This window comes from Phacochoerus africanus, chromosome 10, assembly GCF_016906955.1.
Source record: "Phacochoerus africanus isolate WHEZ1 chromosome 10, ROS_Pafr_v1, whole genome shotgun sequence".
Lineage (NCBI taxonomy): Eukaryota > Metazoa > Chordata > Mammalia > Artiodactyla > Suidae > Phacochoerus > Phacochoerus africanus.
This window is the reverse complement of record NC_062553.1, coordinates 86339127-86585096: the sequence shown is the minus strand read 5'-3', so window position 1 is coordinate 86585096 and position 245970 is coordinate 86339127. Positions and strand designations below refer to the sequence as shown.

At 41.6% G+C, this 245970-nt stretch overlaps 4 protein-coding genes across 4 annotated transcripts; 1 reads left to right on the top strand and 3 right to left on the bottom strand.

Annotated features, from left to right (window-relative positions):
- Positions 1 to 9289: 9289 nt before the first annotated feature.
- Positions 9290 to 56739, bottom strand: MGAT4D (MGAT4 family member D). The gene is made up of 12 exons (XM_047798136.1): positions 56395 to 56739; positions 46233 to 46391; positions 42555 to 42692; positions 37888 to 38021; positions 34740 to 34786; positions 27641 to 27754; positions 26304 to 26379; positions 24420 to 24534; positions 22255 to 22385; positions 17606 to 17713; positions 11910 to 11978; positions 9290 to 9409 (listed from the first exon to the last, which is right to left on the bottom strand). Exons 1-12 carry the CDS (start codon positions 56486 to 56488, stop codon positions 9290 to 9292), a joined length of 1305 nt encoding a protein of 434 aa, XP_047654092.1. The 5' UTR covers positions 56489 to 56739.
- Positions 56740 to 79518: 22779 nt separating this feature from the next.
- Positions 79519 to 101558, top strand: ELMOD2 (ELMO domain containing 2). The gene is made up of 9 exons (XM_047799143.1): positions 79519 to 79659; positions 80778 to 80933; positions 83054 to 83082; positions 83523 to 83620; positions 84914 to 85043; positions 87493 to 87626; positions 90357 to 90425; positions 91734 to 91867; positions 98107 to 101558. Exons 2-9 carry the CDS (start codon positions 80792 to 80794, stop codon positions 98250 to 98252), a joined length of 882 nt encoding a protein of 293 aa, XP_047655099.1. The 5' UTR covers positions 79519 to 79659; positions 80778 to 80791; the 3' UTR covers positions 98253 to 101558.
- Positions 101559 to 103362: 1804 nt separating this feature from the next.
- On the bottom strand, positions 103363 to 107668 carry UCP1 (uncoupling protein 1). Its single transcript, XM_053743532.1, is given in 5 exon segments — positions 103363 to 103521; positions 103740 to 103828; positions 106579 to 106761; positions 107417 to 107446; positions 107449 to 107668. Coding segments are annotated over 5 exon segments (504 nt in total). The 5' UTR covers positions 107536 to 107668; the 3' UTR covers positions 103363 to 103406.
- A 3700-nt stretch (positions 107669 to 111368) lies between these two features.
- Positions 111369 to 227434, bottom strand: TBC1D9 (TBC1 domain family member 9). The gene is given in 22 exon segments (XM_047799681.1): positions 111369 to 113511; positions 115010 to 115113; positions 115208 to 115282; positions 118135 to 118221; positions 119082 to 119147; positions 124770 to 125010; positions 128998 to 129066; positions 129241 to 129339; positions 135141 to 135270; positions 135990 to 136071; positions 136074 to 136274; positions 137858 to 137975; positions 140163 to 140377; positions 144966 to 145116; positions 145734 to 145904; positions 147360 to 147566; positions 152597 to 152804; positions 154483 to 154744; positions 155429 to 155657; positions 166213 to 166331; positions 179882 to 179992; positions 227290 to 227434. Coding segments are annotated over 22 exon segments (3801 nt in total). The 5' UTR covers positions 227420 to 227434; the 3' UTR covers positions 111369 to 112785.
- Between the last annotated feature and the right edge of the window lie 18536 nt (positions 227435 to 245970).

Sequence of the window (245970 nt, the reverse complement as noted above, 5' to 3'; positions counted from 1 at the left end):
CTCCCAAGGAGCGCCTGCCACCTGCAATGAGGCTCTGCATCCTGTTGCACATAATTGGGCCCTGAATTTTATGTAAATCACGTGTGAACGGCATTGGGTTAGTATGCCAGGCCTTTCCTAGCGTTCTAGATGCTCTGAGAAGTTATTGTGGTAAACAGGGAGGCTTAACTATTTCGTGACTGTATGTATATGATATACCTATATTAAATATTAACGTAATGAATGCATTGTTTTTTTCTCGAAATAAGAATTGTTTAACTAATAAGAACAGCTACTATTAAGAACTGCTCCTGGAGTTCCCTGAATGGCTTAGAGAGTTAAGGATACAGCATTGTCACTGCTGTTATGGGGTTAGATCCCGGCCCCCGGAACTTACTACGTGTCCTAGATTTGGCAGAACAAAACAACAAAGAACTGATGCTGTTTTATTGTGCTCGCTGTGCTCTAAGGGTTTACATTCATCTCATTTAACCGTCCCAACAACTCAGGAAGAAACTGAAGATGATTACTTGCCTTTAACGAGTAAATGGTGGAAATAGAGTTCAGATTCAGGTCTGTCTCTCTTAGAGCCTATGATTTTTAACCAACACACTAAAAATAAAAATACAGGATAAACATAGTACTGAATCACAAGCTTCTTTGCCCCACAGATGTTGGATCATGTAGCTCTTGCTACTTATGTTTTGGTTTTTGTTTTTGTCTTTTTGCCATTTCTTGGGCTGCTCCCGCGCATATGGAGGTTCCCAGGCTAGGGGTCTAATCGGAGCTGTAGCTGCCGGGCCTACGCCAGAGCCACAGCAACTCGGGATCTGAGCCGCGTCTGCGACCTACACCACAGCTCACGGCAACGCCAGATCCTTAACCCACTGAACAAGGCCAGGGATCAAACCTGCAACCTCATGGTTCCTAGTCGGATTAGTTAACCACTGTGCCAGGAGGGGAACTCCGCTACTTATGTTTGATAGTAAATTTTGACTTTGATTTTGGCATTATCACGATTTCAGTTTTATTGGAAGAATAAAATATTTCACTTGTGATACCTCTGTTAAAGAGTCTCAGTTAAAGGAATTGATGGTGTGCCAAGCACAGGATGTGATTATTGGCTAGATATCAAGATCATTGAGTTCCCATTGTAGCTAAGCAGGTTCCTAGGTTGTCTGTCTGAAGATGTGGCTTCTATCACTGGCCTCAAGGAGTGGATTAAGGATCCTGCAGTAGCCGGTAGCTTGGGGGTAGGTGGCAGAAGCAGCTGGGATCCAGTGTTGCCATGGCTCTGGCCTACCTCCCAGATGCAACTCTGATTAGACCCCTTTCCTGAGAATTTCCATGTGTAGATGCAGCCGTATTTCTAGACTTTTGATGCTATCATCGTCTGGAATGTATTTGTGTTTAATTTATGGGTTTTAAAAAGACAAATTTATTTGAGGTCCTTTGTAACAATTTTGTTTTCTTAATTTCTTTCTTTAGGCTTTCCAACTTCTGTTACACAACATGGAGTTCTTGTTTGGTGGAGCAGAAGCAAATCCGACTAGGAACCATGAGGTTGCGGGTTTGATACCTGGCCTTGCTCAATGGGTTAAGGATCCGGCATGGCTGTGGTGTAGGCCGGCAGCTCTAGCTCCGATTAGACCCCTAGCCTGGGAACCTCCATATGCTAGGGGTGTGGCCCTAAAAAGCAAAAATAAAAATTCTGTGGCCCGTAACAGATAACATTTGACTTTTTAGAAAATAATTTCTGAAAGATCCATTCAAAGTTTACAGTGAAGAAGCCAAAAGCTAAAAATTTAAGGAACAACAAATCTGAGCTAAATAGGCCATTAACCTGCCATTTATGTGAAGATTTATTGAAACTCTGAGATGCTGATATATACTTAGCTTAGTCATTCTTAGAATGTTGAGGGAATACCTATTTATCTATTTTAATAATTTAATAGAAATTCAGAATAGAAAGCTCAAGTGTTTTCGTGGATTTCTTACTGAGAATCTTGTAAACATTTATGGAGCATTTATCTTCTGTATGCTAAGCTGTGTGTGAAAATATTGGGGATGCAATCCTGCTTTCAAATAGATAATATAGTTAGAAAAATAGACATACAATCTGTTATCCAACATTTTAGAAACAGAGAATTGATTGAAATTAAAAGGTGTATATTTGGGATTTGTTAGGACTCCAGCCTGGAGACTCAGATTTGAAGAAGCACTTGAATTTTGTTCTGATGATTACAAAATGAGAGAGGCTTATAAAACCGAAAGAAGTTGCATCAAGTTGATATCAAGAATTGCTGGGAGCCACAAAGTGGCTAAGAAGAATAATCCTGCGTGAGGCCTAACTGTAAGCAAAGCTACAGCAGAGGCTGAAGAAACTGAAGCTGCAAAGCAGTTTCAAAGAATCCCCCAGCTGATCCTGTTTAGTAAAAATTCCTGAAATATGATTTCTTCTTCTATTCTTGCGCTTCTTTCCTGTCTGACGCTTATGTGTGTTGTGAGTCATTCTTGGCTCATAATATGGGAACCTTCTCAAATTCCTGAGCTTCACCCAAGCATGGGCCATTACCTACTTAAAAACCTAAGCCCTTGTCAAATAGGTTGAAAACAATTGAACTACGCATAAAGAACTTTCCTAAGAATGGGAAGTTTCCTTTCAGAGGAGTAATAGTAAATATTACGCAGAACTGCCATGTAAGCCTGGGGATTTTGTTGGACTTTGGTCCGTCCCCATGGAGACAGATTAGGGGGTGGTTTCGGTGTTGCCCATGGCCCAACAATTGTGGATACTATAAGGCAAGATATTTTTTTCTACAATAAACGCTACCTGTTGGGACCCAGCAGGTGGAAATTATTATTATAATTGGCAAGATTCTTTTGATATATAGATTTTATAATAAAGATTTCTATAATAGGTAAGGTTTATTTAAAAGACAGTTTATGTTCCCACAACCTGCTAATGGTCTGAGGTCAGCCTGACCTCGAAAGCAAGCCATGTGTGAATACCCCACTCCCCATTAATGGCTGTTCATGCCTGCTAGAGGAGCACAATAGGTAGTTTGAGGTAAGAATATCACCTTATGCCAAATCATTGTTAAAGCAAAAATTAGATACCTATTATTCTGCTTGCTATTAACTTATTTTCTAAGAATAAAGTACAGTTTGTACGTATTTTTATGTAATCTTTAAAATTTAAAAGAATAGTTTGGAATAATAAATTAGCATATATTGTTGTTTTGTATAATCATGCACAAGAGTAAAATGTATAAAAGCTGATGCTCTCCTTTCAATAAATGGGTCATCTCCAGCACTTGCTGAGGGAGTTGGCTCCAATTCTTTCCGCGCCTGTTTGTAGCCCCTCCTCCTGTTCGTTGTCTCCTGGCTGCTGGGGCTGGACCCCGGCAAAGAATGATAATTAGAGCTGGCAAGCAATAAGGATGCTTGTTAAGTAAGGATTGGTTGGGGGTCCAAATGGTTGCAAATTACAAGGGGAGAACTTGAGACCATAAGTTGCAGCTGGCAGGTGTTCTGAATATAGCTGGTGGTGCCCTTGGGTCAGGTAAAATTCAAAGAAAGTTCAAGTTCTCAGTGGTGCAGAGATATGTCTGAGACCAGGTCCTCAATGGCTGCCCAACTCCATTTTTGTATGCCTGAACGGTGATTACTCCATTATAATTTTACCATCAAATCAAATATCCAATAGTATATGATAATTTACATAATAGCAACATGGACAAAACATTGTGGGAGCATAACAGAGTATGCTGCCATTCATTCTTTCTAAATGAAAATTTCATCAAGGAAGCGCCTAGGAAGGTGCTTTCATCTGCTAGGAAGGCCAAGGAAACAGGCATTTTTTAGCATTGTGGAGAGAACATGAGGTATCCTGAGACTGGAAAGTAGTTTTAGATAAAAGCAGAGTGTATGGCAGGGAGTGATTCTGGAACAGTACATTGGGGACAGTTTATCAAAGAGTCTAGATGCCAAGGAACAGAATTAAACTTTATTTTTCAGATAGGGCCATCAAATTATTTTAAGCAGAAAAATGGCAGAATAAACTGCAATTTAAAAAAAAAAAGCAGCCACAGATAACATTTCTAAGTGCAATGTGAGTGTCAGGACATGAATCCCTCCTGAAGTCACAAGATGGAGCAGCTTGACTGATCTGTGTGTAGCCATAGGTACCTGGCTGTGATTCCAAATTATCAATCTCCAGGAAAAATAATAAACATTGTTGGGATGTCTGAGCAGGATGAAGGAAACCAGAAGGCAAATGCATCAAGTTTATTGACAGGAGAGAAATACAGCTAATGGTGGTGATGGCAAAGGAGGCAGTAGTCTGGGTCCCAGCAATGGATAGTGCTTTCTTTCACCCTCTTTCCTGCCAACTTCTCTTCTTTTCACTTTTCACTTTTGAGTCTATAAAGGCAATGCAAATAGTCAAAAATCATTTCAAGTATATTGGAGCCCTTTTGTGGTAGTGATTTTCTGGGTACCTGGCAGGATTGTACTTCCGGTTATTAGAATTTAGGGATGGCTATGACCTACTTTAGCCAATGAAATGTGAACAAATGTGATGTGTATCAGTTCCAGGTGGAAGCATCTCACCATACTTTCTCCAGCCACAGTGATTCTTGAAGCACATGTTAAGGTACAGCCTCTGTCAACCTGGGTCCTTGTGTGACCTGAGTAGAGCTTGCTTGCTACCCTGGTATTGTGGATCAGAAATAGATGTTTGTAATTGTAAGCCACTAAAATATTGAGGCTATAAATTACTGCAGCATAAACCAAATCATCCTGCCAGAATCATTCATTTTTTCTGGAGAATTTCTTTCCCTGTTTCCATGTTTGATAACATGAGATGTAAATTTGAGGGGAAAGGAACTCAGACTGAGACCCTGGTCAAAATTGAAAGATCAAGGAGGAAAGGATTCTTCAACTGTATCCCCAAGGTTTTTTGTTGTTGCTTTTACTTCTACTTTGTACATACTTTCAAACATACAAAAAACTTGGAAAGAGAGTACATGGATCTATTTATTCTTTACCCAAAGTACTTGCCATATTTACTTTATCTCTTTTTTCTTATCTTCTATCTACTCATCTACTTTCCTCTGGACCAACTGAGAGTAAGTTTCATACATCATACCCTCTTACTACGTAATAATTAAGTAAATTTCCTAAGAACAAGGACAGTCTCTCATGTAACCACAGTTTAGTGACCTAATTCAGGGAATTTAACATCATTATAATACTTTAACCTATAGACAATATTTTAATTTCTTCTATTGTCCCAATAATGTTCTTTATAGCATGTTTCCAGGACTAGATATAATCTAGTATGAAATGTTGCATGTAATTGTTATATGTCTGCAGTCTCCTTTAACCTGAAGTGATATCTACACATTTCCTTGCTTTCCATGCATTAGCATTATTCTATAGAATGTCTCTCAACATGGATTTGTCTGATATTTATTCATGATTAGATGCAAGCTATGAATTTTTGGCTGGAATATTGTATTAGGCAAGATTTTCCAGAGAAAGGGAATTTAGGCGAGAGAGAGAGAGTGAGAGAGAAAATACAGACAAGAAGAGATTTCTTATAGTAATTGGCTCACTGATTATGAATGCAAAAAAGACCCACAATCTGTTGTTGCAAACTCCAGGAAAGCTGGTATATAGTTCAGCACAATCCTGAAAGTGTGAGAACCAGGGAGGCCCATGGCATAAGTCCTGGAGTTCAAAAGTCCAAGAACCAGGGATAAGGATGCCTGAGGGCCAGGTAAGAGGGATGGCCCAGCTCAAGAAGAGAGAGTGAGAATTTGCCTTTCCTTCATCTTTTGTTCTATTTGGTCCCTCAACAGCTTAGATGATGCCCACCAACGCTGGTGAGGGCAGATCTTTTCTCAGTCTATTGAATCAAATGCCAGTCTCTTCTAGAAGCATCCTCATAGAAACACTCCAAAATATGTTTTATCAGCAATCTGGGCATTATTCCTTAGTCCAGTCAAGGTGACATAAAATTATCCATCACAACTATCTTATAAGTGAATTGTGATCTTTTCAGAATAATATATCTGAGACACACTGCCTGCTTTCTCTGCTGTAGGATAACTGTTCTTCCATTTGTAATTAGTAATATGTGTGAATAAATTGATAATGATGCTCCATCATCATCAGGATTAGGGATTCGTATTATACTCATATCATTAAAAGATTCTGTAAATTTCCCATTACTTTCTGTATTCTGGAACAATTTTAAAACATTGAGACTATGTGGTTTCTAAAAGTTTTGTTGTGTTCCCCTATGCAGTCATCTGAGCCTGGCGCCTCTTTGTGCGTTTTTTGTTATTTCTCTATAACTTTTGGTCTCCTCTATGAAAATCAGCTGATTTAAGGTTTCTGTCTTTATTTGCAGCAATTTGGTAAACTGCACTTTCCTAAGAAAAACTCATTTTGTCTAGGCTTTGAAAAAGAAAACCATATCAGTAAAACAAAAATCTTTCAGCTCATGATTCATTGCCTGTGAGTGGCTATTAATATCAACACAGCATCAAAAATATACACCACGTGAAGTAAGGGGAAAAAACCCATAAGATGATGGTTTCCCTGTGAAAATGCCTGCCCAGATTTAGCTCCCGTTATTTGTTCATAATTGTTGAAATTCTGCCACAGGGTGGAAGGTCCATATAGGGGTACACACAACAAATCCTGAGATACTTTCAGCTTCTTTCTCTAAAAGGAGAAAATGAAATGGACACGTGACCAGTTCATCCTTCATATTCTCTTTCTACTTTGGTATCTTGAGGTAAATGTATGACGCTTTGGCACTCAAAGATAATACAGTAGTATAAATTAAGATTTTCATATTTTATGATGAACAAGAATGAAAGAATATCTCTTATTTCTCAAAATCATAAAGTAAAACTCAATAGAATAACAAGAGGAAGAACAGTACAATTTAATAGACTCCTGTAATAAACTGGTGAATTAGTAAGATTTAAAAGACTTGAACAAATAAATTTAAAAGTCTGATATAAGAAAACTAGGCATCCAATGAATAGGAATTTTTAAAGAAGATATATTTAAAGTACAAAATTAACATTTATAAAAACAAAAAAAAGTAAATCAATTATGCTTCAATAAAAAGCAAGCAAGTTAAGCATATTTTAAAGGAAGCATACAATACAGAGACAATACATTCTTCTAAAATTCATATGAAATGCAAGAATTCATAACAGTTCTCAAGTTTTATCACACAAAGCTAAGAACAATGTAATTAAATGATAAATCAACAACAAAAAAATGGCAAAACCAATATATCAAAGAATACATACTCCCAAATAACCCATGAGTTAAAAAGGCAATAATAAGAGAAAATATGAAATATTTAGAACTGAATGAGTATCAGGACACATTCACATCAAGATGTTTGTTAATCAGCTCAAATGGCACTTAGGGGTAAGTTTAGAGTTTTAAATGCGTATATTAAAAAGACAAGATATTGGGGCACTACCAGACCCAAAGTTGCTTAAACATGTGCTTTCTATTTTAGATAGCTTAACAAAATGGATAAGAACATATACCAGTTCACACAGAACCAGTTCTTGTCCGTGACAACAGCAAGTTTCTGAACTTTCAGCTATTTATTGAGAGTATATAGTAACATCACTATCTAAGTCAACAAAATATATTTCTTAATTTTTAAAACTTCCCCATCTTTACTATTTTTACAATAAATTGTAATAGAGTACAAGCATCATAAACAAATGCTCTAACTTTTCTTGACATAAGAGGCAATTTAATACTTTCAAGTCTACTAGCTGGTTCACTGTTTCCTCCTATATAATTATCTGTCTTTATTATTATAGTTTCTGAAAGATGCCATTAGAAATCATGGTGTTCTGAGGTTCCAAGATATTACAGACCTTCTTATTAAGATTAATTTCTTCATATTCCTATAATAAAAGTAAGAAACCTATAACATCTAGAAATAACATATTACTGATTCATAAGATTGTCATAATTTTCACAATTTCTTGATAATACTCTTTCCTTATTCTGTCCTTTATACCACCTCCCTCTTTACATAAAAGATACAACATAAAAGTTTAAACAACAATTTTGAAGAAAATACAAACATGCTGTGTCTCATTCTTTAATAAAGTACTTAAGTTAGTCAATGCATCTTGATGGGAAGTATCCTTCTACTTCCTCGCCTTCTGTCACCTCCAACCAGGCTTACCAGACTTAGCAAAACAGCAAAGCAAAGTCATTGTTCAATTGAAACTCCAAACTAACTGGGTGTCCTGTATTTTATCTGGCAAGCTACCTGCACATATTGAAACACTCTGCCTTATCCCCAGTGTTCTGTGGAAAAAGGAAGGTGGCTTCATGTAGAATGAAGCACTGGAAAATTATAAAACATACTATTCTCTGGCTTATCAACTAACAGAAAATCTTTATTTTATTTGAGTTTTCAGAAGTTATTAATACTAAGATATTTTAGTTGAAATCTTTATTCTAGCTGTAGAACATAATATGATAAAGAACAGTGATACTAAAGAGAGACGAAATCTCAAAATTTGTAAAACTAAGCAAATTCTTCACTAAGATGAATTTTTATATTATTAAATTATTATTTTTGAACTGTAAGCTACAGATAAGCTAAATTATTTTCTGTTTAACAAACTATAGGTAATTTTAAAAATAAATTTTGCGAGAAGTGTAACACATAATTTAGCTGGTTAAGGAATAAATTTTACTTTTTTTCAAACACTGTTTTAAAGGTCTAAAAGAAAGAACATTACAGAAAACAGAGCAATGAAAGTGTTGCTATGTTCATCCTGGTTAAAGAAAAGAGGGTATGGGAGTTCCCTGGTGGTCTGGTGGTTAGGATTCAGCACTTTCACAGCTGCTGCTCAGGTTAAGTCCCTAGTCTGGGAACTAAGATCCCACTTCAAGCTGCTACATGCTGCAGCCAAGAAAAGGAGGGTGACATTGATCTCTCTGGAGCCATGTACATAAATCTTATTTTACACAATAACATTAAAAGTTGAAAAAAAACTGAACTATCCAACATCTCGGTTCAAGGTGGTGGACGGCAAGACACCACTGAAATGATAGCATATGAACAGAAAAGGCAGTAAGTCCAAACACCGAAAGAATGGAGGCAATCCTCAGCCTCGGTGACTAACACTACTTATGAGACATCTACATCTGATGGAGGAAGGGGCACTGATAGAGCAGAGGTGAGGAATCTGTAACCCAGACACAGAGGACCGGGGGTGCCATGGAGATGGACAATTCAATGGAAGATGGGAGCCGAACAGGGGCAAAACCTGAAGTCTGAAATGAGTCTGTGTGGGGAGCGCTCACAGCCCACACCTGAGCCGCCAGGACTTCCATCCCAGAAGGCGCACACAATCTTTTTAATAAAAGCTTAATGAGCCATCTGGATGTAACTAGCACAGGCAGTGTGTGTACCAGTGCCCAAGAACAGATTCCCTCAAACCACTATGGAAAAAACCTACACAACCAAACCTCCAACACAAAACAATCACAATCTAGCCATTCATATCATCTAAAACACTGTTTGCCAACCAACAAGTTCTATCCAGGTACCAAAACCTCCCAGGAAGCCTCATCCCTGCCAATTTTACAAATAAATACAAAGATAGATGCAGGGCAGGGGTGGGGGCTGAGGGAGAGGAAATAACATTTACCCAGAGCACCACCAGACAACCAAGAATCACTAAATATTTGAAAAAGCGTGCAGTATAACTGAAAAAGATCAAAATAAACAGACTGATCTGACTACAGAAAAACAGCTCATTCAAAATGCAGAAGAGAATTTTTAAAATGTTTATCAGAAAGATCTAACTAATGCTCAGAGATCTGAGAAAAATATCCTCAAAACAAATAAACGCTGGGTAAAAAGGAACAAAATTTTTTAAAGACTCAAAATTCAATAAACATGTTAGTCAAAGAACCTACCTGGTCCATAGGAAAACAAAGGACAGAAAATAATACATAAAAGCTATGACATATAGAGGACTGGTTCAGTAAGTTTAATGTCTGATTATTAAGTTCAATTTCAGAAAAGAAAACTTAGAAAAAAGAGAGCAAAATAATCAAAGTAATAACATACCATGAACCAAACATTTGTGTCACCTTTCCTCAAATTCATATGTTGAAGTTTAAATCCCCAGTGTATCTGGAAGTAAGGCCTTTGTGAGATGATTAGGTCGTGAGGGTAGAAAGCTCGTGAGTGGGATTAGTGCCTTTGTAAGGGGATAAGGAGATCTGGGCCTTCTTTGCTCTTGGCGGTGTAATGATATAACCAGACAAGAGCTGTCTGCAAACCAGCAAGAGGGCCCTCACCATAATGTTCCATGCTGGCATCCTCAGCCTGGACCACCCAGCCCCTAGAACTGTGGGAAATATATTTCTGTTGTTTAAGCCACTCAGTCTGTGGAATTTTCTTATGGCAGCCCAAATTGACTAAGATTTAATAAAAATGAGTAAGAATCTGAGCTAATATTCATCTATCCTGCAAGTAGTATAGTAATGTGGAGAAATAAAAATTAGCAGCCTGAGCATATTATTTAGCAATATAAAAATGACTACTAGAGAAGTTTAAACCAGAAATGATTAAATGTTATTGCCTCTGGTGAATCAGGGCTGGAGGAGTGTGGGGGATTGATGCCTTTTATTATGAGTTCTTTTTTTTTTTTTTTTTTTTTTTTTTGCTTTTTATGGCCGAACCCTCGGCAAATGGAAGTTCCCAAGCCAGGGGTTGAATTAAAGCTTTGTCTGCAATCCACACCATAGCTCACGGCGCCAGGTCCTTAACCCACAGAGTAAGGCCGGAGATCGAACCTGTGTCCTCATGGATCCTAGTAGGGTTTTTTACCACTGAGCCATGACAGGAACTCCCAGGAATTCTTTTTTATTACCTTTTAATCATCCGTGTGTATATTACTTGATAAATATCAACAAAGCTAAGAATCTTATATAATTGAATTTTATTCTATTTTTAAATGTTCTGTTTGGGAAATGGAAGGGATAATCCATTTTTGCAACCCTCTCATCAGTTTGGAAATATCTAATTTTGAATATCTAAAAGTCTTAGCAAATGGACAGTTCATTATTTCCCTGAAGTTGCTTTTGACAGGAAAATGTGGTTTCAGTGAGGGATGCTGAAAGCACTTCAAATTCCTAGGTTTGGAGGGAAAGAGGGGTGGTGGTGTTCTGCTTTTTGTTCTTGCAGGAGAGAAGGGAAACATTCAGAAAGGAGCTATGAAAAGAGAAAGACCCTTGACCCATAGGAGAGCAGATGAAGGGGCCTGGGAAATTTGACACCTGAGCTACTTTATCTCCACAGAGCACCCGGGACCAATCATATTTTGAGCTACAATATGTTTTGGGTCTCTTTGGACATGTGCTTTGCCATATCTCATCCTGGCTTCAAACTTTTGCTGATCTCAGTGAACTAAAAGATGAAAAACAAAACAAAACAAAAAAAAACCTTCATCATGATGCAAGTCTAACTGAACATCAGAGGGCAGGGTTATCTTCATGGGATATGCACCTACGTTTCCATGGTGAAGTGGTGTGAGTAAAATTAAGGCATCCTTTTGATTGTATGTCATGTGCCTCTTTTACTGTTGGAATGTGAAATGGTAATTTTGTGTGAACACACTTCCATCCACATAAATCATACACAGAATGAGGGAGAAGACAAAGGTAACAAAACGAAGGATGTGTGAGAAAGCTGTATCTCCAACTGCCAGAGGAAAATGGAGAAGCCATCTGCAGGGTCAAGCCCAGCAATGCTAGAAATGGAGGTGAAGAGGGGGCCAAACTAGAGAATGGCTTGCAAGTCTGTGTGAGAGGCGGATAAAGCCCTAGACACCCACTCTCACCCCATGGGTCCAGCTGACTATCTTTTCTCCACTCGCGAAGGGTAATTCTCCAAAAGAAAAACAGGGTTTCTAGATTCAAACCAGGGTAGGGATAGTAACGAAAAACAGGACAAATAAGCAAATACTGACAAAGTAAATACTGAAACCTCCAACTACCTCTGCCCACTTGGCTCCCAGTTTCTCTAGCAATTTAAGCAAGACTTGAAGATGCTAACATAGGGAAAGAGCCCAGCCGCTCCTCCCCAAACGGTGAAAAGCACAGATCCAGCCAAGTGCCAGAGCTGCCTATCAGCTTTCTCTCCATTTGAACGGACAACCTACTTAGGTACATGAGGATACATGAGGAAACCTGTTAACATGAGAAACGGGCAAATAAAACAACTTTGAAAAAAGAAAATATGCAGGAAGAAGAAATCTTTTTAAAAAATGATTAAAATCTTCAGAGGGTTAAGTGGAACTATTTCAATCATAAAATAAGAACCAAATGTTATAAAAAGAGGCAGTGAGGAGTTCCTGTCGTGGCGCACTGGAAATGAATCCGACTAGGAACCACGAGGTTGCAGGTTCGATCCTTGGCCTCACTCAGTGGGGTAAGGATCCGGCGTTGCCTTGAGCTGTGGTGTAGGTTGCAGACGTGGCTCAGATCTGGTATTGCTGTGGCTGTGGCTTAGGCCAGCAGCTACAGCTCCGATTAGACCCCTAGCTTGGGAACCTCCATATGTTGAAGATGCGGCCCTCAAAAAAAGACAAAATAAATAAATAAATAATAAATAATAAAAAGAGGCAGTGACATTAGGAGAATAAAAAGGGTTGTTAGAAATTAAAGCCGTATTAACAAAACAAAAACCAAGGAAACCACGTCATTGAAAACTGTCCTCCCTTGCAAAAAACAAAAGAAGCACTAATAAAAGAACAGAAGGGGAGTTCCTATTGGTGCTCAGTGGGTTAAAGACCCGATATAGTCTCGAGGATGCAGGTTCCATCCCTGGCCCCCCTCAGTGGGTTGTGGACCTGACGATGCAGTGAGCTGTGGTGTAGATTGCAGAAGTGACTCGGATCTGGCATTGCTGTGGCTGTGGGAGTAGGCAGCAGCTGCAGCTCAAATTCAGCCCGTAGCCTGGGAACTTCCAGGTGTCTCAGGTGTGGCTGTGAAAAGAAAAAAAAAAAAAAGGATGAAACACAAAATTAGAAAAATTCCCAGAAAGTAAAGCAAATAGAAAATAGAGAAGGAGAGAGTAGAAGAGGGAGAATACTGGGCCAAGAAATCTAACATTTGAAAAGGGGTTTTCTAAAAAGAGCATAGAAAATAGAGGGCAAAATTTATCAACCAAAAAAATTAAGGATATTTTCCAGAGTCAAAGCAGGAGTTCCCAGATTAAAAAGTCCCACCATATATCAAGCACCATAGATAAAGACAGACCCATAGCATCGTCACGAAATTGTAGAACCCAAATACAAGAACATTTTTAAAGGTTTAGAGATGGGAAAATTGGTCTTACACAAAGACACAGGAATTAGAATAGCTTTAACTATTTTTCAAGAGCTACATTATTGAATGCCTTCAAAAATCTAGGTGGGGAGGTCCCATCGTGGCCCAGTGGTAACAAACCCAACTAGTATTCATGAGGATGTGGGTTTGATCCCTGGCCTCGCTCAGTGGGTTAAGGCTCCAGTGTTGATGTGAGCTGTGGCACAGGTCACAGATGTCGGTCAGATACAGCAGTGTTGCTGTGGCTGTGGCATAGGCCAGTGGCTACAGCTCCAACTGATCCCTAGCCTGGGAACTTCGATATGCCACAGGTACAGCCCTAAACAAACAAACAAACAAACAAACAAAAAAATCGGGGTGGGGAGGGAGAATCATCTCCAATTCAGAATTGTCTGCCCAGCCAATTTAACAAGTTTAACAGAATGCTGTCATTTTAAGATGTTTTATTTCCCCAAGACTTAACACCTCAGTCTTTCTCAAGAAATGACTGGTGGATGCAGTAAACCAAGAATGATACAGATTAGGATCCAGAAAACAGGGGAATCAACTCAAGAGACAAAGGGAGCCCCAGGAGGTTCCTAAGCTATCTGTCAGAGCTGGTCAGAAGGCTCTGCAGAGAGATTTGTCAAGATTAGAAAGTGACAGAAATGCAGAAAAGCATTTGATAATATTCAACATTCATTCATGATTTTTTTTTTTTTCCTTTTAGGGCTGCATCTGCAGCATATGGAAGTTCCCAGCCTAGGGGTTGAATTGGAGCTGCAGCTGCCGGCCTCCGCCACAGCCACAGCCACAGCAACACCAGGTCCGAGCTACGCCCCGTGACCTACACCATATCTCACAGCAACACCATATCCTTAACCTACTGAGAGAGGCCAGGGATCGAACCTGTGTCCTCATGGAGACTATGAGGTTCTTAACCTCGGGTTCTTAGCCCACTGAGCCACACTGGGAACTGCTCATTCATGATGTTTTAAAATATTTGAATACAATGAGAAAAGATTTAGATAATTTACAGAGAATTTGAGGTTGAACTGGTGATAAGCACACTGAAATAAAGCAAACAAAACTCCAAAGGAAAAAAAGTTTGTAATAAAGAGTGGAAAGATTATACTATGTAGTTTTAGTACAAATAGCATTCATAATTATAAAATTATTGAATACTGAGCTAACCAATGATATTATACTGATAGAGTGGAGGTTTAGGTAGAATGAACTCTATCAAAATTAAAATTGTTTGAAATTGTGCTTATTGAAAGACACTGTTAAAAAATGAAAGGGCAAGGCATAGTCGAGACTTGCAGTCAGACTACACACAGTTATAACAATTCAAAAATAAAAAGGTAAACAGCCCAATTTTTTATGTGGAAAAATATTTGATAAGATATTTCATAAAACATATCAAAATGTATGTCATTACATATATTTATATGTATACTAATGTATAAAATATATGAAGCACATGAAAAGATGCTCAGCATCACTGGTCACTAAAGAAGTGAAAATTAAAATCATAATAAGATATCAGGATCTGCCTATTTTAGAATTTTATACAAATAGAGTCATACAGTATGTAGTCTTTTGCACCTGGCTTTTTTCATTTAATTATTTACCTGTCTATTGATAAGAATGAGGCTTCGAACTCAGATCTATTGTCTCCAAATTCATTGTATATCCACAGTACATGATAAAAAGAGAAAAGGCAATTGGTTTTTCTTTTTTTTTCTTTTTTGTTTGTTTTTTGGTTTTTGTTTGTTTGTTTGTTTGTTTGTTTTGTCTTTTGCCATTTCTTGGGCCGCTCCCGAGGCGTATGGAGGCTCCCAGGCTAGGGGTCGAATCGGAGCTGTAGCTGCCAGCCTATGCCAGAGCCACAGCAACGTGGGATCCAAGCCGCATCTGCGACCTACACCACAGCTCACGGCAACGCGGGGTCGTCAACCCACTGAGCAAGGGCAGGGATCGAACCTGCAACCTCATGGTTCCTAGTCGGATTCGTTAACTACTGCGCCACGACGGGAACTCCTGGTTTTTCTAAAACATGGTATTAGTGAATATATCAGAAAATCACATGAATAAACTTTAAAAATACACACAATGTAGGGATATAAAATAACATAAAACAGCATAATATAACAAACATCTATATATACATTTATATCAATTTGAAACTTACCACTTAATTATCGAAGGTTTAACTTTTTAAAAAAATATGATATAATCTCTTGTCCACTATGAAGAAAGTTGAGAAATATTTATCCTTGTTACACCATTTTTTCCCAAACAATGATTCTGATCATTTTTAAAGACGGTGTTGGAATTATGAAATTCCTAATAATAGATATCCTGTTAGAAATTTAAAAAATAACTTAAATATAATCACATTTGACATCACTAGATTGTTATTTCTGTTTCATGTGGTATGAAGAAAAAAAGAAAAAAACTCAGATTATAACATCGAATTATGAGTGATTAGAAGTACATTTTATCATGAATTTACAAAGATAAGGTTAAAATATCTTATCTGGCAAAAGAAAATATATAGTGGAAAAAAGAATCCCTATAATAGCATCAACAAACAGAATGGTAGAGCTCAATTTCTTTCTGCAACATCTGTGACTATTTTTTATGTATTTTAATGGTATTTCCTTTTGCATAAAGATTCATAAGTGTTAAATTTTGATTATTCCAGACACTTTTAATCTTGAATGCCACCTTGCCAGATAGCTAACAGCTGATGTTTGCCAAGTTCACACTATGAGGTACTGTTTCAAAGAGTACAGTACAATAAATACAGAGTAGAAAAGGTAGGAAGAGGGCAGGTCACAAACAATGGATGAAGTGATAGGAGGATGCATATGTACATCTGTCTCATTTCAATTTACAGAGGATTAAAGCAATCATTTGATTTGTTGTGCAAAGAAATGAAGAGGATAGAGATGTCAATAGCATTTCAAAAGTGAAAGAAATCTTAAGGATTGTTTAATTTGAGCTCCTCAGTTTATAGATTTTCAGAGGAGTGGTAGGGCTTGCCCTGTATCATGTACACAGGCCACAAAACTAATAAATAGCTCTTTTGACTCTGAAATCTTTGCTTTTTCTACCCCACCAAGATGCTGAATCAAGTACAAATAACATGGTTGTCAAAAATGATGAAAAACTGGAGTTCTGCTTGTGGTTCAGCAGGTTACGAACCTGACTAGTCTCCATGAGGATGCAGGTTCCATCCCTGGCCTCACTCAGTGGGTTTAGGATCGGGTGTTGCAGTGAGGTGTGGGGTAGGTCACAGACATGGCTCAGCTCTGGCATTGCTGTGGCTGTAATATAGGCTGGCAGCTGCAGTCTGATTTGACCCCTTGCGTGTGAACTTCCCTATGCCAAGGCTGCAGCCTTAAAAAGGAAAAGAAAAGACAAACAAACAAACAAACAAACAAAAGGCGTTCCCATCGTGGCGCAGTGTTTAACGAATACGACTAGGAACCATGAGGTTGCGGGTTCCATCTCTAGCCTTGCTCAGTGGGTTAAGGATCCGGCGTTGCCGTGAGCTGTGGTGTAGGTTGCAGATGCGGCTCGGATCCCGCGTTGCTGTGGCTCTGGCATAGGCCGGTGGCTACAGCTCCGATTCGACCCCTACCCTGGGAACCTCCATATGCCGCAGGAGCGGCCCAAGAAATAGCTAAAAAGACAAAAAAAAAAGAAAGAAAAAAAAAACTTAGGAATGATTAAAAACCAAATAATGCTGAGTTTTTGTTCATGTGGTTAAACAGTGGTCTGAAATAAGAATGTTGATACATTTAAAATCAACAATTACAGATGTTAGTTTTGAAATATTCTTTTATAATTTTGAATGTCAGACTAAATTTATGAGTTTTATAATAATTTCAAAACACTTTTTTTTAAGTCTCATAATTTGAATTGCACAGCCAGGAGCAGTAAGGCATTAACGTTTACGAAAGCTGGATTTTTCCCAACCATGATAGATAACTTGGGTCTTGTAAAGAAAGCTGGTCTTCATAACAAGTAGTTCTGTCATAAGATGAACTGTATTGTATTTTATTTTAAAATGATTTTTATTTTTTCTATCATAGCTGGTTATGAACTGCACTTAAACAATTTTATAGTCTCTTAGGTTCTCATCACTCCTTTGCTAAATAATTTATAAGTTCATGAAACACTGTATATTACTCGAGTTACACTTCAAATTACTTACTTTGAAATATTGTTCTCGTCCAGGGAATGATGACTGTATCCCCACATGTTGGAAAAGAGAAGGTTTATATCGAATACGAATATGCTTATTTCGTTCTATACATTTTTCCTGGGGGAAAAGTAAGAGAAACGACAATCTTATGCATAAACCCAAATACTCCTTTTTATTGCGCTTACTGATGGCAGAACTTTAAAATTTAACACAACATTTAATTCTCAGCTTTTTCTTCATAAGAATAATGGAACAAAGAAGTTAAGATACAAAAACAGGTATTTTCATGAACTCTGCTAATTTCATTATAAAATCAGGCTACTGTTTTACCAACTGTAACTTTCCTCTCCTTTCTCTTTATCCCAATAACATGAAATTTTTAATATCTCCTAGCTATCAATTTCTTTCAGACTATGCTATTTTCTCCCCACTCATAGATTTAGTTCCTATACCGAATTACACCCTTCTCACCTTCTTCTTAAAAAGTATGTGATTAACAAATACCTCGGAATACACCTGACCAAGGAGGTAAAGGACCTATATGCCGAGAACTATAAAACTTTAATCAAAGAAATCAAAGAAGATGTACAGAAATGGAAAGATATTCCATGTTCATGGATTGGAAAAATCAATATTGTAAAAATGGCCATACTACCCAAAGAAATCTACAGATTCAATGCAATCCCTATCCAATTACCCACGACATTTTTCACAGAACTAGAACAAACAATCCAAACATTTATATGGAACCACAAAAGACCCAGAATCGCCAAAGCAATCCTGAGAAACAAAAACCAAGCAGGAGGCATAACTCTCCCAGACTTCAAGAAATACTACAAAGCCACAGTCATCAAAACAGTGTGGTACTGGTATCAAAACAGACAGACCGACCAATGGAACAGAATAGAGAACCCGGAAATAAACCCTGACACCTATGGTCAATTCATCTTTGACAAGGGAGGCAAGAACATCAAATGGGAAAAAGAAAGTCTATTCAGCAAGCATTGCTGGGAAACCTGGACAGCTGCATGCAAAGCAATGAAACTAGAACACACCCTCACACCATGCACAAAAATACACTCCAAATGGCTGAAAGACTTAAATATACGACAGGACACCATCAAACTCCTAGAAGAAAACATAGGCAAAACTCTCGGACATCAACATCATGAATATTTTCTCAGGTCAGTCTCCCAAAGCAATCGAAATTAGAGCAAAAATAAACCCATGGGACCTCATCAAACTGAAAAGCTTTTGCACAGCAAAGGAAACCCAAAAGAAAACAAAAAGACAACTTACAGAATGGGAGAAAATAGTTTCAAATGATGCAACTGACAAGGGCTTAATCTCTAGAATATATAAACAACTTATACAACCCAACAGCAAAAAAGCCAATCACCCAATGGAAAAATGGGCAAAAGACCTGAATAGACATTTCTCCAAAGAAGATATACAGATGGCCAACAAACACATGAAAAAATGCTCAACATCGCTGATTATAAGAGAAATGCAAATCAAAACTACCATGAGATATCACCTCACACCAGTCAGAATGGCCATCATTCATAAATCCACAAATAACAAGTGCTGGAGGGGCTGTGGAGAAAAGGGAACCCTCCCGCACTGTTGGTGGGAATGTCAACTGGTACAGCCACTATGGAGAACAGTTTGGAGATACCTTAGAAATCTATCCATAGAACTTCCATATGACCCCGCAATCCCACTCTTGGGCATCTATCCGGACAAAACTCTACTTAAAAGAGACACGTGCACCCGCATGTTCATTGCAGCACTATTCACAATAGCCAGGACATGGAAACAACCCAAATGTCCATCGACAGATGATTGGATTCGGAAGAGGTGGTATATATACACAATGGAGTACTACTCAGCCATAAAAAAGAGTGACATAATGCCATTTGCAGCAACATGGATGGACCTAGAGAATCTCATACTGAGTGAAATGAGCCAGAAAGACAAAGACAAATACCCTATGATATCACTTATAACTGGAATCTAATATCCAGCACAAATGAACATCTCCTCAGAAAAGAAAATCATGGACTTGGAGAAGAGACTTGTGGCTGCCTGATGGGAGGGGGAGGGAGAGGGAGTGGGAGGGATCGGGAGCTTGGGCTTATCAGACACAACTTAGAATAGATTTACAAGGAGATCCTGCTGAGTAGCATTGAGAACTTTGTCTAGATACTCATGTTGCAACAGAAGAAAGGGTGGGGGGAAAAATGTAATTGTAATGTATACATGTAAGGATAACCTGACCCCCTTGCTGTACAGAGGGAAAATAAAAAAAAATTATAAGAAAAGAAAAAGTATGTGATTAAGACAAAAAGCCAATATTATACTTAATGGGAAAAGACTTGTATAACTTTTTAAAAATAAAATGACCTCTCTTCTATTAAAAACAAACATTTTAAATTATTATGATTGTTACATGAGAATTATTTTATGTGACATATACATAGAAAATTCATAAAATACATCTCAAGTTTATGTACACAATAATTTTAAATAGGCATTTCTACCAAAGTTAACTAACATGTATGAAATATATTAAATAATTATTTTATAACCATAGAGTAATTAAATAATCTAGACTTATTTTAACATGAAACTAAATTAAGATGAGATAAAATCAGTTGAGGAGTTAGAATTTAGCAAATATGGTAATACCATCTAATCTATTAATAAAAGTTCCAGTGGGACAGTATTATCAAATACTGGCTCCCCCAAAATACTCACCAAATAACCTGCTGATAAAGCAAAGGTGAGTTCATTGCTTATTGCAGTTAAGAGAGAAACTACCTTGAGAGATGTGTGTTCAAGTCTTGTGTCTATTTTTCAACTGGGTTCTTTTCCTGTTGTCGAGTGTTGAAAGTATTTTATATATTCTGAATACAAGTCCCTGTTGCATATGGAATTTACAAATCTTTTCCTAGTCTATGGCATCTTATCCTCTTAATAGTAAATTTTGCAACACAAAAGGTTTTAATTTTGATGAAGTCTCATTTATCAACTTTTCAAAAATGGATCTAGTATTTAGTGACATGTCTAAGAATTCTTTACCTAGTCCTGGGTCCTGAAGATGTTTCTTATATATTCTTCTAAATGTTTTATAGTTTTATGTTTTATATTTAGATAAATGATTGAGCTATGCTTGCATAAGATGTGATGTTTAGGTTGAGACCCTTTTTAAAAAAATACAACTGATCCAATACACATTTGTTGAAAGACTATTCCTTCTCCATTGAATTAAGTATGTCCCTTTGTCAAATATTAGTTGGCCATATTTTTTGTGGACCTATTTTTGGGCTGTTCCATTCCATGGGTCTATATGTTTACCCCTTTGCCTCTAAAGACTTGTTCTGATTACCATAACTTCATAGTAAGATTTAAGATCAAGTTATCTGATGATGGGTCCAATTTCATTCTTTTTCCAAATCATTTAGCTAATTTAGTTACCTTGCCTTTTCTCAAAATGTTAAAACAAGGTTTATACCCACCAAAGAAAACCTTACTGGGATTTTGATTAGAATTATGCTGAATTCAAATATCAGTTGGGAGAGCAGTTGCATAGTTACTATGTTGAGTCTCCCAATCCATGGTTGTGGTATGTCTATTTCATCTTTTGAAGTTTTTAGCATATAGGTAATGTACATATTTTATTAGTATTATATACATACATATATAAATGGAATTTGCAAATTTTTTCCTAGTTTGTGACATCTTATCCTAAAAGTAAATTTTGCAGCACCGAAGTTTTAATTTTGATAAAGTCTAATTTGTCAATACATTATATATATACACATATATATCTGTATCATATTCTTTCATTCTAATATTGGTAATTTATATCTTCAGGTTTTCTTTATTGGTATTGTCAGAGATTTGTCAGTTTTATTGCTCTTTTGAAAAAAACCAGCTTTTGGTTTCAATTTCTCCACAGCTTTTATGTTTTCAATTGGTTGCTTTCTGCTCTTAGTTATTATTGTCTTCCTTCTGCTTGATTTTGGTTTATTTTGCCCTTTTTTAGTTTCTTAAAGTGGAGGCCAAGTTATTAATGGGAGATCTTTCTTCTCTTCTAAGATAAAGATGTCATGCTACAAATTTCTCCTTAAGCAGTGCTTTAGCTGCATCACACAAATTTTTATACCCTGTATTTCTGTTTTCATTCAGTTCAAAATATTTTCTAATTTTCTTTAAGACTTCCTCTTTCACTCATAGTTTATTTTAAAACGTGTTGTTTAACTTCCAGGTATTTTTAGATGTTTCAGTTATCTTTCCGTTACTAATTTCTATTTTGAGTCCATTGTTGTCAGAGAATATATGTTTTACGATTTCAATTTAAATTTGTTAAGATTTGTTTGATGATACAAGACATGTCTATTTTGGTGATAGGTCTAAGTTTATTTTAAAAGAATGTGCTTCCTAATGTTGTTGGAGGTAGTGTTTTTTTAAATATCATTTAAATCCAGATGGTTGATGGTGTAGTTCAGTTCTTTTATCTCTTTGCTGTTTTCTGTGTACTAGCTCTGTTATTACTGAGATGCACTAACCAGATTTGGTTGTGTAAACAAAATTTAGGTAATTACATTAGAAAGATTGTATTTTTCTAAAATATGAAGCAAAGAAATACTCACAAGGGCTTCTCCTGGGTTACACATCTTTACTTGAAAAATGTCCCCCAAGAGCAAGTCTATGGGTTTATCTTTGTAGAACATTAAAAAAAATCGTACAAAGTCAATTAAATCCTCAGATTTAAACAGCTTTCCTACGGAGAAAAAGTGAACAAAAAACCTCTTTAGTGCCTACACGATAGATCATAACATAACCTTTAAATATAATTGTTCATTCTGTTAACATGGGAAAAGAGTAAATAAACAACTATTAAAAATTAAATATATATTATTCCTTAGAAATAAAGTGTAAAGCATTAATGAGGTTGGGGAATAATGAAACAAAGTAACATATATGCTTCAGTATTAAGAATTACCACTTCTGGGGAGAAAAGTAAGCCCAGAAGCAAGCTTAGAAGAGTGAGTACTCTCAGGAAATCAACTTTGACAACTAATGAGAATCAAGTGTAAGATATATAAATAGGAGTATAGGAGCTGCAGTCTTACTGATTTCTTCAGGAACTGTGATTTGTAAACTGTCTTTTGTAGAACTTTATCCATCTACAAATGGTAGATCGATAAAGTAATACAGATTACTTCAATATTTGAGCATTATTTCATAAAACCACTATTTTTCTCTTATATTTATGATTCTTAAAGAATTTAAGAATCTTAAAGATTTACTATATTTTAAAGTAAGATTTAAATACATGCAAGCATTTATTCTAATACATTGCATCTGTAATTTTAAAATAAAGTTGAGGGTGTAAGATTCAGGTAAATATTCACATTTTTTTTTTCTTTTTAGGGCTGAACCTGTGGCATATGGAAATTCCTGGGCTAGGGGTTGAACTGGGGCTGCAGCTGGCAGCCTATGCCACAGCCACAGCAACGCAGGATCTGAGCTGTGTTGAAAAAAACTTTTGGGGCCTTAAAATTGGATTCCACGCCACTTTCCAAAATTTTGGGGGAATAAGTGGTCAAAAAGCAATATATTAACAGTTACAAAATCTAGTTTTGAGGACAAAAATGTAAGGAATAGAAACAGGCTTATCACATTCCCATTTATGTGAATTTTCAATGATAAACACCAAATATTTTACATGGCATATGTATATTTACACGCATGTTCTGAAGGAAATATATTGAGTGAGGGGAATTCCTGTCTTGGCTCAGTGGAAATGTATCTGACTAGCATCCATGAAGACAAAGGTTCAATCCCTGGCCTCACTCAGCGGGTTAAGGATCCAGTGTTGTCATAAGCTGTGGTGTAGGTCGCAGACACGGCTCGGATCCCATGTTGCTGTGGCTGTGGTATAGCTCCAATTCACCCCCTAGCCTGGGAACCTCCATATGCCATGGGTGGGACCCTAAAAGGACTATATATATATATACACACACATATATATAGATATACACACATACATACATACATACATACATATATGGAGAGAGAGAGTGAAAACCTAATACAGGAGTGGGAGGAAGAGGAGGTAGGGGTTGGGCTTAAAGCAAAAGAATAAAACTGGAGAGAGCTCCTGCTTGAAACAACAATGCAGCATAGAATGAGTTTGGCACCTCAGCTTGCTGCTGTGAGAGTCAAATATAAGAAAAATGGATAGAAGGAAAGGAGGAATGAATGGAGGGAAAGAAAAGGAAAATCTATAGAAGAATCATTAAAAAAAATCACATCATGGGCACCATTTTAGGAACTTTACTGTGGTGGGTATAACTCCTGTTTTTATGTTTTTTTCAGCATACTAGAAATTACAGGGACTTCAAAGTACAACAGTCCTGTTAAAATTCCTTCCTCTACAACTTCAATTATTTGGCTTTGAGTATTTTTCCATGTAAAACAGGGAAAAGTACATCTTAGTCATTGTGCTAACAAGCGCCCCTGACTCAGACAGCATTTAGCAAGCGGTAGCTAGCTGCCTTGTGTTTTTATAATATGTGAATATATGTCAATCTGCTTATTTATACTGTCCATCTAGAAAAAAATTGTTTAAAAATACATTTTCTGACATTCGGATTCTTGAATCTGATTTTAATATTAAACTCATAGCACCTTTATAGAAATCCTGCCATTCCTCTCCAATTAGTAACAAATTATTTAATACGTTCTTAAAAACTTTTAGCATTACTGTGTACTAAAAATCTTGACCCCACAAAATTGATCCGCTGCTTACCTATAAATCCTAGAATTGAAAACTCAATATAAAACCAATTATTCGAAGTTATGTTATGTACAAAATCTGCGATTTTTGTGAAATACATCTTGTTAGCTATGATGTCATCTTCTAGCTGGAAAAAAACCCAAAAGGCATTAGCACTTGGATGCTTCCATAGAAAAAATTATATTAGCTTGAAAACTGAAAATACTTTCAATAGGATACACTGAAAACATGCTTTTATGAGGTAACAGGTTGATTTTTGTGTGATTCATTGAGGGCATCTCCTGTTAATCAATTTTTATTTTCTGATTTTGAGACCAGAGATGATCTGTTTCTTTCCTAGGTACCAATAAATAACATGCAATCTAAATCCTCCCTGGAAAATTCCATTTATCTGAATCCACTTTCACCTTCGCAAATACTCCAGTCTCTAGGTAAAGACTAACTGGCTCTATGCTTAGATGACAGGTGCCTTGTTCTAGCACCAGATGTTGTGTTTGGCAAAGTGATGACAAAAGGGAGCTGACACTCTCACCCCAACCAACTGGTTACAAGGATTGTACCAATCAGCCTAAATAATCCTCCATAAAGTGTGTGTCTGCTGCAGGGAGGAGAGGGGGGAGATATAATGCATGTTATGTGGAGTCTGGAGAAAAAGAAGGCCTCCTAAAAGATTCGGGAAGATGTGCAAGGCCTTGGGTACAAGTGAGAGGATAAAACAGAATCTGTTGTTTGAAAATGGGATGGGTACATTGGCTTGATCTCATGTTTCTATTATGTCGCCACTAACTAGGAATCATAAGGGATTTTTTTTTTTTTCTTTTTAGGGCCGAGGCATATGGAAGCTCCCAGGCTAGGTGTCGAATAGGAGCCGTAGCTGCTGGCCTACACCACAGCCACAGCAACACTGGATCCGACCTGCGTCTGCATCCTACACCGTTTTCGGCAATGACAGATCCTTTAATCCAGAGTGAGTTCAGAGACTGAACCCGCATTCTCATGGATACTAGTCAGTTCTCAACCTGCTGAGCCAAAACAGGAACTCCTAAAGGGATTTTTTTTTTTTCTTCCAATAAAAAAGAAACCTGGCTTCAGGCCTTTTTCTAATTCCCTCTCTCGATTCTCTGATAACAGACACTGTGCCAACTCCTCTCACAAGTGCACATTGTCTTTCATGTGATGAGGCATATACTAACTGTTTGGAAATGTAGTATTGCAGCAATTTAACAGTATGCAGAAATGTGGGGGGGTACAACCTATATACAACTGATTTATTGCACAAATAAGTCATTGTAGTGTCAAATGTGGTAAGGTAAGGTAACAATCATAAGCATATATACTGTCTGACACAAGCACTCAAAATATGTTTGTTTAATACTTGTGGGCAGAGAAATGTAAGCAGTACAATTTCTACTTTTTTCTAACTTGAGAATTTCAGTTTGCTTCAGCGACTATAATAGTGACCCAGCAAGACGACAAATATAGAATCAATTTAAAGCTTCCTTTTGGCATTTTAATATAGTGGATATTTTCTATTCTATAAATATAAAGTGGAGGAATAAAATCAAAGAGGAAAGAATCAAAGGAGAGAGAGAAAATATAATATTTCCACTTTAAATTAAAAATTTAAGAAGGTTTTAGGAGTTCCTCTTGTGGCTCAGCAGGTTAAAAACCTGACTAGTATCCATGAGGATATGGGTTTGATCCCTGGCCTTTCTCAGTAGCTTAAGGATATTGAGTTGACACAAGTTTTGGTGTAGGTCAAGGATGTGGCTTGGATGTGATATTTCCACGGCTGTGACATAGATAGGCAACTGAAGCTCCAATTAAAACCCTAGCCCAGGAACTTCCAGATGCCACGGGTGCAACCCTAAAAAAAAGCAAAAAAAAAGGTTTTACCTGTAAGTAATACCTGGCTTTGGGTTGGGCATACAGCATCAAAAAACAAAAATCCAAGACTTGTTTGATTCTCCACCTAGAGATAAAAAGATCAGTTAATGTTTTTCAATTGTTATTTAGTTTTTATTTATGCGCTCACTTTGGTAATTAAAAACAAACTTTTTTTACACTTTATTAATAGAGAGTACTATCTACATTCAGTGAAATTGAAAATGTTATACTAAATAGATATACTAAAAGGCTTCCCATCTTTCCATGATGGAAAAGGATATTAAAAAGAATGTATGTAAATGTATAATTGAGAAATTGGCACAACAATGTAAATCATCTACACTTTAATAAAAGATTTTTTAAAAGTTTCCCATCTTAATTCAGTGAACAGTGTCTGCCATTGCTAACCTAGGATAAGCATAATCTATTTATTTCACATTTTGGTGGTTAAATTATAATCTGCATAATAAAGTTAATATTCTTCCTGATCATAGGTCTTGTTCAAATGAAAGTATAAAGAAACATCATTCTAGTTTAATACTAAGAGGGATACTAGGCTGAGTCCTGAAGATCCAGAGAGTAATACACAGTGCAGTTCTTGCCCTTCTGGGTCTCAAAATCTAGCATGAAAGACAGAACTATGATAAAATTACAGCAATTAGACAAGTGCTGTCTGAAGATCTTGGCAGTGATGACACCCTCATGGACACTAATTGGGCTCCTTTCACTGAGCCACAATGGTAACTCCCCCTTTTTCTGAATGGTGACATATTTTGCTTTACTAAGTTTTGAGGAATCGAATTATTACCCTTCTTATAATACACACCACATTTATAACCAAACAATAGCAATCCTTTCTACAGAGAGAGCTTATAATTTTTCATAATTCTTTCACAAATACTACCATATTATTTTCACAATGACTTTTCCATGTATGTAATGCTACGGAGTTGAAGCTAAGAGAAAAAAAAAGGCTAGCCTAGGATGATGGGCAAACAGAAAAGCTGGGACTAGAATACAGGGGCAAGCCAACAGGAGCTGGCTATAGCACACCACTGTACCTGAAATACTATCTACTAGATGCTGATTCTAACATTGCATTCGATGAAGCTAATTTTTTTTAAATTAATTAATTTTTTAAAATTGTTATTTCCCCAATACAATTTTTTTTCCTATTGTATAGCATGGTGACCCAGTTATATGTACATGCATACATTCTTTTTTCTCACATTACCATGCTCCATCATAAGAGACCAGACATAGATCCCAGTGCTACATAGCAGGATCTCATTGCTAATCCATTCCGAAGTTAGTTATTTAAGGACACTATTTCTAACAGGTCATACCTCTCTAATTTTTGTGAGGCCTCAGTTGATTGCCTGGCATGTAACATGTGCGGATAAAAATAAGCAGGTATCGAAATGACTTCTAAGGATCCAGACATCAGTTGCCTTTTGAATCTATAAACAGAAGTAGTGGAAGCTTATAATTGAACATTGAATTTACCAAAATAACATAAAACTGAAAAAGAATTTCCTTCTGTATATATTTTTATTTGAATTACTTCATGATATACCTGATATCAACATCATAAAACTAATACTTTTTAGCCAAAGTATTTCTTTCAAAAATTAGTGACAGACACTTCAAAAAACTGAAAATGTGCAGAACAAAATTAACTTCCTCTTATAAAAGTTATAGCTACTTTGAATTTTTCAAGCTTTCAATCAGATATGTGCTCAGACAGATTCAAGATAACAGAACTAGTTAGCATAATAAGTAACTGCAGAGAAGCAAGAACATTAGTTTTTTGAAGTCTATAATTTTGAGTTTAGTACAAGTCCTACCAAATAGCAATGTGGCTCCTTAAACCAGGCTGCCACAGAAAGGATTAAATGTGATTCTTGTCCACAACTCTTTGGAGGAGTATGTAAATTTTTTAGACTATTTTAAAAAGTTAATATTTATAGACTAACAAGGACATCATTAAAATGAATAAAACATTGCTTACAAAAAGCTGTAATACAAATCTCGTACCATCACGGAAAAGAAGGTAAGAGCATTTTGAATGGTTTTCTTTCAGAGATAGATAATCTGGCTTTAAACAAGATCTAAGTTTAGGCATCACATTATTCATTAAAATGGAAGCAAGACAGTTTATACACATGATCTTGATTATGTGCAAAATAGGCAATTCTCGCTTCATACAATTCCCATATGCATGAATTTCAGTTAACATATTTTAATTAAGTAACACCAGTCTTCTCCAACAACACTGTTCAAATTTGAACATCCTGGTGTACTAACTGTGAATAAATGTATTAAGTACAGACTTCCTTCCTGATCCCTAGCCCAGAATTCCATGTGCCACAGGGGGGCCAAAAAGAAAATAAATTAATAAAAATAAAATAACAAATTAAAAAACAATCAAACAAATCTAATTGTAATGTTTTCCTTAGGGTAGAGAAAATGCTGTTATGGAAGAACCGAACACGGAGTCCTGTTTGTTTGCTTTTGGGGTAAAAATTAGTAACATAACATCTACATTTTCAAAAGTGCAACTGCATAACTTTAAGCCTTAAGACTTTGTACAGCAATTTAGAATATCAGAGGCAAGTGTAAATAACATCAAGTTGGAGTATATACAATCATTAAAAAGCCTGGACCACAGACATTAGTAAGTAAAATTTTGTTCTCTGGATAATTTCATCCAAAGCTCAAAAGCAACAAAAGTCAAGTTATAAGTAAATTCTACCTTGATGGTATAATTTCCCATTACTGATGGAGAAAAAGATCCCAGACTCAGTTTTTATGCACTCTATCTTAAGCAAGAGCCGTTTAATCCTGTGTGCCAACACATTTCTAAGACTCTTCAAACTTTTCTAGGCTGTCAGGCTATAGATAGCATCAAAAGTCTGTGAGATAATGATGCCAGAATTGCTAGTTGCCAATGACTTCAGAATAACTATGCTTTGTTGCTATTGTAAATGAGTGATTTTACCTTATAGTCATGTAAGAGTGGAAAATTTACAGCTCTACAGTTTTAATATAAAGTACACAGTTATACACAGTTTCATATAAGGTTTTATATAATCTTAAGTAGCTTAAAAATTACTATATAGTGTCAAATTTAGGGCCAGAAAAACATACAGCAACCTCCATTACCTCCAATGAGAAGATATAGGAAAAAAGCTAAATTAAATATATAAAAAGGGTATGTAAATGAAGTTAGGTGTCGACATTAACTTAGATACAGTCACATATTTAGAATAGCATATTTTGGAGTTCCTGTAGTGGCTCAGTGGAAACAGATCCGACTAGGAACTATGAGGTTGTGGGTTCAATCCCGCCTCGCTCAGTGGGTTAAGGATCTGGTGTTGCTGTGAGCTGTGGTGTAGGTCGCAGACACAGCTTGGATCTGATGTTGCTGTGGTTGTGGCATTGGCCGGCAGCTGTAGCTCCAATTGGACCCCTAGCCTGGGAACCTCCATGTGCCACAAGTATGGCCCTAAAAAGAAAAAAAAAAAGCATATTTCATAATGTCCTATTTTTAAATTAGTTTTATTCTACTCTCACAAGATAGAAAACGATTTTAGCCCAACCTTTTACCCTGTATTGTTAACATCACTAGGATCACTTTCTGGATCATCCAGCATAGTTCTCTGGTACACTTGATCTTCAAGCTTAACTAAAATACAGCAATTTCTGAAACTAGTGACCTTTGTCTCTGAACATTTTAGAGAGTAAAACATAAGTATTCTTACCCATTAGGTAATATTTCCATTTATGGTCTCCACTAGTAACCACACACTATCATTCTTTTTAAAGTCATTTTCTTTTCCTTTTTTATTTTTTTCTTTTTTTTTTTTTTTCTTTTCAGGGCCGCACATATGGCATATGGAGTTTCCCAGGCTAGGGGTCGAATCAGAGCTACAGCTGCCGACCTACACCACAGCCACAGCAATGCAGGATCCTTAGCCCACTGAGCGAGGCCAGGGATCGAACCTTCGTCCTCATGGATCCTAGTTGGGTTCATTAACCACTGAGCAATGACAGGAATTCCTTAAAGTCATTCTCAGAAACATTGCAATTATGAGCCACGGGAACTCTTTGTAAATCTTTGCCTTCTTTTTTTTTTATTTTTATTTTTTATTTTCCCACTGTACAGCAAGGGGGTCAGGTTATCCTTACATGTATACTTTGCAATTACATTTTTTCCCCCACCCTTTCTTCTGTTGCAACATGAGTATCTAGACAAAGTTCTCAATGCTACTCAGCAGGATCTCCTTGTAAATCTATTCTAAGTTGTGTCTGATAAGCCCAAGCTCCCGATCCCTCCCACTCCCTCTCCCTCCCCCTCCCATCAGGCAGCCACAAGTCTCTTCTCCAAGTCCATGATTTTCTTTTCTGAGGAGATGTTCATTTGTGCTGGATATTAGATTCCAGTTATAAGTGATATCATAGGGTATTTGTCTTTGTCTTTCTGGCTCATTTCACTCAGTATGAGATTCTCTAGGTCCATCCATGTTGCTGCAAATGGCATTATGTCACTCTTTTTTATGGCTGAGTAGTACTCCATTGTGTATATATACCACCTCTTCCGAATCCAATCATCTGTCGATGGACATTTGGGTTGTTTCCATGTCCTGGCTATTGTGAATAGTGCTGCAATGAACATGCGGGTGCACGTGTCTCTTTTAAGTAGAGTTTTGTCCGGATAGATGCCCAAGAGTGGGATTGCGGGGTCATATGGAAGTTCTATGGATAGATTTCTAAGGTATCTCCAAACTGTTCTCCATAGTGGCTGTACCAGTTGACATTCCCACCAACAGTGCGGGAGGGTTCCCTTTTCTCCACAGCCCCTCCAGCACTTGTTATTTGTGGATTTATGAATGATGGCCATTCTGACTGGTGTGAGGTGATATCTCATGGTAGTTTTGATTTGCATTTCTCTTATAATCAGCGATGTTGAGCATTTTTTCATGTGTTTGTTGGCCATCTGTATATCTTCTTTGGAGAAATGTCTATTCAGGTCTTTTGCCCATTTTTCCATTGGGTGATTGGCTTTTTTGCTGTTGGGTTGTATAAGTTGTTTATATATTCTAGAGATTAAGCCCTTGTCAGTTGCATCATTTGAAACTATTTTCTCCCATTCTGTAAGTTGTCTTTTTGTTTTCTTTTGGGTTTCCTTTGCTGTGCAAAAGCTTTTCAGTTTGATGAGGTCCCATGGGTTTATTTTTGCTCTAATTTCGATTGCTTTGGGAGACTGACCTGAGAAAATATTCATGATGTTGATGTCCGAGAGTTTTGCCTATGTTTTCTTCTAGGAGTTTGATGGTGTCCTGTCGTATATTTAAGTCTTTCAGCCATTTGGAGTGTATTTTTGTGCATGGTGTGAGGGTGTGTTCTAGTTTCATTGCTTTGCATGCAGCTGTCCAGGTTTCCCAGCAATGCTTGCTGAATAGACTTTCTTTTTCCCATTTGATGTTCTTGCCTCCCTTGTCAAAGATGAATTGACCATAGGTGTCAGGGTTTATTTCCGGGTTCTCTATTCTGTTCCATTGGTCTGTCTGTCTGTTTTGATACCAGTACCACACTGTTTTGATGACTGTGGCTTTGTAGTATTTCTTGAAGTCTGGGAGAGTTATGCCTCCTGCTTGGTTTTTGTTTCTCAGGATTGCTTTGGCGATTCTGGGTCTTTTGTGGTTCCATATAAATGTTTGGATTGTTTGTTCTAGTTCTGTGAAAAATGTCGTGGGTAATTGGATAGGGATTGCATTGAATCTGTAGATTTCTTTGGGTAGTATGGCCATTTTTACAATATTGATTTTTCCAATCCATGAACATGGAATATCTTTCCATTTCTGTACATCTTCTTTGATTTCTTTGATTAAAGTTTTATAGTTCTCGGCATATAGGTCCTTTACCTCCTTGGTCAGGTGTATTCCGAGGTATTTGATTTTGTGAGGTAATCTTTGCCTTCTTTTTAACTGAGTCTGTCAAGAATCTCTTACAAGGACACCACGCGAGCATAGATTGAAGTCATTTCAGGTTAATGTGTCTTCTCTAAGCAGCAGGTTATTATTCAAAATAAAACAACTGAGAGGAGAGTATGGAATATGACAACATTTTAAGAATTTAAGGGGAAAAAAAAGAATTTAAGTATACAGCAACTTTTTTCTTGAAGAAAACTAGACACACGTGGCGTACGGGCCTCCCTGGACTATCTTCAGTGAACTTTATGTTGAACATCGGTATGTCACTTTGATGTGTGATCATTTTATCTCTAAAAGGCCTATGACGGTGCCTTTGACTTCTAGTAGAACAGTTCTCAGAGCTTCTGAGAGTCTGTCTCCAGGGTTATAATCCTCAGTTTGGCTCAAATAAAACTCTTTTTTTGTCTTGATTGTTCAGTGAATTTTTGTCGACAGATTCAAGGTTGTTTTTTTGTTTGTTTGTTTGTTTGTTTTTTTGAGGGTGGTGGGTAGTAACTCCCTACAGTTACTTGCCTGACTCTACCTTGCAGCGGTAATGAGATAGACAGGGGTTTAGGTGGGGACCTCAATCCCTTGCTGCTGTCCATCTGCTCTGGTGTGTACTGTGGGGCGGAGGTCTGCACGCCACCATCTCAGGCCCCTGCTAGCTCCTTCCAGTGAGTCCCAAGTGATTGGCAGGCACTCTTCCTACACAGCGATGACGTTGGTACTGGCAGGAGGGACAGAGTGGGTGGGGGTGTTAGCTCTGATGGAGGCAGCACAGCAGGAACCTGCTGTCAGGCACTGACCACGGTGCAGCCATCTGTGCTCCCAGCCTCAGACCTCTGGGTGTAACCCTGTCTCCCTTGATGTTTCTTCTATTTCCTTTCTTCTTCCTTTTTTCCTCTTAGCACTTGTAAATGTTTTTTGGCCACTTTTTAAAGTTAAACTTTCTCTATTCCCTCTTTTTGAACTACCAAGAGTTCTCTGGACACTGACAGGTACACCTTCCTGGAAAAGCTCCCCAGCCACCAGTCACTTCCTGATATGCCCGAGTCAGTTATGTTTCCAAAAGGTGATCGTCTAATTCTATTCATTCTACAGTTACTGGCCAGAAATCTTTTGACTAGAATAACTGCTTCATTAGCTAGAGCTATTTGGTGAAGAAAAAACCCAAACAAAGCAAAACAGAGGTGGCTAGAGCAAACATGTCAGTTAGCCAGATTCAGCTTGAAGGCCATGTTTGCAACCCTAGCTTGTAACAAAAAGAGTACATATTCTTAGCGTCATACATAAGGCCTTTCATGATCTCATCATGGCCTGCCTTATCTCCCACCAATCTTTCCTCCTTAATCCCAAACATCTACGTACCAGGGTACACTTACATTCCCCAAAATGTGGTCCTCTGAATTCTCCAGCAATTTTATTTGCCAGGCATTCCCGTCTCCTCCTGTCTGTCCAAAGCATGTCTACTTACACTTGGACTCAGTTCAATTATCACCTTCTCAAGAAAGTCCTTCTTGATGACTGAAAGTTCTCGCACATTGATAACACTAACTTCATTATACTGTGATAACGTTAGCTTCTTTATGGTGATTTGCTTTTGCTTTTTACCAGTTTTTGTATGGGAGGCTGGGTCCATTCCACAGCATCTTGCTTGATAAATAGCTTGATACTGGTTCATTGACACGTGCTTTCATCTCTCAGGCTGCATGCAGCAGGATATTGCAAGTAAAAGCAGTAAAAGTAACCTCATCACACGGTAAGGAACACAAGAATTTTTTTTTTCTTTTTCTTTTTAGAGCAGCACTTCCAGCATATGGAGCTTCCCAGGCTAAGGCAAATAGGAGCTGCAGCTGCCAGCCTACACCGCAGCCACAGCAACGCCAGATCAGAGCTGCATTTGTGACCTGTACCACAGCTCACAGCAATGCCAGATCCTTAACTCTCTGAGCAAGGCCAGGGATTGAACCCGAGTCCTCATGGATATTAGTAGGGTTTGTTACCACTGAGCCACAACAGGAATTCTAAGAACATATTAAAAATAAACTGGTAGGTATCTCTCAGAGGCAACGGATTTCATGGGAAATAGGTATTGTAACAATAATAACATGACAAATATGGATTTTAATAGGTAAATAATGTACAAAATTTGGGGAAATTATAACCTATGCTTCACCACAGCATAGATAAAACTACAGATTTTTTTTTTCCTACAGTTACACTCATTAAAAAGAACATAACCAGGGATTCCAGCTGTGGTGTAGTGGGTTAAGGATCTGATGCTGCCGCAGCTGCAGCCCAGGTTCGATGCCTGGCCCGAGAACATCCATATCCCAAAGGTGCAGCCAAAAAAAAAAAAAGAGAGAGAGAGAGAACGTGACCACTGATAAAATGATGTAATTGGACAGGAAAATAAATAAGATAGAAAAATTAAAGGCTATTTTAAAATTCATCAGTCAGTACTTACTTTTTTGTAATCATGCCAACCACAGATTTTAAATAATCTTCATTACTCTAAAAGTGAGAAAAATATTTTACTGAAACTAAGTATAGCTCATAGTTCTACTAATACATGTAAATCTATTTTAATGTGTGGAATGTCATTATATCTTCATAATTTCCAGCATTTTCACTTTCTATGAATGGATTTAAAATATCCTTGCATCTAAAAGGTCTGACTGGAACACTGAATATACTCATTCTCCTTTTGTCACAATATGAAGTATCACTACACATTATTTACATTGAAACATTAGTGTAAAAAACTATGTGTATAAAACATTTTTGTTCTGAAGTTCCTGCTGTGGCTCAGCGGGTTAAGAATCCCTCTGGTATTCATGAGGATGTAGATTTGACCCAGGCCTCATTTTGTGGGTTAAGGATCTGGCACCTCTGCAGCCTAGGTTTCAGATAGGGCTCAGATCAGCGTTGCCTGGCTATGGCATAGGCCAGCAGCTGCAGCTCCCATTCAACCCCTGGCCCAGGAACTTCCATATGCCACAGGTGTAGCACTAAAAACAAACAAACAAAAACACACTTTTGTCCTAAAAATGGGCTGGCTTATTTCAAAGAACTGCTTTTTTTTTTTAAAGTGTCTTCATTTTATGAGTACTATATGACAGTAAGCTTATTTCAAAATTACACCACCTTTTTCCAGACAGTATTGTTCAGCTTAATTCCCAAATTTTCTTCCATCAACAAACTCTGCGTATCTACTCTGCTAGATTAGATGACAGACTCATTTGTAAGCAGTTTCTGATGGCTTATTCTCTCAGGCTTATAATGTTCTCTTATATATAACCTATGGCATTTATAGGATGGAGCTTTAGGGCCCACAAGCATTCCCAACATAAAGTTATGAAACTATTTTGAAGAATACTAGTTATACTGTCAAATCCAAGTACTCTGAAAGACAACTTTGAATGTATATTAGATAGCTTGTTTTAAAATATTAGCCATGACACAGACAACTCTATTACAGTACCTAAAGTTCTGAAGACAGACAAAACTGAATCACCAGCTATTTCTTACACACTGAAACGTTATATTTTAAACACAATTCTAAAGTTATACTTAAGTGTTTTATTTTTAAAAATTTGCCCCCCAGTATTGTATTGTTGGTCTAAACATTTTAGGCAGATGTGCATTCTGTCGGCAGAAAAGAAATAAAGATTGTAATATGTAACATATGGACTTGTGATAAAACATTTTGGAGATTAGGTATATGCTTCCAATATTAAGAAATTGAAGTTGGAGAGAATGACTGTTTAATCTTTTAATTATATCCTATTAATTCTTATGTTGCTTGTTTTGTTTCAAGTTTTTCTGCATTCAAAGACATGTTTATTATAGAAAATTTAAACAACCAAGAAAAAATTTTTTTTTTGTCTTTTTGTCTTTTTGCCTTTTCTAGGGCCACTCTCCGTGGCATATGGAGGTTCCCAGGCTAGGGGTCCAATCGGAGCTGTAGCCACTGGCCTACGCCAGAGCCACAGCAACGCAGGATGCGAGTGGCGTCTGCAATCTACAACCACAGCTCACGGCAACGCCGGATCCTTAACCCACTGAGCAAGGCTAGAGATGGAACCCGCAACCTCATGTTTTCTAGTTGGATTCGTTAACCACTGCACCACCATGGGAACTCCAAGAAAAAAATTTTTTTAAAGGACAACCAAGATCCCTTTAACTTCTAATATCTGGAGATAATCACTATTTATATTTTGGAGACTATTACTCCACAGTTTTCTCATTCTTTTTTCATTTATATATTTTATGTCTGTATATTTTCCTCTTTTCTTCCTTTTTTCTATCGCATTTTACATAGATAGTATCTTAAACATGCTTTCCAACTTTTTTCAGTCAACAATATGATGAACATCATTTTATGTCAATGAATATAGCTATTCATTCTCCCTTCAATGGTTACAGGTTATTACATTGTAGACATAAGTATTTAGCCTCTTGACAGATATTTTGGTTGTTTCTGATATTACACTTTTATAAACAAGAGTGCACTGAAAATATTTGAACTTATTACTTACTGAACACTTCCTATGTGTCACGTATCACTGTAAATACTTTAAATATATTAACTAATTAGCTAGCCGTTTGAACCTTGGCAATCTAGATCCAGAGTCTGTGTTTTCACTACCGTACTATACCAACATATTTTTATTATTTTGAAATTCTTGCCTAATTATCTACTCAGGATAATTCCCAAGAATTGAGATTTCTGATTTGAAGGATATACACATTTCAAATCTGATACATTTTGCCAAATTTCCCTCTCTGAAAGGTCTCCTGAAAGGTCTTATGGTGTTAATATTTATACAGTACTTTATAACTTTATGTGGCTTTAGAGGCAAGACAGAACCCTTAGGGGCCGTTGAAGAGATGCAGATTTGAATCTACTTTATTAATTATTGGGGAAACTATTTACGTTCTTTAAGCTCCAGTTTCTTCATCTAGATGCCTACTTTACAGGGATGTAATGCAAGTTATAAAAAATGTATATAAAAGTTATCCACAATCCTCCAGAGAGGAGTCCCTCAATTAAAGATAGTTACTGTGACTTAATGTAAATTATCTCTCATTCATACACTAACCTTTTATTGGACTGGGCAAGTTTTCTTAGTATAGCATCAAAATTTTTTTTTTTTTTCTTTTTTGGCCCTGGAGTGCAGGGGCTTGATGCGAGTTCTCAGTTCCCAGACCTTGGACTGAACCTGGGCCACAGTGGTAAAGGCACCGGGTCCTAACTGCTAGACCACCCCCCCCCCGGAACTCCCTAGTATAGCATCAATTTTAATGCCCAGTTTGTAAATATAACTTCTGTACCATATAGTTTGGAGGGCTCCTAATAACATATCTAGCAATACAATCTTGTTTCTCCACGTGGAACTATTTTCTTTTCTTTTCAGATTGACATATTTAATTCCTTCTCAGTAGTAGCAAACAGGTATTAAATATATTGTCTGCTATTCAAAAAAGGCATCTATGAATTGCTCTTTTACATTTAAGAAAGAATTCAAAAGGATACAGCGATTCACAGGGAGAAAGGGTGTTTGGAGACTATAGGCTGGGAGTGAGGGCAGCCATCTGTTTCCCATACGTACATCTGCGATACAGACAATCACCACAGAGTCCTTCTCTTCTGAAGGAGTCATCCTGGAGATAAGAGAGGTCAGCGTTTGCTTCAGGTAACTATGATTTCCTCTGCTGACAGTGGAAATACCCAGCACAAATGACACTGCAGACACAGGAGTATGGGATCATCATTTCAAACCACAGAGAAAAACGTGATTTAGCATTCATATCTATACTTCCTTCTCTGTTTGGATTAGCTGCATGGTCATCAAAAACAAAAGGGAAACACTGTTGCAAAAAAAAAAACCCACACTACTATGATTTTTTATCACATATTTTACTTTCTGTTTGAGAAAATTCCAACTTGAAGTGGATTGTTAGTAAATGCATTAAATAGACCCCAGATGTGCTCATGTTGGAGAATTTCAATATAGTGAAAAATAAAACTAGCCACTTTCCATTTGTTATAGCTTTCATCTAACTGGGTACAAAACACCACATATGGGCTGATTCTCTACTTCTTCCTAAGGAGACTTTGGAACCCCAAATAGGAAAAATACTATGAAGCATTTTCATCTGTGAAAAAATTGTACAAAGTCATTTCCAAATGATTTAATGGAATGAATCCTTGCCCCAAGTGACTTTTATTGGGTATTAATAACTGAAGCAGTGGGAGAACAGACTCTATGTTATTCCATAGACATTAAGACTCAGAGTTCCCATTGTGGCCCTGTGGTAATGAACCCAACTAGCATCCTGAGGATGTGGGTTCGATCCCTGGCCTCACTCAGTGGGCTAAGGATCCGGAGTTGCCATGAGCTGTGATGTAGGTCGCAGATATGGCTTGGATCTAGCATTGCTGTGGCTGTGGCGTAGGCTGGCGGCTACAGTTCCGATTCGACCCCTAGCCTGGGAACCTTTGTATGCTCCTGGTGTGGCCCTTAAAAAAAAAGATTCTACCCATGAAGTCTGCCCAAACTCAATCTTGGCCACACCAGTGCCTGGCTGTTTGAATCTGGGCAAGATATAAACCTCTCCAACCTCAACTTCCCCACCTTTAAAATAGGGATGAAAACTTCAGGAATGGCTAAGTGAGGAACTCAGAAAATCCTCTCCTAAAAGGCAGTAATACAATTGGAAACAAAATTGTCAAAACAGAGACCTGGCATACCATAAACCGAGAAGCATTTAAGAAAAACCATTGAACTTCAGTGACAACAGTTAAAAATCAGTATTTCCCTGATTACTCTGAGTTTAAACATGCTTTCATATGTTTATTGGCCCTTGAATAGTCATAAAATCCCTCCTTAAGATTTTGTACATTTTTCTATTGAGTTATCTGTATTTTTCTTACTGATTTTTTTGGTGCTTTTTATAGATTGTGAATATTTGCCAGCCATGTGTATCACAAATATCTCCCATCACAGGTTCCCTTGTTATTTTACCTCTTAAAATTAAGAACAGACATTCTTAATTTTAATATTGTACAATTTATCAATATTTTCCTTTATAATTAGTGCTTTTTGATTGCTATTGAGACATCTTTGCTTATCTTCAAGTCAAAAAGATGTTCTCCAGAGTATCCTCTAGATGATTTATCATTTGCCTTTTATATTTTGGTCTACGATCCACCTAGAAGTGCTCTTTACAGAGTTGAGCATGATGAATTATGCATTTGTGTATGTACCTATGAGGAAGGTATGAAGAATGAATCGACTGTAACAATACTAAAGCCATGAGAAAACCCTAACCCTAACAGATGGTGTGAGTCAGGGGTTAAGTTTCAAGCTTTGAGAGCCACTCTCAAATACAATTTCTAGAACAGCTTCCACCTTAGAATAAGGAATATTTTACAAAAGTTTACAAGGCCCTTCCTGACCTGGTCCCAAACACCTCTTCTGTCTCAACTACTCTCTCTCCAAACTAGTCTTCCTTGGTGTTTTTCGGCTTCTCAAACTGACCAAACAGCACTCTCTCCTCCCCAGGCACCTGCACATGTCATTCCTTGCTACCTAGAACACTCTTCTACTGGTTTCTTCTACTGGTTCTACTCACTCTTCCTAAATTAGACTGGGCATACCAGCCATGTATTCTTACTTCATCTTTTGTAGGATTTATTGCCCTTTTTGTTATTCCTCATTTGTCTGCCTAGCTGGAATGTAAGTTTGGTGAGGGCTGAAACTGCTTCTCTTGCTCACCATTATGAATCCAGCACTAATGTAATGACCAGCACATAAGAATGCCAATCAATTTGGGGTCAATAAATGAATGGCCAAGCCCCTTTGGTCTTCCCCCAACTATGCACAAAAGCCACCTCTTTTTTCCAGGCCCTCTTGCTATTAGACCTTTCACATTTCCTTCCTCTATTTTTCCACTATCCATCATCTGCCTTTTCCCTGCTTCTCCTGTTCCAATTCTTTTTACCCTTCATATCTCAGTTTAGATGTCACTACCTCCAGAAAGCCTTCCCTAATTCCCCGAGCACAGATTACTTCTCTATCCTTGTATTGCTCTTATCAGAGCACTAATTACTTCCTATTGCAATTGTTTTCCCATTTGTCTCTATGACGATGAGGTCCATGTCTGTTCACCACTGTCTCCCCAGAGCCTGGCAAGTGTTTGGCACAGGGTAGAAGCTTGTTCAATGAGGGAATATGGAAGACTTCACAAAGAAGTTGTTAGTTAAGCTGAAAAGTCATACTGGATAATAGACTTATATGACAAGTTAGCTGTGGATAGCCAGGAGGTGATGTGTTCCTTATGGGCAGTGATCACTGTAAGTGGTTTGGGGTTGCTGGAAAAAAGGGAAGTGGCAGAAATTGAGATCTGAAAGATATAGCCTCTTGGGCGTGTACCACATCAAGAAGCTAACTTCACCCTATATGCACTAAAGGAGAGTCTACTAAAGGATTTTAAGGAAGAGTTGAGCATGATGAATTATGCATTTGTGTATGTACCTATGAGGAAGGTAAGAAGAATGAATCGACTTTAACGATACTAAAGCCATGAGAAAAATCACAAGTCAGTTTCAGTAGACCAGGCAAGAAATGAGGGTCAATAAAAAACAGTTACTGAAGGGCTATGGAGAGTAGAAATTATCTGAGATATATCCAAATACAGAATATACCAGATTGTTGACAGGTTCCTCAGCAGGCCATGCTACAGGCTTCAGTACTGCTGCAAATGTTTTACGTGTTAGGATCTTTTAGTTACCTTCAGAGCAACTAAAGTCCCTTTAAATTACCTCTGGTGAGAAAGGTTTATATGCAAGCCTGAGCTCCCAAGAACCTAGGAAAACACACCAAAGGAACCTCAAAAGAAGGACTGAACACACAGCAAGGGTTAGAAATGAGGAAATAGTTGAAGGATTAGAATATTATCCAGGATATAACCATAGCTCTGACAACTGGGTTATTTCAACACCCCCATGCTCCCCCATAAGGAATTCCAGTGCCCTTCCCCATTACCAATATGCCCTCTCTCCTCCATTTCACTCTATATCATGGGCTTCTGCTTATCTCTGCTGGTACTCATCTGAGGCCATGCTTCTCCTCAGTATCTAAAGTCTCAGAATATGCAAGTCCCCAGCCTAGGGGCCAAATCGGAGCCACAGCTGCCAGCCTACGCCACAGCCACAGCAACACCAGATCTGAGACGCATCTGTAAGCTACACCAAAGCTTGCAGTAATGCCAGATCCTTAACCCGCTGAGGGAGGCCAGGGATCGAACCTACATCCTCATGGATACTACATGGGTTCTTCAGCTTCTCAGCCACATCGTGAACTCCTGGGTTGTGAGATTTAAATGAGATAATGAAAGAAAACAACTAACTTGGTATAGCGGACAAGGTAAGAATTCAGTAGGTGTTAAACAATGACATCTGTCACCCCCCATCACAACACAACCAGCTTGTCAGAGCCACGTGACATGGAACAAGGCTACTTATTCCCAAGGAACTGTCTAGAGCAGAGGTCAGCACACTTTTTCTGTGAAGGGCCAGAGGGTAAACATTTTCAGCTCTTGGGCCATTTTCTCTCTGTTATAACTACTCATCTCTGCTGATATAGCACAGAAGCAACCACAGACAAGAAAATGATGAATATGGCTACGGTCAAATAAAACTACTTAAAAACAGGCAGATTTGGCCTGCGGGCTCTGGTTTGCTGACTCTGGCCTAGAGTGTTTCACTCATTGGACTGAACAAGGGTTGTGGGAATGGCAGTTGTTTGGTGACTTGGCCTAATAGTCCTATATCTAATGCAAATGCTTCTTCTCTCCTTCTATACCTAATGAACTCATTCTTCAAGGCTTAGCTCAAACATCTCTTCTGTAAAGCTTTTGCTGCTTTTGGTCCCCAGAAAGATGGGTAAATAGGAAAATAATCAGATAAGAAATAAATTTATCCAAACCAAAGGGGAAAAGAGTTGCCAAGCACTTGGCAGATGCTTAATGATATTTGGCTTATACTGACTTATTGTCAAAGCATCTGTATTAAAATTGAATTTGAATTCAAGTCTCCAAATATTTATTGAACAATTTTTTCTGCCAGATTAATACCTTGATTTGCAGTAAACCAAATTAATGCAGTTAGGCTGGTCATTTATGAATATATTAATGGATCACATTTCAAAACATTACAGGATGATCCGAAAGATCAAAATATCTGTATTGATTTCCCAGTTATAAGTTTTCTTACCGCCTGTTTTCTCTTTGCCAATGATAACATCAGGATAAATTCTGTCTACTTTCCTAAGATGAGGGAAAAAGAACTTTAAGACTTCAAATGCATTGGGAACTATTTCATTCTTACCCAATGCATTTACATTCTTCTTAACTGAAAGAGAAAAAACAGGGTTTCTGAGTCCACAACTATAGGGGTTTTTCTCCTCCTGGTACAATTTTTTTCAAATGAGGGTTAACAAATTAATTCATAGATTCATTTAGTATTCAGTGTATAAGATAAATACTATTGCGTGTGAATTATCCAAATCATAAGGCTACAAAATATAGCTCAAAGGTTACTACTTCATATTTATTTTAAAAGTGGTATTTAAGTCTAACACTGTAAGTGACACAACCAGAGGCTAACAGAACTGACAGTTCCAAATGAAGGAAGCAGAACCGTGACACGCTTTAACTGGCCTGCTCTAGTACTTTGATTAATATCATATCATTCAAGCTTGTATCTTTCTGTGTTTTGTAGTCTCTCAATGTTTAACGGCTCTATCTGTACCATTCATTTGAATTTGATCCCATAATCTGAAGAAAGATCAAAGCTGGAGGACCCACATTATTCTATTTAATTCACAATGCAAAATATTGTAATCAAGACAGTGGCATATTACAGAACAAACAGATACACAGACCAGTGGAAAAGAACAGAGATCCAGACATAGATCCATACAAAGAAGGTCAACTGATTTTTGAAAAGGGTGCAATGGTAATTCAATGCAGAAAGGACAACCTTTTTGAGAAATGGTGCTAAAACATTGGCACATCCACATGAAAAAGACTGAGGAGTTCCCGTCGTGGCACAGCAGAAACAATCTGACTAGGAACCATGAAGTTTCAGGTTCACTACCTGGCCTTGCTCAGTGGGTTAAGGATCCAGCATTCCCGTGGCTGTGGCATAGGCTGGCAGCTACAGCTCCGATTAGACCCCTAGGCTGGGAACCTCCATGTGCCGTGGGTGCAGCCCTAAAAAGACAAAAAGAGACAAAAAAAAAAGATTGAACCTCAACCCATACTTTACACCACTTATAAAAAAAAAACTCAAAAGTTTCAGAGACATAAATGTAAAACCCAAAACTATAAAATGTTTTAAAAACATAAAAGAAAACCTATGACACTGAGCTAGGCAGAGTTCCTAGATATAACATCGAAAGCATGATACACAAAAAGGAAAAAGAATAAATTGGACATCATCAAAATTAAAATGGTTTGCTTTTTTTTTTCCACTTTTTTTTTTGTCTTTTTGCTATTTCTTTGGGCCACTCCCGTGGCATATGGAGGTTCCCAGGCTAGGGGTCCAATCGGAGCTGTAGTCTCCGGCCTACGCCCGAACCACAGCAAGGCGAGATCCGGCTCAGGGCAACGCCGGATCGTTAACCCACTGAGCAAGGGCAGGGACCGAACCCGCAACCTCATGGTTCCTAGTCGGATTCGTTAACCACTGTGCCACGACGGGAACTCCCTGGTTTGCTTTTTGAAGGACACCATAAGGAGAATGAGAAGACAAGCCACACACTGGGAGAGCATATTTCCAAATCACATATCTGTCTGATGTGTATCCAGGATATATACAGAACTCTCAAAACTCAACAGGAAAAAAACCTGATTAAAAAAAAAGTGTCAAATTGGAGTTACTGTTGTGGTGCAGTGGAAACAAATCCAACTAGGAACCATGAGGTTGCGGGTTTGATCCCTGACCTCGCTCAGTGGGTTAAGGATTCGGCATTGCCATGAGCTGTGATGTAGGTTACAGACACAGCCCAGATCCCGTGTTGCTGTGGCTGTGGCACAGACAAGCAGCTGTAGCTCCGAGTGGACCCCTAGCCTGGGAATCTCCATATGCTTTGGGTGCGGCACCCCCCGCCCACCAAAAAAAAAAAAAAAGAAAAACATAAAAAAAATGTGTCAAATATTTGAACAGGCATCGCACCCAAGAAGATATATGAAGGGCAAACAAGCACATAAAAGATGTTTAACATCATTAGTCACCAGAGAAATACAATTTAAAACCATGGGAGTCCATGGCACTAGGATGACTGTCACTGGAGTGACTGCAACTCATTTAGGTTGTGGAAGAGAATGCAAAATGGTTCAGCCACTCTGGAAAACAGCATGGCTTTTTTTTTTGTTTTTTTGTTTTTTTTGTCTCTGTAGGGCTGCACCCATGACATACGGAGGTTCCCAAGCTAGGGGTCGAATTGGAGCTGTAGCTGCCAGCCTACACCACAGCCACAGCAACGTTGGATCCTTAACCCACTGAGCGAGGCCAGGGATCGAACCTGCATCCTCCTGGATGCTAGTCACATGCGTTTCCGCTGAGCCAAGACAGGAACTCCAGCATCGCTATTTCTTATGATCTATACCTTCTAGATGCCAATAAATCCTAGATATTTATCCTAAGGAAAATTCCCTTCCTATACACAAAAAAATCTGTACACAAATGCTTACATGACAGGTATTGATAATCACTGAAAACAATCCAAAAGTCCCTCCACTGGTGAAATAAACTATTCATTGCACATCCATGCTTGTCAGGAACAAAAAGGCAAAACACAACTGGTCACATAACAACTTGGATGAATAATCTGTGCTAAGTCAAAGAAGCCAGCCTCAAAGAGTTATGTATACACTGTGTAGTTCCATTTGTATAGCATTCTAGAAATGGAAAACTATAAAATCAGAGAATTGATCAGTGGTTGCCAGGGGTGAAGAGTGAGGGGAGGTATTTGATTACAGAGGGGAGAGCAGAAGACCAGACTTTTTATCCTAAAGAAATGAGGAGCCGGGAGTTTGAGTTGTGGTATAGTGGAAACCAATCCAACTAGTATCTATGAGGATTTGGGTTCAATCTCTGGCCTTACTCAGTGGGTCAGGGATCCAGTGTTGCCGTGAGCTGTAGTGTAGGTCATCGATGTGGCTTGGACCCCACGTTGCTGTGGCTGTTGTATAGGCTGGCAGCTGTAGCTCTGATGTGACCACTAGCCTGGGAACTTCCATATGCCACAGGTGAGGCCCTGAAAAGCAAAAACCAAAAAAAAAAAAAAAAAGAAAGAAAGAAAGAAAAAAGAAAGAAAAAAAAGAAATGCGGAGCCACTGAAGGTTGATGTACAGGACAGTGTAGTCTTCACCTAGGCTAAAGTGAGAATAAGTGGGGACAAACAAGACTGGAGAGAGAGGAAAAAAATAGAAATATAAGAGCAGTCATTCAGATAAAGCATGAAGGTGGCCTGACCAGAATAGTAGAGATGGTGACAGAAAAGCGCAGACAGATTTGTGTGAAATACACAGGGCTATGAATCACCAGGACTCTGGACTACTTATTGACCACCGTGGAAGGATGCCAGAGGAAGACGATGGAGGCAGAGAAGATACTCAGGTTTCTGGCTGCCTCCACTAGATGGGCCACAGAAGGTGGTGCAACTCAAAGAGATGGAAAAAAAAGGAAGACCATTTTCGAGATAGAGCTGAGAGGAAGTTTATCAGTGATGCCTCTTACCTGGTTTTTGCATGTCTCACAATAAAAGAATGAGTAATGATTTAGTTACGTTTATTCTAAGAAATGACTTAAAATAAGAAATCATAAAATGTGAATTTCCAAACACAAGACATCAAAGAAACCATCATACACAAAAACAACACAAACCTGAGTTTACTGATACATTTTCTCTGTCTGCAACTTCAAACTTCATTTTATTCAAGGCTTTGATCAGCTCTTGATGATTTCTTTCTGTTTTGTTTTTCAGACGTAGAATATTTTCCTTGAACTCCAAAATATGATTTCTACAATTAATTAATTGATTACCTATGAAGAAAATATAAAGTTATACATGTAGCAGTGGTATAATACAATTTTCTATAATACAGAATGAAATATAAGGTACATGCTTCAATATAGCTATACACAGCATTACATTTATATACATATAATATATATACTGTTATACACATATAACATATGTTATATATGTACATAAAAGACTGGGAAAAAAATAAAATGCTAAAAATAGTAACATCTAGAAGGAGAGATTATCAATGGTTGTTACTTCATTACTTGGTGCTTTTCTATGTTTTCCAAATTTTCCATTTTGTGCATGCACTAGATTTGTAATTAGAGGGGAAAACCAGTTGAGCCAAAAATTTCACTTCTAAGAACTTTTCTGAAGAAAATGACCATAAATACGCACACATATTTGGCTCTAAGGATGTTCAACATAGGCAGCATTATTTATCCTGTAAGAAAAATGAAAACAACCACAATGCCCAACGATGGAACTAGGCTAAATAAATTACAGAATATCCTTTTAAGGGTTCTGGTGTGGAGTTCCCGTCATGGCTCAGTGGTTAATGAATCTGACTAAGAACCATGAGGTTGTGGTTTCGATCCCTGGCCTTGCTCAGTGGGTTAAGGATCCGGTGTTGCCGTGAGCTGTGGTGTAGGTTCCAGATACGGCTCGGATCCCACGTTGCTGTGGCTCTGGCGTAGGCTCGGCAGCTACAGCTCTGATTAGACCCCTAGCCTGCGAATCTCCATATGCTGCAGGAGCAGCCCTAAAAAAGGCAAAAAGACAAAAAAAAAGGAGTTCTGGTGGCTCTCAAGTTAAATGACAGTTAAATGACATATAACTGACTCCCAGTTTTGCCACTTAATATCTTTGTGACCTTGGGCAAGCTACTTAATTTCTATCTGCCTCTGCTCCTTTAGGTGTGAAATAACCCATAAAAATCCCTGCTGCAGAGTTGTTGTGAAGTTGTAATGCTATTATGCACAAAAACCATATAGCAAAGCACGTGAAAAAAAGATGCTTGGACAAATGTCTAATAAATATTGTTTATCAATGGACTACTCTTTATTCATTTATCAATTAAATACTATGTAGCTTGGAAAACCTTGCAGAAGACCATTTAATACTACAAAAACAATTTTTTTTAAACAAAACCTTATAATTTCCTTTTTGCAAAAACAGTACACTAACACAGTAAAAAAGAGTAAGTGTACAAGTTTATATTTTGCTAATATATAATCTGTGGTTTGTTGAATCACTTTTTTTGGCTGTCCCCGAGGCATGTAGATATTCCCAGGATTGAACCCACACCATAGCAGCGACCTGAGCCACAACAGTGACAACGCCAGATCCTTAACCCACCAAGCCACCAGGGAATTCCTGCTGAATCACTTTTTCCTATTTTCACAAAATTATTCTGCTTCTAAAATCATGTTGCATTGCTTCTGTAATCAGAAAAAAATAAATATAAAATTAAACACCTTTTCTTTGCCAATTACTCTGAATCAATGGAAACACAAAAATAAAAAAGATAGGTCAGTTCCTGCCTTCAGGAAGTTTATAAGCTAATCAGTAGAACTAAACTGATGACTGAAATCAATGCAATATTTCTGATATTATAAATTGCCTTCTCCTTGGATTTTAACTAATTAAGTACACCCATTGATGACACCAGTCCCCAGTACAGACTATCAGCTTTACTTGGGGCTCTCTGACAGCATGCACTGGGATGTTGACATTCCACCTAAGTGAACTGACCCCTACTCCTACCCCATTATTGAAAGAGGAGCTGGACAGAAGTGGGCCACACCCACAAAAGGGGTGACTTGCATGTGTGTTACTACTTAGGAGGAAAAAATAAAAAGGGAGCCTGGTCCTTCTTCAGATATTACAAGAGGAAGAGCCAGAGATGGTCTAGGCTGCCTTTATAAGGAAGTGATTCTGCCTCCTAGTGAACTTGGCCCATAAAAATCAGATCTATCAACTTACCACTGAATCTGATCATTCAGGAGAATCTCTCAGTCTTCTGAGACTGGCAATGAGCTACTGGGCGAAATTCCAAGTGTTCACTTTAAAATGCCCTCTTTAGGAGGGTGAAATGAGAGCTATAACCCTTGCAGGAAGTGTGGGCAGAGGAGGACAAGATTTCACCCCGGCATGCAGTGATAATAGTACACACAAGGGACAGAATTTAGACGGTCTGGGAGGGGAAGGGAGAGAAAGGCTGGAGAAGGATCTGAAGGATGTGATGTCCTCAGGGACTCTTAAAGGAACGTGAGCTACTGGACAATTGAGAGAAGCGAGGAAAGGCATTCTGGTTGGAATGCAGTGTGGAAAGGCAGAGAAGCATTCGAAAACATGGTCTCTATGGACCCAGAAACTGGTCACTATTTCAGGGCAACATAAGGAAAATTCACAGTGAGGTTAAAAGAGGGATCTGGTTATGCTGATCTTTTTGATAAGCTACAAGGAGTTTGAACTTTTCTGTATAAACCAGAGTTTCTCGAACCTTTCTTGTAACAAACCTCAAATGACACTGAATATCAATATAAGGGATGCCGGTGGAGGCAGAACTTGAAACAGCCCAGCATATTCATGGAATTTCTGTGAAGTTTCTTAAAAATGTGTACAAATTTTGTAGACCATCCCACAGTACATTTTTTCACTCATCTGCCTTTTATAAACCAAAACACACATATGTGTGGCCTGTGGCAAAGATCCAGATGATGCCTTTTCTCTGCTCAAAACCTTCCAGAGATTTCTCATCCCACTTAGAAAAACAGCCAAAGCCCTCACCACAGTGGAGCCCAAAAGGACTCAACAGGACTCACCCATCACTCCTTCTACCTTACTCCTGGGAGCAGCTCCAGACACAATGGCCTCTATACTGTTCCCCGGGCCACCCACTTTCCCACCTTAGTCCTCTGGCTCTTGGAATTTTCTCAATTTGTCCTCCAGATACTGCCTGGCCAGAGTTTCCTAATTTCATTCAGGTTTCTGCTACAATGTTACCTTCTCAGAGAAGCCTGCTCTGCCATCCTATGTTAAATAGCACAGCTTCTCTCTCCCTGTACCTTTTTATTCTTTCCCAAATCACTTATCACTGACTTCCTAGTATGTATTTACTACTTTTATATTTCTCCCCAGAGTTCTCCAGAATGTAAGCTTGAGAACAGCAAGAAGTTTTGTTCTGTTTTTTAACTAAATTCCCGATGCCTGAAACAGTGACTGCCATATAGCTCCTACACAAATATACGCTGAATGAATGAATAAATCAGTGTATAAATGGACTTACCAGCATAGGAACTGATTCGAATGATTCTAAATGTGAATCATGCTTTAATCAAAAGAACTGCAACTATAACAGACAAATCTTGAATATTCATACAGTCAATACTATTTGAGGATGCTTAGGAATTTTACATTGGATGTGGTTTAACCAGTATAACCCTGTTATTGGGGCTTCCAGGGTAATATTCTCTTTGCAAAATGGATCATATGATTGGAGTTGACACATCATGGGTGATGCAACATTTCTGGACTTCCACAATGTCGGGCAGTCCTTGAGGGATCAATTTGGCAAACATGCAAAGAGTTTTCTCTAGAGGAAGTAGTGTTTTCAGAAACAACCATACAGGGAGTTCCCATTGTGGCTCAGCGGTTAACAACCCTGACTAGTATCTAGGAGGTTGCGGGTTTGATCCTTGGTTCTCCTAACTGGGTTAAGGATCCAGCGCTGCCATGAGCTGTAGTGTAGGATACAGACAGCTCAGATCCTGTGGGTGCCATGGCTGTGGTGTAGACTGGCAGCTACAGCTCCGATTCGACCCCTAGCCTAGGAATCTCCATATGCCTTGGGCGCAGCTCTAAAAAGACAAAAAAAAAAAAAAAAAAGAAAGAAAGAAAGAAAGAAAGAAAGAAAAGAAAAAAGAAACAACCATACAGATATATTAAAGGACATAATCTCTATTTTGGATCTGCTTCTTGTATATTCTTACCTGATAATTCAATTCATCAATGTTCTATTTAAAACATTTATATTATTTGCGGAATTCCCATCATGACACAGTGGAAACAAATCCGACTTGGAACCATGACGTTGTGGGTTCAATCCCTGGCCTCACTCAGTGGGTTAAGGATCTGGGGTTGCCGTGAGCTGTGGTGTAGGTCGCAGACATGGCTTGGATCTGGTGTTGCTGTGACTCTGGCGTAGGCTGGCGGCTGCAGCTCCAATTCAACCCCTAGCCTAGGAACCTCTGTATGCCTTGGGTGCGGCCCTAAAAAGACAAAAATAAATAAATAAATAAATACATACATAAATAAATAAAACATTTATATTATCTGTTATTCACTCAGGTATTCTGGAGGATGAAAAGCTGCAAAATAATTTTGCAGAAGTTTGAATAATTTGATGCTTTGAGTCAACTGAGGTGAAACTGAAAACACAAACCAGTCTGTGTACAATGAGCCAGTGTGACTTCTACCATATAAATGAGTCCAGGTGAGAGCCTATGCACCACTGACTTTGCTCTTCAGAGCAGAGGTCCAAGGCACTACTCCCCGTACAAGGAAAATGTAAGCCGCATTTTTCTAGTAGCTACATGTTTTAAAAAAAATAAAAACAAACAAGTAAAGGTAGTTGTAAACAGTATAGATAATGTAACCCTATATATATATAATATTTTTGAACATGTAATCCACATAAAATACTTAATGTAATAGTCTACATTCTTTTTTGGTGCTAAATTGTTGTTGTTGCTGTTGTCTTTTTTTTTTTTTTTGCCATTTCTTGGGCTGCTCCCAAGGCACATAGAGGTTCCCAGGCTAGGGGTTGAATCGGAACTGTAGCCCCTGGCCTACGTCACAGCCACAGCCACAGCCACAGCCACTCGGGATCCGAGCCTCATCTGCAACCTACACCACAGCTCATGGCAACGCCAGATCCTTAACCCACTGAGCAAGGCCAGGGATCGAACCTGCAACCTCATGGTTCTTAGTCGGATTCATTAATCACTGAGCCATGATGGGAACTCCAGGTGCTAAATATTTTAAATCCAGTATGTATTTTATACTTCTACGGTACATCTTAACTCAGATACTAAATTTTGATAGTTACAGTAAAATGCAGTCTTACCAAAACAAAAAAATTTTGCCTGAATGGAGAAATATTTTGCACTACTTCAGTTTTTAAATTTAAATTACTAAAATAAAATAACTCAGCTCCTTAGTTTCACTAACTACACTTCAAGTGCCTGAGAGCCACTGGCTAGGGGCTATGGTATTGGACGGCATGGGTCTGTGGTACCAGCTGTGAGCTTATTAGAAACACAGGCTTTCAGGCCTCATCCCAGACTTCCTGAGTCAGAATCTAGTTTAATAAGATTCACAGGTGATTGGTACGCATGCTAAAATCTGAGAGGCACTATCACAGACCCTTTTAATTGTTTTATCTTTCTCCTCATTGACTTCACCATAGTTCCAGGCTTTACCGCCTCTACATGTACTGCTATAATTGCCTCTTAGTCTCTCGCCTCCAACGCACGGTTAATCTTCTGGAAACACTGCTCAAAGACTTGAAATGATTCCCTGGACGCTTACTGAATAAAGTTACACTTGCCTGAATATAGAAGGTCCTATACGATATGGCCAGAATCTGACTTTTCCACCTTACTTCACTCACTAAACACCTCCAGTAAAGAGAAGCAAGCTGAAGAAAGTCCTACTTCTATTTAATACTTACCATGGGCCACTCACTGTGCTGTGTGATAAGACAGCAAACACAGATAAAGTCAGGCTCCTGTTCTAACTGACAATCAGGCTGCAAGGGTTGAGGGAAAGGGGCACATTTTTAAACAACTAATTATAAAGTAATGGGTAAAATGGAATTATTCTTAAGTGCCACAGGCAAAGGGAGCCAGGAAGTGGTGTTGTTTTGATGTTGTGATCAGGGTACAGTTTCACTGATGGTCTGGAGACATGGGTGGGGCACTGCCATCAGGGACACAGGACCAGATGTGATGAAGGAGAGAGCTATGAAGGAGAGGTGGAATTGGAGTCACACCATCTTCGGAATGCCTTGGAGAGGCCGGGATACAAGGAATTGGAGCCACAAGAGGGGGATAGGAGGACTCACAGGAGGAAAAGGAGAATAATAGGAACTTAACACAGGCTTTCAGCCATAGAGATTCTCACGGTTCCAAAGACCTCGGGGGTCCTTGAGATTTGAGACTGGACGGCTGGCCTAAGTAACTAGCTAGAAGATTTCGAGGAGAAGGTCGGACAGGTCAGTAGGTTTTAACCAGGACAGAAGAATCCAAGAGGGATGTTCTGAGAATTTGGCTGCTGTCAGAGTTAAGTAGTGCCTGAGATGGACCCTTTCAAGGAGCCTGGAGAGGTTTGGTATGTCCAGCAAAGTCTTTTAATAGGACCTAGTCTCCAGATTGTAGGACTATAGATGGAGGCAGGTTCTGAGGTCGGGGTAAGTATTTACTAGTCCGTAAAAGGTTGCAAGTTAGTTCTAGGGCTGAGAGGTAAGAGCCAAGAAGGACGCTTTGTGGCAGAAAAGGGAGTAAGAAGAGCTAGGTGTCCGTATACATGTTTGAAGGGACCGAGGAGCAATCCAGAGTCATAAAAGGGCACAGGGAAGGAGTTCTAGCCAGCTCTGCTTGAATTCCAAGGTGAGCTTGGTGAGGTGTCTTGTGAGGGAGGAATAAGCCTTTTCAGTTATTCCTGAAGATTGGGTATGCCAAGCTCTAAGTAATTTGTATTTAATGTCTAAAGTGTGAGACACCTGTTGAGAAGTGAAAACTGGGCCACTGTCACTCTGGAGAGCTGTGCAGAAACAGAACCTAAGGATGATCTCTTGAAGAAATATCCAAGTTACTTCAGAGACCCCTGCGGATATAATGGGGAAGGTTCAATCTACCTGGAAAGTGCCTCTGGGTGTTAGCAAATATTTGCATTTTTTGTGGGAGGGCATATGGGTAAAGTCTAAATGCCAGTCCTATCTGGTAGGTGACCCCTTCGGTGGTTTTTGGAAGCAAAGGCAGAGGCTTTAAATGACCCTGGGGGTTTACCTGCCTGCAAATTGCGCAGTGAGTGTACTGTAACATTCTCCAGAGTTAGAGGGGTGGATAAAGTGAGCTTGGAGAAACTTCAAGGACCTCCTGCCAATGTAGGGAGAATTACATAGGTCTTTTAGAACACAGAACATAAGTCCTTTAAACTTCCTATGAGTGGTTCCTCTATGCATTAGTTTTATGGTGAAATATTTCAACACTACAAAGAGTATTGCTGACCTAAAACAAATAGACTGCCAATTATTTCTCCAGCAAAAAAAAAAAAAAAAAAAGCCAGGGGTGGGGGGTGGTATTCGATATCAATAGAGAATTGCAATTCAGGGTCTGCAAACATGAGGAGCCTTGTGCAAGTCCCTCCATAGCAAAAGAAAGGAAGTTGGGAAGTCCTATGACGTGAATAGGTACTTATTAAATTTATTTATTCACTCAACCATTCATTCATTCAACAAATATTTACCATGGCAGATAGTTTTCAAGATTCTGGAGACACAGCAATGAACCAAACAGGAAAAAATGGAGGGGGGGGGGAAACTCCTCTCTTCAAGGAGCTTTACATATTTGTTGAACAAACTGATGAATTATTAAATACTATGAGGTTACAAAAAAATTAAAGGTTGGAGTTCCCGTCGTGGCTCAGTAGTTAACAAACCCAACTAGCATCCATGATGATGCGGGTTCCATCCCTGGCCTTGCTCAGTGGGTTAAGGATCTGGCGTTGCCATGAGCTGTAGTGTAGGTCACAGACATGGCTCAGATCCTGAGTTGCTGTGGCTGTGGGTGTGGGCTGGCAGCTACAGCTCCTATTCAGTTCCTAGCCTGGGAACTTCCGTGTGTCATGGGTGTGGTCCTTAAAAAAAAAAAAAAAAAAAAAAAAAGCAAAAAATGAAAAACGAAAACAAAAAAATTAAAGGTTATGTACACAGAAAAATTAATTTTACAAGGGAAAGAGTAAAGCACAAACTGGTGGTTATCTTTCTAATAAATATTCCCAGTTTTTCATTGATAAGAATTATAACTACAGATCAAATTTTTAAAACATTTGGATTATTTTTGTTTTATAAAAATCAATACCTCAGAAACTAAACAAAGTCTGTGGGTTATCGGTTGATGTGAGAACATCTCATTATAGTACTAGAATTAATTTCCTAATTGTTTTAGAGCTAAGTTCCACATAGAAAATGAAAACCTGCTTTAATCTGCTCTATTAAGAGTAGTGCCTTCTCAGAACAATATCTCATTTTCTGAACTTAGAACATATAAATGATGGGAATTATAATGCTTTGGGGAACCAAACTTCTTTTTCCTGGTCGTAACTGGAAAACACATCAAAATGATTGTGTCTTAAAGTCTAACATTTCATTATAAGAATACAAACTGTACTAAAATGCCCTCTGAGGTTACCAAGCTAAATGCCTTCCAAAATTACTATAAAAAGTTTACATTTTGCTTTCCAATTATCAGTAATGGTGTACTTTTTGTTGTAAAAGTGCTCATTGTTATCCGTTCTAAAATAATGAAAACGTGTTTGGGTAACGTTCTTTATAAGAAATGAAGAAGAATAAAAGAGTACAAAATTAAGATTAGCATAAATCCAATAATTAATGTACATTTCTGATCATTCAAACCAATGGGGTAAATGTTCGTATTGTGTGTACATGATAAAATTTAGTATCAGGGGATTAAATGTAATTTTCAACATTAATTACAGCAGTAAAGCTGCCTCCAAATTGATCTTCCACACTACTACCAAGATTACTTTATGTTACTTTGTGTCCTAAATGTCTTTAAAAAGCATGAAAAGGAACAGAAAACAACCTAAGGACAATCCGGAAGTCTGGGGTTGATATCTTTACAAGATTCCAAGTCTTAAATTCAAAATTCAACTAAATCAATACTAAAATACTCTCTATGGACTAGTGTGGAAAGAGAAAATACAGGAAGCCTAATTAACTTTAAATTTCAGATAAATAATGTTTTTAGTATAAATATATCCCATGAAATTATTATACTTAAAATAAAACTTCTCCAATGTTGGAGTTTCCTGTCCTGGCTCAGCAGAAACGAATCTGACTAGGATTCTGAGGATCACTGGTTTCATTCGCTCACCTCGCTCAGTGGTTAAGGGTCCAGCGTTGCTGTGGCTGTGGTACAGGTTGGCAGCTGCAACTCCAATTCGAGAGCCCTAGCCTGGGAATTTCCATATGCCGCCGGTGCGGCCCTAAAAAGACAAAAAAAAAAAAAAAAAGCAAACAAACAAAAAACCACTTATGCACTGTTCATCTGAAATTCAAATTTACCTGGGCAACCTCTATTTTTATTTGCTAAATTAGCAGCCCTAAAGACACCAATAAACTAAAACCTCGGTGCGTTTCAAAGTGGTAACGCAGCCTATGGCCCGCCTGAGAAAGCTTAGGTGCTAAACCAGTGCTCTATAAACCGTTGATAACGTCTGTCTCCGTCACCTCATTTCTCTTTAGCTTCGCAAACAATACTTTAGGGAGACGAAGTGTGGCTCGAAAACAAAACATAGAATTGGAAAGAGGAAAGAGGCTGACTGTAAGAGTTCCTGACGTCAGACATTTACAGGTTTCTGGAGAAGACGACGACGTGCGGGTTAGAAGCGCAGCCTTTTAACCTTTGAGGGTAAAGGAACCTGCAGAGGCCAGAGGGGGCCCCGCAAACTCCCAGGCCAACCGGTTAGTGCGCGCGCGCCTGGAGAGGTCACGGCCGCCCGGTAGACCAGCGGCGCCCGTTACCGCTTAACGGCCGGCGGGACAAGGGAGTGGGTGCCACCTCTGACAGTCTCTAATAAGACAGTATGCGACAGCCAGCACTTTCCCACGTCCTCCACCCCCTTCTCTCCGACCCCGGCCGCACTGGCAATTCGGGAACACCGAAGTCCCGGAGGCAAGAAAGAGGCCGGGAGAAGCTACCCGCCGCTTACTGCTTTGAGTCATCCTGGAGATGCAGAAGCAGGAGAAACTGAAGAGCACGAAGGCTACGAGCGCGATCAGCAAGTTCACGTGCCTGGTCCTCATGGAGCTGGCCCGACTGGCTGCGACCAGCGGCGCGGCGGTAGAAAGAGAGCAGCGGGCAGACGCCGCGGAGGGTGGGCGCACGCCGCGGAGGGTGGGCGCGCACAGCGCCTGCGCCCCCAGGACGCGCGCCTCTGCGACCCCTCCCCGCTGGCAGGGAACCCCAACCCTCAGTGAGCTCCCCTCACGGAACCTCTGCCCCCTTGGCCTCCTATCCTGTGGCTCGGCGCTCAGACTCCTGAACCGCTTGCCAGGGCTGCTGGTTACTAAATGAGACAAAATGTGGGAAAGCTCCCCGCTGCCCTGGCTTCCAGGTAAGTGCTTAATAACTTTATTGTACTCGTACCTGTCTAGGAAGTGACCCTGAGCTAACAGTTTGCATATATTATTCTCGTTAAGCCCAAACGACAGTCCAACGACCGAATTTTTAAAGTAATAAATGAAGATACAGTAGCATCTACCTAATATGCTCTTAGTTATCTTCATTTTATACTTTAAGAAAATGGAGCCATAGTAAAATTGAGCAACTTGCTGTAAGCGGTTCTTCTACAAACCTTGTACATAGAGGTTTTTCTAAAGAAAATATGTCGCTTGGAAGTATCACACAACACCCAAATGATCTAGGAGGCTTAGATATTTGTGTGAGGAGTGACCGGGCCCAGAACCTTCAGCTTAAACTCTACATTTATTTTTTTAATTTTTTGGTATCCCCTCCACTAAGAAAGGAGCAAGGTCAACTTTTGTGAAAGAAAAAAGTTGTAAATATGATGAATGACAGCCCAAGGGAAATTTGCCCAGCCTTTGCCAAGTTCAAGGCATTAGTGGGAAACACTAGGGGAGTATCAGTGAGGTGATAGTTTCCTGGGGCAACTTGAACACGATTTGTTATTCGGGTCCTCTGCTCTGATCATTTTTTCTTGTTTGGGATTCCCCAGCAGTGTCTGGTAACAAGCATTCGGTTTCAAACCAGCACCACTGGGCTAGTTTCTGGTCCCAAGAGAGGAGAAAGATTTGAACACAGCCAGTCTGAGGATGCCGTTATAGGCTGTATTTTCTCATGAGTGAATGACTAAGAATTGTAGTCTTCAGTTAGGCAGTGATCCAGCCAGAGCCCCAACAAGGAAGCCAGTAGGAATAAATATCTCCATTTTATTCTCCTTCAGTCTCTTGCCAGTGCTTCGTTTGGTTAAGCTCTACTGGAAGCCAGAAGGAAAGGAATTCAGCTTGATGTACCAGATCACAAGAGCCTTCCTCCTGGCCTATGAGGCAGGGTAAAAAAAAGATGTAGAGTAGATTGAGGTGGGGGAAGGAAACACAAAGATATCTCCAGGATCAATATTTTGTTGCTCTCTTAACTTGAACTCCAGGTTCACATTTTCAGTTGCCTTCTCAGCACTTTCTGGATGTCCCACATCAAACTCAAGATGGCCAAACTTCCTCACTAAGCTAGCTGTCTTCCCAGAGTCCTTTAACTTTATCAGTGGTGCCTTAGTTCTGATTAGTTTACTCTTTTCATTATATTCCATCATTTATAAATCTTTATGACCCTCCTTTGAAATGTCTCATTTTCCATATTTGCATTTTCGTTGCCACCCACTACCCCAATACCCATATTCTTGCAACAGTAGTCAGACTGTCCATCTACCCTTGCAGTCCACTCTTCACTCCAGAAGATTACCAGGTAATCTTCCCAGTTCACTAGTGTCAGCTGTTACTCTTGTTCAGTAGCTCCACTCTTCCTGGAGGCTGCACTCTGCTTTCTCTAGATTACTTTCCCAATACGCCCTTAGGTGCCTCAAGGACCTGCCAGATTCTCTTCTTTATCCGCTCTGGCAACATTCACTGTTTCTCTTCTGTTTTCTATTCCTTTTTCTCTTGATGTTTATCCTCCACCCAGGATTCCCCACCTCCTCCCTGACTATTCAACTCTTTTCCACCTCTCAAGGTCTCACTCAAGTTTATCTGTTTCATGAATCAAAACCTGGACGACAGGAGTTCCCGTCGTGACTCAGTGGTTAACGAATCCGACTAAGAACCATGAGGTTGCGGGTTCAGTCCCTGCCCTTGCTCAGTGGGTTAAGGATACAGCATTGCCATGAGCTGTGGTGTAGACTGCAGACGTGGCTCGGATCCCCAGTTGCTGTGGCTTTGGCATAGGCCAGTGGCTACAGCTCCGATTCGACCCCTAGCCCTGGGAAACCTCCATATACCGCAGGAGTGGCCGAAGAAACGGCAAAAAGACAAGGAAAAAAGAAAAAAAAAAAAAAAAACCTGACTACAGCAGATCACGGTGATCTCCCCTTCTCTGAATTCCTTTAGTATGGTGGGTGTCTACCTTTCTTTTTGCTACATATCCCTACATATTTGGGGATAGAGTTCCCCCAAATTAGCATAAGTTACACCTATGTTCAAAGCAGACTGAATTACTGGTACATTAAGAAATGTACTTACACACATTAGTGTCAATGGTTAAGAAAATTAATAGTCTAGAGAAGGATATTTGTGCATAGATGCCTGGGAAAAGAGGGCTCCCTATTTCTTTGCCATGCTGGGTAGACGAGCTCTGGGGAAAAAAGAGCTCGCTGTGGGTTAAATGCCTTTTTCCACAGGGACCATGAGAAAGAGAGAAGGAAAAGCTGCTTAAGATCCTAATCCCCCAAGTAAACAATAAATTTATTGAAACAAGCCTGCACACATAAACCTTCTGGGTAAGGTCAGTGCATTGAGAGCCAAACAAAATTGGGTAGGCTTAATTATCTTGCTCATTTACAGGCCACTGCTGTAGAGATAAAGAAAAACCTCAGTGCAGACAGGTCTAATTGAACAAGTACCTTTTCACAGAAAAAAAAAAAAAATCCTGGGATTATTGTCCATATTGCTAAACTAAAGGGAAGTAATTTAATAGGCAAGAGTTTCTAACTGTTAAATCTTTCTAAATTTTTGGATCTAACTGCTTCTAAGTATCACTAGATTTCACTGATATCAGAGGGAAAAAAACAGGAGATCTAATGGAAAAACAGCTAGTGCTTTAATTTTTTCACATAGTCTATCTTTGTTGGAAAACCCAAGGAGACCATCATGCTAAGCACAGAAGAATGATTAATTTATTTAAAATACTCAGGCTTTTTCTCACTCAAATCTGGAACAAGACAGGGATGCCCACTCTCACCACTGCTATTCAACATAGTTTTGGAAGTCCTAACCACAGCAATTAGACAAACAAAGAAATAAAAGGCATCCATATAGGAAGAGAAGAGATAAAACTGTCACTGTATGTAGACGACATGATACTATACATAGGAAATCCTAAGGACTCAACCCCAAAACTACTTGAACTGATTAATAAATTCAGCAAAGTAGCAGGATATAAGATTAACATTCAGAAGTCAGGTGCATTTCTGTATACCAGCAATGAAATATTAGAAAAGGAATACAAAAATACAATACCTTTTAAAATTGCACCTCACAAATCAAATACCTTGGAATACACCTGACCAAGGAAGTAAAGGACTTATATGCCGAGAACTATAAAACTTTAATCAAAGAAATTAAAGAAGATGTAAAGAAATGGAAAGATATTCCATGTTCATGGATTGGAAAAATCAATATTGTAAAATGGCCATACTACCCAAAGCAATCTACAGATTCAATGCAATCCCTATCCAATTACCCATGACATTTTTCACAGAACTAGAACAAACAATCCAAACATTTATATGGAACCACAAAGACCCAGAATTGCCAAAGCAATCCTGGAAACAAAAACCAAGCAGGAGGCATAACTCTCCCAGACTTCAAGAAATACTACAAAGCCACAGTCATCAAAACAGTGTGGTACTGGTATCAAAACAGACAGACCGACCAATGGAACAGAATAGAGAACCCGGAAATAAACCCTGACACCTATGGTCAATTAATCTTTGACAAGGGAGGCAAGAACATCAAATGGGAAAAAGAAAGTCTATTCAGCAAGCATTGCTGGGAAACCTGGACAGCTGCATGCAAAGCAATGAAACTAGAACACACCCTCACACATGCACAAAAATACACTCCAAATGGCTGAAAGACTTAAATATACGACAGGACACCATCAAACTCCTAGAAGAAAACATAGGCAAAACACTCTCTGACATCAATATCATGAATATTTTCTCAGGTCAGTCTCCCAAAGCAATCGAAATTAGAGCAAAAATAAACCCATGGGACCTCATCAAACTGAAAAGCTTTTGCACAGCAAAGGAAACCCAAAAGAAAACAAAAAGACAACTTACAGAATGGGAGAAAATAGTTTCAAATGATGCAACAGACAAGGGCTTAATCTCTAAAATGTATAAGCAACTTATACAACTCAACAACAAAAAAGCCAATCACCCAATGGAAAAATGGGCAAAAGACCTGAATAGACTGTTCTTCAAGGAAGTATACAGATGGCCAACAAACACATGAAAAAATGCTCAACATCGCTGATTATAAGAGAAATGCAAATCAAAACTACCATGAGATACCACCTCACACCAGTCAGAATGGCCATCATTAATAAGTCCACAAATAACAAGTGCTGGAGGGGCTGTGGAGAAAAGGGAACCCTCCCGCACTGTTGGTGGGAATGTCAACTGGTACAGCCACTATGGAGAACAGTTTGGAGATACCTTAGAAATCTATACATAGAACTTCCATATGACCCCGCAATCCCACTCTTGGGCATCTATCCGGACAAAACTCTACTTAAAAGAGACACATGCACCCGCATGTTCATTGCAGCACTATTCACAATAGCCAAGACATGGAAACAACCCAAATGTCCATGAACAGATGATTGGATTCAGAAGAGGTGGTATATATACACAATGGAGTACTACTCAGCCATAAAAAAGAATGACATAATGCCATTTGCAGCAACATGGATGGACCTAGAGAATCTCATACTGAGTGAAATGAGCCAGAAAGACAAAGACAAATACCATATGATATCACTTATAACTGGAATCTAATATCCAGCACAAATGAACATCTCCACAGAAAAGAATAGACTTGTGGCTGCCCAACAGGAGAGGGAGGGAGTGGGAGGATCGGGAGCTTGGGCTTATCAGACACAACTTGGAATAGATTTACAAGGAGATCCTGCTGAGTAGCATTGAGAACTTTGTCTAGATACTCATGTTGCAACAGAAGAAAGGGTGGGGGAAAAAATGTAATTGTAATGTATACATGTAAGGATAACCTGACCCCCTTGCTGTACAGTGGGAAAATAAAAAAATTATTAAAAAAAAAGAATAAATGCTATTCTATTGGACTCAGCAAACTTGTCATCCCATCTTGCTATTAAGAAAACTCAGGGGCTTGAGGAGGATGAAAAACCTTTCCTAACACTGTACTGCTGGTGGATGGACATTGTTTGCTTTCCCACACTGTAAACAAGTTCCATGTTGGAGTTCCTGTTGTGGCGCAGCAGAAACGAATCCGACTAGTATCCATGAGGATGCAGGTTCAATCCCTGGCCTCGATCAGTGAGTCAGGGATCTGGCATTGCTGTGAGCTGTGGTATGGGTCACAGATGTGGCTCAGATCTGGCATTGCAGTGGCTGTGGTATAGGTCGGCAGCTGTAGCTCTGATTCAACCCTTAGCCTGGGAACTTCCTTAGGCCAAGGGTGCAGCCCTAAAAATGAAATTTTAAAAAAGTTCCATATTTAACATGGATAGTCTCTTTTCCTTTCTAATAATACTATACTTCTTCTTAGTTATACTGATTTCTTGAACCGCGAAACTAGTCATTGACTGACTGGGGTGTTCAGTGTTTTGAGAAAATTTCTAGTTTGATTTGGGGGAAGCTGATGTGGCAGAGATGGGTAACAGACCACTGAAGATTAGTAACATCACTCTAGGCAAAAGTGTTGGTGGGAAGCAGCGGCCCAGCCGGGGACTACCTTACCTCTAGTTCTTTTGCCTCTAGTTCTCACCAATAAAATTTGAGCAGAATAAAAAATACAACAAACTAGTGACAATAACAAAAACGATGCAAACTCACAGAGATAGAGAACAAATGAGTGGTGACCAGTGGGGAAGAGGGATGGGGGGAGAGACTAAGAGGTAGAAACTATTCAATATAAAATAAGCTATAAGGATATACTGTACAACATGGGGAATATAGTCCAAATTTTATAACTACAAATGGAGTTTTAAATTTAAAGTATAACCTTTAAAAATTGTGACTCGCTAGACTGTCCATATCTATAAGTTATATAATATTGTGCAGCAACTCTATGTCAATGAAAAAAAAAAGTGTGTTAATTCTGGTCTGAGTTTCTTCTCCACACACTTTCCCTCAATCCCACAGTAGAATAAAAAGGATTCTGAAACCTGAGAGGAGCGGGGAGCTCCACAATGACAGGGCCTAGGACTCTGAGCGATCACTTTGAAAGCTACTAGCCAGTGAGACCTTACTTGAGCAAGAACAGAACTTTCAGGAGTGGTGGCACAGAGGGTTAAGGATCTGGCACTGTCACTGCAGCAGCTTGGGTTGCTGCTCTGGCAAGGGTTGGATCCCTGGTCTGGGAACTAGAATTTCCACATGCCCTTGGTGCAGCCAAAAAGGGGAATGCAACTTTTATTGTATTAAGCCCATGGAGATTTAGGGGTCCAAATGTTCCTGAAGCTGGTCATAATTTAATTCATCAGTTGTTATACATTTAAGTCATCATTATGAAGTAAGGAAATAGTGACTATGGATAAAATGTGTTTCTTTGGATTTGTAACTTGGATTGTATAAAGATTTGACTTATAATGGCATACAGTTTGTAGTAAAATGCCAAAATGTTCAGAATAAGAAAAGCAGTAAGCTTGCCTTTCACCATTTGGATCTAAGAGTCTGGGTACAGTTGCAAAATATTTCTACAACTAAGGAGTCTGTCACACAAAGCCTGAGTATTTTATTTTATTTTTTTTCTTTATGTAATCCTTTCTTCTTCTTTCTCTCCATACATTTCTCCCCCCCCCCCCCCCCCCGCTGCACAGCATGGGGATCACGTTACTCTTACATGTATACATTTTTTTTCCCACCCTTTCTTCTGTTGCAACATGAGTATCTAGACATAGTTCTCAATGCTACTCAGCAGGATCTCCTTGTAAATCTATTCCAAGTTGTGTCTGATAAGCCCAAGCTCCCGATCCCTCCCACTCCATCCTCTCCTGTTGGGCAGCCACAAGTCTATTCTTTTCTGTGGAGATGTTCATTTGTGCTGGATATTAGATTCCAGTTATAAGTGATATCATATGGTATTTGTCTTTGTCTTTCTGGCTCATTTCACTCAGTATGAGATTCTCTAGGTCCATCCATGTTGCTGCAAATGGCATTATGTCATTCTTTTTTATGGCTGAGTAGTACTCCATTGTGTATATATACCACCTCTTCTGAATCCAATCATCTGTTCATGGACATTTGGGTTGTTTCCATGTCTTGGCTATTGTGAATAGTGCTGCAATGAACATGCGGGTGCATGTGTCTCTTTTAAGTAGAGTTTTGTCCGGATAGATGCCCAAGAGTGGGATTGCGGGGTCATATGGAAGTTCTATGTATAGATTTCTAAGGTATCTCCAAACTGTTCTCCATAGTGGCTGTACCAGTTGACATTCCCACCAACAGTGCGGGAGGGTTCCCTTTTCTCCACAGCCCCTCCAGCACTTGTTATTTGTGGACTTATTAATGATGGCCATTCTGACTGGTGTGAGGTGGTATCTCATGGTAGTTTTGATTTGCATTTCTCTTATAATCAGCGATGTTGAGCATTTTTTCATGTGTTTGTTGGCCATCTGTATACTTCCTTGAAGAACAGTCTATTCAGGTCTTTTGCCCATTTTTCCATTGGGTGATTGGCTTTTTTGTTGTTGAGTTGTATAAGTTGCTTATACATTTTAGAGATTAAGCCCTTGTCTGTTGCATCATTTGAAACTATTTTCTCCCATTCTGTAAGTTGTCTTTTTGTTTTCTTTTGGGTTTTCCTTTGCTGTGCAAAAGCTTTTCAGTTTGATGAGGTCCCATGGGTTTATTTTTGCTCTAATTTCGATTGCTTTGGGAGACTGACCTGAGAAAATATTCATGATATTGATGTCAGAGAGTGTTTTGCCTATGTTTTCTTCTAGGAGTTTGATGGTGTCCTGTCGTATATTTAAGTCTTTCAGCCATTTTGAGTTTATTTTTGAGAATAGCATTTATTCTATTCCCCATCATTATGTAAGTGCTCAGTGCATTTTGGTTCTCGATTGGTGTTCACCAAAGGCAGGGCTCACTTTCTCATTGATGCCACTTATTACTTTTCCCACAACAGACTATGCTCAAAAATCCTTCAGCAATGCCCTGTTACAAATCAAGAGTGTTGGCCTGGAATCCAGGGCCTCACACCATCTGGTTCCACCTCCCTTTCCAGCTCTGGATATGCCTCTGACGTAGCACTCAAAAGCTCATGCCACTCACATTCACCAAGTACCATGTTTCAAGATTCCAAAAAGCACTTTGCTCTCCCATCTTAAAGTTTTTGAAAGCAGCATGTATCTTCCAATCGATTTTTATACTTTATGTAGTTATTTCTTCTCTTGTCTTTTCTCCAAAGAAAAGAAAAACAGACGAGTCAGCGGTTAGTCAGTGGGTCAGAACATGGCATACTCACTGAGCACCTGCTTGGTGCCAGTCCCTGATCCAGTTGCTGGGGATACAAGCATCACTGGAAGGTTCTTGACTCCACTTTCTCCTTCATTCACAAACATGGGCTACACCCCCCTACACACACATATAAACATATTCCTACCCAAGTATCCAAGACTCAGCTGAAATGCCACTTCCTCCATGAAGCCTTCATTGATCACCCATATAAAAGAATCTCTATCCTCTTTGAATTCTTGCAACACTTGGGTCCTCTCTCAGGACCCAGTCTGCATACTCTTTAATTGTTATTCACTTACCCTTGACCCTTGAACAACGAAAGGGCTAGGGGCATCGACCCTCTGGGCAGTGGAAGAGAACCTCACAGTTGGTCCCGTGCAGCCTTGGTTCCTCTGTACCCTCAGTCCCCTCACCAGTCTTGGATGGTGTAATACTGTAGTACATACTCATTGAAAAAAATCCATATATAAGTGGAGTTCAAACCCATGTTGTCCAGGGGTCAACTGGAAGACCCTAGAAGAGAAAGGCCATGTCTTAGACGTTTTCATATGATGTTCCCCCCTGCATTTCAGGGTGGTTTACAGATCATAGGTATTGATTGAAACACAAACCTATGGTACAATTGAGCTATAATCACAACTAACCACCTGTAGTCACTACCTGCTACCATTGAAGCCAGCAGTACATAGCACTCCAGGAAGTCCAGTACGTAAAGAATGAAGGTGCATTCTCCAATAGTGTCACACTCAGGCCATGAGAAGTAGAGAATCACCAGGCTAAGAGAAATATTTGCTACAATAATAGGAATGGGGACAGTGTCCTCTGGTGGTATTACCAGCCTTATAGCCATCAAGACCTTGTTATTAACCTCAGTCTAAAGGGTGACAATACTCTGAGGGACTTTGATGGATCATCTATGACAGCCATTCTTCTCAAAGTGTAGTCTACACAAGAATCACCTAGAAACTGTGGTAAACACGGATTTCTGGGCCCACTCTCAGAGTTTCTGATTCTGTAGGTTAAGGCTGGGACCGCAAATTTACATTTCTAACAAGTCTCAGATGACACTGATGTGGCTGGTCCAAGGAACTACACTCTTTTTTTCTTTTCTTCGTTTGTTTTTTTGTTTTTTTGTTTTTTTTTTTTTTTTTTTGGCTTTTTAGGGCCACACTTGCAGCATAAGGAAGTTCCCAGGCTAGGGGTGGAATAGGAGCTACAGCTGCTGGCCTACACCACAGCCACAGAAACTCAGGATCTGAGCTGCATCTGTGACCTACACCACAGCTCACAACAACAGCGGATCCCTAACCCACTGAGCGAGGCCAGGGATTGAACCCAAATCCTCATGGATACTAGTTGGGTTCATTACCTCTGCGCCACAACGGGAACTCCCCAAGGAACTACACTTTGAGCATCAGTGTATGGTAGCATTCCACAGAATCATAGGTTAGGCTTAGAAAAATATATAGATTACCTAGTTGTCCTCTTGCCTAAGTCATCTCGAGATACTTAATGAAGACAGCACATCCTTTGCCACCAGTGAGGGGGATTCCATTATGTCCCTTGGCCATTATATTCTACAAATTAACAGGATTTATAAAAATTTGTCTCATATGCCTGAATGTACCTAAACTGGCCTGGTTATCAGAAAAGGAGCTATCAAGTTTCCAGGATTGTTCCCTAAACTAAGAGGCCTAGCTGCAGGCAAATGGAGGATGTCCCTTCCAGCGAACAAAGTTTGTGATCCAACAACTCAATGAACACAAACAGGAATGTGGTACAGAGAAGGAATAAGCATCAGATGCTTCAGTATGGGCCAGTGAGGAGTGAAGTGGGCTTTGGGTTTGTTTGTTTGTTTTCAGTTGCCTTCCTGTGATGACAACGCTTCAGTTTTCCGTAGGGGAGCTTCCATCTATGCTTATAGCTCCTTCCAGGCAGAGTGGAGCTTCTGAGCCCACCTAATAACTCATTCTCATTCATGGAAATTAGCACAGTGGATGTTCTAGGAGCTCATTAGCCAGGCTCTAAGAGGAGTGGCAACTTTTTTTTTTCCCCACCTTTTCAGGGCCACAGGTGTGGCATATGGAAATTCCCAGGCTAGGGGTTGAATCACAGCTGCAGATGCCAGCCTACACCACAGCCACAGCAACGCAGAATCTGAGCTGCGTCTGTGACCTACACCACAGGTCATGGCAGTGCCGGATCCATAACCCCACTGAGTGAGGCCAGGGATCGAACCTGCATCCTCATGGATACTAGTAGGGTTCGTAAGTTGCTGAGCCACAGTGGGAACTCCAGAGAGGACTGGCAGCTTTTGTCTTCTCTCTTTGGAGCCCAACTGTCATGCCATAAGGAAGTCCAAGCCAGATTATGGAATGCTTAGCGGTTCCATGGAGAGGAGCACAAAGATGAGAGGTCATATTGGATGTTGCAGTACTAGCCACTCTCCAACAGGATGCATCTGTGTGGGGGACCCCACAGGACACCAGCAGAACTGCCCACATGAAGCCAGCCAACCCCAGGAATCATAAGATATAACAGATTCTTATCTCAAGACACAAAATCAGGAATTGCTTGTGTTCCCACAATAGATAACTGATAGAGGAAGCGATCTCCTCTACTCTCAGTTTTTGTGGTAAGGGTTTTACATGTGGCACGATCATCATATTCTGTGACCCTGCACGTAGAGGTTAGTTCAACTTAACCACTTAACACAAGCTGGTCAGTGAAACTCAATTACAAGACTTTCTAAACTAGGCTTAGAGTTTCTAGGGCCATCTTTCCAGTAGGAAGGGAGAGTATGCCTGAGAATAAAGCCAATGCAAATGAAAGCAGAGCCAAGAGGATTCCATGCGATTTTCTGTCTAATCCAGTATGCCTTGATCCATGTTTATCTTTGGTCATTTTAGTTTTGAGAGCCAATTCATTTCTTTCATTAATTTAGTTTCATCTGGGATTCCTGTCATTTGGAACTGAAAGCATTTTGATTGATGCAAGGATGTTAGCAGTAAGCAGAGGACAGTAATAGAGGATCTAGAAGCCAGAGACAACTTGGAGGTTCAGGTAGATGTAATCCCTGTTGGAAAATAACTACCAGCAAGGTTGGTATCCTGAAAAAGATTCCAGTCCCCAAGATATCTGAATATGAGTATGCTGGCTGTGTCCTATAGGAAGAGCCCTGCCTAGGTGAGAGCTGAAATTAGCACCTGGTCTAGGACTCTGGTGCAGGACTGTGTCAGTTCAGAACAAGGAGGACATCTTATATGATTCACACAAAAGCATCATGTAGGCTGCTGAGCCCCACTGGCCCGCTTCCTAATGAAAACCAGGTGACCACATAGGAGACCTAGAAAAGAAGCAGAAAAACTAACCTAGCTGTCTGGAGATGGAATCGAATCCTTTTTTGCACCCTCTAATCTGGCACAGCTGCCTCCCACTGGCAAAATGTAATGAGAACACAGCTGGCCAGGGCATCTGGGACAAGTAGCAGACGTCTGGCTTTTATCACAACAAAGAGAATTTAGAAGGGCACATAAAGCCTGAGTGTCAGCAGATAGTTTTGGAAAGTCCAAGAACAAGCCAAACTTAACAGTGTATTATAAGGGACATAGGTAAATTGATTTAAAAAAAATTCTAAAAAGCAAAGAACAAAAACTTTTTAGTTTAAACAATGAAAATCAAAAAAAAAGGAAAATAAAAAAATAATTCACGAGAGTAATACTTAACCTCAGTAAGTCGGGATAGGAAAGGAATCCACCAATTGAAGCAATGGTGTCCGGTAATGTTCCAATTATTGGCAGGTTGCCAGAGGAACCAACTACGTGATTAGAGGCTTGAACTTTTAGTCACACCCTCAACCTCCAGGGATGGGAAAGGGGCTGGAGATTGAGTTTAGTCATCAAGGACCAATTATTTAATCAGTTGTGCCTATGCAATGAGGTCTTCGTAAAACCTAAAAAGGACAAGGAATGAAGAGGTTCCAGGCTGGAGAACAAGTTGGGATTCCAGGAGAGAGAGGGCACCTGGCGAGGGCATGGAAGTCCCGCCCCCTTTCCTCACACCTTGTCCTAGGCATCTCTTCCACCTGGCTCTTCCTGAGTTATATCCCTTTATCATAACCAGTAATCTAGTAAGTCAAATATTTGAGTTCTGTGAGCTGCTCTAGCAAATCAAACCCAAGGAGGGGACCATTACAACCTCTAATCTATGCTAGTGGGTAAGAAGCACAGGTGACAACCTGGACTTGTGATGGGTGTTGGAAGTGAGTGGGTGGGGGGGTCAGTCTTGTAGGATCTGACACTACCTCCAGGTGGATAGTGTCAGAATTGAGCTGAATTAGAGGTCACCCAGCTGGTGTCTGAGAACTGCTTGGTAGAATTGATGTCCAGAACTGTACACATCAACAGCACCCAAAACTCTTTTAAAAATTGTTTCCCCTTTTACTGCTCCTCATATTTGGACAAAGCACATATTTACCTAACTGATCCAGCCAGCCCTCCATATCTTTACACTATACTTCCAGTAATGTTTGAACTACCGGTTCTAGTATCAATTTAACAACTGCTTTAGAGATGATGAGGAATGTGATATGTCCATGTTATGTTGGGATGTGGTAGGCCTGTTTTTGTATGCTGTAGTGTAGAATGCATTCTTTGGTCCAGAGAGATGTATGATAAGGGGCCAAATAGCCTTTGACAGTGTTTGGGCTTTAGCCCCAAGATAAAATAAATGTCAAAGTCATTTTGATCCTCTAGAGGCTATGAGTAGTAATCCTGTATATTGTTCACTGGCTTTTATGCTTAGATAATTGTACCCAGGAGATTTTCCAAATGCTGTCTTTATTTTTTAATTTTTTTATTGAAGTATAGCTATTTACAATGCTATGTTAGTTTCAGGTGTACAGCGAAGCAATTGTTTTATATATACGTATATAAAGAATATATTGGAGTTCCCGTCATGGCTCAGTGGTTAACCTGACTAACCCATGAGGATGCAGGTTCAACCCCTGGCCTCATTCAGTGGGTTAAAGATCTGGTGTTGCCATGAGCTGTGGTGTAGGTTGCAGACGTGGCTCGGATCCTGTGTTGCTGTGGTTGTGGCGTAGGCCTTCGGCTACAGCTCTGATTCGACCCCTAGCCTGGGAACCTCCATATGCCACAGGTGTGGCCCTAAAAAGACAAAAAGACAAAAAAAAAAAGAATATCTTATATATAATAGGCACATATATATTCTTTTTCAGATTCTTTTCCACTGTAGGTTATTATAAGATATTGAATATAGTTCCCTGTGCTATACTGTAGGTCCTTGTTTATCTATTGTTTATATAGTGGCATGTATATGTTAATCCCAAACTCCTTATTGTGCCTCCTTCCCCTCCTTTCCCCTTTGGTAACTGTAAGATTTTTTACTGTGTCTGTGAGTCTGTTTCTGTCTTGTAAATAAGTTAATTTTATCATACTTTAGATTCCACATATAAGTGATATCATATAGTTGTCTTTGTCTGATTTACTTCACTTAGTATGATAATCTCTAGGTCCATCCATGTTACTGCAAGTGGCATTAATTCATTTTTATATGGTGCAGTAATATTCCATTGTATATCAAATACCATCTTTAAATGGTACTTCGATATTTTTATTATCATTCAGCGCTCTCTTACCACATCCGTAAGATAAGAGACAAGTGGATTATGTGATTATTTCACCCATACAACATGGCTTTGGCAGTATTGTACCCACTTAAATCACCCAGGTGGCTACTTCCAGGAACGGTAAGGCATCAGCTTGGAACTCCATCTTCCTTCTTGAACTAACACAACTCTTAGTGTAGGCGCCTCTGTGATTCTACAACTGTACCCCCTAGGCTGGCCCTATTGCTAATGCCCACAGACCTATTCCCCTATTGGTTACTGCCTGTGACTCTTTAAATGTCCAGACTTTGCCCTGTAGCAAAGATCTAAGTTCTCCCTCCACTGCCTTGTACACTGCTCTCAACCCAGCCCACTGCTTGACCTTACCTTCACATTGTGTGACTAGTTTTTTACTGTCCATACAGCAAATAGTAGCTGACTTTTTTTTTAATTACCCAAATGAATTTATCACATCTGTAGTTGTATAATGATCATAACAATCTGATTTCACGGATTTCCATCCCACAGCCCAAGCACATCCCCCCAACCCCCCAAACTGTCTCCTCCGGAGACTGTAAGTTTTTCGATGTCTGTGAGTCAGCATCTGTTCTGCAAAGAAGTTCGGTCTGTCCTTTTTTCAGATTCCACATGTCAGTGAAAGCATTTGATGTTGGTGTCTCATTGTATGGCTGACTTCACTTAGCATGATAATTTCTAGGTCCATTCATGTTGCTAAAAATGCCGGTATTTCGTTCTTTTTAATGGCTGAGTGATATTCCATTGTGTGTATGTACCACATCTTCCTAATCCACTCCTCTGTCGATGGACATTTAGGTTGTTTCCATGTCTTGGCTATTGTAAATAGTGCTGCAATGAACATTGGAGTACATGTGTCTTTGTGAATCATGGTTTTCTCTGGATAGATGCCCAGGAGTGGGATTGCTGGATCAAATGGTAGTTCTATGTTTAGTTTTCTGAGGAATCTCCATGCTGCTTTCCACAGTGGTTGCACCAATTTACAATCCCACCAACAGTGTACTAGAGTTCCTTTTCTCCACACCCTCTCCAGCACTTCTTGTTTGTAGACTTTTTGATGATGGCCATTCTGGCTAGTGTAAGGTGGTACCTCACAGTGGTTTTGATTTGCATTTCTCTAATAATGAGTGATGTTGAACATCTTTTCATGTGTTTTTTGGCCATCTGTATGTCTTCTTTGAAGAACTGTCTGTTTAGATATGCCCATTTTTTGAATGGTTTTTTTTTTTTTTTTTTTGGTATGGAGCTGCAGAAGTTGTTTGTAAATTTTGGAGATGAATCCCTTGTCAGTTGACTCACTTGCAGAGATTTACTCCCACTCTGTGGGTTGTCTTTTCATTTTGTTTAGGATTTCCTTTGCTGTGCACAAACTTTTAAGTTTGATTAGGTCCCATTTGTTTATTTTTGTTTTTATTGTCAGTACTCTAAGAGGTGGATCTGAGAAGATGTTGCTGTCATTTATGTCAGAGAGTGTTTGGCCTATGTTTTCCTCTAAGAGTTTTATAGTGTCTGGTCTTATATCTAGGTTTTCAATCCATTTGTAGTTTATTTTTGTGTATGGTGTTAGGGAGTGTTCCAATTTCATTCTTTTCCATGTGGCTGTCCCGTTTTCCCAGCACCACTTACTGAACAAGCTGTCCCTTCTCCATCATATATTCTTGCCTCCTTTGTCATAGATTAGTTGGCTGTAGGTGCGTGGGTTTAATTTTGGGCTTTCTATCCTGTTCCACTGATCTATATTTCTGTCTTTGTGCCAGCACCTTATGGTTTTGGTGATTGTTGCTTTGTAGTATAGTCTGAAGTCTGAGAGCCTGATTCCTCCAGCTCCATTTTTCTTTTTCAGGATGTCTTTGGCTATTCTGGGTCTTTTGTGCTTCCAAACAAACTTTAAAATATTTTGTTTGAGTTCTGTGAAAAATGTCCTTGGTAATTTGATAGGGATTGCATTGAATCTGTATGTCGCCTTATGTAGTATAGTCATTTTGATAATATTGACTGTTCCAATCCACGAGCATGGTATATTTCCATCTGTTTGTGTCATCTTTGATTTCTTTCATCAGGGTCTTATAGTTTTCAGAATACAGGTCTTTTGTCTCTTTAGGTAGGTTTACTCCTAGGTATTTTATTCTTTTGGATGCGATGGTAAACAGGATTGCTTCCCTAATTTCTTTTTCTGCTCTTTCATTGTTAGTGTATAGAAATGCCATCGATTTCTGTGTATTCATTTTGTATTCTGCGACTTTGCCAAATTCGTGGATGAGCTCTAACAGTTTTCTGGTAGAGTCTTAGGATTCTCTAGGTATAGTATCATGTCATCTGCAAATAGTGATGGTTTTACTTCTTGCTTTCCAATTTGGATTCCTTTAATTTCTTTTATTTCTCTGATTGCTGCGGCTAAGATTTCCAAAACTATGTTGAAGAGTAGTGGTGAGAGCAGACATCCTTGTCTTGTTCCTGATCTCAGTGGGAATTCTTTCAGCTTTTCACCGTTGAAAATGATGTTTGCTGTGGGTTTGTCATATATGGCCTTTATCATGTTGAGGTAGGTTCCCGTTATGCCCATGTTCTGAAGGGTTTTTATCAGAAATGGGTGTTGGATTTTGTCAAAGGCTTTTCCCGCATCTATTGAGAGGATCACATGGTTTTTATTCTTCAGTGTGTTAATGTGGTGTATCACACTGATGGATTTGTGGATATCGAAGAACCCTTTCATCCCTGGGATAAATCCCACTTGATCATGATGTATAATCCTTTTAATGTATTGTTGGATGTGGTTTGCTAGTATTTTGTTGAGGATTTTTGCATCGATGTTCATCAGTGAAATTGGCCTGTAGTTTTCTTTTTTTGTGGTATTTTTGTCTGGTTTTGGTATCAGGGTGATGGTGGCCTCATAGAATGAGTTTGGGAGTAGCTGACTTTTATGCAGGACCTCTCACAGATAGACCAAGAAGGTTGTTTCATTTCAGTAATGAGTCATGAGGTTTAGACAGTTCAACGACAGAAGTGAACTGCGAATTAGTTTGAAAGCAGAATTACTACCTGCTGTGTACTATATATAACTTGTGTCTCACGACACAAATTCCATTTGAGAATTTTCTTGTGTAGCTTCCTCTTTATCATGGCCTCTTTCTGATAGCACTCATATCATATCATAGGTAGTTCAGATCTTCATATAATTTACTGCTCTTAAGTTATGGAGACTGTTTTTATTAGAGCCTAACAGCATGTGCTGGCAAACCTCCTCTCCAGTGCCATAATCAGTGTTTTTGAGTCCAAAAATTCTAGTGGGCGACACTAGGTGGCAGTGTTATATTTCATCCAAAGCCTCCAATTTGCATGCATTGTGGTGTCAGAAACTTCTAAAATTATGTATGAATGTGTTAGAAGAATAGGGTCTCAGCGGCATCCTGGAACCACTACCCATGATATATTTTTTTATACTTGCCAAATATTCCTTCAAGGTGTTGTACCTCCTTTTTATTTGCAGGGTCCCAGAGGGAGATTAATTTATTGTTCACCATTCAGAGGATTCCTCTGGTGGCCTCAAGTTATTTGTAGGAATTTCACTGATTTCACTAAGCTCTGAATCTTAACTGGATTGATTAACCTTTTGGCTAGTCCATGTGCCTTGACAGATCTCAAGTCTCCTGAGTTTCTCCTTCTAAGTTGGGTAAAGATCATAATGTGATCAAAATAATAAATTAATTTTGATGGTGATCATATTTAAATCCAGTCCCATCAAATTGTAGCAATAAGGTGGAGAAGTCAGATGTCTTTGGGGAAGGCATCCTTTCTCATGTACGAGCAAACTGTGGTTGACCTCTTCTAGAGTAAGAGCAAGAAGATAGTGTGGCTGAAAAGGGAACCCTTCTACACTGTTGGTGGGAATGTAAGTGGGTACAACCACTATGGGGAACAGTCCAGAGGTTCTTTTAAAAACTAAAAATACATACCATTTCATCCAGCAACTCAGCTCCTTGGCATATATCTGGAAAAGATAAAAACTCTAATTCAAAAAGTTATATGCAGCCCAGTGTTCATAGCAGCACTATTCACAATAGCCAAGATGTGGAAGCAACCTAAGTGTCCATAGATAGATGAAGGGATAAAGAAGGTGTGTCATGTTATATACACAATGGAGGACCACCAGCCATAAAAAAGAATGAAATCATGCCATTTGCAGCAACATGGATAGACCTAGAGATTATCACACTATTGAAGGAAGTCAGACAAAGACAAATATGGCATGACATCACTTATATGTGCAATCTAAAAAATAATACAAATCAACTTATTTACAAAACATTCATAGTCATAGAAAATAAATCTATGATTACCAAAGGGGAAAGGGAGGGGGAATAAATTAGGAGTATGGGATTAATAGATATATCTTTATATATAAAATAGGTAAACAACAAAGACCTACTGTATAGCACAAGGAACCATATTCAATTCTGATATTAACTTATAGTGGAAAGTAATTTGAAGCTGTACACCTGACACTAACACAGTGTTGCAAATCAACTAAATTTTTTTTTTTTTTTTTTTTTTTTTTGCTATTTCTTGGGCCGCTCCTGAGGCATGTGGAGGTTCCCAGGCTAGGGGTCTAATTGGAGCTGTAGCCACCGGCCTACGCCAGAGCCACAGCAATGCAGGATCCGAGCTGCGTCTGCAACCTACACCACAGCTCACAGCAACGCCGGATCATTAACCCACTGAGCAAGGGCAGGGACCGAACCCGCAACCTCATGGTTCCTAGTCGGATTCGTTAACCACTGCACCACGACGGGAACTCCTAGAGTTAAATTTTTTTAAAAAAAACAAGATAGATAGCTGAACCTATCATCCAAAAAAATCCCAGTCACAGTCAGCTTGTTGAACCTCATACAGTTTTTACAATGCTTGGCACAACAGATGCTAATTTAAATAATGGTAACTACTTGTTTAACTCATGATAGTTAGCAGTTATTTCCAAGGGTTTTTTCCCTTGGACCATAGAGGATTCACAAAAAGCACTAGTAGAGACTAGCACTCCTGCTCTCATTGTTTCCTAATGACGGGACACTTCGGTGTCCTTCCAGGATCTGACACTGCCTGATGTATCCTACAAAGGGGCAATCCTCAGGGCTCCTGTTTTGTGTGTCCAATTAAAAGTACAGTCGGGGGGGAGGGGGGGTTCCCATCGTGGCCCAGCGGAAACAAATCCGACTAGGAACCATGAAGTTGTGGGTTCAGTCCCTGGCCTCGCTCAGTGGGTTAAGGATGTGGCATTGTCATAAGCCGTGGTGTGGGTTGTAGATGCTCATGATCCTGTGTTGCTGTGGCTGTGCTGTAGTGTAGGCCAGCGGCTACAGCTCCGATTCGACCCTTAGCCTGGGAATCTCCATATGCTGCAGGTGTGGCCCTAAAAAGCAAAAAAAAAAAAAAAAAAAAAAGAAAGAAAGGTATATGAAGGGCAGACTTCTCTCTTAAAGCTTTTGGCTTTAGGCTGGTAGTGACAAGGTTCTTCATCACATTCACTCTAATTACATATTCAGGTAAAGGCAAGCACTGGTAATTTATTCTTGTTTCTCCATCTTCAGCTTCATAGTGATTCTGGCACTGTCTACCATAATTTTCATTCGCCCCAAACTTCAATTTTCATACCTTAATATTGCCTTCCATTCCTCTGATGAAACTATATATAGTACCTTTTGCATCCTCATCTCCCCGAGGTTTTACTCCACCACTTAACTTTATCATACAATCTTGGACCTCCCACGAGGGGTCATTTGAAGATTTCTTGACTCTCAAGTTAATTGTCTCACCTTAATAGTCCCATTAAAGTTTTCTCCCACAACTTTAGTAGATGAATTAAAATCACTGTCTTGTGATTAAACACACCTGGTTTTCCTATTTCTCTTCAGCATCTTTAGCTCTAAACTCATACAGGCATACTGAAACAGATCTGATAGATAGGTTAACTTCAGTGAGGTGGATGCAGGAGGCAGAATAGGTTTCCCTGCTCCCAACTATTGTTCATATGCCACCAAACCCTCTGAGGGATCCTGTCAAATTTCCTACTTCTTCATTCCCCCTCACCCTGGGTGTTTGTTTTTTTTTAAATCACATAAATAGTTCTATCTGATTCAATGTTTATTTCCTTTATCTGGGTTACTGTCTTCATCCCAGCCCACTGGCTTAATTCTTTGTAGCTTAAACTTTCTTTCATTGGTAAAGTCCATTACTAGTAGCTGTGAGAACAAACTACTTGACATTCTATTTCCCTGTTCTTCCATTAAAAGAATTACACAGGGGAATCCATGCCCAAGTGGTTCTTCCTAGTCAAAGAGTCTAACGTAGTTTCAGGGAAGTGTAACACAAATCCTCATAAACCAAGCAGGGTTGCCACTGTCCTTAACATTCTTCATGCTTCCACAGAGGTAATCCATTTCACCGTTAGCAAAAGGAATATACAGTTTTCCTTCTCATTATAAATTCACTGCATTCCAGACTTCATGCACTCCAAAGAGGGCGCTGATATGTTACTTGAATTCTCTATGGATCAAATCCTGAACCTTGTAATAAATGGTTAATTAACAGTCCTACCAACCAACTCCTTCCATTAAGTAGTTTCTAAAATCAGCAGAGCCTTGGTTGTTTAGTCTGAAAATCCAAGAAAGCAGAGATTCCTGAATACTACTCAAAAATATAACCGAACTCCATTACACCATAGCCTTTGTTTTCCATGTAGGTATATCTGATAAGGCCTGGTAGAAGCACACAAGTTAGTCCAGGAACCTAAGTAGGTCCCTCCTCCTCCTTGAAGCCAGAACTCTAATCTTAGGATTTGGCCAGCCACATGGAAGAAGGAAGCCATAGAGAACAGGAGAGAAAGAGAGAAAGTCAATCTTCCCCAGGGCACAGGACTGGTTTAATGTATCTGCTACTTACATGCAAATGAATTCATGGAAGAGAGAAGAGAAAATCATATGCACATGGTAATTTAATGTATAGTGATCCTGCTTCCAATAAATGCTGTTCAGTCAGCCTCTCACATTCTTACCAAACAGGTTAGCATTCTCCTCTCTTGGAGAGAAACATGAATAGAAGTGGGCCATCAGGCAGCATGGAGACAAGGAAATATGTTCCTTTCTGCTCACTCTATCCTCAGTGTAGCACACTGAAAAGGTAAAAGGATTATATAACTGTACTACAGAATTATCTGACTTTCTATTATATGAAGGTCTTGTGTAATAACCGAGAGACCTCTGAAAAAAGGTTTGTTTCTACTTCTTGCCTTGCTTTGCCTTTCTGAATCTTTTTATGTACAATGAAAAATATCCATTGAGTTGATCTTTAAGTTTCTTTCAAGATCTGAGTCTGTGTTTTATTATTATAGTATATATCCAGATTTCATTACCAAGTTGATTGTTGGTTGCTTCTATGGGGCAGGGATGGTGGCTTATACACCCTTTACATGTCTAGTGTTTACAACTAGCACCTTTTAAAAAATGTTGGTTGAGGTGTGGAAAAGTGTGCACTGCTATTTTGTTAAAATTTATGTTAAATAGGAGATGGAGGTAATGTAATAGGGGATGTAATATATATTTATAATTTTACTTGCCAGAATGTCCCTGGAGGTATAAAGAAACTAATACTGGTTCCTTTTGAGCATGGGGGCTGAAGGACCAGGAGTTGTGCATGACCGTGAAAGTTGTTTTTCAAAATGTTTGTCTTTTTACTTATGTTTTAATTCTCCCTTTGGTCTTCCTCCTCCAGCCACCCTACCCTTCTTGCTATTCCTCCAACTTATGAAGTATGCTCCTGATTCAAGGCCTTAGCACTTGCCATTCTAGTGTCTGAAATACTCTCTAGCGTCTGGAATATTCTCCCTTCAGACACTCCTTTACTTCATTCCAAACACTGCTCAAATATCCCCTTAACACCGATACCCCTCTGACTCCCCTGTATGTAAAACTCTCCCTCTCTTCCCTAATATACACCTTACTATAGTGCCATTTAACATACTAAATATTTGCATTTATTTACTGTATGACTCCCTTTTGGAACACTGCCTGGTGCATAACAATCAACACACACTTGTTGAATTAATGAATGTACTGTTTGAGGTTCGATTTTTCTAAAAAAAAAATCATGTACATAAATTACCGTGAATTATTTTTTCCAGAAAAAAACAACCAGTTAAGGAATAAATGTTCGCTGAATTAGCTATTAGATTTTTATTATTGTAGGACAAAGTCCAAACTTTTTTCTCAACGTACAGGGCTTTCTATCTGCCACGGGCAAGTCATTCAACGTAAATTCCGTTTTCTCATTCTTAAAGTGGGACTGTTACTAATTAAACCACAGAATTAAGATTAAATATAGGTGAAAGCGCTTCGTACCCTTGGCGCTATTAAAACTACACAAAGCACATCGCTTCTCCGGTGCCTGGAATCTAGGAGGAGTACACGGTTTCAACTTACGCAAAAGACCTTAAGTTCAAAGCGAGAAAAGTCTACGAAGCCGCTGCACCAAAGACCAATCTTCGGCGTGGGGTGTGCCTCGAGGTAGCGGTTGCCAGGGCAACCGTCGGGCGTTCCTGGAATCCGTATACGCGCGACGCGGCAGCTCCCAGCGACGTCCTTTCGGAGGTAGCGATTGGTGGACCTCGAGCCTATCGGCGAGCAGGTGGGGCGGGACGGGGGCGAGCAGCGTCCCAGGGAAGGCGTTCCCGCTGCCTGGCTCCCGACTTCCGGGTCGCGGTGCTTGCAGGGAGCGGACCGCGGGTAGCGTCGTTTCCGTTGCCGGCAGTTTGCAGTTGGGGAAACCGAGGCAGCTCCAGCTCCCCCTAGTTCTTCCGCTCTCGTGAGGTGGCTGCTGTTTCTTTTCCTCTTGCCCGGCGCCGTTTGGGTGCTGCTGAGCTGAGGGCGCGCGAACCCCACGGTGTCCTACAGAAAGTCCGCGCAGGGCGCCGGGGCCGGCGGGGCTTTGTGCTAGCGGTTCCCTCCCACCCTTGGGCTGGGCGCGAGCTGGGCTCCGCCAGGCTCCAGAAGGGGGGCTCGGCGCAAGCGGCTCCCCGAGGGCTGGCGAGCTGGCGTTTCCTCCGCTTGGCATTTCGGCTTCTTTTGTCCTGATGAGCGAGGAGCAGATGGATTCGTTTTTAAAGTCACAGTTCAGCCCATTTTTGATTGCACTGATTTTGCCCTGATCTGCGGGAATCTCGAATTTGACACTCCCTCGGGAGATGGAGTGATATATTTGTGAGTTTAAGGCAGGAAGGAGATGAGCATTTTTGAGTAATTACTCCTGACTTGCATTTCCCCGACCCCCGCTTCATTTAGGAATTGAAGATTTTTCTTATGGGATAAAGATTCTGTCTTATCGAGGGTGTCGTTTGTTACTCTTCTTAGTATTTCTGCCCTTCACTTGTTGAATGGAATATCGACCATTAGCCAGGGTGTGATTCTTACTCCGAGTTCAACTTGTGTACTTCAGTTTGTAAGCCATATATGTAGTGTTCTTATTTGCTGGGATCACCTGCCTGTGCGACAGATGTTACTGGAATTATTCACAGGGTTTAAGAAGACTTATTCCTTATACGAACAATTCTGATATATGGTATATTTGATTTCATTGTTGCTTAGCTGGGGTCGTTTTGTTCTTGAACTGTTGAGCCCTATTCTCAAAAAATAAGAAACTAAAATAGAGAACTGAGAGCGTGAATCTAATTAAGTAATTTGACTTTCACAATTGTTTAAAAGTGGTAAGTTGGCCATTTGACCAGCCATCATTTAATTAATCTAGATGTTATGTCCTACACCTGTCATTGTTTTCTTAGATGCTTAAACACTACTACTAAAATAGACATAATGAAATAACTATATTAGTGTAATTTGGAATTGATGAGTTGGATAAACTGTGATTTTTTTCCCCCTTTTAAAAAATCCAATTTAAAGCTATTAAACCTGTCCTGTATTTCCTTCTCCAGGAAAAAAAAAAAAAATGTTTATTTCTTTGTGGGAGTTCTTCTATGGGCACTTTTTCCGATTTTGGATGAAATGGCTCTTAAGACAGATGACTGGAAAATGTGAATTGCAGCGAATTTTTGATACCTATGCAGGTGCACAGAGGACACACAGAATAGGTAATGTTCAAAAAAGAATAATTGAAAACAAATAAAATTTTAACTTAATGTTCTCAGTGCTTACAGTGACAGATGTACTCATGTATCATGGTCAAGTCACTTAATCTCAGTTTCATAATCTTTGAAATCTAACTTTGAAGTCTTCCAGCTCTAAAACTGATTTTCTAGAAAAAAGAAACTTATTATTACTTAATTCTGCATCTGTGCAAAGAGTAATCTCTAGCTCCTGAAATTCATCAATTGTATATTAGATTATACTACTACTTTCTAGAGGAAACTCACTACTTCTGTAAGCCCTTTGAAATTTTCACTCAAGGGAAAGGAGTCCATTTTTCATATTCAGCATCCTTCATCAATCTTTTGATCTCATGTAATTCATGAAAACAGTACTACTAAAAATTTGCACTGTCCTGTACAGTAGCCACTAGCCACATGTGGCTATTTATAATACTTCAAATGTGATGAGTCTAAATTGAGATGTGCAGAAGTATAAAATATACACTGGATTTCAAAGACTATATGAAAAAAATAAAAGGGATCTTATTGTTTATATTTATTGTATGTTGAAGTGATAATGTTTGGCTCTTGGATTAAAATATATTAACAATTTTATCTGTTTCTTTTAGTCTAATGCGGCTACTAGAAAATGTTATAGTACATATGTGGCTCACATTATATTTCTTTTGAGCAGTGCTGCTCTAGTATGTGCTAAAATTGATGAGCTTTCCATACTTAATTGAAAATATTTTTTAAAATTAGAACACAGAAGAATGGAGTTCCCATTGTGGCTCCAGTGGTTAATGAATCTGACTAGGAACTATGAGGTTGCGGGTTTGATCCCTGGCCTTACTCAGTGGGTTGAGGATCTGGCGTTGCCATGAGCTGTGGTGTAGGTCACAGACAAGGCTTGGATCCTACGTGGCTGTGGCTCTGGCATAGGCCAGCTACTATAGCTCCAATTAGACCCCTAGCCTGGGAACCTTCATATGCTGTGAGTAGGGTCCTGGAAAAAAAGACAAAAAATTAAAAAAAAAAAGTTTAAAGATTTGCATAGAAGCTAAAAAAAAAAATAGAAGAATGAGAAACATAATCAAAGTCATTTCTCTTTAACCATAGTAAGGAAAGGAAGACCAGGGATTGGCTGCAGTTCATGTTCACTATGTTAAATGGAAAAATCATGACTTAACAGAAACTCTTTTGTGTTGAACAAGTGTCCTTGAAGTAAGAAATCCACTCCTGTAAGATGTGAGGAGCGGGTGTTGGTATCCATGACAGCAGGGGAAGAACGACAGACACAAGGAGAGAGTAAACCTCAGGGCAACTCGTACTTCCCTAGCTTTTTCACAGTTTGTGGCTGACTTACATTATTGCCTGCTCTTTTGATTTGCTCTGTTGACTGCTCTGAGTAACGAAGTACCTCTTGATAAGAACTGTTAGCAGTATCTGTTGGTGTTGTAGTATGGGGAAAAACCTGTTAAGGCTTTATTTTGTGGCAAGAGCATTATTTCTTTAATTTTTCAACTTGCTAAGAAAAGGAGACCATTTATAGCTTGCCAGACAAATTTATAAATCAACCAGTAAAAAAATGTTCTTGTCATTCTTGAAGCAGAAAATGAGAACAGAAAAGCTGTTTTTCTCTTTTTCTGGCTAGAGAGTGGTTATCCAGATAATCTAGTCTTCCTTTTTGCTTCTTTGTTGTTTTAGGCGTCATTTGCTAGCTCAAGTACAAACTTTGTAAGGCTAACACATGAAGAAAAGTAAGTATAGTGCACTCTCACTATATTCTTAAGATGAGTTTCTGGAACCAGCTTATTCTGAGGCAGCCATAGATGAATTTGCAGTGGTTAGTAGACACTTGGGGGTCTTCCCAGGAACAGATGATTATGGAGAAATTAGGTTGGTCTCACCAATTTAGCTCTGGTATATTGTGTTGGGTTGAGGACTTTGGAATCACACTGTAAGGGACAGTTTTTAAATTTTTGCTATGTCATTCATGTAGAAATTATATCTTCTAGAACTATGAAAGTAACTTATTACTTGCCTGATGTTTAAACTATTTGTTTATGGAGTAATTCATAAAAAGCATTTAAGTAATATTCTTTTTTTTTTTTCCATTTCAGAAAATTCCTTGACATACTCCAAGAATAAGGTAGGACCATATCAAGATGATATTTCTAGAAAATTTAGGGATTGACAGGATTATTTGACTTTTTGCTCTTCTGCATTTACACACATTTTTTACTTCTACATTAATTTTTTTGCACATTTTTATTATGTAATTTTTTAATTTTATAAAAGTATCTGCTTCATAAGCAATGCTCTAGTGGGAACTTATTTACTAAGGACTCATTGATTGAGAACCTATTGATTCTCAGTGAAGGAAGCCTTCATCTGATATAGCAGACCGTTTCTCCTCTGTTTTATGTATTGTGTGATTTTAGCCCTATTGAAATTCTGAAACATATTTGGTTTCATTTGGCTTTGCAATTTAATGCATGCATTATAAAGTTGACTGAATACCCCAAAATCTTCCTGTTCTTTTTTGACCATGAGGGATTTTTCTCATTCAGCTTTCTTTCACACAAATAGGTTTTACAGAAAGCAACACTTGTCGTTGAGAGTGACGTGGACAGGTGTGTAGAAGATATAATGAAGGAAAAGAATATTAACCCCGAGAGGGATGCCAGGTGTGTGTTGTTACAGTATTCTTCTTTATCCTGCACTTACACCCTGAGAGGCTGGTGGTCACACACAGTCATGAATATTAGAGCGGAAGGGTTTGTGGAGCTCATCTAGTTCAACCCCTTCACTTGGCTCCAGGAGGAAGTGAGGTCCAGAGTGGTGACTGTTAGAAGCAACACTAAAACCTGTATCTCTCGGTTCCCAATCCAGTACCATTATTACCATTTTATCATCTGTCTTATCTAAGGTAACTTACCATTACTTTCCCAAAGCTAATTAACTGCAGCTCCTGTGTCCTTCTGTCCTTCAGAATTCAGTTCCACTGTCATCCTCCTGGAAGGCCCCTCTGTCTTGGCGTTTAACCCATTGTACCATAGTCATTGATTTGTTCTTGTTCCTCCTCAAATAAATTCTAAGTTCCGTAAGAGAAGGACTTGACTTAATCCATTTTTGTGTTCCCAGCCCAAGTATATTGAAAGAATAAGTAGTTAGCAGTTTTTTCTCCATTTGGTGTTTTCTCTGTAAATATTGAGAAAGGAGTAATTTATTTGGACTAAAACAGGAAAGGGTGTAGGAGAGAGCTGTGACAATAATTCCAGAGAGGAGGAGACATTTGAGCTGGACCTCGTTAAATGGGTAGGGGAGGGCATTCCTGTACCAGAGGAACGGTGCCAACACAGCACAGATCCTGGAGTATCTGGGACTGACAGGGAGTCCTTTGTAGCCAGAGCGCTGAGTAGGCGCAGAGCAGAGGAGGGAGAAGTGAGTGGAGCTCGGGACTGGAGGAGAGTCAGTGCGAGGAGTCTCGCGTGCCACACCGAGAGATGTAGATGTTGTCCTCTGATTTTTTATTATTTTAAGCAAACAAGTTACAATTCCAGATACGTATTTTAGGAAGATGAAGGATAAATTTGAGAATGTGGGAAGCTGGTAAAAGGAATAAAGACAGAACAGTTAGGAAACTGAGTCATTTGGACAAGAGACCATGAAGCCATAAATGCACCTGGGGTCTGTGATGAGGGCTTTGAGGGACATTTCAGAGATAGAAAGGATAAGGGCTTTTGATGTATTGTTGTTGGAGAGGAATGTCAGAACCCAAAGCGCTCTAGCTTGAGGAACTAATGCTGTAGCTCTGATTAGACCCCTAGCCTGGACCTCCACATGCCACGAGTGCGGCTCTAAAAAGCAAATAAATAAGTAAAAATAAATAGACATATGAACCACAAGCTATGGGAGGCATTACTTTATTGTGATAAGAAGGTATGATTTTTTAAAAATAATACTTTTATCATTTTCAGTTTTAAAATCTGCATGAAGGCATGCTTACTGCAGATATCTGGTTATAAGCAGCTCTATTTGGATGTAGAAAGTGTGAGGAAAAGGCCATATGATTCTGATAACCTGCAACATGAAAAGCTGCTTCTCAAGGTAAGTTTTGGTGTTCTGTATTTGGAGTTACACTGGGAAATAAGTCAGGCTTGAGTTAGGAAAAGTTTCTGTATAAGTCTAGAGGCTTATACAGCCATCCAAGTTCTTTGCCTCTCGAGAATTTTTTTTATGTTGGTGAAAGATTTTTAACTGTTTTTATAATTTTCTCATAAGCGTCAAAAATTATATTCAAATTTTATTTTAATGCTTTTAATTCTAAAGTAAATTATGAACTTATAAATGGAGATCTTTTCAGCTAAGTATGAGTCCACAAGCTTCAGATTTTTCCCCCTATGCTTAATATAAATCTTATATATGTTAAAATATTTTTTCAGCTTACTCTCAGATAGTTAGCATGAATGTCCCTTTTTGGATTATTAAGTCACATTTTTGGGATTTAGGAAATGTGTCAAATATTGCCATGATGGATTTAAAAATTGAGAGTAAATACATTTAATTAGAGCCTTCCTATTCTTTCTAAAGTATAAGTGCAGAAGGCCAAGACCAATGAGATGCCGAAATTAGAGAATGTTAGACCTAGAATGAACTTTCCAGAACATCTGGTCTAATACCTTTATCTTAGAGATGAGGTTCATTCTAAGGACCTAAAGGAGGTAAAGTAACTTGCTTTAGAAAGGTCCAAGAATGGTAAGTTCTAAACTAGAACTGAGTCTCTGTCCATCCACTTCACCTATTCTAATTGTATTTTCAAATGGTTAAAGTTAGGAAAATAGCGCCTGGAGTTAGGAGTGTATTATAACTGAAAGTGCTGTGGAAAGAGAGATTGAGAGTATCAAAGTGACAGAGACACGTTTACACACAAAACCTTTTCCTTCTTTTCAGGAAGAACGCAAATATGCACGTCACCTAATTTTAAAATCGAAAACTGATTTTGTCAGTGAGGATAACTGCTCAGTTGATAATTTCTATGGATCAAATTTTATATGGATAACTGCTCAGTTGATAATTTCTATGGATCAAATTTTATATTGAAAGTGTTAGAATAGTGCCCGGCACTCACTGAGGCCTGACCACTCCTTACATCCTCCTCTTCCTCATGATTCCCTCAACGGCAGACCCTTCCTGCATAGTCCCTTCCCTTTAGAAGGGGTAAGACGCTTGGCCTGGTGTTTTAGTCAAGGGAGTTTTCATCTTGGTGGTTCATGAGAAAACTCATTTACTAATGAAGAGCCAGCTGCTGGCAGTGAATCGCCCAGTGTGGCTCATACTCAGCAGTCTCGCTGGTTACATAAGGGGCTGAGGACTCTGGGTTTCTCTAAGTGCAGTCCAAGGGCCACCTTCACTAAAGTTAAAAAGTGCTTAATGTTTAGAATCCAAGGCTCCACCTTTGCCTAGAAAATTGGAATCTCCAGGAGCGGAACCCCAACATTTGATATTTACCCATACCAAACTTTGAGTATTTGTGGTCCTACCTTGTTTCTCACCACATCGCTGAGACCATACCACACGCAGCGTAGTCAAACCTTTGCCGAGCTGATGCAGAGATGCTGAGGTGAGCAGATGCATGCGTTGATAATGAGAGAGGGGACCACGTGAAACCCAGTCTAATGATGGGACTGGCTTCAGGGCCAGAGTCCTGACCCTTTCTTACAGTGAGGTCACAAAGTCTTCACATTTCATTCTAGGTAACAGGATACTCCTTTCATTAGGAGTCCTTTACTCAGCCTTGCCTGAAATGGTAGTGAAATGGAAAAAAAGAAAAGCAGGTATTACTGTTTTGCAAATTTTCACAGACTTTCTTACCAACTTTTCTAAGTCTACTTTGTACGATGACTCATGGTGTTGAATTTAGAAAAATGACTGATTAATTTTTAAACTTTATTTTGCGTTGATTAGTTTGTTGCTATCCAATATTTGATAGCCGTTCTTAAATCCTGTCTTAAGTATATTTACTTACAACCAAGTCATTTTTTAAAACTATGAAAATTTGTAAAATAATGATCATATAGTTTGGAATACTATCAACATTATTTCTTCATGATTTCCTCCCTATCAGACCCATTTTCCTTCTTCTAATTAGGGATGAATCGCCCACCATTAGGATAGAGGCTGCTTAAGTATATAGTGTTTGAGGCAAGGTCCAAGTGCCTAGCACTGTGTTCTTCTCAAGGAAGCAGTTTACCAATTCTGCTAAATATATATTGCTGAGAAAGCAAAGACATCTCAGAGTTTTAGATTTCTGTGTATTTGTTACCTTTTCAAAGTTTGTTCTCTATATCAGTCTTTTAAATTGGAATAAATATGCTGCATTTTCTAGGATAATTGACAAGTTCTCTAAATATAGTCTTTGTTAAGCCTGTGATTTGTCTATGAAAGTCGTTTAATTACAAGGATCCTACTTAACCGGTGTATCAGCTATGAGAAGGAAAATGTCTTGGTAAATTGAGAGCATCACTATTATTTGTAATATGGAAGCATGTTTGTACAGCTTTGGAATCTTCTAATGCCCACGAAAAAGTTGAAGGCTAGAATCTCCAAGCAGTGGGCTGACATTGGTTTCCAGGGTGATGATCCCAAAACAGACTTCAGAGGCATGGGCATACTTGGATTAATCAATCTTGTGTAAGTGAAAAAAAACCTTTCTTTTCTTCTCTAAATGAAATAAATGTAATCTCCAATCTTGTTAAATTCTAGTAAGAATTGATCTAGTTGTTTCACACCATCTCTGAATTTTAATAGTTACTGTGCTAAAAGTATTTACTAATGTGCTGGCAACAGTGTGAAGACCTTGGCCAGGTACTTTGTGTGTGTGTGTGTGACATCTTTACTTACCAATACCTTGCCTCTTTTCTTTCTCTTCCTGGCCTCTTTTCTGATACTTTTTAAGGAATTGTGTGTATTCTTTTTCTTACTCTTTTTTATCCTCTTGCCTATTTCCTCTTGGCTCTCTGATTCCACTTTAGGAGATATAACCAGACAATGTCATAATAAAGTCTCTTCACACTTAGCCTTTGCCATCTGTGACAAGTGATCTAAACCTCAGACTTTTCAGAGCCTATATGAACTCTCTCTTGTTTTTCTTCTTTAACACTTATGCTTGGGCACATATGTGAAATCTCAAAATATGTAACTAAAATCAGAATTGATAGCCAAAACTATTATAGAAGGTAAGCTGGAAGATTCGTATAGATCTGAATATGCATGAAGATAATCTAGTGTTTGGGTCTGTCCTTGAATTGTGATTTATAGACTATAAAATGCTAGAATGGGAACTCTAACCATTAGCAAAGTTTGGATAATTGTTGCTGTGAAAAATAAAGACCATCTTTCTTCTTGGTACTTGTAAACTACACAGATAACTGAAACTCAGTTAGATGACACACTCTTCTGGTGTTACCTGTCTTAACTTTTGCTGGGTAACTTTGCTTTTGGCTCATTTCCTCAGATATCAAGATTTTTCAGCATTACTAGAAGATAGTTTAGCTTAAAATTTAAACAATAGGATTTGACTCAAGACTGTGGCAAGGAATTCTGATAGACCTTTAAATGATAGGCAGATCCTTTTCCTCTATTTAGAGCTAGTATCTACTAATTTGAAAAATGGCCACGATTCAGATATGTTAATTATTTGATTGCCATTGATGTGCTAGAAATGATCAAAAATATAAAATTAGCTCTGATTTCTCTATAATTGTGCTGTGTATGGAGCTCTGACTCTTCAGGATCAAAATAAAGATACAGTTAAGAAACAGGCACGCTGTTCAAATGCCCTTATATAATGAATGTTTAAAATTTCTGGGCCCTGGTCATCAAATTTCTTGAATTATTTTGTTGCTTTAAAGGATAGCTGATAGTTTGACGCTTAACGATGCTTTAGGTAAATGAATGCCTGGGCAGGTGTAAAAGAAAGGAGGATATGGTACAGAAAATGAATTCAAGAGACTGACAAACTCTAAATAGATGAGGAAATAGAGGCAGAAAAGTAAAATATACAAGTTAAGGCCAAAAATACATGTAGGAAGGGGGAGAGGGCAGGAAGGAAGAAAGGAGAAGGAAAGAGAGACGGGAAATATGTCTGCAGATTATCGCAAGGAATAGGTTTCCTCATTGCATAGATGCTTTTTTCCTTAGATGCTGTTAAGAAAGGGGTTTACTAAAGTAAGTTTAGCAAAGAAATTAAAAGTTTCTTTGTTACAGATTGAATATTTTAACTGTAGCTTGATTACTGAAATAGTAATATAATGCTGAATTATAATATGCGTGTCATGTAAAAAAAATGAAATGTAAATAGACTACTAAGGGCATTTTAGAGCCAACCTTGGGATAAAGTAGGAAATTAGAATGTGTAAAGAAAGCATTGCACTAAAACAGGACTTTTTTCTGCTTGGGGATAGATCCCTTTGAGAATCTGATGAAAGTTTTTTATATTCTCTTCCCAGAAAATGTGCACATAGAAAAATGTATGAATAATTTAAGGTGGTTCATGGATCTCCCTTCAATCAGGAATGATCATCATTCATGGACTCCTAAGTTTACAAACCCCTGTATTAATCGGTTGGAAATTAAAACCAGTGAAGAAAAATGTACACCTATAGTATTAATCTATAGAAGGAAACATAAAAAGACATTTGGTTAGAAATTTCTATGCTTTTTGAAAATTTCAATGATCGTACCCTCTAAAATTTAAATAAACCAGGGAATCTATTTTATATTCTCCTTCTTTCCCTTTCATAACCATCCAGTCAGTCATCATCTGTGTATGAGTATCATTGCATAATGAGGTGATCCGAAGTTTGAACAGAAGCTTTGGTCCCTGCCTTTAAGAACATAAAGGGGTTGCAGTAATATAAGCCCACAGGATGTATGAGCCTTTATACATTTCTCTGTTGTACCTGCTAATACTTCTGTTTTATGACTAGTATTTGAGTTAGACCTCTGGTCATGGAGGGTTTTTTAGCACAATGATTGCATTGACGAAGGCATTAGGCCAGCAGAAGGCACGAGCTCAGTGAAAGGAAGCATGCTAGCAGGTACGATAACTATCTTATAAAAAAATTAAAACAAACAAACCAAACTCTGGCTTTTCTTTAAGATAGATAGAAAGTCTCTTGTTAGATTTGTCAAAATTCTTCCAAGGCTAGCCAAGGGCCCATGTCCTGTGCTCGAGGCCTGATAGCTCAGAATTAATATTTGATTCAGAAGCATCTCTGAGTCACTGAAGTGATTTGAGGTGGAGATCGGGGTGCTTTTGGCAGTAGGACTGTCATTTTGACTGTAGCTTTTAAAACTGCTTCTGGATAGCTTCCATTTGAATGACATGTTAATTTCATTATTGTTCTTAAACTTTTTCAGGTATTTCAGTGAAAATTATACCAGTGAAGCTCATCAGATCCTTTCCCGTTCAAATCATCCAAAATTAGGGTAAGCTGAATATATGAAAGAAACTGTAAGCTTTTTTTGTCTTTTTGCCTTTTCTTGGGCCACTCCCGAGGCATATGGAGATTCCCAGGCTAGGGGTCGAATCAGAGATGTAGCCACTGGCCTACACCAGAGCTACAGCAGCATGGGATCCAAGCTGTGTCTGCAAGCTACACCACAGCTCATGGCAATGCCGGATCCTTAACCCACTGAGCAAGGCCAGGGATTGAACCCACAGCCTCATGGTTCCTAGTCGGATTCGTTAACCACTGCGCCACAATGGGAACTCCAAGAAACTGTAAGCTCTTGAATTTAAGTTAAGTCTGAATTTGAAAGTGTTTCAGGGTCTTTTTAAAAATTAGGTTATTTTAGTTAATAAGAACTTTATAAAGGATATTGTGTAATAGTTTATAGCTAAATATGATTATAAACCAATTTTATGTGTATCTCTCTATATTTTTATCCCAAGATATAGTTTATAAACTGGAGATAAGGACCTTAGAAAAATTTTCTGAGAAATCAATTTGAAAATAGGTATAGGAAATAGTTCTGAAATAAGAATAGGAAAATGAGAAATAGCTTTGAAACTTGTGAAGTAGAAGGTTCCCGTTGTGGCGCAGTGGTTAACGAATCCGACTAGGAACTGTGAGGTTGCAGGTTCGATCCCTGGCCTTGCTCAGTGGGTTAAGGATCTGGCGTTGCCGTGTTACAGATGCGGCTTGGATCCAGTGTTGCTGTGGCCCTGGCGTAGGCTGGCAGCTACAGCTCCAATTCAACCCCTAGCCTAGGAACCTCCATATGCCGCAGGAGCAGCCCTAGAAAAGGCAAAAAGACCAAAAAAAAAGAAAAGAAAGAAACTTGTTAAGTAAAATGCAAATTGAAGTCATATTAGTAGTTTTATCATTTTTATATTCCAATAATACCTATCTTTGAAAAATCATTATAACACTATTACATCATAAAAATAAATACCTTGATAATGGAGAAGATACCAATTACTCAGTGTATTTTAGAAATCAATGAGAATGTAGGTAGTACTCTCTTTAATTTTTTTTAAGAATATTAACTTTAGATATTCATGTGACCAGAGCTTTATTTTTGTTTCTTGGATTATATCCAGAAAGTCAACAGCTTCTACAAAAATTTTTTTTAATCTAATCTGGTTTACTTTCTTAATATAAAGAAATTATTGTAAAATCAATTCTGTGTTAGAAATGGATCAGTGACATTTTATTGATTCCTTGCATAATTTAAAATTTACTTTATGAGCTATTTGGCTAGCTGGTATAACTGGTAATGTTTCTGACATAGGTATTCTTATGCAATAGTTGGAATCAATCTTACGGAGATGGCTTATAGCTTGCTGAAGAGTGAAGCTTTGAAATTTCACCTCTACAACTTTGTTCCCGGTATACCAACAATGGAACACTTTCACCAATTTTATTGTGAGTATTGAAATGAGTTAAAAGTAGTTGTTTCTAAGAGAACTTTTAAGCCACTAGGAAAAACTGTTAGGAAAATATATAACAAAAGACCTCTATGAAATACATAACTTGTCATTTTACTATTTAGGATCTTGGAAAAACAGGAAAATAGTGGAAGATGGGTATCCAGGAGTATTTTGTACTTCAGTTTATATCTTTGTTGATTTTAAAAATTCAGTGAGGGAATTTTTTGATATGTATCCAAATTTAGGATTTATGCAGTTTCTCTGTAGGCATTCATTTTCCAGTCAACTATAAAATGAATCTTTGTTCCCTGCATACTAGTTAAAGAATACTGTTGAGTCAAGGATGGATCATTTGCTTATGATCTTAGAAGGAAATTTAATTTAAAGGAGCTTTTCACACACACACCCCCCCGTATTTCAAGGCCAGGTTTTCTTCTATTAGGTTGGGGATATTTAATAACTGTTCCTAAAGCAGTCCAATCACCATGGTTCCATTAACTTTTGTTGTGATGATATTTGAATCCTAAAGGCTTTATTGAGAGAACTCATATTCCAAAGAGGTGGCTCAGAAACAAAGAATTCAGATCTACCTTGGCTTCATACTCTTACTTTTTCTTGGTCTTTCTGTGTCTTTAGAATATCATTTGCATGTTGCAAGAATATAGGAAAGTACTTTATAATAAGTGTCCACATCACAACTTCTTCAACTCCATACTTTTTTTTTTTTTTTGTCTTTTTAGGGCCACACGCACAGCATATGGAGGTTCCCAGGCAAATCGGAGCTGTAGCCGCCAGCCTATACCACAGCCACAGCAACGCAGGATCCGAGCTGTGTCTGCGACCTGTACCACAGCGTGTGGCAACACCAGATCCACTGAGCAAGACCAGGGATCGAACCCACAACCTCATAGTTCTTAGTAGGATTCATTTCCTCTGTGGCACGACGGGAACTCCTTCATCTCCATTCTTGAAGGAGTCTTCCAGGTCTCTTTCCCACAAACTCTCTTGCCTTACTTAATGCCTAATTCCAGGTTTGTCTGCTCCCTGAGTTCCTCTTTCCCCATCCCCACTGTAACTGCATGACATCAGGCCTTTGTTAGCAGATTCCTATAGTAGCCTTTTCCCTAGTCTTTCAATAGCGTCCCTCTTCTGCATTTCCACATCGAAGGTACAGTTATTTAAAATGAAAGTCTAGTTATTTTTCTTTCATCTTGTTTCCCCTGCTCACTAGTCTCGTTTGATTTCCTCTCAGATCTCTCACTGACTTTGAGCGTAGTGCCTAAACTCCTGGGACTTTGCTAAAATGCCTCCAGACATTTGTTTTTTTTTTTTTTCTATGCAGTGTGTGCTTGTGTAATGCCCAGTGGACATAAAACAAATATAAAAAGAAACAACCAAAAAACTCCCCCTCCCAATTAAGCATTTTACCATATTTAAATAAATATAGGAGAGTGACAGGTAGGAAGGCAGGACAAAATGACCTCTATTCAGTTATTTTTCCCCCTGCAGAGGGGTAATGAGCCTCCGCGGGTAGTGCTGTTTCCAGTGCCCTCCACACCAGCATCTTGTGTGGCTTCTGACTAGGAGGAGCATCAAAGTAACATGTGAGGTGGGAAAGTTGTTATGGGACCTTCTCAGTTGCCTTGTTTCTATCAGTCAGATCCGTAAGAGCTGTGGATCATCCAGGAAACAGTGATGTTTATGTTTGTCAAATTTCTTAAAACATTTAAAGCAGAGATACATTCATAGACATACACATATTTATCTTTTTTTAAATTTTTTACTTTATTTTAATTGCCTTTTTTTTTTTTTTTTGGTCTTTTTAGGGCTGTACTTGCAGTATATGGAGGTTCCCAGGCTAAGGGTCAAATCAGAGCTGTAGCCACCGGCCTATGGCAGAGCCACAGCAACGCTAGATCTGAGCCAAATCTGCGACCTGCACCACAGCTCACAGTAACGCTGGATCCTTAACCCACTGAGCGAGGCCAGGGATCGAACCCACATCCTCATGGATACTAGTTGGATTCATTTCCTCTGTGCCACAACAGGAACACCTCGTATTTATCTTTTACATGGAAATTTCCCCCTCAAAATTGACTTTCATACACTTTACCAGTGAAGTTTCATGTTAATTAAGGTTCTGCTTTTCCTAGAAGGGGCATACCCTAACTACAAAGTTGTGTAGTATGCTCCTACGACACAATTACTGCAAAATAATTGTGTTTATCTCTTATACACACATACCTTTTTGGGGGGGGGGCTAAGCCCAGTTTGTTTGCACAAATCAGTTCCAATGTAGTCATTTCTATCTAGAAGAAAGAACTATAAAGAGACTAGCTCTCACATTTTTCTTTCCCATCTCCATCTCCACTTTCCTGCTTTGTTCCATCTGCTACTTCATTGTTACTCTCTGTAGGCAAGCTGGAAGTAGTGAGTGGTAATTGAGCCTCTTAGCTCCACTGTCACCCTTTTGTACATTTAAAATGGAAGCAGACGGTCACTGTCACCCTGGGAAGTCACTGACCATTGGTTTGGTGGTTCAAAAAAATAACTCCTCAAATTTGTATAACAAATATGACTAGTGATAACTTTATTGAGGTATAATTTCTATACCATAAAATTCATCTATTTTAAGTATACAGTTCAGTGAGTTGTAGCAAATGTACTGAGTTGTACAACCGTCACCATGATCCAATATGCGAGAACATTGTTATCAGCCCAGTAATATTCCTCTCACACCAGTTTACACTTAATCCCTGCACCTGTGGTTTTCCTAGTTTTAATCCCTGTGGGAAAACCTCAGGTGCCTCTGCAGCTTTAGTTAGGGGCAGTAGAAGCACACAGGGGATTTTAAGCTTGAACTTGGTGTTTTATACCACCTAGAATCCAGAGGTCAATAGCTGTGCCCTGTGGAAACAACTATTTCCATCACTTTCTGTGAAGCTTTAGGAGGCTTAGATCATGCATGGTCCTGCCAGCATTCTAGAATTTTGGTATCATATCTTGCAGTTTCCTTGGGTCTCATTAAAGCAACTTAGCCGTTACAGTCTCAGTTTTTTTGTTTGTTTGTTTTGTTTTGTTTTTCTGCCTTTTCTAGGGCTGCTCCCGCGGCATATGGAGGTTCCCAGGCTAGGGGTCGAATCAGAGTTGTAGCTGCTGGCCTACACCAGAGCCACAGCAACTCGGGATCCGAGCCGCGTCTGCAACCTACACCACAAGCTCAAGGCAATGCCGGATCCTTAGCCCTCTGAGCAAGGCCAGGGCTCGAACCCGCAACCTCATGGTTCCTAGTTGGATTCGTTAACCACTGAGCCACCACAGGAACTCCCAGTCTCAGTTTTTTGAGTCAGCGTTTTTCTGACACCTGTGTAAGTTATAACAGCTTTACTCTAAAGCAAGAAACTTCTAGTATTTTACTCTTGAGCAGTTTGTTCCCAACTGTATAGTCATTTGATGAAAAGTAATGTAAAGGAATGGAAAATACTTTAAACCTGATAGCTAGAAATACTAAAACAAATTATATTTTATAAAATTTAGATGGATGTCTGACTTTTCATACAACCTGTAACATTAGTCTCCAAAGTTTTTGATTGTCCATCCCTATCAGTATATTGATGGGGGCGGGGGGAGCACAGTCTCAGTTTATATACAGATGAGTAATTTCTGTAGATGTACTATTGTCCTTTTCTATACACAAGATAAACCTTGAATGAAATAAAAATTTAAACTATTAGTTAAAAATAATTACAGGATTACCATTCTCAGGTTGCCTTTTGGGAACAGGAAGCAGGTGGCATCCCTCTGCTCAGAGAGGCCTTATTCTTTGATTTTTTTTTCACATATCCTGGTTGAAAAAAATATGTTTTATCCTATATCAAGGGATTGATCTGAAATCTTAAGTTGACTTTCTTATGAAGTGATATTTCAGTGTTGAAATGTCATGGTTCTTAACCTGTTAATGTTTGCTTTATGACAAATACTTTAAAAGAGAATTTACATTTATTTCGGACTAGGCATTTATGATAGTCTTGCCACACTTTTATGTAAAATCACTGGTTCAACCCCCCCCCCCCCATTTATCAGAAATAAATCACTTTTATCCCTTCTTGAACAGCCTTTCAGAAGGGAGAATGAGATTCTGGTGGAAACAAAGACTGATTTATAACATCATAGAGACCACTTGCAAACTGTGAGATTTGGCAAGTCATTTAACCTCTCTTCGCCTTTGTAGCCTCTACAGAAAAATGGGAATAATACACTACTGCATTGCAGAATTGCTGTGAGAGTGAATGTGCACGTGGAGAGGACTATAGTAGCATTTGTTAAATAATTAAATACATTTGATCAAATCCAAGTAGGGTTTAGGAGTAGTTTTATTTATTTTTTAAAATTTTAATGATTTTCAGAATTCCCGTCGGTGCAGCGGAAACAAATCCGACTCGGAACCATGAGGTTGCAGGTTCGATCCCCGGCCTTGCTCAGTGGGTTAGGGATCTGGCGCTGCCATGAACTGAGGTGTAGGTCGAAGACGTAGCTGGGATCCCGCGTTGCAATGGCTGTGGTGTAGGCCGGCAGCTGTAGCTCCTATTCCACCCCTAGCCTGGGAACCTCCATATGCCACGGTTATGGCCCTAAAAAGCAAAAAAAAAAAAAAAATTAATTTTTATTATATTTATTTATTTATTTATTCATTTATTTATTTTTGTCTTTTTGCCATTTCTTGGGCTGCTCCCACAGCATATGGACATTCCCAGGCTAGTGGTTGAATCGGAGCTGCAGCCACCGGCCTACGCCAGAGCCACAGCAATGCCAGATCTGAGCCACATCTGTAACCTATACCACAGCTCACGCAACGCCAGATCCTTAATCCACTGAGCGAGGCCAGGGATCGAACCTGCCACCTCATGGTTCCTAGTCGGATTCGTTAACCACTGAGCCACGATGGGAACTCCTAATTTTTATTTTATATTGAAGTATAGTTAATATACATTGTTGTGTTTCAGATCTGCAACACAGTGGTTCAGTTATACATATATCTGTTCTTTTTCGACATTCCTTCCCCATATAGATTATTACAGGATATTGAGTAGAGTTCCCTGTGCTATGCAGTTGGTCCTTTTTGATCTATTTAATACATAGTAATGTGTATATATCAATCCCAAACTGCTAATTTATCCCCCCCCCCAACCCGGAGTGATTTTAAATTCACATTTTTTTTGTAAATATGTCTATTTGCATGTTTATCTTCATTAAATACTTTTAACATTTTGAGCTTTTTTTTTTTTGCCTTTTTGTCTTTTTAGGGCCGCACCCTCGGCATATGGAGGCTCCCAGGCTAGGGGTCTAATCTGAGCTGTAGCCACCAGCCTACGCCAGAGCCACAGCAATGTCACATCTGAGCCACATCTGTGACCTACACCGGAAGGCCAGATCCTCAACCCACCAAGCGGGGCCAGGGAGTGAACCCAAAACCCCATGGCTCCTAGTCAGTTTCATTTCTGCTGTGCCATGACAGGAACTCCCACATTTTGAGCTTTAATTTGGCTACTGTAATAAAGATACTGAAAAACAGAAATAATAAGCCTATTTAGAATTCATGTATTCTTTTCAAAAAGAGAGTGTGCTGATAGCTCATTGACAAAAAGCAGAAATAGGAGTTCCCTGGTGGCCTAGTGGTTAAGGATTCAGCATTGTCACTGCTGTGGCTCAGGTTTGGTCCCTGGCCCAAGAACTTCCACGTGCCATGGATGCAGCCAAAAAAAAAAAATCAAATAAAATAAAGCAGAAATAGCTCTGAGATAATAAATCAGGTAGAAAACAGCTAAGTAGTCTTCTTATACTTTATCCTTGTCCAACATTTTCTTTTAATTTCATTTTTCCATTTCAGGGGTTGCTCTGGATAACGTTTCTTCCTTTTCCCCAAATTAAAAAAAAAAATGTTTTTTCCCGAATATTATTTGACAGTATCTCTTAGGTTTGAGGTAGTTTGTTGATTTTTGGTGGGGGGGGGGGGACAAAGAGTAAATGTACACTTAATATTTTATTGAAATTGATGTTTATCTTGAACATACAAGAATATTTCTTATAAAGTTCCTCAGGTTTCTAGTAGTTTAAGATGGCTTTTGATTATTGAATCCTAATATGGAATTTAAAGGATGGTTATATATTTAAAAGACAGTAGGATGTGATTTCACTACTGAGCACTATATTTATGTTTCATTTTTTTAATTGCAGGTTATCTGGTCTATGAATTTGACAAGTTTTGGTTTGAAGAAAAGCCAGAAAGCATCATGTATTTCAACGTATACAGAGAGAAGTTTCATGAAAAGATTAAAAGACTCTTACTGGATTATAATGTATCACTTACTTTAAAAATATGACTTACCCAGAGTATCTTCTACTTCTCCCACATTTTGCACACACAACAGAATTTATATGTTGTAATAGAAATTATCTGATCAATTACAAAACTATTTCAGAAATTCTATTTAAAAAAGCTAGTGGACAATCAGTGTATGTTTACACATATTTATACACTGTCCTCCAAAGGTACCTTATCCTTCCAAAGATCCCCTCTGTAGAGTTCTGTGAACTACAGTTTGGAACTTGGGACTTAGCCCCTTTAGTGTAAACATACAAATCAGGTATTTTTATTAAATTGAGTAAAATGTGTAAACATCGGTTTTCATTTTTATGTGTTGTAGCCATCGAGTTGGTAGCTTTTCAAAGCTGTTAGGATTTTTTGTTGTTTAGTCTTAAAATTATTTCCTTTGTCTTATTTTATTTGTAGGTTAGTTAACGGAATAGTTTTTGTTTGCATCTCAATCACATGTCATAGTATTGCCTCCTTAAGAGCAACAGGAACAGATAGATATGTCAGAGAAGATAAAGAATTATGGCCTCCTTTTTGGTTTCTCTGATTATTTAGATACTGAAAGAATGACAGTATTGGTAGGTAGTTTTTTTGTTTTTAAATACCACACTTTGGAATACCGTGGTGTAATTTTAACACTTAAAGACATTTCTCATCTTCAGTATTTGCTTTTTATCAGTTAAGGAAAAGATCCTTATTGTTTGGTCTGAGGGCCTTTTATGAGGCTTTTCTACCTGTATATGTTTGTGGAAAGAGATGCGTTTGCTAAGAAAATCTCAGTTATATTCAAAGAACAGGTGCTATTTCAATAAAACTGTTTGAATTTTAACAAGAGGAAAACAAAGCTTTTTAAATATCTCAGTTAAACGTCGTTTGTTTATTTTACTTACTGTGGAGTCTTGCTTCTCTTTGCTTTGACTCCAGCATGTTTCTAGATAATGATGTCTGGACTTTGTGGGTATTATTTGAGTTAACACTATGTGGGATTCTAAAGTAGCCTGAAGATGATGACTGTGCATTTTGTATAGCTTTATTCTCCGAAAATCTCAGGAGAACAGCATGTGCTGTCAAGGACTGTAGAGTGATGAGATTCTAATGGGAACAATTTCTTCTTTGTGTGTTTCAGACATTTGTACTCAAAGCAAAACTAAGAGAGTTTAAAGATTGGTTCATCTGATTACCAAATTCTCCATAAATCCTGTGTTAGACACATAATCTAAAATACGATAGCACATCTTTAAAGTAGTGTTTAAGGACTGGCTTTTTGGTGATATAGCAATGCCTGAGACTTTCAAGGATTTGTTCATATCTATTGACAAACCTCTCTCTTCAAACTGACCAAAGAGAAGAGTGGTAAGAAATATCCAATTGGAAAATAACAGATGCAGCGTTGTATAGCACACACTTTAAAAGTGCATGAATTAAATCTCTTTTTTTCAATTAGATAAAACTTTTGAATTGGGCTCATTTTATTATAATAGTGGTGGTTTAGTTTTCAGTATTAAATGGATTTTAAAACTGGTTTCTTGTAGGAGACTTCTCAACCTTGAGAGTATCTTAATGTCTTTGTTCTCTATACTTTATCATCCAGCCTGAGTTCTGTGAGATAAGGATCAGATATTAACCACTGAAGTTGATTTTCTCAAGGTGTTTACTATTACATGGAAAGCAGTTGTTAGTCTTTAGTTTTCATTTAGAAAATACTTAGCTTTATCTTTCAGTCTTTTAATAGATGAGGTCTTGTCCTCATTTAAACCTCTGTCAGTATGCTTAATAAAAGAATGATTCAAGTATGGAAGAGGAAACTTTTGAAGTAATAAAATTTTTCCCCTTCTAGGGAGGAAACAGACTTTTTAGTGATGTTTTTAAAATGTCATTAGAAATTTTGCTCAATAGTATATTACTTAAGTCCACCTCTGTATAATACATTATTCTGTTTTTACTTAAAACAATCCATAACCATTTCAGATAGTTCTCTAGTAAGTTGTTTTAAAAGCCACCAACAGATTCTAAGGTTTTATAGTTTGAAAGCCAAGCTAAATGTCACCAGTTGTAAATTAGACTATAACATGAGCCTCTGACTTTAATGTGATAGTGACATATATGAAAAGAAAAATATGATAATTGTATCTGCCTTCCTGCTTTTCCTTGCTTTCAACATATGTATGTTAGAATTTTAGGTAGTCTAAAAATCCATATTTAGAATCTTACCTGTTTCTATAATAATAAAATTACCAAAGTAGTGATAGAATTGAAGTAGCACGAAGATTGTTTTAGCATCAAAAAAGTGAATCAGTGTTGAAATGAATTTTTGTGTGTGCCAGATTAAAGAGTGTACCAGTGACAAGAAGAGTCTAAAAATAAAAATGTAATTACAGTGCTTGCAGTTCAATATGTTCTGAAAGACAATCTTTAAAGAATTGAGAGAGATTAAAGGATATCCATGAACCTAGACCAACCCCTCTTTGTATATAAATATGGTGATATAGTTAGATATAAAAATCAGTGTCTTCCTGGCACCATTTATGATTTAGAAAATAGAATATTTTAAAATTGCCCATCCTGATTTTTTTTTCTATTTTAAGAGCTACTTGGATTTGTATATATTTTTCTATGTGAAGATGTATGTACTCTTCATTTTTATTCCAGTGTTCATAATTATTTATGTACTGTTTCTCCCCTTTGCATTCAGTGAAATAGAACTTGGTCAAAGATTTACTTAAAGGAGAAGCATTACATGAGTGTGAAAGTGGAGTGCTCGTTTCCAGAACAGGAAAGATTACATGTTATCTCGTCACAGAAGAGAAGTTTGACTTGGAGGGCAATAATGTTTATTATTCTTCTCAAATTAATAGTTGGGGACCAGCAGCTATTTTCTCAGGATAAATGGTCCACCCAACTTCTGGAGAGGTTTAAATTTCCATTTTCATATTTATGAACCTCTCCACATAAGCATTTTTTTTTTAATGAAGATTAATGGAATTGGTAAAAGTCTGAGAGGAATCATGAGTGAGGTTTTCTGCTTTTGTTTTTGTTTTTTCCTGGCTTCAACTTTGGACAGAGAAATGTTAAATGTAGTACAGGTAAGACCTAACTACTACATTACTGTTACAGGGTGAGTCTGTGTTTCTGTTAAAGTGTTCAAAAAGTATTTAAGCAGTAGCTTTCCCTAGGGGGAAGAGTGCTGTTGGGCAACTTAAAGAAATAGATTTTTGTCTATGTTGGATAAAGTAGTTCTTATGTGAAAGCAATAGATGAAATGTGATGTCATTTTGTTGAATGTTGTGAGCAAATAAAAACATGTTGAAATTGTTTTAAGCCTTTCTGTTAATACTTCTCTCTGCCCATCTTTCCTATCCTTTATTTAAGTCACTTATATTCATGAAATAATACTCCTCTCATTTAATCCATTAATTATGTTCCTATAGAGTAAATCAGAATATGCAGAAAAATTTTTGTGTGGCTTTAAACTCATCCATTAATTACCTAGTTAAGATGTTATTGTTGAAGAACAATTGGTTATGAGGTCAGAAAAGAAGCCACCATCCCCACCCACCCCAACCCCCATTCTTAGAAAGGATAGGAGTAATCATATTGTGCTGCAATAGGTTTTTTTGTAACTTCACAATGTATTGTAGATCTGTTTTTATATTAATAGCTTCCATATTCTTTTTTTTTTAACAGCTGCAAAGCATTCCTGTGTGTATGTGTGTGTATCTTGTTTTGAACTAAATAAAAATACTATATGTGGAACTGGTTGGATACAGCTAAAGCAATACTTAAAGTTTGAACTAATTAATTATAGCTTTATGTATTAGAAAAAAAGCTTAAGATTAAAGACAAAGCAATCGTCTCAAGGAGTTTGATGAAGTACAAAATAAACCTAAAGAAAATAGAGAAGGAAATTAATTAAAGACAAAAGCTTAGATGCGTAGAAAAGAAAATATGCATACAATAGGATCAACAGAAATAAAGATTAGCAATACCGATAAGCCTTGGTGAGAAGTCCACAGGGGAGCAACACTACAGACACCACAGTAAATGTAATGTGGAGCTGATTAAAACAGAAACTGGGTGATGCCTGACATCCTGCTGGCTTCCTGGCCCTTCTGCTACCAGTCCTTGATTTTGGCTTAAGACCAGACTAAGCCTTGCCTTGACATTTCATCTCTTGTTTGTTCTTTCCCTATTTCTTCTGCACTCAGTTTGTAGACAGCAAAAAGTTGCTTCAGATGTGAATGATGAATCTGGCTTTGCTGGGAAGATGCCTTGAAGATAGTTTCACCTCATCCAAAGATAGTTTCACCTCATCCGTTGCTCTAACCAAAGGTATCTTCTAGCTATGAAATTCTGTGATTCTAGGATAGATACCATGATTTTAATGACAACAATGCCCAAATGACTGTATTATCTTAGATTAGAAGTTGTTACAGATGCTGTAAAATATGGACTTTAACAATTAAAAATCTGTATGAATAATATTTAAGGTAAGTTTATGCCTTTTGAATCTAAAGACCTTTCCTTGCTACTTGGACAATTGTATAATTTTAGGTGAATTTCAACTCTTGCATTAGATTTAGATCCAAAATAACAAACTTTAAAAGGTATTAGCAATACTTTATTGAATATATTAACTGACAACTGGGTTAATAAATAAAAGGGAAATAGTATTTTCTTTGATAACTGTTCATTTAAAGTATTAGTAAAGTGCATTCCGCTCAGTTTTCCTTTTTCATCAGTTTGAATTAATAATTGAAACATGTTAAAGATCTTCATATTCAGCCATAAACTCCCTCTGCCATTAAATGGTTAATCAAATGTAGTAACTTATCTGGACCTTACATTGGCCTGAGTGTGTTACTTATGTTCTTTCCCCTCCTTAAAACACTGAGAATAAAATCACAAGAAATATGTATTATATCCTTTGAAAAAAAAATAGTCCATTGGGATGGAAATACTATAAAATTTGGTTGTGGTGATTGTTGTACAACTATAAATGTAATAAAATTCATTGAGTAATTTTAAAAAATAGTCCAAACTCTCTACCAGAATTTCCTTATTTTTTTTTTTTTTTTTTAGGGTGAATAGGTTTGTTTGCTTTTTAAAATGATCCGGTTAGCACAGATTCCCACTGGTCTGTTCAATTCTTTCCTGGAGCCAATTATGCGGCACAGTCCACAGTCTGCCGTGACTCCATCAACTCTCGTTTCAGCTGTTCAAAGCACACAAACGGGATGACGTTCCAGGATCCCAGTCACCAGAAGGAAGGTACAAATCTAGAAAAGCGCATGTCACCATTCTATCAGTTTGTTTGAAATTCTTAAAGCTATTATAGTTACAGGCAGTTTATGCTTCTCATTTTGCTGCTTTTCTCAAAAGCAGAGGCTTAAAAGTACAATTTTCCCTGTCTTTCCTTTCTCTGCCTAAGTTTCATCCAGATGCCCTATCCTGCTTCAAAACAACAAAACCCAGATGGTCATATCTATACGATTACAGTCCCGCCAAACCAAATTTTGTCTCCTCTTGCTTAATGGTCTTTTCCTCTTTTTTGAGGGGAGAGGAAATTTTGTTTTGCTTCGCTTTCTGAATGGGAAGTGGGAAACTTTAATAGTTGAAGAGAAGAAATAAGGAGAAAGCAAAGTGATGAGGAAGCAGACCATTTTCCAGCCTTAAGAAATTAGTGGTGTCTAGATCTTGGCAATTCATGTCCTAGGGGAGATCGTCAGGGATCTAATTGCATTTTGTTGATGTGGTTGCTCTTGTTATTTTTAAGAATTCTGCCAAGCTATGCAGATCAAATGACTGATTTTGAATGCCTGTCTGCAATAATGAGATATTCCAGGAGAAAAAGATGGCATCAGTTAAATCTAACTTGGATAGATATTTTAGAGATTTGGCCTATAAACATCACTCCTGAGGATTTGGGGGAAATCTCTTAATTTTTCTCTCCTGACTCCTGAAGATTTGGGGGAAATCTCTTAATTTTTCTCTCCTGGTGTGTGTTGGGGTGTTTTAGTTGCGGTAAAACATGCATAACATCAAATTATCATTTTAGCCCTTTTAAGTGTATAAATCAGTAGCATTAAATATGTTCTCACTGTAAGCAATCATCACCACTCCTCATCTCCAGAACCTCTGGTCACCTAAATGGAATCTCTCTACTCATTAAAAAATAACTTGCCCCCCCACACCTCAAACCCTGGTAACCACCATTACTCTTTCGGCTTCTATGAATCTGACTTCTGTAGGTACTTCACATAAGTAGAGTCATACAATATTTGTCCTTCCATATCTGGCTCATTGTATTTAGCACGATGTTTTCAGGATTCATCCTCGTAGCATGTATCCTCCAAAAGTTTTAAATTTGAAAAAAAACGAAATTGTTAAATGGCTATTGGTTGATAATTGATATATCTATTTTAAACTAAATTTATAATCCATTTATTTTAATATGTCGTAAATGCAGATTATGGTGAATTACAACCTTTTTATAATGTGTATGGTGCATCATGCTTATTTCATTAGGTTTGAGACATTGCCTTACAATTTTTAAAGATTGTAGAATTTTGTTATTTTACAACTAGTGTAATCCTTGTTGAGTATATCCATAAATTAGTTCATACTGTATTTTCTTAGGAAGGACCCAAGTGGACAAACTGCCCAAGTTTGGGACATCAAGTGGTGTCATACTACAATAGGCTACAAAGGGGACAAAAATAAGAAGTAAGAAGCTGATGAAGTGATTTTTCATTTGAAATTTTGAAAAAAATTAGCTCAGGTTACCAAAGATAAATATCATTTAATAAAACTACAGATAGTCATAGAGCCTCATACTCATCCGTAAAATTAAATATAAGCTATGTATGGATCAATCACATTTACTCATCAAGGACTCTCAGTCTCTCGAACTGTTTCCCAATCTGTATAAAACAGAGATAATAATATCCACCTCAGAGTCATTGTATGAGTTAAAAGAATAACAATACAGCACTTAACACAGTGTCTTGCAATAGGAAGTACAGCATTCTTTTCATCACTATATAGTTGCACTCCTTTCTCATCATGCTTGGCCAGGAGCTGAGCATTTACTAACAACCATCTTTTAAGTGTCAAGATCATATGATTATAATTCCCTTGCTTTTGGCCCACATTTGTAATCTTATTTTGATGCACTCATTCCATGCACCAATCCCCATTGCATTTTCCCGTCAAGTTCCTTGGGAGTGAGGCATGTTCTTTGTCTTTGCTTCTCACTGCCCATCTTCTCCTCTAACCTCTGCAATCCTCCACTACTACGCTGAAGATGGTTCTGCCAAAGAAATGCATGGGCTTCTACTGTTAGGCACATTAATCAGTCCTTTCCACGCTAGATCTCTCTGCTGTTTGGTTCTACTGATAGTTCCCCCTGTGACTCCCCAAAATCTAGCTCATATGTTTCTCCTAAGCTCTTGTGCAGACTGGACATTACCCCTTGACACATCCTAAACTGAATTTTTTTTTTCTTTTTAGGGCCACACCCTTGGTATATGGAGTTTCCCAGGCTAGGGGTCAAATCAGAGCTTTAGCTGCTGACCTGCACCACAGCCACAGCAATGCCAGTTCCTTAACCCACTTCTTGAGGCCAGGGATTGAACCTGCGTCCTCATGGATACCCATCAGATCTGTGTCCACTGAGCCATGACATATGAGCTAGATTAGTCAGGTTCGTTGCTGCTGAACCACAATGGAAACTCCCTAAACTAATGTCCCCATTACAGCAGTTTCTCTGTGCCCTCCTCCAGTGAATGATGGCTTTATCCAGAGACTTGGAAGTCATCTTACATTCCTACCTTTTCTTTACGCCTCAGTTTCAGTTGTCCACCAAGTTCAATCAATTACACTTCCAAAACCTTCCTGACTGACCACTCTTCTCCTTCATTACCGCCATTGCTTTGGCATACTTTCATCATTTCTTACTTCCTTACTTACTCCTTTCTTCTTCTTTTTGTATATATTTTTCATATTGCTGCCAAAGTGATCTTTTGAAAATACAAATTGTTTACGTTATTCTCTTGCTTCTCATTTTTTTCAATGACTTCCCATCACTTTAAGGATAAAATCCAAACTCCTTCGCATGGCCTGCAAGGTCTCTTGTGACCCCCCTTTCCTGCCTTTCTGGCTTCACCTCTCCCTCCTCACCAGCTTACCTGTCTGCCCTGCCCTGTGGGTTCAGACACTGATGTTTGTTGGCCAATTTGTTGTGAAGACCACTGCCCTGTGGGTAACCATTTCTTTGGACAGAGCCGGGCCCAGGACATGTCTATCTGCCCCTCCCAGGAATGCTCCTTGCTTACTTTCTCTCCCTGGATGGTATCATAGAGGCTGATCCTAAGAGAGGTGAAGTTTATTTGTCTCTGGAGGCCAGCAGGCAGCCCTCTGTAGAGCTTCATTGGCCCTTCTGTCTTTGCCAGAGTAGTGATTGTTCCCAGGACGTCTTTGTACCGAATGGTACCGGAGGACCGGCATTTGCCTTGGATCTGAAAATGAGAAAGGTACAGGTCAGAGGGCAGTGAAATTTAAAGTAAAGGAGTCCTAGCTAGTGCGGAAAAAACAAAGACTGGCATCAAGCTGACCTCTATGGAGAAATCTTAAGCCTAGATTTTTTTTCCCATTGTCTTCCTATTTTCGGTTCTTTTTCTCTTCTCAGCAACATTATCTGTCTATCCGTTTCTATCTATCTATCTAAAGGGGGGTGGTGGGGGGAATCATGCTACTATCCATACTTTGAATATTACCCCCACTCCACCCTACTGTACCCCTCAAACTCTCCAGAACGGTAGGGAGTACCTTGAAGAGATGTGCCTGTCCAGTCAGCGAAGCAAGATAAGGAGCCTGGATTATAAATTCCAGAGCCGCTGCTTTCCTTAGCTCCTAGATTACTTAGTGCTGACTACAGGCAATAGTCATGGTCAGCCCATCTCCATGATCATTGTGGTTCTGGCAGTTAATCCCTGAAAAGTTCCACTTTCCCACCCTAGGGTATCCATCCCGTGACAGGTCAAACTTTTTAAAGGTCAGGTGCTCTACCTAATTGAGAAAAGATGGTTAAACCAAAGTCAGAATCAAAGGGCACACACACTAGGAGCTCCCTCTCTGCCCGAGACACCTACCCACCCCCATGGCCCTCGCTACCTGTAGCCGGACTTTGGCGGTGTCCAAAGTGCAAAGGTGAGCACATCTGCCACGCAGGCCGCCGCTCCAGCTGAGAAGATCTTGACCGCTATGGTCGGGGGCACTTCAGGAGCTGCCATCCTGACAGCGCGGAGCAAGGCACGGGCTGCAAGGGGAGCGGGGTCTCCAGCCCAGAAAGTGTAACTTCTCCCTGGCTTCTCACTCCTGCTGGGCCTGGGAGCAAACCTGCCTCTCCGACTGCGGGACGGCGGGGGCGGCGGGCGGTGGGCTGCGGGCTCGGAGCCGGGTCGGCGGCGCCAGCCACTCCTCCCTCGCGCCCAGGCCCGCCACCCGATGCCCCCTGCCCTCTGCCGGTGGCTTATATCGCAGCCAATCAGGAGCTGAGCCGCTCCAGGTCTGGCAAGACCCGAGGGTGGGACAGGCAGGGGTGTGCCCTGAGGCGCCAGGCCCCTCCCAACCTCCCCATCCTAGCTCCACACCTGGAGAGCCGCCTTTCATCCCAAAACCCGAGGTTGCGCTCCGGGCGGCCTGAGCCCCGCCCTCGCCGCGGAGAGAAGGGCTCCAAGCTACAGTGCTTCTGGCACTTTGAATTGTGTCTCCTGGGCTGGGAAATAGAGCCGGCTGGTAGGTGGAGGGGCGGTCCCCGAAACAAGTGCGACCTCAGTGATCTTGGTAGAAGGTAGACGGTCCTGCCCAGCCAGAGCTCTGCAAGGCAAGAGTGGGACTCCCCTTATGCCTCTGACTCCCCAGGAGCCTTGCAAGCACCTTCTCAGCTTGGCTTCCCTTTCCTCTCCTTTTAACTTCTCATCTTCCTGTCTCTTTTCTAAGCACCAAAGACAGACTCCAAAAAATCTCAGACAGAAATCAAGAACACTCTGAACTTCTAAAGTGTTTCATTTGAACAATTTTTGTAGGAAGATGTCAGATGAGATAATAGATATCCTGGAAAGCAAATCCAAAGTAAATTTCTAAAGGGCTATGTGAGATCTCACTCTCTCCTCTTAATTTCATGCTTAGGGAAGTGCAGTGGAAAGGACAATGGCAGGATGCTTGGCTCGAGGTGCAGCTCTTACCTTCTCTATGACCCTGGGCAAGCCCTCTGTATTCTTGCTTTTTTTTTTTTTTTTGCCTTTTCTAGGGCCCCTCTGGAGACATAAGGAGGTTCCCAGGCTAGGGGTCCAATCGGAGCTGTAGCCACCGGCCTACGCCGGAGCCACAGCAACTCGGGATCTGAGCCGCGTCTGCGACCTACACCACAGCTCACGGCAACGCCAGATCCTTAACCCACTGAGCAAGACCAGGGATTGAACCCGCAACCTCATGGTTCCTAGTCGGATTCGTTAACCACTACCATGACAGGAACTTGCTTTTATTTGTATTCTTGCTTTTACTTCTATCTGAACAGGTGTAGTTCTAGAGCTATCTCAGGTGTGAACTGCTGCTAACTCGCCTATAAAGATAAATGAAACCTGTGTGTTTGTTGTGGGAGGAGAAGCTTTTCCTACTTCTGCTCTTGTACAAAATGTATTTTAAATGTTCATTTATTCTTTTGGTCTAGGAGCAGGAAAAATAAGAATAATTGCTAAAGCCTTCCTAAGAATAGGTTGTGTGTACAGTAATGCTCCTTAATTGCAGAGGATGCATTCCAAGACCCCCATTGGAGGCCTGAAACCATGGATGGTACTGAACCCTACATATATACAAAGCTTCCCCCCCATACTTACATATCTATGATAACATTTAATTTATAAAATAGGCACAGTAAGGGAATATCCAAATTACCAGTACCACTACTCTTGCAGTCTGAGGTCATTATTAAGTAAAATTGGGTTGAGGATTAATTGAGCAGACGATTCTTGTCTGGGGTCACAGAGTGGGATGGCATGAGGTTTCATCACGCTACTCTGAAAGGAGTGCACTTTAAAACTTATAAATTGTTTATTTCTGGAATTTTCCTTTTCAATTTTCTGACTGTGGTGAACTATGAGTAACTGAAATAGCAGAAGGTGAAATTGCAGGTAAGGGGGGCTCCTGTACTGTGCAAGAAGCCAGCTGTAAGGTTTCCAACAGGGGTCAGGCTGGAGGGATGCAGAGGAAGACGGGGCATGGACTGTGGACAAAGTGAGAGGAGACGGAGGAGACTTTGCAGAGGTTTTGTCCTCTGCAAACATCTGTTGAAATAAAGAGCACTTGAATCAATAAGTGGCATACAGTAGGGCCAAGATGTTGGGGGAAGCAGGGAGAATGTACGGGAGTGTGTTCTTTTGGCCTGACCAGGAAATTGGATGATAGGGAAAGAGAGAAGTAGGGTAAGAATTTGTTAAGAGATGAGCCCATAGAAGCTAAATGAAGCCAGCTGAGAGCAGCCCCTGAAAAATGAGGATAAAGAGGCTGACTGATTTGAGACTGTGAGAAGACTGACAGCATGAGCTCTGAGATATTAGCACTTGGCTCGCTATGGTCAGTTCAGAGACTTCTCCCCTGAAAGTATTGGTTTATCCAGTGGTGACTGAGAACCTGAGGTGTGCTAGGCACAAGGTCAACACTAAAGGTCCAGAAGAAGCAGAAGTCAAAGTCTCCTGTGGCGGGAGACGTCCCAGGAGTTCAAGATTCTGACAATGGTTCTGGATTCCAAGGACCAGGCTTCCTCACCCCTTCTGGGAGAGTCTGGGAAGTAGGAGAAAGTTTGCCATAGGTTAGAGGGAACAGTAGGGGAGAGGGTAGCGTCCTCAAAGAGTCAGATGTCTGCTCTTCTGGCACAAAGAAGTAAAGAGGTGAAGAACAGGTGAATGGGAGCAAGGGCAGCTGGACTTTTAGGACATAGCTAAGGGGTGGCAGCAAGTTTCTATTATACTAAATTCCTATTTTCTTCTTAAAATTGAGAACAACAGACTGCAGTCAATCAGGAATCTCTGAACAGAACATCTTTGTATTAAATAAAAATGACAATGCTGTGCATTTGAAAAACATTCCACACGTTCCCTTAATTCTCTCATTAACTACCAGTAGGAAATATCATGTGCAATTATGTAGATAAATGCGCACATGACAGAAGAGACAACTCATAAATGAAATACATCCTCTAAAATAGGGGGATATATTTACTATCACTAATTAAAAAAATGTGCTTCTTTCAACTTATAAATTAATATCTTTCTCTGCCAAAATTATAACATTTACAGGTAGGTTTTAAAATTTACTATTATAAATATCAATAAATTATGACTGTTGTAACTATAAGTTACACATATATAAAATATAATTATGATAACAGCACAATATGAATGATGGTATTATACATTTGCATGATTTCACGGGAAAACAATTTGACAGTTTGCCCTGAGCCCAGAAAATGTCCATATCCTTTGCTCCAAAGGGAATACCTCTGGGTCTCTACCCTAAAATCATTAGCCAAAATATGGAAAAGTCCTATGTAGAATGATACTTAATACAGTTTAATGTTTATGACAGCAAATTAGAGGTAGTACCCGCCTCAGCTGGGATCTTGCTCTCCGTGTCTGGGTTTATCTGAAGAGCTGGGCATGTTAGTGTCTAGAGGTGTCTACTTGTGTGTACTGGTATCCACGTGGGGAAAGAGGCTGCCCTTGGAGGTTCCCAGGCTAGAGGTCCAGTTGGAGCTACAGCTGCAGGCCTATGCCACAGCCACAACAGCGCAGGATCCAAAACTTGTCTGAGACCTACACTACAGCTCATGGCAATGCCAGATCCTTAACCCACTGAGCAAGGCCAGGGATCAAACCTGCAACCTCACGGTTCCTAGTCGGATTCGTTTCTGCTGCGCCACAATGGGAACTCCCATACTGTATTTCTTATCTCAAAATACTTGCCTATAAAAATTTGTTTCCTTAGTGTGGTTGCCTAACATAATTTCTCTTGCAAAGCTGTCAAAAGAATAATGTTATCGCCTTAGGCAGGAATTCAAGCACCAAGATAAAGTCCACATCTGGGTATCTGATGGATTTTATTGGTTCACATTTATCCTATTTGAGGTTAACACTATTTCATTGGACAGTTTAAAAAATCATTCTGTAAACAAAATAAAAAACAGCAGCAAGAGCTAAAATAAAGACACAATGAATACTAAAATAAAGGAATGCATTGGAAGGAAATATTCTGAATAAACCAAGAAAATGTGACCATGATTATGAATTAAACAAGAAGAAAAAACTTCCAACATCTGTAAAAGACAAAACTATAATAGTAATTAAAAAAGGAAGCAAGAATACAAAGTGCAGGTGCGATAGTTTTCATTTCCAAGTCCTTTCAGGAAATAGAGCATACTATTCTCTTATATAAAGTGACAAGTTCAGCTTTATAAACATTCCGTTAGGTTATCTTGCAGGGTTTTTTTTTTTTTCTTTTCAGTTTACATTATCTCTACATTGATTTAACTGGAAACATGGTCATATATGATACATGGTACAATTTCCTGAACCTATGGAGAGTATGGACATGGCAAACTTTATTGTTTTATTTTTTGCTTTATTTGCAACGAGTAACAAGAAGCTGAAAATCCAGTATGAGAAGCATCAATACTTTTACTTTTCCCCCACTGCACCCCCAAAAAAATCCTGAGCCTTCTTGTCAATTTTGTTGCCACTTTCAGATTCTCTATAACAAAGGACAGTTCATTTCTCCTGAATTTTTGGCCAGGTGACTTAAATAATCAGTTTTTTTTTTAATGCAAAATTGGTATTTGTCTGGATTGATAAATACAGGTGTTATTCTGGCATCATGTAAAAGTCACTGACACTTTCATAACTGCTTAGAACCTCAAGTGGGAACATCTGTTGAATACGATTTTTTGATAGAGGATATTTATGAAATAGATTTCAAATCTTAAAAAATATCTGTAATGCTCCCTAAAAGTGGTACAGGATTCACCCCAGCTGACAATGCCTATTTCATTTAAGAACATTCTGTGTTTGTCGCATTCCGCTTTTCTTACAGCTCTAATTTTATCTAAAAAGCCCAAATACACAATGGCTGCTGCCTTACTCAGCGTTAAACAGCACTATGTATTTTTTTTAAACCATGTATACAGCTCAACAGCAAGATTAAGAAGTTATAATACACACATATCACGGACAGATTCATCTTTTTTTGGAATTCACTGAATAAACTATATTCTGGTAAATCCCGTCCCCCCAACAAGAGTGTTGTATACTGTACCTACATCGAGGTGTTTAAATATTTCTCCAACAGTTTTCATTGTATTATATCATGAAAACACTAGGCTTCAAGCCGGATACTAATAAATATTTAATTTAAAAGGAAGAAAGAAACCCCAACACAGAACATAAAAAAAACCCTTCCCCCCGACCCCCATTGTCCTGGTCCCCAGGGATTCAGCCCGACACAGCCGAGATCTCGTAGTCACTGGCTGAGGTGAGAGGCTTGCCCATCAGCCGGATGTTTTTTGCACTCGTGATCCTGGCCATCATGCACACGGGCTTATCAAAGTACTTCACCAGGGCTGGCTCAGTGAGAAGGGAAGCCAGAAACTGCTCAAAGGTGATGGCCCAGTCCCGGTCCAGGCTGGTGCTCCGGGGCAGCGCGGCTGTGCCCTGGCCGCTGCGCACCAGGACTGTGTCCTCGCCAATGTCCTCGCAGTGCAGCTTGTCCTCCTCGTGGGAGCCGGCACTCAGCACCGAGTACGAGGACATGGAGCTGTCATCCTTGGTGTCGTCATCAGAGATGAGCATGGAGGAGCAGGCCCCGTTGTCCCGGGGTGAGGAGTCCTCCAGCTTAATGTCCTCCATCTGTCCCCCCAGGGAGTGTTCCTCACCATCCCCCGCCAAGCTGGCTGGGAGGGGCTCCACAGACTCTGACCCGTAAGGCTGGCCCGGCCCTTTCTTGGGGAAGAGCATGCCAGCAGGGATGCCCTGGGTGCAAGACGGCCCGCTGCCCCCGCTGCCACCCTCCTTGGTAGGCTGGCCGGCGAAGAGCTTGCCCACCTCCCCGATTTCCAGCAGGAGGCTGGTCACTGCTGCCGTGGCGTGGTACAGCTCCTGCTCGTTGGGGTCCTCGCTGAACATGTTATACATCGTCTTACACAGCTCGATAAACTGCCCCTGAAGAGTGATGGGGAGACACAAAACGGATCACCTCATGGGGAGCAGGAGACAGGGCCCGAGGGGACTGCAAGGCCATTTATTTATGTTGTCTTTTGAGGGCCACATGCACGCACGGCACATGGAAGTTCCCAGGCTAGGGGTCGAATCAGCTGCCAGCCTACACCACAGCGCCACATCCAAGCCATGTCTGTGCCCTACACTACAGCTCATGGCAACGTTGGCTCCTTAATCCACTACTCGAGGCCATGGATTGAACCCAAGTCCTCATGGATACTAGTCGAATTCATTACCACTGAGCCACAATGGGAATCCTGCAAGGCCATTTAATATTAGGACTCCTACAAAAGCCCTGAAAAATCCTATGTGTATGTGGATGGATGTGTAATTTAATGTCTCTTAGTTAATGGTTCCTTTTTAAGTTGGAAAAACTTCCAACATCCAAGAAACTGGCAACGCCGGATCCTTAACCCACTGAGTGAGGCCAGGGATTGAACTTGCATCCTCATGGATGCCAGTCGTGTTCATTAACCACTGAACCACAATGGGAACTTTTTAAGGTGCCTTTATGGCTGAGCACAGTTTGAAAATATCATGAGCTTATCTTCTGAGCGTCCAAAGGTATTTTTAATGATTGAGATGAGAACGTGTGTATTCTCAAAATTGAGTATTTCATGGTTCACATTTTCTCCGAGGTGGTCATGTTCTCACCACAGAGCATACTTTTTTTTTTTTTTAAAGGTGGCAACACATACTTTACCCAGTACCTTTCATTATTTTTAGTATAAGTGATTTACTGTTGTGCCATTTTCTGCTGTACAGCAAAATGACCCAGTCATGCATCATATATACACATTGTTTTTCTCATATCATCCCCATCATGTTCCATCCCAAGAGACTGGACACCATTCCCTGTGCTGTACAGTAGGACTTCATTGCCCATCCATTCTAAATGCAATAGTTTGCATCTACTAACCCCAAACTCCCAGTCCATCCCACACCCTCCCCTTTGGCAACCACAAGTCTAGACTCTTTTTTTTTTTTTTTTGTCTTTGCCTTTTCTAGGGCCGCTCCTGGGGCATATGGAGGTTCCCAGGCTAGGGGTCTAATGGGAGCTGAAGACGCTGGCCTACACCAGAGCCACAGCAATGAGGGATCCAAGCCGCGTCTGCAACCTACACCACAGCTCACGGCAATGCCGATCCTTAACCCACTGGGCAAGGCCAGGGATCGAACCCGCAACCTCGTGGTTCCTACTCGGATTTGTTAACCACTTCGCCATGATGGGAACTCCTAGACTCTTTTTTAGAATGTGTTTGAGCCTACAACAGAGCATACTTTTAATGCTCAAAAGCATGCACAAAATAGATCCAAATAGTTGCTAATTAAGTACCCCAAGTTAACATTATTTTGAGGAGTACTCATTCTACATTTATTTATGACCAGAAAACAAAGCTTCAAGGTTTGAAATGAATGAATTGAACTGTTCAGCACTCACCTGATTCAATTTGGGTAAATCTTTTGCATTCTTTGATTTAGATTTATTTTCTGGCGTCCAGAGTCTCAGATAATTACGATTTTCTTGAGAATTTGCTCTCTTCCCTAAAACCCAAATGGCAAGAAATAAGCGTTGAAAGGTCAACAAGCAATTGTTGAACCAGCAGTAGAGGAAACATAGAAAAGAGGAGGTCTGTACCTCTGTCCGGCTTTAGACTCACTGTGACAAAGCCATCGTCTACACTGTGTTTGCTTCTGCTGTCCAACCCAACCACTACCGAGAAAGATTTGGAAGAAAAAAAGGAGACTGTTATATAACAAATGCATAGATTTCGCACGTGTAGTAGAAAACAAGAAAACCTCTAGGTAGGGTTTAACAAGACAAGCAAAACCAACCCAAAACCAAAATCCAAGCGCACCGAATTTGAGTAGTATCTCAAATTCCAATTTTACTGGGCATCTCATATTTCATCTGACCACCCTATCTTTAGGCAAAAGCTTTCCCCAGAATACTTTTTTGCTGCATAATCAGGAATTAAGGAATGATACCATGTAGTGTTCAGTACTTAAAAAACGGTGGTGCTTGCCCAATGAGTGTCCATTTCCCTTTACTCCCTGTTACATTATCAACTTAACTGTACATGTGAGACTGATCTTTTGTCACGCCCTGCCAAAAATCAAGAACTCACTTAAAAAAATTTTTTTTAAATTACAAAATTTTTAGAAAAAATTTTTTGGCTGCTTCCACAGCATGTGGAAGTCCCCAGGCCAGGGATCAAACCCGAGCCATAGCAGCGACCCAAGCCGTTGCTGTGACAATGCTACATTGCTTAACCCACTGCACCACAAGAGAACTCCAGAACGCATTTTTTGGGAGTTCCCGCTGTGGCTCAGTGGGTTATGAACCTGACTAGTATCCATGAGGAGGTGGGTTCGATTCCTGGCCTTGCTCAGTGGGTTAAGGATTGGGCGTGAGCTGTAGAGTAGGTCAAAGATGTGGCTCAGATCCTGAGTTGATGTGGCTGTGGTGTAAACTTTCAACCCCTAGCCTGGGAACTTCCATATGCCAAGAGTATGTCCCTAAAAAGGCAAAAAAAAAAAAAAAAGCATTCTTTTTTTTTTTGGCCATGCTCGAAGCATGTAAAAACTCCCAGGTCGGGGTGAACCTGAGCCACAGCTGTGGTTAACGCCAAGATCCTTCACCCGCTGTGCCACAAGGGAACGTCCTAAAAAGCATCTTTTAATGCTGTTAAATGCTATTGGCAGGTGATCATTCCTGAAGTTTTTATGAGACAAGTGAATCTTTGTCTGTAATGAGTGCCCACTAAGAAAGATATGGCTAACATTTTTCTGCCAAAATAGGATTGCTAACGATGTAAAGAATACTCTCAGATGTGCTAAGGCACTAAGCTGAAGGCTTACTTACTACATTATCTCATTAAATCATTCCTAAACAACATGACAGCTATCATCTCCATTTCCATGCAAGGACCCTGGGGCTCAAGGATGCAGGAAGCTGCCTGAGATCATCTAGATAAACAGGGCTAGCATTCTGTCCAAAGATGGACAGTAGGTGCCCTTAGCACCTACTGCCAATGAGAAGACTGGGTCTGGCTCTTACTCCTCTCCTTGTAGTCACTTAGACGCTCACAGTTTAAAAGCAGGTCTACACTGCTTATCTTGGGACTGTAAGATTTAAGAGGCAAAAGGACCCAGGAGCAACCCATGTTGACTCTCAGACTTGGGTGAGGTCAGGAAGCTGCCCTAAGGATGAAGCAGAATGTAAGTCTGCACTGCAGGTCTAAGCCAAGAGATGCCTCTTAGATTCATGCAGGACCCAACAAGACATGTTCGTGTGTAAATTTGAAGATATTTCCAACAAGCTGCATCACGTCTATGTAGATGGAACAACCACACAGAGCAGGGGTCGGCAAACTTTTTCCGTAAAGGGCTATATGGCAAATATTTTGGGTAATTCTAGTGTGAGAGCAGCCATGGGCAATATATCATTGAATGAGCTTGGCTGTGTACCTGGCTGTGTTCCAATAAAACTTTATTTGTAGGCACTAAGTTTAAATATTACACTCTTGTCCTGAAATACTCTTTTACCTTTGATTTTTTTTTTTCGGTCTTTTGTCTTTTTAAGGCCTCACCCATGGCATATGGAGGTTCCCAGGCGAGGGGTCGAATCGGAGCTATAGCTGCCAGCCTACGCCACAGCCACAGCAATACAGGATCTGAGCCACGTCTGTGACCTACACCACAGCTCACGGCAACACCGGATCCTTAACCCACTGAGAAAGGCCAGGGATCGAACCCGCATCATCATGGATGCTAGTTGGGTTCATTAACTGCTGAGCCACAACCGAAACGCCAATCTTTAATTTTTTTTTCCTACCTTTGATTTTTATTTTATATTTATTTTTATTTTATTTTTTGCCTTTTTGTCTTTTCAGGGCCGCACTCGCAGCATATGGAGGTTCCCAGGCTAGGGGTCCAACCAGAGCCACAGCTGCCGGCCTACGCTACAGCCACATAAACGCAGGATCCGAGCCTCGACTTTGACCTATGCCACAGCTCACGGCAATGCTGGATCCCCAATCCATTGAGTGAGGCCAGGGACTGAACCCATAACCCCATGGTCCCCAGCTGGACTCGTTTCTGCTGCACCAGACAGGAACTCCCAACCTTCGATTTTTAAAACCATTAAAAAATCTAAGAGCCACTCTGAGTTCAGAGGCCTGTACAAATGTGTACGGGAGTTTGCTGCCGTCTGTTACAGAGCAGCACGCCTGATAGAGCAGCTAGTCCCGAACCTGGAGAGCAGCGTCATGATAACAGGATGACCTTCCCAATGAGCCTGACCCTATCGGGGAGACGGAGGCCACATATACACTTCACAGGTGCTGCTCTTTCTAAGCCAGCGGGACGCAATGTACATGGTCCTTTCAGGGGGACCCACTCCCCAGTAGTTACCAACTTCAAAAATCTGAAAAGGAAGTAACATACTCGGCAACTGTGTTCATTCACTTCTTAGACTGACTTGCTTTGGAGGCCCCTCCTCCCAATAACAGAGGGCTCTGCAGAAAAGAAACAGAGTGGCCCCGGTGGCGAAGAGTCACTTACCATGTGTGCATTCTGGGGTGATATCTTCAAAGAAGTACTGAGTTGCTTCAAAAGCAGAATCTGGCTCGTCTTGATCAGAGGACGGCTCTGGAGAGGGAGCAGAGGTGGTTCTCACTGGCTAGGCTGGGACTCAATGCAAGTGTGCTTTAATTGTTAAAGCAATGACACAAGAAGCTGAAGCTACAGAGGTGGGGTGGGGTCACTTCCCCGGGGGGGCCTCGAATGCCCACCGCCTCGCAAACCTTGCGGGGGAGGGGCTCTTCCATTTAACTCCACCTTTTAAACAAGCCCCACCAAAGTGTCCCTTTACATTTCCCCTTTTCAGAGACTTCTAAATGCTATAGAGTGATGCTTTAGGAACCAAATTTTAGAAAACTGTATGCTATAATGATCATTCCCAAATCTATAATTTTACCCTATCTCTATCCTTAGGGCCAATTTCCCCCCTCCCTTCTCCCTCCCTCCCTCTTCCTTCCTTCCTCCCCTCCTTCCTTATTTTTTCCCTTCCTTCCTTCCTTTCTTGCTCTCTCTCTCTTCCTTCCCTCTCTTCTCTTCTTTCTTTCCCTCCCTTCCTTTTTTAGTATTTGCTAGATACACCAGCTGGGCCAGCCTTGTTTAAAACTATTGAACACCTCACCATCTTTCCCAGCCAGGGGTAAAACCGCTCCCCCCTAGACTCAGAATCCCATGCGCTACCAAATGCTATTTATTTGTTCTCTGGCAGAAGCCTGCTCTGTTCTATTACTGCAACTCAAACTTTAAACCAGTGAATGACCACTGAATGGAGCACCTGCTGACTCAGGAACTGATGCAAATAGTATTGTTTCCTTTGCTCTTTGTCACCGAGGACTGATTTTGCATACCAAAAAAGTTAAACAGGTCACACCAAAAGATTCCAAGCCAGGCCAGGGTTACAGGTCCATGTGCTACTCTGTGGGGCCACTTACCAGGCAAGACATGCATTTTGTACAGGAGTTTGAGCTTCTCCGTGAGGTCCCCATGGCATGCGGCACCTAGAAGTGACATGAGAACCAATGAGAAACTCCTCATGGTGCCAGCAACCCCTCCAGGCTTAAGTGTCTCCCTGGTTACAAACTGAAACCAAGATATCGTGTGACAAAAAGCCTGGCCGGGACATATTTGGGTTAAAAGCTCTGGAACCAGGATGGCTGGTTTCAAATCCTTTGCACTTATTTTGAGCCGTTGGGAGAATGAATCTCCCTGTACCTCAGTTACCCCTCCGTGAGGCAGGATGACAAAGGAGAAGATTCAACCAGTGCCATTGGGACATCGGTGACACTGGGAGCCTAGAAATGTGAGAACTTAAAGTGTTAACACTTAGAATAGCAACTGGCACAAAATAAACTAGTGTTCTTTATTAATAAGAAAGGTGACTAGGCCTCAACACCCCAAACAATAGTGAGAGTTCAGAAATAATCTCAATGTATGTTTGAGGGCTTCAAATTATTCATTTTATTTTATATATATATATATATATATATATATATATTTTTTTTATATATATATATATATATTTTTTTTTAGGGCCACACCCACAGCATATGGAGGTTCCCAGGCCAAGGGTTGAATCGGAGCTGTAGCTGCCAACCTACACCACAGCCACAACAACGCCAGACCCTTCACCCACTGAGCGAGGCCAGGGATTGAACCTGCCTCCTCATGGATGCTAGTCAGATTTGTTTCTGCTGAGCCACGATGGGAACTCCAAATGACTCATTTTAGAAATCCTTTCTGGGAGTTCCCGTGGTGGCGCAGTGGTTAACGAATCCGACTAGGAACCATGAGGTTGCGGGTTCGGTCCCTGCCCTTGCTCAGTGGGTTAAGGATCCGGCGTTGCCGTGAGCTGTGGTGTAGGTTGCAGACGTGGCTCGGATCCCACGTTGCTGTGGCTCTGGCGTAGGCCAATGGCTACAGCTCCGATTGGACCCCTAGCCGGGGAACCTCCATATGCCGCGGGAGTGGCCCAAAGAAATAGCAAAAAGACAACAAAAAACAAAACAAAACAGAAATCCTTTCTGGTTGCTCTTTGAGTCTCTTAATGTGTCTTCGATTTAATTTAGCCTAACCCAGCTGCCATTACATCACCGTTGCTTCAACCCCAAGAATTCTGTTCCTTTGTATCGCAGGAATCAGAAAATCCTTTGTAAATATGTATTTTCAGAGCACCTCAGTGAAAATTAATCAGATCTAGGAAAAGAGGAAACACAGGATCTGAAACTCCTATTCACTAATTTCTAGAGGGATCTTCCTGGGGATGTACATTGAATTTACTGATCCATTTTTCCCCCAGAACTCATTCTTTAGTTTCTTAACACTTAGAAACATAATAAACAGAATTTCCCTTTTCTGGTCCCTTGTCTGTCTCCATTGACCTGCATGACTGACTACAGCTCTCAGAGTTCTCCTCACAAACCAGAGTAGAGTTTACTTTGCTCAAAGAACTCAACTGCATTTTAATTCTTTTTTTTTTTTTGTCTTTTTAGGATCACACTGGCAGCATATGGAGGATCCCAGGCTAGAGGATGAATCCAAGCTGTAGCTGCCAGCCTACGCCAGAGCCACAGCAATGTGGGATCAGAACCACGTCGGCAACCTACACCACAGCTCATGGGAACGCCGGATCCTTAACCCACTGAGGCCAGGGTTCGAACCTGCTTCCTTATGGATGCTAGTCAGATTGTGAGCCACGACAGGAACTCCTCAACTGCATTTTAAGGAAACTAAATATTTTTTCCAGTGTTTTCACTACCTTGGACTGCAAGCCTCTCTTTCCTTTTTGGAAGATTTTGAAGAGTATTTACCTTGTGGGGTTTTGACTAAGCTTAAGTAAGTTAAATATATTTACCCCTATCACTTTCTACATGTGTCTGGTGTTTGTACCATGAACATCTTTGCTGCAAGCCGTTTCGACCCACAACTAATTGGCTATAAGAACATTTTGCCATAAAAAAGAAAAATACTGGTTGACAGTTACCTTACACTAGAAAATAAGATGTCAATTTTTGCAAATTCTTCAGCGAGTTAATCTAAGCCAGCTTCTGTAAACACCATTTAAAAAAAAACCATACTCATCAGGAATCACATAATATTTCCTTTTGGGGTGATAAGAGGGGCTTGATTCTTCTTCTTTTTTTGCCTTTTAAGGCCACATCCGTGGCATATGGGAGTTCCCAGGCTAGAGGTCCAATCGGAACTGCAGCCGCTGGCCTATACCACAGCCACAGCAATGCCAGATGCAAGCCATATCTGCGGCCTACACCACAGCTCACGGCAATGCCAGATCCTTAGTCCACTGATCGAGGCCAGGGATCAAACCCACATCCTCATGGATACTAGCTGGATTTGTTTCCAATGAGCCACAATGGGAACTCTCTGATTCTTCTTTTGCCTCCAACTTCTCATTCTATGTAATAAACATGGCAAACACTGCCTGAGAGGACAAGCTGTGGGACAGGATTAGCTGAAGAATCAATCATTAATGCTCTCGAAGGCTGCAGTGAGTTAGTATCTTTTGTATTTGCCACAGCTTGGTAAACTTCTGGTTTTGCTGAGCAGAGGGATGGCCATGCTGACCAAAGGATTTGTAAAAACTGCTACCTTATCCTTTTCTAGTGTCTTAATTGTCAACTAATTATCTCTTTTGGCAAAATGACCTTGTGGCCAATTAGCTGAGCAGTGAAACTGCTTGTGGCAAAGATTTTTATGGCAAAAACCCCTATGGGACTTCAAAGCTTCTCTAGGGAGATAAAACGCAAAAAGTCTCAGGCTGAGATACGAACTGCCAGACCCTTATCAGCCCACCTGTCTCACTGTAATTTCTGCGATGTTCCTAAGGACCTCGCCGCCCCGAAACTCGGCCGACTCCCCAACTCAGAAAGCTATGTAGCCCGCTGCTCACCTCCTCCCCTTGATCAACCTGGCCTACTCCTTCCTGCCCCCCACCCCCCACTAGAAAAGGTATGTAGCCCACTCCTTACCCTACCTCCACAGGGGCATCATATGCCCCCAACCAGCCAGTAAGTGCATCCAAAGACCCCATCCTTCCCCAACCAAGCAGCAAGTGCATCCAAAGACTTCATTCTTTCCCCAACCAATCGGCAGGTCAACAGATGTATGGCAAGACCACTCCATGTGCCCAAAGTTGGCTCTCCCTGATTATCAGGAAGTTGGCCCACTGTGTAAACAGTGTCTCTTGCCTCAAGAGACTTGTCTTTTCTACACCTTGGTTTAAATCCGGAAAATTCTTTTTCCACCCACGTGCAGAGACCACAATTCCTACAACCTTTTCTACAGGCAGAATCTGTCTCTTTTTCCTCTTCCTTATTCTTGTCCCAGGTAATTTTTAAAAATCTCCCTTTTGGTAGACATAAATGTGATAATAACAGTTACTTTGGGGCAGAAAAGATTAGGAGAGGGTCAAAAAGGTATTTAGCCTTGTCTGGATTGTTTCACTTTTTTAAAAAAGCAGTGTGTATTTATGTGCTACTTGTGTAATTAAAAATTTAATACCTCCTCTTCCCTAAAAAAAAAAAAAAAATCCTGTTTGTGTAATTAAAAACTTAATACCTCTTCTTCCCTTAAAACAAACAAACAAACAAACAAAAAATCCTGTTTGTGTAATTAAAAACTTAATACCTCTTCTTCCCTTAAAACAAACAAACAAACAAACAAACAAACAAAAAATCCTGTTTGCTGTCCTTAGCACAGAGTCATGAGAACAGGATGAGACAGCCCTCCACAGAATCCTGGGCCCGGCACATACTAACTGTGCCTTTTAGTTCAGTTCAGTAGCAGATATAAATTGACCTGCTGAAAACAAATGTCCCAGCAAATTACCTAACATTTCTGAGCCTCCATCTCTTTAACAGAAAATGGGGATAGCGCTAGTAAGCAGGTGATAAAAGCATAATAGTAACCAAACTGCCTCCAGGGTGCCTGAGGTCAATCTCCAACTTTGTAGTTGCATGCCTTAGGTAAATTATTATTATTATTGTTGTTGTTGTTATTTTAAGGGCCACACCTGCAGCTTATGGAGGTTCCCAGGCTAGGGGTCGAACTGGAGCTGCAGCTGCCAGCCTACACCACAGCCACAGCAATGCCAGATCTGAGCAGCATCTTCGAACTACTCCACAGATCACCACAATGCCACTGAGTGAGGCCAGGGATTGAACCTACATCCTCACCAAGACTACACTGTGTCCTTAACCTGCTGAGCCACAATGGGAACTCCTGCTTTAGGAAAATTAAATGCATATACAGCACGAGGGAGGGCAGTGCCTAGCTGAGTAAATGCTGCATAAATGTTAGTTATCAACACTAATATTACCTTAAAGGTCTGTTGTTTTGATAAGGTAATAAAGTACAAATTCTAAAGCATCACAATAGTGCCTACATTTAATAAAGGCTGGTTACTTCCATGTCCTTTTAAATCATATATCTGAATACTTTATGCAAACGGTTTTTCCTTATCTAAGAGGACCTCATCTACTTCCCTTTGCCTTGTTAACAACCATCAGCTTTCCAGTCATTTTTAAAGATAGGGTGCTTTCGGAGTTCCCGTCGTGGCGCAGTGGTTAACGAATCCGACTAGGAACCATGAGGTTGCGGGTTCGGTCCCTGCCCTTGCTCAGTGGGTTGACGATCCCGCGTTGCCGTGAGCTGTGGTGTAGGTCGCAGATGCGGTTCGGATCCAGCATTGCTGTGGCTCTGGCGTAGGCTGGCAGCTACAGCTTCGATTCGACCCCTAGCCTGGGAACCTCCATATGCCGCAGGAGCGGCCCAAGAAATAGCTAAAAAGACAAAAATAATAATAAAAAATAAAGATAGGGTGCTTTCTGGAATCACAGTTCTCTATACATGACACCTTCATCTTCCTTGGCAAGTCACTTTCAAGTGCATGGACCAAGGTCACAGAGTGGCACAATGAGACTTTAAAAACTGTTTCCCTATCTCATTCTGGTAACCTGACATAATGCCTGCTGCATCCACAGCCTCTATCAGGCCGGCCAAGTGTGACTACCACATAGCTCTTTTGCTCAAATATTAACAGAACAAGAGTCTACTGGAATACAGGGCAGTTACACAAGTCAGACAGCAAAGCTGACACGCAGAAAGGCATACTGCTTGTGAGGTGCGGGTGTGTGTTCTCAGGATACACACAAAATGGAGAGAAAGGACTTCCAGTTGGACTGCAGAGCTGCTGTGGGTTTTTTCAGCCCCTTCTTAAAAACATTTTGAAATGCTTTATAAAAATTTTATAAGATATATGTAATATAAATATAGTTTTTTGACAAAAAAAGCAATACATCCGAACATTTCTTCTTCCCTTGTAAGGTGATCATGGTCTCTGGTTTCGATATTTAAGTTGACATTCCTGTGAATTTTCTGATAACATATTTTAACTAGTGCTGAGAATTATCAAATGAGAGGTAATGATTCGATCATATATCCACTAAGTAAAAACGAATTTTCCAATCAGCTTGCAAACCTTAAAATGCGCTCCTCTATTGTAGCAGGGCTCTGGTCCTGAGGGCAGCACTGAGGACTAGGGCGCTTATTGACCCATCTCCCCACTCCCCCACACCCCAATTCATGCAATAGCTTCTCGTCCTTACTCAGCCCAGAGACAAACTCTCGGAAGTTGATCAGAGAGTCTCCATTTTCGTCCAGTAACTGGAATAAGCGGGAGGCCAGCACGTCAGAGTGGGTTCCGCAGGCCCAGGGAAAGAGCAGAACAAACATGCCCTTGAACTGCTCAAAGTCGATGCGGTACTGCTCCAGGTAAGGCAGGCTGGGGTCGTGCCGGTCCAGTGCGTTGCTGCTCCCACCCCAGTAGCAGCTTGTTAGATGCTCTGCCTGAAAAATCAAAAGAACAGGCTGAATATTGAAGACGGCATCTCACAAGGGAAATACCAGAAATAAAGGCCCACCTTCAAATTTGGAAAAAGACTTTAGGTCAGCTGTGTGGCCCTGTGCACCTCCTAGGGCTCTCGTCCCAGGCTCCCCACCCCTTTCTCTTCTGCCCACATCTCCACCTGGCCACCCCCCCTCCCACCAACTCCATGGCAACGACTGTGTTTACATCTGGCATGAAAAACCTGATTCATACTGGAGTAAGTGAAGAAAAAAAGAAAGGAACCCCACCATCCCCATTTTTTTCTCTCCCCACCCTTACACACACTCACAAGCACTTTAAGAAATAATTCCTATAAAGACAAATAAGGTTTTTTAGGGTTTTTTTTAACTTAAAATAAATACATAGAATGTTAACCTGAAGAGGATCTGAAATTCAGGCAACCCTATCACCTTGTTTCCTAGGTGAGGCTGGTACAGCCCAGAGGGTAAGGGGCTTCCACAAGGTCATCCGACCAGTTAGTCAAAGCAGAATCATGCTGTGACTCTGGGTTTCCAAAGTCCCAGTTTAGTGTCCCAGAACCCCCCAGCCTCCTGGTCACCAAAATCACGTAAGTATGATTGTAGCCATTCAGTAGTCAGGCTACAGGTGTGTGATCCTCCCGCTTCACACGCCTGGAAAGAGCTCCAGGAAAATGACGAGTAGCATTTACTACTGAAGAGAACAGAGATCCAAGAAAAGGCTTCCTGTTTCTGTCCTTGGAAACAAGGCTGCCTCTTTATTCATGAGGTCATACCGATTCTGGGAGAAATACATACCCATTCTGGGAAGACCTCAGAGATAAAACATCTAGTAGAAAGGCCAGGAGCCCGCCCACCCCCTCTCCCCACCACCTAGACAGTTAGCACTCAGTGGTAGGCTGGGGAGGCTCCAAAGGGAGCCTTTATTTTGTACTTTATTCCTTATTGTTCTGTCTGAGTATTTCATTAGAGGCATGTACAAATACTGCAACAACAACAGCACCTTCAAAAGCAGGTCTTTCCCCCTCGCCTAGGGCTTCTGAGAAGGCAGCGTCAGTATGAGTGTCTGTCTAGTACTTCAGGGTTGTTCTCACTTAGAACAGAGCAAAGGCCGATGTCTTCATCCTAAGTGTTTACTGGGAATTGTAGCTAATAATCCCCCCAAAGAGGAGTGGGAGTGGGCAAGAGAGGAGGAGGAGGAGGAGGAGGAGGAGGAGGAGGAGGAGGTTCCAACGTGGCCTCTGGAGAATAAAGGAAGTACATCAAGTTCACCAGCCCTTGGGGCTGCACCTGCGCTGCTGAGCAGGGGCAGTGGTGATGGTGGCGATGTCAGAGGGAGGGAGGCAGAGGATGAGGTCCCAGGGGCCACAGGGGTTGAGCTGTACTCAGAGCAATCATCAGGGATGCACAGCAGCCTTCTATGGGTGGGACAGTGTTGGTGGCACATCCCTGAGAAGGGTCTACTCTACTCCAGCCTCATCAGTGGATGAAGGTGACCCAAAGCATTTCTTTCTAACTAAAGTGCCCTCGGGAACCAGGCCTGACTGTGGTGCAGGCACTTCCATGGTGCTCACAGCCACGAGGAAATTACAAGTCATGCAGATATGTCCCTCTTCCTGGGTGAGACCCCTGACACCATCATTTGGGGACTAGGGACTAATTTAGAAAGATATCAAGAGAAATTAAGACAAATCACATTTTCCATCCAATTGCCTCAGGGTGGCAGCCTTTCACCTTTTTCTACCAAGTTTTAGCCCAAAGCCCCAGCAGGGAGCTCCGTGGGAGATGACTGTCTCTTTCCTTTGTATCTACAGGAAAATCCCCCAAAATCGGCTTTTTAAAGGTCTAAAGCATCTGGCAGGGTGTCTGACACTTACTGAATAAATGTTTATCCAGATGAATTATAGCTCATTAAAGTGTCCAAAAGATTTAAGAAAGAATGTGGAACTGAAGTTTTCATCACAATACCAGAGAACCCTTCCCATCCCTGACCCTAACTAAGGGGCTCGAATTCTTTCTTGGGGTGCTCAGTAGACTTGGGGAATTTGCGTTTGCCAACATACCCTCAGGGCAGGGCTTTGGAGTATAAGGAAAGCTTTCTTCGGGCATCTTTTCAGCGTGCAAATGACACATCTGGTACCCGGATATGCACAGACTGGAGAATGCAGGGGTGCCCAGGTAAGAAGACACAGCTTCAGTGATCTCTAGATCTGGGACTTCTGCACAACCAGCCCTAAACCTCCTTTTCCTGGTGCCCCCAAACTCAGCGTCCTCTTTCCAATGCCATAGCCCATCCCATTAACTGCCCGTAGTCTTGTCGCTTCAGCTGCTACTCCCCGTTCTGTTTGGACACCCCAAATCCTGGCCTGGCTCCCACCACCTTTGGAAGCAGATTCCTCAGGTCCCCAGTATCCTTTTAAAATCTGATCTCATCCTGCTGAATAGCATTGAGAACTTTGTCTAGATACTCATGTTGCAACAGAACAAAGGGTGGGGGGAAAAAATGTAATGTATACATGTAAGGATGACCTGACCCCCTTGCTGTACAGTGGGAAAATAAAAAATTATTTAAAAAAAATTTACATATGAAACTACTGCTCAATAAATAGAAATTACAGTTAAAAAAAATAAAATAAAATAAAATCTGATCTCAATTGGATCATTACATTTTTTTTGTTTTGATCCAAGTTGGATCATTACATTTTTCTTTTATGACATGAAAAGAGACTCCTTCCTTATGGAAAACCAACTTACCTGGATCCATTAGCCACAGTGCTTTATGTTGCTGAAAAAAAACATGGATGAGATGACACACTCTAGAGAATTTACTGTTTACTTGACAGCAGACAGTAAATTCTACTGAACGCAAGCTGGTGGAGGCGCTGTTGTCCACTCTGTCGGTCACCCTGCTGGGCTGCCAAAGCCATCACTCTTCAGCTATGCAAACAGCTCTGTCTCTCTGTGTCTGCATTAGAAGCATGCAGACTGTACTAGACTGACAACTGACCACTAATTAATTTACCCACGTCTTCAACACACACCTTTGGAACATCAATGGGGGTGAGACACTAAACTAGGCACTAGTGACACAAACATAAACAAAATGGTGGTGCCTCCAGGAGCTAAGAGGCAAGTGGGACATTCGTGAAAACATTTCCTGCTGTCACATTCTCTGATCCTAAGACCTAGTAGTGTCCAACTCAGATCTTTATGTTTGTCCCTTTATTTCATTCCTGTGCCATCTTTGTGGTCCTCGATACAGGTAGGTTTTGTTCCGGAAGTAAAAGTCACTTATACAAGATGTTAACCAATTAGAGAGTATGATAAAATTGGTACCTGCCTAAAAGGCATCTTTTAACTTTTTTTCCTGTCAACTGCCACACTTTTACGTAGGATGTTGGTAATGATAGTTAAGACAAAAGTATTTTTTTGCGAAGAAAAGAAAATTCTGCACTACTTTATTTACTAACATAATACGTTCTTATTCAGGATCAAGATTGGGGGGGCTGAACTGGAAATGGAAATCGCAGAAATATAAACAAGGATTTTTCCTTAGACACTAAACAGCTTTATTCTTACTATAGCTACGTATCTCTTTTAAAGGGTGCTTTAACATAGCTTAGTATAGGAAATTATAATTTACAAGAATTTCAGGAAGAATTTTAAACTGGCATGTCATTGTTCCAATTAGGATTACGTAAAGTAACACCCAATTTTCTTAAGTCCAAGGAAACAGCTAAAATATTATATGAGCGGGAAGAAAACGAAAACATCGACTTAAGTGAGTTATGAGAATATCTTTATTTTCCATATTAAGGGCTCCATTCTTATTCTCGGTTTTATCTTCCTATTTATGCATGCTGAGCCTTATGCTATCCCTTAAAAACTTAAAAGAAAAATCTAGAACTGAATTACTAAAGTGAACTCCTTTATTCCACTGAATGGACATGGATTTTCTTTGAAACTCACCTTGAAAAGAGCATAAAGTTCTTCTAGCTCATCAATCGTAAAGGAAGTTTCTGTGACGATAGTTCGTACCTATACGAAGCATAAACGCAATGAATTTCGCATAATCAAAAATGTCATAATGGGAAACTTCCTGATTTTCTTCTTTTAAGTCATCTTAGTCTGTCAAACAGGGACTTGTGAGGGGACAGGCGTGCAAAGACGGACAGAGAAAGAAGCCCACACGCCTTCACTCAAAAGACTCACCACATTCCTTTTCGTAGTATCCTCCAGCGTCTGGATCACCTTCAGTCTCTGTTTGAATCTCATCTGCTCAATTAAATCTGCCCGGATAGTTCCAAATTTCTGGAAAGGATCAATATTGATCTGTCTGAGAAATTGCTAAAGCACATGGCATCAGGTCTGCAGGAGTGATGGAGACACATCCTGATTCACATGGGACATTTCTCACCACCTGACAGGCCTCCTAGACTATACCTGTATTTACTGTACGACTTTTAAAGCCATTTAACAACCAGCTGAACTAAATTTCAAAGCCCTCAGATAAACAGTTCATGGGAGGGAGAGGGGTTAAATAAGGCTAGAAAGACCATTTGTATAAGAAAAAATGCTTTAAGGGAAGAACTTTCTTGACAGGAAGAGAGGATCTATGGCTAACTATTAAACCAGGAGGTTGGAGGAAATGGTGTGAGGTTTACTGTCCTGATCTCAGCATCATTTATCCCGGTCCAGAACCCACACTGTTTGTCTCTGGAGGGGAGCCCCTGAGGGCTAGCTACCTTTTCAAACACCAAAATGCCTAGGATTGTCTCAGTGTTTATTGAACTAAATTTCAGAAGCTAACTCTTTTAATCTGAAGATACAGAAAAGAATCTGTAAGGTTTTCTCTCTCTTAGCGGTACAACAGAAAAACAAAGAAATTCTGCACTAGCCTGAAGCTTACTCCATGGAAGCAATGCTGCAACGGGTTTAAAGTCATTTAAAGGGCAAAGAAAAGCTAACAGACAACATCAAGTGTTGGCAAGGGCATGGTGCAATCCAAACCCTCATGTGCTGCTGCCCAGAGTATCAACTGGTACAATCATTTTGGAAATCCGTCTGGCAGCATCTACAAAATCTGAACAGATACATACCTATGACCCAGAGCTTCCAGAGCTAAAACTTACAAAGTGCTTATTACAGTGCTCGGCATAAATGGACATGTTTTGTTTTAATTCCATTTAGTTGCATTCTCCTGCTTCCGTTTATGCCTCCCTGGCTTACTCCTTTCTGCCTCCTCTGTGCATCCTCTCCATCTTGGCCATGAGGAAACTCCCCGCGCTTATGTGTTTTTGGAGGAATGAACAAACTTTTAAAAATTGAACTTGGAAATGAAAGCTATGGATCATCCAAAAATGGCATGCTCCAAATGCTTTCCTATTAGAGATCATAAGGAAGGCTTTATGAGTGAGATAATATAGGGCCTAGACTACTTTAAAATATGCCAGGAAAGGGAGTTCCCATTGTGGTGCAGCGGAAATGAGTCTGACTAGGAACCATGAGGTTTCGGGTTCAATGCCTGGGCTCGCCCAGTGGGTTAAGGATCCGGTGTTGCTGTGGCTGTGGTGCAGGCTGGCAGCTGTAGCTCTGATTAGACCCCTAGCCTGGAAACCTCCATATGCCACAGGTGTGGCCCTAAAAAGACAAAAAGGCCAAAAAATAAAATACGCCAGGAAAAAAAAAAAAGAGGGAGTTAGAAGAGACAGAGATCAGGAAAATGTTGATAATTGTTGGGACTGGGTGACGGGTTAATGGATGGGTTAATGGAAATGCATTATGCTATGTTTTTGACTTTTATTGTGCTTGAAAATATCTGTCCATTAAAAATGAAGAAAGAAGAAAATTCACACCAAGTGTTGATGACGCATCTCTGGGGCTGAGCGGGATGTCTGGCATAAGACAGGCACTTACAAAATCTTAAACATTTTCCGAACAAACGAACAGACAAACGCTGTTTCCTGCATCTCTTGGATCTTCTTGCAGTGACATCACTGTGGTATCATCCTTGCTAGTGTATTCCTTCAGTGCTCTCCACTCCAATTTACTGCACAGGGAACTTCAGAAATTATGTACTTAAAGAAAAATGAACCTCAGTTTCCAGTGGCTGTTGGGTGCTTCACAAGTCAAGTAGTGATTTCAAGACTCCCCGCTAACCAGCCTCTACCAGGCCAATTGATTTTATGTTCACATGTATGTCTTACAAGTCCATCTCTGTTCTATCCAGACAAACCTCTTGGGCTCTGGCCTTTAATGCTAGCGGGCTCTTTCGAACTGTGGGTCTTGGGAAAACTGGATCGACCTCTCTCATCATAAGTTTTCACCTTAGAATGTGTTACCATGTGCCTGGTGAGGCTGTCTATGACACATGGGGCACCTGCCCCACATGGGCGGGTACCTACTATCATCATCATCACCAATAAACCTGATACATAATTCTGGGCTTTCAAAACTGTCCTTCTGCACCAATGCCTCCCTGTGTTTTATCAGCCACTTCCTTTCCCTGGTTAACATTTCTCAGATGAAATCCATCGGGCTGGGTTTTCTTGAATGTGAAGGAACTGTGGTGGCCGTGTGCCTGCCGTGAGGTCTTGTGCCTTCCAGGAGGCTCGCCTCAGCCTGTGAGTTAAACCTGAAGGCTGGGACTGGGTCTTCTACTTCTATAAAAGTCCAACAAAACTGCAGAGCCTCCCACACAGGGCCCACATGAAAGAAAACTGTCTCTCAAACTGTCCATACGATTCCTTCCAGGAGGGGCTGGGGAGAACCCACCAATTCCCTACAAGGCATTTATGAATAAAGTTATCACCCCTACTCAATCAGGAAACCGGCAGCAACCTGGGGATCTCAAGGCTTTCAGTATTTTTCCTACTTTTCTATTTTCCCGGCTAATTATCCTGAAGTACAGAAAGCAAGTGAGTCGCATGCCTCTGAACACCGGTGTCATGCTGTATAACCAGGTTATAATCGGCCTCTGCATCTAGTGGCCCCATTCTGCATCTAGGGCAGTGATCCTAGATTGATTCTCCTCTAGGATCACCTGGGAACTTTAAAAAAATATTTATTGTTAGGCCTTATGTCAGAGATGCAAATTGAACTGGTCTAGAATGGAGCCTAGGAATTTATATTTTTAAAGGCTTGGCTTAAAACAACTTTTTTTTTTAAGTGGCTTTAATGCACAGGCAGAATTGAGGGCCACCTATCTAATAGTTAGGAGGTGGAAAAAAAAAAAAAAGGCAAGAGTTTGGGGTGTTTTCTTTAGGATGACCTATAGGGTGTGGGGGAGGCCCTGGAAACTTAGGAGCAGGGCAGTGACACCAAGCCAAGAAAAGAAAACAAAGAATCAGTCATTGTGCATTGGAAGGCCAGGTAGTGGAGGCCTTGGTATAAATCAACGGGGCTGCCTTCACAGGCAGAGGAAGGAAACCACTGCTGTGTCCTGTGATAGGATGTTTGGCAGCCACCACTGGGGACCAGGATGGAAACAGAAACCAGCCCTGGTGGTATCTCCACTCTCCGTGCTTTTCCATTAAAAATGGGCCAAGTGCTGGGCTCAGCAAGACCTCAGCTTATCTGCTGTCAAGATCAAAGCTGAGTTTCCACATACCAAGCTTTATTACTTGGGTCTAGAATGCTCTTCACAGTAAAGGTTTCAGGGGATGCCTTTAGAAAAACAACCCACAGCCACGATAATAACTATTACCTTCAATCACATGGGCTCTTTCTCTGGAAAAAAATAATCACTCAAAATTTCTGATGGAGAACTATCGAAAAGCCCTGGGGGGGGGGAGGATTTGTTAAAAAAACACATGGGGATAATAACAAGTTTTGGAGAGAGTGATGTGAAACAGTCCTTACTCTCCCAATATCCACTGGGACCATTTTTACAGAAATTGGACGGTGTGTGCCAGGAGCTTGGAAATAGTTCATACTTCTTTTTTTTCCTTTTTCTTTTTAGGGCCACACCCTTGGCATATGGAGGCTAGGGGTCGAATCGGAGCTGTAGCCGCCAGCCTACACCACAGCCACAGCAACACGGGGTCCAAGCCACATCTGTGACCTACAACATAGCTCGTGGCAACACTGAATCCTTAACTCACTGAGCGAGGGCCAGGGACCGAGCCCACATCCTCATGGATACTAGTTGGGTTCTTAACCCACTGAGCCACAACGGGAACTCCAGAAATAGTTCATACTTTTTGACCTACTACTGAAAATCTATGGACTTTAAGAAAAAAAAATCAGAGATGTACTATTTGTACCAGTTTATCCTATAATATATAACATCATACATATATAATGCCATACTTTTATAGAGAGACATAATAATATGATACAAGGTTGCCATATGGTACAAAAAACTTGGAAGCAACCAAAGTAAATGTCCAACAAAAATGGACCAGCTAAATAAATTCTAGCACTTCATGAAAGCAGAACATTAAAAATCTATGAAATGCTGCAAACGATGTATTACACATCAGCAAGTGCTCCTGATATATTTTAAGTGAAAAGTGGAATGTTACAAAGTACTTTTTAATAGAAACATTTTATTTTATTTATTTATTATTATTATTATTATTATTTTGGTCTTTTTAGGGCCACACCTGCAGCAGATGGAGGTTCCCAGGCTAGGGGTCTAATCAGAGCTACAGCTGCCGGCCTACACCACAGCCACAGCAATGCTGGATCCAAGCCACATCTGCGACCTACACCACAGCTCATGGCAACACCACATCCTTAACCCACTGAGCAAGGCCAGGGATCGAACCCACAACCTCATGGTTCCTAGTCAGATTCATTTCCACTGCACCATGAAGGGAACTCCCAGTTTCTACATTTCTTATAATAACCATGCATTACTTTTATGGTTCTAAAACATACCTAAAATGTTTTGTTGTTGTTATCTACGGAGTGTCGATGAAAATTTTTTCAAATGGTAAATTACTGGTCTTTCTCCCATTATGAGTTAAGGACACACATTTCTGAGAAGGTTCCTGGAGCCATATTCATTTTTTAAAAGCACCAAATTTTTGATTCTCAAGATTTTTCTGACCTCAGCACGACCCTCATCATTTCTCCCTGAGCCAGGCTGTTGCTGGTTGGAATGCTGACAATCACCAGCCACATGATCCCAAAACATGCGGGGAGGGTATAGTGTGCTCAGCGGAATATTCATGGTCTTTCTTAATGTTCAGAAAAAACAAGGAGGGAGTTCCCTTCGTGGCTCAGCAGTAATGAATCTGACTAGGATTCATGAGGGCTCAGGTTAGATCCCTGGCCTCGCTCAGTGGGTTAAGGATCTGGTGTTGCCTTGTGCTGTGGTGTAGATCACAGACGCGGCTTGGATCTCATGTTGCTGTGGCTGTGGTGTAGGCCAGTAGCTATAGCTCCAATTTGACCCCTAGCCTGGGAACCTCCATCTGCCGCAGATGTGGCCCCCAAAGACAAAATAAAATAAAATAAAATAACCATGAGGTGTTAATGGGTACTGAGTTCTGGGGGCTCCACAAACTCCACGTGCTATCAGGTACAGGTCCTTCACCCCTAGACTCACAACGAGCTCTGCTGTGGGATTCAGGACCAGATCTGGAGTCATCAAGGACCGGGAGGCACCCTCTCCCACCCAGGCCCAGACAATTTCAGAGGAATCCTAGGACCCTGGTCCCTCTCTAAGGTGGTAAGAGTACTCTGTGTGTCTCTGACTGAGGATCGGCTTGTCTACTTCCCAGAAGCCCGAAGGACTCGGCATGAGCCTAGGAGGGGAACTGATTTGTGCAAGTCAACCTCCCCATGCCTGCTTTCAACAGCCCCACTTCAGCCAGAGCTGCATATGAGCCACTACTTGGTGAGGCTTCAGGGTGAGCAAAGCAAAGAACCAGGGGACCAGAGCTGGTTGTTCATTTGCTCCATAGTGTTGGACCCTTCAGTGTCCATCTCTGGAGCTCGAAGCTGTTGGCTGCCCGGTAGCTGCCTTTTCTGGCAACTAGTGCTCAGAAGGCAAAAGGAAGCAGGTACGGCCACGGGTCAGCAATGCAAGTGGAGGTAACACATCCAGCCAAGCCCCTCCGAGCACTCAGGGCTCTAACTCTCAGGCAGGGAACAAGACCTACCTCATAGGACGTTCTGATGAGTCTGAAGATGTCGACCTCAGGATAGGGCTCCACGTCATCGCTGAGCAGGGAGTGGAGGTGAGGGATGGGGGGCAGCGTACTGTCTTTGTTGGTCACGCTGTCCAAATACCTGGAAGAGAAAATGAAGCAGGAGTCACTGGGAGGTGAATCTGGAATTCTCCCATTACAGGTGTTCACCCATTTCCTGCAAACCCTGTGTACTAAAACAAAAGCCTAGATTTTCCTGGAGTTCCCTCATGGCTCAGCAGGTTAAAGGTCCAGCATTGTCACCGTTGTGGCTCAGGCTCCATCCCTGGGTGTTTCCATGTGCCATGGGTACAGCCAAAAAAAAAAACCAAAAAACAAAAAACCTAGAATTTCCTTAGAAAGAGAATGAAATTCACTTCACTTCCAAAGACAAAACATATGGAAAGAAATCCTTGGCCACAGAGAGAAGTAGGCACTATGATTACCATCAAGCCAATTGCAACTCGTGGAACCGAAGTTCTTGTTGTGGCTCAGTGGAAATGAATCTGACTAGCATCCATGAGGACACAGGTTCGGTCCCTGGCCTCGCTCAATGGGTTAATAAGCATCTGGTGTTGCCATGAGCTGTGGTGTAGGTCACAGACTTACTTGGCTAGGATCCCACATTGCTGTGGCTGTGGTGTAGGCCAGTGGCTACAGCTCCAATTCGACCGCTGGCCTGGGAACCTCCATATGCTGCAGCCACGGCCCTAAAAGAGAGAAAAAAGAAAAAAAAAAAAAAGACTCATGGAACCAAGAAGAGAGAAAGATGGCAAGCACAGAGAAGAAAGCCCAGAAGTGCTTTTCCAAATTGAGAAATACCTTCCCAAAACGGTCATGGCCTCCCCGTCGTCCTTGCAGTTCAAAAGTTTGTCCACATTGGCGTCCAGCACAGCCAGGCCAACTGGAATATCACTTTGATTCCTTCATAGAAGAAACAGTCGACCACGACAACCGCACTCTCAAAGGGCATGACGCTGAGGAAGAGCGTGAGGAACCAGGACAGGGAGATGGTGGAGATCACGCCCAGGTCCTGCATGCAGTCGTACAGCTGCGGGACATAGTCCCGGGCAAGTTCCTCGAAGACACCCTGGTCCACCAGGGCACCTGCAGCGGGGGAGGGGGGGGGGGAGACACAAAAGTCCAGGGGTGAACCAACTGCACCTTCTCACCAGTGAGCCCAACGCAGCGACGTGATGAGAGTGATGTAGGTCACCACGGCTGCCCAGACAGAACCCCAGTTCCTATGCTGTCAGCACAGCCAAGTCCCCACATAAATTCCAGCTACATCTTCTCTTTCTGGGGTCTTCTTCTCCTACTCCTTTTCCATAAAAGAGCAATAACATGGCATCTTTAAGGGCAGTCGAAAAGAGGCAGCTGACAAAATGTTCCTGATGCGCAATTATTTATTGTGTTGGCAACACAATGTTTGGCTAGGCATGAAATGTCTAAGGCGCCACATTTCCTGGCAAGCTCTTTAAAAAAAAAAAAAAAAAAGACAACCACCTCCCCCCCCCTGCCCCAAACAAAACAGCTTTCTGGAAGCATGGTCCCCATGCATCAAGGAATCATTCCCTTCTTTCTTTTTTCTTTTTTAAACCGCATTCGTGGCACATAGAAGTTCCCAGGCCAGGGACTGAATCTGAGCTGCAGCTACAACCTACACTGTGGCTGTGGCAATGCTGGATCCTTTAATCCACTGTGCCAGGCTGGGGATCAAATCCACACCTCCAGAGCAACCCAAGCTGCTGTAGTCAGATTCTTAGCCCACTGTATCACATCAGGAATTCCAGGAATCGTTTTTTAAATGATTGTTTTTCCCACATAAAAGCATTCACAGTCAACTTCCTGACATTTCTGGAGAGTATTTTCAAGGATTCAAATTAGTGTGCAAAAATTTAGAAATGAAGATAGAACACAGAAAAAAGCATAAAGCATGTCTTTTGCTATACTAGCAACACAAAGATTGTACAGCTAAAATGAATATCTAATGCTCGAGGGGATTATAAGGAATAACCTTAATAATTTGTTTAAACGTTCACCTTCTGGAGTTCCTACTCTGGCTCAGTGGTTAACGAACCCGCCTAGTATCCATGGGGATGCGAGTTCAATCCCTGGCCTCATTCAGTGGGTTAAGGATCTGGTGTTGCTATGGCTGTGGTGTAGGCTGGTAGCTACAGCTCTGACTCAACCCCTAGCCTGGGAACTTCCACATGCCATGCATGTGACAAAAAAAAAAAAAATCAATGTCTGAAAAAACACCTTAGAAATTTAGCTTGGGATATATTTTTTCTATGCCATTCTGCCCACTCCTTTTTTGAATACTTTCAAAAAAGTATTCTTTCAATGCTTTCCACAGATTCCATGCTTTTCAAGAAAGAACTGTTAAACCTCTTTGGATTGATGACCTGTGTGCCTGGTGTGGCCCTCACATGCCACGGAATGACAGCCACAAAGATTTTCTAAAACAGTGGATCATGTGTATTCTTTCCACGGGAGAGGCTCCGTGGGACTCCTCTGGGTATAATCTATGTTCATTCAAGCCCTTTCATTCCCATCTTGGAAAACTGGAGTAGTTGGATACTCTTTTGCCTAATGGTGACTGGAAATGGGGGTCCGGCTGGGGTCTTGTCTCTAGAAACATCTTCCTGATGCGATAAGGGTTAAAATGTTAACTGCGTCCCACATACCGACCACCCTGGTGTTGTAGTAATCAGGAAGCATGCGTTCACACAGAGCCACCAGCAGCCAGAAAGCTTCCTCCTCTTTGGCATAAAGCAGCAGCACTGATGTGACAATGTTCATGGCCTAAGGGAATGACAGAGAACGTCGTCAAATACATTTTAAATACCACAAACACGTTTTAACGTATAAGCGATTTTGTTAACCTAAGAAAAAATGACTGAGAGAGTCTCACAGGGGCCAGCAAACCTTTTCCCTTAAAAAAAAAAAAAAAAGATAATACATATTTAAAGGCTTTGCAAGGTACAGTCACCTATTCTTCAGAGTTTTGTTTTCCTTTCAACTCTTTCAAAAATGTAAAAACCCATAGTCCTGGAGCCTGTTCACTGTTAAGGGCCTCCGTGAAAAAAAACACTCACCGAGCCCCTCATGCACGCAAACCCTCATACAAAAACTCTGTCCAAAGAACAAAGTTTTAACCTGCTAAAATCTCAGTGTTTTTAATCCTTAATTCGGTGAGGTATACATGGCCTTTTTCATCTTCCATAATTGTTTCTACAACCAAGTACACATGGCTTGAGGCTCTCCTCGGGGAACAATGAAACCTTTCACAGTTGGAGCCCTTGCCCATTATTTCCATCTGGCGAAGGTTGGCAGTGATAAGTCACAGGGATTTAATTCTAAAGTAACCCCCTTTATTAAAAGATATTATCAGCTAGCTCATAACCACTCAAGGCTCAACTACTTTAATAGTCCTCTCAATTAAAAAGAGGAAGATCAAAAGATAAATATGAACTCTATTATATTAGAAGCCAACTCACTCCTGTATTTCTTTTGATCTCCTCAAAACCAGTAAGTGTTCGTCAGACTTCTACAATATAAATGTCAAAAAAGGAATCTGGGTCTATTACAGGCTCTTTCTTGTAAGCTTTACTCAGTATGTTCCCAAATCGTTATTAAAATTCCACTTGAGAATTAGCCTGCCTCGAACATAACCATAGTCAAGCTTAGATCCTTAGTCATTTAGTCAAGGTAAGTTCTTTTGAGAGTCTACTTGGTAACAGGCTCTGGACTAGTTATTGGGAGAAAGGGGGGTTACAGTGGTGACAAGTCCTGCAGGCATAAATTCTGGGGTCAAAAAGAGAGAATGAAGACGTAAAGGTTGGTTAATCAATTTGTTGGTGTATTTAGACTAAGTGCTATCAGAAAGATAAAATAATGCGGCACAGAGAGAACTGTGCTCTGTGTGTGTGTGCATGCATGTGCGCACCTATGCTGTGTGCGCGTTGGGGGGGGGGGCGGTGTGTGCCTGTGCCCATTCACTCGAGTGGGCAGGGGAATAAAGCCTGCTTTAGCTTTTAGCTAGATGGTCAGGGAAGACCTTGCCAAACATGTGACCTTTAAATCTAAGGACAATCTCTTAGTGCTTTCCCATTGTGGTATCTATAGTAGTACAAGAGATACTTTTAATTGGCATATGGGCAATATTTTTTATACTGGATCAAGCATTTATTTTAATGTGCATTAAAATATAACCATAGCATATAAAAGCTACATCCTCAGAGACATTAATTGCCCAGGACAAGTGAAGTAAGAGCACTGGGGGACCCAGAACCCAGCCATAAAGACCTGGAGCACAGGCATGCTCATGACCAGCTAGGTCACCAGGCGGTGGTGGATCTAGAAGGGCACTCTTGCTCCCCGGCTCCTCTGCTTAGTACAGTGGTTCTCAACCCAGGGAGAATTTGCTCCCCAGGGAACATCTGGCAATGACTAAGGACATTTTAGCTGTCACAATTGAGGGTGCTACTGGCATTTAGTGAGTAGATGCTATTAAACACGTCATTAAACAGGAATGTTATTAAACATGTGACAAAGCATAGGACAGCCCCATACAAAGAATTATCCAGTCCACAATGTCAGGAGTACCAAGGTCAAGAGACCCTGGTCCAGTGACCGCTCTCTTAACCATAAAGCCTTTCTTCTCATTGCTTACTGGCTAACACAACATTTTTTTCCTCTTCTTTTCTTTTAGAGCCGCACCCACGGCATATGGAGGTTCCCAGGCTAGGGGTCAAATCGGAGCTATAGCTGCTGGCCTACACCACAGCCACAGTAAAGCAGGATCCAAGCCGTGTCTGTGAGCTACATACACGACAGCTCATGACAATGCCAGATCCTTAACCCGCTGAGTGAGGCCAGGGATCAAACCTGCAACCTCATAGTTCCTCGTTAAATTTGTTAACCGCTGCATCATGATGGGAACTCCATCGCGTCATTTTTTTAAAAGTCTCTCGCAACTGCGACATTCACCTGGCAGTACCCTATGTTAGGGTTTCGAAAAGCGTAAGCTGTTAAGACTCTCCTCAGAGCAGCGATGCCCATTTCGTTCTGGAAGGCAGGGTGTTCTGGGAGGGAACGGTGGAGGTCCCTCTCAATCTCCTCAGTGGCGAGATTATACTTTCCCATGGACTTCTCCACAAGGTCTTCATAGTAGCCGGGATGCGTGGCCTTCTCGTTGATGGCACCTGGGAAATACACAAAAGATGCAACATCAGAGGGTTGAAGGCCCACCCCCAGTCCGAAACCACAGCTTACTCACCCAGCCTCTTCCCCTTCCCTCCTCTCAGAGGACACTTGTAAGATAATGAAATCCTGTGATGATGTGTGTGTCACAATCATGGCCAGACTGCAAAGTCACTCCTGGTCTCCTTCCTTCTTCCAGCTCCACAGTAAGTCGGCCATTGAGCAACCTCTCTATACAATGAGAGCCTGCTGTGTAGCACTGGGAACTATATCTAGTCACTTGTGATGGAACATGATGGAAGTTAATGTGAGAAAAAGAATGTATATGTGTGACTGGGTCCCTTTGCTATACAGTAGAAAATTGATAGAACACTGTAAACCAACTCTAATGGAAAAAATAAAAATCATTAAAAACATAAAAAATAAAAGCCTCCCTATACTATATGAAACCTCTTCCATGTGAAATCTAAAACAAAACAAAACAAAAAACAAATGAGTCTGCAAAACAGAAACAGACTCACAGACATAGAAGACAAACTCCTGGTTACCAAAAATGGGGAGTGGGAAAGGGACAAATTAGGAGTATGGGATTAATAGATACAAACTACTATATATAAAATAGATAAGCAACAGGGATTTACTGTATAGCACAGGGAATTGTACTTAGCATTTTATAATAACCCATAATGAATAAGAATCAGAAAAAAGATAACGGAATCGCTATGCTTGTACACCTGAAACACTATACTGTCAATTAGCTATACTTCAATAAAAAATAATAATAATGAATAACAAATAACCCCTAAGGCAGAGGTTTCCAACCTAACACCTGTGTTCTAGGGAACTTCCACAGACAACCCTGGGAGGCTGCTCAGAGAAGAACAGGGAGGTGAGCAGAGCAAGTTGAGCTGAGACTCCACCTGTCTCAGCCCTCCCTTCAACCAGGGCAGCCTAGCGAGTATCTTATCGGGATTTTCCTCAGGATTTCACTTGCAAAAGGAGGTGCTGCCTCTCAAAACAAGTCTGAAAACTGCTTGCGGAAGCTTAAGCTTTGAAGGGCTCAAACAGCCCTAGTGAAGAGTAGGACGAGTTACAGGGTATGTGGAGGGATTTTTAGAATTGCAGGGGTCGGGGAGAGTCTTTCCAGGAGTGAGGAGCCACTGCCTTGGAGGGGAGCTCCTCTCGGGCGGCGGCAGGGGGTCGGGCAGGAGGTGGGGGGAGGTTGAGGATGCACAGGTGAGTGAGGGTCACTGCTTTGAGATATTTGCCTTTAAGATTCTTGACGCGGAGTTCCCGTCATGGCGCAGTGGTTAACGAATCCTACTAGGAACCATGAGGTTGTGGGTTCGGTCCCTGCCCTTGCTCAGTGGATTAACGATCTGGCATTGCCGTGAGCTGTGGTGTAGGTTGAAGACTCGGCTCGGATCCCGCGTTGCTGTGGCTCTGGCGTAGGCCAGTGGCTGCAGCTCCGATTCGACCCCTAGTCTGGGAACCTCCATATGCCTCAGAAGCGGCCCAAAGAAATAGCAAAAAAAGACAAAAAAAGACACACACAAAAAAATTCTTGACGCTTCCCAATACAGCACAGAGTACAATATCCGATCTCTTGCGATAGAACATGATGGAAGATAATATGAGAAAAAGAGTGTATATCTATGTATGTATGACTGGGTCACTCTGCTGTATAGCAGAAATTGGTGCCACACTGTAAATCAACTCTAATTTTTAAAAGATCCCTTTTTTTGTCTTTTAGGGCCACATCCACAACACATGGAAGTTCCCAGGCCAGGGGTCTAATCAGAGTTGCACCCACCAGCCTACACCACAGTCACAGCAAAGCAGGATCCGAGCTGCATCTGAGACCCACACCACAGCTCATGGCAACACCAGATCCTCAATCCACCGAGCGAACCTGAATCCTCATGGACACTACTTGGGTTCGCCACCACTGAGCCACAATGGGAACTCCTTAAAAAAGATTCTTTTTTTTTTGTCTTTTGTTGTTGTTGTTGTTGTTTTTGTTGTTGTTGCTATTTCTTGGGGCCGCTCCCGCGGCATATGGAGGTTCCCAGGCTAGGGGTTGAATCGGAGCTGTAGCCACCGGCCTACGCCAGAGCCATAGCAACGCGGGATCCGAGCCTCATCTGCAACCTACATCACAGCTCACGGCAACGCCGGATCGTTAACCCACTGAGCAAGGGCAGGGATCGAACCCGCAACCTCATGGTTCCTAGTCGGATTCGTTAACCACTGCGCCATGACGGGAACTCCTAAAAAAGATTCTTGAAGCCAGAAAAACCCTGGATACAAGTATCTAAATCTAATTAAATATAATTTATGTAAGTATAAATTATATATATACACACACCCATATATACATATAAAATACACATACATATATGTACATATTATATAGTTAAACATGTACATGTGTTAAATACACACACGTTTAATGACAGGGTAAACTGATCTGTATTTCACTGATTGGAAATCAGAGCCCAAGGCCGACCCTGTCCTTGCTGCCGATGGTCACCCAGAAAGCCAGCTTTCCCACTCACACTTGCCCTGGAAAGGCAGTCTGCTTGATGGCAACTTAACACTGACTTTTGTTCTCTTCTCAAGGGAGAAGTGCAAAGATTTCTGGCCACCTGGCCTGCACCCCACTGCAGTGGTACCCTGAGCTAGGTCCTGGTACAGGGCTCCTGAGAGTCACAGGAAGTAGGGCAGGACCCAGACAACTCTCCTTGTAGGTAGGCTGGCCTCCCCCCGAAGACCAACCCTCGTGCTCGGGCTGGAAATATGGGCTCCGTTCTCTACCCAAGAGAGGTGGTGTGTGGACCACGTCACACTCTGGCCTCACGTAGTCTGTCACCGATAAAGAAAATGCCAGGTCTAACCCTAAACGTGTTTCAACCACAAGGCTGTGGACTGCTGTATGCTGTTCTCCTCGTGCCCACTAGGAAATTCATTTTCATCTAAAATGTGGCTGTAGGAGTTCCATCGTGGCTCAGCAGTAACGAACCCAACTGGCATCCATGAGGACGAAGGTTCAATCCCTGGCCTGAATCAGTGGGTTAAGGATCCGGTGTGGCCATGAGCTGTGGTGTGGGCTGGCAGCTGCAGCTCCGGTTGGGCCCCTAGCCTGAGAACTTCCATATGCCACACGTGTGGCCCTAAAAAGACAATAAATAAATAAATGTGGCCGTAAAGAACTTCCAATTTGAATAAGGAAGATGAGGACGGAATTTTTTGGCTTCCTCTGGCAGTGATCTGAATCAGGTCATCAAGGTGACTAGTTCATCAAACCCAAGGAAGACAGCAGACTGGATGGTGTGCCTCTTCTTGGGCTGGATTAGTCATTACAGATGATCTGACTCAAAACTGGGTTTCTACATAAGAAGCAATGGCTGGGCCACTTGAGGCAAATGAAAAACAAGACATATAAATGAGGACAGAACAAACTAGTTTTATGTGAAACAGATAAAACGAATTGTTTTTTGGAATTCTATCCTCCTACTTTTGAGATGTTAATACATCTCATTATAGGCCATTACCATTTATAGCCACGTTTAGAGAGAGCTACAAGTTTTGTTTTTTTTCTGTCTTTCTTGTAAAAATGACTTGATGTCATTTTTAAAATAAAAGGCTTTGAGAATAGCACTTGCGTCAGACCACCTAGGTTCGTCAGACCACCTAGGTTTGAACAAAAATTTTCACATGAGCCTATTTAAAATGATTAAAATGATTATACTTCAGGGCCCCAGCCAGGCAGAGCAACTGATTTACATACTAAAGACAGGTGACACCCAAAGGAATGCTCTGATGTTTGTGACAGAATAAAGCCCTGGGGAACACTGGCTGCTTGAGGCTGAAGCAAGGAGCTGTGGGCTTAGCCTGAAGGACCTCTGGTTTCTGCGGCAGGGCTCAAAGGTTTAACCTGACGGCGTTATGTTTGGGCACGATCCTGGTGGTGGACCAGTCACGATAGACACAGCTTCCACATGGGTCCAGGACACATCCGCTGCTGTCCTTCCTGGCACCTCCAACTTGAAGTGTAACTATGATCCAGATAGGTGTCCGGTCCTAGGGCCAATTCTGGCCTCTCTTCCTCATCTCCTGTGATAACCAGCAAATTCAGGAGGTGGCAGAAATCAAGGACGAGGTTCTCTCATGCCCCTCCTTCTACCTTCTTCTCACCCCAGTGGTTGTTCTGACCCTATGCCACACCTCAGCATCCTCAGTGAGGCTGATGCCACCAGGAGGAGGGAAAAAAGGACTCCAAAAATCAAGAATTATACTTTTTCTTCGGGTTCTGTTCCTTCCTAAATAGAGTTGGTGAAGAAATGGACGAGGTTATGAGGACTCAAGGGGCGATGGCTTTAACATCTGGACTGTTGACTACGTGTCCCATATTTTATGGAGGGGAGAGGAATGGAAGGATTTCCAACACCTTGGCAAGGAGCAGCGACTTAGCACTGAATCTGGGGTGTGCGTATTTGAAAGCACCCTGGTGCATGAAGAAAGGCGGGAGGGCAGCCCGGGATCCCGCACACTCTGGGGCCAGTGCTCCCAGCGCAAGCTCGGCCGTACCTGACAGCAGCAACCAGAGCTCCCCACGCATGCTCTCTGGCACGCCCTTCAGCACGAGCTCCCGGGTCTTTTCCGTGCGGTACATGCAGATCCCTTGCCCGTACTCAGCAAAATGAATCTTCCAGGCTTGCTCTTTTAAAAACTCTTTGGCCTGCAACGGATAATGAAACATTACGACATCCCCAAGTACTTCAAGGATGGAAAGGAGAAGTTGGATGGAAGGCCCGAACATGTCCCCTGGTGAGCGGGACTGTTAAGTTCTGCGTGGAATTCATGAGAACAAAAAACTCAGATTTTTCCAGAGTCCTTTCCTATTTCGACATATGTATCACAGCCTGCGGTTCTGTCATGAACCTTTCTGGGCCAGAGTTAGAATTCCACTTACCTGAGATGGGTCAGCAGAATGCAAATTCTACTTAGGTCTTTATGTCCACACTTCCAAGGGAAACTGAGTGGACATTTTTCAAGTGAGAAATTATAGGCCAGAGAAATTACAGACTTATTTGTGGGTTGACTTCAACAAGAGAATAAAATGTCCCCTGGACCCTCGATCACTCATCTCCTAACACGAAGAAGTCACTCTGAAAGCCAATGACATATTTAAAAAAAATCTGCTTTACTTGTAGGAAAATATCTACGGACAGATTTATGAGGTTACTTAAGATTTTTTTTAAACTTTATCGCCATAATATAGGAAGCTCTGCAACATCACTGTAGTTATCTGTAATTATCACTGTAATACAGAAAGCAAGAGGGAGTGGCACCCACCAATTTGGGGTTGAACTCCTCAGGAGACCGCCGCCGATACATGGTCATCAGGGTCTGTGTGGCCGTGGGGACACTGTTGCCGTTGAGGTTAAACTGGCGCTCTCCATCGGCGTCGGAGCTGGTACTCCTCTGGGGGCTGGAGGAAAGGAGGCTGCTGGGCCGAGAATACACCTGCCAATGCAGAGAGCGACAAGGCACTGAAACAGTCTGGACCCCGGAACCTACTTCTACAAGCATCCTCTGGACAGACACTACCAGCTACACATGCCATGCATGGTTCCCAAGAGGTTTCTTATCACGAGAAAGGCAGCACGCCAGCACCTGCATCGGCATTAGATGGGGTCATGGGCCGCAGGCGTCAATGCCCCAAATAGGTGTCCCCTGTATTTTAGATGCATTCTGGTGACAAACTGGGTGGCTATTTGCCTCTCCACTTAGTGTGCATGTAAAGCATGATGTGGTTGAATCAAGTGCTTATGGGGCCGCCTCCTTCACCTCCTCTTTAGTTTCTGATGCCTCAGAAATGCCCACATAGGAGTTCCCGTCATGGCTCAGTGGTTAATGAACCCAACTAGCATCGATGAGAACACCGGTTCGATCCCTGGCCTCATTCAGCAGGTTAAGGATCTGGCACTGCTGTGAGCTGTGCTATAGGTTGCAGATGCGGCTCAGATCCCGCATTGCTGTGGCTGTGGCATAGGCTGGCAGCTATAGTTCCAATTGGACCCCTAGCCTGGGAACCTCCATATGCCAAGAGTGAGGCCCTAAAAGACAAAAAAAAAAAAAAAAAATGCCCACATAAGTTTGGAGCAGGAGGACAGAGGCAGGGTTGTTACTTAAGAGCTCATCATTTGTACAACATGTTTTAGCTGCCAGTAAGCTGTTCTATCACTTGAGCTAATCACTACCTTTCAGGGCTCCAGTTTCCCTGGATGTTGGTCCAGGGCCTAACTCAACAGGGACACAGTTTGTATTGCGTCATAATCAAGTCATAATGATGTTGTATTTCAGGACTGAGACTTTATTTAGACTTTATTTACGGATCAACCATTCCCAACAAGGTTATTCATATAGACCAGAGTCACTTGCTACACAACCAGAACCAATTACTTAATCATGCCTTCAACTGTGAAAGAAGAGGGTTAGTAGGCCTGATGATCTCTAAGGTTCTGTGCAGCTCTCTGATCCCAATTACAAACTGCGTGAGATTTAAATGAGATATGGCTGGAGTTCCCATTGTGGCACAGCGGAAGCGAATCCGACTAGGAACCATGAGGTTACGGGTTCAATCCCTGGCCTCGCTCAGTGGGTTAAGGATCCGGCGTTGCCATGAGCTGTGGTGTAGGTCGAAGACGCAGCTCGGATCTGGCGCGTTGCTGTGCTGTGGTGTAGGCCGGCAGCTATTGCTCCAATTCAACCCCTAGTCTGGGAACTTCCATATGCCATGGGTATGACTCTAAAAAGACAGGAAAAAAAAAATGAGCTATTGCTCTGGGCATCAGGGTAGGTGGTTCATCTCAGCACAGGGGCAAAGCTTGATGATGAAACAAAATGGGCAAGGAGGTGAACACCCTTGAGGAAGAGTAATGAGACGAACCAAGACACTCACAGGTGCCTTCTACAGACCTCATCATCTGAACTGTTGTAGCTTCCAGCGAACTCTTTGTCAGAGTATATTTTGGAGGTGGTCTGTTGCAGGAAATCAGAGATCCTCTGTACTAGAAAGTCTCTGTCTCTCAAATTGGCAAACAGGAAGGTCATCCTGTTCCTGGTGCTGATGGATAATGGACTGGGGAGCACGCTGGAGCTGTCTGCCTTTTCGACAATCGTCACCTGAAAAGAAACAGGACCCAAAGAGCCCAATAGCAACCTCTGAGCAGCACTGAGGAAAGACCACAACACTTTTAAAATTGTGTAGGAGCCACCCGCATTTTATTGAGGCAAGTTGAGAGTCTTTCACTCTGTTCCAATAAAATAAAAAAGCTTGTAACAAATGAAACCGGAGCTGGAATCATCTTGCCAGTCTTTCTAAATCAGCACTTATAAACTGGGTTGATTTTTTCCCCCCAGGAGGCATCTGGCAACATCTAGAGGCACTTCTGGTTGTCGCAAGTGGAGGGTACCACGGGCATCTCATGGGGAGAGAGGACAGGGATTCAGCTGTACATCCTGCTCTGCAGGGACCCAGACAGCCCAACCCCACCCCTGACAAAGTCCCGCCCAAGAGTCAACAGTACCAAGGCTGAGAAACCCTGTGGAGAAGGAATTCTTTGATTTTCATTAAAATTTTATGGAGTTATAAGAGGGAGGGCTCCAAGCTTCCACATCATCCATAAAGGACAGAAACAAACTATGATACTGGTTCCTTTTACCAGCTTAATGCAGGGACAGCTTTCAAAACACCACCAATCCTTCGAAATGTCTCAGTGAGACTCCAGGGCTTTGCATCCCTTACTTCCTACCACTTCAAAGTTTTAAAGGCTCGATTCTGAACAGATATGATGTAAACAGCTTAACTGCAACCCTATCTGCCTGAGAGAGAGAGAGAGAGAGAAAGAGAGAGAGAGGGAGGGGGAGAGAGACTCTGTGTGTGTGTGGGGGGGGGGGGGGTGAAGCAGGTGTACACCAGGAAAAAAGTAGGAAAGAGGGGCATCTGTTTTAGCTTTGAAATGATGACATAGATTTGGTGGTTTATAATAGAATTTTCATCAACTAGAAACTAGGATAAATGAATGACGACTTTTTTTCTTTAGCACATTAGGAAGAAAATCTCAAGACCCGCCCTAGATAACTGGCTTATTTGCAGCAGCGCTGACTATGTACTTAGAATCGAGTTTCCTTCCCTCTTCTTTTCCACTTGTAAGCAGTCTAGACAGGTTCAGTTCAACCTCCTCATCAGCACTGTCATGTGAAATACATTTCCTCCATAAAATGCAGCCATAAAAATTTTTAAAAATTGAATAAAAAGTAAGTACAAAATTAAAAAACCTATAAATAATTCTTTGTCTCCCAACAATTTTTTTCTGCTTTCTTTCGGCAAGAGAATGCAAAGAGAAGGAAAGGCTCTTTTAAGTTCTGTGCCTGAAGCAGAGCATGTGGATCTTGCTGAAGTCAAGGTGGAAAGTCCTGTGCCCTGCTGGGTCACGAGTACAGAGACAGCAAGGAAGCTCCCACAGAAAACCTAGGAAGGTTCACCTGGGTTACAACATATTTTTCACCGGCAAATGAGTTTGAGTAAAATTCTACCCCATAAGCTTTGTGCCACCAGGAAAAGGCAACAGCTAAATCTGAATATTCTACCAAATAATAAGACACATTTTCATTACCAACTTGGATTATAAAATAGACAGGTTGGCCCGGGAACTTCCACAGGCTTCAAATCTTTGTGTTTCATATAGAATATTTACAAGGTAATTTGGGACTGACAAAAAAGAAAGACAGGCTTCATCTGGGATCTCTAGAAGGGTCCCTGATCAGTTCAGTTGATCTTCTTGCTTTGCTGCCTCAGTAATTTCCTCCAAATCGACAGCAACATGATTCTGTATAAACATTTAACAGACATCAATTGGGTCTACCTTAAGTCTGCATGTGGAATATGTATTAACGATCTCCAGTCAATATTTCTGCTTATTTATACAAAATTAAATAAAACAACCATTCCTAGTCTGTACAGTTCTACAGGTAGCCGTTCCAAGGAGGATGTGGTGTTCCCACGGAGGCTCCTGCTCGCTCATCAATCAGCTTAACTCAGAACAGCCTTTACTGAAACAGACCCTGATGGAGGGTGGAGGGTAGGACCCTGCCCTGCTGTTTGTGTCATTACCATACCTAGAGGTATAGACATTAAGTCCTTCTGCCATTAGTTGAGATTAGGGATTTACCGTTAGTATATCTCAGCGATTCAGCAGGTTAAAGGAAAGGGCATCACTGCCTCAACTGAACATTTCTTTAAAGTTGCATCCTGCAACCACCAACACTCTTTACTTTCAACTGCTGTTTCAACAGCATCCCTCCTCTGACTCACGCTGAAATATGACTGCATTATCTCTGCCTGGCTATCTGTCAGGAAAACCAGCAGGCAGAAGATGGGCTGAGGGTATCAACCAACACTCTTCTCCATCCCCCAGAGCTCTTACTATTGTACTGTCAATCACAATAAAATGTACACAAAACCAGACCCAACCCGGACATGGGGAGCAGGAGGGCAGGCGTCTGGACAGTGGCTCCCAGTCCCTCTCTGCTCCTCAGTTCCCTCTGGATAAACAGAGTGATGACTCAGATTCATAAATGACACATCCACGATACACTCTTAACCCCAGGATGGGTTTTCCTAGCCGGTTCAGGTCACTGGGCTTTATTCCATTAGGTAGTACTTGTTGAAGAAAATTCTTAGTAACAGCCTTTAAACTACGTATGATGACAGATGTTAACTGTACTTGCGATTATTTTGCAATATATACAAATATCAAATACACTGCTCACCTGAAACTAATATGTTATGTCAATGACACCACACACACACACACACACACACACACACACACACACACATGCACACACACACACACACGAAGGTTAGTACCTCTCTAAGACAAAGAAGGTAAGTTTGATAGTAAAAGTTATGAAATGCATTTTAGAGACAATGAATTATCCACCTCAGAATTCAGCCCCCAAAATTCCTGGCCCCAGAATGTGTTATAATATCAGTTAACTCACCCTACAAGAATCAGGTTTTTCAATTGTCTCACATTCTACATTCTTTTAAATCCACCAATTCGACTTCTAGGAATTTATGATTTAAGGAAAATTATATATATGATTGGGAGAAAACTAAAAACAATGCAAAGGTCCGAGCATAGGTAACCAAAATAATAAGAAAAAAAATACACATATCCATTTATGGAATAATACGTAGCCACTAAAAGTTACATAGTAAAAGAAAATTTTACAATATGGGGAAGTTTGGTGTACACTCACTATTATGGGAAATAAGCAAAAAATAAAAATTCTTTATGTTTTATATCTAAATACTATAAAAGGCACACACAGTAGTATAAAGAGAGCCTGGAAAGCTGTACAGCAGATTAATGATGGTCATCTTTGAATGGTGGGACTAGGGGTGAATTTGTTCTCTTTTGATTTGTATTTTTACAAATTTTCTGCGATAATGATACAGTATTTTTAAAACAAGAGGAAAAAAGTTTGCTTACATAAATGATTTTAAAAAATAGGGCAGGAGTTCCTGTCATGGGTCAGTGGTTAACGAATCCGACTAGGAACCATGAGGTTTTGGGTTCGATCCCTGGCCTCGCTCATTGGGTTAAGGATCCAGTGTTGCCATGAGCTGTGGTGTAGGTCGCAGACGCGGCTCAGATCCCACATTGCTGTGGCTGTGGGGTAGGACGGCAGCTACAGCTCCGATTTGACCCCTAGCCTGGGAACCTCCATATGCTGCAGGAGTGGCCCAAGAAATGGCAAAAAAAAAAAAAAAAATAGGGCAGAGGGCAACTCTGAGCTTTTACTATAGGGTATCTTAACAAAGGGTCAATCTTGAACAAATAGCCAAAGCTTCTAACATCTTAGTTTTTAGCAAAGGACCAGAGTGGGTTGAAAGTTGCCAAATTAGAAACTGCAGGCCTGCCAGCCCAGGCCGTCCTAACCTGAGTTGCTTCTCAACCCAAATAGTAAGGCTTCCACACAAATAACCTATGACTGTGGGGATGTGACAGAACCCCCTCCAGCCCAGATACATCAATAATGTTTCTCACCCTTCACTGCCCGTGCACATCAGCTGCAGAACCTGCAGAAACCCAGAAGAAGGTCTGGGATGGGCTCAGGAATCTGTCACCACAACTGGTGGTCTCAGGGGTTCTATGACAGAGAATCGATGGACCAGACAGATCTGAACACTTGGCTTTCTGATCCTAATTCTCAAGCTGGACCATCTCCCCTAAAGACCCAGCTGTTCTAGCTATGAGCCAGGTGTAGTAACCACATTTTCTTCTAGTTTCTGTATCTGACGTTTTCACATCTTGGGGCCTTGATGCCCCTTTTAGGAACACTGGTCCCAGAGTTAGCCAACTCCTGGAGAGAGGAAAGCACTCATGTCTGAGCAGGCCTTTCACAGGCAAACCAACCAATCCAGAACCCACACCCCAGTGACCTCCTTCATCAGCTCTCACATTCAGGGCCACTATTCACCTGTCCTATCACCCCAGGGCTGAGACACCTAGGGACAGGCCCTCTGCCCTAGAGCCTGCTGAAATTAGTCAACTGGCCCATCCTAAGCCTGCTTACCCTGCGTTGCCTATTTCTTCCCATGGCCCACGTTTTCCCCTGCAAGTCTGCCTACTGACCCACCCAGGTGCTTTCCTGTGTGGTCCCGGTGCACAGGGTGCCCCCCCACCCAGTGGAATCCATGGGTGTAACAAGTAGTCTTTTCACTGACAGTCACCTCCTGTTCTGTTGGCCTCGCCTCTCCTGAACAAGAATGAAATCTATATTCTAAAACACCAGCTGCCTCTGGAAAAAGAGATCTCGCAGGTCCCAGGGTCACTTACAGCCAATGACAGCACATAAAAGACTGGCAGGTTCCACCCAAGAATTATGAACACTCACCTATGGTGAAAAGCCAACTCACAGCTTGTAAAAGACACAGAGAAAGTATGACCGATAAAACTCTCTCTCTCTCTTTAATTTTTAGCAGCACCTTCAGCAGGCGGAAGTTCCTGGCCCAGGGGTCGAACCCACGCCACTGCAGTGGCCCAAGCTGTGGCAGTGACAATGCTGGATCCTGAACCCACTGCACCACAAGAGAACTCCCAATAAAACTCTTAAAACACACATTGCCACCTGCCACTTACCTCTCGGAGAGGAATAATGAGGCTGCACAGGTTCTCCTCCTTGCTGGTAAAGCAGATGTAGTTTGTGGACACAAACATCTGTCCCAAAATATGCATCTTGTTGAAAGGCGTCCACAGGGTGCAGTCTGTGTGGCCGTCCAACTTCTCATCCTTGGGCAGCCGGAAAAGCGCACGGTATCTCTCACTCTTTGCCCTGGCATCAAGGTCGCTGGAAAGCAACAATAACTCAAATCAGGCAAGAGAAAAGTTTCAATACTTGGATGCGGCAGTGGAGGCTCCCCAGCCCATCCTTCCCCTCCTCCAGTTTGTCAGACTTATTCCTACCTTGCTGCTGGAGTTAACACCAAACTATGACCCCAGAGCATAACAAAATTATTTTAATATATTTAGGTCCCTTGTGTAGTCACTTCACAATCAATAGCTGTAAATGATAAAGGATCTTAGGCAACCAAAGCCTAGACAGGAACTTAATTCTATTTCTAAAAGAATACAGTCATTTCCAAAGAGATGATTACATTTATACTTATCCAGAGTCACTCTCAGCGCCTTATCTTTTAAGAATGATCTAATGAGAACACACACAAGCCACACAAGGGGAATCTGCTGGCCATCACTGTCCACCTTGAATAGACAACAAAATTGCCTAAAACCCAGGAATGACCCACCTCCTGGACAGCGAGGGCCCCTAGCCTCAGCTGGGTCCTCCAATGACTTCAACCTTTTCGCTAATGAGTTCCTTTTTCCTGTTCATCGTGGTGGTTATTTAAACCTCTCCCCTCAAGCTTATGCCACTTCAGCCCCTTGATGGCCCAGTTTCTGGCTTCAAGGGCAAAGACAGACCCTCCAATTTCCTCCCTTACACTTCCAAAATTACTTCCTACTTTTACCTCCTTTCCCGTTTCAAAGGGAGAGTGACCTCCTTTCCCATGTCCAATGAGATGCCACTTGTTAAATTACTCATTTTCTTATAGCTTTCTCTCCATGCTCCCTTCTGGCCCTGTGTTACCCTCACCAACAAACTCTTCCCATCTGCCTACTTCATACAATATCTCCTGTTCAAATCTTCTTCATCCTAAGAAGACCAAGCCCCCATCCTTTATCATTGATTTTCTTGAGAAAGCAGTCTCTATGGCCTAATTCCCTCACCTTGCCTTTCATGTGCTATCCAACCCACTGCAATAACCCATCTTCTTATTATTCTATCCAAATATGTCTCAAATCACCAAAGACATCTGAATTGCTGTGACCGCTTGTCAAGCTCTGATTACCAGCTGACAATGTAATGTCAGCAATGATTGCCAGTTCCATGTATCCTACTGGACGGCTGTCCAGTTAGATGTCCTGCAGGCAACTCGATATGATCAAAACTGAGCCCTCCCATCCCTGGGGCACGCTCTTTGTTCCCTCATCCCCATCTCAGTTAGGGGTGGCTCCACGCACACCTTCACACTTCTCTGCAGTCCCTCCTGATCCTGCACCCAGCCACTTTCCTCGTGTGTGATGGACTAACTTCCCATTCTGCTTTTCCTCTGTGCTTCTCCCATCACTTGTTACTCCCCCTGTCTGAAATATCCATCCCACTGACGCTAAAGGAGTAATTCCGTTTATGCCTTGAGAGCCCGGCTCTAAGAAGCCTCAGCTGAGAGGTCCTTCCTACCCACCCTGCCTGTCGTCCTACAGGTTCATAGAACCAGAAGAGGTCCTGGTTGTGTCTGCCTCACTTACTGGTAACGATGAGTGCCTCAGGCCGTCTTTTTCATTTTTGTATCTATACTGAGAACAGTGCTCTAAACCCCTGAAGTTGTTCAGAAAACATTCATTTCATAAGCGAACAGATGGGTTTCTTGCTTCTAAAGTCTGCAGGCCTCAACGTCTCTGTCACCTACCGTTTTAGAGCGGACACCTTTTTAGGAGATTTCCTTTTCAGTTTGGGCAGGGATCGGTCTTGCTCAAACCCCTCATTGTCTAAGAGCTGCCTCATGGCAATGTTGGCGAGCTGCTCCATTAACTTGAAGGTCTCATTGATGTTGAGAAACACGGAGAAGAAATGTTCACTGGATCTCGTGCTCACTTGGATCACATCAGGCAGAAGCAGCGTGGCGTTCTTCTCCAGCTGCGTGATGTCCACCCACCGGATCACCAGCTTGGCTGAGCACAGGAAACAGGGCTGGGTCAACACCTGGCTCCTTAAAATCCTTTCAAGATATTGTCATCTCACCAGCCCACCCCCTCACCTCACTCAACTCCTTTGCGTTTGTGCGCCTGTTTTATCATCCTTTTGCCTTTTAGTCTTAAGAGACAAATCTGAACCAGAACAATTCTGTTAGGATTGTTATGGATTTAAGTCCATGTCTACTAAACGAATTATACCGTTAGTGAATCTTTCTTGTTTCATGAGCAGTTTCTTTACAACCATTGAGGCAAAACTGGATTGAGCTGTTAAATCATCAAGAATAGTGCTGGCTCAATTGCAACTAGAGACTTATTTTTTTTTTTTTGCTTTTTTGCTTTTGACGGCCACACCCATGGCATATGGATGGAGGTTCCCGCAGTATATGGCATCGAATCGGAACTACAGTTGCCAGCCACAGCCACAGCCACAGCAACTCGGGATCCAAGCCGCATCTGCGACCCACACCACACAGCTCATGGCAACACCGGATCCTTAACCCACTGAGCAAGGTCTGGGATTGAACCCTAGTCGGATTCATTTCCTCTGTGCCACAATGGGAACTCCCAGATTTGCTGTTGCTGTTTGGATGTGCTTTATGAGTTCAGGGCAAAGCTCAGCAGACGTTCTAAAGCATCCCTCTGAAATTCTAGAGAACTTACCTTCCCTTCCCATTAGAAAAGAATAAAAGCAGAGGTGATTAATGCTGAGGTACATCCAGCCCTGACGGGGGACCTTCCCCTTCCAGTAGCTGCAGGAATAGTAGTTGACGAGTTTCTCTTCCTCAGGCATTCCAAACAGCCTATGGAATTTCACGATGGCTTCCTTGAACTTCTCCGTGTCATCGTCCTCCTTCACATCATTGATTTTGTTATACTCTGCAATGATGCCCTAGGCAGGGGGGAAAGCACAAAACACACAACTGGTATTACTATGACCGAGCGCTTTTTTCTCCGTATATTGTACATCTTGGAAGGGAAAAAAGAATTTCCAAGGCTGGGTTTTTGTTTTTTTTTTTGTTTTGTTTTGTTTTGTTTTGTTGGTCTTTTTGCCATTTCTTGGGCCGCTTCCGCAGCATATAGAGGTTCCCAGGCTACGGGTTGAATTGGAGCTGTTGCCGCTGGCCTAGGCCAGAGCCAGAAAAACAGAGTATCTGAGCCGCATCTGCGACCTACACCACAGCTCACAGCAACGCCGGATCCTTAACCCACTGAGCAAGGCCAGGGATCGAACCCGCAACCTCATGGTTCCTAGTCGGATTCGTTACCCATTGACCCACGACGGGAACTCCAAGTCTGGGGTTTTTAAAGACTGAATTATTTTCAAAGCCAATCCCCAAATTCGAAGCCCCTTAACAAGGAGCAGTTGTGTCCTGAAAGATTTCCCAAGAGCCATATACAGATGTTACTATCTGCTTTTGGTATTCGTCATTTTAAGGTTTTCTTTTACAAATAAGGAGATGTAAAATTTTGCTAGTTCTACTCTTTTCCTAGCTTATTATGACAGAGTCATCCCAAAAGTCATTTTCGGCCTTTCTCAAACAATCCAATTTCCTTACGAATGGAAAGTGAGGAAAGAGAGACCACAATACAGGTCACTAAGTGACGCTGGCCACAGACCCTTGGTCTCAGGGCGTGAATAACATTAGGGAACCTAGAAAACAGGAACAAGCAACCATTTGAGCAAAAATGATATTAGACACAATTTTTGGTTGTTTGCATGGAAATAAATATTTGCACAGCAAGTGACTAGCTCCACTTACTGTTTAATCATTGTAACAGTTTTAGAGGCTGTTTTCACTATTATCTAATTCCTCCATAATTCCTTGAAAACTCGCTTCTACATATGTCTCTTGACAAGAAATGCTCCTTGGAATTCCACCTCAGACTTTGTAGACACCAAATCCTGATCACCTCATCTTCACTTTCTCTGCCCTCAAAGAAGCACTAAAAAAGTGTGGGCTTTCAAGCATAGAAGTCTTGGATTTGGATCCCAACAGTATCACTGTGTATCTGTGTGAATTTGGGCAACTCCTGAGGTTCTCCTTGACATGACTGAGCCCTTTGCTATCCAACAATAGAAAATTGCAACTGCCTCATACTTAGGACTCCTGCTTTTTGGGATCTTAGGCTTCCAGTATATTCTGGATGTTCCCTGCAAATTTTATCTTCCCAAAACATATTTTCACTACAAAATTCTTATTATTAAAATTATGAGGAGTTCCCGTCGTGGCGCAGTGGTTAACGAATCCGACTAGGAACCATGAGGTTGCGGGTTCGGTCCCTGCCTTTGCTCAGTGGGTTAACGTTCCGGCGTCGCCGTGAGCTGTGGTGGAGGTTGCAGACGCAGCTCGGATCCTGCGTTGCTGTGGCTCTGGCGTAGGCCGGTGGCTACAGCTCCGATTCAACCCCTGGCCTGGGAACCTCCATATGCCGCGGGAGCGGCCCAAGAAATAGCAACAACAACAACAACAAAGACAAAAAGACAAAAGACAAAAAAAAAATTATGAGGTATTTCCTGGTGGTCTAGCAGTTAAGGATCCAGTGTTGTTACTGCTATGGCTTGAGCCACTTCTGTGGTTTGGGTTTGATCTCTGGCCCAGGAACTTCTGTGTGCTGTGAGCGTGACCAAAAAAACAAACAAAATTCTGAGTGTCCGGGAGTTCCCGTTGTGGTGCAGTGGAAGCAAACCTGACTAGTATCCATGAGGATGCAGGCTTGATCCCTGGCCTCGCTCAGTGGGTTGGAGATCTGGCATTACCATATGCTGTGGTGTAGGCTGGCAGCTGTAGCTTTGACTTGACCCCTAGCCTGGAACTTCCATATGCTGTGGGTGTGGCCTTAAAAAGAAAAAAAAAAATTCTGAGTGTCCATACGATCACCCTACTTTTTCTCACTCTACTACATCTGACAAGATTCCTCATTAGGTTATTCTGCCCTAGTCAGCGTGAGGAACACTCAGAGCCATGAGTCATGTGTGTGCCACCTTCTTGCCTGTGGTCCTGCCATTCTGAGTGCCTGAAATCTAGAATCACACTGTGGTCTGTTTCACTAATCCTACCTAATCCCAAATTCTGGTCCAGTTCCCGCTTCCTTACAAACCTTCTCCCAACTACGATTCTCCATCCTCATAGGAAGTACTATTGATTCTTTCTGCCTGATATATTGAAATTATGCCAATTTTATTTTCACTGCCAGACTTTCCACCCAAGTTGCCAACAATTGGGAGGGAGGGAGGGAAAGGAGACCTTTAGTCTTCCATCAACTCCAAACATGTAGGAGGTTCCCTTGTGGTGCAGTGGGTTAAGATCTGGCATGGTCACTGAAGCAGCTCCGGTTGTAGCTGTGGCACAATTGAATTGTGCAGATTCAATCCCTGGCCTGGGAACCTCCACATGCCATGGGTGCAGCCATAATTCTCTCTCTTTTTTTGCTTTTTAGGGCCGCACCCGGGGCATATGAAGGTTCCCAGGCGAGGGGTCTAATTTGAGCTGTAGCTGCTGGCCTACACCAGAGCCACAGCAATGGGGGATCCAAGCCGCATCGGCAACATACACCACAGCTCACGGCAATGCCAGATCCTTAACCCACTGAGCAAGGCCAGGGATAGAACCTGCAACCTCATGGTTCCTAGTTGGATCCGTTAACCACTGAGCCACGACGGGAACTCCAATGCCATCCAAAGTTCTACAAGACACCACATTTCTAGAGTGTCATTGAAACTTTAAAAAGAAAGTGTTTTTAAATATGAAAGTTCGTGAGGACACAGAACTGAGAGATATCGCTAAAAACTCTAAGACATTAACAGACCAGGCATTTGCTGACTAGTTTCAACAGTAAGGATGCTGGTCCCTAAGGTTCCACTGCTAATGCTCCCCCCTTTAAGAAAAGGGAGGATCCAGAATGCAGAACCTCTTCTCAGTTTATTTAGCTAGGTAGACCAGATGACAGAACAAAGGGATGGCATTATCTCCTTCCTGGATGTTCCACAGGTTGTACATAATATGAATAGGTCACCCTGGTTCTAGGCAACCACTGCTCTACATAACTCTGGAAAAGTACTATACAATATTCAGGATGCTAACAAAAATTTAAATAAGGCAGGGACATTGAGAGAGAAGTCACGAAAAGGGGAAAATCAACTTAAACATGAAAAAAACTCAACCTCATAATCAAAGATAGAAAATTAAAACAATAAGACACCCACTTTTACGTATAAATTTGAAAACTCACGTAACTATAATGCTGAAAGCAAACAATGGTATAATCACTCAGTGATTCTAATACTCTAACAATATCAGCTAAGGTCCATTAAAGTAGCTAAATATACTTAACCCATTAACCAACGTTTTATAAGCTAATCCAAATGATGGAAAAAAAAACTATAGGAAAAATTTTATGAACAAAAGGGTTCACTGTTTTATTGTTTGTGCCTGATTCTCACTAGTCTAAAAGCTAGGGAGACTTCCTGAAAGAGAGGAATGGTAAGGTCAATTATGGGATAATATTCAGCTATTAAAAAGTAACAACTAAAAGTTATATAAAAATATAGTAGATGCCAGAGAAAAAAGACATGATACAGTGAGACGGCCTTTATGATAAATATGCATATTAGAAATCCAGAAAGAAACAAACAAAGTGTTATCTATGGTGTTTGGATTACGGCTGTCGCTGTAGTTAATGATTACATTCACAATTTATAAAAGTTAATTAGATTTCAAAACAAATAAATTTGTTGGTTCCCTTCATTTCGGGACAATCTGTGAATGCTTAAACCATTCATTTGCACATGAATGATGTTCTTTCACACAGAACTGCACTAGTAGCAACTCCTTCCTCATAATTGGTTTCAGGGGAATTACATCTGACATTTTTGGTGTAATGAAAACGGTGAGAAGAATGGCTACTTGACACAACTTGTGGTTGCTTTATTTATTTATTTCTCCTAACTACTGTCACTTTGAAGTTTTAGTTTCTCCCTACAGCACTTAATTTGCACCTACTTCCCAAAGAAGAGAACATTTGGGGAAGAACAATTAAAAGGTAACTGAGAACCTCAGTAGTGGCTCCTGGATAGAGATGCTTCCTGTCTGTTTCCCCACCAGTCACTGCCCCCTTCAAAAGCCCAGGGCCTCCTACAGGATCAAATTAGGTATCCTCAGACTCTCCCCATTTGCATTACTTCCCAGAAGTTCAGATAACTTAGAAACCAAAGGAAGGGCGTCGTGGCTCAATGGTAACGAAGCCGACTAGTATCCATGAGGACGTGGGTTCAATTCCTGGCCTCACTCAGTGAGTTAAGGATCCAGTGTTGCTGTGGCTGTGCCATAAGCCAGCAGCTGTAGCTCTAATTTGACCCCTAGCCTGGGAACTTCCATATGCTTCAGGTGCAGCAGTTAAAAAAAAAAAAAAAAAAAAAAGGAAAGAAACCAAAGAAAGATGTCATCTGATCTGATGGGTTTTCTCCATAAAACCATCTCCATTATTCAAGAATAATTTTTTTTATTTGGAAGCTGCCATCTTTTCCTAGCTTCACCAATTCTCAATAATTCCCCCTCTCCCATTTATCATCTCCACTCCTAGGCTAATTCCTTTAATAAGGATGGAGCAGAAACCTAAATCACCAATCTTTTTTTAAAAATTTTATTTTATTGAAGTACAGTTGATTTACAATGTTAAATTTCTGCTGTATAGCAAAATGATTCAATCACATGTATATATATTCTTTTTCATATTATTTTCCATTATGGTTTATCACATGACACTAAATTCAGTTGCCCGTGACATACGGTAGGACCTGTCTATCCATTCTATCTATCCATATGTAATAGTTTGCATCTGCTAACCCCAAACTCCCAATCCTTCCCCCCAAGCCCCTCCCTCTTGGCAACCCAAGTCTGTTCTCTATGTCTATGAGTCTGTTTCCGTTTTGTAGACAGGTTCATTTGTGCCATATTTCACTAAAATCACAATCTAAAGCAGTGATAAACTATTCACTTTGAGGGGTAAGGAGTGAGAGCAAAGGAAGAGGTTGATACTCTTGCATGTGTGTTTGCAGCCCTCATTCCTCACTACTTTTATGTGGTCCACTTAAAATACTTCTTCAAAAACATCAGATCCTAAAGAGTAATAAGAATCCATTCTTGTTTTTCTCACTTCTTTTTCTGATTATAAAATTTTTACACATGGGGGGAATGGGGAGGGTGGGGTAGGAGGACCTGAAGCCCACCTCCCACCACCACATTTTTTAAAAAATTGACCATTCTATGGAAATTTAATCAGACACACCGTCAGATCACTTCCTAGAATTCATCCTTAACCTGGGTGTGAAGAAAGGCTTTGAGGAGTTACTTTGTGGCGCAGCAGATTAAGGATCTGGCATTGTCACTGCAGTGGCTTGGGTTGCTGCTGTGGGGCAGGTTCGATCCCGGCCCTAAGAACTTCCACATATTGTGGGTGTGGCTTGAAGAAAAAAAAAGGCTTCTAAACTTTACTGAAAATCCAGATGCTATAATAGAAAGAATTATTGATTTTGACTAAATAAAAAATTTAAACCTTGCTTGCCTGGCAAAAACTATCATGAGCAAAGACAAAGAACAAATGATAAACATACATCACTGATAAAAGGCTACTGGTCTTTACAGAAAAAAAAAGAACTTTTTTTTTTGCCTTTTCTAGGGCCACTCACTCCCACAACATATGGAGTTTCCCAGGCTAGGGGGAGAATCGGAGCTATAGCCAATGGCCTACGCCACAGCCACAGCAACGCGGGATGCGAGCTGCGTCTGCAACCCACACCACAGCTCACGGCAACACCGGATCCTTAACCCACTGAGCGAGGCCAGGGATGGAACCTACAACCTCATGGTTCCTACTTAGATTTGTTAATGACTGCACCACGATGGGAACTCCCAGAAAAAAAGAACTTTTAAAGTTAAGGAAAATAAGACCAAAAATATCACACAACAGGTACGAGACATGAACAACCTACAAACCAGGTTATAAAAACAGCCCTTAAACACAGAAAAAGATGTTCAATTTCACTCATAAATGAGATAAATACAAAGTAAAACCATACTGAAATATTCCTCCCTTTCACATGGGCAAAAAACTCAAAAACTTGATAATCCACATTGTTGGTGAGGCTGTGGGGAAATAGGCATTCCCACTCATGCCAGTGGGAACGTAAAACAGGGAGGGGACACTGACAGTACTCAGCAAAAGCACACAGGCATTTACCCTTGATGTAACAACCCCACTTCCACCAGTGAATCTTAAAGAAACATCCCCAGCTATATAAAAATGAACATGCATAAAAAATAGAACATTTTTATAACTGCAAAATATTGGAAATGACTTAAATGTTGAAGCATCAAAGAGTGGCTGGATTATCTATGGTTTATTCATGCATAATAAGCAGCTTAAAAAAGAATAAAGAACTAAATGCAACATGGGATCCAAGGTTGGGTCACGGCATAAAAGGACATGAAGTAGAAAAAACTGGTAAAATCCAAATAAAGTCTGTAGTTTAGTTAATAATATTGTGTCAACAATAATCTCTCAGTTTTGACAAACGTACCATGTTTATATATGATGTTAACATTCAGGAAAGCTGAGTGCTGAGTATATGGGAACACTCTGCCTAATCTTTGTAGTCGTAACAATTATTTTGAACTAAAAAGCAGAACTATTAAATTAAAAAACATGTGGACAATCTTTATGATCTGATATGAAGAGCCACCCAGGAGTTATTAAAAGCAAAAAGCAAGTGCACAGAAGCATATATACATGAAGCCTTATGTATAATAATTAAAGAGTAATAAGAAAAACACACCCAAGCACCTATGGCCAACTAATCTACAACAAAGGAGGCAAGAATACACAATGGAGAGAGGACAGTTCCTTCAGTAGGTGGTGCTGGAAGAACTGGACAGCTACACGCAAAAGAATGAAATTAGAACACTCTCTAATACCACACACAAGAATAAACTCAAGATGGATTAAAGACCTAAATGTAAGACTGGATACCATAAAACTCTTAGAGAAAAACATAGGCTGAACACTCTCTGACATAAACTGCAGGTGTTTCTTCTCAGATCCACCTCCTAGAGTAATAAAAGTAAAAATGAAGATAAACAAATGGGACCTAATGAAACTTGAAAGTTTTTGCACAGCAAAGGAAACCATAAACAAAACGAAAAGATAGCCCACAGAATGAGAGAGAATCTTCGCAAATGAAGCGACTGGCAAAGCATTAATCTCCAAGATATTAAAAAACAAACAAACAAACAAAAAAAAAAACAAACAACCGGATCAAATAATAGGCAGAAGATCTAAATAGACATTTCTCCAAAGAAGACATACAGATGATCAAAAAACACATGAAAAGATGTTCAACATTGCTAATTACTATAGAAATGCAAATCAAAACTACATTGAGGTACCACCTTACTCCAGCCAGAATGGCCATCAACAAAAAGTTTTTAAACAATACATGCTGGAGAGGGTGCAGAGAAAAGGGAACACTTCTACACTGCTGATGGGACTGTAAATTGGTGCAACCACTATGGAAAACAGTATGGAGGTTCCTCAGAGTTCCCCTTGTGGCTCAGTGGTTAACAAACCCAATTAGTATCCATTAGGATGCTGGTTCAATGCTGGCCTCACTCAGTAGGTTAAGGATCCAACATTGACATGAGCTATGGTGTAGGCTGGTAGCTATAGCTATGATTCAACCCCTAGCCTGAGAACCTCCATATGTCAAGGGTTTGGCCCTAAAAAGACAAAAATGAAAACAATATGGAGGTTCCTCGAAACTCTAAAAGTAGAACTACCATATGATCCCGCAATCCCATTCCTGGGCATCTATCTGGAGAAAACCATATTTCAAAAAGATACATGCACCCTAGTGTTCACTGCAACACTGTTTACAATAGCCAAGATGTGGAAGCGACCTAACTGTCCATTGATAGAGGAATGGATAAATGAGATGTGTTACATATACACAACGGACAATTACTCAGCCATAAAAAATAATGAAATAATGCCATTCGTAGCAACATGGATGGCCCAGAAATTAGTGAAAGACACACATCTTATGATATTACTTATATGCGAAATCTAAAAGTACAAATGAACTTATTTGCAGAATAGAAACAGACTCATGGACTTTGATAAACTTATAGTTACCAATGGGGACAGAGGGGAGAGGGCAGGAGCAGGATGGACTGGGGGTTTGGGACTGGCATAGGCACAGTGAAGTATGTGGGATGATTGCCAACAAGGACCTGCTGTCAAGCACAGAGAACTCTCCCTAGTATACTGTGATGATCTATGTGGGAAAAGAATCTGCAAGAGAATGGATGTCTCTACATGTAAAACTGAATCACTTTGTTGTACAGAAGAAATGATCACAACCTTGTAAAAAGGAAAATACCTATTTCGGCCTATTTTTACAAAAGAAACACAAGAAGGATAAGCCAGATAAGAATGAGATTGGTTAACCACAAGGGGTTGGAGGGAGCAGTGTAGCAAGTATGCAGGAGGAAGGAACACTTTTTAAGGAACTTTGATTTTTAGAAGTAGGTTAATATTTGAGAGTTCCTGTCATGGCTCAGTGGTTAACGAATCCAGCTAGGAACCATGAGGTTGCAGGTTCCATCCCTGGCCTTGCTCAGCGGGTTAAGGATCTGGCATTGCCGTGAGCTGTGGTGTAGGTCGCAGATGTGGCTCGGATCCCACATTGCTGTGCTCTGGTGTAGGCCAGGGCCTACAGCTCCGATTCGACCCCTAGCCTGGGAACCTCCATATGCTATGGGAACGGCCCAAGAAATTGCAAAAAGACAAAAAAAAAAAAAAGTAGGTTAATATTTTCTGTTTCCAACAAATACAAGTAAACTAACAATGTTAGAAAGAAGAAAGAGCCTAAAACGGAAGGCAAACTGAAACAAAAGGCTGATTCCAGGCCCAGGACGGGAAAGGTTCAAGATGAGTCTGGAGCACCGTGTTGGACCAGAAGTAAGGAAGCACTCAAAAGAGTAAGGGGAGCAAGTCTCAAGGGCTAAGGAGACATTGTGCAGGGACTCGGTCTGGCCAAATCTGGGAGAGGGCGGGAACCAAAGAAGCCCGGTAATGAAAGAGAAACTACTGAAAAACATCAGAAGCCCTGAGTCCATATCAATAATAAATAGATAAAAAGCTAGAAGGAGGGCTTTTGCTTATAGGAGTGCCAACTGGTAAACGGGAGAGAACAGAGGAGCTGGAAAAGGGTCATTTTGTAAACCACCACAGCAAAGACTGGTTCTACAAAAAATACCTCTGATGAATGCTAGGTCAAGGAAGAAATTTGGACAAAGAGCAGGATATGTGTGTATCCCTAGAGTGTATTCCTACAGAAAATCACAAAGGTAAAATGAGTAACTCTACAGTGGAGAAATTGGCTAGCACTTTCTGGGTTTTTACGACTAATGGGTGGTGGATGAGTGTCATGTCCCTCCAGAAATGAGTCTCTGAAAATGACACAAGATGGGGTATGAAGTGTCCCCTCCAGGAGTGCATAATGCACTCCTGGGTTTTATCAGATAGTGCTCAGCATCTGATAAAATCTGAGCACCATCTGATAAAATCCCAAATGAAAAGTGTCCTATTGAAAAAACAGAACCATACACTTAGAAACTTTAATGTCATAAAAGACAAAGAGATGCTATCGAAATGATGCAGATTGAAGGAGACAAGAGATGAAAACTAATCCAATGGTTTTCTTAGCCTAGATGCTATACTGGAGTGAGCAAAAAAAATCCTAATATTATTGGGCCATTTAACAAAATTGGAATATGTGTCCACTATTATAGGATCGATGTTAAATTTCCTGCAGGTGATAACTACAGGGTGGTTATTTAATAGAATAACCCTAATCTTAGAAAGATACACTGAAGTATTTAGGGAGAAATTCCTCTAAAACAGAGTAACTGAATACACCAATGATAAAGTAAGTGGGGTAAACGGTTAACAACAGCTGAGCACAGATAAAGGGTCTACACTGTGTTTTATACAATTCTTATCTTTGCAACTTTTTTCTTTTTATGGCCGCACCCGCAGCATAAGGAAGTTCCCAGGCTAGCCCACGGCAACATCAGATGCGAGCCGAATCCATGACCAATGTCAGATCCTTACCCCACTGAGCGAGGCCAGGGATCAAATCTGCATCCTCATGGACACTGTCAGGTTCTTAACCCGCTAAGCCAAAGACAGGAACTTTGGCAACTTTTCTGTAAGTTTCAAATCCTTTCCAGTGAAAAGGGTTTTTTTGTTTTTGTTTTTGTTTGTTTTTTACAAAAGAAAAAATTCCACTCCCTTAGAAATGTCTATACTGTGTCCCTGGAACTAATACAGCACTGTAGGTCAATGACAGGTCAATAAAAATAAAATGAAATAAAATAAACCAGTACCTGTATTTTGCCTCTCACAAATGTGGTGATATCATTCTCATTTTCAAAGATGGAGAGTGTCTGCAGCAGATTCTGCTCAAGCCATTCCCAGTGTTCAGTGATTTCTTTTCTAGAACCACCTGTATGAATGTAAAATGATGACAATAAATGTCAGAATTTAAAAGATAGTTTGAAAATCAGGCTCATTTCATCCATATGCTATGAAAAGGAACTACTGTTCCCACCAGCTCTGCCTTCGAATGCTTTCTCTCCTCTGGAGGAGACACACAGAAGACACTTCAGGATGGAGAAGCCCAACAGTAAATATTGTGTTGTAGTCACATCTGATCACATGAATCCAGAAACTTTCTGGGCAGTCAGAGTAGAAGGCAGCAACCTTCCCCCATTCCCTCTTCTGGATTGGGTGTTAAATTAGCCCTGCCCTTTTTTTTCCCCCCTCCAAGAACCTGCACTTTTCAGAGGAACATGTTAGGATCCTAGGTTACAGTTGTTAAGTTGCAACAATAGGACAGCTTTGGGATGCCACTGGAGATCTGATGTAACCACCCTCCTATAATGGGCAAAACAACTACCCTCACTCCCTTCAATTATGAATGAGATGTGAAAATGGACAACCGCTAGGGAATAACAGCCGGCGCTCACTGGCACAGAGGCCCTGAAATGTAATGGGATGAGCTCATCCTCACAGCCTCCATCCAAGTCAGAACTAAGAAGCAGAAGACACCTCGCCTGGCAACCTCCAAATTTAAAGCACCTTAGCTTTGGAGCATAGATAACCTAGTACCCCGCTCTCTGTTCACAACTGCAGGGGCAGAACAGGGATGCCATCACAACTAGGTTGTCAAGACTCTGGAATAAATTCTTTTTTTTTATTGCTTGGGATTGTTAAAGATCTTGCTGAATGGTTTGTTAGAAGCCATCATATATTCTATCTACATATAAAAACTGCACGTACTACACATTCCAAAACTAAAGAATGATTGACTTTGGAGTTCCTGCTATGGGACAGTGGGTTAAAAATCTGACTGCAGGAATTCCCGTCATGGCCCAGTGGAAATGAGTCTGACTTGCATCCATGAGGACACAGGTTGTATCCCTGGCATCACTCAGTGGGTTAAGGATCTGGTATTGCCATGAGTTGTGGTGCAGGTCACAGACGTGGCTTTGATCTGGCGTTGTTGTGGCTGTGGCGTAGGCCAGTGGCTACAGCTCCAATTCCATCCCTAGTCTGGGAACCTCCATATGCCTTGGGTGCAGCCCCAAAAAGACAAAAAAAAAAAAAAAAAGAAGGAATTTGACTGCAGCAGCTCAGGTCGCTATGGATCTGTAGGTCCAACCCCCAATCTGGCCCAGTGGGTTAAAGGATCCAGCGTTGCCACAGCTGTGGCGAAGGCTGCAGTTGCAGCTCAGATCCCTGGCCTGGGAACTTCTATATGCCAAGGGTGCATCCATTTAAAAAAAGAAAAAGCCTGATTGATTTTGTGATTCTACTGATTCACCCCTTCAGACTCCTCTTTAGATTTCCAAGTTATCTTTTAATTGATTTCTTAAAATACAGCTTCTCTCTGTTTTTTGTCACCGGTAATTCAATATACCTCACAACCTCACTCTGATTCCTGACTGGGAAAGGTCAGAGGCAGAAAAGTGTCTACAGTGACACTCAGAATTGTAAGGAGCCGAACTAAATGTACTGTCAGAAGAGAAGAGAATGGCTTGAGGGGCTTGACATCCACGGACTGAGGAAAGGCAAAACCAAACCAAGCCGCGTTCATTTTCTTTTACTTTTAAGTCTAAATGCCAAGCTGCCTACAGGAAACACTTATGCAGAGAAGGAGAGCAAATCCCTGAGTGGAGAAGCAGCTTTATGGAAACGTGAAAGAAGAGACTGCCTGCAGCCCTGCATGGATACTCCCCACGGTTCACTCACTCAGGGCCACTGTCAACCATGTGGAAAAGTAATCGATGACTCTGTACTATGTTGCCATGGCAGGAGTCTTGGTCTCCATCCCTCTCTGCCACCAGCCAGGTAGGTGCCTTTAGACAGCTTTTCCATCCCTCTCTGTCTCAAACTCTTTAGATGTAAAACGGAGACAAAAACCCAAGCACAACCTTTATTCGTCTCAGAGCCATGTTGTTAAAAATCACAAGGAATAATGTCTATATACACTCTGGAAAGAAGAAAACACTTTTCAGTTGCAAAGTACAATGCCCACTTGGAATATTTAGGGAATGAGTCATTTTGGATTTTGCCAGAGAGCTTTTAAACATTTTAGGCTTTAAATAGGCATTGGAAAAATTTCCAAAACATACTGCGCCCTTCCTTGTCGTAACCAGGTCACTCCCATCACCAGCTGTGACTGGCTGGGTGATACTGACAGAGCCCAGTCCAGAGAGAATGCCAGCTGTGTGCCCTCCACCCCGCTGTCCCATCTGTGCCTGCTGGCATCATCTGATGCTCACACTTCAGGACAGAGGCACTTCTGGGGACCGACGGGGCTACAGAGCCTCTGCAGAAACTCCGGGCACAACTTTGAGCCTCAATTTTGCCTCTCCTCCGCCTCTGCCTACACTGATCACAGATGTGCCTTCCAGAGACTGGTCTGCACATGTCTCCTTGGCTCAGCCAGGGCAGTCTGGCTGTTGATTGGTATCCCACCCTGCACTGCTCTTTACCAGGTGGTCCCACCAGGTACTTGACCTTAGAGTCCCAGCTACACTGGTGGTGGAATCCAAGCACAATTCAACCTCCCTGCTCCTCAGTTATTCTGGACAGAAGAGCCCATCAGGAACAAGACTCAGGGCAGACCAGGTGTGCCTTCACCTTTGCACAGGCTGCCTTCAGTTTCCTCTACGCACATATTCATAGGGGTCCAACACACACACCCCCACGGTGGAATGGTATATGCAGTCATGCACTCATTCAACAAACACTCACCCATACCTCCGATTTTCATGGGCATTAAGTGAAGGTCTACAGAGCTGATCCCCATCTGCAAGTAGCCATCTGAGCACTCTTGTATTGAAGTCCCCATGTAGTTCTCCATTGTTTTCCTACCTCTTGCTTTCTCTGCCGCCCAGGACCTCCTGCTCTTCATTTTGCCCCACTGTCCAACATTTCTACAATCTCCACCTAAAACCACTCTCCCCACTGGCTCTTTTCTCCACTTGTCTTGTGTAAATCTCCCCATTTCTGTCTCCGATTACCACCACAGCCTGCTCCCCTCACGGCTGCTGCTTGCGCTGCTTCTCTGCTATCCTCCGACTCCTGGTGCTTCTCCCACACTTATCACTGTCATATACAAAGGCCAGCCTTTTGGAGTCGTCACCAGCCACTCAGCTCCCATGCATAGGAAAGATGCTGGAATGGCAAATCCCAGTATTTAGGTCTTCAGTCCTTTCAGACTGCTCGATGCATGGGGCTGTACTACCAAAGAGGTTTTAGAGGTTTCTTCTGGTTACACCCAGAACTGAGATTCCGAAGTTCCAGAAGACTGAGTAGTAGATAAGGAAGAACTTGGTGTACCATGATAAGAAACCATTATCACCATAACCGAGGAAAGAAAAAGACACAAGTGCCACCAGCCAATGGCAGTTTCAGGAATTAACTATGGATTCTGATCTCTACCCCACAGATACTTGCCAGGGAGAAAGATGTAAATGTACCCCCCCCTTTTTTTTTTTGTCTTTTTAGGGCTGAACCTGCGGCATATGGATATTTCCAGGCTAGGAGTTGAATTGGAGCTACAGCTGCTGGCCTACACCACAGCCACAGCAACATGGGATCCAAGCTGCAACTGTGATCTACACCACAGCTCATGGCAACACTGGATCCTTAACCCACTGAGCAAGGCCAGGGATTGAATCTATATCCTCATGGATATTAGTTGGATTTGTTTCCGCTGAGCCAAGATGGGAACTCCTAAGTATGCCTTTTTATACTTGTAGTTACTGTGCACAGGCATCCTATTCTCTGAACACTTTCTTCAATGCGCAAAAAGTCAATGAGGACAGGTGTTCAAGGCTCCAGACTCTGGAGATGGGAAGTATGAGGATGCCTATAAGGCAGATGAGACATAGTCTGAAGATGCTAATCTAGTAAAAACTCTCCCTGAAAGCAGGTGTCCACTTCTCATCCCAGAACAAACAAAGGGTCCATGGTACCGCTCAGAGATCAACAGAGCAAATGCCCTGTTAACTGTTTAAGAGCAAGGACACTTTTGCCAGATCACTTTTCAGGACCCAGCAAGACTCCAAAAGAAACATGCTGGCATCCTAAATGTTCTTTATAAATGGCTCTTTCATTTCACAGGAAAATAAGTACAGGTGCTGCCAGATTTAAGAGTCCGGAACTTTTCTTTTGCTACTGTGTAAGATAACAGGAAGCTCTTTGGCTACAACTCTGGAAAGGGGCTGGTCTCTTTACCCAAGAGTTTGAGCAAAATGTGTTTGGTGCTCAGAAGAGGAAGGAAGGGCTGACAGTCGGCTTTCTGAAAAGGCTGCACTTCTAGGGATACAGCAGGAAAAACAAGCTGACTCGACTGCGCAATCGACTAGAACAACAAATTAGGCTGTGTCGGAGTATAAGAATCCTTCAGAATTCCCATGGTGGCTCAGCAGGTTACAAACCCAACTAATATCCATGAGGATGTGGGTTCAATCCCTGGCCTCATTCAGTGGGTTAAGGATGTGGCGTTACTGTGAGCTGTGGTGTAGGTCGTAGACTTTGCTCAGATCCTGCATTGCTGTGGCTGTGGTGTAGGCCGGCAGCTATAGCTCTGATTTGACCCCTAGTCTGGGAACTTTCATGTGCTGCAGGTGCGGGTCTAAAAAGACCAAAAAAAAAGAAAAGAAAAGAAAAGAAAAGAAAAAATCCTTCAGGAAATCCCAAGTAAAGCTTTCTGCCGTGGGAAAACTGGATCAACAGTTGATGGGCTTAAGGGTATTTAAAAATTAATTTTGGAAAAATGAGAATCTTTAACATTTGCAGTGCTGTCCTTTGGTTTGGTCTTAGAATACCAGCCACAGGCCCTGTGCATATATCTGGTCTAAATTTAAGTACCAATTAGGACGATGGAAAATATGAAACCAGACTAGTCTAATTGCTCATCTAGTTTGAGGTGTACCTTAACGTCCATGAAGTCCACTTAAAATAAAAAGGAAGAAGCATGAAGATGGACCCACAAATTGATTCTATCGTATCTGGCCTCTGAGGATTAAGAACAGAGGCTTTAGGCCCCACTGACAGATGTTCTGTGGGTATTTCTTTGTGATGCATGATTAACAATAATACAATTTAGTTCTGGGACTGCAGCACTGACTTAAAAACCTGAATTCCAGAATATCTAAGATGATAAATTCCCACTGATCAAGAGTGTGTGTGTGCACACAGGTAGGTACATATTTGTGTCTACGTGCAAAAATAATAACCCCTCATGACACAGCAGAAAACAACACAACAAAAAACAAACCCACAAAACCTCCCAGGGATTAAAAGCAACCAACCTAGTATTTTCAGATATCAGAGCAGACTGCTTGGATCCCAAAGCTGATCCGGTCCCCAAATGACTAGTACTTGAAGCTACTTAAATAAAGGGAACCAACTACTTTATAGCCTTATCCAAACATAACCTTAGACACAAAGATGATAATTTTGAAATTTAAATACCAAGTAAAGGCAAGAGTAATACCCAATATACTGGAGTGACATTTGCTGTCCCTGGAGTTTTTCCAAAGCCGCCATCGTCCTCTCTACTCCCAGAAAAATGACAAATGTGTATTTGAAGAGGGCAAGACGCACACCCTCAAAATAATGTGGTGATTCAAACAGTTTTAGAAACAAAACGGAGATTTACACTTCGAAAATCCACATGCAATTACAACCATCATTATAAACGAGTTAAACAGTGACAGTGATAATGTTTTCTATTACTTATTTGTGCTTCCCAAGGCCCGGAGCCATGCTACCACCTTATGCACCTTAACCTCCCAGCAATCCCACAAGTAGGTCCAATTACCATCCTTTCATAGATGAGGAAACTGAGATTTTCACATTTCTATGAAATGAAATTAAGATTTTTCTGCCTCCATTGTCTTCTCTACACCCAGAAAAATGACAAATTTGTATTTCACGAGGGCAAGAGATACAACCCCGAAATAATGTGGTGATTCAAACAGTTTTAGAAACAAAAAGGGCCCCCAAAAGCACGCTCTTAATTGCTATACTTCCACCTCCTGACATATTTTAGAAGTGTGGTTAAGTATGTCTAGAGGTTAGACTGTCTGGGATAATGAGGGGTCTGATTATTGGCGAGACAATATCACCTAACAGCTCAGTCCACTTAAATGTCAAAAAAAGCACACCTGGGAGTTCCCGTCGTGGCGCAGTGGTTAACGAATCCGACTAGGAACCATGAGGTTGCGGGTTCGGTCCCTACCCTTGCTCAGTGGGTTAACGATCCGGCGTTGCCGTGAGCTGTGGTGGAGGTTGCAGACGCGGCTCGGATCCCGCGTTGCTGTGGCTCTGGCGTAGGCCGGTGGCTACAGTTCCGATTCGACCCCTAGCCTGGGAACCTCCATGTGCCGTGGGAGCGGCCCAAGAAATAGCAACAACAACAACAACAACAATAACAACAACAAAAGACAAAAAAAAAAAAGCACACCTGGTTTCAAATCTCTACCACACCATGTACTAGCTCTGTGACCACGGAAGAGGTACTTAACCTCTCTGTGTCTCAGGTTGCCTCACCTGTAATATGCAGGTTACAACATCTATCATGGTAGTTTGTGCTGAAGATTAAGGACGGTAAAAGATGTAAAGTCCTTAACACAGGTATAGAATACACAAAACACTAAAGAAGGAGTTACTTTTGCTATTGCCATCGTAAGCAACAGAATACAAAGATCTCATCATCTTAAAAAATGATGCAGAAGATATTTTTAACTTCAGATGTCAGAGCACCAAGAAACCAGCTGCTTAACTGCTGCCTGGCTACCATACACTCAGCACAAATCTCTCTGGCCCTGACACCATAACGTTTGGAATGCAAAGTGTACATCTGATTGAGATAAAGCAGGCCTAGAACAATCCTATTGTAACTGTTATAAACTTCTTAACGTAATGATGCTTATCATCTCCTACAGGTCATAACGGTATGCTCATAGCTTCCTAATCACGTTGAGAAAAAAGAGGCCCAGGTAATTCATCCAACCTTGGCAGAAAGAATTGGTGTTTGATGTCATTATTTTCTTTATTTTACTTAAAATGCCAAGGTCCTCTCCTACCCTGATGGGCAGAATGTAAATGGCTCTTTCTGAAGGGCAATGACACTGAAAGCCTTACATACATGCATATTCTTTAATGTGGCATATCTACTTCTATAAATTTATCCTAAGGTGATAATTAAAGGAATATGAAAATATTTCGTTCAGCGGATATTCGCTAAGGTTTTTCAAAACGCAGCAAACATTAGGGGGAAAAAGCCTCTAGACTTCCAAAAAATAGCACATCAGTTAGATAAATTACATCAAGTACACAATAAAGTGTTATCTACCTATTAAAATTGACATCACAGACATGTATTTTATTGACACAGAAAATCTATATGTAAGTGTGTATATAGATACCTATGAATGTGTCTGTGTACACACATATCTCTGTACACAGTCTGGAAGGTAAAGATTTACAATACAGTATTACTGCTTTTTAATATTTTATTTTCTTTGCTTATCTAGATTTTCTGACTTGAAGATCTGCAATGAACATGTATTTGCTTAAGGAAAAAAAGCAAGTTCTGGAGTTCCTGTTGTGACTCAGCAGTAATGAACCTGCCTAATACCCATGAGAACTCAGGTTTGATCCCCGGGCTTGCTCAATGGGTTAAGGATCTGGCATTGCCATGAGCTATGGTGTGGATTACAGATGTGGCTTGGATCCCGCATGTCTGTGCTGTGGTGTAGGTCAGCAGCTGTAGCTCCAATTCAACCCTTGGCCTGGGAACTTCCATATGCCTCGGGTGCGGCCCTAAAAGAAGGAAAAAAAAAAAAAAAGCAAGTTCTTTTTTTGAAGCTGCTGAGGATATAGGAATAGTTCTTGAGGTACCCAGACCAAGAAAGGATGAAAAATTATCGACCAACTTCCATATCTCATGCATCTCATGTGGAAGACACAATTAAATCACCCACCATTTCACTATCTCACTGTCTAGTACAGAGAAATAGCAGAAGAACCAATTAACCATCTTTAATTAAACGCTGGGTCTTACCAGCTGCTGACTGAAAGAATGTTTAATCCTAAAAGCCAGCATGGTGCCGCTTAAAAAGGACTGGGCTGGGAGTGGGGGTGGCCTGAGAACTTGATCTCAGCTCCACACTAACTAGCTGTGACAGCAATGTGAGCTCGGGCAGTTCACTGTGCCTCTGTACCCTCTCCAAATCAGAAGGCTGGACAGGATGCTGGCCCGCTTATCTTTCAGTTCTGAACATGAACGCCTCTCTCGGCCCAGACGAGACTTTTAAGATGGTGAAGAAAAGGGAAACTACATCAGTGGGCAGAATGAAGGCGCCGTGCAGGGCTGTGTTATCGCTGAGGTGTCCATCAGGCACATGCCCTCCACCCCATTTCCTTTATCTGTCCTGCTGGAAGGTCAACTGTATCCAGAGGGAACGGTCAGCAGCTCCAATGGCCTTTCCAATGGCCATTCTTCTGTCCCAGGGCCCTTTAAGTAACATCCTTGGAACTATGCATTTCTACGTGTCCATATTTTCATGACACTGTGTAACCCTTCTCACTGTTCGAACCTTCGAGTTCTTCTAATGGGGGAAAGCCAAACAGGTTGCCTTCTACTTCCCTGAAGTTCAAGGAGGGCAAAGGACTGGGCTCTCTCCTGCCCCTGGGGCACCAGGTCCAAAACACCAGCTGCTGGGGGAACATCTGCAGCTGTTTAGTGCCCTAGTGAGAGCACAGGTGTGAGAGAGTCAATGGCTGGTGGAGAAGAGGCAGAATTGTCAGAGTAAAACCAGCTCAACGAAGCACAATGGACCAATTCCTGTGGTTCTACTTCCTTTACATGAGCAAGGGCAAAAATGATACCTGACAAACACTGAATGAGATATAACTCCGTAGGCTGGAATTAATGGAGCAATGGCATAGCTACCAAAGAGAATGGTGGCTTCGTTTTGGGTAGCAGTGAAAAGAGTTAATTGCTGATGCAGGGTTTTGGCTCCCCTTCCCAATGAAAGGTCCCAGTGCCAAAGAAACATAAAAACATCTTCAGGAGTTTCTGCTGTGGTACAGTAGGTTAAGAATCTGACTGCAGTAGCTCAGGTCACTGCAGCAGTTTGGGTTTGAGCTCCAGCATGGTGCAGTGGGTTAAAGGATCTGGCCTTGCTGCACCTGCAGCATAGGTCATGGCTGCAGCTTGCATTCGGTCCCTGGCCTGGGAACTTCCACATGTCTCAGGTGCAGCCATAAAAAGGAAAGAAAAAAAATTAATTTATCCAAACCAATCTTAATACAGATGATAGAGGACAATACAAAAGAAGCATATGAAAATATTTCACTGATAACTCTTAGGTTTTTTTTTTTTTTCCTTCCTTCTTTCTGCATAGTTCATATAGTCAAGGGCTGAGTGACTATTACATTTGGGAGTAAAACTAGATCCAAAACCAGGTCCTGCCTGGCTCCATGTGGCTCAAGGTTAAGGCAATCATATGAATAGGATCTACCACTAAGACTCCTGCTCTCCTCTGTACAGAAAGTGGCCTAAGTAAAGACACTGAAGGTAGATGGGCCTTTAGTTCAATTTACACGAATCAGGGATTCACAAAGGTTTTGGGAGTTCTCATCATGGCTCAGCTATAACGAACCCAACTAGTATCCATGACAATGCAGGCTTGATTCCTACCCCCGCTTAGTGGGTTAAAGATCTGGCATTGCCGTGAAGTGTGTGTAGGTGGCAGATGTGGCTCTGATCTGGTGTTGCTGTGGTTGTGGTATAGCCGGCAGCTGTAGCTCCAATTTGCCCCTAGCCTGGGAACTTCCATATGCTGCGGGTGTGGTCCTAAAAAGAAAAAAAAAAAAAAGAAAAAAAAAAGGTTTTGCAATCCTACGGATTCTACACAGCAGTGAGTTAGACATCCAAATTTTCTGTTGAAGCTTCACTTACAGCAACGATTCGTGAAATCAGAGCAAATGAAAAGGATCTTGCCATATTGTCCCACCAAATACCAACTTTGTAGTTTATGAAAACACATGAAAAATTACACACTGAAAAGTGAGACTATCGAAGAAATCTTTTTAAGGTAGCAGCTTCTGCTCTTAAAATCATCTCACAAAAGGAAGTCAGCCATTTGGGCTTTAAAGGGCGATCAATAAAAAGGAACAATTAATGGCTGAATGGGACTTTCACAACGGCTGTCACTTCCGTAAAGTCTTCCACAAGGAAATTCTGGAGCTGTCTCTATGGATAATCGATATAAAAGCTACAACTGCTCCAGGTTTATTATAATAAGATCATCCAGTTGCGACAGGCATTACTTACTGGGAAAACGAAAGTGTCTCTTTGAGGTACAAATTATGGCATCAGCATGTACTGCCCAGCATTCCTGAGCCTTGGCTCGGCAAATAACTCAGGAATAACTCAGCTTTGTAGCTCTGGGCTCTTCCCCACAGGAGCGTTCATAGGAGCCTCTGCTTCGTAGGAATGGCAAAGCCCCAGAAACAGAGGGAGCGGCAGTGGTGTCAGGCAACAGGGGAGAAAAAAAATGGATAGGCTGAAGCAGGAGAAAAAGAAGAGTCATAGAGAGAAACCAGCTCATCATGGGCCCTGACCTAACGAGGCCCGGAGACCTGAGGGCTCTGAGGATCTTCAGGCGCCACAGGTTCTCAACAGCCTCTGGGCCCAGGTGATGAAAGTGCTGGAAGGTGAGTGAGAGAGCCAAACCCCATCAAGTCCAGAGGTGTTGGGGGTTGCGCTCAATTTTGTCATTTCCTTTCTGTGGTTCTGCCTGATTTCCAATTTCCTTTCTATTTCTTCACTTGCTGGCTACAATGTCTATTTTAACACCATGCTACATGGCTTGCCAACTAAAGGTGATGCTTTCCCAACCAAATACCCCATGGCATCTCCCCTTCCCTTTCCCCTTGAGTTGAATGAACCACACAAATGGCTGGAACTCTTATCTCACAGGAGCCGGGGTTACACTGAGAGGTCTGTCCTCCTCAGGGTCTCAGCTCCCCCTCTTCCGCTATCCTTTATCCCCCTCCTCTTGCTTTTACCCCCATCCTTTACTCCCGGGGGGTCTTCTCCTGCCCTGACTCAGGATGCTACTCCTTCATTCATGGTAATGCATTCATCCTGATTCATGTCATTGTTTCTCTCAAAGCTGTTTGCATCTTAGCCAGAGTAACTGTAAAGGGACACAACTGCAACCTGAGAATTTCAGGTGCTCCTAAATCCTTGCGGATGCATTGCTAGGGCACTAGAGCCTTTTGGCAGCCTAAAACCGCACCCACATAACTCCCCCTACCCTCGACGAAGGCTGGCCAAGGTTCCAGTCTTTCGCTGGCAGCCCCACCATCCAATGGTGCTGGATGGTACTTTTCCACACTGGGCTGTAACTGAGTATCTCCTTGCATTCTCAAGAGCACAGGCTGGATCTAACTACCTTTATGCCTTTAGATCCTAGCACCGCACTTCCTCCTGAGCACAGATCAATTTAAACACTGAAGAAAGTCAACTGAAAGAGCTCCCAACAGGCAAAGCTGGAATGATCTGAGCAACCAAATAAAGCTGTATTGGATTATAACCCAAAGTACAGAGTAAATGTTCATGAGTCTATACTTGAATCGATTACAACTGCCCGCCCGCTCTGTACGTGTGGGCTGGGCATGGCGACAGCCTTCCAAAGAGGACAGTATGGGGCGGGGAAGGAAAGAAGAACTTGACAGTAGAGAGACCTAAAAAACATTACTTCAGCCAGGAGATCACGGACATCATCGGGTATAAATCGCCTTGATAGAAGGGGTCCTTGCTTGGCATAATGTGATGAAAACAGAACTTTATCTCGGGGATCTTCCTTACAAAAATCTATCGCCCCAGCCTAATCGGGAGAAGAACATCAGACAAATTCCAGTAGCGGGACACTCTATGATACACCTGAGCATTATCTTTCAAAATGGGCAGGGTCATCAAAACCAAGGAAAGCCTGAGTAACATGCACAGCCAAGAGGAGAGACTGAAAAGATGTATCAAGTATATAAAATAGCATCCTGGCCAGGATCCTGGAACAGGAAAATGACATCAGGTTAAAACCTAAGGCAATAAATAAAGTGTGGACTTTGTTTAGTATTGATGTAACAATATTGGTTCATTAATTGGAACAAATGTTCCATACTAAGATGTTATCATACTGGAAACTATGTATGCAGGGGGATATAGGGGAGCTCCCCAAACTATCAGTTTGATTTTCCTATAAATCTAAAGTTATTCTAAAACACAAAATCTCATAATTAAAAAATCAAGTGGAGGCAAAAAAATTAAAAAAAGAAAATGAGTGTTCCCGCCATGGCGCAGCGGGTTAAAAATCAGGCTACAGCGGCTCAGGTTGCTGCAGCGGTACAGGTTCCATCCCCAGCCTGGTTCAGTGGGTTGAAAGGATCCAGCATTGCTGTAGCTGCACTGCAGGTTGCAGCTGGGGTTTGGATTCGGTCCCTGGCCCGGGAACTTCTATATGCCATGGGTATAACCATAAAGAAAGAAAGAAACAAAGAAAATGTTTTCTTGCTCTTTCTGATGGTTTTTTCAAAAGCCACCAGCAAACAAATAAATAAAGCAATCTTAGCCCCTCTGGACTAGCAGGTCTTATGAGAGATCTAAAAACAGCATGACTGTTCATGGCTCAGTGGTTAATGAATCTGACTAGGAACCATGAGGTTGCGGGTTCAATCCCTGGCCTTGCTCAGTGGGTTAAGGATCTGGCATTGCCGTGAGCTATGGAGTAGGTTGCAGAGGTGGCTCGAATCCCATGTTGCTGTGGCTCTGGCGTAGGCCGGTGGCCACAGCTCCGATTAGACCCCTAGCCTGGGAACCTCCATATGCCATAGGAGCGGCCCAAGAAATGGCAAAAAGACAAAAAACAAACAAACAAACAAACAAAACCAGCACGACTGTTTACCACCATCTTAAGCACAGCACACTAGTACAGATGATCATACTTCCTCCTCAGAAGAAGGACTGCATTAGGGTATATGAGTATCACTTAGGGCACCTAGGATTCTGTGGCTTTCTTTTCACTTCCCATCTGGGGCCACATGGCTAGTTCTAACCAATGGCGTCTGAGTACAAGTGGTGGCACTTCTGAGCCAAGCAAGTCAAACACAGGTGTGCCTGACTACGTTTTCCTTGTAAGTTCACCTTGGAGGTTCTGTGTTCTGCAGGGCATTACTGCAGATGGAGGCAGCTGCAGGATCTGAACACAACTTTGACAGAGTGAGAAAGAAATCTGTATTGTGCTAAGCTGCTGAGATTTAGGCTTTATCCCCTGAAATGGCTACGGTCACTTACCCTACAATTCCAAGTGATTGCTTCTCACAAATAAATGTTCCTCCCCTGCCGACAGAAAGTTGTTATTCATAACCCTTCTTCCATATTTCCAAATACTGGCTACTCACCACAGGCAATGGTCCAATAGACCAAGGAGTCTGGGGTCTGGTACAGGATTCGGTAAGGAGCGACCCGGGCACTGGAGTCCAGCACGACATCAAGGGTGCCCACCAGGAGACCTGAGGGCAGAAAAGGGGGAGAGAGATGTAAGGATTTCCTCCAAATCCCCAGAGGCAGCGGGGTGGACATGCCCCTTCTGATGGGCCTCCCGGCAGCCCCTCTCCCACGACATCCCACCTGGACATCACTTTCCTCTCAGACATGATGTTGCTGGCTCTATGCTACCTGTTTCACCAGCCCTCAAGATGCACTGCACAAGCTGAAGCAAGCACTGGTTTCAAAAACAAAACCAGCAACGTCTCTAGCTTAGTCCCTAGCACACAGTGGTATTTATAAATGCCTGTTTTGAACAAAAAAGTAAGGTATTAAGGCACTGCTATGCTGGGGTCTCTGCTTTACCTACATCACACCCAATGTGTATTATTGTCTCCCCCCTTTCATTCTAGAAACAAATCCATACTTGGAGTAACTAGACAAAGCCCTAGGAACCAGTCATGTACATCGAAGTCTGTGTGCCAGGCTGTCCCTATATTCTTGGCGTGTGCCTCACTTTTCTTTTGTATTTAAAAGGTACCGATCAGCTGGGCAAACAATAAGCATCTACTATGTGCAAGGCAAACCCTGTGGCCGCAACACTGAATAAGATAGAGTTCCTAAGGCATTTAGAATCCAGTAGGGGAGAGAGCCAGGCAGTATTTTAGGGATGTGTTTATTAGGACTGAAGAGAGTCGTGAAACAAGCGTTTTTCCATCTCTACAGCAGAGTCCTTTGACACCTGTCACATGAGTCATTATAAGCAGAGAGGATGGGAGCTTGCTCTATACTCGGCATGGATGCAATAATTAGGCTGAGGATCAAGAACGTACTGTGCTGGCATGAAGTTGAGTCCTATGGGTTAGTCTGAACACTCATTTTGGGGGCAAGCCTGAACACTCAACAAATGAATTTAGCCATTTGTTCATGAGAAATAAAAACGCTCAGCATGTGCACACTCACTTAAGATGAGGCAATGCTTTCTCTTGCCAGGAGTGCAAAGTCTCCCATAAGCACCTTCCATCAATGTCCCCACGCCAGGAAGGTGTGCCTCCTTTATTCACACTGAGCCAGGGTTAGACACCAAACATTGTCTACATTGTTCTAAAGTAACATGGACACACACACACACACTCCACAAAGTTGATTAAATGGATACCTTACTTGGCAGGGTGAATCCAAAAGATTCCTATAAATTTTGTAAATTCCCATAATTAAAGTCAGATGGAACCCAGCCAAGAGCAGGGTTTGGCCTCAGAAGGACCAATCAGGAACCGTGGCTAGTTGAATACTCTTAGGACACTTATTTCCAATGTCTTGGTGCTCTCATTGTAGAGTAGAAACGATGTGACAATTAAAGATTGCTCTTAAAGACTGAGGAAAATAGGACGTAGGCGCAAGAGGCTGCTTGGAAAGAGGGGCTTCGAGGCAACCTGTCTAGAACCTGCCAAGACACTCCTTTCTTTAACTGGTTACCAAGTATGGCTTTGGGAATGAACTGATGGTAGCTGAGGCTGGGAGGGGGAGGTGAGCCCCTTCCGTTGCCCTAGTAACGAGCATCCTGGAAAGCACCAGGCCCAGTGGCTGGCCCCCAGCAGGCTTCTCACGAAGTTCAGCTGAACCTGAACCACAGAATCTCCTGAAACTGTCATTGCCAGTATCTCTTCACGTGTTGTCCTTTAATGGCTGGGGTTTGATGCTGCCCCTACTGAATAATACTCTGATATGCACAATACTAATGAAATTCACTTTCTCCTGCTCCATCAGCTGGGGTCATGAAGAGGTGCAGACAGTCAACTAGTGTTCAGAGGAGCTCTGTTCTGGCTCTGACTCTGCCATGACTCTGGGGCATGTGCACAGGCCATTGAAGTTCTTATGGCTTTCACTTCTTCAGTTGTAAAATGGTCCTAACCGCACTTGCCTTCTAGAAACCAGTGGCGGGTTTTTTTGTTTTTGTTTTTTGGGTTTTTTTTTTTTTTTGGCTTTTTAAAGGGCCACACTGGAGGCATATGGAGGTTCCCAGGCTAGGAGTTGAACCAGAGCTGTAACTGCTGGCCATAGAAATGCAGGATCCACACCACAGCTCACGACAACACCAGATTCCCAACCCACTGAGTGATGCCAGGGATAGAACCTGCAGCCTCAGGGATATTAGTCGGATTGTTTCCAATGTGCCATGACGGGAACGCTCTCAAACCTGGTTTATTAATCAAGAAGCCTTAGGGAGGTTACATGGGGAAGACCTACAGTTGTCCTTCTGGTCTTTGTCCAAGGCCAGGAATCCATTTAGGTTCACCCGAGCCACTGCGGCCATCCGCTGACCTGCACGCACTAGGAAAAATAAACTTTCCCTAAAGTGGAAACGAATTCATCTGTTTGCTCCGGTCTGTTTGAAATGCATCAAAAATCAAATCTTTAGAGACTGCAGAGTTTTCCAAGGGGTGGAGCCTTCCCCGTACTGCCACACATGTGTGCATTTGTTTTCTCTACTGTGACTCAGACTGACTGCAAAGACCTCTCATTACTTTTCAATTATCTGCAGATGGAAGAGTCTATTAATAGGAAAAGCAGAAGAGTGCCAGCTAAACTGCATTTCTTTCTATCTTAACTAGAAATAAAAATATATGTAAACCAGAAATACAAAATGCATCGTTCATAATAACGGAGTGCTGGCAATACTTCCTCTTCTTGACTCAAAATATTGGATGTCACATATGTTGTTTCTAAGGCACACAAAGCCAGCCCAGGGTTAGGGACTGGAAGACAAGTATTAGCCGATGTGGTTTAAGGAGGCTCTAAGAGAGAGTAACAGTAGGTAAAGATTCTTCTAGGTGCAAGCACAGATCACTGGGCAGAGCAGCCAACAGAGGCAGTCTGGGTTCTGGAGTTCGGTCACTCCTGGCTTGGTCACTTCCCACCTCCCAGACCCAGCCTCTCTGAGCCTCAGTTTGCCTGTCCTTAATGTCTCACTAGACTTCTGTAACACCAAGGAGGAGAGGCTTCTTGAAAGGTCCAGCCCCAGTCGGAATTTCTGTTATGGCGCAGCAGGAACGAATCCAACTAGTATCCCTGAGGATGAGGGTTCAATCCCTGGTCTTGCTCAGTGGGTTAAGGGTCCACCGTTGCTGTGAGCTGTGGTGTAGGCTGCAGACACAGCTGGGATCCCGCATTGCTGTGGCTGTGCTGTAGGCCAGCAGCTCCCTAGCCTGGGAACTTCCATATGCTGTGGGTACAGCCCTAAAAAGCAAAAAGCAAAAAGCAAAGCAAAGCAAAGGTCCAGTCCCATCGGCATGTCTTAACCACCACAACTGTCCCCACCTACAACCCAGCTCCACCATCCCTTACCCTAACTAACAAAATCTCTGGCATCACACAGAGATCAAGAGAATAAGTGGCTTCTAAGAGACTCCCCTGGAATAAGGGCTTCTGATGAGATGCCAGCACATCAACCCTGAGTGTGCATTCACAACGGGCACCACCAACTTCCACTGAGATTTAAACGAACACGAGCAGGTACATCCAGATCTGCCACGGGGTTCAGGCTGAAACACGTGAAAGCAAATGATAGAGGGTTTAATATTGCGATTCTCACATTAGGTGCAATTACAATTAGAAAAACTTTGTGAAAGTTCTTTGAAAACTTAAGGCACTGGATATCCCAACAAAGTCACAGTGTAAATGGAGACACACAGCTGGTCAGTCAAATCAGGACGTACACTCTTGCATTCCCTTTGTAACACTGCCTGGGATCATCCTCCGCCTGGAACGTTGTGCTTGTCCAGCAGCCCTCACTTTGCACCACCTCGCACGGCAGAATCCTGATGACCTAATGCCACCTCTTCCTAACCCGGATCTCCCTCCAAGTTCTGTTTCTGTAATATCTGCTGCATGTATTTAAAATTCCTTGCACATTTTGCCTTGCTCCATTTCTTCTCCTCTTTCCAGACCTCACGCTCCAGGATGGCAAGGTTTGAATGGTTCCTTCAGACCCCGAAGCTCCGCCCTTCCCTCAGAGCACAGTAAGCCCTGAAGACATGTCTGATGAAAGGATAAAATAGGTATTTTTTTGAAAACCTTGGCGTTCTCACTGTAGCACAATGGAGTCTGTGGTGTCTCTGCCGCGCCAGGACAGAGGTTCAATCCCTGGCCCAGCACAGTGCATTAAAGGATCTAGCGTTGCTGCAGGTATGGCATAGGTTGCAATCACAGCTCAGATCTGATCCCTAGCCCGGGAACCCCGTTTGCTATGGGGTGACCAAAAAAAGGAAAAAAAAGAAGAAAAAGGAAGAAAACCTAAATAATAAGTTATCACCATTCTAAACTCAATTAAGACAAGGAGTCAAGATTGGAAAACAGAAACTCACCTCCCATATGCTGTCCACGCAGAATACTAGAAGATGGGAAATCTAGTCTAGAGAATCCCCCCAAAACGCAGCAATCAGGATTTTCTTAGAAGTCTTATTACTCAGCCCTCTGAAAGGGCTGTCAAAATACTGAACCTTTCATCAGGTCCCACACAAAGCACTGTTTTAGCAGCTGTTCTCGTCAGCTATTTCTGGTGTTAAACAATCTTTGATTGCCTGAGATAATTAAATCAAATGATGGCCCTCAAAATAACTCTTCTCTGCATCTACCTATTACACAAGTTCGGGGGCATCTTGTAACATAGAAGTGCTATTTTCAAGGAGATTCAGAAAACACTCTGCAAAACTGATACATGGGGGCCTCCCTCTGCTGTGGGCACGAGAGGCCATGTGATGCAGACAGAGCCCTGCTCCACTCCTGGGCTGCCCCTCACCCCCCGGGGGGCAGGGGTTTGTCAGAGAGTGTGCTTCACTGAGGAACGTGCCCATGGCAATGATCAATCTGCCTACTGATGATCCTGGAATAATTTCATGTCAAAGTGGACCAGATGCTGAGGTTCCCTTGGCCTCTATTTCCCCCGCCTGGCAGCCGGTCAGAGGTGAGGGGGAGCCCTCAGAAACCACGCCAGAGTGGCCTGGGGAGCAGGCTACGCCTGACACAGAGGCTATATGGGTACCACTCAGAGAGGGCCTGGTATGTACAAGCATTACTATTTATTTGTTTGTTTATTTGTCTTTTTAGGGCCACATCCTTGGCATATGGAAATTCCCAGGCTAGGGGTCAAATCGGAGCTACAGCCACCAGCCTTCACCACAGCCACAGCAACACCACATCTGAGCATGTCTGCGACCTACACCACAGCTCATAGTAAAGCTGGATCCTTAACCCACTGACTGAGGCCAGGGATCGAACCTGCGTCCTCGTGGATACTAGTCAGATTCGTTACTGCTGAGCCATGATGGGAACTCTGGGAGCATTACTATTTAACGAAATACTTCAAAATCACAGAAAAGTGGGAGTTCCCATCATGGCTCAGTGGAAATGAAACTGACTAGAATCCAGGAGGGCGCAGGTTCGATCCCTGGCCTCACTCGGTGGGTTAAGGGTCCAACGTTACTGTAAGCAGTGGTGTAGGTCACAGACGTGGCTCAGATCTGGCATTGTTGCAGCTGTGGTGGGTGCTGGCGGCTACAGCTCTGATTCGACCCCTTGGCCTGGGAGCTTCCATGTTCCAAGGGTACTGCCTTGGGAAGACAAAAAAAAAAATAGAAATAAAACAAATCACAGAAAAGTACTGAAAATTTCAAAATACTTGTCTCACCACTCTGACTTTAACACTTGGCCTTATATGCTTCAGATCTGTTTTTGTTTTTTTAAAGAAAGACAACATAACAACCACATTCAAGGTCCCCTTGTGGTCCCGCAACACTATTTTCCTTTTTATTCACCATCCTTCAGTTTTTTTTGTTATTATTATTTTTTAATAGTTATTTCCCCCATATAATTTTTTTTTCTACTGTACAGCATGGTGACCTAGTTACACATACATGTATACATTCTATTTTTCACATCATCATGCTCCATCATAAGTGACTAGACAGAGTTCCCAGGGTTACACAGCAGGATCTCATTGCCAATCCGTTCCAAAGGCAATAGTGTGTATCCTTTAACCCCAAGCTCCCCAACCACGCTACTCCCTCCCGCTCCCCCTTGGCAACCACAGGTCTATTCTGCAAGTCCAGGATTTTTTCTGTGGAAAGGTTCATTTGTGCCATATATTAGATTCCAGATATAAGTGTTTTCATGTGGTATTTGTCTTTCTCTTTCTGACTTACTTCACTCAGTATGAGTCTCTAGTTCTACCCATATTGCTGAATATGGCATTATTTCATTCTTTTTTATGGCTGAGTAGTATTCCATTGTGTGTATGTATGTATGTATGTGTGTATATATATATATATATATACACATCTTCCTAATCCAATCACCTGTTGATGGACATTTGGGTTGTTTCCATGTCTTGGTTACTGTGAATAGAGCTGCAATGAACACACAGGTGCATGTGTCTTTTTTAAGGAAAGTATCCTTCAGTTTTTTATTCTTCCAAGTCCTTATACTTTTATTGACTCCTATGTATGTATATAAATATAGGTTTAACACAGATGGACATTTTTAAATTTACATTAATGATAAAAATAGATGGTGTTCTGCAATTTTTTTAACCCAATAATATAGTTGTTAAAATTGACCCAGGTTATACTTGTAAATCTGATTCATTCATTTTATTTTATTATTTCTTTTTTTATTATTATTATTTTTGGTCACACCCATGGCATGCAGAAGTTCCTGAGCCAGGGGTGGAACTTCAGCCATAGGAGTGACCTAAGCTGCAGCAGTAACAATGCTGAGTCCTTAATCAGTAGACCACCAAGGAACTCCCATTCATTTTAAATACTGTGTAATATTCCATGGTTTAAATACACTGAAACATGGAGTTCCTGTCGTGGCGCAGTGGTTAACGAATCCAACTAGGAACCATGAGGTTGCAGGTTCGAATCCCTGGCCTTGCTCAGTGGGTTAAGGATCTGGCGTTGCCATGAGCTGTGGTGTAGGTTGCAGATGCGGCTCGGATCCCGCGTTGCTGTGGCTCTGGCATAGGCTGGCGGCTACAGCTCTGATTAGACCCCTAGCCTGGGAACCTCCATATGCCGCGGGAGCGGCCCAAAGAAATAGCAAAATAAATAAATAAATATACTGAAACATACCTATTTTCCTAATAAAGGACATTTGGGTTTATTTCCATTGTCTTGCTCTAATAGGCACTGCAGTTACTCTCTGTACACGATCCTTAAGCATGTGAGCACTTTTCTGAGAATGGAATTGTTGGGTCATAAGGTTAGTGGTTTTGAAGCCTTATTAGTTATTACAAAACTACTCTTCAAAGTGATTGTGCCAATTGACACTCATACCAGGAAAGTGAGAGAATATCTGTTTCTCCGTAATATCCTTAACACTTACCAGATTTTACTGTCACCAGTCTCAAGGATGAGAAATAGCATCTCTTTGTTGTTTAAATTTGCATTTTTCTGATTATTAATGAGTTTGGGTATCTCTGTTTATTGGCCATTCCAGTTTCCTATTGTGTGGACATCTGCTGAGCGATCCAGGTCAGAAATTCAGAGTTCACTATTTAGAGGCTTCCACCAATACATACAAAAGATTACAATTCATTTCAGCAAAGACACACTGACATTTCTAAAGTCAGAGAGGCAGTACACTTGGATTCGCTTCTCTCCCTATATCCTATATAAACGCAAGACCCTGGATCAATATTTGCCAGCCCCTCTGCCTCCCTCCCACGTGCTCCCCAACACTGTTCTTCTATCTGCTCCTGCCTCGGTGTCACTGGTGCACTCACCGCCTGTAAGTCTCAGCACTTACCTGGGCTGTGTGATGTTAAGCAGAAAGCACTTAACAACATCCAGAAGCAGCTGCTGACAGATACAGACACAAACTCCAGCCACATCATAATTGTCACACTTCTCTGAATAAATCTTGCTGGTTTATTTGCAAAGCCTTCAAGGCTTTGCACAAGTTGTTTTTGTACAAACACATACACACACTTGATCTGAAATGTCCTTTCTTATTTTCTCTTTCTGGCAAAGGTCTATTTCCCTCAATATCTAGAACACCTAAGGCACTTGTTCTGCTTTCTCCCAACACTCTCCCCATCTGCTCAACTCCCCAAATCTCCTGGCAATGAACTGTTCTCTTCTTGTCTGTGGTCTGCCCGCCACCCTGCACTTCATCTTACTAAAGCAATTATTACATTGTTTCCTACTGGAAAAAAACAGTTTTCCCCCATCAGGCTGTGAGCAACCTGAGGTAGGCACAGCTTTGTTTATCTTGGAATTAATTCCGAAAGCCTGGCATAGTGTCCAGCACATCAAGCTGCATATTTACAAAACGGGCCACAAAGTGTTCAACTGGACAGACAGTGGGAGAAAGCAAGAATTCTTTTCAGAGCATATTCATTTCTGTCCCACAGGACCCAACATAACAAGTTCGAGCAAACTGGCCATAAATAATTTAACCTGTCTAAGAATCAGACAGTGACAGGAGACCAAGACTGGAGAAAAAGGCTAGAAAAACCCCATCTGAGAGAGTGGGTGGTAATGCCGATCAAACGCCTATCTGAAACTGAAATTTACCATGGGAAATTAACTTCTCTAATTTCTGGAAGTAATCTGTCACTTTTTAATGAATATTGCGATTGATCTGAAATGAAGTTGGATCCAAAACAGAGATATTTCGGGAAATCACAAGTCTTTTTATTCTCCCACTTTTGGAAACTAGTCCAGATATTAGCAGTTGTCAAAAAACAAGACCCAGGAATTCCCACTGTGGCTCTGTGGGTTAAGAACCCTACTGGTACCCATGAGGATGTGTGTTCGACCCCTGGCCTCGCTCAGTGGGTTAAGGATCTGGTGTTGCTCTGGCTGTGTTGTAAGTCACAGATGCGGCTCCGATCTGGTGTTGCTGTGGCTATGGCACAGGCAGGCAGCTGCAGCTCCGAGTCAAGCCCCTAGCCTGAGAACTTCCATATGCTGCAGGTGCGGCCCTTAAAAAAAAAAAAAAAAAAAAAAAAAGAAGAAGAAAAAAGGATAGACAAAGATTTTATCAATTTAAACTCTTTCACACACACACCACCCACACACAGATTGGTAAACACTCTGTCTGCACACCACACTGGCCAGGGGACCAGGGGAGAGATTAGAGAACTGTCAGGTGTGCACAGCCAAGAAGGGGAAGGCTGGAAATGCCAGGTGAGGGTCAGCCCCCTACCTATACACACAACTATTTGTAGTGTCATGATGACCAATGGGAAGGTCCACCTAGGCTACTGCAGGGCAGCCACAGTGTGTGAGAGAGAAATCTGGGTGATGGCCGCTCTCCACCTAAGGAGGTAAGGGGCACGGGGGATTTGATGGGCAAGGAGGCTGAGGCTCGAGATGGGGGCAATGGGTTTTCCCAGGGTCACAACCTCAGAGTGCATAACAGCCTTTCTCAAGTGTAGGTACACCTGGCTAAAAGGGAGAGACCAAACCCAACACTGGGATTCTACCATCAGCAGAGAAGAGTCTGGGAGGGGCTATGTTTTCATAAGTGGTGCATATTCCTCCACTAGCATATTTAAGTAAAAATGGTTTCTCAACCCCGTTCAAACCATGATTATTGCTTGAAATAGGCCATGCACAACTCTCCCCCTCTCCCCTTCAACCACTGTCTCTCAGGACCCCAGTCCAGCCTGATGTATATCATGGTTACCTTGAAATAGGACAAGTTAACTTGAGGGAAGGGAGCGTATTCACTCACACTCACACTCACACACACACACACACACACACACACACGTTACTGTGTATGCAAAGACGAAGTAATAAGAACTCTGCTAGTATAGGAAATACACTGCTGATTCCATCAATTAGGCTAATTCTTAAACTATTTGTGGTTAAGAATCTGTTTGTTTTTAGTTTCCAGTATACTGCAGACTGATACTCCTATAAAATGTGGTGCCTATGAAATACTAAAATATACCTACAGGATATGAAAAGAGACAAAGAAAACAAACGCCTCCATCATTTAATTCAACGGACAAATGGCTCCAGGTTTCTACATGCTTAACCTCAATTTGTACTCTTTGGCCCAAGGCAGTCATAACAAACAGGTTGCAGACTGGCACTTTAAATGGCACTGAATGAGGGAAGGGGTGGCTGGAGGGCAGCAGTTTTCTTGGGACTGTGTTTATTAGAATTGTGTAGAGTGTGAAAGAGTATATTCAATTCTATGATGTTTATTTGGGAGACGGAAAACATTACTGCTCTCCCACTGTGAACTGAAATAAAATTCAACAAAATCATTTCTCAATTAAAGGCAAGAATACATGAATAAGGCAAGACAGAAGATTTTCGCTGTATATTTATCTCAAGGGTTTAAAAGTGGGGAATCAGCCTGAAACTACATGGAATTGTAGGTCAACTATATTTCAATTTTTAAAAAATAATTAAAAAATGAGTAAAGTGTGGGGAATCTGAACTAGCACACAAGGTGGTCCCTGAGAGACCCCAGACTCATTTCTCACCAAGAGGGGAGCCAGCTCAAGGGGGTAAGATGACAAGGCTCAGAGAGGCAGGACACCCCCTCTGCAGTGTTTCAAACTAATTCTGGATCACAGGGTCTTTGAGATTCATACTTATATAAGTACCCAGAAAGTTAGGGCTCAAAATATAACCAGGAGTTTGGGATTAACAGATACACACTACTACATATAAAACAGGTAAACAACAAGGACCTACTGCACAGTGTAGAGAACTACACACACTATCTTATAATAAGCTTTAATGGAGAAGAATCTGAAAAAGAATAGATATATATGTAATATATGCATGTATGACTGAGTCACTTGGCTGTGCACTTGAAACTAACACAACATTGTAAATCAGCTATACTTCAATTAAAAAAAAACTCAAAGATTAAAAAAAAGTATACACACACACACGCACATATACACATTCACATTTTCCAACACAAAAGATAAAGCACAGGCTAGTTTATAACTAAACAAGTTGGGCAGAAAACAGAAATCTGAAGGCCTGCAGAGGCTTTGTCAAGCAGCCAATTAGTTCTGTGCTGCTCAAATCTCCCAAGCACCCCTGAAGGCCAAGTCTTCCAGGAGCTGCTCCACTTCACCCTGCAGACCACTCTTAAAGTCACCCGCACCTCCTCCAGCAAAAACAAAGGGCAGGTGGAATGGATTTTTTCTTCTCTTTGGGGTGGTATCTGAGAAGCAGCCATTAAAATATCTTAATATGCTACACAATTTGCCAGGCCCTGTGCAAAATGAAAAAGCAGGCCCCCTTGCTTAAAAATTCTTAGGAATTTCTATGGAGTTCCCGTCGTGGCTCAGTGGTTAACAAATCTGACTAGGAACCATGAGGTTGCAGGTTCGATCCCTGGTCTTGCTCAGTGGGTTGAGTATCTGGCATTGCCGTGACCTGTGCTGTGGGTCGCAGATGCGGCTCGGATCCCGCGCTGCTGTGGCCCTGGTGTAGGCTGGCGGCTACAGCTCCGATTCGACGCCTAACCTGGGAACCTCCATAAGCCGCTGGAGCAGCCCGAGAAATGGCAAAAAGACCAAAAAAAAATAAACTTAGGAATTTCTAGACAGCCAGAGTAGAAGGTTACACCAAGCCTGGGGCCCTTCTAGGTGCAGGTCACTGTGCACCAGCGTGACCCACACACCCTGGAGTCGGCACTGACCCAGCAGTGCAGTGGTGGTTTCCACACTCCACAGACAAGCTTGCTGTTCTGACTTTTGTCAGGGATTCAAGTCTTCTCTGATACAGACCAAAGAAGACAATGGACGGAATTTATTCAAGAGCACTCCAGGCACCTGTGTGATTCAATTCCTCAAACAAGCCCTCCACCCAGGAGGAGGACGGTAGATACATTTTCATAAGCTTCACAGTTTCTTGAGGTACTGATTCTTACTGTGTCTGTAGAGGCAGGTATGAACACCTGGAAACTGACGGCTCAAGGCCCGGCCAAGGTCAGCCTTGAGAGTGAGGATGCAGTGAGAAGCCCACCACTTCTAAGAGATAAGCTACACCCACCTCCTTGGGGAAACCTGAGATGAGGCTCCTCGGATCCCTTCTGTCAGGTGGGCCAAAACTCCAGGAGCCACTTACTGTCCCAAGATGACTGCCTGCCCTTCTCCTAGTTCACCTAACCCCTTCTCCACAATGAAATATCATGAGATAGAAAACACTATGAATTTAAAACTGCATATAGGCAATGACCTAGAATGGCTATGTAAATTACAGTACATCTGTTCAGTGATACCTAGACATTTAAAATCATGTCCTCGAGAGTTCCTGCCATGGTGCAGTAGGTTAACAATCTGACTGCAGTGGCTTGGGTTGCTAGAGAGACACGGGTTCGATCCCCACCTCAGCACAGCGGGTTAAAGGATCTGGCACTGGGGCCGCTGTAGGATAGGTTTTAGCTGCGGCTCGGATTCAATCCTTGGCCTGAGAACTTCCATATGCCTTGGATGCAGCCACAAAAAATAATTAAGTAATTGAAAAACAGAATAAAATAAAATCATGTCCACTAATAATTACCTAATGACATAGCAAAACATATCTAGTATGTTATGTGGAAAAAAAAAACCCACAACTCCAATTTTTGTTTAATACGACGCCATTCTGTCAAGTCACAAGTACAATATTTTCTATATTGAATTATAGCGTATGTATTTTTTCTCTCTCTTTTTAAGGCTGCACCTGCAGCATATGGAAGTTTCCAAGCTAGGAGTCAAACTGGAGTTACAGCTGCCGGCCTACACCACATCCCACACCAACACACCAGATCCGAGCTACCTCTGTGACCTACACTGCGGCTCATGCCAATACCAGATCCTTAGCCCACCAATGAGGCCAGGGACTGAACCTGTGTCCTTATGGATACTAGCTGGGTTTGTAACCTGCTGAGCTACAATGGGAACTCTACATATGTATTATTTTTAAAGATTACAAAAATGAACATGATGGATAAAATAATTTTACTCTCATCTTGTTCATGTTTCCAAAAGTTTCTCAAATATATTACATATAAATATAATATAAACTTTTATGACTTAAAAATTTTTTTTTATTGGGCGTTCCCATCATGGCTCAGCGCAAACGAATCTGACTAGCATCCATGAAGACACAGGTTCAATCCCTGGCCTTGCCCAGTGGGTTAAGAATCCGGCGTTGCCGTGAGCTGTGGTGTAAGTCACAAACGTGGCTGGAATCCCATGTTGCTGTGGCTGAGGTGTAGCTGCCATTGGACCCCTAGCCTGGGAACCTCCATATGCCAAGGGTGTAGCCCTAAAAAAAGTTATTTTTTTCAATTACTTCCAACCTATTTTGGACATTCCTTTTTTTTTTTTTTTGTCTTTTTGGGGCCATTTGTGCATTGGTTCCCAGGCTAGGGGTTAAATCAGAGCTGTAGCTGCCAGGCTATGCCACAGCCACAGCAATATGGGATCCAAGCCGCGTCTGCAACCTACACCACAGCTCTCAGCAATGCCAGATCCTTAACCCACTGAGTGAGGCCAGGGATCACACCCGCATACTGGTTGGGTTAATGAGCCAAGACAGGAACTCCCTATTTTGGACATTCTTTGCTCAAAGAGAGAGATCATGCCATTAAGTAAATGGATGGTTACTATGTTTACAGTAAAGCTGGTACTTCATTGCAGGTAAGCACAAGTTAGTAACCTTGTTGCTAGGATGCAACACGCCAGCTGGGGGTCAGTATCTAAAGGAATGGCATCCTCAAAACACATTTCAATGAAAAGGGGCCTGGCCTCTGTCTTTTGGAAATTTTTTTTTTAAAGTTAATTTTTTTCCCCTTAGTATATAAACCACATTAATACAACAAACATATTGTATACACACGGGGCCATACTGCTTCATCCAGTTGTAGCGACTGGGTGTTTAATAACTAGCTTATCTTATGTCAGGAAGTTTATAGTCTCAAAGTAAAATTCACAACAAAAGTTAAATGAATGAAATCAGTTTTGCTACTTTCATCACTAAGTATTCACTGTATTTTAAAACAGTGTTCATTATATTTTAAGTACCCATAGTGTTGGCTTTGGTTATACATTCATAAGGCAAACAAAGAGGCAGTATGTGCTTATACCTACACAAGAAATGCCTGGAAGGGTGTACATCAAACTGTTAATAATAGTTCCCTTTGGAGAATGACAGTGGTATGGGGAGAGGCCCTATAGGGAAGAAATTAGGAACTTTCACTATTAGAACTGTACTTTTTTTAAGTAATTGTTATACTACTGGAACTATATAAAACTTTATATTCCTAATTTACAATGCACATATATTATAATAAATCAATAATAAAAGAACTAATAAGGGAGTTCCCATTGTGGCTCAGTGGTAACAAACCCAACTAGTAACCATGAGACCATGCATGGGTTTGATCCCTAGCCTTGCTCTGTGGGCCAGGGATCCAGTGTTGCCATAAGCTGTCGTGTAGGTCACAGACACGGCTCAGATCTGGCATTGCTGTGGCTGTGGGTAGGCTGGCAGGTGCAGCTCTGATTTGACCCCTAGCTTGGGCACCTGCATGCACTGCAGATATGGCCCTAAAAGCAAAAACAAACAAATACTAATAAAGGAATAACAAAATATCATAATGAAGGTCCTGCCATAAGACTTTATAAAAGATGAGACTAGTAGCCCATCAGCTCCCGCTACTTTCTATCATAAGCACCGGCCACTAAGAACGGGTCCCCCTGGGCATGTCTGTGTAGGGAGGACGGAAATAATGTCGCCCTGTACAAAATGAGGCTGCCTTTCAGCAGGAACTAGGATCAGGGCAAACACACTGGGCTGGACAGTGGCCTAAGTGGAAGATGAGGCCGGCCCATCACATCCTCTCAAGGGAATCTGAGCTGAGACAGAATGAGAGGAAAGCCAAGAAGCTACAGAAGCAGAAGCCGAAAGGATTCCATGGGACGGGAAGGCAGCAAACAAGCGAGGTGACACAGAGGCAGAAAGACTGAGCTAAAGACAAGACACAAAGCCGAGGCCAGGGAAGCTATGCGTCAGCAGAAGAGAGCAGAAAATGTCGAGGGCAGAGGGGCAGGCCTCATGTGACAGGGAGCTGGGGGTGGGGGGGCACTTCCGACAGGTGTCAGGCTTCCTGTCAGCTCTCCAGGCCTGATGAATCCTGGCAAGGGAATTCCAGTACCTGAGGTACCTGAGGTTCTTGCAACCCACAGCGTCCAACTAAAGCCCTAACTACCCCGGCTCCATCTAAGAGGGATTCTGGCTAAGCGTTCTCTTCTGAACAACAGCAAGGCGAGTGTTATATAACAAAGGGCCAAAAGCATTAACAGCGGTTTAATGATACCCTTTCCAGCCTTGCATCCCAGTATTCCAGAACAGATAAAAATAGCGGCTCCAGAACTGCAATTAAAACAATCAGCCTTTTAACAGGATAGAGGTACAGTAGCAGCCTGGCTTGATCATTGGCATTTTGTCTTGACGTTATCACCGAGGGGATCCAATTCCCCCCTCCCCCGAAGGGCCTCTTCAGAAGAATGCTGCTTCTAGCTCAGCCAAGTCACCTGGACAAGACCAAAGGCTATTTCACAGAGACATTTCAGTTCGTGATGGATCAAGTGAGAGAAATCTTCACCCAAGGTCCCAATAAAGCGTTAGAGAGACAGCTGAACTGGGAGGACCTGAAAATAGAGAACATTGTGGCACCTGTAAGCAGGAGAAACTGAACCAGGAAACCTGCCAAAGACGGTTTGACGTTGCAAAGCCAAGTGTGCGAGTAATTAATGCTCTTATTTTGTCAAGTTGTGTGTCATGACCTGACGTGGCTTTCAATCTACGTGAATGACATGCAAATGCAGGGGAGTCCCTTATGGAATACATTAAATCCAATGAAGATTCCTTAAGACATAGTTCAGGGATGGCCTGGAAATTCCTCATAAACTACTCTGAAAAATGTCAATAATGGAAGGCAAAAGAGGATCACTGGCAATAATAAAAGCTGTACACTGGGGTGGGGGTGGGAGGCATTACTTCGCAAAGAGCTTTCAAAGTCATGTCCAAGGAATTGTTCTTTTCTCATGCCATAAACCAGATACAACAGACACAGAGCAGTATAACAGCCAACTACGTAATTCCAGCAATGTCACTGACATGTACCTTTAAGCCGGAGACCGATGAAGGAAAATGAAAGGTAGAGGGAATTATTTTTTATATTATTGGGGTTTTTTTTAACTTTCTTTTTTGATAAGCAAGAAATAGATGTATTAAGATAGGACGCTTGTGAGAGATGCAAGCGGGCAGGCATGGAAGCTCTGCCCCTGGGTTTTTTTCTTAACTTAAAAAATTTTTTATTTAACGTACTTTTTATTTCTTGTTCTTTTCAAAATTAAAGTATAGTTGATTTACGGCATTGTTTTATTAATGAATGGAGGAAATGAAAATAATGAATGCTTGCTGTTTCTTTCACTCTGAATTACATCTGCTACACCTAGCTTCTTAATCTCTAAGCAAAAATGACACATGCACACAAAAATGTGTAAACATACATACATATACAGACAGGCAGTATGTACACATATATGCATAATGAGTTTAGAGAGAGCCTAGCGGTTAATGTCTTGATATTGTCACTCCTGTGGGTTTGATCCCTGGCCCAGGAACTTCTGCATGCGATAGGCATGGCCAAAAAAAAAAAAAATAGTTTAGAGTAGGGCAGACTCTAAAAAAAAACCTCAAAAAAAACCTCAAAAAAAGTAAAAATAAAAATAAAAAAATAAAAAACCCTCAAATTTTGGTTTCTATCTTTGGTTTGAATGAAACACAATAAGCAACAAAAAGAAAATACCTACATCCAAATAAATATTTCAAAATTTTTTTTCATTTATAATGATTTTAATTTTTTTCATTATAGCTGGTTTACAGTGTTCTGCCAATTTTCTACTGTACAGCAAGGTGACCCAGTTACACATCCATATATATATTCTTTTTCTCACATTATCATGCTCCATCATAAGTGACTAGATGTGGTTCTCAGTGCTACACAGCAGGATCTCATTGCTTATCCATTCCAAAGGCAATAGTTTGCATCATCAACCTGAGGGAGTGGGAATGGATTGGGAATATTTCAAATTTTTTTAAAAAGATAATCACAGGCAAGAACTCCTTTTACGTCAATGTTTCTCAACCAATACTCTCTATGGATTTCCATAAAGTTCCACACTCTCCTTCAGATTATGTTATATGACTCAAAACATCCTGATTCTATGAACATTCAGCCTATGTTCCTGAATCCAGAAGATGATGATAGACAGAAGATTTTTGCCCTAACTTCTCTTTTCTTTCCGTCATCTGTCCAGAGGAGGAGAAAGAGAGGGGAAGAAAGAGAAAGGGAGAGAGAGAAGAAAAGGAGAGAGGGAGAAACAGACAAAGAGAGGAAAAAGCTAGTTTTAAAATATTTTCAGTTGTAAATGAACTATATACATATATATGTGTGTGTGTGTGTGTGTGTGTATATATATATATATATATATATATATATATAGTCTTTTGTCCTTTTAGGGCCACACCCACAGCATGTGGAGGTTCCCAGGCTATGGGTCTAATCGGAGCTGTACCCACCAGCCTACACCACAGCCATAGCAACACTAGATCCGAGCCAGTCTGCAACCTACACCACAGCTCATGGCAACGCTGGATCCTTAGCCCACTGAGCGAGGCCAGAGATTGAACCTCAACCTCATGGTTCCTAGTTGGATTGTTTCTGATGCGCCACCATGGGAACTCCTTTTTTTTGGTCTTCTTGTAAACGAACAATATATAAGATGCTTCTTCAAACTGCACAGGCTTCCTGTTGGACAGCTATTATGTCAATGATTCTAGAAAGCCAAAGATCTTTCCCTGATGGATAAATCACCAGCCCTTATCCTCTGAGACATCACCCCTCTTTCCCTGTTGTGACAATACCTCATTTGTGGCTCTCAGGCTAATTTCCCAGCAGCACAACAGTGAGAACTGGGGACAGCAAGGAAGACCCTGGGCACGGGGCCGAGTGAGGCAAAGGCCCTGCTGAGAACTGGGCAGTAGAATGCCCGGGCACAGCACTTCCAGCTTCAGAACTTCTCCTCTGCTGGGCCAGGGCCAGAACCTCAGAAATCTAGAACCCAGATCAGGAGAGCAGATTCTTTCCATGGCTCTGCCAAGGCGTGAAGATTCTATGACTAAGAGAGGCGTGTCCTTCACGCACTGCAGGTTTCCACTGGGTGTAACTAGTGCATTCACTGAGACAGAGAGACAAAGCTGGGCTCCAGGGACCCCATGCCTTCCCAGTGGTGCCGGGAGACAGTGACTTGGGGGCAGCACAGACTCCTCAGCCCTTGGGGCAGCTGGATGGGGCTTTGCCCCACGTGTCCTGCAAATGCTACCATTTCCTAAGTGTGCTATGATGTGAAAAGAGATGGAAAGCTCTGGATGAGACTAAACAGAGCACACAAACCCTTTCAGATAACTGCACATGATAAAATTTCTATGTATTTCATTTTGATACATACCGTCATCATTCAATTGAGTTGACAGTATATAGTTTTCCAAGACTTTGCCTATAAAGTTATAATACGCATTACTTTATTTAAATGTAATATACATATTTTTGTTTCTTTTAACAGGAAAGGAATATACATCTAGCTATGTACATCAGGTGTCTCATGTGACATCTGCCTAAACCTTCCTTCCCTTTGTGCTTGTTCTTGGAAAATTTTTATTAGGACAGAAAAATACCCTCCTGGGAGTTCCCGTTGTGGCTCCTCAGATTAAGAACCCAACCAGTATTCATGAGGATGAGGAGTCAATCCCTGGCCTTGCTCAGTGGGTTAAGGATCCAGCATTGCCATGAGCTGCAGTGTAGACTGCAGATGTAGCTCAGATCTGGCCTTGCTGCAGCTGTGGTGTAGGCTGGCAGCTATAGCTCCTATTCGACCCCTAGCCTGGGAACTTCCATATGCTGAGGGTGCAGCTCTAAAAGGCAAAAAAAGAAAAAGAAAAGAAAAAGAAAAATACCCTCCTTGTTGTAAAAGCTTTGGCATCTCTGATCCTTATTCCTTGCTCCTTTGAATGGATCCCAAGGAAAAGGCAGTCGGGACTCCCAGGTAATCCTCCCTCCCCCACCCTGTGGCCCAATGAATAAACAACCATAATGACTGAACACGTTCATAATAAGCAGACCAAATGATTACGAAACTGCCAACACGCCTATTTGAAATAATTTCCAGAAAGATCATCAGGGGCACCCCCAGAAAAACTAAGCTCTTTTAAAATGGGGAGCATGCCAACACTCCAAGGGAAATATTCAGATGGCACTAGTCTATGTCCTTGATGGCAATGGGGATGTTTCTAACACAGCCGGGCCCACGCCTGGTTGTGCAAAGTAATCAGAGGTGGTGCATTCAAGTTCCCACTTCCCCCACCATGAGCTGTGCGACTCCAGACAACTCACTTGGCCTCTCTGAACCTAAGTAGGAATCATTTATCTCCTCTGCCCGTCTCCCAGGCTGTTGGGAAAATCAGATGACCTACTGTTAATGGATGGGCTACATGAACTGTAGAATATCTTGCCCATGTGATATATGCAAGATTTTTTAAAAAATAATAATGCTTAATTTTACAGCATGAAAGAGCTTTAGGTTATAACCCTTCCATCCTCACATTACAGAGGAGGAGACTGAGTGGTGGATGAACACGTGCTTGCCAAGATAAGTTATGTTCTGAACCTTGGAAAGTAGTCATCACGGTTATTAGTGTCTAGAAGAGGTGAAGGAATAAATACGGTTTCCTTCCTGGAGGCACCGGTTTTCACCTTTATCATCGTGACATGGACACTGAGCACCCATGGAGAGGATCCTTTGCTGGGCAATGGAAATATAATCTATCCCCGTTGTCTCTGAGGAGACTAGGATCCAGCTGGGAGGACAGAAGCAGCAACTATTAAAATGCTCATTTGCTTGATTAGTTCAAGGGTACATAAGATAGATGCTCCAGGGCGACGCCCAGGGCTGGGGCTCTCATGCGAGACTGAGCTGGGGTTGGGAGAAAAGAGCACATAAAAACATCCAGAACCAGGGTGGAATCTCAGTTTGACTGTATTCAATGGTCATGAACCTTGTTATTTGGAAAAGTTACCATTTCTTCGCCCAAACAACGAAGATAATAGTATTCTTCCTGTCAGGGTCATGGTTGGAGAAGTGAAATGAAATGAATATGCCAGGCATATATATGTTATTCCAATTGACATTTACTTATTTATGTATTTATTTAATTTTATTTTTTGCTTTTTTAGGGCGTCACCTAAAAAACCACATATGGAGGTTCCAGGGCTAGGAATCGAATTGGAGCTGCAGTTGCCGGACACCAGAGCCACAGCAAAATGGGATCTGAGCCATGTCTGTGACCTATGCCACAGCTCATTAATTCACTGATCGAGGCCAGGGATTGAACCTGCGTCCTCATGATTACTAGTCAGGTTCATTAACCACTGAGTCATGAAGGGAAATCTCCTTCAATTGACATTTAAAGTAACAACCAAACCACACCAATAATGGCTAACAGCAATGACCATACGTCAGCTGCTACCCTAATCACTTTACATTCATTTTCTAATTTAATTGTCACAGCATCCTACGTTATACATGCAGCAACTATTTCCCCTATTTGATAGATGAGAACACAGGCACACAGCCACTTGGGTGGCAGCTCTAGGCTCTGGGTCTAGGGTAGTTGGACTCGAAAGCCTGTGTCAGCTTCACTGCATCAGCCTCTAGAATAATTTCTTTAAGAGAATTGAGGAGGCTCAGAGGGATGCACTACAAACTAAAAGAGTAATAATAAGGACGGTTTCTAGCTTTCAGAAAATTCAACCTTATTTCAGTCCTTATGTACTTTAGATCCCAGAGCATCTTTCCAATTTCCACATTTTTACACTGACAACCTATAAAAACTGTGGTATTCCCCTTAACCCCCACTTGTGTAACTGTTAGCAATTTTCATAAAGATGCTTTATGGTGAGGCTCAGACACTGGCAAGAAGCATCATCTTGGAAACTATGAGTCAGCCGGGAGTGCTGGTTAGCCTGTTTCTGACCCTGACGTGCACCCGAGGCCTGTGAGCCTGCAGGGGTCCAAACAAACTCCTTCATCTCCTCTTTCTCCAGCTACCTACACCCCAGACTGGAGGAACATAAAACCCGGCACTTGGCCACAGGCTCTATTTTGTGACCAAGAGCATTTGAGGAACCGCCATCTTCCTGCTGGTCCTATTAATGACACGATCCTTCTGACCCGGTGTCTAGACTCATTCTCCTGTGGCCGAACGCCTGTCTTGGTACCTTGCCCAACATTCCAGCTCCCTTAGCACACAGTCTCCCTACTTGTTAACACCTGCTCCCCTCTGCCTTGGTCCTAACCAGCTGCTTTCTGCTGAGACCTTCTCAGTGAGCTTATGTTCCTAGCGCCATTCTCCCAGGGCTGGCCTGTCCCATGTCCAACCCAGGATTTATCCTTGCCCTGTCTTGGATTCCCACAAGACCTGGGGCCTGTTTTCCAAACAATGGAAGTAAAAACTGATGCCCAGTTCATAGAAGCAGAAAACCTTTGGGAGATGAGGAAATACCCACTCAGGGCAAGCTTCAATAATCCGAACAGCTCCAAATGTCACAAAATCAAGGAAGGGAATATAATATCACACGGGTGTGTGAACGAATTGTTGTTTGTCAACAACAGATGTCATGACTAAAAAAGGGATCTGGTGAGTTCCCTTGTGGCACAGCAGGTTAAGGAGCCGACATTGTCACTGCAGTGGCTCAGCTCGCCTCTATGGCGTGGGTTCTATCCCTGACCCAGGAACTTCCATATGCTGTGGGCGTGGGCAAAAAAAAATATATATATATTTGGACATTTGAGATGTTCCATCAAATGTCACTGATCATTTTACAACTCCACTCATTCATTTCTCATAAGTGGAAAAAGAAAACAAACAAAAAAACCCCCAAACCTCAGAAATATAGAAGGAGCAGAAGTAATGTAAACTGCACCCAAGTGTGGTTTGTTGAAATTCTTTCTGCCGACCTTTCCACCTAGTTCTACAACCAGGTCAATTATGGTCATCATAAAGCCAAGGCCAGAAATATCTCTATTCAGTCTGAACCGAGGTCAGAGACCTAAATACACCCCAAACAGATAATTCATCATTCGATCATTCATTCATCCAGCAAACATTTATGCAGTGACTTAACATGTGTCTGGTATTGAGCTGGGTCAACTGAAAATACCCTTGTCCAGCTTTAGGTCCCCAAAGCAATGCTACAGACAAGAATAACACAGGATGAGCCACAGTGAGCTCCAAGGTCATGGGGCTATGATGTAGCCCAGAGCAGCAACCTAATCAGCACTGACGAAAAAATGTTTTTGAAAGGTTTTTTGAAAATCCTCTTTGAATCTGGGAGTGAGAAGGCTTTTAACTGCGCCTCACAATCCAGAAATCATTGGGTTTTTTTTAAAAAAAGAGATGTTCTTTTACATTAAATCCCCAAACCTCTATAAAGCAAAAGCACCATACGTTAAGTCAAAAGACAAACTAGGGAGAAAAAAAAGATGCAACTCAGGTCACAGACAAAGGTCACCCTGAATGTAGTTCCTAAATGTTAAGAAAAGAGCAGGAGTTCCCATCCAGTGAATCCAACTAGGAACCATGAGATCGCAGGTTCGATCCCTGGCCTCACTCAATGGGTTGAGGATCCGGCATTGCCATGAGCTGTGGTGTAGGTGCAGATGCAGCTCAGATCTGGTGTTGCTGTGGCTGTAGCTCCGATTCAACCCCTAGCCTGGGAACCTCCATATGCCCTAGGTGTGGCCCTAAAAAGACAAAAGGCCAAAAAAAAAAAAAAAAAAGAGAGAGAGAAAGAAAAAGAACAGCCACGCAAACAAGAGTTATGGACAGTTGACAGGAAAGAGAGATAGCTTGTAAATAGATGAACAAGTGTTCAATATCACTTATAAAAGAAATGAAAATTAAAAATACAATGAGACACTACTTTCACTTATCAGAATGCCTCTTGAACACAACTGGAAAAAAACGAGAGCTCCTCACAACACTGCTTGTGCAAGTAAAATGTAAACTGGGCAACAGCTATCAAAATTCCAAATGCATGTTCCCAGGGGCCCTGTAATTTTACTTCTTGATATCTGTCCCACAGATATATTTCAAACTCAGCCAAATGACATGAACCAGGTTCTTTACTGCAGCATCAATTTTATACTAAACGTTTGAAAACGGCATAAAAGTCTACTAATAGGGAAGTACTTAAATGATGCATGGATGGAATAATAGGCAGCCATGCAAAAGAGCGGGGGGGGGGGGTGGGGGGAGAATGGTGACAGTCTACATCCTGCTATAGGAAGATAGATGTTGGTTGAAAAAGTAGCAGTACAGGAAAACTTTCTGTCCAAAAGGTTAGGGAAAGGATGGGCTAAAGCTAGATTTAGTATTTGCTTTAATGTATGAAAAGGATCTCTGGTGAAGACACACAAAAAGTGAATACAGTGGTTACTGAGAGTAACAAGGCTGGGATATCTTCCACTGTACACCATTTACTTATTTATTTATTTTAGGGCCGAACCCGTGGCATATGGAGGTTCCCAGGCTAGAAGTCAAATCGGAGCTATAGCTGCCAGCCTATATGCCACAGTCACAGCAACGCAGGATCCGAGTCATGTCTGAGAACTACACCACAGCTCACAGCAACATTGGATCCTTAACCCACAGAGCAAGGCCAGGAATCGAACCCACAACCCCATGGTTCCCAGTCGGATTCGTCTCTGCTGCACCACAATGGGAACTCCTGTACACCTTTTAATATACTTGAATTTAAAATTTTGTTTCGTTTTTTTAAATGCATTAAATACATTTTTTAGATGCATTAAATACATTTTAAAAATACGTTTAAAAATTTCATTTTTTAAAATGAATTAAATGAAATAAACACAGTGGATTGACAGCACTATCTTTGGATTTCTGAACTATATGAATCCATTATTACTCAAAATTTATTTACATTTTAAAGAGTATCTTTGTGACTGTGTCAAAGGTGGTTTTTGCTTAGCACATTAATAAATCCTTAGCCTCCAATGTGTGTGTGTGTATACATATATATATATACTTGACTGTCACTTTGCTGTACAGCAGAAATTGGCACAACACTGTAAATCGACTATACTAAAAAACCAAAAAAATTTAAAAATCAGTAAATCCTTAACCTCAAGAATTAGGGGACACTTGAGGGAAAGCTGCTAAGATCATCAACTGCAGTCTCTCCTCAAGTTTCCCCAATGTGACTGAAGGACGTTAAAGGCAGAAACACTCTCACAAACTGTCTCTGTATTGCTTTCCTTAAAATGGTGTTACTTCAGCACTTATCCACAGAAAACCATGCACAACCTTCTCGTGCTCAAAACTTATTTACAAGTATAAAACCGAAATATGTTTACAAAACAAGTGCAGCAAAAACATAAAACCAAGAAAAGTCTGAATAACCACATTAACTTATTATGAAAGATGAGGTTGTTTTGTTGAAATTAACTTGTCACCTAAATCAGGGACACTGCCCAGTCTCTCTGGACGTCAACACATGTCCAGAATTACCTTTCTTTATGCAACGCGATGACTCCACTGCCTTTTTCTGCTATTGAAATTCAGGAAACTCCTGTGTAGTGTGTTGTGAAATCATCTGACCTTCTGCCAAACGCATCTTGTGCTATTACAGCTGGCTGTTTTCTCATGGCTCAAGAACAACTGATATGGAGCCACTACAACCATCGCTCTAGTGCTAACTTGAGCGTGTCAATCACAAGGTTGTCATGCTAATAACCCAGAATAACCTGTATTGACCTGTATTCACATTATTAATTATTAACATAATAAAAAAGGAAAATATCAAAATTTAAAATTATGGGAGTTCCCGTCGTGGCTCAGTGGAAACAATCAGACTGGGAACCATGAGATTTCGGGTTTGATCCCTGGCCCTGATCAGTGGGTTAAGGATCCTGCGTTGCTGTGGCTGTGGTGTAGGCCAGCAGCTACAGCTCCAATCAGCCCCTAGCCTGGGAACCTCCATATGTCACGGGTATGGACTTAAAAAGAAAAAAAAAAAAAAAAAAAAAGAAAGAAAAAAGAAAAACAAATAAAATTATGGAGAGCACGTAGGCTCAAAGCACAGCTCTAATTAGTTAATGTCTATTTGAGGGGTGGTGCCTCTAGTCATAGCCCCACTAAAGACTCCGAGCCTTGGACCTGATGTTCAAGCCTCTGAGGGGTCAGGCTCTTCAGCCCCCGAGTCCACCCTCACCAGTGACTCCCTTTTTGTGTCACCATCCCCAGCTGGGGAGCAGCCAGACCCCATTTCTGTGCCCACTTGCAGGCTCTCAAACCCCAGCCTGGGGCAGAGCCTCACACCGCCTAGAGCCTGGAATGAGAGCGTAAACCAACCGTGATGATAAAATCCCTGTTTAACACAAATAATAATTCCCCACGGAAGGCACATACATTGCTATCTGCACTTGAAAGCCTCTTTCATTAGGTCTTAGCAAAACCCAAGAAAGGAATTTCAGGACTAAACATCTGTGCAGATTCTGGCTGAATCCAGTCTGCCAAGCACAGGGATGATGTCATACCTTTTTGCATCTTCAGGGCCTACATGTGATAAGCGCCTAATATCTGTTCAACAGGTGAATGGGGGGGGGGGGAGTGAATGGATGAATAAATGAATAAAAATGACTATGAATCAGCCAGAGAGTAAAAATAGGGAAAAGGCCATAAAAAAAGCTCATCCAATTCCCGCATGCTCCTGAAACATCAGCGGGCCTCTTGCTTACATCTCAAATGCCCCTCTTTGATTACACAGAAACAGCAGAACTCTTTTCTAATTAAAATCTTTCTCCACATCTGATGTTCTTCAAAAGCCAGAGTCTACCAGAAAAATGCAGTCGTGTTCTCTTGGGCATTTATTTTTCAAGCATTTGCAAGTGCAGTGGGGGGAGTCATTCTAATTGTTGGCCTGTCCCCAGGGCCAAAGCTCAAACAAGTAGATGCTACGGGATTTAAGTGATAAAGACGGTAATGGGTAAACCCTTTCCTGCCCAATGTGTATAGTGATTGCAGAGATCACGGGCTGCATAGCTCAGGCACATTCTTTCGGTACCATGTTCAATGTCAGCCAGGAATGCTGGCCACAGCCCAATACAAGGGGAAAAGGAAACAATTCTCTCAAGTTCAAGCAGTTTCCGAGTTACAGAAGAATTCTGTATTTGTTTTTACTTTAAATGGTAAAGAAGTCACAGTGCTGCCAAAGCTTTCAATGAGTTTAAACCAGCCGTTGTCGAAAAGGAGAGGATCGGCTTCCTTTGCTGAGAATGTAGGCAAATAAACAGCACCATTGAGTGCTATTCTGGGGTCCTGATGTTGCTTTGCTCCCCTCTGTATCCTTAATTCTTATTCTTCTTCCTTTTTGGATGCTCTGTATGTCACATGGTCCTCCTTCACCATAGTTATGAAATTGCCACTAATGCGTTACCCTCTCTGCTGACATTTCAGGTTTCATGTGACAACCATCCCACTGGCCTTCAGAATGTGAAGCTCTCGTAAAAGGAAGAAGAGAGATGTCCATGAGCTCATGTGTTTTTTCCTAAGGTGTTCGAGACATGCACGGTTAGAACAAAGCCCTAAGAATCTTAATGAGATAGAATCAGTACTGGAGGATTCTGATGATGTGAAAATCAGATCACGTTCAAGCCTGTTCCCCAAATTCAGCTTGTCCATCCCAACAGTCCAGAGCCAAGGGAAGGCACCAGAGAGACGGTAACTTCAGTTCCATAGAACAGGCTGTACCCTCCTTCCTCTTTGCTTTCAAAACAGAATGGAAAATAATGATGCAACAGAGTTTTCCTCCTTTACCATGTTTCTTAATGAAAAATCCCCTTTGAGCGATTATGTCTTTTAGGTCTGAACAAGCACTCTGTCTGGTGGGTCATCAACCCAGACATTCTGGTGTGGCCTCTATGTCTGGTAAAGACATCAACCCAGACATTCTGGTGTGGCCTCTACGGAGCGGAAAATCTCAGAGTTAGCAAGTGGCAGGGATTAGGTCTTCCCTCCCCCAATGACTCCTGGCTACTTAGGTAGCAAATACCTTCAAAGAGCTCTTTGCATAATGTCAAAGAGCTTTACCCTTAAGGTCCACTCTGACTCAGGCATTAAAAAGCTGTGTCTGAGAGTTTGGTTCTAGATAGATATGATCAGTAAACCTGCAAGGTTCCACCACGACAGCTCGTCAGACCACTCCAACAAATTACTGCCTCTCCTACAGCCTGGTGTATGCAAGGTGGCCAACTCTGAGACCAAGGGCACTTGGTCAGGAAAAAGCCTCTCCCTTTAACTGCTGGAACCAGGGAAAGCACATGTCAGATACCCTAACAAAGAATGGATCTGATGGGAGTTCCCTGGTGGCCTAGAAGTTAAGGATCACTGCTGTGGCTCAAGGTCAATCCGCAGCCCCAGGAAGTTGTATATGCCTCGGGCGTGGCCAAAATAAATTAAATTAAATTAAATTCAAGTACACGGGATCATATATACATATGGACAACTTTCTCAGCCGTGATGCTTGGAAGAGTAATTCTATGTACTTAGTACTTAGTTCCTAGTACCCCTCAGAAGGAGTTTGGTAGACAATGCCCATCTTCTATCCAGAGATTTGTGATGTACAGGAACCTTTCACAATTCTGTGGCAATAGTGGGTGCACCCACTCCAACACGGAGCACACCTCAGCCAGCCTTTTGATGTCTGGAGTGACCACTGTCCACCCTGAATATACTCTGAGCTGCTATTCTAAGCAATTAATCAGCAGAACTTGTCTGTCCTCAATGAACTCAAATCAAATGATACCGATAACTGCCTTTTCCCCAAAGATAATCAGCCATATCCTTACTCAGACCATGGGGCCATTCAAACTAGCCTTTGAGGCTCCAGAAATGCAAGGGGAAAAGGGAGGTTGGCTGCAGAGTGTGAAGCCACTGGACTCAAGGTAGGTTGTCCTGGGCTCACACACACCAGCTCAAGTACTACTGGGCTATCTCAGACCCTCCTCTGCAAAATGGGGGAAATGTTAGCGGAACATACTGGGGTTGTTGTGATGGTCAAATGGGAGTGCCAGACGCTCGGTAAGCACTCAACTGGTGTTATGTCTTATTATTACTAGAATCACTAAATATTATAGTCTCATTGCCAAATCTAGAAATTTTCTTCTAACCCATTTTTAGAAGGCCTTTGAAATCACCAAAATGACTGATTTACAAGAGTAAATGGTTTGCAAGCTGGTGCCTGTCTCGTGGCAGGAACACCTGGTCTAAAACCCTATGCATTCCCAAGGAGATCTGTGGCGCAGCAGGTTAAGGATCTGGCATTGTCACAGCAAGAGACTCAGGTCGCTGCTGTGGCATGGGTTCAATCCCTGGTCCAGGAACTTCCACATGCTACAGGCGTGGCCAACCCTCTCCCCCCAAAAAAACCCCTATTTGATCCCACAATAAGACTAAACTAAACGAAACATTTGCAGAGTGTTTCAGTGCACTCAGATTCATTACTCATTTGACCTCAGCGAAAATCCTGAGGTGGTATTATTTTCCTCACCTTTATGTAAAAATGAAGTTAGTAAGGCTGGAATTCAAAGCCAAGCCTATTTATTCCAAATCCTCTTCTCTTTCCACCACAGCGTGAAGTGAAAATGTTCCCTAACTGGTGCCCTGGACCTCAACGCTGAAACCAATAAGAAGCAGGGCTACTATGAGCTTCCATTTCTTCCAGGTAATAGAAACCACCACCCAATACAAATGGAGCCGAATGTCACAGGTTCAATCTACACACATTTTCCTCATTCTGAAACGTCTCATAACAACCTCCAGGAACCTGAGCTCTTGCTGGATTCTGACAGCTGTTCTCAACACTTTCCACCTATAAATGTGAACAATTCCAACATACGGCACTATTTTCACCCTCACCTTACAGATGAGGAGACTGAGGCAGGGAAGTGTGACTTACCCTAAATCATACCTGCTCAGGAGTAAGAGTGGGTTTCAAACTCACTACAGGGTTATTGTATTTCTCTGAGTTGCTGGTACAGAGCTAAAGGTGCCCAGATAAGACGGATGAGTGGGGTTGACATCTAGCCCCAGCTCTGCCCTGGGACTGCATCTTCCCAGTGGCACAGCTCAGAAGGGACACCTTTTCCTAAGGGCACAGTGCCCTGTGCAGGACCTGCTCAGGCAGCGACTCCAAAGTCATGCTCTTAACCATGAGGTTTTTTTGGTTTGGTTTGGTTTGTCTTTTTTAAGGCCACACCTACAGCATATGGACGTTCCCAGGCTAGGGGGCAAATTGGAGCTGTAGCCTCCGTCTGCGACCTACACCCAGCTCATGTCAACACCAGATCCTTAACCCACTGAGAAAGCCCAGGGATTGAACCTGCGTTCTCATGGATGCTAGTCAGATTGCTTCCACTGAGCCACGACGGGAACTCCTTAACCATGACTTTATACTGAAACACTTCACTGCTGTCCCCAGGGGTAGGACCAGTTGAAAACATAAACTCAAGAGGATTGATAAAAGTATGAATAATATGTAATATACAATGGCTTAAACAAGAATGGGCATTAGAGGGAATGGGCTAAGTTATACCTTCATCTTCCCTGGCTGACTTTCAGGACAGCAAATTCCCATGGACAGTTGCTCACCCCTGTCAGACACCTGTCAGAGGTCTTGTTTGGAAAGAAACACAAACACTAACAGAGACTTTTGTACAGTTGCAAATATATTCAAATCTGCAACCACATTCGGCCTTAATAGCTAGATACTAATGTAAGATGTCTCAAACACAACAAGACTTTGGGGAAATTAGAATGCCTTTCCTAATTAGGACTCTGTTATCACTTATTCACTCATGTTCCCCAAATCCCAAACAAAATAATGCTCAGTTCTCATCTCCTTAAGGGCTTACTTAATTAACTGAAATGAAACTTGGTCTTGGTCAAGTAACATCAGCCACACCATTGCCAGTTAAAATTGGTTTCAACACAAAAGTCCAGTCTTCCCAGGACACGACACTCCAAGCTCCAGAATCCCCGACTGTTCTCAGGAAACCAGGTTTTCTGTGGAAAGTGTGATTATTTAAATCCATAACACTTTGGAGCTAACTTCAAAGACATCGACTTGAACTGACAGCATATATTTATAAATTACAATAATGTGCATAATGGTGACACTGTACAATGCAACTGCCAATGTAAATATTAGCCTATTAGTAGGTATCTTGGCAGGACATGGACTGCCCAATTTGCGCTGGTTCTCATCACTCCCTATTGCCCCCTTGAAACTGGAGCTGCATGCCGGTTTCCATTTATCACAGTGTACTTACAAAAAAAAAAAAAAAAAAAAAAACTACAGTGATTTATCATAGCAATGAAATGTATGTCTATAACCATGAATATCTCCATCAAAGCAGAAAAAAAAAAAAAAACAGAGAGGACTACATGTTTCAAAATATTTGGGAAAAGATATTTCTTTGTGCAATAAAGAATATTCCTAAATGTTTCATGCTTTAAAAAAAAAATTGACCTTTACAACACAGACAATAGCCTCCTTCCACCCACTCCCTCCAAAAATAATTATTTGAGTTTAAATGTCAGGAGTTATTAAAAATCCAAGTGCTAATTCCTCCTTTATTTAGCTGGTGTTAGGACCAGACTTGCCCAGGAAAATAAGAAAAAATGTCCAAAGAAATGTCTTTCTGAGAGAGGTTTTCCAGATCCTTCATGGAGTTTTTGGGGACTGTAAATCTGACACTTCTTAATGCCTAGATCTCCATTTCCTCTATTAATTTCAGCAAAAACCCCTACAACTTTAAACTAAGCAATATTAAATTCTTACTACCTGAATTTGCACTCATTTCCACAAAGCCAGATTCGTCTGTTTATATCTGAGTAAAAGGCCCCTCAAGAATAGTTAAGCAGGAGTTCCCATTGTGGCTCAGCAGAAACGAATCTGACTAGGAGCCATGAGGTTGTGGGTTTGATCCCCGGCCTTGCTCAGTGGGTTAAGGATCTGGTGTTGCCGTGAGCTGTGGAGCAGGTCGCAGACGCAGCTCAGATCTGATGTTGCTGTGGCTGTGGTGTAGGCTCGCAGCTATAGCTCCAATTTGAAACCTAGCTTGGGAACCTCCATATGCTGCAGGTACAGCCCTAAAAAAAAAATACTTAAGCAAGCTTTCTCTGTTTCCTACTTGGACCATCCAGCAGTGAAACTATAACAAAGTGCATGGAATCCAAAGGTACATGAAGGAGTTTCCCAGCTGGTTTAGTGGTGCTTTCACCACTGTGGACTGGGTACATCCCTGGTCTGGGAACTAAGATCCCATCTCAAACTGCTGCACACCACAGCCAGAAAATAATAAATAAATAACTTAATACAAATACAAAAATAAAGGTACATGAAATCTCAAGTTAAATGGAATCGCTTACATTTCTTTTTAACTCTGTGACTGATGTAAAAATAAAGCATTATACTACTTCCAAAGAAATAAGAAATAGTTTGATCTAGATTTTAAAAAACTAATGACTTGACAATTTCCCATCCTAGACAGTTACTAGGACAAAACGTTTTTCTTTTCCTTTCTCTTCTTTTTTTTTTTTCTTTTAGGGCTGCACAAGAGGTATGTGGAGTTCCCAGGCTAGGAGTCAAATCAGAGCTGCAGCTGCCAGCCTATACCACAGCTCACAGCAACGTTGGATCCTTAACCCATCGAGCACGGCCAGGGATCGAACCTGCATCCTCAGACGCCAGTCAGATTCATTTCCGCTGAGCCATGATGGGAACTCCTCTTCTCTTCCTTTTCCTTTTCTTGCTCCATCTTTCCCTCCATTGCTCCTTGCTTTTCTTCTTCTCATTCTTTCCTTCCTTCTTTCAGTGACTATCTGCTCCTTGGGGGCAAAGCCATTCTATTTGCACACCGTTTTTACTTGGTACGCGCTACCACCAAACTGATGGCTGCCCAGTAGGCTTTTTTTTTTTTGTCTTTTTGCTATTTCTTTGGGCCGCTCCCGCGGCATATGGAGGTTCCCAGGCTAGGGGTTGAATCGGAGCTGTAGCCGCCGGCCTACACCAGAGCCACAGCAACGCAGGATCCAAACCGCGTCTGCAACCTCCACCACAGCTCACGGCAACGCCGGATCGTTAACCCACCAACCAAGAGCAGGGACCGAACCCGCAACCTCATGGTTCCTAGTCGGATTCGTTAACGACTGCACCACGACGGGAACTCCCCAGTAGGCTTTTAATACCATCACCAGGTTGTTGCTGGTTTTGCTGGGTAGATGGAGGGTACTCTGACAAGAGCGGACTCCACTTGGAAACACAGAACCCTAATACCATACGAAGCCTGGTGCCTTTTGCTTCCAAGGGACTTCCAGCATCACATTCGGCCCTTGCAATAAACATGTGAAGGGGGTTGGGGGAACCATGCCCATTTTCAGTTGAAAACCAGTCTAAAAGAAGTTCAAAACCATAGCACTGCTGGGTCTCCTTCCATTCCAGAAAGTTTTCAGAGAGCAACCACCAGAATGTTTAAATTCCTTCACCCCCAACATCATTTATAATGAAAAGTAATAATAGAATTTCCTTTTTATCAAACTCTGCCATAAAGGGTCTTACATAGGAACAGATGTCCTCTTGGACACTTACATTCTGTCTGAAGGACACTTTTCAGGCCCTTTTAAAGATGATCACTCCCAAAAGAAACAAACAAACAAAACCAACAAAAATAAAAAAAAAATAAAGATGATCACTCCCATTAACTAAGCTTTTTGAAAATGCTCATGCCCATTCTGTGTAGGATTACAGATTCTGTGAGACAAAGATCTAGTTAATGAGTAAGAGAAAGCAAAAAAAGTATTTATCTAAGGACTTCATAAAATACTTGTGTTCATCTAAACTTTGAAAAAGATGGGCTAAAAACACAGCAAATAGAAATCTGCAAGTGGTTGTTAAAAGCACTTTTTTTTTTTTTTTTTTTGCTGTACTCATGGCGTACAGAAGTTCCTGGGCCAGGGATCGAACTGCAGTAACCAAAGCCACAGCAGTGACAATGCTGGATGCTTAACCTGATGAACCACAAGGGAACTCCTAAAAGCACACATTTTATTTCTCACTAAACAAACACACACACACACATTCACACACACCCCTAGGGTCTTCCCCACAATGAGAGACTGAGAAAGTCGTGGAAGAGCCACATATAAGAAGCACTAATATTTTTACTGTTGTATTCAGGCAGTAATATATTTCTATTGTTTAAACACTATATATGGCAAACTGAACATCTTTAACTGGTTAGAAGGCTAACAAAATTACCCAGAAATAGTGTAAGACCTCTTACAAATTATAGTAATCATGCTGCAAGCCACAGCAATAAATTCCTGAAAATCACTTTGGTAGAAAATTCATCGTTGAGAAAGGAAAGACTTTGAGAGTATCGGCTTTTTATTTTTGGGGATTCATAATCCACTCTAAAGAGCCACCGAAAGCGACAGAGCCTCAGCTCCACAAAAATACACCTTTCTAATGAATTCCATAAATCATGTATATAAGTTCGGGTTGTTCAAAGACTTGAAATCTCCACCAGTGTTAAGTATCTCTAAAAGAAAAAAAAAAAGTTTAGGGAGCCAAACTATTGCAATATTAAAAACTCAACAATATTTTTGTATCCACAAAGAGAAGCAGATATTAAAGAAAATCTTTGTGATATGTGACACAAATGATATTACTAAAAATCAATACTCTATGTCAAATTTACATTTTTCCTCCTTTGGTAGTCTTAAATTTTTTGAGATTGACCTCCCTCACAATCAACATGGATAGTGGCTTTCTTTGTGAAATATCCACACATCCAGGCTTTTTCCTGGTCCCCCACCCAAAGGTTTGATGTCTACTTAATTGTTTAAATTGGAACAGCTCTAGATCCCGGTCTCAAAAATGGCTTAACGGGAGAAGGCTGGATATGGGAAAAGTCTGAAGACGTTTTTTAGGAAAATCCAGAGATAGTTTTCAGAATCCCTCCCTGGTACAGTCATCTAGATGTCACCAAGGAAGCCATGAGCCAGTGACATCACAACACTGGAGAAGGAGCAGCCTCTTCCCTTCCTCAGACAGGGACTGACTTTGCTTCAGTTTCCTTTAGCTTTCCAAAGACTGCATTCTAATTTCATCTTCTTCGCTCCCTTTTCTTTATCTCCCCTTCTTTCTTTCCAAATGCAGTCAAACCTAAGAACAAATCCAAGCTCTGTCTGTTACTCACAGGGTCTCAAGTAAATACTTATTTAACTTCTCCAGCAGGCAGTTTCCTCATCTATGATAGAGGAGCGAATAACTAATCTACAGGATCATTATGGAAATCAAATTAGTGATGTGTGAAAAGGTCTCAGCAGAACGCCTGAACCAAGAAAGAATTTCAGCCAATGCTAAGCTCCTCTGCCTTTATACTCTAGGCAGACTGTAAAACTACTAGGAAATGTGTACATTTAATAAAGTAGTAAATAATATGTCAACAACAACTTTGAAATTTAGCTTTTAGACCACATAAAGATGCCTTTAGAAATAATGTACTTTATTCAGTAAAGCCATAGATAAGCAAATATTATAAAATGCCACTGGAATAAAAAGAGTAAATAAATTAATGATTGCTCCCTTTAATGTTTTAATTAAATTTGTCTCCAAACGCAAATCTATAAAATCCTGTTTATGTTGGACATTACCTTGGTTCCTAGGTTAATCCAAAGATTTTAAAAATTCATTTGATCAATTGAAAGGCAGAGTTTCCTTACTAAGAAGTATGAGAGGCAAGTAATCTAGAAAAAAACTAAATGAGGTAAACAAACACTTCCCTTTTCTGTTTAGAGTGTAAAGAGAGATCAAGTCCTCAATGTTCTGCTTGACCTTCCCACTAGCAAATACTTGCCCAGCAAGCCTTAGAATAAGAGAGCTGAAAGGTGAGCCTGCATTTCACCAACCTCACCTCACCTGGGGCGGGAAGAGTTATTCACTTGGACCTGTGCTCCTGTGCTCCTTGGACCCAAACAGAGAGCAGAAGAACTGAACCCTCCAAATGAGAGTTGCCAATCCAGATCTCCCCTTGGGAGGGCCTTAACAGATCTCCTGAATGGATCCCACAGCCAGGGCACCCTGGCTCCCTGAAAGCAAGTAGAAAGAACTAAGAGCACCCAGGGAAATGCCATTTGAAGGAAATCAGAAGCCAGAGGCAATTTGCAGAATCACTTTAAAAAGGACTGGCCTGTCCTCTGGACACACCCCCTGGCAGGAAAGGGAAACACAGCAACACGGAAAGTGTATCAATGATTTCTTCTCAAATTCTCTGGTTTAACTCCTACATGGTATTTCTAAATTACAAGCTCCTGGTTGACTAAGCATGTATCATATACATATATAAAGAGAGAGAGGGAGAGGGAGAGAAAGTGGCTCCTCCTTGGCCTTCCAGCCCAGTTCTCTCCATGGTGGTCCCAGTTTGCCACAATCAGAGTCACTGATGCAAGGAGAGAGGGAGAGGACAGAGAGGAAAAGAGAAGAGAGGAGAAGCGGCGGGGAGAGTTCTGTGTTTACTGGCAGAGCTTCCAAAATGTGCATCCCCAGGAAGGAAGGAAGGAAGGAAAGAGGGAGGAAGGTATCAGTCAGAATGACTTAAAAGTTGCTGATCAAAAATTACCTTCACCAAAAAGCCTGGATATTGACTTAACGTTTTAAGTGCCCAGAATATCAGACAGATAACCATTTGCTCTATCAGCACCTCTTAGAAATGCGATGTCTCCCTCAGCTGCAGGACTCCCACAATGGTGTGGTGCGAATTACTCACAGCCAGCTGCCTCCTAACACCTAAGATCATCCATCAGCCAGGGGAGAATGACGATGGGCCATCGCTTACAAAGCGCTGCTGTGTTTCCTGTATTTTACACGACTTGTCTCACAGAATCCACACCATCAGTGCAGAAAGGTTATTAAGCCATATTACATAAGGAACTCGAGCTCAGAAAGGTCCTGGCCCTCCCTAAATCACATCTCTTGGTAGCAAATGGGGCTGGGATTTGAAGCCGGATTTGAAGCCAGTTGTGTGCTTACTAAAGGAAGGGCTGAAAAAGCCGAGAGCCCTGTGAGGGGGATACAGAACACAAGAGAAGGAGTGAGAACAGCGAGTGAGAAGAGCAAGCCTGGTGGCCTTCCAATGTGCTTGTGGCATCTGGTGCACTCAGGGCGACAGACCCTGGAGACCCAGACCGAGAGGTGGTGCCCACCTCAGCCATTAGCATCTCTAGCCGCCCAGTTTCAAATTATAAATTCCTGATTTGGCCACAACTCTGAAACTGGGTTTGGTGAGCGGTCCTGGAAATCATCCCATAATCTGAAACCTGATCTCTTCATAAAGTAGGTCCCCTGTGCACAATGATGGCAGAGTGGAAAATACACGCAATGTCCCCAGAACAGGAAGTCAGCTTCAACCCCTCAAACTTCTGAAAAGAAGCTTGGAATACATTTTCTCTTCCCTACTTTTGGAGATCAGTTTATAAAAACCTGCAAGAGAGCAAAAGCCATCTCAAATCCTCCACAAAACAACGTGTATTCATTCTTTTTTTTTTTTTTTTTTTTTGCTTTTTAGGGCTGCACCCTCGGCACCTGGAGGTTTCCAAGTTAGGGGTCGAATTGGAGCTGCAGCTGCTGGCCTACACCACAGCCACAGCCACACCACATGTGAACCAAATCTGTGACCCACACCACAGCTCACAGCAACGCCGGTTCTTTAACCCACTGAGCAAGGCCAGGGATCGAACCCGCAACCTCATGGTTCCTAGTCGGATTTGTTTCTGCTGCACCACAACGGGAACTCCCAAATTACATGTATTCATTCTATGTGGAATAAGGTAAGACCTCAAGACAAATCGGAAGGGATGGCTAAACTGTGGGGACAAAATTCTCTTAAAGTTGATAACAAGCAGAGGGGAAGGAATTCAGGGAACGAGCAAGCAACATCTGCTTTGGTCTAATCAAGCTTCTCACCAGTGGTGCCTTCCTATTACATAAGGATCTGATTCAACCCCATCCGCAGCTAAAGACCACCCCACCCCAACACACAGAAGTCATCAGTTATAATATTAGGCTCCATTAGGAACAAACACATTTTACTGGCTTTTAAATACAGTTAATCTACAAAGCAAAACATTAACCACCAAGTGCCACCAGGAGCAACCTTGTTAATACTTAAAGTTGGCAAGACGAAAAACAGGCACTGTTAACTAGTGAGGGCTGCTAGAACATTCCTTTGTTACCTCTAACTACTGCGAGTTTTCTGGGGTGGGAAGTTTTACTCCACCCTCTTTGAGTCCCTGGCTGGGTCTGAAAATTAAATTAAGACAGACTATCAGGAGAAAAGCATACACCTGTTATTGGATTTGAACTTGTACCTGGGAGCCTTCGCAAGAGAATGAAGACCCAAGGGATAGCCAGAAGAGGAAGCTCTTACACCTTCTAGACAAAGAAACAATACATCTGTGAAGAAGAGGCAAGGGGAAGGGGTTTGGGTGAAGGCTATAATCCAGCTAGGAAGATAAGGTTGGTTTAACACGGGTTTTGTTTTTTTTTTGTTTTTTTTTTTGCCCAGCCCTCTGGTGCTGGGTTTGGGCTGATAAGAGTGTCTCCCGTAAACAGAGAATTTATTTCCTGCCTTTAGGCAGGAAAGGGAGAGGTTTCTTTTCTATGTTTACTGCTTCCTAATTGCCCTCCTTTATCAAAAGGCCCATTTCCCTAGTGATGTTCTCCCCATGGTGCAAAGAATCCCATTCCTGCAAGTCCAGTGCTGAACCCAGCTCAAAACGCTCGCACTGAGCCTTAGTCTGCACTTGTATCATCTCCATGCTTATGTTCTTAGTTCTCCCAAATGCATTCATCCAGGTTTGACCACTAGGTTAGTAATGGCTCAGCAAGAGAAAACTTGCCTCTTTCTTCTTTTGTATCTTTCTGAAGTTTAGCACTTCGAACCCAGCGGTCCTCAAACGCATTTCTGACAGAACAGCTGATGGAGCATATCACACTTTGGGTTTTGGGTCATGAGGAACTGTCCCAACCTCTTGGTGACAGGCTCTAACTAGAGGCACCTATATTCTAATACACCAGGGATCCACCAAGCTCCGAAAATTGCATATAAACTTGTTCAGTGTCTTCATTTTTCTGGAGGTTAGAGTCAATAGCTTTTATTAGATTCTCAAGGAGGACAGTGAGGAAAATTATGTCATTATAATCAATCTTGTCAAGAAAAATAAATACAAAGTCAAATAGGCCCCCCCAACTTATTAGCTGTATGACCCCCGGCAAGACACTCAATCTCTTTAATGCCTTACTTTTCTATAAAACAGGGATAGTAACAGCACCACCTTATAATGGCAGACAAGACGATCTGTATGGCCATCCACTACGGAGGATAACTCTACAAATGGGACAAAATACACTTTCAAATAGCAAAGAACTAAGAGAGAAAAATTACTTGACCTGGAAAAGTGGTTCAGAGACAAGAGTCCTACATTGGGAGGCAATTATTATTCAAAGAGGCATCTGCTTCTTCCCGAAGGGGCTGCTGAGTGTCTGAGATTCTGGATGGGCTTTTAACAGAATGAGAGGCTAGAAGGACAAGGACAGGAATCCGTGCCAGCAAAGGGACAGCAAAGTAATGATGCTCCTCTCTCTTTCGGTTGGGACCTTAGAGACCTACAACCTAATCACAAGTGTGAGTCTTATGTTGGCAAAACCATCCAGCTCAGTCTTGAAATACATCAATACCTAAAGTTAAAGTGGTTCTGGTTTTCAGGAGTTCCTGTTGTGGCTCCGTGGAAACAAACCTAACTAGTATCCATGAGGATGCGGGTTCGATCCCTGGCATCACTCAGTGGGCTGAGGATGCAGCGTTGCCATGAGTTGTGGTGTAGGTTGAAGACGAAACTTGGATCCTGTGTTACTGTGGCTGTGGTGTAGGCCGGCAGCTATAGCTCCAATTCGACCCCTAGCTTGAGACCTTCCATATGCTGCAGGTGTGGCTCTAAAGAGAAAAAACAAACAAAAAACACCCCAAAAAAACAGAAAAAAAGCAAAAATAAAATAACTCTGCTTGCCATTCTCAAGAATGGTTTTTAAAATGGAGAGTTCTGATAGATAACTGTAGAAATGATTTTTTTTAAAAAAAGAACCAAATGAAAATCTTAGAATTGAAAAGTAAAGTAGATTTAACTGATTAAACACAGTTAAATAGACAGCAAATTGGAATACAGATCAGAAGAAAATAATCAAAATGAAGCAAGTGAAAATCAAAAGGTTACTGAGAGAGAAGATACAACAAGGTCTAACATACATGTAACTGGAGCTCCAGAAAGATGAAGAGAATGGGGAAAAGCAATATTTAAAGAGACAGTGGATGAAGTTTACAAAGTAAATGCAAGATAAAGAAGTCTTACTACTCCATGCACAACTTTTTAAAATCCTCAAGTCGGTGGATTACAGTAAAGCTTCAGAAAACCAAGGTCAAAGTACTTTACACAAACTAACTGGAAAAAAGACATTACTAAAAAAAAAAAATCAATAATTCAGAGTGACAGTTTACTTCTCCAGACCAAAAAAAAAAAAAAAGAAAGAAAGAAAGAAAGAAAATGAAAATCAGAAGACAATGGAACCACTGTCTTAACCACGCTTTTTAAAATTAACTGTTGGTTGTTCCCATTGTGGCACAGTGGAAAGGAATCTGACTAGGAACCATGAGGTTGCAGGCTCAGTGGGTTAAGGATCCGGCATTGCCGTGAGCTATGGTGTAGGTCAAAGACACGGCTTGGATCTGGTGTTGCTGTGGCTGTGGTGTAGGCTGGCGGCTATAGCTCTGATTGGACCCTTAGGCTGGGAACCTCCATATGCCACAGTGCAAACCTAGAAAAGGAAAAAAAAAGACAAAAAAAATTAATAAGTATATATCTAAATAGCTCAAGATCAGAAGAATGAAAATATATAAACTATTTTGAGTAAAATAATCACCAAAATATTATCTATCAAAATTCAGTGGAGTTCCCATTGTGGCTCAGGGGTACTGAACCTAACTGGTATCCATGAGGACATGAGTTTGATCCCTGGCCTCACTGAGTGGGTTAAGGATCTGGTCTTTACATGAGCCATGGTGTAGGTCGCAGACATGACTCAGATCTGGTGTTGCTGTGGCTGTGTTGTAGGTTGGCAGCTGCAGCTCTGATTTGACCCCTAGCCTGGGAACGTCCATATGCTGCATGTACAGTCCAAAAAAAACTGAAAAAAAAAAAAAAAAGTAACTTCGGGACCCACTGACATTTTTGATTATATTTATTTTTATTTTCTACTACGATAACTTCACAGCAACAAAGGATCCAAGACTCATCTGCGACCTCTACCATGGCTCATGGCAACGCCAGATCCTTAACCCAATGAGTGAGGCCAGGGATCGAACCCAAGTCCTCCATACTAGTCGGATTCGTTACTGCTAAGCCATAAAGGGCACTGCTATTAATTTTTAAAACGACATAAATTGATAAATTCCTGGAAAAACCAATTAAGAAAGAAAAGGCACAAATAAGCAAGGTCAGGAATGAAAGAGGGAGGTATCACTGTATATCCTACAGACATTAAAAATTTGAGAATATCAGTAACAAATTTATGCCAGTATATTTGAAAATGTGGATGAAAAGATAAATCCTAAACAACTCATAAAACTTACAATAAAAGAAAAATTTTAAATATCTGGATAGCTGTCATACCATTCAACAAACCTACAAAGGACACTTCAAAGCCAAATGGCCTCACCAGCAAATTCTGCCAAACATGTCAGACACAAACTCTTCCAAAAAATAAAACAAAGAGTGAGCACTTTGCAACTTATTTTTTAAGACCAGTATAATCTCACCCCTGCCCCTCCGCCTCCACCCCGGCATGCAGAAGTTCCCAGGCCAGAGGTAGAACCTGTGCCACGCTGCAAACTTCTGCAGTGACAATACTGGATTCCCCAACCCACTGAGCCACAAGAGAACTCCAAGGCCAGTATAATCTTGATACCAAAATTCGACAAGAATGTTATGAAAAAGAAAAATCAAATCCCACTAATTTATGAAGTTGCAAAAACTCTAAATAAAAGATTAGAAAGTGATTATTAATAGACATACAAAAACAAACAAAAAAAAAAACAGGAGTTCCTGTCGTGGTGCAGCAGAAACAAATCTGACGAGGAACCGTGAAGTTTCAGGTTCAATCCCTGGCCTCACTCAGTGGGTTAAAGATCTGGAGTTGCTGTGAGCTGTGGCATAGGTTGCAGATGTAGCTCGGATCTGACTTTGCTGTGGTGTGGTGTAGGCAGGCAGCTACAGCTCCAACTCGATCCCTAGCCTGGGAACCTCCATATGCCGCAGGTGCGGCCCTAAAAAAACCAAAAAGACAGAAATAAATAAATAAACATACAAAAACAATAATATGTCACAGCCAAGTAGGATTATTTTACATATGCAAGTTTGGTTAAACAATCAAAAATCAGTTAATGCAAGTCCCCACACTAATAGGATAAAAGAGAAAAATCACACAATAAGCTCAATAGACACAGAAAAACACTTGAAAAATTCAGTATCCAAGCAACAACAACAACAACAACAACAACAAAAAGACAAAAAGACAAAAGACAAAAAAAAAATTCAGTATCCATATAATTAAAAACTTTTAGCAAACTAGGAAAAAGAACTCTCTTAAAATGAAAAAAATTATCTATAAAAATCACCGTAGATGATGAACAAATGACAGATGAAGGTCTTTTCAGACCTGGAAAGAGACAAGGGTATGTACAATCAGCATATCTACTCAACACTGTACAAAATGCCTGTGCAAAAAGGCAAAGAAAAACATTTTAAAGCATAAAGACTAGAAAAAAACAAATTTCTCAGAAAATATGATTGTGTACATAAAAAAATACAAAGAATCTACAGATAAGGAGTTCCCGTCATGGCTCAGTGGAAACAAATCCGACTAGTATTCATTAGGGTGGGGGTTCGATCTCTGGCCTTGTTCAGTGGTGGGTCAGGGATCTGGCATTGCCATGAACTGGGGTGTAGGCTGGCAGCTACAGCTCCCTCCAATTCAACCCTTAGCCCCTTAGCCTGAAAACTTCCATATGCCACAAGTGTGGCCCTAAAAAGAAAAAAAGAAAAAACAAAAAGATAAAATGTATAAATGTAGAAGACAAAGAACAGCCAAGAAACTCTTAGATAACAAGAGGACGTGATCTAAGGAATATAACCTCTTATTATAAAAGTACAATGTGGTATTGGTGCAATATTCTCATAGACAAAGGGAATAGTCTAGAGCGCCCAAACAGATTGACACATATTGCGGCACTTGATTTATAAACAAAGTAGCCCCGCAGGGCAGTGAGAAAAGAATCAACTTACCAATAAATCATGCTGGGGCAACTGAATGTCCTTGACATTTTTTTAAATTTAAAACTTTAACCCCATCTCATACAATATGCAAAAAATTATTCCAAATGAATTGCAAATATAAATTTGGGGGTTAAAATGGAAAAGTTTCTAGAAGATAATTATAGAAGAATATATTTATAACCTCAGTGGAGTAAAAGACTTATTGAACAGGATACAATAAAGCACTAACCATAAAGGAGAACGGAATCTATAAAGGACTTGGATATTAAAATTAAGAACCTCTTTCCAAAAAAAAAAAATTTCCCATCGTGGCACAGCGGAATGAAAACGAATCTGCCTAGGAACCATGAGGACGCGGGTTTGATCCCTGGCCTCGCTCAGTGGGTTAAGGATCCGGTGTTGCCATGAGCTGTGGTGTAGGTCACAGATGCGGCTCAGATCTGGTGTTTCTGTGGCTGCTGTGTAGGCCAGCAGCTGGCAGCTGTAGCTCCGATTCGACCCCTAGCCTGGGAACCTCCATGTGCTGTGGGTGCGGCCCTAAAAAGACAAAAAGAAAAAGAAAAAAAGAGCCTCTTTTCATCCTTAAGAGAGTGAAGAGGCAAGCTACAGAATGAAGATGGTGCCACACATACAACCAACAATGAGCTCATAAGTAGAATATATTTTAAAATACCCATAAATCAGTAAGAAAAAAGTAAATGACCCAATTGAAAAGCAGGCAGGAGACACGACCAACCATTCTGCAAAATATCTTGGATGGCCAATAAACATGAAAAGTTGTTCAATCTCGGCCGTCAGGGAAAAGGAAATTAACTTCACAAGGCAACGCTACTGCAAAACCACCAGAGTCTAAAATTACAAAGACCGACAATGTTGGCAAGGACGGGGAGCAAGGGAAATTTCCCATACGCTGTCGGTGGGAGTCTGTTGGTACAACTACTTTGGAAAACAGTGTGGTGTTATCTACCAAAGTTGGCGATACACCTAACCGATGAGCTGGCAATTCCTCTCCTGGGTAAAGACCAAAAAGAAATGCACCTCCACAGGCACCTGGAAACACCAACGAGAATGATCACAGCCACCTAATCCATAATGCCCCCAATCGATCATCCAAAGGTCCTCCGACAACTCAGTGGATAAGTATGAATAAATGATTGTGGTATATCATAGGTTTCCACACAGCAGAGGAATATGAGCGGACGACAGCCACAAGCAACATTCACAGATATCAGAAACAAAGCAGAGAACAGGCATGTGTGAATACATACGCCATGATTTCATTCATTGCTCAAAAAGACAGGCAAAACCAAAATACTGTGTTTAGAGATTGGCTCTTTTTCAGAAAAACTATAGAGAACAGCCAGGATGTGTTTACTAAAAAACATCAGGACAGTTGTTTGTTTGTTTTTAACCTTTGGGCCAGGGTGAGCAGTGGTTGGAATAGGGTCACAAGAGAGATTCTGGGATTATTCTGGCACTGGCAATGTCCTATTTTTTATCCTGGTACTGGCTGCAAAGGGTTACTTGTTATAAGTCACTGCCCTCTGCATCTCTATTTTGTGCATTTTTCTATACGTGTATGAAATCTCAGTTAAAGGGAGTTAATAAAGAATCAAATGCAATTTAAAAATTTTTCATTGCATCAATACCTATGTATACTGCTTGTATTCAAAAAGAGGTAAAATAAGATAAAAATAAAAAAGCAAGTGTCCTCACTGTGGCACATTATTTTTTATAGCCTGTGTGCTAACATGTTACCAAGTACCCTGGACCATTGAGTACTCCCGCCAGTTCATACTAAGCGGGTTTCCCACTCCTACGTCATCCACCGGATGAGTGGGCAATGGAGCATTGATCCAGATAATGCACATTATATGAAGGTCCTGCGATCTTTCCAAAAATCTCCATTAACTGATACCCACCCACACTCCAGAATGGAGCAACCAACATCATTCCTCTCCTTTAGATATTAGTGCTGGTCATTCTCCAAGTTGCCCTCACCTCCAAGATCCATCCTTGGGAGGCTGATCCCTAGGGTCTCAGGGTCTAGATCACCTGGACACCCCACCCAGCCAGTTTCTACTGGGTTCCAGATGGGAGGCAATGGCAGAACTGCTGGGAGGTGGGGAGAAGAGAGAAGTCAGGCATATCCTCTCGATTCCCTTTTTGCTGTGGTCTGTGTTCCTAGGGGTGGCTGTTTCTCTGGAGGCCCAAACTCTTCCTTACTAACTCAAGCTCACGTGGCACACAGCAACATCATTTCAGCCACCTAAACAGCTTCCCCCTGCTGTGCCTTTCACTAGTTCTGGTAACTCTGCCTTCATCTTTCTAAGTTGTGGGTTTTGTTTTGTTTTGTTTTGTTTTGTCTTTTGTCTTTCGTTGTTGTTGTTGTTTGTTGTTGCTATTTCTTGGGCCGCTCCCGCGGCATATGGAGGTTCCCAGGCTAGGGGTTGAATCGGAGCTGTAGCCACCAGCCTACGCCAGAGCCACAGCAACTCGGGATCCGAGCCGCGTCTGCAACCTACACCACAGCTCACGGCAACGCCAGATCGTTAACCCACTGAGCAAGGGCAGGGACCGAACCCGCAACCTCATGGTTCCTAGTCGGATTCGTTAACCACTGCGCCACGAAGGGAACTCCCTCTAAGTTGTGTTTTCACTAAACTCTCTTCATTTGGATTCCGTCTTCCACTGGGACCCTGCAGAATGGCTATTTTATATTAATTTACAAGATAATTTTACCAGTATCTGTCTTTTCCCACTAGACTTCATGACACTGGCACTTCAGAAGGTGCCAACCAATATTTTAAATTATAGAGTGAGTTAATGAATGCACAAATGAATCCACATTAGGATTAGAATATTTTATACACTGTACAAGGATTTCTAAATGCTCCTGCTACCTCTGATGTGGTACCAATCCAGCAGAGCAAACATTTTTTTCCATGTTGGCTGAAAAAAGCCTTCATTGGCAAGGGTATTTCTACTCCTTTCAATGATTTCAATCATTCCTGCAATAAGTACAATAACTAAGATTTCTTAATTAAGAAGATGAAGTTTTATCTGAAATGTCATCAATGATGAGATTCTAAGTGGACTGCAGTTAATTACAGCTCTAAGAATCGGTAGGAACACAATAAAAATGTCCACTGGAAAAAGAAGGTTCTGCACTTCTTATTTTTTATAACTTATTGTAAATGACTCCAGAAAATAAATACTTAGTAGTTCATGGTGTGGGAGGATTAACTCCAGGCAGGAAATGTTCTCTGTTAATACAATAAACTATCTACTTTGTTGTTCTAGACTTAAAGGACAATCTGGACTGATACCAATATTAGATACTCAAGTTTCAGGTTAATGTATATAGTTAGACAACTTCTACAAAATGAAGAGGAAAATTCTGATTCTAGGCCAGAAATCAGAATTTCCAGAACACGATCTGGAGCTCTGCAGATTCCCTTCTCTTTTATGGTAGCAAAAGCGCAGAAAAATTAGATTATCTATAGACCATCTGATGCATTAGCAAGATCTGTCAAACCAGTAGAGGCCATACAGTGTATGACACTTGAAATTTAATCTTGAGAAAACTAGTTTATAAATTATAATCACAACAAATACTTACAACATCAAGAATTTTTAGTTCATAGCAGGGCATTTTGAAGGCTACAATTCACCCAGCGTGTAAGCTGGGGGCGGCCGGCGGGGCGGTGGCGGGGGAGGAAGGGCGGGGGTCGCGGTTGAGGAGGGTGACATTTTGAACTCTGAAGAGGTCAAGGTTCATCTTTTTTGTGCAATCTCTTTCCGGGTTAAACCTCTCCCGTTTCTTTTGCTAACTTTTTCATTTTAAAAAGTATCCCAATTTTGTTCATTCTAACCACTGGGGAGAGGAGAAGGTCCAATTTCTCTAGGACAGTATGTGTAGGAGATGATCCGTAATCGCCCACCAAGCAAACTAGTTAATAAAGGAATACCTTTCTAACGTGGCACTTCTTGGGATAAGGGTCTGATTTTACAATCTTGAATGATAACACATGGTTTTAGTAATAGTTACAATATTAACAATGCTTTGTGCGGGGGTTTGGGAAAGTGATTGAGGTAACAGAGTTAAAATGTAGTTATACTGCTAATTCTTTTTACAGCCAGATAACTTGCTTTCTTATGTCTAATTAGATGCAACAACAATTCCTTTTTCCTTATTTATTCTCTTAGGTCATAACTAATCTAGGAAATGACCACACCAGCCTCCTTACCGATTGCTTCGCTGGAAACAAAAGAACATTTTATACCTGAACCTGCCATTACCAGTAAAGAGAATGAAGTAAAAATTAGCCATCCTTCACCTCTCTTGCCGGTATATAAAGCAATATTTTTTAAAGGTGGGAGGGGAGAAGTGCCGCGTTCAAATCATAAGGACTTATGCTCCCCCCTCCCCAGATTCACTCATCATCAACACCACCCACTGAATGGGGCTCCCGGTCCACGAAGGGCCCGCATCGCCTGGAAGTGGCAGAAAAGAGGCATCTCTTTTTTTTTTTTCAGTCTGAAAATGATGACTACTGATGCTTTCAAGCGGCTAAGTGGGGCGGGTCGCCGGGCCCCGAGGGACTGGGCGGCGTCTCGGGTGCCCGCAGCCCGGGGCCGCGGGCGGTGCCGCAGCGCTCCCGGCCCCCCTCCCGCGGGGACACGCCGCGAGTCCTTACCCGCCAGTCCGCCGCCGCCGCCTCCATCGCCCGCGTGCCCCTTCCTCCGCTGCAGGATGAAATAGGGGTTGGCTCTCTCGGTGATCCACAGCGCGTTGGCCAGCAGCACCTCCTCGGGGTTCACCCACATGTTCCCGGGCGCCGCGGGCGGCCGCACAATGGGGCGGCGGGTCGGGTCCGGCGCACACAGGCGCGCACTCCCAGGCACACGCGCGCCCGCCCGCCCGCCCGCCGGCTAAGGTGCCGCGGCAGAGAGCGGCTTCACCAGGGGGCTGCCCGCGGCGCCCGGGCCACAGCTAAGCTCCCGCGGGTGGCGGGGGAGGACGGCGAGGACGCGGGCGCCGCGAGCAGCATCCTCTCCGCGGCGGCGCCGCCGCCTCCCGTGAGCCGGCGGCCGCAGACACCCAGGCCCTTCGCTCCGCAGCCCGCCTGGGGCCCACGGCGGAGGGAAGAGCGGGAGGAGGAGGAGGAAGAGGAGCGGGAGGAGGAGGAAGTGGTGTGGCTCAGTCCCGGGATCCCGCCCGGCGGCGGGCTGGGCTGCGGGCGACGCGAGCTGATTCGGCCCCGCGGGTCGGGCCGAGCTGATCTGGGGCGCGGCTGCTCCCGTAGCGCCCACCCACTGCCCGGGCCGCCTCCGTCTCTAGCCGGTCTAAGCCTTCGAGGTCCCCGCGCATTAACACTCCGCGTCGAGGCCGCTCACACCCTCGGCGAAGCCCAGCTCCCTGCTGGAAGGACGCTCCGGACACTGCAAATGAATGACGACAGCGAGGCTCACTGCGAGCGATCCCGAGTGACACCAGCTTCCGCGGACGCGAATCCTCCACCGGCCCTGCGAGCCGAGTGCGGCCGCCGCGTCTGGCTTTGCGGGAACCTTCTGTTAACCGGGTGGCAAGCACTCGGCCCCACGCCCATCCCAGCAGGGAGGACGCTGCCAGCCTCCGTGGGGGTGGAGGGGTGCGCGCGCGCTGCGTGTGTATGTGTGTTTATGGTTGACGCTCTGTAGGTTAGCGCCACCCCTCTTCCGAAGAAACGTGCTTCAAGGTTCCAGGCTGGGAGCTAGACCCGGGTCGGAAGTGGGCGCAACCAATGGTTGTCGATGTTTTTGTTTCCTACATCCCTAGGGCAAGTCATGCGCTAAACTTGTCATCGCCTGTAACCCCTCCCCCTCTCCATTCCATTGTAATTAAAGCGGCCCAGCTAAGTGCATTACATCACTTCTTTCCTTGACCTGTAGGGCAGAAGCAATAGCGCAGTTGGAAGCAGCCCAAAAGCTTAGAGTAACTAATTCACACCACAGCTGTCCCTATATGAGGCATTTGGCGCTTCGAGAACTGGACATGGCAGATTCCAAGGATTTATTCACACTTAATGGATGGATTTAAATTTTTTAAAAGAATCATTGAAATTAGAGACACACAAACCAGGCCATCTTTATCCCTAGACAGTTTTGCTTTCCCTTGTATTTCGAGTCTGTGCCCATCACAGACCATTCACCTACATATCCGATGACCTTTTTTTCACTTCTTTTTTACACCCAGTAGATCTGCTGATAGCTGAGCAAAAAGGGGCTCCTCTTCCCAGCTGATGGGAATTTACTAAACTCTGCTTTGTCTTGGACATAGGACAACCCCAGGGACCTCTCCCTTTCCAAAAGAGCAAAGCATTCAAATGAGACTTTCTTGTGTGGACTTCGCATTTATTACTTAGCTCTCTCTTGGATTGCTGACTTCCTTCAAATAGTCCAGTGAGCACCTGCCAGCTATTTTAGTGAAGATGTCCCTGCACATGTTGGTTTCCTACCTAGTGGGCTCTTGAGAAATGCAAGTCTCCCTTTACATTATTATATTCGTTGACCTCCTGCCTCTTTAGGAAATAGTTTAGATTTGCAGACATTTGTGGTCATTTCACATTTTTTAACACAGACTCAAAAACATCATTTGGTCAAGGTACAGTGCCTGCATTCACAAAATCTATTGTAAATTTTAAGAAATAAAAATATTGCAAACTCTATGTATGTAAAGTTGTATTAAATCTATATAGAATTCTAATATTTTGATGTGCTTCCATTGATATTCTTTTATTTTATATAATTAACATTAAAAAAAACTTGCTAAGTGCCCTTGTACTGTCTTTTGGGGTGTTCTTACAGTGCTCAAAGCTGTGTCTTGACCTCTCTACTCTACCCCTAAAGTGTGATTTTTTTTTTTTTTTTGGTCCAGCCCAAAGCTCTCTGGCCAGGGATCAAACCTGCGCCACAGATGTAACCAGAGCCACAGCAGTGATAACACTGGATCCTTAACCCACTGAGCCACGAGGGAACTTTGTTAAAGTATGATCTTAGCTTAACACTCTGTATCTCTTGGTGCCAAAATCTCATTTACTTATGTAATTCATGTGTTCATTCACTCAACGTGTAATTATTGAATGCGTGTACTCTAGGCCTTTGGGATAAGTAAACAAAACACACAAAAAATCTCTGCCTTCTAGGAGTTCCCGTCGTGGCGCAGTGGTTAACGAATCCGACTAGGAACCATGAGGTTGCGGGTTCGGTCCCTGCCCTTGCTCAGTAGGTTGACAATCCGGCGTTGCCGTGACCTGTGGTGTAGGTTGCAGACGCGGCTCGGATCCCGAGTTGCTGTGGCTCTGGCGTAGGCCGGTGGCTACAGCTCTGATTCGACCCCTAGCCTGGGAACCTCCATGTGCCGCGGGAGCGGCCCAAGAAATAGCAACAATAACAACAACAACAAAGACCAAAAAAAAAAAAAATCTCTGCCTTCTTGAAGATTAAGATGTAAAAATAGTGGTAAAAACCAAAACAAACTTAAAAAAAACTTGTGTTGAGAACAAGATTAGACACAAAGAGGAGAGAAGAAAAAAAAAAAAAACTAAGTCCTTAGCTATATTCTGGTTTTGTTTTTTTGTTTTTTGTTTTTTTTAGGGCCTCACCTGCAGCAGATGGAAGTTTCCAGGCTGGGGGTCTTATTGGAGGTAGCTGCCAGCCTACACCACAGCCACCGCAACAAGGGATCAGGTGGTTTGATCTGTGGGATTGTCTCAAACCACTTAAAGAGGCATTCAACAGATACCTAGATAAAATAGGCTTAAAGACATCATAATCTTTGTCACCTGAGATTTCCCACCCATCAATGGAAAAATTCAACTCCAATAGGACTTTGATGGCCCCACTTTGCAGCAGTTAGTTGTTTGCTACTTAGTGGGCGGATCTGATTGAAGCAAAATTGTGAGGGTAGTAAATTTGGCAACTCTCACCCCCATTCCCATTTGTGCTGGCCTTTCCTGCTTTTTTACCTCCACAATGGTATAGTTCCCTCCCTCTCCTCACCCACTCCCAGTAATTACTTTGTCTCCGAGGGACTTGCCCATCCTTGGAAATAGGAAATAGAGTCTTAAGAACTTTATTTCAGCCCAACCTCACCTCTCTCCCCTCTCCCCACCCTCCAACTGCAGTGCCCACTCCATGACCACCCAGTTCTCCTGGAAGTAAGGGCATGGAGACTGCAGAATACTAGTCTCAGTACCATTCCATCATTCAGAAGCCCCAGGAGAGGTAAGGCCAGTAGAAAATTCAATTCTACTTTCAGCAGAAAGAAAATTTACCCAGCAAATCAATAAAACCCTTAAGAAGACCAGTAGAGGAGTTCCCGTCGTGGCACCGTGGAAATGAATCCGACTAGGAACCATGAGGTTGGGAGTTCAATCCCTGGCCTCTCTCAGTGGGTTAAGGATCCAGTGTTGCCATGAGCTGTGGTGTAGGTCGCAGACATGGCTCGGATCCTGCATTGCTGTGGCTGTGGTGTAGGCCAGCAGCTGTAGCTCCGAGTAGACCCCTAGCCTGGAAACCTCCATATGTGGTGGGTGCGGCCCTAGAAAAGGCACAAAGACAAAAAAAAAAGAAGACCAGTAGAAAACTCAGTTCTAATTTCAGCAGGAAGAAAATTCACACGGCATATGAATAAAACCCTTAAGAAGCCAACTCCTTCCCTCGCCACCTGAAGGTGACATATCAACAAGGACCCCCCCCCCTTTTTTTTAATGCCCAGAACTTCGCAGCTGAAACTGGAAGGGCAATAGTTCTAGGAGGATAGTTAGAATTTCTTGCATCTAGTAAGGTAGAAGAGGGTGACCAGTTGGGATAGGGAAGAGTAATATTGTTTCAAAGATCCCATCATGGCGCAGCGGAAACAAATCCCACTAGGAATCATGAGGTTGCAGTTCGATCCCTGGCTTCACTCAGTGGATTAAGGATCCAGCATTGCATGAGCTGTGGTGTAGGTCAAAGACGCAGCTCCGATCTGGCATTGCTGTGGCTCTGGCGTGGGCTCGTGGCTACAGCTCCAATTGGACCCCTAGCATGGGAACCTCCGTATGCCTCGGGTCCGGCCCTAAAAAAGACAAAATAAATTAATTAATTAAATAAACAAAGATCCAAGACCCAAGCCTTCGCAGTGACTTTGATATCTGATGTAGCGAACTTCCCAGTGGATCTGAGTTGCTAGTCCAACTGGAAAAGCTTGATCAGCTAGTCACCACAACCATCTTACTCAGCAAGTAATGGAGGTAATTGATGATACAGAAGCCACAATTTGGTTCTTTCACCTTTTAAGTGGCTGAACAGATCTGCAGTCAGGACCATCCTTATATATTATACAGTATGATCTGAGAGAAAAGATTCTTCAGACTAGCCCTGAAATCTAATAATAATTCTAGCTTGCCTCCATTCCGTGGATCACGCCACCTTTTGAATTTGGAGATGCTCTGGAAATCAAAACTGAATAAAACATCATTTATCCTCATGTTAGAGAAACTGTGCTCAGATGACCTCTGTCAAATGCACCTGGAAAGAAGATAGCCTTCTCTCAAAGGGAGAAAGATGAAGCAGGGTATTAGCGGAGACTTGTTTTCTGATTAGCTGTCATTCATTGAAGAGTGCACACCTCAAGGGTTGGGAAGGAGTGATGAGGTAAAGAGCTTGGACCACACTGAAGGTGAGTAGACACTTTGCCGGCCTCACACTTCTCCACTGCAAGGCCAAGACTGTGAGGTCATTGCTCTATCCCCAGGCTTAGCCCTGGGCCCTCTATAGGCGCCCAACAAGGAAAGGCTCACCAGTCTCCTGAATTTCTAAACTTCAAAAAAGTTTAGAGCTTTAGAAAGGGGATGACATTAAAAGAACCTGAGTACAGTTATGCTGAGCTTCTCATTCCTTGTATACAAGGAAACCGAAACTCAGAAAAGGGAAGGTACATGACTTGGAAGTTGGTCTAATTATTTAGGAGACTATTATGACCCCAACTCTTAATTGCAATTTTTCCTTTGTTCTCCACTCATTATCTGTCACATTTTTCTGAAGAGGAGTTAAAATAATTCATATTTATAAAATGTTTTCTTGGCCAATATCTGTAACTGTGAGCAGAGTGTTGGAATCCATGGATTGGCTAGAACTGAGTCACATGCTTACCCTGAAGAGGTGGTGACAGAGGGGAGGAGTCAGTAGGTGTGAGATAGTCCCTAGCAGAGCATCAGAGAACAATTATCAAAATAAGGTGACAGGAGTTCCCATTGTGGCTCAGTGGAAATGAATCCCACTAGGAGCCATGAAGTTTCGGGTTCAATCCCTGGCCTCACTCAGTGGGTTAAGGATCTGGCACTGCTGTGAGTTGTGCTGTAGGTCGAAGATGCAGCTTGGATCCTGCATTGCTGTGGCTGTGGTATAGGCCAGCAGCAACAACGCTGATTCAAGCCTGAGAACCTCCTTATGCCACCGGTGGGGCCCTAAAGAAAATAAATAAATAAATAAATAAATAAATAAGGTGACAGAACTATGGACAAGCCTGCACAAGAGATCTACTAGATCTCTGTTTTTGGGAGTTCCTGTCGTGGTGCTTCAGAAATGAATCTGACTAGGAACCGTGAGGTTTCGGGTTGGATCCCTGGCCTTGCTCAGTGGGTTAAGGATCTGGCATTGCTGTGAGCTGTGGTTTAGGTTGCAGATGTAGCTAGGATCTGGTGTTGCTGTGGCTGTGGCGTCAGCTGGCAACTGCAACTCTGATTAGACCCCTAGCCTGGGAACCTCCATATGCTGCAGCTGCAGACAAAAAAAGACCAAAAAAAAAAAAGAAAAAAGAAAACCTACCTTTTTTTTGTATGGCCACACCTATACTATATGGAAGTTCCCAGGCCAGAGATTGAATTTGAGCCACAGCTGTGACCTGAGCCACAGCTGTGACCTATGCCACAGCTGTGGCAATGCCAGATCCTTTAACCCACTGGGCCAGGCCATGGATCAAACCCAGCTCCTCATGAATACTAGTCAGTTTCATTACCACTGAGCCACAGTTGGAACTCCTTAACAATTTGTTTTTTAATGACTATATCTTCTTGGTTATAATTATATATTACATAAATATAGCTTATTTTGTTTTATTTAATGCTAAGAAACCTAGTGGTTTGACTCTTTTGGTAATTAATGTCAGCAGTCCATGTCATCTCTCATTAACACACACATACACACCACTATGAATAGGATTTCTTTTCTTTCTTTATTTCTTTTTTTTTATTTGTCTTTTTAGGGCTGCAATGTGCAGCTACTTGACGTGGGTTCACATTTTCCAGACCAGGGATTGAACCTGGGTCACAGAGGTGAAAGTGCTGAGTCCTAACCACTAGATCACCAAGGAACTCTCCTACTAGATTCTCTCTTGAATCTCAATTCCTCCAACATTTAAAAAAAAACTTTTTGGCCAAAGCTGTGGCAGGTAGAAGTTCCAGGACCAGGGATTGAACCCTTGCCATAGCAATAATATAAGCCACACCAGTGACAACACCAAACCCTTAACCCAATGTGCCATTTGGGAACTCCTCAAATCCTCTGATGTTTTTATGATGTGTTTGACTCAATGATCTAAAGGAAAGAATATCTAGGCACCAGTACTAACACAAAAGAACAAATTAATGCCAAACTTCTCTAATTTGTTCATTATACTTAACCCCCCCTTACCTTTTATTTCCAGCCTCTCTGCGCTTCCAAACAAGAATATACATCATGAAACTTAAATGATCTGAAAGTCAAAAGTCTTTGAAAAACTTTAGATAGATACCCTTAAGTGAGAAAATGAACTTATTCACCACACCAAGAGAGAAATATTAGGTCACTTAATTCTCAAAGGATAAGCATGAGAGTGGATTATTGAGCTACCTTTATCAGAATTAAGAAAAAGGCAAAAAATGACTTGTTCTTTATTGGTCCCAAGGCTCTCAGCACTCCCCCTTCAGCAGTTTTCACTGAGGCTTCTTTTACAGAATGGACTGCCCTTCTATGATGTCTTTTATGTCTTCTTTAAAATACAGACCTAAATAGGCATTTCATCATAAAATTGTACTGGTGAGAGCCCCCCCCTTTTTCTGTCATCACTTGCCATCCTCTTATAGGTTGTGAAATGTAATCTTCCATAAAAAGAGATGTGTTAAATCACACTGATTTCTATTCCAATGAAAATTACAGTTTGCTTTTAATGGGACTGACTCAGTCAATCAAATTGGAAGATGAGACATTCTGTCCCTGAATGAAACTTTTAAAAACTTAATTTCTTCTTTCTTCCCCTAGGCACAGCCACCCCTCACTCACCAAGAACACTGAGGTAGAAGGCACGTATTAAAAACAAAAATGAATACCTACCAAATGCATCCTTCTCTACAAAACATGGCCTTGGATTTTAACACCAAATCTAAATATAAAAGCCCTTTAAAAGAAAGGAAGAAATCTATCTCAGATGTGCCAATAGAACATCACAGAATTCTAAATAAAGATAGGTGGTTGGTGGTTAAATGAAACAGTGCTGCATTAGAGATTACATTTGATCAAATCAACCCTCTGTAACTCTCTTTATGGCTGCAGTGGGACCCCTTGAAGCTGATGCCAGATCATATATAGGCTTTACCAGAACCTGCAGCCAGAAATCATCTATATTCTAAGTATTATCTTGTGTGTGCGTGTGTGTGTGTGTGTGTGTGTGTGTGTGTGTATCTAAGAGGGTCACATGAACTATTTTACAAATTTAAACATCTCCAATTAAAATTCCTCCTCATGTTTAATTTGAATCATGCAAGTAAATCATGTTGATAATGGAAAAATTAGCAAATACAGAGAAGAAAAAGAAAAAAGTCTAAATCTTTCTTATTTTCTTCTTCTTTTGCTGCCACACCAGCAGCATATGGAAGTTCCCAGACCAACGGGTTGAATTGGAGCAGCAGCTGGGCCTACACCGCAGCCACAGCAACATCGGGATTTGAGTCTCATCTGCAACCTATGCCATAGCTGGTGGCAACACCCGATATTTAACCCACTGATTGAGGCCAGGGATCAAACCTCACAGAGACCATGTTGGGTCCTTAATCTGCTGATCTACAAGGGGAAGTCCCATAAGTTTGTTTTCTATGTCTGTGAGTCTGTTCTCTTTTGTAAATAGATTTGTGTGTATTATTTTTTTTTAGATTCCACATATGTGATATCATATAATGTTTGCCTTTCTTTGTCTGGCTCACTCCAGTTAGTATGATTATTTCTAGATCCACTTATGTTCCTGCCAATGATAATATTTCATTCTTTTTAATGATTAAATAATATTCCATTGCATACATACACCACATCTTCTCCATACATTCATCTTTGATGAACACTTAAGTTGCTTTCTTGTCTTGGCTGCTGTAAACAGTGCTACTATGAGCATTGGGAATGTTCCTTTTTTATTCTCTTGACACATATTGGTAAATTACTCCAGAGAAAGATTGTGTCTAATCCTTTTTCCCAGCAGCATGGGACAGCATCTATTTCTCCACAACCTCATCTAATATTTTGTCTCTCCCTTTCTCTCTCTCTCTCTTTTTTCTATCCTTGTCCATGGCTTGTAGAAGTTCTCAGGACAGGAACTGAACCAACGCCACTGCTATAACCAGAGCCACAACAGTATTACACTAGATCCCAAATTCACTGAGCCACAAGGGAACTCCAAAGACGTAGACAGAGGTTTTTTTTTGTTTTATTTGAAAGGGTTTTTTTGGCCACTCCTATGGCATGTGGAAGTTCCTGGGGCCAGACATCAAATCCATGCCACAGCAACTCAACCAGAGCCACAGCAATGACAACACTGGGTTCTTAACCTGCTGTGCCACAAGGGAACTCCATTTAATGTTTCGTATGAAAATATCTTTCACTGTTTTTCTGCGTGGAACAAGGTACATGACTTAAGCTTTCAATAGACACAATAATACTTTTTCCCCAAGAATAAAATAGTTTTGTTTTTTTCAGTTTATAGAAATTACAATGTTTATTTTAAAAAGTGAATATGATAGGAGTTCCCGTCATGGTGCAGTGGTTAACGAATCCGACTGGGAACCATGAGGTTGCGGGTTCGATCCCTGCCCTTGCTCAGTGGGTTAACGATCCGGCATTGCCGTGAGCTGGGGTGTAGGTTGCAGATGCAGCTTGGATCTGGCGTGGTGTTGCTGTGGCTCTGGTGTAGGCCGGTGGCTACAGCTCCGATTCAACCCCTAGCCTGGGAACCTCCATATGCCGCAGGAGCAGCCCAAGAAAAGGCAAAAAGACAAAAAAAAAAAAAGAATATGATAGAAAAATGTGAGAAAGAAAATTTCCCAAAATATTACCACTTATGGATAACAATTGGCTTTTTGGTAAACATATTTCCAAATATTAATCTCTGGAGTTCCCGCTGTGGCTCAGTGGTAATGAACATGACTAGTATCCATGAGGATGTGGGATTGATCCTTGGCCTTGCTCAGTGGGTTAAGAATCTGACATTGCCGTGAGCTGTGGCCTAAATCGCAGGCATGGCTTGGATCTCACGTTGCTATATGGCTGTGGCGTAGGCCAGCAGCTCTAGCTCGAATTCGACCCCTACCCTGGGAACTTACATATGCCTTGGGTGCAGCCCTAAAAAGAAAAAAAAAAAGAAAAAGAAAAGAAAAGAAACATCAATCTTTGCCCATTAACATATATGGACAAAGAGACATCCTTTTTTTCCAAGGCTAAGTGCTACCTTGAGGTAACATAGCTTTGCATCTGTATTGCAAAGATTTCTTTGATGTGTCTGTAGTATGCAGAGTTAACTGAAGGTCAGGAGTGCTATTTGGGCCTCTTTCTTTCCTAGTGTCCAAGGGCAGGTCTGGATGCAGGGAGGTCTGTTTATTTTCCACATTCCTATCTATGTCTAAGTAGGCCCTGAAAAGAGTTGCGAGAAGGTATGAAAAGGTCTCTGGTTACCCCAGCACTTGCTCAAGCTTGTAAAGGAAACAGGCGACAGTGCAAATGAATCTGAATCCCCCCTTAAGAGAGAAGCCGAGTTCCTATGTAAACTGTGTGGCAACCTCCCCTCTGCAGCTGCCAATGCAGACGAGATGCTTCCTAAACAGGGAGGCCTGGCTCAGGCAGCAGGAGGGTCACCTATTAGCATGGCTGCTTCACAGGTTTTTGATGAATTTTGAATTTAACCTGTTATGAAAACTGATGCCTTTTATATTTATTTATATTTATTTTTTTGCTCTTTTAGGGCTGCACCCTCAAGATATGGAGGTTCCCAGGCTAGGGGTTGAATCAGAGCTGCAGCTGCCAGCCTACACCACAGCCACAGCAACTCGGGATCCCAGGTGCGTCTGCGACCTACACCATAGCTCACGGCGATGCCAGATCCCTGATGCACTGAGTGAGCCCAGGGATTGAACCCACATCCTCATGGATCCTAGTCAGGTTCATTAACCACTGAGCCATGATGCCTTTTAGAACATCTTTTTTTGCAGTTTAAAATACAAGCATTTAATGCCATTTTGATGGATTCTTCCCTAACCTCTTTGTTAGGATAGGTTTTTCCTTGTCAAATGTGGTTTTGCCAACAAGTTTCTTTCTTTTTCTTTTTCTTTCTTTCTTTTTTTTTTTTTTTTCCTTTTTTTGACTGCTCCGGGGCAGATGGAGTTACTGGGCCAGAGATCAGATCTGAGCCGAAGCTGCGACACATGCCTTGCTGGATCCTTAACCCACTCTGCTCAGATGGAACCTGCACCCCAGAGCTCCAGAGATGCCACAGATCCCACTGCGCCACAGCAGAAACTCCCAACATGGCACTTTTAAGGGAATCCATCTCCCTCCACGATGAGGGATTCCTATAGATGGTATTCAGGGTGAACATCTGTCTCTTTGGCTGCTCCTCAGCTGAACATTCTTCCTTTTTCAGGGAAGCCCCTTCAGTGGCGGCCAGACTTTCCCAGCCAAGACCGGCTCAGCTCCCATCTGGCTCCTTGGCACTGGTGAACCACTGAGGTGTACCTGAATCCTTACCCAGCCCTGGAGGCAGCCACCCCACATCCTTCTGCTGTGACTTCCTCCTCTCCCAGGCACGACAACCCTTCCGGGCCTGCTGGCAGCTTTAACTCCTTATGGCTGAGGGACTGGGGTGGACAGAAGGAGGGCAGACATTTTTGGACTCTTCTTTGCCTCTCCCAGTTAGGGTAACCTTTCCACACACATGGAGCACAACTCCATATCTGGTTACAGCTGGTTCAGCGTGGTGGGGTGTGTTGATGAGGGCATGAGGGGAAAGTAGGATGAGGGCAGCTTCTCACTGGGCACATGGGTTCACTTGCATGAGAGGCCCAAATTCTCCTTCTGTTGTATCTTAAGCTTACAGCAGAAATTTGGCTGTCACAGCACTACCTGGGATTCAATCTGAGGAAGCTGTGGAGGCAAAACTGTGCGTGTGTGTGTGTGTGTGTAGGTATATGTACAGACATTCTGCATGTTATATGATTCACATTTATGGAGCACAAGGCCACATATATTAGTTCATTTAATCATCAAAGCAGCCCCATGAGGTAAGAGCTGAATGTACTATTACTGAACTCCATTAGCAGATGAGGAAATTAAATCACAAAAAGGTAAAGTGACTTGACCAGAGGCACACAACTGGGAAGTGGCAGTCAAAGTTCAAAACCAGGCAGCCTCGGGAGTTCCTGTGTGGCTCAGCGGTAACAAACCCAACTAGTATCCATGAAGATGAGGGTTCAGTCCCTGGCCTCACTAAATGGGTTAGGGATGCGGCATTGCCATGAGCTGTGGTGTAGATCACAGACGCGGTTCGGATCCTACACTGCTGTGGCTGTGGTGTAGGCTGACAGCTGCAGTTCCATTTCGACGCTTAGCCAGGGAATTTCCATATACCACACATGCAGTCCTTAAAAAAAAAAAAAAAAAAAAAAGCAGCCTAAACCTAGCCTGTACTCTTCATTTTAATCTACTTATTTCCTATAAATATAGTCTATTATTACCACTCTTCTATATTATAGTTGTCTCAATATTATCCCAATAAACTTTTAAAGTGATGTAATTATTCTCAGACCATCTTTGGTGTGCAAGGGACTTTGAAGTGATTTGCATGCTAGTGGGTGAGGCTCTGAATGAGACTGTAGGGAAACAATGAAATGATGGTGAAGATGAAGTGTGATGGGGCCGCCGTCTCCAAGGTGTTTTTAGCAGGGAACCATTCAACAGCTAAAATTCTTGCACAGGCTTTGGTCTCCACTTCTCCCCTTCATTTTTCATTCACATGTCCATCAAGAAACTTAGACTCCAACCTTCTTATTGTTTTTTTTCCGTATCATTTGAAAGCAATAAGACTTGCGATCTCAGTGGTTCTCAAAATTGAGTGTGTCCAAACACCTGGAAGGCTTGTTAAAAGACAACGACTCCAGGATTTCTGATTAAGGTCTGACTGAGGCTCAAGAATGTGTATTCCCAACAAGTTTCCAGGTGATGTTGATGCTGTTGACCTGGGGACCACACTTCTAGGAGCCACTAGTGTAGACCTAAGAAGGGTTCTGCATCTGGAGGCTATTTCTCTTAGATAAGACATGAATTTATTTAAATGTGCATGTGGGATCTAGGCATTGAATCTTCAGCCCTGGATTAATTTATCCCTTATCATCAAACTTTGATTTATGAAATGATCTAAACTCATTTCTCAGTTTTACACTGGGCCATAAATTACCCTTGTGATCCTGAATCCTTGTGTTGGGTTCTCCTTATAAACAATACATTAATCTACTCATTGTTGGTAGTAATCTATTCATTGCCTGGTGCTGGGCACCATGTTGGAAATGTCTATTGAAGAAAACCAACCACTATTTGTACCTTCAAGGAGCTTATAGTAGATGGAAATCAAATACTGATCCACAAATAAAATAATGTAAAATTAAATACTGATGAGTACTAAGAATGAGAAGACCACATGCCTTGTGATCTTAAAATTGGAGATTTGGTTTAGTAAAATGAAACCTTTAATTCTGATTCTCTCTTCTATCTCTAGGTGGAAACTAAGAAATCTGAAAAGTTGAGTCAATATGATTCTTATGACAACAGGGTGGAAGAGGAAAAAATTCCCAGGGGCATGTGTAATGACAGAGGGAAGGCCTGTTTGCTTAGGAGAGCAGATGACTTTTCTGGTGACCCAGCTTTCTAGGATTATTCTCTAGGTCAAGTTCAGGAAAAGATTAGTCATATGGCATTTAGACACATGGAGGTTGTTTAGGAAAGGCCTTTGATAATGATACCATGGAGAAGTGCAGCCATGTAGCCAACTAAATGCTTCCTACTATCTCTAAAATTTAGAAGATGGCTACATTTGGCAATTTCTTTCTTCCTTTTTTCTTTTTTTTTGCCTTTTAGGGCCACACTGGTGGCATATGGAGGTTCCCAGGCTAGGGTCTAATCAGAGCTGGCCTACGCCACAGCCACAGCAACACAGGATCTGAGCCACATTTGCGACCTACACCACAGTTCATGGTAACACTGGATCCCTTAACCCACTGAGCGAGGCCAGGGATCGAACCTGAAACCTTTTGGTTCCTAGTCGAATTTGTTTTCACTGTGCCACAACAGGAACTCCCTACATTTGGCAATTTCTATAAAACAAGTATAAAATATCTAAAAATGTAAATATCTTTTGAATCAGAATCTTACTTATAAGAATTTATCTCACACATATACTTGTACATGTGCCAAAGATGAAAGTATGTCTATTTTATTGTGGCATCATTTGTATTGAAGCACAAAGACTGGAAGGAAAAAAAAAAAACGCTAAATGATCTTTCAGCAAAAGACAAGTTACACAATTTGTACTATGTCCTTATAAATTAAAGAAATTACAGCTTCAAAAATATGACATCTCTCTTATACACTTCTACTTGGAATGAGTTTATAGGGAATATTGACAAATTTAAAAAAAGATTCAGAATAGTATATGTAGGGAGTTCCCATGTGGTGCAGTGGAAACGAATCTGACTAGGAACCATGAGGTTGCAGGTTCAATCCCTGGCCTCACTTAGTTGGTTAAGGATACAGCATTGCTGTGAGCTGTGGTGTAGGTTGCAGACACAGCTTGGATCTGGCGTGGTGTTGCTGTGGCTGTGGTGTAGGCCGGCAGCAACAGCTCTGATTAGACCCCTAGCCTGGGAACTTCATATGCTGCTGGTGTGGCCCTATAAGGACAAAAGACAAAAAAAAAAAAAAAAAAGCCCCCAAAACAAACAAACAAAACCCCAAACAGAATAGTATATGTAGGATTTCTCATTTGTACAAAAAGAGGTGTTATCAGGAGTTCCCGTCGTGGCGCAGTGGTTAACGAATCCGACTAGGAACCATGAGGTTGTAGGTTCGGTCCCTGCCCTTGCTCAGTGGGTTAGGGATCTGGCGTTGCCGTGAGCTGTGGTGTAGATTGCAGATGCGGCTCAGATCCTGCGTTGCTATGGCTCTGGCGTAGGCCAGTGGCTACAGCTCCGATTGGACCCCTAGCCTGGGAACCTCCATATGCCACAGGAGCGGCCCAAGAAATAGCAAAAAGACAAAAAAAAAAATAGAAGAGAGAAAAACAAAGTCTAAAAATACCCCCTAAACAACTTAAAAAAAAAAAAGAGGTGTTATCAATATCTATCCATCGAGCTATCTATATTCTTTATTAATAGTGAAACTTTCCAAGGGAGAAATAAGTATTGTCAAAATGACTACACTACTCCAGGCAATCTGTAGATTCAATGAGATCCCTATCAAATCACCAATGACAGTTTTCACAGAATGAGAAAAATTATTTTATTTTATTTTATTGAGAACAAATAATTTTAAAATTTGTATGGAAACACAAAAGGCCCTGGATAGCCAAAGCAATCTTGAGAAAGAAAAATGCAGCTGGAAGAATCAGACTCTCTGCTTTCAGACTATGCTACAAAGCTGCAGTCAACAAAACAGTAATGGTACCAGCACAAAAACAGAAATATATATATCAATGGAACAGGTTAGGAAGCCCAGAAATAACCCACCCACATATGGTCAATTAATCTGTGACAAGGGAGGCAAGAATATATAATGGAGAAAAGACAGTCTCTTCAAATAAGTGGCCCTGAGAAAAATGGGCAGCTCTATGTAAAAGAGTGAAATTAGAACATTCTCTAATACTATACAGAAAAATAAACTCAAAATAGATTAAAGACATAAACGTAAAACTGGATACTGTAAAACTCCTAGAGGAAAACATAGGCAGGACACAGTTTGACACAAACTGAAGCAGTATATTTAAGTATCCTAGAATAATGAAAATAAAAACAAAAATAAACAAATGGAACCTAATAAAACTTACAAGCTTTTGCACAGCAAAGGAAACCATAACCAAAACAAAAAGACAACCTACAGAATGGTAGAAAATGTTTACAAGTGATGCAATCAACAGGGGATTAATCTCCAGATATACAAACAATTCATACAACTCAACAACAAAAAAACAAACAACCCAATCAAAAAAATGGGCAGAAGATCTAAATAGACATTTCTCCAAAGAAGACATACAGATGGCCAAAAAACACATGAAAAGATGCTCAACATTGTTAATTATTAGAGAAATGCAAATCAAAACTACAGTGAGGTATCACCTCCAACTGGTCAGAATGACCATCATTGGAGTTCCAATTCTGGTACAGTGGAAACAAATCTGACTAGTATCCATGAGAATGCAGATTTGATCCCTGACCTCACTCAGTGGGTTGAGGGTCCAGTGTTGCCGTGAGCTGCCATGTAGGTCGAAGACGCAGCTTGGATCCTCTGTTGCTGTAGCTGTAGCTCTGATTAGACCCTTAGCCTGGGAACTTCTGTATGGCTCGGGTTCAGCCCTAAAAAAGAAAAAAAAAAAAAAAAGAATGGCCATCATCAAAATGTCTACAAAAAATAATTGCTGGAGAAGGTGTAGAGAAAAGGGAACCCTCCTACTCTGCTGATGGGAATGTAAATTGGTACAGTCACTACAGAAAACAGAATGCAAGTTCCTTAAAAAGCTAAAAATAGAGCTGCCATATGATACAGCAATCAAACTCTTGGTCATATATCTGGAGAAACCCATAATTCAAAAAGTTACAGGAGTTTCCACTGTGGCACAGTGGGTTAAGGATCCAGTGTTGCTACAGCTATAGTGTAGGTCACAGCTTGGGCTCAGATTCAATTCCTGACCTGGGAACTTCCATATGCCATGGAAGTAGCCAAAAAAAAAGGGAAAATATACATGCATCCCAATGTTCATAGCAGTACTATTTACAATAGCCAAGACACGGAAGCAACCTAAATGTCCATCAACAGATGAATGTATGAAGATGTGGTATATATATTTGTAGATATAATGGATTACTTAGCCTTAAAAAAAGAATAAAATAATACCACGTGCAGCAATGTGAATGGACCTAGAGATCATCATACCAAGTGAAGTAAGTCAGATAAATACAAATATCATTTATTACTCACATACGGAATCTAAAAAAAAAAGTAGGAGTTCCCACTATGGTGCAGTGGGTTAAGGATCTGGCATTGTCTCTGAGGCAGTGTGGGTTCACTCCCTGGCCTGGTGCAGTGGGTTACGTGTCCGACAGTAGGTCACAGCTGTGGCTTGGATTTGACCCCTGGCCCACGGACTTCCATATGCTGTGGATGTGGCCCCAAAGGGGGAAAAATATATACATATGTGTGTGTGTTTATATATATATAAACTTACTTACAAACAGACTCAAAGACATAGAGAACACTTATGGATACCAAAGGGGAGGGAGGGACAAATTAGAAGTATGATATGGTACTTAATCTATGGGATTAGCACATAGAAACTATTACATGTAAATAGATAAGCAACAAGGATTTATTCTAGAGCACAGGGAATTATAAGCGATATCTTGTAATAACCTATAATAATCTGCAAAAAAGATCACTACGATGTACACTTGAAACTAACAACATTACAAATTAAATTAACTATACTTCAAAAATAAACAAGTTGGAGTTCCTGTTGTGGCGCAGCAGAAACGAATCCAACCAGGAACCATGAGGTTGGGGGTTTGATCCCTGGCCTTGCTCAGTGGGTTAAGGATTCTGCGTTGCTGTGGCTCTGGCGTAGGCCGGCAGCTGCAGCTCCAAAATGCTGCAGGTGTGGCCCTAAAAAAAAAAAAGCAAAACAAAGCAACAAACAAACAAGTTGCAAAGCAATGTATTTGGAAAACCCTCATTTTAATTTTTAAAAAAGGGAGGCTTGCCATTCACCAAAGAGTTAAAATTTGTTTATTCAGGGAAGCAGAATTTTTTTCTGTTTCTATATTTTTCATATTCTAAAATGCTTTGTTTAAGCATTTTTATTTTGTAAATACATTTAATTTGGGTAAAGTAAATTTTGAACATTGTAGCATTAATAAACTGAAATAACAACAAATAAACGATTTAGATTTTTTGAAATGTTGTGCTGAATAGCAATATTAAAATTATCCTTGTGTTGGACAAAGCCCATTGAAAATTTTTTGCATGTTTTGTGTATAACCAGAATGAAAGAAAAGAAAATATCATTTGCATTCATCAAGAATTGATCTTTTGTGTTATCTAAAGTGATGGTGTCTATTTGACTTTTTTTTTTTTTTTTGGCCTTTTTAGGGCTGCACCTGCAGCATATGGAGTTTCCCAGTCTCACGGTCAAATCAGAGCTGTAGCTGTTGGTTTACACCACAGCCACAGCTGCTGGCTTACACCACAGCCACAGCAACACCAGATGCAAGGAGGCATGTCTGCAACCTACACTACAGCTCACAGCAACACTGGATCTTTAACCCACTGAGTGAGGCCAAGGATCGAACCTGAGTCCTCATGGATTTGTTTCCACTAAGTCACGATGAGAACTCCTCTATTTGACTTTTTAAAATAAATTTTATTGGCATATAGCTGACTTACAAAGTTTGTGTTAATTTCAGGTGTACAGCAAAGTGAATCAGATATATATGTGTAGCTAGATAGATAGAAAGATAGATAGCCATTCCTTTCCAGATTATTTTATAAATGACTTTTGATAAATGACTTTTCCAAGCTTAAAAAAAAAAAAAAGATTTCTTGAGGAGAAAAATCTAGAAGTGCACTATTGCTAAAGACACATCAGGTGGTTGCTAACTTCCTTCAAAACTTAAATTTGACTGTATACAGCAGAGGCTCTCCCTGCACAACGAAATGCACTGTGAGCCTTGCACAGCCAACTGTGAGCATGTGAGTAATCTACGCGTTCTTTGACATGAGGCAGATGATGCAGCATGACTAACTAG

Bases quoted from the DNA above. Each gene is read 5' to 3' on its own strand.
- MGAT4D (XM_047798136.1), bottom strand. From the start codon at position 56,488: ATGAGGACCAGGCACGTGAACTTGCTGATCGCGCTCGTAGCCTTCGTG. The intron at 26,380-27,640 runs GTATGACCTGTT...TTTTATCTCTAG, and splicing joins GCCTCACAAAAATTAGAGAG to GTGGAGAATCAAACAAGTCT. The intron at 22,386-24,419 runs GTAAGCAGCGGA...TTTTCTCCGTAG, and splicing joins TTCAATTCTAGGATTTATAG to GAAAGCTGTTTAAATCTGAG.
- ELMOD2 (XM_047799143.1), top strand. From the start codon at position 80,792: ATGTTTATTTCTTTGTGGGAGTTCTTCTATGGGCACTTTTTCCGATTT. The intron at 90,426-91,733 runs GTAAGCTGAATA...TTTCTGACATAG, and splicing joins TCAAATCATCCAAAATTAGG to GTATTCTTATGCAATAGTTG. The intron at 91,868-98,106 runs GTGAGTATTGAA...TTTTAATTGCAG, and splicing joins ACACTTTCACCAATTTTATT to GTTATCTGGTCTATGAATTT.